This window comes from Hemitrygon akajei, chromosome 21 (genome assembly GCF_048418815.1).
Source record: "Hemitrygon akajei chromosome 21, sHemAka1.3, whole genome shotgun sequence".
NCBI classification, from domain to species: Eukaryota; Metazoa; Chordata; class Chondrichthyes; order Myliobatiformes; family Dasyatidae; genus Hemitrygon; species Hemitrygon akajei.
This window is the reverse complement of record NC_133144.1, coordinates 33,966,381-34,254,738: the sequence shown is the minus strand read 5'-3', so window position 1 is coordinate 34,254,738 and position 288,358 is coordinate 33,966,381. Positions and strand designations below refer to the sequence as shown.

Sequence of the window (288,358 nt, the reverse complement as noted above, 5' to 3'; positions counted from 1 at the left end):
GGTTGTAATGGACCCATCATGCACAGAGAGTAGTACCAGGTGTCATAAATTTATGATATTTGCTAATAAATCTAATAGGCAATTCAGGAGCAAAGTCTTTACCCAGAGATTTGTGAGGCTGGAGAGCTTTCTGCCGCACTGTGCTTGAGTGACAAATATCAGTGCATAAAGAGAAATCTTAATAAATTCATGAGAGGTGAAAATGAATGCATTTTTGGCAGATGTACTGGGAGGAAATAGCAAGCTCATGTAGAGACCAGACAATGGTATAGCATAGTTGTGATGTAGACTGTTTCTGTGCTAGAAACTCTGTGAATAATTTTCCATCCTAACTTATTTTCCATTTCTGTGGGAACTTCTAACAGTTGTTTTCTTGTTTCAGACTCTGGTTCTCCAAAGGAATTTCTGGTCCTTCTTCCACAAATGTAATGTCATGCCCCGAAGTTTTACAAAATCACATTGAGCCAACTCCCCACCTTAGTTTCCTGGGCAATAGTACTAACCCCCAGACCTCTTTCCATTCTTCCACATGGCTTTAGTCCTTTAACTCTTGCTGTGATCTTGCTTTTCATTTGATACAATTCCACAGGTCAGGAAGAGTAAAATGTTATCATTTTCATAAATGCTGCTCTTGTAAATATGTATCTCAATACCTTTTCCATGCTATATCACTATAAATGAAAAACCACACACACACACACACACACACACACACACACACACACACACACACACACACACACACAGGCACACACACACACACACACACACACACACACACACACACACACACACACACACACACACACACTCTGAAATATGAGCAGAAACTGGCAACACGGCAGGTCAAGCAGCATCTGTGGAATGAGAGACAAAGTTACATTTCAGTTCTACCACTCTTCATCAAAACCTGTTCCAAAGAAGAGTCTTCAATCTGAAATGTTAACTGTGCTTCATCCTCCACACATGTTACCTGACCTCTTAAGATCCTCCAGCATTTTGTTTTTATACTTGCTAAATTTTGTTCATATTCTTTCCTTCAAACACCCAGCTCTTGAAACAACTTGCACAATGTTCACACTACCTCAGTACCGTAACTCAACCACTTTGTACTTCAATGAACCTTGTTTTGATTTGCTCTATGTTCTTTCTAGTGAAAATTGGGAATAAGTTATGTTTTATGTTTCCCTTTTGACATTGAGTGAATGTACCTGTGATAAGTAAGTTCTTCATTGCATCTATGCATACATGTGCTTGTGCATATGACAATAAACTCACCTTTGACTTTGACTCTGTATCACTGCCAGTGATTTTCTTTGATCACAGATGTTTTTGCTACAGTATTTTTTTGTCTGCAGTTACAGTATTGGAATTATTGGAAGTAATTGCTGAGTGTTTGCTCTTCCTGATGGGCTTCCATTCTGTAATGACTATGCTATGATTTGAGAGATGATAGAAATGAGAAATACAAATACCTATTTGTTTACAAGAATTTACTAATGTATGTATATTTACAGTAGAAAGTGGTCCATGTAGAGCAGTAGAGCAATACATGGTCCCCAATGCACTCATTCTCATTGCAACAGGGAAGGAGGCCATTCAGCTCATCAGGCTCCTGCTGGCCAGCACTGAAGAAATCTTACTAGTCCCATTCCTCTGCTCCTTATACCCTACAACTTATTCTCTTTCTGACATCCTCATCAAACCCCCTCCTACTCATCTTTTTCCATGTACTTACACTGAAGGGTAATTTAGAGCAGTTATTTATCTTACCTATTATTTTACTTATTTGAAATGTGGGAGGAGAGCATTGCACCCAGCAAAACCCGTGCATTTACAGAAGGAATTGCAAGCTCTACACGGGCAGCACCCAAGATCACAAAAGAACTGGAGTAAGTTAGAATGAAAAAGAATCACATTTCTACAATGCCCTTTATAAGATCAGGGTTTTCTCAAAGTGGTACACAAAGATAGTACTGATGAATTATCACACCAGCAACGTGAGAAGCATTGCACCCAATCTAAACTGAGCACAGAAAGATCTCATAAATAGCAACATGATACTAATCAGATAATTTGCTGTTAAGTGAAATTGGCTGACAATTAAATAATCATCAGCAAAGTGGAAATAGTTCATCTTGCTTTTAATGGCTTGTAATGGATGTTTTAAGAATAGTATTTAGGGTACCTGCTCATTATCTCATCAGAAAGTTAGTATTTACAACAGTTCAGCACTCTGATAGTACTTCAAACCACATAATTCACCACAATAGGCTTGGATTTGTACCACAGGCCATTCTCAAATGAGAGTTTGTCCAATTTAGTATCTCACCGGAACAAAGGCATGAACAGCCATCTAGTTTAGAAAGGCTGACATTCTTGTTTACTCATTTAAATCACTGACAAAGCCAGCACTTCTCATCCTTAACAAAAGATTATTAAATTCATATTTTGTTATGACTTTGAAGGAGGCCATTCAGTCCATTGTGGTTATGTCAGCCATCACAGCAATCCCATTTAAACCATTCCCCCACTTAGACTGTTACTCTTTGACATACCTTTCAACTTCCCACTAATTCTTCTGTCTTCCAGCTACTCCAGAAACAGCTAATAGTAACCAATTGACTAATCAGCATGGCTTTGAGTTGTGGGAGGATATTAGTGCACGCCAGGGGAAACCCCACATGATCAAAAGAGAACATGCAAACTCCACACTGACTACACCTGTCAGAACCTAACCTGGGTTGGTGGAGCAGAGCAGCAGAGCTACCTGCCACACCATGGTGCTATCTACATGAAATATTAATGCTAATGAAGCCTGTCCTGATGAAAGGTCATCAGCCAAACTTCTTTCCTTCTCCACGGATGCTGCCCAACCTGCCGAGTATTTTCTGTTTAATTTAAGCATATTCAATTTCTCATCTTTTATCCCTCTTAATAAGATAATGATGATATGCTTTCCCAAATCGTGTGATTCCCATCTTACGTTTTGATATGGATGTCTGCACTTTTGAGAGTGTCGCTGAAGGGGAAAAAGAAGTATTTCTAAATAGGACTTGAGAAATGTATTATTTCCAAATGCTAACGAACCTCAATCTTCCAACTGATAACACTGTGTTGCAAATTACATTTGAAGAAGTCTTGGTGAGTGGCCGCAGAGCATCTTAAAGATAGAACATGGTGTAGCTATACCATGTTGGTGTGAAGAGATATATTTTCAGTTTTTGAACTGTGCCAATAAAACATGTTACCTGTCCATGATAGGATTTAACTTTCAGAGTATCATTAGACCTACATGTAGAGAGTAATTCATGGAAAGCCATGATTAGATTCCATTTGGAACACTAGCTTCATTTTTGGGTACCAGGTGCTCAGGAAGGAAATTCAGGCTGAGAAAAAGTTGGCAGCAATACATCGTGGGCAAAGTACTGGAGAGTTTAACATCGGTAGCTGAGCGAAGGGCGCTGAGTAGGCTACGGTCAATTATGGATAACTCTGAACATCCTCTACATAGCACCATCCAGAGACAGAGAAGCAGTTTCAGCGACAGGTTACTATCGATGCAATGCTCCTCAGACAGGATGAAGAGGTCAATACTCCCCAATGCCATTAGGCTTTACAATTCTACCGCCAGGACTTAAGAACTTTTTAAAAGCTATTATTAATGCTTTTTGAGACAGTGATTTAGATGCATATCATATTTTTTACTGAGTTAAGTATTGTATGTAATTAGTTTTGCTACAACAAGTGTATGGGACATTGGAAAAAAGTTGAATTTCCCCATGGGGATGAATAAAGTATCTATCTATCTATCTATCTATCTATCTATCTATCTATCTATCTATCTATCTATCTATCTATCTATCTATCTATCTATCTATCTATCTATCTTCCGGACAGAGATATGTCTTAAATGTGTTAATTTTTCAGGACCAACTAGCTTTAATGGTTCCTCAAATCTAAGAATCTGTCATCAAATTGAGCTGTAAACAGAACTAATTAATTTGAGGTTGGGTAAATAGAGAGAAATTGTTTCTTCCTGAATAAGGGAAGACAGTGGAGATTTATAACCAGGCCAATAGAAATAGTCTCTGGAATCACCATTTCTCATAGCATTGATTGTGGAAGGATTAGGGCTCTCACCAGTTCACCACCTTCCCCCCCCCCCCCCCCCATAACCCCATTAAAATATGTTGGGTTATATACCAATTTAAATTTCCAAACTTAGCTTGTTTTAGGAAAGGATGTTTAATAGTCATTGATTCAAAGTGGATGGAGTTGTCAAGCTAAGATTCAAATTTAGCAAGATCCATTTGAATGGCTAAAGAACTTCTTAGGCACTACAAAACCCTACAGAGGATATTAAAAACTGCCAAGGGAATCACAGGGGTCTCCCTCCCCATCTAACAGGAGCGTTGTAGACAGAGGGCCCAAAACATTGCTGAGGATCCCTACCACCCATCACACAATCTCTTTGACCCACTGCTGTCAAGAGTGAGGTACAGGAGCATCAGGATTAGGAGTGACAGCCTGAGCAACAGCTTCTTCCCTCAGGCTATGAGACTAATGAATACCCTGTCACCACCAAGGTCTCATCAGTAGGATAGTAAACTGCTTATTGTTTACTTGTGCTGCACACTACATGCATTTTGAATCATATTTTATTAACATATTTATGGTAATATTTTGATGTATGTGTTATGTGTGATGTGTTTTGAGGAAGCACCATGGTCCAGGGCAATGCTGTTTCGTTTGTTTGTATGTATGTACAGTCAGGTGACAATAAATCTGAACTTGAACTTGTATATTCCTAAGGAAGCTGTGCCAATGTCGAAGTTTGGTGTGGGCCCCCAAATCCTAAGAACTTTCCGTAGGGGCACAATTGAGCGCATCCTGACTGGCTCTATCACTGCCTGGTTGGGCAACTTCCCTCAATCGCAGGACTCTGCAGAGAGTGGTGCGGACAGCCCAGCACATCTGTAGATGTGAACTTCCCGCTATTCTGGACATTTACAAAGACAGATGTGTAAAAAGGGCCCAAAGGATTATCGGGGACCTGAGTCGCCCCAACCACAAACTGTTCCAGCTGCTACCATCAGGGAAATTGTACTGCAACATTAAAGTTAGGACCAACAGGCCCCGGGACAGCTTCTTCCACCAGTCATCAGACTGATCAATTCATGCTGACACAACTGTATTTCTAAGTTATATTGACCATCCTGTTGTACATACTATTTATTATAAATTACTATAAATTGCACATCGCACATTTAGATGGTGACGTAACGTAAAGATTTTTACTCCTCATGTATATGAAAGATGTTAGAAGTAAAGTCAAGTAAGTTCAATCCAATGTTCATATTGTATGTCCCCAAATGTAGAGGACTATATTTCCCGAAAGTTTCCACCATGGCAGTTATCAACAGCATTTCCATATTCCCTGAGTTATTTAAGGCACATCGTCACAGGAATGGACGGTTTGTCAGTGATAAGTTATAATTCTTGCTGCCAAGGATAATGACCCTTCTCAGAGTTGCAAATGGAACAGCTGAGAAGCATAACAGCAAATCTCTAGCAGATTGATCATTAGGAGGACCATCAGGTTTTTAAAGAGTACATCTGCTACCTTAATGGATTAGGAAGACTTTGCAATATTCTCCAGATTGAGTACATAGTTGGAGCTCGCTGTGTCTTCCAATATTTTGCCAACTCGAAAAACCAATAAACTTATACCCAAATGAAAGTGACCCTGGTTGTTCTGGAGACAGAAAAACATGGAATAAAACATTAGGAAGACAGTTCCTTAGAGAATGCCTGACTAACAGCTGCATGGAATACGCCAGATCTCAACTTGTTCACAAAATACTTTCTCTTTTTGATGCAGACCTGCTTCCAAGGACAACACATGTAAGCAACCTGTGAATTTCAAGTACTTCTTTCTTCATTGTCCTTCAAATGGTTCTAGCACAATTGCACTCTACACTACTCTGCGATGTTCCTCTACATTCAGGGAATGTTATAGAAATGATATTTTGTGCATTCTGTGCACTGCACTCAAAGAACAGCTGGCTTCCTCCTCCACATAATTCATTTGTGTTAGTCACCTGTTCATCTTGAGCCTGATTATAAAAGTAAATTAGATAACATTTTCCTGAATCCTTTGATAGATGCATATATTTTAATTCTCCGCCTGCAGTAGAACCCCTTGATGGTCTGTTACTCAAATGGAAAGAAATGCATGTACGCTGTGCGAAATATCATTATCTGATTCATTATCTCAATGGAATGATGGTTAATAAAGACATTTTCCTACACTCCAAATCATAATAAAAACAAGCTCAAGGATGGGATTAGTTGACACTGTGTGTTAGTTAGTACAGTGTAGTTGATTCCACAATGAACTGCTGGCAGTCCTGCCTCTTAAAGTACCAAATCATCATTTCTTTCTATAATCTGCGCCCCCACCCTTTATTCGCAGATCAAACTTGTAACTCTGACCTTTTACATCTTCACACCTGCCTAATACTTCCAGCTGGATCCCCTCCTCCTTCCTTTTCTCCTATTGTCCACACTCCTCCCCTATCAGATTCTTTCGTCTCCAGCCCTTGGCCTTTCCCACCCACCTGGCTATCACCTTCCCGCTAACCTCCTTCCCCTCCCCCCACCTTTTTATTGTGGCATCTTCCCCCTTCCTTCTCAGTCCTGAAGAGGGGACTCGGCTGGAAATGCCGACTGTCTACTCTTCCATAGATGCTGCCTGACCTGCTGAGTTCCTCCAGCGTTTTATGTGTGTTGCTTTGGATTTCCAGCATTTGCAGACTTCCTTGTATTTGTAACTTCATTCATTGTTGGTTCTTTGTGGCTTATTATGCATCAGAGAAGCAACTTCGGGTGTTTTTATTCTACAACAGTGATAATATGGTGTATCTCCTACATACTTTCCTCATTTTATTTTGAAGCATACTCTGGTTGGTAAAGGCGGTACAGAAATAGAAGCACTTTCATGGACATGTTCATAGCTGCGGTAGTGTGTGGAATGAAGCAAGAAGTGTGAATTATAAAATACACTGAGGTCAGCAGAAGAAGGCTCTGCACCTCAAACATCACTTTACTGTCCCTCTTCTTATCATTTGATTTCTGTAAATTTAGATTTTACAATAGCCTGCAACACTGAGGCTTATTTATTGACAGCATTGATTGCATGTGATATACTGGGCAGTGCGGAGCTGACCTCCGAAGTGAAGGAATATATCATTGTCTATGGCAGAGCCCTACAGGGAGACCACCCATGGTGTGTGTCATCATGTAGTTTGCCTTAATCCATTCCCAAATAACAGATCATTTGAAAGACTCTCGCTGCTTCAATGCCATATGTTTATCTATTTCAAAATCTATTCCTTCTCATGTTTGCACCCTTCCTCCTCAATTGACTGAATCTGGCTGGGCTGTCATTCCGTAAGCATTGTCAGCCATTCAAGATCTCTAGGATGTTCACTTATGTATTAGACAAATCGGGTAGTAGCAAGGGGCAACTGGCCATTTGGAAGCAATCTTGTTTAGCTTGATTCAGTGTTCACACACACACACACACACACACACACACACACACACACACACACACACACACACACACACACACACACACACACACACACACTCATTAATGCACCTGCGTACACAATCGCACAGAAAAACACACACACTTTCCAAGGTGGGGGCTATGAAGGGGAAGAATGGTTGATGGTTTCCATCTGAAGTCAGATGTGCCAGCTACCAACCAACACAATGGGGAGTTCAGCTTAATCAACTTCATTGTTATTTGACTTAGTTAATAGTACTAGCAATTTTGGAATTGGACAGAATTACATAGCATATACAATTGAATTGAATTGACTTTATTATTTACATCCTTCATATACATGAGGTATAAAAACCTTTATGTTACATCTTCCTTTTAAATGTGTAATGTGCATTTTGTAGTAATTTATAAAAAATAGTATGTACAACAGGACAGTCAATATAACATAGAAATACAGTTGTGCCAGCATGAATTAATCAGTCTGATGGCCTGGTGGAAGAAGCTGTCCCGGAGTCTTTTGATCTTGGCTTTTATGCTGCGGTACCGTTTCCTGGATGGTAGCAGCTGGAACAATTTGTGGTTGGAGTGACTCGGGTCCTCAATGATCCTTCGGGCCCTTTTTATGCACCTGTCTCTGTAAATGTCCTGAATAGTGGGAAGTTCACATCTACAGATGCACTGGGCTGTCCGCACCACTCTCTGCAGAGTCCTGCGATTGAGGGAGGTACAGTTCCCATACCAGGCAGTGATGCAGCCCGTCAAGATGCTCTCAATTATGCCCCTATAGAAAGTTCTTAGGATTTGGGGGCCTATACCAAACTTCTTCAACTATTTGAGGTGAAAGAGGTGCTGTTGTGCCTTTTTCACCACACAGTTGATATGTACAGACCACGTGAAGTACTCGGTGATTTGTATGCCGAGGAACTTAAAGCTGTTCACCCTCTTAACCCCAGATCCATTGATGTCTATAGGTGTTAGCTTGTCTCCATTTCTAATGAAGTCCACAACCAGCTCCTTTGTTTCTGCCACATTGAGGGAGAGGTTGTTTTCTTGACACTACTATGTCAGGGTGATGACTTCCTCTCTGCAGGCTGCCTCATTATTATTTGAGATTAGGCCAATCAATGTAGTATTCAAAACAAACCATTCTGACCAACATTTCAATGTTTTGTTCCATGAGCCTCCTTTGGATTTACGTAATCCCATTCCAGAAACTACTTCTTCTAATCCTTTCTCCCCCATCTAGTTGTGCAGGTTCCCTTGTGAGAAACAATATAATGTGCATTGCTATCTGAATTCTAACTTGTACTCTCTCTCCACAATTCCTCATTGTGTTTATCATGAACTACGTGGTTCTGAGTTTTGAACACTTCTACATCAACACCTTTATAATTATTACTATAACTTCATCACGTTTCTCAGGTTTCCCTATCCTCCCAGTTCTGTTTAAACATCATAGTTCATAGTACATAGAAAAAAGAACTGTACAGCTCAGTACAGGCCCTTCGGTCTAAAATACTGTGCCGACCCTTTAACCTGCTTCAAGATCAATCAAAACCTCTCTTCCCACATATTGCTCCATTTCTCTTTCATCCCCCTGCCGATGTAAGAATCTCTTAAATGTCCCTACCATACACACCCCTACCACTCCGCTTGATGGAGCATTTCACGCACTCACCATTCCCTGGGTAAAAAACCTACCTCTGATATTCCTTTTATATTTTCCTCCAATCATCTCAAATCTATGTCCTCTCATAATAGCCACTTCTGCCCTGGAGAAAAGGCATTGCCTGTCTACAAACAAGAGAAAATCTGCAGATGCTGGAAATCCAAGGAACGCACACAAAACGCTGGAGGAACACAGCAGGCCAGGCAGCAACTATGGAAAAGAGTACAGTTGATGTTTCGGGCCGAGGCCCTTCAGCAGGTCTGCCTACTCTATCTATATCATTTTATTATCTTACACATCTCTATCAAGTCACCTCCAATGTTCCCTCTAATTATTTTTACAGCACGTAGACCAACCATTGTTCTGAGCAGGAAATTTTTACACGGGCTGAAATCTACGTGGCGCTTTAAATGTTTAAGTGTTGAGAGAATTCCAGCTGAGTGGCAACAAAGGCCACGACCATGGAAGCATTGCGGCTACTGGGCGGCTGCACACCCGCACAGCTTAGAAAGAACAGTGGCCGCCTCTCATCCTCCTTCGCACCAAAGAGAACTGCCTTGGCACATTCAACCTTTCCTCAAAAGACATGCTCTCTAATCCAGCCAGCATCCTGATAAATCTCTGCACCCCTTCTAAAGCTTCACGTCCTTCCTGTAATGATGTGACCGCAACTGAGCACATGGCTCCACGTATGCTCCAACCAGAGCGACGTTACTTTGCAGAGCTTGAGTTCAATCCCTCAAAAAACGAAGGCCAATACACCACCCTATCATCTTGCACATTAATTTTGAGGTATCTATGGGCGTGGAACACTCTGTTCCTCCACACTGCTAAAAATCCTGCCATTAACCTTGTACTCTACATTCAAGTTCCGCCTTCCAAAGTGAAGCACTTCACTCTTCTCTGGACTGAACTCCATCTTCCACTTCTCAGCCCAGCTCTGCATCCTATCAGTGTCCCATTATTATGTCTTCTCCATTGTTCAACCCTTTCATCAAGAAAGACAAGGCTGGGGATTCAGGGAGTAACCATCTACTAGAAGCGATTAGTCTAGGGATAAGAAGTTAGAGGGAGGCACACTCTGCCAGCTCAGATGAATGAAATTACAGTGAGCTCCGGCAGTTCTGATCCAACCCCTCCATTTAATCTACAGCACATGATCAGCCGAGCCAATCTTTTACTCTGCTTAGACAGTTTGCTATTTATGTTCATTTCCCTGCAAAATATTTAACCAACATTTCATAGGTTTCATGTGTCCCTTGTTTTATCCTGTCTCTCTACTTCATTAGTCTACTAAACAGAGTTTTATAAACGTTAAGCACCAGTGCAGTGGATAACACTCCATTTATACAGAACATTGATGAATCGCCTCTGGATTATCATCTGCAGTATTGAGCTCATGACTTAAGGAAATATGTAAATCTGTTGAAAGCAGATCACCAGAATGATATCTGGAATGCGCACAAAACAACAGCATTTGTGGAGGTAAAGGGATAGTCGGTCATTTGGATCAAGACTCTGCATCAGGTGTCAGCATCAGGAGTTTGCTTGAGATTCTAGCATCTGAAGTCTATTGTGCCCCACCAATGAGCGGTTGCCATTTGCAGAAAGGTTAGACAGGCATAATTTGTTTCAGCTGTGGTTTAGAAATGTGAGTGTAGCCTTGATTGGAGTGCATAAGATCCTGAGGACCCTTGATAGGGTGGACGTGTGGAAAATGTTTACCCTCACAGGAGGCTATAAAATGCAGGATCACTGTTTTAAAAATAACAAGTTTCCAATGAGTTGATTTTTTATGACTCTGTGAGTTGCATCCTTGGAACATGCTTCCTCATGGGTAATGGAAGCAGAGCCTTTGAATATTTCTAAGACTGATGTTGGTAGATTCTGGAAAGCAAGGAGGCAAAAGGTTGCTGAGGAGTAGGCACGAACACAAAATTTCAGCAAAGTTTGGCCACAATGTCATTAAATAACATAATAGGCTCAAGGTCTACAGCTGCTCTATATTTATCTGTCAACCATGAGAATTCTTGAGTCTAAAAGCAATAGTGAGGATTCCTAGGATGATTGTCTCCAAGCTCTAACCATTGGGCCTTCACTTACAGCAGCTCACCACTGCTGGTTGAATAAAATATAATCACTGATTTTTAGGAAGGGGCCTGGTATAGTACCTGTTAACTAGAGCCTGTAACTGTTAGTCATTGTTTAAATAGTCTGGAGGTCAATAACTTAGACCCTCGATTTTCAGATTTAGCAAGGTTGACTGAGCGAGGACAGACTTTGCTGTGTCTAAAGCAGGAGCTCTACTGATGCCCAAAAATTGTATCAAATTTTATATTGTACATTCATTTTTTTTAGTTTGATATGAGTGGTGGTAAATTGGGTTATTTCAGAGGAGAGTTAACTATCAGTTATGTTGCTGTGAGCCTGGGGTACATATCAGGTAAGATGGCTGTTTTGCTTCCCGAATGGAAAACAAAAGGGTGTCACACTGGCATGGCTAGTAAGCCTGATGCCTCACAGTTTCAATTAACCTGGGTTCATTCCTGAGCACGGGTGCTGTCTGTGAGAGTTTGCACATTCTCCCTGTGACTGTGTAGAATTCTTCCAGGTGTTCTGGCTTCTTTCCACGTCCCAATGACATGCAGGTCAGTAGGTTAATTGGTAACTGTTAATTACCCCTAATGTATCAGTTAGTGGTGGAGTGTGAGAGATTAAATGAGATTCATGTAGAATTGGTATAAATAGGTGATTGATGGTCAGCGTGGATTCAGTGGGCCGAAAGGCCTGTTTCTGCACTGTGTGACACTGTGACTTTATTCTTTTGAAGGATATAAATGAACAAATTAGCTTTTAACGAAAATATAATTATTTTATAGCCGGAATTATTGAGACTAATTAAATGCAGGTACGGCCTTGCTGGGGCGGCCATCGCTGGGGATGGATGCCATATCAAAGCCCAAGAATGGAAAACAAACTTGTGCTCAGCTCTATTACTCCACTCCCAATTAAAGCATCGGAATTAGAATCAAAATCAGAATCAGGTTTATTATCACCGGCATATGACGTGAAATTTGTTAACTTAGTAGCAGCAGTTCAATGCAAGACATAATCTAGCAAAGAGAGAGAAAAAATAATAATAAATAAAATGAAACATGATAATAAATATACAAGTAAATCAATTACATATATTGAATAGATTTTTTAAAATGTGCAAAAACAGAAATACTGTATATTAAAAAAAGCTTCAATGTTCATTTAGGAATCGGATGGCAGAGGGGAAGAAGCTGCTCCTGAATCGCTGAGTGTGTGTCTTCAGGTTTCTGTACCTCCTACCTGATGGTAACAGTGAGAAAAGGGCATGCCCTGGGTGCTGGAAGACTAATAATGGATGCTGCCTTTCTGAGACACCTCTCCCTAAAGATATCCTGGGTACTTTGTAGGTTAGTACCCAAGATGGAGCTGACTAGATTTACAACCCTCTGCAGTTTTTTTTGGTCCTGTGCAGTAGCCCCTCCATACCAGACAGTGATGCAGCCTGTCAGAATGCTCTCCACGGTACAACTATAGGCGTTTTTGAGTATATTTGTTGACAAGCCAAATCTCTTCAAACTCCTAATAAAGTATAGCACTGTCTTGCCTTCTTTATGACTACATCAATATGCTGGGACCAGGTTAGATCCTCAGAGATCTTGACACCCAGGAACTTGAAGCTGCTCACTCTCTCCACTTCTGATCCCTCTATGAGGATTGGTATGTGCTCCTTCGTCTTAGCCTTCCTAAAGTCCATAATCAGCTCTTTTGTCTTACTGACGTTGAGTGCCAGGTTGTTGCTGCAGCACCATTCCGCTAGTTGGCATATCTCACATTAAGCCAGATTGAAGCTCAAGGCCCTAGATGATGTTCAGTGCCATCTGCCTACATTTGACCCATCTCCCTCTCTTCTCGTTACTACTATTGGGCAGAATTTCCAGGAGACTTATGCCCCATGCTGCCAGGTTCGGAAGCAGTTGTTGTCCTGTAGCCATCGGACCCTTGGACTGGCTTCTTCATCTCAGCGCTGAACTGACTGTAGTTGTGGACTCACTTTTAGGGAACACACACAAAATGCTGGTGGAACACAGCCAGCCAGGCAGCATCTATGGAAAAGAGTAAACAATCGACGTCTCGTGCCAGGAAGATGAATATGGTTTTATATGGTATGTATACTTTGATAATAAATATAAACTTTGAACTTCGACAGTATTTAATTCACTGAATTCATGTTGCCATGGTGGAATTTGAATCCATGTCAGTGTATCATTAGTCCTGCTCTCTGGATTATTGATCCAATAGTTTAATGTGTGTAGTCCCAATAAACAATGGTTTATCACTTTAGGTTCGTAGCCACTGAGGCAGAATTCCCACAGGTATGTTTTCACAGTATCCTGATTTATGTAATCCCCAAGGCTTATATGAGAACTAAAATCCTCTGATCACCCACTGCCTGTGGGAAGACTCAGACCAAACTGTGCCTTTGAGCTTTCCCGACCGCCTGCTAGGACCCCAGGGGTTTGCATCAGGAGCATCTGATGCTCCAGCAGATGACCTCTAATTTAAGACAAGCTCATGAGAAGATGAGGCCACAAGGACTGGTGAAGCCTGCAGTGTTCATCCACTTGTCAAATGGACCAGTAAGTGGGCAGTCTTGTTGATCAAATTTAAAGTGAATCGCTTTAGTGTCAATGTAAGTCACAAACTACTGAATGAAAAACCAAGTGTGGATTAAAAAAGTTAATTGTTAACACTGGGATCTTAAGAATAAGCAGAAAGCCACAAATGGAGAAAACCTGAAATATCAAAAAAATACTGGAGAGACTTGGCATAGATCTGGAGCTGCTGCCCTTTAGCTCCAGTGACCCTGGGTCAGTCTAAACTTCTGATGCTGTTTACGTGGAGTCTGCACGGTCTCCCTGTGGTTGAATTTTCTCCACTTTCTCCATGGGTTTCCTTCCACACTACAAACAAGCTTGGTTTGCAAGGTTATGTGGCCACTGCAAGTTGCCCTGAGTAGAACCTGTGAGTGATAGAACTGAAGGGGTTGGGGTGTGGGTGGTGGGGGAAGGGGAAAGTGACTCATGGACATGCCCGGAGAACAACAAAGGATTAATGAAAACGGGTGCTTGATGATCGACATGGGCTTAGCGTGCCAATGGGCTTACTTCCACGCTGTATAGCCGTAAGACAAAATAGGTCAGACAGCATCTGTGGAGAGTGATTTCTCTCTCCATTGATGTTCTTGATGACTTGAAGAAAAAGTTGGTCTCCATGAATCTCTGGATCTCCAAGTAACGTGGTAAGCCATTTTAGAAGCACTTTTCCCTCACTATTCATCCCTGCCGCACCAATCAGAATCACCTAGATGAAAAATAACATTGAATAGGAAAAGACAATGCCCACTTAATCCTGATGAAGGGTCTCAGCTCAAAACACTGACATTTATTCCCCTCCATAAATGCTGCCTGGCCTGCTAAATTCTTCCAGCATTTAGAAACATAGAAAACCTACAGCACAATACAGGCCCTTCAGCCCACAATGCTGTGCCGAGCATGTCCCTACCCAAGAAATTACTAGGCTTACCTATAGCCCTCTATTTTCCTAAGCTCCATGTATCTATCCAAAAGTCTCTTAAAAGACCCTATCATATCCGCCTCCACCACCATCGCTGGCAGCCTATTCCACGCACTCACCACTCTCTGAGTAAAAAACTTACCCCTGACATCTACCCTGTTGGTGGGGGTTGCTCAGGATTTTCAGCATCTACAGAATTTCTTGTTCTGATATAATGTTTAATGATAAATCTGTGCTCTCTTTCACTGGATAGCTCGATGCATGATTATTCCTGTGTGCTGAAATTGGCCAAAACTAACAGTTGCAAGTTCAGCTTTCCTCAGCCTGAGTTTAACAGCACCTGCAGTCAGCTGCCTCTGACTACAATCTCCCTTACTCCCTGCAGTTTAATCACTAGCAGAAAAGGGCAAAAGTGGGCAAGGAAGAGTTGTGAGGAGATGACTCACATAAAGCTCTGGCATTGTGTGTGGGGGGAAACGATAACAGGAATCGGCAGCCTGTTCCAAATGTGAAAGGACTTGCTCTCATGGTAAGCTTTAAAATCTTATAAATATAGCTGGTAGGAAAATTAACTGAATGGAGAGTAAACCTGCAATTCCGGATTTAAATCTGATTCCAATTAATAGTGTTAATCCAGCCAGAAAATAAAGCAATTAGAAGTTTCTGCTCTGATTTGCTCCTCTCTGGAAGCTGTTGCCTCTCACTGGTTTATTTGGCCCTGATAGACTGGTTGAATCCACACCCATGATCATTCAACCTCATGGGTAGACATGATGGTCGGACTAGATCACCATCACATCTGGCTTTAGCTAACAAAGATTCAGCAAGTGTTTCTGGCAGCTGACCAGCAGTGCAAATCCCTGCTGAATGTCCCTCACACTAGTCATCGTTATTTCAAAGATGTTGTGGACTCTCTTCAGAAAGCAAAGTGAGCAAACAAAGCAGTTTCAGATGGAGTTGGAGAGTCTGAGATTACCAGTTCTTCAATTGTTAACGTGTTACCCTGCCTAGGATTCAATGGGTCCCCTCAGTCTGTCGCTTCTTGGCCATCACACGTCCCCAAGCACTACAACACCCCGCCCCCCCCAAATCCCATTCACTTTTCAGCATCAAGAGATATTACACCTAATAGCAAAGCAATTCAGAATCATGTTTATTGTCACATACATATGTTGTGAAGTTTGTTGTGCTCTGGCAATGATACAGTGCAAGACATAAAAAACACTGTATGTGGCAATCAATCAATTAATTAATACATAAACAGCGCTAAAGAGGAATAGCAAGATAATATCTGTGGGTTCACGCACTGTTAATAATTCTGATGGAGGAGGGGATGGGGCTGTTCCTAAATCGTTGAGTGTGTGTTGTCTGACTCCCGTACCTCCTCTGTCATGGTATAATAATAAGGGGGCAAGCCACAGATGGTGAGGGCCGTTAATGTTGAACACTACCTTCTTGGGGGACTGCCTTTTGAACAAGTTCTTGATGATGGGGTGGGGTGTGAGTGCCAGTGTTGGAGCCTGTTAAGTCTACAACCCTCTGCACCTTCTGATGATCCTGTGCAATTCTGCCCCATTATCACCACTTTGTCTTCTTTTGCTTTTGCAGGAAACTCTAACGTAGCCCCAGCAGAGATCCATGCTGATGTAATATCTTATTTTCCTCTCTTATAGAAAGAGACTATTAGCCCATCATTTCTGCATTGGCATTAGACCAATCCCATTCACTGCCCATATATCCCTATAACCTATCACCTACCCATTAACACTGCACTGATTTTAAGTGTTATCAGTGCCAGTGATCATATCTGGTGTCTGTCCTGCAGCACTCTGCTTAAGAATATAAATTAAATATCCAGCAATGGTTGCAAAGTAGTTAGAAGTACAGGACAAAAGAGAATACCAATGTTGGAAGAACTCGGCAGGTCAAGCAGCATCTATGGAGACAAAAGGTGTGTGTCAATATATTGGGTTGAGACCCTGCAACAGAACTGAGAGTAAAGAAGTTATTTAAAAAAAGATAACCAGGCAGGGTAAAAACCAATAACATTTATTTTGGTTGATTTTGATTTCCAGATAGATTGAAGTTAGCTCTAAGAAGGTTGTCAGTATGGAGCAGCTTGAGAACAGGTGGGACAGAGGATACTGGTGATAAGTGGTACCTGATGTGGGAGGGGGATGATGACGGACAGATGGAACGGGACTCACTTGCTGTCCCATCACAATGTGGTATCAGCCAACTAGGTTGAAGCTCAATGGAAATATCAACATCACTGACTATATGGTTGTGCGTTCGATGCCCATGCCTCATAAAAGGTTTTGACCTGAAATGTTGAGAATTCCTTCCCTCCTGTAGATGCTGCTCGGCCTGCTAAGTTCCTCGAGCAGATTTTATGTTACTCTAGTTTCCAGCATCTGCAGTCTTTTATGTCTCCAAACGAATACATTGGTGATTACAATGGATTACCAGAGAAGTGCTGCAGATGTTCTATTTTTCAGTTTCAGTTGGTCTGTCAAGTAGGTGTACATGGCTTCTTGGAACTTGAAGAATGCTATCGCCAGGAGAGGCCAGGAAGACTTGTGCCTTCAGGGTGCGGCCCCGTTGACCCTTGACAGTGTCGTGGGAGATCGGAACATCGAGACAGCAGCGTAAGCCGTTGTCGAACTCAGTGCTGCTGCAGACTGTAACATCAGGACAGCAAATTGTTGGCCTGTTGCAGGAATGATACCTCTCTCTCCTTCGTTAGTGAGTGAGAGAGCTTGTGGGATGTCGAAGTGTTGGGATGAACAGTGGTTTCTGATGGACTCTAGATCATGGTCTCTTTGGGGACTTCGGTATTGCTTGCAGGGTGGGTGGTGGGGAGCTGATCTCTTTGCTGAGGCATGAGGAGGGGGGAGGGAGAAGGCTGCTGCTTGTACGTGGGAGGGGGAAGGGTACTTTGGGCTTCTAACATTTTCCTATCATTCATTCTTTGGGTTTTTTCTTCTGTTTGTGGATGTCTGTGAGGAGTAAGAGTTTCTGATTGTATACCCTATACATTCTCTGATATTAAATGGAACCATTGAACTCCTACATCAGAGCAGAAATGATTTCAGTGACTTAACCATCTCCTGACTTGTGCTTTTCAATAACCTTTTCACAGAGCTGCTTGGAGTGTTCTTTTGTCTTCATAGTGTAGTTTTTGCCTGGATTGACTCAGCAGCAATTGGACCTTCCAGATACAGGTGTATTTTTACTACAACCAAGTGAAACACCTTGACTGCACACAGTTCTCCAAAAACAGACCTCCATTTAGCTAATAATGTGACTTCTGAAACCAACTGGCTGCACCAGTCATGATTTGGTGTGTCATATTAAAGGGAGTGAATACATACGCAATCAATTATTTTGTGTTTTATATTTATAATTAATTTAGATCACTCTGTAGATCACTTTGACACAGAAGAGTCTTTTTCTGTTGATCAGAGTCAACAAAAGACAAATTAAATCCACTGTGATTCAATGTTGTAAAACAATAAAACATGAAAACTTCCAAGTGGTGGGGGGGGGAATACTTTTTATAGGCACTGTATATGTAATGAGCTGCCAGAGGAAGTGGATAAGGTAGGTACAGTAACAACCTTTAAAAGACAGTTGGACAGGTATATGGATAGGAGAGGTTTAGAAGTATAGGGGACAAATATAGACAAACGGGACAAGCTTGGGCATCTTGGTCAGCGCAGACCAGCTGGGCCAAAATGCCTGTTTCCCAGCTGTATGACTTTATGACTGGCTCTTTATTTCTGGCATTCTCAGATTCTGTTTCGTGGTATTTCACAGGAAATTACTGTGGTGTGTTGTATTAAGTATTGTCTAAACCTGCAGTTGGTCACATCCAGTCAGTGTACTTATGCAGAAAGAAAGGAGTTATCTTCTGCTTCATTTGGACCTGCTAAGAATCTGTGAAGCCACGTCTGTTAGATTACCATTTGGGACATGTTAGAGGACAGAATGATATTGCAAACTCAATCAGAAAAGTTTCATCAAAATCCCACTTTACTTACAAAGCCTGAGGGTGATGCTTTAGTTGGGATGTTCCAAATTTAGTATCCAATTAAATGTCAGATAATATAGATTGAGCAAATGTGTAGCTGAATCTTGTCGATACTTTATTTTTTTGCCATTAGTTTTAGGACATCACTGAAGGTGTCACCTCTGATCCCTTGTGTATTTGATTTGCATAATTGTAATTCCATTAATTAGAGTAGGTGGTCTGGGGTTGCTATTTTCACTGGCTAATGCTACCTGGGGCAATGCGAGCTAGTCAAGCAGTTCTGTCTACTAGTCTGTATCATCACCACTGAGTCTGCTTATTCTATAATAACTAAATTCAATTCACCTTTGGCAAACAAAACAAGTCACCCTTTGTGCAGTTGAATAAAATATAACACAGGTACTGCTTGTTTTTTAGTTGATTGGTACCAGTTTCTTGCAGGCAAAGTGGTTTAAAATGCTTCAGGATTTTGCCCAGCACCTTTCACTTAGACCGATGTTTCTTGTAGTTTATGGCAGTCACACGCACATTTGGGCTCAACCCAGATTACTAGATTGTGAAAATTTGGATACAGGACAATTGGACGCCTGATCATGCTATGCCTGATATTTCTCCATCCTTTACTCCCAGTAAATCAGAGTTTATTCAAATACTCCTTCCTAAAATAAGAGGCATACGTTCAAATTTCCAGAGCAAATTTAAAATATGATTAGAACTGTGGCCTGAATTTTCTGCATGAGAGAAAAAAGACTTTAAAAATTCTGCCATTTTCTTATTGACACATGTAAATATTAATTTACTGTTGGTATTTCTTCACAAAATTCCTATTTCATTGACTGCATTATGATGCTGTCAGTATTAGTCACATTGAAAGCTAGAAAGCTTTCTTAATCATGCTGTGCCTAATATGCTTAAATCATAGTTGAATTGTTTCAAGCTTTATATTTGTTAAGTTTGAAGAATCAGGGGTTACCTACAAGTAATCCAAGGGAAGAATTAACCCACTGCTTATTGCATGCCAGGCAGATAGCTTGACAAGTTCATGTTGTTTACTAATTACCATGTGCAATCAATGCAGTCCATGTTATTCATTGGCTATGCAACACAGCAAGAGGCAACAGCAAGGGAGACTATCACCACTGCGAGCCTATATATACTATTTTAAGTTGGTCTGTATTTTTTATAAGGAGAGGTGTATTATCCTACAGCAGTACAATAGTACAGAGAGGGGAGATGCTGCCTCACAGTGTCAGTTCCAAATTCAATCCTGCCGTCTGGTATTGTCTACTCTATGTGGTTTACATATTCTCCCTGTGACTGGCTGGGGTTTCTCTAGATGCTCTCATTTCATCCAATATCATAAAGACTTGTGGATTCTCAGGTTAATCGGCTGCTACAGATTTGGCCCTTGCACATATGATTATTATAAGTGGATGTCTGATGGTCGACACAGGTTTGATCAGTCGAAGGCCTCTATTATCATGGAAGAGGATTTGATCCAGTATTTTGCTGATGACCCTGGGCACGTTATTGGAGGGAAAGAGTATGTTCTATCCAGAGAGGGGCAGAAGACTCCCGGGCTGAAGGCTGTCTGGACAGTCAGTCATGGTTGTCAGTGTGAGGAGCCAAGTCCTGCGGGGTAGGTTGCAAATTGCAAGGAGTGCAGAGTCAAGATTAGAGAATGCAGTTTCAAATGCATTATCTTTCAAGCTGCAGTGCTGTCCTGGGCAACATTTAGTAGAGTACACCAAGCCTTCATAACCACAGGTCAACATTTCCCTGGAGGTAGAAGATAAATCTTAAGGGATTCACCAAACCTTTGTTTCAGTCAGCATCAAAAGCATAGACTTAATTTGGACAAAAGAGACTGCCTGTCCCAGTACAGCTGGTGTGAACTTCTAGCCTTTCCCTCCCTCTCAGTGAATTACTTTTCCCTCCTGTCATCTTCTGACTGTCAGTCTTCCTATTGGCCCACAGTCTGCTATTGTAATGAAAGAATGTTAAAGATGTGCTCATAAACAAGTATCTTCTCTCCAGATATTTTCTAGCTTTATATTTCATGATTAACTACTCACTACCTCTCACAAATTCAGATTCTGATTGATAAATTATCCTTCCAGCATTACATGTTTCTATCCATCAGTACTCCTGACCACTATTTGCAAACCTACTCTCCCCATCGATCCCTGGTAAAGTCACAGATGGAATTACTGCCCCCTATTCAACACATTCCCGCAATTAACTAGATGTAGCACCTTGAGGCAGCCTCATCCTTTCTTCCTACACCCTACTTCCTCTTACCATATATCCCACATCCTCTTCTGGTTTACTGTGCCCGGTCCCAACAGCAATATTTTCCTGCAACAACACACAAGGTGCTGGAGGAACTCAAGGCATCAGGCTACATCTATGGAAGAAAATGGACAACTGACATGAGTCCAGATGAAAGGCCTTGACCCTTAACTCAATTATCCATTTCCCTCCACAAATGCAGCCTGACTCATTGAGTTCCTCCACTGTCTTGTTTGTTACTCCAGATTCCAGCACCGGTAGTCTTCTGTGTCTCTCTGTTTTCGGCACCAGCCATGAATTCAGAATAAAGTTCTTCAGCGTCTGCCAATGCCAATATGTGGGTACTTTAAAAACTTTAAAAGACAAAATAAAGTCCTAGACAATAGTACAGTCTTACCAACAGTTGGAAAGCAATCAGTAGCTAGCCTGAAAACTCCTCCAAATAATGTTATTTCCATTTCTTCCTGGAGCTGAGGACCTTATGCAGCCAAGTAACAGTGGGACCTGAGATACTGAGCTTCAGAATGGCAAGGTAGGTATCAAAACACCAACAGCATGGCTGTGTCTGACTCTGGCTGATCTTGTGCTGATCGCTTCATTCTCAAAGCATTCACACAGTTCCTACCTTCAATGTAGTCGTCCAATCAGAAACCACTATGGCACCTAAATTACATCAGACTACCTAAATTAAGTGTGTAATGGATCTGGATTTTTCAAATATTTTGAAATATTTTTGAGACTAGAACAAGATGTCATAGGTTAAGGGTGAAAGTTGGAATACAAACTGGATTTAAGGGGAACGCGAAGAGGAATGTCTTCAACTCAGAGGGTGGTAGAAATGTGGAACCAACAGTCAGCAGATGTGGGTTCAATTGCAACATTTAAGAAAAGTTTGGATAAGCACATGGATGGGCAACATGTGCAGGGCTATAGTCCAGAAGTAGGTCAGCGGGATGAGGATGAATAACAGTTCAACACAGACTAGATGGGCCAAAAGGGCTATTTTTGCATTGCAGTGCCATTTGACTCTACCACTCTATATACAGCAGAAGCTTTTCCCCTTTTCATAGGGTACATTTGGCTATGCAAATTTATTTTTTAAAAGGTTGTCTTAAGCTAATGAGATTGTCAGGAAACTGACAGAAAATAAATTGTTGTGAACAAAGTAGACAGAAATTTAAGAGTAGCTGCTGATTACTTTCCATTGTACATTTAGCATCATTGGGCCTACTTCTGCCTCGACCCCCTCTGAGCACATGAACAAAACTTGTAATTAAGAGGGCAGAGCATCAACTCTAAAGGTTTTTCACTGGATTTGGATGGAAAATCTCCAACTGCATTGTCACAATAGAGCAGGACTGGGGCTAGCATCTTGTGGCAAATGATACAACTACTGATGCTTCAGAGACTTTCCACTATCCACAAGGAGCAAACCAGGAGCATGATGGGGCATTCCCACTTGTCAGGATGAGTGCACAGGTTGAAGAACATCAAGAAGGTTAACAACATCCAAAACAAAGCAGCTTCCTTAGTGCACCTTAAACAGGGACACCCTCCATCACTAATGCACTGCTTAGCAATTACAAAATGCACTACAACTACTCCCTGAGGCTGCACCGAAGAGTTTCTCCTAAGCCTGTAAGTAAGTACCCGGGTTCAATTCCCACCATTGCCCGTAAGAAGTTTGTATGTTCTCCCCATGACTGCATGGGTTTCCTCCGGGCGATTCGGTTTCCTTGCACAGTCCAAAGACATAACGGTTGGCAGGTTAATTGGGCATTGAAAATTGTCCCATGATTAGGCTAGAGTTAAATCGGGAGCTGCTGGGCAGCGTGGATCGAAGGGCCAGAAGGGTCTTATTTGCACTGTATATCAATAAATATGTAAATAAATAAATATAAGGGAGAGTACTAGCAAATCCTTTAATTCATGAGTTGGTATGTTTATATCCTGTCTTGCGACACTGGCTCAACAGATGGACTGCAGAGGCTCAAGAACTGACCGTCAAATTGTTGAGGGGTAGTGGCTGAGCTAATGATATCCACATAAGATGAATAGTTAATGTTTGCAGGGCGTGAGTGAACATCATCTGGCTATTTCAGTGAAATTGGAGCATACTTAAACACAAGAGATTCTGCAGGTGCTAGAAATCTTGAGCAACACGCACAAAATGCTGGAAGAGCTCAGGAAGTCAGGCAGCATCCACGGAGGGCAATAAACGGTCAACGTTTCAGGCCGAGATACTTCACACAATATTACTTGCAGTTTGGGTTAATGTGAACTCAAGATCAGCATCACAGTATAGGTTCAGGGTAGAATTACTTCTACAGTGCTTAATCTCTCAATGAGAAGATCTAAGTAAAGTAGTTGTTATGAACGTACAAACATTCAGGTTAAAAACAGGAACAGGGTACTCAACTACTGAGCTGGCTTTGTTCCGTCTGCTATCAGATTTCTAAATGGACATTGAACGCATGAACACTACCTCACTACTTTTTTGCACTACTTAATTTAACTCTTTAATATCTATTATATACATATATGCTTAATATGATTCACGGTTTTATGATTATGTATTGCAATGTTCCAATGCTGCCTAACAACAAATTTCACAACATATGACAATAATCTTAAACCTGATTCTGATTCCTTCAATAAGGTTGAATAAGCTTCAACAAGGTTCTATAAAGAAGGCAAGACAGCGGCTACATTTCATTAGATGTTTGAGGAGATTTGGTTTGTTAACTAAAACACTCAAAAGAGGGCAGAGCTTAGTTATGATGGCACTAAACGGCAACTCCTGTGCTTGCATCTTCGGAAATGGCTCTATTTCCATCTTTAATATCTCATTTTTCCCTTTCAGGGTTCTTTTGAAGACCCTGACCTGGAGTTACATGCTGATTTCAGTTCTTTGCGGGAACAGGACACGCTCTCGGGGTTTCATGACCGGCCGTTATCCGACATACCAAGGATGCACCCTAAGAGCTTAGCTCACCTTTGGAGGCCTGGGATCTCGTGGCTCTGGAGATGGGCAGATCAAAGGTCGGTGTCCCAGCAGGAGATCAGTGTGTCGTGGGAGTCGGATGATCTCTGGCTATGTGCCCAGAGACCCAAGATCTTTGTGCACGGAGCTCGGAAAAAGCGAAGCAACAGACTTTTAACATCGTAAACCAGAGAGCTGTTTGTTATGTCTCCCCTCTCACAGTGAAATGGGGACACCTCTTTTTCCCTTATTAGGGAGAGAAAGAGCCTGTGGTATGTCGAATACAAGTTGAACGAGTAGTCTTTGGGGTACTGCAAGTCTGTGTCTTTGCTGTTGCTTTGCTGCTCACTTGAGTGCTCGGTGGTGGGTGCCAATGTATTTTTTTGCTGGTGAGAAGGAGGGGGAATGTTGCTTTGCTGCTGCTTACACGCAGGAGGGAGGGGGGCTGGGGAGGACTTTGGAGTTCTAACATTTAACTGTCATTCATTCTTTGGGTGGATGGTTGCGAAGAAAAAGCATTTCAGGATTTATATTGTATACATTTCTTTGACACTAAATATACCTTTGAAACCTTTGAAAAATCTACAACTGTATCGTAGAGAGCATTCTGACTGGCTGCATCACTGTCTGGTATGGGGGGGCGTAGGTTACTGTACAAGATCAAAGTAAGTTGCAGAAACTGATCAGATTAGTTAGCTCCATTATGGCTACTAGCTTCTGTAGTAGCCAAAGCATCTTCAAAGAGGAATGCCTTAGGAAGGCAGTGTCCACCATTAAGGAACCCCACCACCCACGACATGCCCTCTTCTCATTATTACCATTGGGAAGGAGGTACAGAAGCCTGAAGGCACAAACTCAGTGATTCAGGAACAGCTTCTTCCCATCTGCCATCTGATTTCTAAATGGGCATTGAACCCTTCACTACTTCCACTTCTGTTTTAACTTAACTATTCTATATATATATTTACTGTAATTTGTTTTTCTCTATATTTATTTATCATGGATTTCATTGTACTGCTGCTGTTAAGTTAAATTTCATGGCATATGCCGGTGAGAGTAAACCTGTTTCTGATTCTGAAGGCTGTGACTAATTTGGTTGAAACCTCATCTCCTCATTCATTGCATTGTCTTAAATGGGAGGTCTCATGCTTTTTAACCATTTCCTACTAGTTCTAGATTCCCTCATAAAGGAATGACCCAGCTTGTAAAGAACTGGACCAGAATGCATTTATGACTCTATATCATAAGGAAGAATGCAAGAGGCATTAGTAGCTGTGTGTTCAGAGAATAGTGGTCACAGTATAACAGTACAGTTCATGAGTGTGGTGAAAATTGTTACAGAAAGGCCTAATTTGAGGAGCTATGAATTGAATGGGGAATATCTGGACAATAATACTGGCACATCATGAAGAAAAATAAAAAACGAAGACGACAAAAATATATGCTCCAAAACACCAAGTACTGAGGAGGTTAAATAAAAGGAAGATTGGGAGCTGACTAAAGAGACACATTCTAAGCACATGGATTCAAGAAAGACATCAAAAAGGCAGAATGGAGCAACGTAATGAGTGAACATGAAGAAAGAAGAAGATAAAAATAATTCTGAAATTAAAATATCAAACAAAAAAATCCACAGGCATATTACTAAGAAAAGGGAAGCTGGAATGCAAATAAGGCTGCTTGTTCATATGGAATTACAAGTAGTAAAAGTGAAACAGAAGAAATATTAAATGATTAGATTGCTTTAGTGGTTATCAGGAATGCATATCAGGTGGATTTGACATGGGATTAGAAATGCTATAACCACATTAAAATTAAAAAGGAGAGAAATCTTAACTAATCAAATACAGAGGATAAAATCTATGGTCCGGATGATTGCAGCCCCACATTTTAAAGGAACCTCGGGAAGAGATATTAAAGCCATGATTAGACATATTTAATAATTTGTTTCAAAAGATGTAGTGCTAGCAGATTAGTAGATAGCTAACAAAGTATCCCTATTTAATGTTAGAACTAGTACAATAAGACAAAACTACAACGCAGTCAGCTTAAAAATGTGGAAATAATAATAATATTATAAATATTCCTATAAAGAATTAAATAGACAATAAAAATGTAATCATCAATAGATCATAAATTTCAGAAGGGAACATGCAGCTTAACCTATCGCATTGAATTATTTAAAAGCATTACAGCGAGAATTGATAATGAAAAACAGTGGATGTCTGTTACTTAAATCTCCATTAATCTAGATTACAGTAAACTGCTTTAGATTAATATAAACAGAGCATGCAGAGACTTGAAACGTGGCAAAATTGTGGCCAGCTGACTTCAATATAGTATACAGAATATAATAATATAAAGAGTGGCAGAGTTAAATTCCACAACCATCAGTGCCAGGATGACGAATGTCCATTGTTCACTTAGCTTTGACATCATAAGACATAACTTCTATGTTTGATCATGGCATCACGTTGGCAGTTGGAGACAGGGTATGTTGAGCAATTAGAAATAAACTGTATCAACTAAGAAACAAATTAATAAAACTTACAAATAATTTGTGAACAGATTTCAACATAGCTGAGCATGGTGTTTAGATGAGGAATTCATTTCATTAGGTTACGAAGTTACATCTTCAATGAGAGGAAGGAGTATTTAACTTGCCAAAAACAAGGACAATTGGTATGAATAAATTTAAATGGCAGATAGGAACAGAGGAACATAGAGAGAAAAGACAGGGAAAGGTTTGAGTGAAAACAGTAACTATAAAGATGATTGGATACCTGCTTTAGACCATAAGACCATTAGGAGCAGAATTAGGCCATATGGCCCATTGAGTCTGCTCCGCTATTTTATCATTGCGGATCCAATTTTCTTGTCAGCCCCAGTCTCCTGTCTTCTCCCCATACCCCTTCATGCCCTGACTAATCAGGACCCTATAAACCTCTGCCTTAAATAGACATAAAGACTTGGCCTCCACAGCTGCCTGTGGCAAAGAATTCCACAGATTCACCATTATCTGTCCAAAGAAATTCCTCCTCATCTCCAGTCTAAAAGGACGCCCCTCTATTCTGAGGCTGTGTCCTCTGGTCCTTGACTCTCCCACCATAGGAAACATCCTCTCTACATCAACTCCATCAAGGCCTTTGACCATTCGATAGGTTTCAATGAGGTCAACCCTCATTCTTCTGAATTCCAGTGAATACAGGCCCACAGCCATCATACGTTCTTCATATGACAAGCCATTCAATCGTGGAATCATTTTTGTGAACCTCCTTTGAACCCTCTCCAGTTTCAGCACATCCTTTCAAAGATAAGGGGCCCAAACCTGCTCACGATACTCCAAGTGATGCCTTGCCAGTGCTTTATAAAGTCTCAACATTACATCCTTGCATTTATATTCTAGTCTTCTTGAAATGAATGCCAGCATTGCATTTGCCTTCCTCACCACAGACTCAATCTGCAAATCAACCTTTAGGGAATTCTGAACAAGGACTCCCAAGTCCCTTTGCACCTCATGTTTTTGTACTTTCTCTCTATTTAGAAAATAGTCAACCCTTTCTTTTCTTCTAACAAAGCATGGCCATACACTTCCCGACATTGTATTCCATATACCATTTCTTTTCCCATTCTCCTAATCTGTCTATGTTCTTCTGTAGCCTCTTTATGTCCTCAAAACTACCTGCTCCTCCACCTATCTTCATATTGTCTGCAAATTTTACAACAAAGCCATCAATTCCATCATCCAAATCACTGGCATGTAACGTAAAAAGAATTGGTCCCAACACAGACCCCTGTGGAATACCACTAGACCCCAGCAGCCCGCCAGAAAAGACTTCCTTTATCCACAGTCTTTGCCTCCTGCCAATCAGCCACTGCGTTATACATGCTAGAATATTTCCTGTAATATCATTGGCTCATAGCTTGTTAAGGAGCCTCATGTGTGGCACCTTGTCAAAGGCCTCCTGAAAATCCAAGAACACAACATCAACCGATTCTCCTTTGTCTACCCTGCTTGTTGTTTCTTCAAAGAATTCCAACAGATATGTCAGGCAAGATTTTCCCTTAAAGAAACCATGCTGACTATGGCCTGTTTTATCATGTGCCTCCAAGTAAGCTGAGACCTCATCCTTGATAGTCAACTTCCCAACCACTGAGGTCAGACTAACTGGTCTATTGTCTCCTTCTTCTGCCTCTCTCCCTTCTTGAAGAGCATAGTGACATTTGCAATTTTCCAGTCTTCTGGAATCTTTCCAGAGTCTAGTGATTCTTGAAAGATCATTACCAATGCCTCCACAAGCTCTTCAGCCACCTCTTTCAGAACTCTAGGGAGTACATCATCTGGTCCAGGTGACTCATCTTCCTTCAGACCTTTCAGTTTCCCAAGAATCTTCTCTCTGGTTATGTTTCATGAAATGTAACCTTTTTACTCCATCATTCTAAGGGATATCAGTGAGCTGGAGGTGTAGTGGCAGTGAACAGGGAAGGAGAGAGGGGAAGCAGTGAACAGGAAAAAGCTAAAATAAAGTGAACTTAAGTGAGCAGAGGAGTGTTTACTGGGTCGAGGAGAGTAACTCTTTGGAGAAGGGATATCGGTGAACTGGAAAAGTGGAAGAGAGTACGGAGAAGCTAATAACTACCTGGAAAAGTACAATAAGGAATGGGTAAGGAATAGGAATAAGGAATAAGGTGGCAATGGGTAACTGATTACAGTGAGTTGGAGGAGTAAGTGACCCAGGGTAGGAGAAAGTGAGATGACAAAAAGGAAGTGATTAACGAAAAGGGGAAAAAGTGAACACAGAGGTTTACCTGGGTGTGGGAAGACTGAACTGAAAGTGAAGAAACATTGAACAGAGAAAAGTAGAATGGAGCTGCAAGAGCATAAAAGAGAATAACCAAGCAGTGAACTCATAAGATTGGGCTATTGTTGCGTGATTGAAGTCACTGCAGAAAAGTACTGGTAGATATAAAGCAGCTCCTTTATTCAACAAGGCAAGATACAGTAGGCTTCATATTGAGGCCCTTTTGGCCAAAAGGTCTGCTGGCCAACGTGGAGCTCGATATTTTATATGCTAAACATCAAAGGACAATTCCATATTTACAATATATCCACAATGCTTTCTTTGAAACTGCACACAAACTTCACACCTCCCAATTTGCACCCACACCACGGACATCTAAACACATTTTAATCAGCACTGTTTGGTCTGTCATTCAAGGCTTTTAGGGATGCATTGTTCATAACTGCATTTTAAATTAAATCTACCATTTATATTCAGATTTGAAGTTTAGTCATTTGCTAAATGTAAATGTGCTAAACCCAAAAGTTGCTTTACCATGGGCTGGGTGACCAGTGACAAAGAATTGGGAGAGGGTGTGGTGACTCAGCTAAGGGAAGGGATAACAGTGAACTGAGGTATTGTAAAGGAGCAAGGAAAGGGGTGATATTGAGAAGAGGAATACTTTTGAGGTTTTTTCTGATTAAAAGTGAGTTGTAGATTTTATAATTGGATTGATGATGACAAATGTAGCTGCAAAGGGGTAAATGTTAAGTTGAAGAGCCTGCCTGTGAGATGGAAAGGGAGCCAGCTGGGAATGGGTTAGTGGGCTATAAATTGTGAGATTTATACTTATATTGTGAGATGTAAAGGGGAACACTAAGATGAGAATGGGTAAGTGAGCTGGAGAGGGATGTGTTTTGTCAAGCATGCCGTTTATCTGAGGCTAGGTTACTGTACACGGGAGAGGGTAACGGTGAGTGGTCCACAATCAGAGAGTCATTATGAGTTCAGAATGTTATCAATAAATTGACCTGGGCAGCTATGTGTTGCAGGGACAATTATACATAATGTGGCACAGCCTCGATGAGCAGATAAGTAGAGGAGAACCTTGTAGCCACTGTAAATTGCCCCTAGTATGTAGAATAGTACTACAATCTAGAGCAGTAGTTGGGAAAGTAAAATGAGCTGGGACAGGCGCTGGGGAAATAAAAGAGGATTAGTGGCTGCTCGATGCCTTGATAAAATTTGTTGGGGAGAGGGGTCTGTAGCCACATCAACTGCTGAAGTCATGCTTATCAGGCTTGGGCTGTACTTAAGGGAGCAGGAAATGCACAAGGTTTATTTACTTATTTGTTGCGATACTACACAGAAGTGGCCCTTCAGTTTCTCCGAGCTGCACTGCCCAGCAACCCCTGATTTAATCCTAGCCGAATCATGGGTCTGTTTACAATGCCCAGCTAACCTACCAACTGACCGGCCTTTGGACTGTAGGAGGAAATCAGGACACCCAGAGGAGATCCACACAGTCATGGGGAGAACATACAAGCTCTTTACAGGAGCAGCGGGAATTGCATCAGAGTCACTGCCACTGTACAGAGTTGTGCTAACCACCACCATGCTCCCTACTGGAGCATACAGTGTTTTGGCTTCTTGCCTGAGGAGGAGGATGCTTGTCCTCAAGGAAATGCACAGAAGTACTGTCAGTGGGACATTCAAAATTAGGAGCTCGAACAGATCTGCTTGGTTAGAAAAGAGTAAGAGGTACAATCATAGAAACAGAGAGAGCAAATTCATGAAGGATGTCACCCCTAACTGAGTCCAAGACTCAGAGTAAGGAGTAAACCATCTTGGACTGAGATGAGGATAAATATCTTTACTCAGTTTTGCATCTTTAGAATTTGCTGCTCCGGAGGGCAGCAGGTGCTCAGTCATTCAAGACAGAAATCAATAGACCTTGGGACATTAATGGAAACAAGGGATCCAGTGAAGGGAAACAGAGTTGTGGTAGATCAGCTATGACCTCATTGAACAAGGGAGCATGCCTGAACTGGTCTAATCCTTCCCCTATTTCTTGTTCTCTTTGTTTTTATAAGTCAGCCACATCTATAGCATGAAAAAAAAGCAGATGATAAGTCAGTAGACATAATTAGGCATGTTTTTGCTGAACAGACTGTACATAACATATCTCAGAAGGCAACACAGTCGTTGCTTTACACCTGCTGAGGCACATTAACATAGAGAAGGTATGCATGTTACCCGTGATACAAATTCTGCTTCAGATAGAGTGTTTTGTGTTTTTCAGTCATCTTAAAATGAGGAAGACTGGGACTGCCTAGTATGATCATAAATCTGCCTTTTGCTGGGCAAGGCCCTTTAATTAAGCCATGATTAAGCTATGCTGAACTAATGAATATGTTGTCCTGTGCCTTTTAGAAAGGTGTGCATCCTAGGGTCAATTACTTATCTTACCCGAACATAAAACATAGAAACATAGAAAACATAGAAAACATACAGCAAAATACAGGCCCTTCGGCCCACAAAACTGTGCCAAACATGTCATAAAAGAGACTTCATTCAGCTGTTAGCAGCCTAATAGGTGACAGGTTGCAACCTATCCACTCTCCTCTGTCAAATCACTGTCCACTGTCCAGTCTCTGTCCACTATGCAATCCTTGTTCATTGCTCACTGTCCAATCCTTGTTCACTGTCTATTGTCCACTGTCCAATCTCAGTCTACTGTCCACTGTCTAATTTTTGTCCACTGCCTACTGTCCAATCTCTGTCCACTGTGCAATACTGGTTTTTGGGCAATCAGATGGTCTAATTCTGCTCCAGTATCCTGTGGTCTTACAGTCCTTATGTTCCTGCTTTAAAGCCACTTCAGCATGTTCCAATTCTCCCGTGACCTCGCTCCTTCCTGCCTCTGTAACTCCTTCCTGTTTCTGAATGCCTCAGCCCTAAGACTTTCTGCATTCATCCAGTTTGGCTTCTTGCATATTTCCTGATGCCTTTGCATCACCCCCACAGCCACCCTGATCACACAAATTCCTGTTCCTGTCTGGAGGCCTTCGTCTGTTTGTGACCTGAGCAAAAACATTCTGTTCCCTTAAAAATGGCACCTATAATATACCTTATTGACACCTGAGTTCCAATTCATTGTAATCATCAAATACATTTGGGACTAATTCTAGTCAGTTTCCAATCTTTTGCAGATGCAACTTTATTTATTTTGAGATTCAGCACAGAATAGGTCCTTCTGGCCCCATGCACCGCACAGCAACGAACCTATTTAACACCAATCTAATCACAGGGCAAAGTTTACGATGACCAATTAACTTACCAGCTGGTATGTTTTTGGACCGTGGGGGGAAACCCGTGTACGCATGGCGAGAACATACAAACTCCTTATAGACAGCACCGGAATTGAACGCCAAAATGCGTTAACTGCATTGCACTAACCTCTACATTACCTTGGCACCCCTATTAATGATAAACTTTATTGATTATTCACTCTGATTGGCAATTATCTAAGGTTTGGGGATGAACGGGATTAAGAATATTATGGTATGCGAGTAAACTAATGCGGCACATCTAATTTACTTTGATTGACAGAATGGCTATACATGACAAGATGCATATTTATTTGCCATCATTCTCATTTGTCAACTTGGCATTTATGCCAAACGCAAATTCAATTCAAACAGCACGGCCCTTAACAGAGCAAAATGAGGCAATTCAGTCAAAATCTTTTCCTAAACTGAAGAAGGAGCTTTTGGATAATTATTTGATGCTGAATCACCAGGAAACTGTCTGGATTAGAGAGAATTAGCTTTGAACTGAATGGGTCAAGCAGAACCTACAGGGGGATAAAGACAGTAAACAACTTGGGTCAAAATGCTTCACCTGAACTGAAAGATAGAGGGGAGACAGTCAGTATAAAAACAGTAAGATAAGGAATGGAGTAAGAGCTAGCGAGTGATGGTTGGATCCAAGTGAGGGGTGCTAAGCAGACGGAAGAGGCAAACTTGGATATTTCTCTCCTGAACATCAGAGACTGATACACTGTAGCTATATAAAATTATGACAGGCTTGATTAGGATAGCCGGTCAGAATCCTTTTCCCAAGGCGGAAGTATTGAATCTGAGAGGTCATAGCTTTCAACTGAGAGGGGGGAAAGTTTAAAAGGGATTTTGGAAGTAGCGGTTAATCTGTTTAATATAGAAAGTGGTAGATGCCTGGAATGCATTGGCAGGAGGTGGCAGTGGAATCAGATACAATAGTGGTAACTAAGACGTACTTCAATGGGCACATGAACATGCAGAGGATGGGAAGTCATGGGTCATGTGCAAACAGATTGCAGTTTTAAAGTTGCATCATGTTCAGCATAGACATTGTATTAAAGGGCCTGTCCCTTTGCCGTACTGTTCTATGTTCTACATTAACAAAAATTAGAAAAGACAACTAAATCCTTGGTCAAAGTTCTCTGTAAAGGCAGAATGCTTTAAGGAGAGAATTTAACACTTCAGGCCTATGCAGCTGCAGCCGTCACTCAGAGTCTCTCAGAAGGGTGGAGGCACAGAAGGCTCAGTTTGAAGGAACACTCACTTTCTATGAGGTTATATCTATAATGAGAAAAAAGCCACAGAGGGATTTGAAGGTGGGAGTCAAAATTTTAAATGGTTCAAGCTAACGTAAAGCCATTCTTGATGATTCAATAGGACAACATGAAATGAAAAGAGAAAAAGTTAAAACGTAGTCAGACAGCATCCAAGGAGGGAAACTTGATACAAGTCAGGGCGTGGTCAGCTATTGGATAAGTTTATTCTTAGAAACTTTGCAGTGTGTTTAAGTTTGTGGTCATTTCACCGCCTGTGTGAAAGCCATGCACCAATGGTTAGCATCCCGAAACATATACTCCTTATTCCTCTCCATAGATGTTGCCTGACAGCTGACTTCCTCCAGCAGCTAGTGTGTGTGTGTTGCTCAAGATTTTCCAGCATCTGCAGAATCTCCTGTATCAATCAGTCTTCCCTTTATGTTCCTCATTGTTTCCCCACATGTGTACGACAGCTGCAATAATGGAGGCTTATTTCTACAGCTTCATACTAATCGCATATTATTCTGATCAGTGCAATTTATAGCACTCTGTTCACTTTACTGAGAGGCATTCTTTAGTATTCTGATTTACATCAATTGTGTCTTAATCTAAAGAACTACTTCAACAAAACATATTGAACATAGCAATGCAAAGTAGTCATTACACACCCACAGACTCCCACAACTCTCTCAACCACACCTGTCACTTTGATTCCTGCAAAGACTCCATTGCATTCTTACAGTTTTTCTAGTGCCAGCACATATGTTCAACAATTCCCTCACTAGTATTTTTAATTTTTTTTACTGCCCATTATGCCTCTGGCATTTTGGGCAGCAATGAAGGTCCTCCATCTCTTGTGGTGTTCAGGGCTTCCTTCATCATGTCTGTAGCTTCCTCTCTGAACCTGGAGGATAAGTGGACCAATCTTGCCTCTGTCTGTTGACCTGTTTAGCATGGGCGAACCTACCAAGAGCCAAAGTGTAAAGCCCTGACTCCTGCCACCATTGCTCTCCCGGTATTTGAGGTACGCAAGCCTCCAAACACGGCAAGATTACGATATCCCCTTGGAAGAGTATTTTCAAGATGCCTTTTTATTTTCTTGACCACCCCTTCCACTTCACAATAACTAGAAGTGTTCTCAACCACGTCAATTATATTTCTCACATTTGCACTGTCATTGTCTTTCCTCCCAGACAGGGCAAGGATAGAATTCTACATGGCCCCCACTGTTGAATTAGGATGTAGAATTGTATTTTTTTGGTAGTTTAACTTTTGTATGTTTGCTTGTATTTTATATAATTGCTTACACTCAGTGGCCACTTTATTAGGTACACCTCTATACCTTCTTGTTAATGCAAGTATTTAATCAGCCAGTAATGTAGCAGCAACTCAATGCATAAAAGCATGCAGGTGTGGTCAAGAGCTTCAGTTATTGTTCAGACAAAACACTGGAATGAGGAAGAAATGTGATCTAAGTGACTTTAACTGTAGAATGATTGTTGATGCCAGGTGGGATGGTTTGTGTATCTCAGAAAATGCTGATCCCCTGGTATTTTCAAGCATAACAGTTCTATAGTTTGCAGAGAAAGGTGCAAAAAAAAAATCCAGTGAGTGGTAGTCCTGTGTGTGAAAAGACCTTGTTAATGAGAAAGGTCAAAGGAGAACAGCTGGACTGGTTCAAGCTGAGGAGAAGGGGACAGTTACTTAATACCCATCTGCTGCAAGAGAAATGTGCAGAAGAGCATCTCTGAATGCACAGCACATTGACCCTTGAAGTGGATGGGCTACAGCAACAGAAGACCACACTGGGTATCACTCCTGTACCTAATAAAGCGGACACTGAGTGCAGAGTATATACTGTATGCGTAACTGCTCAGGGAATTTTCCAGTAATTATGGTATAGCTGCTTCTGTATTTTTCCAGAAGTTTCTTAGCTTTTCTCTGGCAGGTGTCATGCCACTTGAATCCAGCCATTTTATAGGCTAACTGTTAGCACTGGAGTGCTGTTATCTCCTTTGTCAGAGCTAGTTTTTTGTTAAGGGCAGCCACAGCTTTTATGTTCTTGGCTCTTCTTTTCTGTGTGTGTTCTTTGTTTTTTAACACTCAATAAAATGTCGGTAAGCAGCAAGCTTTATGTCTCATTCTTGACTTTGAACGTCTGGACTGCGAAAACACAACGATCCAGTGTCCTGGCATAGTTTGGCAGGATGGCTGTAATGATTTAAGGGTGTGGTAGAATCCCAGATGAAGGGGAAAGTTTCAGCGCACACCAGCTACTTGTTGGACTTGGTGATATTAATCCAGAGGTTCTTGGAAGCCAAGAATGAGACCAAAAATTTTATGGTTATTGCCATTTTATTAGGGGTAACAAGAACAAAGAATGAACAAAGAAATACAAAGTAAGGAAGTTGTGGTCTTCTCATACCCAGACTGGGAATAAAGCACATTGTATTGATAAAATGTAACCTATGAAATACCCAGACTCAAATAGTGTGACACCTGCTTCAGAAAAAACTGAGAAGCTTCTAGAAAATGTAAAATCTGATATACTACAATTACTAGAGAATTCACTGAACAATTACACATATGTTGGTGATTATATAAAAATTACAAGCAATCATAGGGAAGTTAAATTATGAGAAAAATAACAATTGTACACTCTAATCCAACATCTGCATGCATATCATTCTCAATCATTTCCACCATATGATGCTCCCATGAAAAACATTTTCCCTTTCCTACTCCACCCACTTAATTATTCCAAACAGACTTCTCCCTCTATGAATCTGGAAATGAAGCACCTGCCCTTTATGTCTTCCTTCCCACTATCGAGGGGCGCAGGCACGTTCGCTGGGCAGCCCAGCAATTGCTGAACACCCTCCAATTTACTGCATCTGGTGTTCACGATATGTATGATATGCCTCAGAGATGGAGAAGCTCATCACAGATCAAACGTTCCCTTTGCAGAACATCAGGTGTTAGATGCACAAGAGCAACCCAATCTTGCAGTTGTCTGTTACTTTAATTATCCATCTCACTCCCACTCTGACCTCTCAATCTTGGTCTCTGACATTCTTCCAGTAACATGAGAGAGGATGTGGTCCTCTGATTGATAGGTAACACCAATTAAAAGGTTTCAAAGGTACATTTAACATCAGAGAAATGTATTCAATGCACATCCTGAAATTCATTTTCTTTGCAACCATCCACAAAAACAGAGGAGTGCACAAAGAATGAATGACAGCTAAATGTTAGAACCCCAAAGCCCCCCCAGTTCCCCTCTCCCACGCATAAGCAGCAGCAAAACAACAATCCCCTCTCCCCCACCAGTAGAATAAAAGCATCGGCGACCCCCACCAAGCATTCAAGCGTGCAGCAAAGCATCAGTAAAGAAACAGACGCAGTACCCCAAAGACTATTCATTCGCCCGGTAATTTGACATACCACAGTCTCTCTCCCTCCCTAATAAGGAAAAAAGAACTGTCTCCGTTTCACAGCAAGAGGGGAGACATAACAAACAACTCGCTGATTTAAGATGTTAAGCGTCCATTTCGTCACATTTTCCGACCTCTGTGCCCAAAGGATTCAGGTCTCTGGGCACACAACCAGAGATCTTCTGTCTCCCATGATACACCAATTTCCTGCAGAGGCACTGACCTCGAGTCCGCCCACCTCCAGAGCCACGAAATCCCAAAACCAAAGGCGAGCTAATCTTCTAGGCCATATCCTTGGTATATCGAATAACAGCCAGTCGTGTGACCCTGAGAGCAGTTCCCATTCCCGGAAAGAACCAAAGTCAGCACATAACTCCAGGTCAAGGTCTTCAAAAGAACCCTGAAAGGGAAAAATAGAGATAATAAAGACAGAAATAGAGCTGTTTCCGAAGCTGCAAGCAAAGGAGATGCTGTTTGGCACCATTGTCTCCTAAGCTCAACATTAAAAGTCAACATTAAATTTAATAATGTCAGCCTTTCCAGAACTGGCCAGTATTGATGAAAAGAAAGCAGCCTGAGCAATCAGCTTCTGTCTCCACAGATGCTGACTGTCCCACTGGATATTTTCAGAATTCTCTTTTATCTTAGATTTCCAGCAATTGGAATGTTTTTGCATGTCACATTTCTAGCTCTCTCCTTTGTCCTTATTCACCTCTTATTTACACTCCTGCAACACAGATCATTTGCAATTAGTAAACCTTCACCACATTGGCTTCACCCAGCATCACCACAGTTTTTATTGTTCTCTCGCTTGGTCTCCATGTTGTCAACAACATTTTGCCCTTGTCCTTTCAACACCTCACTCACCTCTGCAACTCAAAACATTTTTGATTTTGAACTCTTACTACTTCTGGTGAAAGGTTACCCTGTTCTGCTTTCTCCACAGATACTGCCTGACAAGCTAAGTATTTCTATTATTTTCAGTTTTTACTGCAAAGTCGCTTATTACACCTAACATTTGCTCTAAGTCAAATTTTAGGTCCACAGGAAGATCCATGTTTTGCCTTTTACATAAAAACTGTGACAAGAAAGTTGAACAAGTGAACAGTTTTTTAAAAAAATTAGTATACAGGCTACCCACTCTCATACTCAGCAGAAAGCCATGGCTGCTGAACGCTAACAATGGTAGGATAATAGCTATCTATTGCTGCATGATTAAGCAACTCTCATCCAACTTGTACTCTGTAAATAAATGATTCGAGGTCATCCACTACCCATTGTAATAGAAGATGTTAATGTAAAATGGATCTTCTTAAACCATGTGCCAATGAAGTGCTGGGGTATAACTTTCCTCATTACTTTCACTCTCTGTCATTGAGTGAGAAGGGCTCAGTTCCCATTACAATATGAGTGAAAAATCATTTGGATTCAAAGCCCCTCACAATTTGGCAAGTCATGAATGGGTCTCATGCCCAGATCAAAAAACACCAATTGCTCTCACCGCGTAACCTGTTCTCCAATCCCATTGCCAAACCCCTCTCCAGCCTTGTCCCTCACTGAAATCGTCTGTCAATAATGTATGGGGCACATCATGCACTATCAATAAATGACTGGGGTTCATCTTCCTTGCAATCTGTCATTATATGATGTGCCACAACCTTCTTACAAAGCACCATTGAACAATTAAGCTTCATATTATTAAGGGCACCCAAACTGCTGCTAGGTTCTGGGTACAATCCTGGACTGGGTTGCTTGAAGCTTACACATTCTCTCTGTGATGGGCTCCATATCCCTGCACACAATACACCTTGGTGTTAGTAAGTGTCAGAAGGGGCATTGGTAGGAATTTAAATTAGAATATGTTGTAAAAATAATTGGGAAATAAGGAAAGGGAATTTGACAAATCTCCTGGGGGCCAGCATGAAGTTGATGGGCTTGAAAGCTTCTTTCCATATCATAATAGGAAAGAAAGATTGCACCCCTCCCAACCTTGTGATTGGTAGGCTCACCCCTCACAAATTATGAATAAATGAATGTAGGATTATTACTACCAGCCCTGGGTGTCTTGCATCACCTCGAATACCAGCTGTCATCAGGTGCCTGGGCCTCAGCATCCAACAACATGATTAACGTTAAAGGAACCTACTCTACCTTTTTGATCATTCAAAACATGAATGGGATCTTGTCCCCAACCCCTGTTCCTCCCTATCTGTCAATGAGTAAATTGGACTCAATCAAACTTTTAAAAAAATGCCAAAAACTGAACTCAACCCGAACAAAATATGAATTAATAAATTCGATCAATCCTCACCACAATCCAACAATAAGTGGATGGGTCTCACCATCCAATCCCCCATCCATCCAGTCATACAAGCTCAATAAATAAATAGTTCCCAACTTTCTCCCGCTCCTCCTTTCCACTTTCATCAAAGAGTCAATAAATAAGTAGGAGTCACCATCCAACCACTGACCAAACGCTCCTCCACACATCCAATCCCAATATGACAATAAAATATGTCCAACCGCCATTCCCCAGCTCCTCCTTTCCAACCTCATCATCACAATGGGAATTGCTTTCCTCTTATAAATTTTGAAATGCAGAACTCTCAACCTGAGATAAGGCTCCTGTTGCCTGTGTATGACTTTTATAATCTAATAAACCTATATTTCCCCTGAGACTCACGCTGACTTCTTCTCCACTGTCACTCATAACCTATTTAGAGAAAGTGAAGTCTAAGACCAACAGGGAATTTTGGAAGTCGCTGAAATGCCCTGACTCCTCAGTTTCAGACAATCCATCCCCTGGGTGCAGTACGACTTTCTGCGGCAGAGGAAATAGGAGAGTGACAATGCTCTATCCATTGTCATGTGGAGGTGCTGAGCCATTCATATCAGTCCTATATGATTAATAGATACAGCGATGTCGGTAAACAGAGACTTTCTACTTGGCTGTACACAGATTATCGGCTACTGTTATTAGTTCAAAATAAAGATTATATTGATCAGTTTGCCTGATATTTCTAAAGTTGTGAATTTCTATTTGATATTATTCTGATACCACTGCTAATAAGAATTTAATTCAATTAAAAATCCCATGACTTGGATGAGGAAGTGCAAGGAGGGTTACTAAGTTTGCAGATGACATCGTTGTTGGTAGAGCTGAGGATAGCTGTTGTAAATTCCAATGGGATATTGACGGGATGGAGGGCTTGGCTGAGAAGCAGCAGATGGGGTTCAACCTGGAAAAGTGTGAAGTGATTCATTTTGGAAGGTCAAATTTAAAGGAAGAAAATAGGGTCAGTGGCAGGATTCTTGGCAGTGTAAAGGAACAGAGGGATACATGTCTATAGATCTCTCAAAATTACTGCACAGTCTGATAGGGTTGTAAGAAGGCGTATGGTGTTTTTTAATAGGGGGATTAAGTTTAAGAGCCACGAGGCAATGTTGCAGCTCTATAGTACCCAAGTTCGACCACACTTAGAATATTTTGTTCAGTTCTGATCAACTCGTTATTGGAAGACTGTGGAAGTTTTGAGAGGGTGCAGAGGTTTGCCAAGATGCTGCTTGGACTAGAGAGCATGTTTTATGAAGGCTGGTTGAGTGAGCTAGGGGTTTCCTTTTTGGAGCAGAGCAAGAGGAGAGGTAATGTGATAGAATTGTACAAGATAAGAAGCATAGATAGAGTAGATATCCAGGGACTTTTTCCCAGGGTAGAAATGGCTAACATGAGGGGGCCTAATTTTAAGGTGATAGGGGATGTCAGAGGTAAGTTTTCGAGACAGAGTGTTAAGTGTATGGAACACCCTGCTAGGTGTGGTTGTAAAGGCAGATACATTAGGGACATTTAAGAAACTCTTTGACAGGCACACAAATGATAGAAAATGGAGGGTTATGTAGGAAGGGAGCTTTATTTTGATCTTAGAGTAGGTTAAAAGGGAAGCACAACATGGAGTGCTGAAGGGCATGTACACTGTTTTAATGTTCTTTATCTTCAAAAAATGGACTTCATTCATTCTTATTTGACAATCTCAGATTTTAATTTCTCAGTATTCTACAAGTAGATGCCTCTATTAGCATTCCATTAAAAGCTTCTTGATTTCATTAGGGGTTCACTGACTGGGGTTCATATACATAACTAGTACACTGTTCTATCAGCACTTACCTAAACAGACTCTAAACCATCAGTAATTCACAAACTTCAATAACTATGACACTGTGATATCAATGCTGTATAACTAGAATTGTATTTCATCAAGTTAAGTGCATCAATAACCAGAAAACTATTTCTTCAGTAGTAATCCAATCCAGGAATCTATTCCACCAATACTAGGACAAGTCTTTGTTCTAATGGTGCAGTGATAACAAGGATTCCATTCACAGACTCACAGTGTCGTTGAGTTGTGGAGCACAGAAACAGGTCCTCAAGCCCATCCAGTTTATGTTGACCATTTTGCCCATTTACACTAATCCCATTTGCCTTCATTAGGTCCATATCCTATACAAGTATCTGTCTAAGTGCCTCCTCAAGCAGCAAGTTCCAGATATCAGCCATTCTCCATACAAAACCTCCTTCAAATCTCATTTAAGACGCACACACAAAATGCTGGAGGAATTCAGCAAGTGAGGCAACATCTACGGATTTGAATTGATAGTCAACATTTCGGGTCGAGACCTTTCTTCGGGACTGAGAAGGAAGGTGGAAGATTGGCCAAAAACATCAGCTCTCTATTCATTTCCATAGATGCTGCCTGACCTGCTGAGCTCCAGCATTTTGTGTGTGTTCCTTTGGATTTCCAGCATTTGCAGACTTTTCACCTTTCTCATTTAAGACTGATTCCTCTGACTTTAAACTATGCTCTATTGTTTCTTTTATGCCACTACCATGAATATTCTGATAACGAGGACACAAAAAGAATATAGCTAACCAGGACATCATATTATTTGTTCACTTCCAGCCAGAACTCTCTAAAAATTAGCACTCCATTCTAACAATGCTAAATTAACAAGGTCCCTATTCAAAACTGCCCAATACCAAGGATTCCATTCCATCCGTACTAACCTAAAGAGCACTCCTTTCCATTAATGCTCCATTAACTCCACTCCATGAGTGGTGAAATATCTTGAGTTCCATCCCTAATGTTCCGATGACAAAGAATCCATTCCACTAGTGTACTGATCATCTAGTTTACATTCCATTAGTAGTCCACTAACTAGGACTCTGGTTGCAAGTGTGGTTTACTAACTAGGATATCATTTTATTACAGATATAATCCGGGAATCTGGAGCATAAAAACAAATTGCTGAAGGAACTCAACCTGAAGCAGCGTCTCGACTTGAATGCCAACATTTCCCTTTCTCTCACAAAACCATTGAGTTACTCCAGCAGTTTGCTTTCTGCTACCTTGTCATTAGGTCTCTTGCATCAACATTTCCATTACAACAAGAGTTTCAATCTAACAGTACTCCATTAACAAGGATTTGTTGCTTTAAAAAGTATGACTCCATTTTAGCTAGACTTCACTTACAATTTTAAGCACCTCAATCAGATCTCCCCTAATTCAGTGGAATATGATGCACATTTATGCTGTCAGTCCTTTGGTTTAGAAGCAAAGACAATTCATCAACACAAATAATAAGAAGCAGAAATGTGAAGTGGGAAATGACAATAATGGTGAACCTTGGCCACAACTGTTTGAGCTACCAAACTCAATGAACTGATGGGCAAATGCCTCTACCAACTCCATCCAGCTTTTTCCAACAAGATCCAAGAATTCATGGAAATATAACTTTGAATAGCTACTTATATCACGAGTGCTCCTGAGGGTTTGGATTCATGGAGGATGGTAATGCTGTGGCATGACTTTGGACACAAGTCCTTCACTTTTAACCCTGAATTCAAATCCCAAAGCAATATGAGAATTTTAATTCACTTAGTAGAAATTAGCCAGTATCAATAAAAGTAGAGTCAGAGTGTCCAGCAATTCAGCCCATCAAGTCCACATCCCATATCAAGAAACCATTTGCATTTTTTGAGGTCGTTTGTTGGTTGGGGTTGACCATGGATGTTGCGTTCCAGCTATATCTATGTGATATGCAAGTAAGGGTGGTATGATATGGAGAGACAGTTGTGTCCATGTAGCAGGAAACCCCTCTCCATGCAGCTAGTGAATCCAAAGGAATGGCAGAGACGAATACAGTTTGTTATCAGCAGCGTAGCAGAAGTTGCCAGTCAGCATTGAAATTGACATATAGCTGCCTTAAGGTCTCCAGCTCCAAATTTTTACTCGAGGTTTACTTCCAAAAATCATCCCCATGAGTGGGCACAGCTGCAAGAAAGCAAAAGTTGAGATCAGAGTTTTCCTTCTCCTAGGTGATCTGTCAACCATAGTCGATGAGCCCCATTTGCCCAAAATGAGTGGTTTTAAGGTGCCAGTAACCCACTTTTCCTACTTCTCCTGTCAGTAGAGATGGTTCCACTGAACCTAGTAGCTAAACCTCACATGAAGACCAGGAACTGGACTTGCTTGTCAGAGATGCATGTGATTGGACTTCCATTTAATAGGCAGTGGGAGCTTATCCGCACTACCACCCCCAGCTATAGCAACCTTAAGGAGCCACCTATCTGCATTAATCCTACCCTCATCCCATTCTCATTTCCCCACATTCTAACCAGCTCTCCCCCACCACCACTTCCCTCACCACCCCCGGATTCTACCACTTGCCTGCACAGTGGAGCCATTTACAGCAGACAATTAACCAACTAACTCAGTCATGCTTGGAATGTGGGAGGAAAGCAGGATTGAACTTGGGTTCTTAGACCACTGAGCCATCAGTTCGACTAGTTGTGCTACCCAAGCAAACGTTAGTTATAGCTGTACGATCATGGATCAGACTGGAATATTGTGTGTAGTTCCGATCACTTTGCGATAGGAAAGATGTGATTAAGAGAGGGAGCAGAATATGCTCAGAGGAGTGTTGTCCGGGCTGAAGCGATAGAGTTGCAAGAAGAGATTCGATTGGCTGGGACTGTTTTTCCTGAAGTGAAGTAGACTGAGTTTATGTAGATTTATAAATTAAGTGGAATATAGATAAGATAGATAATCAGAGTCTTTTCCCAGGTAAGGGAGTCTAAAACTAGAGGGCACTGGTTTAAGGTACGAGGAGAAATATTTAAATATAATCTGCAGGTAAAGTGGATGGTGGTTATGATGGTGGAAGTTGCCAAGGAAGTGGTAGAGACAGGTACTGTGATAATGTTTAAAAGACGTTTGGATAGATAAAAGCCAAATGTAGGCAGATGGGATTAGTGCAGATAGACATGTTGGTCAGCATGGATGAGATGTGCCTAAGGACCTGTTTCCAGGCTGTGAAAATCTATGAATCTACAACCATAGAGGTGATTGATTATTGGACGCATGAAGCCTTGCAGGGCCACAGTTTGATGCAAAGCTCTTTACTGCCATTGGAATACGTTTTCAGTCCATTCATTCTTGTAGTTCAGGAGACATGATAAGCTTCCCCAATAATAGTCAATAGTGACCAGATAGCAGCCTTTTCTGTTCTTTCACCCAAAGTTATTAAATCATCCAAGCACAGAAAAATCAGCCTCTATCTGCAGGTGGTGGCCACTCTTCAGAGCCCAGTTTTCCTACAATCAATCCACCTCTGCCATCCAATAGCTTCTTTTCATCCCATCTGTTCCAAGAAGGGAACACTCTACACTTTTACATCACTGACGGTGCCAAGGGGTTAAAACCATAGGGAATCTATAGAAGCAGGCATTTCCTGCACGTGCCAAAGTGAAAATGATATCACAGGACCCCTTAGCAGCGTCTGTGCATGTGTTCCCTGTGACTCTTTATTCAACCAGCATTTGTAGTCATGCACTGTTCCTTTCCCAACACACCTCAAGTCAGTTGATATAAATTCAATGAGACACAAGCATACCTGCCATTAAACTACCCACGTGGATGTCAACATGTTGCCGGGACCAGGAAACTGTGCTTTAAATTAATTAACATCAGACCTTTGTAGCTGTTCATTTCTGTAAACAAACATTTTAATAAGCAGTAATTAATTAAATCTGCCAAGACTCTCCCCACCTCCAACTGATCTCTCTTCATTTCATCTGTGTTGGTGATGGAGCTGAGTGAGCATGCAGCAGGATGGCAACATTGATAAGCTGTCTTTTTTAAGGCAAGCCTTAATATTTCCAAATTATCAAACACAATATTCAGTACTGGTCCTCTTTAACCCCTCAGGGACTTTGCCGGCAGCTTTTTAAGGTTTTTTTTTAAAGCCAAATCAGTACTGAACATCTGTACCTTATGCTCCCTGTTGAATACAGTTCTCTCAGTATTTATGCTCAGATTAGTCTTTCGTTTTATTAACTATCAAATGCAGGAACCTAGAAGAGAAAATATAAGGTAAGAAGTGAACAATAATGTTGCATTATAAAATATTATACAATCTGATAAATGTCACTGAAAAACAAATATCTGAGCTTAAACTATACAAAAATATCACTGCAAAAAATATTTCCTGCAATAAATGGGAAAAAAAATCATATGTTTACCATTTGTATGTGCAGGTTTAATATCACTGGCATATATTTTGAAATTTGTTGTCTTTGTAGCAGCAGTAAATAGTAATACATAATAACAGGAAAAAAACTGAATTACAGTAAATTTATATATATATTAAATAGTTAAATTAAGTAAGTAGTGCAAAAGTAGAAATGAAGAAGTAGTGAGGTAGTGTTCAGGGATTCACCGTCCATCCAGAAATCGGATGGCAGAGGGGAAAAAGCTGTTTCTGAATCACTGAGTGTATGCTTTCATGCTTCTGTACCTCCTTCCTGGTGGTAGCACTAAGAACAAGACACGACCTGGGTGATGCGGGGTCCTTAATGATGGCACCATCTTTTTGAGGTATCGCTCCTTGCAGATATCCTGGATCCTACAGAGGCTAGTGCCAGTGACGGAGCTGACTAAATTTACAACTCTTTGCGGCTTATTTTGATCCTGTACAGTATTTCCCCTCTCCCTCCCCCTCCCATACCAGTCGGTGATGCAGCCAGTTAGAATGATTGCCATGATGCATCTGTAGAAAAAAGCGATTTTTAAAGGAATGTTTAAATTGCTACTTTACACAATCTTAATTATTTTCTCAACTGCTCTGTGTATGGTATTTATGCATCATCTACTCTAGTGTGGATTAAACCATTCCAGGCATGCCAAGGGAAGAAATTTTAGCGTAAGTAGAGAACATTTTATCAAACCAAACCCCATTCCGATCACTCAATTCCCACCCCCCACCCCCAACACCAACTTCTCCTCCTCCAGGACCAGAGGCCACAGTTTAAGAATAAGGGGTAGGCCATTTAGAACAGAGTTCAGGAAAAACTTTTTCACCCAGAGAGCTGTGGATCTATGGAATGCTCTGCCTCAGAAAGCAGTGGAGGCCAATTCTCTGGATGCTTTCAAGAAACAGAGTCAAGGGATATGGGGAGAAGGCAGGAACGGGGTACTGATTGTGGATGATCAGCCATGATCACATTGAATGGCGGTGCTGGTTCGAAGGGCCAAATGGCCTACTCCTGCACCTATTGTCTATTGTCTATTCCCACCCCAGAAAATAACCATCACCTGGTGTTGAGCTCATTGAAAGCAGTTGAGCAGCATATGCACGGTGGATCATATATGGTAAGATAGGGCACGTCAGCAATGCCACCATTATTATTCCCTCCTGCTGCTGCTTTGGGATTGGAGGAAGCTACTTCAAAGGGATGTGAGAGCAGAATGAACCCTAGGTACCCCTCGCCTAGAATTTCTGCTTGTGCTGAAGAACGTGAACAGGGTTTAAAATCTGCTGAGCAGCAACTGACACCACTAAACTCATCGTCTATCATTCTGTGATTTTGAACTTTACACCATGGTGTTTTCTAGTGGGAATTACAAAGGTCTGTGCAGTTGCTTGTTGGGAGTATCTATAAATTAGACTATAAAATTGGCAAAGTGAAACTGAATTTGATAACTCCCTGATCTGGGAAAGATAATTGTGATGCATAAATACTGCAACTTATTAGATGCCAGGCCATTCACATTGCCTTCTTCCTTCTCCTGAAGTCATCCAGTGGTAATCATTCTATGGAACAAGTCCAAGCCTCCAAGAGTTAAAACCATAACTTGCCATAATTAAATCTAATTCCTGCTCAGGCCAACACTGCACCTACTGCAAAAGCAATATATTGTGGATGGAGACTATTGTTTGTCCTTTCTGAGCTGAAACACATGGGAAAGAGTTCTGCTCATGAGAGATAACATTCAGGTGCGCTAATACTTATTCAGGAGGTGCAGAGAAGAAGTTTTCAGTAGCCCTGCAGCATCAGGACACACTTTAAATGCACAATGAAAAGTAGTGTGAGAAGGTAGATATGGTTGTCAATGACAAGAATTGACATCCAAGGACCTGTGCTCAGCGTTTGAAATCTTCACAGCAATTGCAAACTCAGTATGTTTTGCTTTAGTGCCACTTGCAGTACTAAATTTGGCTCAGTTGCCATAATTCCATTATTCAGCTGCCAGCAATCTCAGTCAGGATTCATAGCTCACATCCCCTCAAAACAGCGGAAGGTATCACAGCCCACATTTCACAAGTGATGATTCAGCAGTACCAACAAATTCAAACAGCAGCTGGGAGAATCCATTTCCCTTGAAGAAGAAGATGCTATAAGGGTATTCATCCAGAAGGGTGAGGTCTACCTACATGTCTAACCTTCCCATAGTAAGGCCAGTATTGGCTTTACCACAGTTCTTTCCTTAACCTTTTCTCGTTTTAGGATGCAAAGGACTACAGTCAGTTCAGGTTGAGGTCCGTTGGAGGCTGCTGTTCTCTGAGAAATGGTGTAGGTCAAAGATGAGGCTGGATAGAAGTCAATAAATTAACGTGACCTCAGGCAGTGCCAGTAGCTTCTGGCTGAGGAGGCACTGGGTTCTTTAATGGAGCAAACAGCATCAGACGATGGACAACAATGATTACTCAAGATTGTGAATGATGCCCACAAAATGGTAGAGGGGGGTTGTGAAAAAGAGTAAGAATGGAAGAAATGAAAGCAAGAATGGCCAATCTGACAAATTGGAACAAACAGTATAATCAACATACGGGTTTGGGTGGCATAAATGTAAAGAAAAGCAATCAATGCAAATTAAGTGCATTTGGACTGTCAAAAATGTACATGCAGCTATTGGGATTTTCCATTTGAAGAATTAATAAAAAGTAGTTCTGTGTTTGAAATATAGCTGGAATTGTGTCTTCTCAACAATGTTACAGCAAAGAATTCTCCCAGACATTTCCACCACTCACTCCCCGTTCCACCTTAACCCTCCAACCACACACAGGTTTACTAAAATAAATTTCAGAATGCAAATTGCCATGAGCATTGGTCTCTGACACTTCATTTTTGGTCATCAGTTAGGTCCTAGAACAGAAGGATCTTACTGTGATGTCAGCAGGCTAAAACACTTTTTTATTTTGCTCACATTCTCGATCGTGTATTTCAACACACTGGCATCTACTCCAGGGATGATAGGATTATGAGAATATTTACTTAAACTTTGATTTTAATCTAAAACAAAACTATTTTATTCAGTATTCTGAAAGTGTGGATGTTGTGTTGAATTAATGCATTCTACTAATGTTATTTTAAAAAATCTTATTGAGCCACATTCAGTTATGCAATGCAGTAATCTTGATGCTCCCTGCTCTTCAAGCAGCCATATTAATGGAGTAAACAATGTTAGTCTCTGAGAGAATACTAACTGGCTTGTTAATATGTCCCCGTTGCTTGACATAGATATTAAAGATTTGGATGATAGGACGCATAGGTTTGCAGATGACACGAAAATTGGTGGCATAGTCGACAGTGTAGAAGGTTGTCTAAGGTTACTGCAGGATCTAGACCAACTGGGAAAATGGACAAAGAATGACAGATACAGTAGAAGTTAACTCAGAAAAGTATGGAGTGCTGTATTTGGGAAGATAAACCAGGCCAGGACACATACAGTGAATGGCAGGGTGCTGAAGAGTGCTGTTGAACAGAACAACTTAGGAGTACAAATACACAGTTCCCTTAAAGTGGCAACATGAGCAGACAAGGTCATAAAGAATGCATAAGGCATGCTTGTTTTCATCAGTCAAGACACTCAGTACAGTAATTGGGACATCACATTACAGTTCTACAAAACATTGGGGAAACCACACTTGGAGTATCGTGAGCAATTCTGGTTGCCACACTATATGAAGGCTCAGGTTCACCTGGAGAGGGTGCAGAAAAGAGTCCTCAGGATGTTGATGCTGGGACTATATTTCCTGGAGCAAAGGAGGTTGAGAGTTGACCTTATAAAGGAATATAAAATCATGAAGGGCATAGAGAGACATAGATTAAATAGATGTTAGTCTGAAGAAATGGAATCCAGACGAGTGTGAAGTAATACTCCTCAGAAGGTCAAAGTCTGGTAGGATATATTAAGTAAAGGCAAGACACAAGGCACAAGCCTATAGTTCACTGAACCTGGCGACTCAGTGGATAAGGTAGTGAGAAAAAGCATTTGGTATGCTAGCCTTCATTAGCTGAGGCACTGAGTATAAGAGTTGGAATGTCTTGTTGAAGTAGTACAAAGCATTGCTTAGACAGGACTTAAGGTCACTATATTACAAGGAGGATGAGGTAGCAATAGGGAGAATGCAGAAGAGATTCACAAGGCTGCCGCTGGAATGGAGGACTGTGGTTATAAAGAGAGATTGCATAGGTGAGATTTATTCTGACTAGAATATAAGACACTTTCATGAAGGGCATGAATAGGGCAGATAAAATCCTTTTTCCAGGGTGGGGGAATCCAAGAATAGAGAGCATGGATTTAAGATAAAGAAAAAATTTTAAAGGAGGTCTGGGGGAAACGTTTTTTACACTAATGTGATGTTTATTTGGAACAAGCTGCCAGAGGAGATGGTGGAAGTGGGTACAATTACAACATTGAAAAGGCACTTGGATGGGTATGAAGAAAGAAGAAGAACAAAGGGAAATGGGCTAATGAGCACAAATGGGATTAACTCAGACAGGCATCACTTGGTCCGGACAAGGTAAGGCAACGGTCCTGTTGCTGTGTTTCCATATCATCTTAATACTCTGTTCAGGACCAAAAGGCACTCTTGTCATTTATGGTATCTGCTCCAATCTTTAGTGCTGACTACAATGGTAATACATTGCTTGATTATAGATTTGCTCGTACTCTTTCACAAACATTAACACTTTCTGTGTTGCAACAGTTTCTGGTGCATACGTGCCCAATGAATGCCCTCATACAAAATTACTCTTCTGAAAATTAGAACCTTCAGCTTATTGCTTTTCTCCCAATTACCAGAGAGGATGGATATAAGAATGCCATGGTTATGAAAGAAACCATAAAAAAATATGTCTTTATATTCAGCGCAAGTCATTGATGTGCAGAACAGTGGTGCTGGTTCAAAGCACAAGAGAAATGGGTTCTATCCTGACCTCATGTGTCTAATGAACCTTTCTCCCATCACCGCCCCCACCCCCCCAAGATGTTCCAGTTTCCTCCCAGATCCTAAAGACCTATAGGTTGATTGATTGAATGTTCACAGTAAATTGCCCCGAATGCAATTTAGAGTCGGAGAGTTGTAGCATCTGGATGAGAATGTGGGAAGAATAAGTAAACTGGTTTAATGCAGGGTTACTGTAAATGGGTAAGTGATGGTCCCAATAGAATTGGTGGACCAAAGGGTCATTTTCTGTACAAGTCTGTGATACTATTATGGCAAATGTAGTATATAAGACAAAATGGTATATCACACTGTGATGATCAAAGAATGGAGCCATATCATAATACTGAGGCTATGATAAATCAGATACTGTCATATCACCAAATGGGACATCAGAGATGATAGTGTTTCAAGAAATGTTACACACACGTAAAGCCATTATAACACAAAACTTACAGCATTGGAGACAATGCTGTAAAATGGAGGTTCTAAATTCAAAATAAGAAAGATTCTGTCCTGACGAAGGGTCTCAGCCCGAAACGTTGACTGTTCGTTTCCACAGGTGCTGCCCGACCTGCTGAGTTCCTCCAGCGTGTTGTGAGTGTTGTTTTGACCCCAGCATCTGCAGTGTATTTTGTGTTTAAAGATTCTGTCAGGCTAGGTTATTGGACTATGGAAATTACATTACGGACTGTTACAGTTTTTGGGCTTTGAAGCTAGGAGGATATTGCAAAGACCTCTTCTGATTTTAAACAAAGTGAGAATTCTAAAGTTATTTAATAATATAAAATAAGAGTATTTAGAATAATAAGCTGTATGCAGTTTCTCCACTGCAAACAGGTTGTGATGATGAAAGCATGAAGTGATTGGCTACAGTTCTTTACACTGTGATTATGCTAACAGTGCTGAATAAAATAGTTTGTGGCTCTATGAGTCATTCTTCCATCTGCTAGACAAAAGATTTTAATCATTAATCCTTGAGCAGTCACTGAACATCAGTGGATTGCAAATTACAGACATTTTACTGTCTCCAGCATTTCACGTTCTCACACTTTCTGTCACTCGTTGGTTTGTGTGCAGCTTTCATTACATCCATCACTTGCTTTTCCACGGGCATACTCTTGTATCCCCAGACTTGCTGTCTGCTCTTTTCAAACTCTCTCCCTTACTGGAGAGTTTCATGGGACTGGCATCCTGCTGGAGTTTACCTATTTTGACTTCACAATCTACATCGTCATTGAGTTGCATCTTAATTGTACCTGTATTGTACTTTCTCTGTAAATGTAACACCTTAGTCTGCCTTCTATCATTGTTTCTGCTATTGTTGTTCCTGTATACTACCTCAATGTACTGACATTATAAAATAATGTATACAGATGGTATGCAAAACATAATTTTTCACCATAGCTTGGTACATGTGACAATAATAAGCCAATGTAAAATTTACAAGTGACTGTGATGTGAACTCATAACTATTTTCACATTGGTAACTCCATCCAATGTGGTCAGATGCAATTGAAAATAACACAGCCCAGTTCCTGCTCCTAAATTCTGCCAGTAAATCCTCTCATATCGATGTGTGTGTTTAGGAGCAGGGATTGGGCTGAATTATTTCCTGTTGTATCTGGACACTTTGGATGTTAGACAAGCCAGGGCATATATATGAATTCAAATGTGACTGCTTTTGGAGGAACATGTTGTATGCACTCAGTGACCACTTTGTTCGGTACCTTCTGTACATAATAAAGTGATTACTCTTTGTATGGCTATAATCTTCTGCTGTTGTAGCCCATCTACTTTAACGTCTGGTGTATTGTGCATTTAGAGATGCTCTTCTGCAAACCTCTGTTATAATGTGTGACTTATTGAGTTACTGTTGCCTTCCTTTCTGCTTGAACCATTCTGGCCATTCTCCTCCGACTTATTAACACTCACAGAACTCCCACTCACTGGATATTTTTTGTTTCATGCACCATTCTCTATAAATTCTAGATACTGTCATGTGTGACAATCACAGGGTAACAGCAGTTTCTGAGATACTCTAATCAGCCCGTCTGGCACCAACAATCATTCCACAGTCAAAGTCACTTAGATCCCATTCATCCCCATACCGATGTTTGCTCTGAACAGCTACTGAACCTCTTGAACATTAATAGTGGACTTTTATGCATTGAGTTTTCTGCCAGCTGATTGGCTGATAGATACTTGCATTAATGAGCATCAGCAGTCTCTTGTGCTTTAGTTGGGTGTAATGGATTGGATTGGATAAAAATTAGGCCTCAAAACTGAATCTTAGTTTGAGAGATCGGTCTGCTGAAATAGGTGTGTTGATAGCCAGGGTGGTGGGTTCAACCATTATCACTTTGTTGACCTGCCCTTGCATAGTATAGAGTTGACCACTGCTATTAACATGCAGCAAAACACCAAAATTGCCAGGCCTATTATTCAGCTAGCAAAAAGTAAAATTTCTTTAGAAATATTAATGGAAGGAATATTAGCAGAATGTAATCCAGACACCAAAGAAGAGAATTGTATGTTTTTCAACAGTTCTAAAAGTTATCACAAATGCTCTTTGTAATGACAGTGATGTGTTACTGCTCACCTACCTCCTGCATTATAGGAATTTTTTTCCACAAAGGAAGGAGATAGAAAAAGCATTACTGATTATATTTAGACTTCATTGTTACATAATAAAAATGATTAGCAGAAAAGAAGAGCACACTCAGCATAAAACTGAAGGCAATAATATAGAGAAGCAGAAGGTTACCTTAGGATCCTGACTGCTTCCCATAATTCAGCCATATTTTTCACTTAGAAAAAGCATTTAGGAACTTGTTCAAAAGAGAAGGGTGATAATTGAGTGCGATAATACTTGAATTATCAGATAATTTGAATGAACTGACTTTGTATTTGCTGCGCAAAGATGTGTCTTGGAATGAAATACAGGGAAGGTCATGCACAGGACAACCAAACAAAATAAATTTATTATCCAAATTCAAACAATGCAATCAAGCAACAGTTCCCTTTCCTGATACATAGGAAATGACCCTGCATTATAACCTCATTTCTTCATCCTACCCCTACACCTTCCTCCCCATTTAGTCTTCAGGTACTATGTCATATTTTAAACTGATCAATCAGTTTCAAATTTGGTTCCCATTAGAGAGAGGTATATGCCTAGGAGTACCATGCCAAAACCCTCCAAACCAGCAGAAGGCTTGCATGAAATAAGTCAGAAATTTCAGATGGTCTTAAAAATTCTACCTCTTAAAACTTCAGTACTAATCAGTAAAAACCTGATCTTTTGAAACAAACTGATTCAGTTGTCTGTGGAGCCTTAAAATCTGCACAGAAACACGCTAAACCATTCCACAGGAGAGCACACAGGAAATAAGAACTGCTTGGGCTGCACAATGACAACAGCTTGTGTTACTCCTTGAGGTCTGACTTCCACTGGACTTTGTAAAATTCTCCCAGAGGGAGAGAGGAAACACCAAACAAAGGCTCAGCACCATTAACAATATGTAAGCGTACAACAGATTATTCTCTCTACAAGATGCCAAAGGCAACACAGACAATCATTTGTGAGGATTTAAATAGGGGCATCCCTTTCCCATATTGCAGACATGCCATTGGAAGCTGCTTTCTGTCTGACCTCGGGCTGGCAGCTGGGTCCTAGTGCCTGAGGTGGCCTCTATACAAACTATCAAGCTGAGCCCAATGCAGAGAATTCCCAACTCTCCCAGATTTATGACAGCAGATCCTTACTCTTAAATATCCTCTGACTGGAGATTAACTGCCTATCCTGGGGAATTCTCAAAAATTGGCAATGGTCTACTTATCGTGATCAATAATAAAGGATAACAAAAAGCATATTAAATTATTTAAATACTAATAGAAACAATATCCAACAACGTAAGCATTATCATCATGTTAAGACTTAATAGAGTACAAAGTGTCTGTGTAGATTAGGCAGACAGACTGTAAAATTTGCAGAAAGAGTATGAGACACACTCTCCTCAAGGTAAGAAAGATGAAGGAATTGATTGTGGACTTTAGGAAGGAGAGAACACACCTCATTAAGGGGCCATTAGTGCTCAAGGTGAGTAGTGTGAAGTTCCTGTGTGTCAACATCTCAGAGGATCTATCCTGGCCCCACCATATTGATACAATCACATTGAAGGCACACCAGTGGTTAATCTTCATCAGAAGCTTGAGGTATGTCACCTAACACCTCAAAGGTCACCATGGCAGCATAGTTTTTAGTGCAACACTATTACAGCTCCGGGTGTCAGAGTTCAATTCTGGCGTCCTCAGTAAGCAAGTTTGTACGTTCCTTCCTGTGTGTGCATGGGTTTCCTCCGAGAGCTCCGGTTTCCTCGCACAGTCCAAAAAGCTGTCATTGTATATTGTCCTGTGATAAGGCTGAGGTTAATTGGTGTGTTGCTGGACAGCACAGCTCAGTGGGCCAGAAGGGCCTGTTACACACTTTATCTCTAAATAAAATAAAATAAGATATTCTTAACAAATTTCTACAGATGTACAGTGTAGGACAGCATTCCGACTGGTTACATCACTGCCTGGTGTGAAGGCACCAATGCAGAGGATCATGAGAGGCTTAATTCAAAGTTCAAAATTCAAAGTAGACATTATGAAAGTATGTATACGTCATCATATACTTCCCCGAGATTCATTTTTGCAGGTATTCACAGTAGAACTAAGGAATACAATGGAGTCAACGATAAAACTACATACCTAAAAAGACTGAGAAACAATCAATGTGTGAAAGAAGATAAATCATCCAAATACAAGAAAAACAAATAATAATAAATACCTAAATAAATAAATACTACATGAGTCCTTGAAAGTGACTCCATAGGTTGTGGAATCAATTCAGTTTTGAGGTAAGCGAAGTTATTCATGCTGGTTGTTGAGGGTTGTAGACTCAGTCAACTCCTTCAGAGGCACAAAGCTCCCCACTATCAAGGACATCTTCTAAAGGCAGGCCTCAAGAAGGGATATTCATCAATAAGGACTCTCATCATTTGGGACATTCCCTCTTCTCATTACTACCATGAGGTAGAAGGTACAGGAGCCTGAAGTCTCACACTCAGCATTTTAGGAACAGCTTCTTTCCTTCTGCCTTCAGATTTCTGGATGGTTCATGAGCACTACCTCACTATTCCTTCTTTGCATTATTTATTTACTTATAGTAATTTATTGCTGCTGTAACACAACAAATTTCATGACTAATGTCAGTGACAATTACCAAGATTTTGATTCTGATATAGGGAGTTGTCCATCTTATTTCTGGGCCAAGTGTTTCCTGCTTCTTTTCTTGCTAACTTTCTAATTTGCACCAATAAAGGAATGTTTAGGAAGATATAGCATTAGAGACACTTCCTAACACATCAGAAGTGAGTCCATTCTGTATCATTGTTATCTAATAGCTTTGCCCTCAGAATTCTACACCTACCCATTGTCTGATCCAAGAATCCCACAGCCTCCACCATTTGGGACTGATCCTAGAACTTCACACCCTTATGGCTGAAAGGAATATAACCATCTACTGCAAGAATATCAACTGGGTGAATCAACTTGATCTGCTTCTAAGGACCAGTATCCCAGAGGTTCTCCTTAATCTATCTGGCTTACTCCATATGTTAAGTTCAAAGTAAATTTATTATCAAAGTACATATATGTCACCATATATAATCCTGAAATTCATTTCCTTACAGGCATACTCAATAAATCCAATAACCATAATAGAAACAATGAAAGAGTGCACCAACTGGGTATACAACCAGTGTTCAAAAGACACTGGGGGAAGCAAGGTAGTGCAGTAGTTAGCATAACACTTTACAGTACCAAGGACCTAGGTTCATATCCCGCCTTTGCCAGTAAGGAGTTTGTACGTTCTCCCCATAACTGCATGGGTTTCCTCCAAGTACTCTGGTTTCCTCCCACAGTCCAAAAATGGACTGGTTGGTACGTTAATTGGTCATTAAAAATTGCTCAGTGATTAGGCTAGAATTAAATTGGGGATTGCTGGGCGGTGTGCCTCAAGGGGACAGAAGGGCCTATTCCGCACTGTATCTCAATAAACAGCAAACTGCATGAGTACAAAAAGAAAGAAAGTAATTAAATAAACAATAATTAAGAGAACATGAGATGAAGAGTCCTTGTAAGTGAGTCCATGTGCTGCGGGAATATTTCCATTGATGGGACAAGTGAAGTTGAGTGAAGTTACCTCCTTTGGTTCAAAAACCTGATGATTGAAAGGTAATAACTGATCCTGAACATGGTGGTGTGAGTTTTTTTAAAGCTATTATTAATGCTTTCTGAGTTAGTGATTTAGATGCATATCATATTATTACTGAGTTAAGTATTGTATGTAATGAGTTTTTTGCTACAACAAGTGTATGGGACATTGGAAAAAATGTTGAATTTCCCCATGGGGATGAATAAAGTATCTATCTATCTATCTATCTATCTATCTAAGGCTCCTGTACCTTCCTCCTGATGGCAGCAGCGTTAAAAGAGCATGACCTGCGTGTGGGGATCCTTGATGATGGGTGCTAAATTAAGCTCAGTAGATATTGTAAAGTCTGTGGGATTAGAAGACATGCCATCAATAAGTGACAAAGAACTGTGCTCCCATACACATTGGAACTTTGGCCAAACATAGCAGTTGGAAACATTGATATCTCTCAATCATTCATGTAAAAATGACAGATTAAATCCAGACAATCAACATATCATCAATCTACTGCTGATTAGTATTGAAATGATAGAAGGAGATGAACACAATATTAGCAGCCAGCACGTTCTCCCCAGTAGCATGCTTAGGTTTGAACTTTGTCAGGATCATGGCTTCCAGACCCCACAATAGCCTTCGCCCAGACAGGACCAAAGTGTGCGGGTTTCAGAGATGAGAATCAGCGTCCTTGACATTCTAGCATTTGGCACGATGTGGTGCAGGAACTCTGGTGACACTGATGACAAAAACATTTGAGAAAACTCGACAATGGCTGAAGTAAAACCTTGCACTGAGGAAATTTGTTGTGGTTGGTGTTCATAAATATCTCAACTCCAGTATATCACTAGAGGTGATATTCAGGACAGAATTCAAGGCCAATCATTTTCAGCTGCTTTGGCAATAGTTTCCATCCAACATGAGGTCAGAAGCAGGAATGCTCAGTGATGATTATGCAACCATTTCATCCTTTTGCAATTCCTTTGAAGCACCTAATGCTGGCATGAAGCAAGATATATACAATATTCAGGCATAAGTTGATAAATGGCAAATGTTATTTGTGTTTCACGAGTACCAGGCAATAACCCTCTTCAACAGGATAAATTCTAACTATCACTTCAGCAACATGACTATTATCAAATCACCTGGCATCAACATCCTGTGTATTGGATGAGCTACAAAGAAACTGTGGCTGCAAGAGCAGCAAAAACTTATATAATCTGCAGCGAATGAATCACCACTTCCAATTCTACCAACTCCCCTAATGCCCTGTTCACACTCTACCAAGCAATGAAAAGATAGAAGTGGTCTCCTTTCACCTAAATATGCAGCACTGACAACTGATATCAAATTAAATCAGAGAGATATTTAGAGATTTGGAGAAAAGTGGGAATTTGGATTTGAAACAGAGGATTGGCCATGGTCATACTCATTAGTCACGCAAACTCAATGGACCATCAAGTTTGTACCAATTCCTAATTTTAATACAGTTGGCCCTCCTTATCCGCGAGTTCTGCATCCGCGAATTCAACCAACCGCGAATCAAGAAAACCCGGAAGTGTTCTTCCAGCTCTTGTTGTTCGAGCATGTACAGACTTTTTTTTTCTTGTCATTATTCCCTAAACAATGCAGTATAACAACTATTTTACATAGCATTTGCATTGTATTAGGTATTATAAGTAATCTAGAGATGATTTAAAGTATATGGGAGGATGTGCGTAGGTTCCCGTGGATTGAGATCGAAAAAGAATCCGAAGTTCTCTTACTATGTAAGTCGGAACAGGCACATCCAGTATTACTTAGCGTCAGTTAGTCAAACGTTTGTCTTAGTATATAGAATATATATTACCTTTCTGTGCATATAAAACACTTAAGAACATATGTTTCAGCGCCGGGCTCTCGAGTTCAATCCAGTGACAGACCACGTCCGAGCATGCTCTCCATCCGTGCCTGATTGGTGTGGAGGATCAAAAACCCAAAACCCCAAATCCCAATAATTAAACCAATGCATTGTTTAGTAATAATTGTAGCTTTCATTGGGGCAGGGCCTTTCTCATTTTATCCTTTAAAATTGTTCCAATTGTTGACCGACTGTAGCCTAACGCTTTTCCAATGACTTATGGTGTTTCGCCTCTTTCCGATCACCTTATTATTTCCACTTTATTTTCAATGGTGATCGTGATTATTTTCGTGAACAGAAACACTGCGGATTCAGAACTCCGCCACCGGGTCCTAATGTCCATCGCACTGCGACAGGTTAAATAAGGTCTGGAGTTCCGCTGGGTCCTAAGGTCCACTGTATTGAGACAGGTTGAATAAGGGACTTGAGCATCCATGTTTTTTGGTATCCGCCAGGAGTCCTGGAACCAATCCCTCGCGGATAAGGAGGGCTGACTGTATCTACATTTCTAACATTCAAAAACTTGATTCCATCCAACCTTACAACTTTTTGCAATGAACCATCCACTCTTTGCATTCTCAGAAAGCCCTTTCCTGAACAATGGTCATCAAGACAGCAGAATCAGAATCAGGTTTATTTTCATTCTCTTATATGATTTTGTTTCCCAGCAATGGTACAATGAAAAACATAAAATGAATATCAGTAATGAAGTATTGTTCATGAGTTTCTGAATATTCAGAAATCTGATGAAGAGTGGGAGAAGCTGCTCCTAAATAGACCATCAGCAAGATGCTCTGCATTAAATTTCCAAGACTCCTTTTATTGTGCAATGAACAAGGGTGGAGGACACATGGAAATGCTAGACTTGTAAATTCCCCTCCAAGAAATAAACATGACTTGGAATTATATCACCGCTCTATTACCATCACGGGGTTAAAATCAAGGAACATTCTTGCTCACAGCATTGCAGGAGAACCTTTGTCAAAGGATTTGAGTGTAAAGGAGATGGTTTACCATCACCTTCACAAAGACAATGAGTCACAGGAACAAACTGTCTGGCTTTTTACTGATGATTAAATGAAAACTGATAGTCCTGAAAATTCCAGGCTGCTATCCAGTATGGCAAGCAAGAAACAGCAAGGCAACAAATCAAAATGTATTTGGACCAACCTAAATGCGGGATTGCAAAATCATTCCAGCTACTTTGTAACTGCTGTCCTATCAGGAAATGATAGGCCTAAAGTAATGTATTGTTCAGAAAACTATCTCCATACACTATATGTCATTTAAAAACAATTCCTAACCTCTATCTCAATAGTTGGTCTATAACGTATGTCTTTTGGAGTGAAGAAAAAAAAATCTCAAGAAGACTTGTATGCCTTCTCCATGTAAATTGAAGAATGGAATGCAAGTCGAAGAGGGCTGAGCAGTCATCAGCAACACTAAAAGCATTGATCCTTCAGAATGAAGAATGTTATTTATTCTTTGAGAGATGGGAAACATTCCTCCACAGTAAAATCTATCTGGATCTTAAACTAATATCATAATTTCTTCCATCCCACCGGCATAAAAACATTCTATTGTTACAGTTTGTCAGGACATTACACTTTCAAGAATTATTCTAAGGTATTCATGTCATCCTGTTCTGCCTTCCTACAGTTCGGCCCTCCAAAGTTAGTAAGAAGATCCAGATTCTTCAGTTTGAACCTGACTTCAGGTGCTCTTTGTGTGGGATTTGCAAGTCCCTTCTGGACATGTGTGTTTTCTACAGGGACTCTTACCTATCTCAAAGATTTTTGTAGATTAATTGACTAAAGACATTTTCCTACTGTAGGCAGGTGGGGGGGGGAGAACTTTTGGGGTGGAGCAGAAGGGGTGAGGATTGTGGTGGGTGTGAGGTGAGATAGTATAAATTACAGGGAAATTATAAAAGTCATAGGAGCAGAATTAGGTCATTTGGCCCTTCAAGTCTGCTCTGCCATTCAATCAATCATGGATGATCCTTTTATCTCCTTCTTAGCGCCACCCTCTGACCTTCTCCCTGTAACTTTTAATGCCATGTCCAATCAAGAACCTATCAAGCTCCACCTGGCCTCCACAGCTGCCCGTGGTAACAAGTTCACCACCCTCTGGCTAAAAGTATGAAGAAATGAGATTAATGGATTGTTCTGACAGCAGACATAAGTTCAATAGGCTACATCACGTCCTTCAATGTCAAATAAAACATATAACAGCATCTACTGTATATGCTATAGTCTTCTGATTTTAAAAAATTCCCTATCACCTTGCATTCAGTGGTCCTGAAGAAGGGTTTTGGCTTGAAGAGTCGACTGTTTATTCATTTCCATAGACACTGCCTGACCTGCTGAGTTGCTCCAGCACTTTGTGTGCATTGCTCTGGATTTCCGGCATCTGCGGACTTTCTCCTGTTTATTCAGTGGTTTAGTTGTAATTTGGTGGTGTTCAACATGTTATTTACTTAGAGCCCCACCTTCTGCCAGGTCTAAACTTTTTAGGTAGTATTAGTGTTTCTTGCAATTTGTATTTTACAGACATTTTCCTGCATCTAACACCCCTATATCAACGGACAGATTTAGTTTGCAGGTGTCTGGCTACACCCTTTGACCTGTTTGTCCTCTCCCACTTTAGCACCATTTCACAGTTAATTTTCATCCCTCGTTGCCAATGTAGATTGAAATCAGTGGGCAACCCCTCATTCGTTTCTACAAAGTCTCCACCCCAACCAGGCGACAAGCAAGTTTCGACATTACTTTCACCTTTATCCTTCTGCTCTTGATCACTGTGGGATAAGGAGAAGGCTCTTGAACAATATTAAACTCAGCACAAAGACACAAAGTGGTATTTTCAAATCAATTAAGTGCCTCAATAGGAAATGTCATGTCAGCTCCCTTCCTTCCGACAGTAGATTGATGGAACTAAAAAGGGAGAGGAATTTTCATTTAATTATCAGGCAGACATGCTTAAATTACTTAGCTGCAATGATGAACTGAATCTGATTTCATGCAACAAATGAGACAAGTTAATGCTAAGTAAGTGCAAATAAGTTTTCTTAACTTTGGTAGGAGATTGCAAATCCTGGAGGTTGCAACCTGAAAGACCAGCAGTGCTTTCAGAGTGCTGAGGTTTGTTTACACAGCAGCAGAGCCTGGGGCAAATTCGTGTTTCCATAATGGCACCACTGGGAGACAAAGTGGGCTTCATGTCAAGCTTCTTCTGTAACCTCAAACATCTGTCCCCAGCTACCATGCTGTCAGCAAAGGTTAACACCATATATAAATGTTTCTTGAGACAATTTAACATTATCATAGCTATTGAGTTACAATGACACAGTGTAAAGTGGTGATGTTATATGTATTCCAGTCCTTCAGACACTGCTCAGTGCTCTCGGCATGAGACTGCTAACCCCAGATATAATGATGGGTAAAAAAAACTATTTAAAAAAAACAAAAGTGCCTTGCAAGGTCTTAACACGCCAATGAGCTCAAATGACATCTCATAGGTGATAGCAAAGCCGGGGAATTTAATCAAAGTTATAGCAGTAGCTGGAATCGGGCTTCTGGATGTGTGCTACTTTATGCTGCAATATATTTACGCATTAAAGGAAAAATAGTCTAAAAGCTTGAAGGAGTCGGAGCTATTGGAGCTCAGAGGTAAACATGCATTGACTAGCTAAAAGAGCATTGAAATAAAAATCAGGAATGCAGCATTAAAATGACATGATCTTCATATGCCTGATGCTGGAAAATAAGCTGCATCATGAAATAAATAATAACCTTGGCTGCTAAGGAACACATTTGCAAGGGAAAAGCATGTTCTGAATATTATAGTAATTAGCATATCCTGAATGTATTATAAGGACCAGTAGGTCCTTTATATGTTGCAACAAATTCCCTGTATATTTTATAGGGAATGCCGACACTACAGTTACAGCAAATGGCAAATATTCAATGCAAAAAAAAATCAGATATTTTATACAATGATTCACATGTTTATTGAGAATAATTTTATACTTTATAGTGAAATAGTAAATATTGAAAGAATATTATACATTGTACATTCCAATATCAAAACATACATGGATTCTATTTTATGTATATTTTATTGAACATCAAGCTCTTTTTCTAAGAACAGGAATGTTTGATCCTCTATATATAAAAGCTCCAAAGACCTACATTAGTCAGAAACAATAGAGCTTGCAAATGCCAAACCATGGATATAGTGTAGAGAATATCATGCTCTCTATATGATATAGATAATATTCAAATATGTATTTTTTTCACCAATTATTGGAGATTACTTTCTAGATAGGGGTTTTCAGTGCATTTGATTTTTTAACAATTAAGCAATGTTTAATATTTCTTAAACATTGTTGAACACTCCTTGCATTTACTTCTATGACCTCTATACACGTTTTCAATGAACATCATATCCAGTGTTTATTGTAATGAAAAGATGGAAAGCTGTCTTCTGTATAAATTCAAGGTTATATATAAAGAATATTTATCTGCCAAAATATTACAGAGTATTGATTTCTTTAGATCCACTCCCTAATGTTCAAGCATAGTTTTCCCAGAGGCAGCCAGTACTAAAGTATGCAACCTTAGGGATCATCTGAAACAGGTAAGTGCCTTACATCAGTAAAAATACTCATGTTGTTTACAACCCATATACAATACCTGATCAATTCATACTATTCTTTTTCAGTCACAAATTAGATCCCAGCCCTGACAACAATAACTGCTGTATATTCCTGCAATTCCTGTTCCAGGCCCAAACTTGCACCTTTCCACTCCAGCTTCATCCGGCAACACCTTACCTTAGCCTGATCCTGACTGAGAACTCAATCTGTGCCTAATTACAATTTAAGCTTCAATCCTTAATCCATTCGTCATCCTTGGTTCCCAACCAGACCTCATTCCATGACTCACTCCAATCCAGCTCCCAACTCATGTTTCTGATCTCAAAACCGGATTTACACCAAATAACAACCTCAAATGTTGCTCCAAAATTCTGACTCATTGTCTTTCCCATGCCTCATCCATTCCTAAAGTCAACTGTCAAGTTCTGACCTATTACTTATCAAAAATCCTAACCCAGGCTCCAAATGCTGCCTCAACACCAACCAATAAATGACTTCAACCTGAATCCATGACCTTGCTTTCAATCTCCAATCTCTGTCCCACCCTGAATCCAAACCAGGCTCTAACCTCTTGAGCTCTGGATTATCCACAGTAAAACTGGCCTGCTCCAAATAAACAGTGGCACCAATCATAGAATCTTGTCCAGCAGCAGACCTTTGACTCTTCGCTAAGTCAAAGTAGCATTCAAGGTGCAGCACCCTTGCTAGCTTCACCATTCAGTTTTGAGAGCAGGCCACACCTCTCTTTCCTTTCCTTTGCTTCTCCCTGCCCGACTAATTCTCTATCCCATACACAAAATAGGTCACAGATATATTGCTGGATGTAATTCCTTTTGTACCCTTCTGTTATTATTTGCCAGTTCACTGCAGTTAATGTCCTGAAGCTGTTGACCTACACAGTTCACATGTGTGATGCTGCAGGTCCCAGTGGTGAAAACTTCATTCATGGCTTGACTGTCTAGGTTCAGCTCTCTTGATTCCCTGTAAGTGAGCTAAAAAGCTTGGATTCTGGTGACCCAGGGTTTTACTGCTAGCTTTAATTTTCTGTACATACAATTGAAATTTCATTTCCTAGTGAAGATCTCTTTGTTTTGATTATTCATCGTTTCAGGATGGATCAAGTTTTTTGATGATACAGAAATCAAAAACGTGGTTTATTCTCTCGGAATGCACCCAAGGGCAATCAGCCAACTTTTTTTTACTAACAATTAGAAATGCATAACCCTTTCTCCCTAAAGGCTGTAGGTGCTGAGATACAGAAACTCAGGTATTTTTTTCTGAATCAGAAACAGAATCAGGTTTATGATCACTGTCATACATTGTGAGATTTGTTGTTTTGCGGTCCTGTAAAGTGCATGACCTAAAAATTACTGTAAGTTATGATAAGCAACAGCACAAAAGAGGAATAGCAAAGAAGGTGCATCAAAAACTATTTTGGGGGGTGGGCGTAATGTGAGCGTGAATAGAGAATAGCTATGTTTAACTAGTGGAATAGGATCAGAGCATGTGTGGCCCACTCTTTTTTGGCAGAATATTGAGATGTGCAGATTACAGCCAAGTCCGACCCATCCTCTGAATCCTGCATGGGACCCACTTTCTAACCATGTGAATGGTTATTGCAGGTATTTCATCAAACCCCTGCATAATTTTAAGCACCATCTACTCTGAAATTTTACTGCTGTAAAGCATTCAGTGTTGAGGATAGTAGTATGGTGGTTAACATAACTCCTTACAATATCAGTTCCCGCTGCTGCCTTTAAGGTGCTTGTGCGTTCTCCCCGTGACCACACGAGTATCCTTCGGATGCTCTGGATTCCTCCCACATTCCAAAGACATACAGCTTAATAGGTAATTGCTCAGATGGGTGTAATTAGGAGGCACAAGTTTGTTGGGCCGGAAAGACTGTTTACTGTGCTGTATCTCAATATAAAAAATATATAACAATCTGTATCAGACTGGATATCTTGCGAGCTTCTGTTCGGCAGAGGGTGTCTGCCTGTGTCACTCCTGCTGGCTGCACACAGCACAGAAGCTGTGCTTTCAGCATCATTACAGAAGAGACAGCCTTACTCAACCAGAGACATCTGTGGTGAAAAATGTTAGTTATCTTTTGAGACTGTAACCTTAAGAGTCCTCCATCAAAATTCACATGTGAATAATCTCCCTTGGGCATGGAACCAAAGACTGACTCAGAAGGAGTCAACTTCTTCCGGAGCAGTGGGGAGATAATAGAAATCTGATCACAGCCGAAGAAGTCAGCTAGCACAGCTAGCAATGATCAACACTGGTTAGTAATGAACAAGTTGGGCCAATTCAGATTAGTAAACAAATCAAGTATAATGCTTGGTTTGGTCAACCTAGGCTGGAAGAGGTCAATATCAAACTGAAATGCTCAGACTGAACCTGAAAACTATGCATAGTTTTGGCAGTGAAACTTCAAAGGAGACATACAGGTGATAAAAGTAATTTGAAAAATAGCAAGAGGCAAGTCCATGTGTTGGCTTTTACAACTCCTGCCTTGTTTGATTAGTGTAACCAAGAGTTAGACAGTGAACAGTTTCTACATTTCAGTGTCTGAATAATGGTACAAGCCAATGGGTCTGCAATAGAACTAAAATTTATTATGACAATTTCCAAATAAAGTTGCATCTTTACTCCGGCATACACAAAATGCTGGAGAAACACAACAGGTCAGACATCATCTATGGAGGGGAATAAGCAGTTGACAGACTCGGGCCAAAATCCCCTCTGTAGATTATGCCTGAACTGCTAAGTTCCTGCAGCATTTTAAAGTTCAAAGTACATTTATGATCAAAGTATGTATACTATATTCAACCTTGAGATTCATCTCCTTGTAGGCAGCCACAAAATTAAGAAACCCAATAGAGCCCATTATAAGCATAAGACTGTCAGTGTGAAAAATTAAAAAAAACTAATCCTGCAAACAATAAAAGTAAGTAAATAACATTCAGAACTGAAGTTCACGGAAGTACATTCACAGTCACGAAGCTAGTTTCTGCCGATCCAGGAGCCCGCTAGTTGCATAGAGATGAGTGAAGCTCCCAAGCAGTGGGCTGAGCACCGGCCCATCCCTCTCTTCTGCCCCAACACCCTCACCTTTTCAATCTGGCCCGGCGTTTAAATTGGCCAAACAGTGGGTCGTTTATGTATGTTGCTCAAGATTTCCAGCATCTGCAGAATCTCCTGTGCGTGCATCATTACCCCTGAACTTCCTTCACTTTTGCTTGTTGTAATGTTTCATTCACCTCCAACAACCCTCCCATAAAAATGAAGGTAATCCTCAGCACTAATGAGAAATTATTCAATCTTCATTCCAGAAGCAAGGTCAACTCAACCTCAGTTATTGAGCTGTGGAAAACAGATGATCATTGTGTCTGAACATGCTTAAAGACATTGCAAACTCCAAGACATTGGGAATGCATTCACTGAAGCTTTTCAGAAGTCAGGCCATATAGACATATATTTGTAGACTTATATTTACTTTTTATTTAGTGATACAGTGCAGAGTAGGCCCTTCTGGCTCCATCAACCACTGACAAACTCAATTAACTCTAACCTAACCATGGGACAATTTTACATTAACCAAACCCGTACGTCTTTGGACTGTGGGAGGAAACCAGGGCACCCGAGGAAAACCCACACATTCTATGGGAATGACGTACATACTCCTTACAGAGTGGTGCCAGAATTGAATTCCAAATTTCGGATGCCCTGAGCTGTAGTGGCGTCACACTAACCTCTGCACACCGTGGTACCCAATATTCATTGCATCACATGTCCCGACGAGCTTTTGAAAAACATGGGCTGCTTCCTAAATCTTAAGAGTCACTTTTCAGTGAAGCCAGCTGTTGATGATGGAATTCACTACCACCTTCAATGTGGCAGCAGGGCCTTTGGTTGACTAAGGAAACAAGTATCTTAAAATTAAACCACAGAGATGGTCCAAACACATGATCTATCAGGAAAAACTTTTCCTCTTCTGTTATACATTTCAGGGATCTAGGCTACATAGAACCTTGTGGCTTTGAAAAATTGCTGCAAATACTGTCTCCTCAAAATCTGAAAAAGATGCTGGAAAGATAATCAAAACCATAACAACATCCATTCATGGGCCAACATTCCCAGTGTAATGCATTAGTTACTCACAGTTGGCTGTGTTGGCTCATGTGCCCAGTTCCAGATTCCTGAAATTGTCATTCTATTCCAAGCTCTGTCTTGGGTGAAGATAACCAGGTGAACCATGGAAATAACTCCAGGATGTCCTCAAAGCTTTCATGAAGGAGTCCAACATCCTCACTGAATCTTGGGAGTCTCTGGAGTCTCTGGCCAATGACCATTGGGGAAAAAGTATTTGGAATAGTATTGAGAATCTCAAGACCATGCACTGGCAATGTGCAGAAGCTCTATAGAAAAAGAAAGATCCATCACTGCACAGTCTACTCATCCTGCAACCAGTCGGACATCACCTGCCCCATCTACGGAATAGTCTAGGATTCCAACATTGGCTTAATGGTTACCTCAGTACCAAGAAAATTGGAGGGGAAGCAAGTCATCCAAATTTCTAAAATATTGCCAAAGAAAAAGAAGGACTGGTAGCAATGTTTCATTCATGCATTTCCATTTAGGTGCAGCAAAGTGCCATGGCTCCTCAAAGCATCAGAGACCTAAGTTCAGTCCTGACCTTGAGCGATATTTGGGTGCAGTTTGCACATTTCCTCTGTTTCCATTAGGATTTCCATTAGATGAACTAGTTACTCCTGCATCTTAAGGATATGTGGGTCCGTATATTAATTGGAGGCTCTAAAATACCCCAAGTGACTAGGCGTTTGGTTGAGTCTGGAGGGAAGTTGATGAGAATGTGGGACGAACATAAAATAGCATTATAGCAGGGTTACTCCAAATGGATGGTCAGTGTAGATCTCATGGTCGCTAGGACCCATTTCCATGCTATTTCCTTCCACAGCTCTATAATTCCTAAGAACCACTTTTCTTCCGAGGTGAAACATCTGTCTTGTACAGAGGATCAGCAGTTTCACTTAAATGTCGAAATGTCCCCACGATGATCTGAGGTGAAGCACACCCCAGTATCAGTGCAGAACAGATCATGAAAACGAAAAGATGAAATCCATTTCCATTTTCAAAGAATGGTTGCGGCCCAGGAAGTGCTGCAATGTTCTAGTTGCTGACTTAAGGAAGTTTGTATAGCAGGGAAGATAACTGAGTAAATTAATCCAGAATTGCACCGCAGGGCGAATGAAATCACCAATGATCAAGGAGGAACTAACATCAAGAAAGTTTCCATGATACAAATGAGTTCTGAAATAAATTCTTTGTCCAGTTCTTAAGGTGAAAAATCATGAGATCTTCTTCATAGTGAACTATAGACAGTTGGGAACGTATTCAGATTCAGTTTATTGTCATTTATAAACCACAAATACAATGCAGTTAAAAAATGAGACAACATTCTCTGGAATGAAATCACAAAAAAGAACAAAACAGACCACACAAGAAAAACCACATAATGTTTGGTAATCCCCAATCCAGTCATAAATTAGGATAAACCAGTGCTGTGATTTATCCTTGTACTCATTACATTGAATTCTGACATCACTGCATGCTGATTACCGTGAGATGTAATTTCAACCAGAATCTGACAATAAAGATTAAACACAGAATTCTGTGTTAGACATAATTGTTCTATAGAAAACTCTGCAGAACAAGCAACACAATGCTGCAGCTAATGGAGCTGCTGCCTCACAACCCCTGGGATCCAGGTTCAATTACAACCTCTGGTGCTGCCTGTTTTTCCTGTGTTCTTTAAGTTTTTCCCTGGCTATTCTATCTGTCCCTCACACACAAAAACATGCAGGTCAAAGGGTTAATTGGCCAATGTAAATTGCTCCTATATTGTAGGTAGTGATAAAAACTGAAGAGAGCTGCTGGAAGTATGGGGAAAATAAAAAAAACTCCACTAGAATTTAATTTAGCATAAGTTGTTCTGTATGACTTTCCAACCATCTGAATAAATCTGGCCTATTCCCCTTTCAAAATACTTGAGAATCCTTTCCCCCAGATGATGTAACTCCACCTCTGTATTGATCCTGTTAGTAAGCCACTGTCCAATTTCAGATCTCCTCTACTTCCTATTTGGAAACACTTTTCCCAAATCACAGCCAGTTGTTGTCAGTAAACTTCACTCTCAGTTCCACACACTAGTTTGTCTTCCAATTTCAGTTGGATAATCCATCCCCCAGTTCCTGTGGTAAACTTAACTCCTCCCTCAAAGTTGGAAATTTTTCTGGCAAAATACTTCCCCATTTCCTACTGGAAGAATTCACTACCAGCTCATAAACTTCATTCACAGCTTTTTCTCCCATTACTTTCTGGTTAGCCTCTGTATGAGCTAAGAGTAATCCTATTCCTATTAAAATTCTTTCCTATTTTCTGTTTGCAAAATTGCTGTGTCAGTTGAAGGATGTAATCTTTTCTCCTAGTTCCAGAATATAAACTTCTCTCCTATGTCTTGGTTGTAAATTTCTTGCCAGTTCATGGTCACAAACATCTCCCAGTTTCTGGAAATACATTTCAAATCCAAACTGAGAATCCTTCTTGGTTCCCCTTGCATGTTTTCTTCCAATTCCTCAAAATAAACTTCTCTTCCATATTCTACTCTTAAATCTGTTCCCACTGGTCACCTTCTCTCACAATTTCTGCTGATGAATTTCATTCCAGTTTGGGCTGCATGAGCCTGCGATGTAAAATGCCCTACATGGGCATATTGTAGAGGCAGATTCCAGCATGGCTTCAATGGTAGAGAAAAATCCAGGGCTATAAAGAAAGGGCCAATGAGTAGAACTAGACAGCTACTTTGATAGAAAGCCAATGTAAACGCCATGGCTCAAATTATAAACACAAATGATTCTGCAGATGCTGGAAATCCAGAGCATGCACATAAAATACTGGGGGAACTAACCAGGTTCAGGCAGCACCTATTGAGAAGAATAAAAAGTTGAATTTTCAGGCTGAAATATTCTGATGAATGGTCTCAGGCTGAAACATTGACTGTTAATTCCACTCAATAGACGCTACCTGACTTGATGAGATCCCTCAACAGTGTGTGTGTGTGTGTGTGTGTGTGTGTGTGTGTGTTACAATGGAACAGATAGCTTCCTTCTGTGTTACAATCATACCACAATTCTGTTCCTTACTTCTGATTAATTTCCCTTCCAATTATTTCTGATACTTCTCTCTTACAGATCCTGCTAGTAAACTTCTTCCAAGTTCCTGGAGATCAAATGTTCTCCCAGCCCCATTTCGTAAATTTTTATTCCAATTTGAGATGATAAATGAGGCCCCAGTTTCTGGTTTTGTTTAACTCCTATGGTAATTAACTTTTTACCCATTTCCTCATAAATTCATGTACTCTGATTGAGATAGCTTATTGTCACATATATCAATGTGCAATGAAATTCCCTTGCAATATTAACATTCTCATGAACTCTTACACGTAGTTCTAGCAGGCAAATCCTCTCACAGTTCTTGGTGAAAGATTCCATGCATAGTTCATGCTTGTAAACATAGCTCTCTCTCATAAACTCTTCTGGCTCTAGCTGGCAAGTTTCTGCCCAATTCATTTTTGTGAACTACTCATCCTGAGTTTCAACAAGTACGAGGGGTGATTGATAAGTTTGTGGCCTAAGGTAGAAGGAGTCAATTTTAGAAAACCTAGCACATTTATTTTTGAACATAGTCCCCTCTTACACTTACACACTTAGTCCAGTGGTCATGGAACATACGGATCTTGGAGCTCCAGAAAGTGTCCACAGATGGGTGATTGATAAGTTCGTGACCTAAGGTAGAAGGAGATGAGTTATATAGCTCTCGTTACATGTACATGTGGTTCAACTCTTTGAGTGATTATGCAGAAAGTTTGAAGGAGGGGACTATGTTGAAAAAAAATGTGCTATGTTTTCTAAAATTGACTCCTTCTACCTTAGGCCACCGACTTAGCAATCACCCCTTGTAGATCCCTATCCCAGTTGCTGCCAAAATTTCCACTTATTCCACCTGCTGACAAGCATCTCTCCAAGTTTTCACTTCTGGTATCCTCTCCAGTCCCCTTTGTAAACTCTCCCATATCCTGCTTGATAAATTCTCCAAGTGTATCTGCCACTATGTCCCAAATACGGCTGATAAACTTGCCTTCAAATAAAATCTCCCATTTGGAGAGTCAGAGAGTCTTACAGCATGGAAACAGGCTAAAATTGAATGCAATCCTCCAGTTGTAGCCAAATCAATCCACATCATCCTGTGAAGTAACTATATTCTCCTATAATTTGAATTTGCTGAGTGGCTCCATTGGTTAATGAATTATATCTCATACCCATTCTGCATATGTAAATAATCAGAACTTCTTGTCTTCATTATTTAATTATATAAACCATTTGAATGTTTTGATTAGACTGCAGCTTGTCTCAGTCCTGTGTTTTCATTACCCCATTGGATTAATTTAGTGATTCATTACTTCCAGCAGGGGTAACAATTTGAAGAGAGTATAAGATGAAAATATGACAGTAACTCTCTCCCAATAAATGTGGTTCTATTCATTGGAGCAGGATTATACAATTAACCATTTTATGTAAATCATTTTGTCAATTTGTTAGGTTCTTGATTATAACTGTAACTAAGCATCTATTACTCTATCTGTTGTCAGCCTGACTTCTGGATTTGATCCCTGGTTGTACCTCACCCTTAGTTCACCAGTAATCTCCTGTCTAAATTGATGCATTCATAGTGGCTCTAATTTCCAGTTTTTTTGCTCTGTGAATGATGTAGCAGATAAAGGATGGGTTGGATGCTTTCCTTAAAGGTAGCCTATAATTGTAAGGTTTTCAGATAAGAAGTTAAACTGAAAACTTGCCTGCTTGCCCATCTGGCCTGAGGTGGTCCCAAAGAATTGATGAAAATGGAGCACAGAAAACACAGTAAACAAAGTTCTTGTAATGTTCTGGACGACATTCACTTTCAAACAATTCATTCCAAAATGATAACAGATTGGCTACCCCTGTGTTCATTAGATGCTGGGAAAAATAAAGCTTTGTGGAAATTTGCTGCCATATTTAACAATATAATTGCATAGTTATTCTTCAAGTATAATGCTGTGCTTATGGAACATGGTAGCATCTTCCGCGGGTGTTAATGGTTTTAATGTGAACGATTATTCTTTATTTGTTTCCTGTTGATTATCTAACCTTTATTGGAATCAACAGTGATTCACCATTTGTTGTATGTACAATTCACAGATGCTAAATGTTGGTGCATTTTAGGCATGAGTTCAGAATAGTGAACTGGATTACCAGAGTGTTGTCCGCGCTGCAAATTTGAATGTTCTTCTTATTCAACACTAGTTGCGGAAAATTCCCCAAAGCTGAAGCACTACGCTGAAAAGCGCAACATTTCCCTGTAAAATCTCGAATAAGAATTAACCTCGAGATAAAAAGGTTTCATGCGACTTGTCATGTTTAACTGAAACTCGATACCAATGCTACAAAGCAGTGTAACTTCACTGAGGTTTGTTTGGATAGGAACAGCGTAGATGGCTTTGATTGAACTTGTTGAAAGTGCTCTTGAAAAGTGAGGCTCAGTCTAGCTTCCCCTGTTATGTCTGGAAGGGTAGTTCTGTACCTGTTATCCCCCTTTAAAGTGATACATCGTAAAGTCTCATACGTACCGCTTTTATATTCGACGCAAGTTATTTCAAAGTGTTTAATCTATAAAGAGGCAAACAAGAAGAAAATAACATGATTATAAAATCGTGGAAGGCTTTGATGGGGTCAATCTTCGGTGGCTCAACTACAGAAGAGAAAAACGAATCGAGGAAACTTTCATTTGAAACCTCTCTATAAGTTGGTATAACGGGTATGACTCCGGGTGGAATTGAGGAAAGAAGTGTCTACAAGTTCAGATAAAGGAAAAGCAGAACAGGTTCCAACTGGGTGCCAACTTCTAATGGCCGTGTCGCTATCTGCCCCCTGAAGGTGCTTGCTCTCTCTGACCCAGATGAAATATAGAATTGTCGCTCCAGAACTGCATAGATTAATGACAGAAGTTTGGTACTGTGATCCCATTAAGGAGAGCTCCCACTGAAATTAACGACGCGGAAGAATACAAAAATCCAAAGAGGGGCTTGTAAAACCTATATACAGGAACATTAACAGTCCCAGTAACTTATAAAACATAAGTAATCTCATTGTAATAAAACACGAATGCAATGAAATTCAACATAAAAAGAGCTTATGGCACCCATATATTTCATCATTACTCGTGGGACTACTTTGGACTATTTTTTCCACTTTTCGGGCAACTACGGCCGTTGGTCTCGGGCTGGTGGCGGTACTACCGTGATTGAAGTTGAACCTTACGGGGGGGCTATTTGTCTCTGAATTTCCAGAAGTACCCAGAGCTTGACTGCAACAACGTGCAGATTACAGCACCTCACGCTTGCAGACCTTTTTTATTATTGAAAACTTCCTATTGCAATCAATGAAAATGAATCTATTTAATATAAATGCTCGTAAATGCATATTTCGTAAACGTCTAACGCCGGCGATTGCAAATTACGATTAACAAGAAATCTTGATAAGTAATTGGAAGTAATTTTTGACTTCAGCGATGAATGCATAAAGTAGTAGATGACCAACATCCGTTTAACCAAAGTAGCCGGATACTCAAAGTTATAAGAATAACTCAAAAACTTGTATAAACATCAAGTAAACAGCCCTTTGTCTCATACCTATGTGTGTAGATTTCCATTTTTCCGTGCTAGATACTTATTTTGATCTGTTTAAATATTGACTTGGATGTAATAAATACGAGCATAATAACTGCATGTGCGCGCGCGTGTAGCAGTTACCCAAATAGTGATTACTAATATAAGTATTAATTATCATTCTGACTTTGGGGTTTAAAACTCATGTAGATTTGATGTAAGCAGCGTTTATCTGCATTCCTCCTTTTACTGGTCTGAACATTCATTTAAATAGAACTGGCACGGAGCTGCTTCGTTGAGCCGTTTCCTACTGTAACATAGGCTACATGCGTGACATCTTCGGTTCTGGACCATAAAAAACTGCAGTAATCTACAATGTGTTGCATGCTTAAATAGCTGAGTGGCGTTTTTGCTGCTAATATTTCATGTCAGGCAGAATTTCAGTACGGTAACATGAAATCAATGACCTAGGCAGGACAATGCAATTAGCGATCATCCGAGATCTGCCGTGAAACACACGAACACATACCAAAGCGCGCCCGCACACACACACACACACACACACACACACACACACACACACACACACACACACAAGTAAACACACACGGGTGCAAAGATTATTGATAAAATTTGTAAAAAAAAACACTTCCATTCTCATTTAAGCGTAAATGATTATGGAAAGACAACGGCGGGCCACCCCTTCGATAGCTACACATCAGTTCCCATTAAAATTGTTAAGTGTATAGAAATCACTGATAAAAAATAATGTAATAATTAGGATTGAGAAAGGGATTCTGGTACTGAAATACTGAGCAGATGAGCCGAACTGAAACTGTTGGCGGGAAGGGAGGTTATAATATTCAGGTGAATTTGTACGCCCGTCTTAATGAGCTTGCAATACACAGTTCTAGTTCGCAATGGCAAGAATTTATTGGGCAGAGAGTGTCTGTGGTACCGGAACGTGCAACCTCTGCGTTCTAAATTCTAGGATGTCTCGGAAACAACATTAATGTGCGGTGGAAGGGAAGGTCGGTTGTACATGAAACTAGGTCAAAACTTTTCCAGTTAGCCTTTCCAAATGCAGGGGACCCACTTTTCTAAGTCGATATGATATATTCAGCCATAGATTTGGAAACAATGTAATTTTTATCTATTCGTGTCACATAGGCATTGGGCGATAAAGATAGTTAATTGTATAGATTCCTTTAAAATTAGCCGTTCGGATTGTGTGGTCAGTCTTCGTAGAATCGATCGTTACTGTTCGCGGTGAACTGAGCGAGGAAGGCAAACCGAATCATGCTTGGTCGCAGTTCCCAGCCTCCGCAATTTCGACGCCTGGGCAACATTTAGGACAAATACAGTAATTAACGAGCACTTTAAAAAGTTGGAAAACAGAAATGAGTTAATCACAAATCAACGATTTATTGATTATCACTGTGATCCCTTATATTCCCTATTTAATATAGGTTGAGAATGTATCCTTGTTAAATGAACAGGCATGGACTTTCTCTGAGTTTCGTTCACTTAACCAAGTCCGGCCGTGCTAGCCCACCATGGGAATCGTGTTAACAGTTTGGGTGTGAAGTGCGCCTCGGTGATGTTATCTCTCCCAGTAGGTTGATGCTGTGTGGGGTGGATGTCTGCTTATTCAGTAATCGATCTTTGCTGTGGTTTCAACGTTCAAACCTGAGCAGCCGAACAGGGAACAAGCGAAAGAAATTCTTTGAAGAAGATGAAGGCGAACTTTAGCGCGCGAGCGTTATGAAATTCCCATCTCTCAGACTATAGCTGTATTAGAGTATTATATCTGCAATATGATACAGTCTGTTAATGACCGGCTGGGCTTTCATTATACAATGAATACATTATTAACGTGCCCACTCTCTCATTAACAAAACTCTTACAAAATCAAAATTAGAAAGGCCCCCGCCATTAATTACTACAGGGCACGGCTGTTTTCATCATATATTTACATATTAAATGAACGGGAGTATACGTGTGTTGTTTAACTAATTGTCGCAGTCTTTGGAAACTCCTATCTCTTCGATATTGATTATTAATCATTTTTATATAATTATATAAACGAATAGAATGTACTGTGCACCCAATTCATTTCTTTCTGGTATATTTTTCTCAATACATTCCCTTTGTGGTTATCATCATTAGTTCGATTCAAGATAATATTGAAAGAAGAACGAAATCTCCAGTTCTTGGGACGTGAATGTTTCTAATAAACACCCAGTAGATGAGTAGTTAAATTGCGGCAGTATTGTGGAATTATATATTTTTTTGTTTTTATCCCTTTCCTTAAAACTATCCCGAGGTGTAAGCTTACAAATCTCAGCTAACCACCCGTATGACTGGAAAGCACTCACAGGAGAACGGAGGTGCCGCAACAAGATTGGATTCTCTCCCCGTGTCAGTAAACTTAAATCAGTAGCTCTTTACTAAATTGGCATGCTTTACTGCGGAGAGACCTGCAGTGAAAGGAAGAGGGAAAACAGAGGGGGGAAATTGACACGGAGCGAGTCATGCGATAGGGAGTGGAGCCGGTCTAAACCCGCACACTGTGCGCAACTTTATACCGCACATTTCGCCTGTTAATGTTGATTGACGCCTGACTCCAGATATGTCCGTGCTGACCACTGTCAGCGGGTGACCCAGTCTAGGAACTCGCGTCTCTGCAATGCTCTCTTGTAAGGGCCCAGGTGAAGCCGTGCAGAACTAAGTTAGCCTGATGCAATGCAAGTGCGAGTTAATGAACTAGAAACTCGAGGAACACAACACTCTGACAAAGTTGAGCTTCAAAGTTCGCAGTTGTTTGGGAATCGTTTACAGTGTCATGGAGACGGCACCTCAGCCTCTCTCCAGCCGCTTGCTCGTCCACCTCTGCAGGTGCTGGGTCTCCGCTGTCCCTACGAAACCGCTGAATCACAGTCTGACCACAGAGGGACCTACGAAGAAGCGAACAATATTGTATAGTAACTTTAACAGAGGATCGTCGCTCTTTATAATACTGCCCCATCTGGCCACATACCGGAATAACCTGTAGCAATTTTTATTATCACTTCAGATATAAAGCTATTTTGTATGATTTTACAAGAAATCGTTAATGATTCATATTTTGGGCGTAATAGGTAACAATTTACATTGAGAAAACGTTTAATAGATACCGTTAAAAGTGATATGTGGAAAACATTAAGATATAGGGTCTCACTAAAATACTTTTTAGAATTACTTTATGATCAATACAAGTATTTTAAAAGGCATGTTTGCATGTGTTTAAACCTATTCCACCGGGTAATTAATTGTTTTAAACGACAATTTAAATCAGAAACAAGAAAAAGTGTTTAGCAGCCCCGTTTCCGGTACATTTATAATAATATCGCTTAGATTTCATCCACTTCTCTGTAAATACGGGTAATTATACTTTTTATTTCTCCTGTCTAAAACCCTGCGTAGTTGAATTTAATTCATCACGTTTCACATATCAGGTTTACCGTGTGACAATAATCCTTGATTAAATTGCAAATCATATGCAAATATTTCGTTAATAATTTGCTGATACCTGCGGGCTGCAATGTTACTTCATCATCAGCGGGTCCACATCTACACTGCCAGGCAGAGGGGAAAAATTATGTTCAGATTGTCATCTCTCATTAAAACCATATCTGATTTATTAACACAAACTCACACAGAGAGATGGATTATTTTCCGATAATTTCAGTCTATTCGTTACATTTTGCCTATTTTGTATTTTAGCCTTTATAATATTTTTTGCAAAACAGGTTTATCATCGGTTGTTAACTGGTACTAGAGATTATTAAATCAAAATTAATTGTCGAGCTATATTTGTCCAGTTAATGCACTTGGGTGTCTTACGCATATTGATAGCATATAGACTTAAAGGCATGCGTGCGTGTGCCACCGTGTTATATTCGCTATTTGATCCCGTAATACAAACGTAATTTTCGTCGACTTTTCTGAGGTAGACCGACATTGCGGATTGCCCTTCCGAACTCTGGAATCCTAAGTATTTTACTCGACCGATTTCGTTTCGAATGACAAAGATGATTAGTGGCAGGGACCAGGATGGGTGAAGGACTAGTGACAGAGTGTTGGTACAAAATACTTATTTTATCATCATTAAATTTGTACTTAGTCGCTAAAGTTGGGACGATCATTTTCACAACTTTTTAAAAAGTTGATATGTGCACCAATAACTATATGTGTGGCTTTTTGATGTGCTGCTCGTCCGGTATACCTTATTTCATGCATCGAAGAATATTCAAATATTATTAACACCAATTGATGTAACTACAAGCAATTATTCTAACTAGAGCATTGTAACGAATGTTCTTGAACAGTAAAAAAAAAGACAGGGCAATATCAGTTCTCGCTGTTAAAAGAAGAAACTTGTCCATTATCATTTTTTTCATGCAAACTTTTGTATCCTGCAATTTACTTCCTAACGTGTGGTACACATATAAGAACAAAATTAAATTCCTCACGAGTGCATACATGGTTGAGTTGGAACGGTGTGTTAACAAGGCCTGCGCTGATTCCCGTCCGACCTCAGGCTCCAGACGCGCCCTGAACTCGCTCTCCGCTCTCAGCTGCAGGGAGCTGATTTTCTCCACAACGTCACAATCTTTCTGTTATAGAGAACATATATCCATTATATGTAGACGGTCAGTGTATCTAACAGCTGAACATAACCCAACTGATCTAAAGGGAAGAAAAATGAACATAAACCTCCCCTAAACTTGTATCTTATTTTGTACTGATCGGGCAACACGGCGTATTCTTTCCTCCATGTCTTCAGTTGAAGAACGGACAATCACTTTTCAAATAAACGCATCAGACCGTCCCAAGACTCTTAACAATTGCTTCCAGTTTTTTTTTTCTTTAATTTCAACGTTTGTGTTTTTGCATTGATTTAGTACGCGGATCATTTACCGGTTTTGACATTTTGTCGGGTATTCGTTTTGTGTCGATAACTTTGCCCAGATAGGAAGGAACAGCTCTGAACTTTAACCCTCAACGAACTGACTTTCGTTTTCACTTTTCGAAAGATGAATGAATCAGTTTAGGGGGAATATCAATTCCATCTGTGTGTCGGCGAATTTGTCACAGAGGGCATGGATCAATAGTCAGAGTCCCGGGGCAGAAGTCACGGTGCTTTGGCCGGGAAGCCTGCTCTAATCAAACCCCCTGAAACATACAAAAACTGTTAAGTATACAGAAAAAAAAATATGTCCGATTATTTCACCTCCTTAGCTGGCCTGAAGAGGAGTTGCCCAACCCTAACCCTTAGAAATCTGACGAGCCATCATATTTAAGTCCAACAGCTATCAGTACCTTACCAGGGGTTAACACCATCCTAGTTGTCCCTATCCAGCTCCATCCCTAAACCCGAACAGATCCCCTATTTAATTACTAATGCTAATACAATTACAATTCCTTATTTGAAACTGAGAACAAACCGAATTTCATCTCTGCTGTTAAATACGACAACCCCGAGTGTCGCAGCCCCAAATACCAATAAAACCATCCCTAAATCAAATCCAGCCGCAAACCAATAGACACTTAACGACAAGAACTTCCAACCCTATTTCCTTTATCGCCACCCTAATTCTGCATCGCCAATGTTGTCTCTAATCCAAACTTCAACCTCATTTTAACCTTAACACTATCTCACACTTGCCCCAACTCCGAACAACATTCGACTAAATCTAACTTTAATCTCGACCTTAACTCCAACTGGAATTCTAGTTCTGGTTCTGGTCATGTTTTTTTAAATTCCCAGGATGAATTTTATTTTACAAAGCAGTGACCGTATAATCTTTTGCTACTGGCACTGATTGTCCAGAGAAGAGCAATCACTGTATTTTTCTCTGCTAATTTGTAGTATTCCATCTCTTTGTTTCTAATTTGAAATGTATTAACAATTTATGTTTAGTAATTATTTATTTTATTCTTTTAAGTTTTTCGGGAGTTGGGGCATTAACTGTGGGGAAGAGAAGAGCGTGCTTCGGAGGGGCGCTGCGGGATATTGACTGCGTGTTTCGGTATTTGGGAGGTGTGCGGCGGTAGAATGGTGCAACCGCCCTCCCCTTTAACTGCAGGTTGACTGTGGCCGACAGCCAATCAGCAGCTCCGTTTCAATAAAGTAACTGCGGCAATGGCGGGTCCCATACTGCGAATGCACTAAAGTTGCTGTTTTCCCCGGCACCCCCTTTCCACGCCTCCCTTGCTTAACTTTTAGGCAGTTGTTAAACAGCCTGACCACCAACAGGCATCTGAAGTGCAAATCTCTGCCACGAATTGTAATAGGGACAACGGAATATCCAGCCACATCCACCTCTTACCTGCCCTTTTGTTACTTCACTCAGGGGCCGGCTGGAAATTGGATAGTTTTTTTTATCCAAACCCGTTTGTCCCAATTAATCAGTTCTAATGCTGTGCAAATGTATCTCCGCACAACTTGCTGCCTTGATTTTTTTCCACAGTGCTGCTTTGGTATATTTACCATTCAGCTTCTGTTACTTGTAGGTAGGGCGAAAGGATATTAAAAAAGACACACGGGGTGTGGGTAGAGGGGGTGGAGAATATCGCAGCAAATTAATAAGGGGATGGAAGAACCCCACAGCAGCGGGGGAAGGAGGCACGCGTTAAGCCAGCGAGAAAGTTAAAGAGCCCGCAAAGATTTAGTGGGGTGCGTCGCGAAACAGACCATTAAGCAAATCTCTGCATGGCTCACAAGACAGGGCGATCAGGTAGGCTTACCCATCCTGTCAAATTGTTTATTTGAACTGGGCCAGAGAGGTGAGCTGGCTTCTGTGTTCTCTCTCTCTCTCTCTCTCTCTCTCTCTCTCTCTCTCTCTCTCTCTCCTCTCTCTCCTCTCTCTCTCTCTCTCGCTCTCTAACTCTCTCCCTCTGTCTGTCTATCTCTGTCTCTGTCTCTGTCTCTGTCTCTCTGTCTCTCTCTCTCTCTGTCTCTCTCTCTCTCTCTCCTCTCTCTCTCTCTCTCTCTCTCTCTCATCTCTCTCCCTCTCTCTCTCTCTCTCCTCCCTCTCCCTCTCCCTCCCTCCCTCTCCCTCTCCCTCTCCCTCTCCTTTCTCTCTCTAACTCTGTGATAAGCTTGAGGGTTGTTCTGTGCAGGAGAGTTGGAGCTGGAGTGCGGGGTAGCCGGGGGTACCGGCACTCGTACTGCCTGCAGCACATTTTAACATCACAACAGACGGACTGGAGCGCCAGGGTTCCTCGGCCCATTCTGTGCCGGCTCATTCACACCTCCAAGGGTAGACGAGTATCGGGTGCTTGGCTCAAAATACCTGGCGCATCTCTCTGATGATGAAATTAGACCCGATTTTGTCGCTAAAGGGATTTTCAGCTCTGTGATCCCTTGTCTCTATTAAGAGTAAATGGCGGTACAGTATAACCGATTGATTTTTCCTTAAAACCGCAATGACTTTTATTTGTAACCACGATTCTATTTAATGTTGTGTTGAAGTTCAGGCGCACCGTCAATTACTTCAGAATCCGCACATTGTTCTTATTGTCCTTTCCTGTGTTCAAATGTTTTGGAGGCTTTATTTAAACTTCACGTTTCCACTTTTCATAGTATTTTCTTGGACCCTCACTTCCACATTCACCTATTCTTTTGATCTGCCATTGCCATTTCTGTGCTATTTAGCTTTTACAAAATTCCTGGGACAGCGATTATCTTACTTTATTAGTGGACTTTTGACAGTGGCTAGTTTTCACTCGGGTCTTGTTTAGTGCGATCAAAACGCCAGTGGAAATGGTAGTCTTCAACAGGAAGTCTTGAGTAAAGCTGGTGATACTCCAGCCGTTACCGTACTCACAGCAGAGAAGAATTTTGAGACATTTCTACCATAAGAATCTGCAAAGTGACTTCGGTAGATCGTCGGTCCTCTTTTAAAGTCAAATTAGGAGATCAATACAGAACCGCTATAATAATCTAATTAATTATGACAAAATTTAAAAAAGTAAAAAAAAAATCAGTCTCCGATCGTGTCGAGTATACAATTAAACTGATTGTCCATCTGGCTTGGTTCAACATCCGTTATGAATATGCAATCTGTACTGACGCCAAATCTAGAGCCCGAGGATTACTATTAAACCCGTCCCGTTTGTTTATTTGCAATTGGATAGTTGTGATTTAGCCTGGGCCCATTTAATTGTTTTTCTAAAGAAAGCTCCAGGAACGGAAGAACAAATGAAAGGCGCCCTCCTTCCCTGGGAGAGAGCGGGCAGTTGTTAGGGTAGAAGTTTTGTGAATGAGTTTTTTTTTTGAGCGCGATGATGAAGCTCTCGGCCAGAGTCTGCTTCGATCGATATTGCAAGCGCTGCTTGCCTTTTGGTTGCGCTTGCCATGCTGCGGCTATTCTCCCGGAAGGAAAGACCACACCAGGTGGGGATTCCTGCGGATGTAAACTTCACTTTACACCAAGTGCCCTGTGAATGCCGCACATCGAGAAAGGCAACTAAAAACAGTGAACACACTCGTTAACTCAGACACATTCTGCATACTTGTGTATGTTTATGTCAGGGCGAGTGTGTGCGTTCACTAAATCAGATATATGCCACTGGATTAAATCAAAACATTGTATAAAACTGCTTCAATAACTTAACTATTTTAAAAGATGCAAATTCGTGCAGTCTGTCCACTTGACCTAAGTATCAACCACACATCATTATTTCTGTTTAAAAATATTCCAACTCCTGTTATCCAAATGATGGCATTGTTAATTTGGCTAAATAACATTCAAGCAAAACATTACAGGTTTTTTTTTTCAGCCCGAGTAACGTGGGTCGCGTATCGTTAAACCGCCAAACTTTTAGTCAACCTATTTCATTTCTTTACAAGAACAAGCTTACAATTCGATATGTGTCTATCGTTACGTTTTAAAAATGTTGCGTTTCAGTGAAGCAAACCGAGATGAGTTGATGTTACGTGACGCTAATTAATTTTAAATAAATCGGAAGTCACAAGCTGTGTGGCAATTATTTTCAATGGTGAATAATCTTGTTTTTTATTATTTCTTTCTGTTGCGTGTAACACACAGCGTTAAACACTAAAGCTGGAAAATAATATCTTAAAATGAGAAAAGTCCTTCTATAAAAACCTCCACACACTGGTATGAATCCGTGGAACGTGAATTTAAATCTAGGGCACATCTCCTCGGGTTTCTGCCAGCCAGGCGGGCGACCATGGCCGGCATCCCCATTATTCCTAAGCACGGTGAAGCGACACGATAACCACCAATTATTTTGATTAAACGCTAACGAATAAATTGAATTCATTCTCACGACTGCTTTCCTCTCGATTCCCGTCTCACATTGAAACACAAATAAATAAATAATCCCAGTAACGTTCTAATATGATCTATTAATTGACACGGTGATTGATCTATCGATAGAGGTGATTGATTGACAAGCTTCTACTGGAAATAAAACGAGCTTGGGCATCTACATTTTAGTTGTTTTCTGTGACACCTGATATAACTTTTTAGATGGAAATAAAACGAGCGCATACAAAACGTTCACCTCTCTATTTATCCAACCTTCACAAAACTTCAATCACCAAAATCATGCACAATGTGTAATACTTGGTGCTGGCAGATACATTCGCTTATGATGATTTTTTGCTATAAATTATCAAATAATATTCATTAATTTATCAATTTTTCTTTATAACAATCGCCAACTGTTAAGACAGAAGGGTTAACCAAACACGATCTTATAGCAACCGTTCACTTATCTCGTTAAAAGGTAAATCATCGCGTCAATATATCGGATTACATACAATGAAATGTTCTATTAACTGTAGCAAGATAGCAAGATAGTTAAAAGGTTATGTGGCAAAACTCACACCTACTGGCAGCAGGTCCTATAGAAGCTTAAATACATCGATCGCTTAAAGCTGCCTCCGACATTGGGAGCTGGCTGAAGCAGCGCTGCAGGCTGAGTTTGCTCTCGCTAACCGTGCACCTGGCTGGAAGGGAAAGGTGGAAAATGCGGCGTTCCTCCGTTTGCACAGGCTAAGCGAGGTGCTATCTAGCCCGGTCTCTGAATAGGGCTCTTGGCCCCAGCCAGCCACCAGGAACCGTTAAGCAGCTGATGCTAAAGACCAATGGATTTCTGTCACTCGCTCAAACGGCTTTTAATTAGGCGTCCACATTCTTTTTTTGGGGGGCTTTAATCTCTGTAAGCACCTATTCCCACATTACATTTTCCCACTGATTACCAGCTAACCAAAGCAAGTTCTTCTGGAGTTAGTGAAAAAAATGTTTCCAACGCTAAACATACTTTACAATTCGACAAACAGTTTATATTTTCCTAATGGATGACATACTCCTTTCATTTCTGCTAAAGTGCAGTTAGGACAATAGAATTCAAATCAGTGGCACATTGTTGAAAGCCTTTGTACATGTAGCGCAGGTGTTAAATAGAATGCAGCCTAGTCCAGAAAGGACAACTTGCAATTCTTATTCTGATCTTTTAAACCACTATTTCCTTTCATCTGGATTTAAAATTGTTTTCATTGTTCGTTTCCGGGAGGTCACTTGTCTGTATGCTTTGACTTTTAACCTTTAGTAACAATAATTTCCTCTTTACTGACCATCCTCGCATAATATTTTCTTCCATTCCCTTCAAAATCCAACCAGAGAAACTATCCCATTTCCAAATTCAAAATGAAACAACAATACTTTATATCCAGATTCAGCGAATAATCCCTGGGCAACTTTCCAGTCAATACATGGCGAAGTGTATTTCAGCAGAGAGGCGAGGAAGACAGGACTCGCGTGTCAGTGTTGTGTTTTGTTGTGCTGGTGTGTGTGAGTGTGTGTGCAATGACTTTCTTTTATCAGAGTGAATGTCCATCTGTCTCTGGATGTTTGTATGTTTGTGTTTGTGCCTGATATGGTGTGTGAAACATAAATACGTTTGGTGTCATGGCTCTTAATCCAGCTACAATTCCATGTATCTGTGTAAATCTACACGCTTGTTTGTATACGCCTACGGAGTCACCGTGTATATATGTATATACACATATATATTTACATATACACGCAGCGAGGCGCGTGCACACACACACAAGTGTGTGTGATTTTATTTTGGAAGTATTTTGTGTGTGTGTGTTTCTTAATAGGAATGTATGGAAGACTGCGTACTTGTTATCTATATCTGCTTGAGCATACGGTGTGTGTTTATGCCTGTGCAAGAGCTCATGTGTGTGTGTGGGGGGGGGGGGGGGCGGTGAGCGTGCGCGTGCGCCGGTGTGTGCGCGCTGTGTGCACCAATATAATTTTTGGTATCTATACCTGTGCCTGTGTCTTGTTCCAGCTCTCAGCCTCGCTACAGGTGCCTTCAGTATTCAGGTCTAACCGAAGTCGTGACAGTAAACATAACTTGTTATCCTTAAACCGGAGGGCGTAATGGAATGGGCATGCATAGACCGGTATTGAGACCAACAAAACATCCATTTGCACTTGGCGATTTAATTTTCGCAAATGCAACAACTTAATGCAAATTGTTCTGCCAATGATTTGCCTTATTTAAAATGTTTGTGTAAGGAAAATACATTCCAAACCCCGACAGGACAAAAGTAGTTTATCTATCAAACTCACCAAGTCTCTATTTTTTTATTATACCACAGAGTCTGCATACCATCAAGTTTTTATTTACAAAGGGACAGTTAAATTTGGGAAGTGTGAAAGTTTCTGAAGATACAAAATATTCATCAAGGTACAATTAATGTAAACCTACCGATCTGCTCGTCCTAAAAAGAAGTTATTAATTTGCCCCCGAAAGAAAAGCCATCCACAAAAAAAGTTAACGTTTCTTTAAAGAGTTTAGAGAAAGTGTTAATTGAGGGATGTTCAGAAAGTAAAGCTGCACGTGCGCTATTAACATTCAAAGCAGACGGATGCAAAAAAAGGGGGAAAGTAAGCTATTACTGATGTTGCGTGACCAAATTGGATATAGCATTTATTTTATCCCAGCTTCCTCTTTCTTGAACTGTGCACGTAGCCAAACAGAGCAAGGTATGAAGGCAGTAGTCTTAGGGAGGGGTCGAAAACAAGAGAGGAGGAAGAAAAAGGGGAGGGGGGAAATAAACGTTCCTTCAGGCAAAATGTTCTTCGGACTGTGAAATTGCAGTCGATGCCGCCACACTTCATAGCAGAACGCCTCAAATTTTCCAAAATACGGTCAGCCAGTAAAACCGAACCGTAGCAAGGAGTGGGCCTTCTCTATCCATTCCTTTCCCGCCTAGCCCAGATAAATTAGCACATTCGCTGGCGCTGAACAGAATTGTTTAGATCATTATTAGAGGTTTCTTAAGACATAGCCACCGCACTCATCTAAGTGTGTAAATGCATACAAATGTCTGAACAATTATTATTTAATATCACTTTTCCTCGTTACTCTTCTGCCAGGTGAAATATCACCTGTCTACCGATAGCATAAGATTTGCACAGTTATTGTCTTCTCCCTTGCACCCACGCAGACACACACGGACGCACGCAGAGGAGCTCACTGTAAATTACACACTATTGTGCGTAAACAATGACCAGTTTGAACATATGACTTCCAAGTCATAGCCTTCTGCGCGGATTAAACACACCAAAGACTCGGAGCAGAAAGTGGGAAATCGTGGCTAATCATAAACTTTTCATCAAAAGTTGTTTAAAAATGCCATTTTCGACTGAAATATTTCTTTTGCTTGTAATAGTGTTAAGTTAAAAGTATTGTTTCATATAGCAGACACATGCGCATACTGTAATCAAATTATACATTAACTTTCTATTTAATTCTCCCAGTTTTATGTCAAATTCTACATTTAACTTTTAAACGATTGGCACTTGCTCTGTGACTGAAAAGATCCGTAAATCCAGATCAAAGGCAACGATACAGCCGCGGGTAATCCTGTGTGTAAACACCGAGAGGCGTCAAATCGGACCAATATATTTACACGTAACACGATTATAGAGCTAAACAGTGACCGGACAAGGGGAGTATGAGTAAAGCAGACAATCGAGGGATTTGCCTCGCGCGGATAGTGTATAAAATGAATTGCGAATGGATCTTGGCGGTGCTGGGGTTGGTTTCAGAGGATCCATCCTGGATCTCTATTTTTCCTAAAAAACACCCTCCCCTCCCCCTTCCCAAAAGTTTATTTTTCTTTAATTTCCGTTGGACGAGGCGGCGTGCTTCTTTGAAGTGCAAATGATTCGAGGGGGCTTCCTGTGAAATAGGTTAATGAAAGAGCGAAGACCAGGGTTATCCAAGCATTACTCCCCAAAACCTCCAACTCTCCCTAACCTCTTCCCATGCAAAGGACATGGCATAATTCCACCTCAAATAGACTTCTCCCCCACCCCGCCTTTTTCATTGAATCAAGTCATTTGCTTTTAGTTAGATGTATAGTTTCAAAAATAATTGGACCGAGTCCCAACAGTCAGTCCGTTTGCAGTGTAGTTTGCAATGAAGATTTTAAAATTATATTTGTTTCTGTTTTCCTTGACTATTATACATGTGTTATTATTACCTGGAATTATTACGGAAGTACTGGCGCTCCTTTTGATAACTAACCTGGTGTTTGGCACCAGAGTCAAATATCGGGTAGCTTTGCAAAGTCCGTGTCTTTTGAGTGGGATACTGACATAATAGAAAATAACTGGTGTGTAGTTAATAGATTTTGCCGAATCTCCCTGCATAGAGTAAAATGGTTTTTTTTTGTTTTTGCGGGTAATGGAAACGTTAATATTTTAACAATTTTTAGCATCTTATTCCCGGAGTACAGATAATATTATTGCAGGGTAAAAATGTTCACGACAATCCACGGTTCTCAGAAAGACGGAGCAATGGAACCGCTTTCCACAGGGTATTTGTAGGGGGAAAAAATGACACGTTTGTACTAGTTTGTCCTTTTTTTGATTCAGGGTATAAATCCGTGACCCCCTTGCCGCTTCGATTTGCAGCTCTGTTTTTTACTCTTTAAGTGACAATGACCATTTTCTTTGCTTCACTTCCATTAACATTTCAAGCCTTTAATAACTCCTGCGCTATATCAAATGAATTTGCACAGATTCAACTCGAATGTCCTGTTAAACAGAATGACAGTTCCTCCCTAACATTTAGTGGGGAAACATGTAACAGCGAATTTGAATCCCGAGGGAAAAAGAATTGTAGGGAAAGAATGATTTCTTTTTATTGTAAATTGCCTCAATCCCATCCCACCCATAGCGTAATCGGTGTTTATTTTATTTTTAATTAATAATTATTATTTTATTAACATTAATCGGATGCATATTCTCGACTTTCCCTGTATTTTACACGTTAAAAATATAAGTAGGATGGAATTCAATTCAGCGCCTGAAAGTTTTCTTTAAGTTTGGCAATGTACTTTAGCTTGCTAAAATGCTTCACTTTAGGATTTTTTTTTGCCCTGTGTCTGGTGCTGTAAAACGGAGAGTCTCTGGTTGAAGAACCGGCACCTTTCAAGCACAACAGTGAAAGCGCCAATTGTTTGCCAACTAAAATTACTTCAAGTAATAGAAATGGGACGGGGGGGGGGGGCGGGTGGGAGGCAGAGGTGCTGGAGGGTGGGGGGGGGGGTGTTGAGAGAACCGCGAAGAAAAGATTTCAATTACAATATTCACCACACGATGACGGAAAATCGTTTGAAAACAAGCAGTGCGATGATAGATTAAATAATTTGTCACTAAGAAATCAGACGATTGATTCGATTCCAAGAAGAGTCGCAATAGTAAGTAGTAAAATTAATTCAATATAGCAGCAGTGCCGCAGCAGAGTTTGCATACATTTGTATCGAATAATCTCTCATTTGGAAGAAATCAAAAGCGATTTTATTCAGTCAGTACAAAATTAATGCCTAGAAAAATTTAACAAAGTTCTGTTGGCCAGTGTTTTTTTTAAGTAAAAGTTTCAATTGTGTCCCAGGAGAGTGAGTGCTAAACTAAAGGATGTCTTCACGCTTCGAGCTCTGAAGTAACCTCCCCCCCCCCCCCCCCCCCCCCCACCAACCCCAAACCAAGCAGGTCTCAGGCCCGAGAAATATAAAGCCAGCGCCACCTACAGAAGGCTTGGCGACTCCACATGCAACTCTGTGCGGGGGAGAAAACACCTCACCAAGCTGGGAGAGAGTAAAAAAAACTTCTACAATTAAATGGGCATCTGAAATGTTCTGTTGGGGGAACTCTGCAAGTAACACGTTACCCGCCTCTTTCTGGAGGATCTTTGCCATGAGTTCTGTAATGCAACAATTCGGGATGGGCTAAGTACAGAATTAACATTTGCTTGCTCTGTATGGTTACTCTAATCACCGTGCTGAGTGACCGCGAGATTGCAGCGAGTAGTTCTATATGCGCTACTCGTCGACTCAGTGAAAGGCCGGGAGAAAACATTAATAATAAGAAAACGAAACTAGCTAAAGTGTGATGCGTAAATTCTAATGCCCTGAAATATTTTTTTCCAGTGTCAGCCGATCTAATTCCACCTTCCACCTGTGTACATAACTTACAAGCACGGGTCAGACAGCTCAGGTGAACCGGCAAAGGGTTGAGGTTGAGGAGAGAGGGTTTGTGGCTGAGTAAAATAATCCAGTTACACTGACAGGAAGGTAAACCTGATCTAAGAAATGCATAGCATCGCAGAGATTGAAGGCATCATTGTTGCCGATTTACACACACACATATTTTTTTCTCTTTAAAAGAGCCTCAATTAACACAGTCAATCTGTTTAAAACAAATAGATGTACAGAGAGAGAGTGAGGGACAGAGGGAATAGACAGGAATACTTAGATCAGATTTCAGAAGCAAACATGAAGGTACAGATAGGGTGGTATTCTGTAGAGATGATCTCCGTTGGACAACCATTTAATTATGCACTCATAAGGAGTGTACGGACAATATCCTAATTCGATCTCCCCCAATAAAACAGAGCCTCGGGATCTGATATGTTATGTTGGTGAGAGGGGGAGTAGGAGTTGTGTAGGAAGGGGTGTAGGCAGTCCATGTGTAAGAACAAGTGTGTCCATGTATGTGATATAGTGTAAATGTGTATGAATTTGGGTATATATGTGAGTGTTTATGTGTCTGGGTGACTTTGTGTATGTGCGAATGTGTGTGCGAGTGTCTCTGAATGTGTATGCATGTGTTAGAATTTGTGCGTATGAATGCGCGCGTGTGTGTCAGTGTGTGTGTGTGTGTGTGTGTGTGTGTGTGTGTGTGTGTGTGTGTGTGTGTGTGTGTTTGTGCTCGCGAATGGTGACTCTCAAAGTGGCTGATCACAGGACCTCCTCATTTGGGGTCCAATCTACGTTGGCGAATCATAAAGTGTTGTAATCTATTGCCTTTGTCTGACAAGTCATCCATCTTTCTAAAGGGGACTGGAGTGGCTGGAATCTGCGCAGGGTTTTAGAGAGAACCACGCAGAGCCCGGGCTTCAGTCTGCACTTCAAAACCTGCAACCAACACCAGCTACTCTACAGACCCACGCTCCCGGCTCCACTGCTTTCCGCCGTCTCCCTCTGCACATCGGCCCCGCTACCTGACGCAACCTAGTCAGTCGCCTTTGAGAAGAGAGAGGCAAAAAGAAGGATTTGAGAAAAGGTGTAAAGAATTTTCAGAGGACAGTGAACTGACAAACGACGTCCCGTGCGTTCATTTCCTGTCAGTGCGTGTGCGTTTTTTTTCAAACAGTCTATAAATCCGAACCTTGGTTTGCGGCTGATGCCTGTTTGGTTCACAATCATCTCTGAAAAGTGGAAGGACATGCGTGCCACCTGTCCGGTTGCCGACCGCTGCCCCATCTCTCCGTGCAGAGGGTTGTGAGTGAGGACAAGGGGCGCCAAGCAGTTTACTTTCTTTTCAGGACTAGTTTTATTTTTCTCTCTCTATCGGCACGTCGCCACAGTTGAAAGGAAAAGAAAAAGGGAAAAAAGTTTTTTTTTCTGTTTCTTTTGTTGTTTTCTTATTTACAGTCAATGTTTTATCTGCATTAACGTAATCGTTTGATTAAAAAGACGAGACGGCGGAATCAACCCCTTTCATTTCTGTGGCGCTGGCACTCATGGATATACATTGCAAAGCAGACCCTTTCTCAGCCATGCACAGTGAGTAGGCAATTGATTGTATTTTTCTAACGGCACTACTGCCTATTTAAGTAATTATTAGGACTGCAAAAAAACAACTTAATAAACGTTCCTATTTATAATTACTGCTGTATTTTTGGCGCAGGGATATCACGAGACACACAATAGAAAACAAAAGCAGGGGAACATTTGCTTGTCAAATGTCAAGGATTTAAATATACACCTATGCTCTATTTAGATTAATTTCACATATATTACGCCTTGTAATATACGAGTGTTTGGGAAACATTAAAGAGTCAAAGTATAACCTTAGAGGGGAGGCAAGCGGGTTGATTGAAACTCCCAGGAGTTGTGCATATTTGAAGGTGGTTAGTTAACTTTGCTCCTCTTCTTCGTGCTGCATGGTTTAATACAAGACGGGGAGGGGGTGTGTTTCTCCCTCAGTAAATTAACGCGGTATGTCCGCAATAATATTCAGTTTGTTACACTGTTATTGTCAGTAATGTGCAAGCTGGGCTTTGGCACATATCCCTCTTGGTGAAAGCCACAAATTACAAGAAGAGTTTCGTAGGTTTGAATTGCTCAACATACAATATAATTTAGCTCGGTCCTTCAAGATGAGGCCGATGTTTAAACCGTCGACTTATTCACTCTCAAATTTCACTTAACCACGTGTATAGCCCAAAATCGTTAGAAATCTCTGAAACCACCATAACCTCTATTATAGGGGCTTCTCAGGAAAACGTATGCATTGCTTTAATTTATATAGGCGTGGATATGTGGACATGCAGAGTTCATATACGCAGCACCACACTTGATTAACACAAATAATTATCAAAAATTATTGACTGGCAGAGCAACAGCAGTGAAAAAGTAAATTATATTTCATTATTATTTCCAAAGGAGTCCTAGGTAAATGTAAAAAGACATGCCAACAGATATTCCATCGTAAAAGGTTTTTAAATTATTTATTCTAATATATCCCTGATGATGCGGCCTTTAAATAATCGTAATCTGAGATATCAAAACTAGTCTGAATTATTGATGTTGAATCTGATAGGAGTTTTGCCAGACAGTAACTTCAAACCACATATCGGAGAGGCGAGGATAGCTGCGAATAAACAAGTATTATTAGTAAGTATTTATCCCGCTCTTCCAGGGTATTCTGGAGGATAAATTGACAACTGCTGCTTGTTTTCTTTAATGCAATTGAGAACGAGACGGGCACGAATAAATATTATTAGAGAGAGAAAAAAACAAACAAACGTGAGAAAGAAGGAGAAAGAAACTTAAAAAATCTATTCAGGATCCTGCTTCAAAATCCATATTTATAATCTTCCGACATGGGTCGATTTCAGGGCAATTGAGAATTTGGCGAAGTCGTCTCGCATCAATAAGTTACTGTTTGAAGTGCAGGAATCGTGATCCGCCGAAATACCTTGGACACTCCTACAGTAACACAAATAACAAACTTCCACATCACCTCAAACAAGTACATTAGCAACAAGAAGGCATTCGGGCGCTCACGTGAAAGCTCTTTGTCGCTCTGTTTCGTGAAATGACACGGTCTTGTAAATATACTCGAGGGTTCGATATAATTCTTCCTGATTGCTATTACATAGCATATCGACAATCAATAACACGTAATTTACACACATTTCGAGTTTTTATAAACCCGTGATTTAAAATATTCTGAAATTCTGGCTATACTGTATGAAAGTATGCTTAACAAAATTTAAAATGAGAACATTTTATACATGTAACTAATTGGTGTCCATTGCCTGCGTTCCTTGTACAGAAAACGAGTGTTTTATTTTCAGTAACAGCAGGGGATATATGTATTTATATCTTCTTAGTTCGAGGTGGCCCTTTTAAATCTGGGTATAATTTTTCCGCTGTCGCTGAAATTGCTAGGTATTACTCAAAACAGGGTAATTGGGGAATATTTAACCTGCACGCCTCGAGTGAAGGGGAGAACGGCACATGCAGACAGAATAGGAAATGTAGAGAAAAGAGAGACAGAGGAATTTTCAGTGCCTCTATCCAGCCCTGGAGGAGGGAATCTGTTGTAATTTGTTGCTTTAGCCACCCTTTTCGCACACAAATACCAACGCTCCATTCAACAAACAGTTTGTCTTACTGCTCCGTGACACTTCTCTCTCTCACATGCACACATCCTCTCGCACGCCATATAATTCACAGCCGGGAATAAAATGGAGCCTAATTCAAAGTTTATGCATAGTTTATTTTTATAAAATGTCATATTTTTCTTTTACCAAAGTATGTTGAATAATTTCGTAAATTAACACTGTCACGTTATAGTGTAATAGACACGCTGATATTGTGGATGGCACACGGTACCAGATATAATTTACTGTGCACTTCTTATATGAATTTTGATTTCGCATAAAAGACAAATGAAACAGTAATTGACAATAATGTAGAGTTAAAGGTGGCATTTCCACGCTTTTGTATTTAATATCTGAAAAATATGAAGTCAAATATATATATATGTATATCGGTGTGTTCGTGACCACATATATGTGATTTTTTATTACATGCTTTCGATTTTTTTCCTTGTTATTTTTTCGATCCCATCCCGTCCTTCCCTCCACTCACCCCGTTCCATTTCTTCTTTTTTTTTCTTTTTTGCCGCTCCTCCCTTCTTTCTCCCCTTGCCCCTTTTTTTGCTCTCTTTCAGGTTGCAGTTCTACCTGGGATGAGTTCAGTTGTGTGTGTTTTGCAGGGCATGGGGGTGTGAATCAGCTGGGAGGAGTGTTTGTGAATGGCAGGCCCCTTCCTGACGTGGTGAGACAGCGCATCGTGGAACTGGCGCACCAGGGAGTCAGACCCTGCGATATTTCCCGGCAACTCCGTGTCAGCCATGGCTGTGTCAGCAAAATATTGGGCAGGTGAGGGGGGATACTGCCAGAGACAAAATCACAAACGAAAACCATTTCTGTTTATTATTGTAATCTAGGTAGTCCCAGGGTTAATATGGGAATTGGTCAGTGGCGCCAACAATAGATCTGATTTAAGATCCAAATCACTTCCAACCTTGAACCGATTAGTAGTTCCGTCTCACACAATGTCATCGCTTCCTTTATATAAGGGACGTTCAGTCAGCACCATTAACAAATCAAATTTTATAATTTAAGTTGTTGATGTCTTCTCCAAAAAGTATACAACGGAAATCAAAATAGTCCAAAAATAAGAGATGCAAAGTCTAAATTTAACGAGGAAAATCTCCGAAAGAGGAGATAACCAGGGGCAAGGCGAGAGAAGTGAGCATCACACCAAGCACTTATAATCCGTCTTTAGTGCCAAACGGTTGAAAATACGGAACACTTACGAACTGCCATTTATAATTGTGTGCACATTCTGGCTTTAAATAGAGCAGATTAGCACCAACGGAAGGAATCACTTACAAACCAGAAAGGGAATACATTTAGGGTGGGGGTGGGTAGGGTTTGCCGCTGGTGGTCAGGCCTCCAAGGCTGACGTGGTTTATGCAGATTGCGGCCGCTGTGTTGGAACAGGTGCAGTTGCGAGGCGACTGTATATTGTTCGTTCTGTTTTTGAATCGAGTCCTCTTTAAGAGTGCAGGCTCGCGATCTGACCCACTACACCGGCGAGCAGATCCCTTCCAACCAAGATTTAATCAATGTCAATGCAGGTCAACTCCTAGAGTAGTTTTAACAATTGGGAAAAGGTAGCTGAACTGAGGGAGGAAATGTCTTTAAACCAAAGGAGAAAGTTTCCGGAATTGAGTCCTGTGTCCTAAATATATACATATTTTAGCGAGCAATGTTTCAGCTTTAACCGAACTAATGTTTGTCCCGTGAACTGTGTGCTGCAATATATGCATTACCCTCCGCTGGTGAAAGAGGAATTTGTCACTCATTTCACTAAAATTAGAATCTTCAGTTGAGTAATATGTTAGAATCTTTTCGTCTGCAGAACAATATCATTTTCCATTCGTTGTCGATTTAGCCTAACTAGATTACTTTTAATTATAATTGACCGAGGTGTATCGGAAGATAATTCAAAGTGAAACATAAAGAAAATTCGCATAGGTGATTATGGGGGGGGGGGGGCCAACTTTTACTTTGTTCGCTTCACGCGGAGCGTTTAATGCACTGAAATCGTTAAATGTTTGGTGTCCAACGCGAATAAATACATGAGTGTTGTTATAACATACAAGAAGCCATAAGGAGTCCACGGTGTGTGGTGTGGAAGGGCGCGTTGGTGAAGGTCCGGTCAGGAAAGTACTGTACTCCGTATGTAAACTCTAAAAATCAGTCCTAGGTGATCCAGTCTAGAGACTGGGACATAACTACCTTCAAACGTTGCGATATTCGCCAGTAAGCTAAATCTTTATTACTGGGTGAGCCAAAAAAGAAGAAGACAGTGTTGCGTGTGAAATACCGCCGCTGTTACATTAAATATGTTGCATTTCCTGGCTTAATCCGATATGGCTACTGAACTAACCAATGCTGGAACCGCATTCGGTATTAGATTTGATTTTCCGTTGATAGTCGAAATCAAAAACACTACCAAAGAAGACGAATTATGTGTAATTTATTTCCCTGTTTGTGAGTTTTAACAGTTTGTTCTTACTCCGGCAATTATTTTATATCATACAACGCAATGGGGCCGGAGGGCCTGTTCCATGTGATGGTAGGGTAAATAAGGCCGCGTTAAAGCTAGACATACAATTCATGTTCATGCTGACATTTGCTGCTGGCTTCAGGGTTAACATCAGATAATACAGGGAGATTGGCAATACCATTACCTGTAGTTAAAAATCTTGAATTCTTACACATTAAAGGAAAAGAGTAAGAAGACTTAGAAAGAAATAAACTTTTATACACTGTAACGTGGTTTTAAATGCCTCGAGTTTCTCTTCCTCTTAACCTCTTTCTTTTTCCAGTTGTGGTCTTCCCACAATTTCGTTTTATTTTTGGGAGGGGTGCAGAAGAAGGCGGGGGGGGGGGGGGCGTTGGTATAAAAAACATAACCACAGAATCTTATGTTAGAAGCCAACAACCGTTCTCCCAACTCCTTCACCAAAGCCAACATTCAGTACTAAAAGCGTTGCCAATTTTAATATTAATTATGTCCTTGCTAAAATTGTTTCTCTGTTTAGAAGAGAGGATGTGCATCGGTGCCTTTAGCTGTCCAATCTCCCAGAGACTTGATGGTGTGTTTCAGAGCAGGGAGAATTGTAACAGAGACAGGTTAATACCATTGCATACATACACTGATTTATTTGCATTTTACTGTTCCCTATGCATTTTATGAGGCTGTAAATAACAAGTAAGGTCGACTTTTGCTGTCGTTTCTTTAAACTTAATTACAAAAAAAGATGCAGCAATTCTGTGATTATATATGTGATTCACAAAATATGTACTATAAATAGACACACACATACACAGAAACAACAGAGACTCAGTTCTTATGTATAGTTATACAAAAGGAGGGTCTAATACACTTCGTTGCTGTTTGTTTCAACGGTGCACTAGCGAGGTAATGAAAGCACATTTTTTTGCTGAAGTTTTACTTGTTATCTTTTTTCGTTTCTCTGGCTCTTGTCACCTATCAGATACTACGAGACGGGCAGCATCAAACCCGGAGTCATTGGGGGCTCTAAACCCAAAGTTGCGACCCCGAAAGTAGTGGATAAAATCGCCGAGTACAAACGCCAGAACCCTACTATGTTCGCCTGGGAGATCCGAGACCGACTGCTGGCTGAGGGAATCTGTGACAACGACAGTGTGCCCAGTGTCAGCTCCATCAACAGGTACAGCGGCGAATCCCGGCGTATCCTCCTCTAAAACGCAAAAAAAGAGGATAATAAAATGATTTATTTTAGTTAAAAGGCTAAAAGAACAGGTGCATAAATGAATACAAAATAAAAGCTGGTAACTATATCTAGTTTTTAGTCAAAACCATTTTTGGTTCATCTAGATTTGGGTGTATTTCTTGTAGAAGGTACCAGTCAAATGTACACATTGAATTAGTCCTAAAATGGGTGTGATATTAAATATGCATTTTAGGTGACATAAATTAAAATTTCTTAAATCAAGGTTTCTTGTAAATATATGAACATTCAACATAAACAGAACGGAATGAGGGAAAGGGACAATCAGAAAGACCCGAGCTGAGGAAATACCTGACAATGTGCAGATAAACAAATGAAATGTTTGTTGTGCAATACAGACGCAGTAATTTTCCACTGCTACATTCAGCAGAAACTGAATATTTTGTTTAAAGATAATAGTTCCAAACGCAATGGGGTTTTCAAATGAACTAAGCAGTTGAAAGACAGAATCTCTCCATCTAATTTATTTAGCAATCAGAGTAATCGCGAAAATTTTATAATTATCGACGACAGCATGTAATTCTAAGCATGGAATCCTAATCAAAACACACTAAACACCAAGAATGTGGTTTCCTCTTAATCTTACCTGGGACCGTGGGGAATTATAAAGGACTATCAATGAAAGCAAAGCGAATAAGACCCGGATGCAATGGCCTTTTGGTCGTTTAATATAATTGCAAATTGGTGGAAATGTAAACTATTAAGGAGGGTCTTTCAGGACATTGATTTAAAGATTGCAAGCTGGCCGGTGGCTGATACTTTTCTGTAGCTAATATTTCAAGTGCTGGGAACGGGTCCCCTCTCAGCAACCCCGGGGGAGAGGGGCAGTTTACACACAAATAGGCAGGTTGGTCGGTCGACATAGGTTTAGGGAACATGGGAAGGGTTAGCGCCAGACAAAAGAATTTCGAAGTAATCCACTGTCAGGGCAAAGAAATCTATGATATAAATTTACAGAGACCGGTTTCACGAGAGTGCCCGGTAATATCGGTTCATTTATTAATATTTGTTTTATATGATTATGATTTATTGTACAGTTGAGAAATTGATCTATGCAAAGCAGTCCCCTAGTCGACTTGATCTGTGTACCTGGCTGCCTTCTCTGTCTACCCACCTTACACCCGCTGTTCTTACCCCTCCTCGCTCTTCTTTCACTTCTCTTTACCCCTCCCCACCCATCCCTCTACTTCCTCACTGTTCCGTCCCGTTCTCCATTTGTTTCTTCTCGCTCTGTTTCACATCACCGTAAAACAATATGGTTCTCCAGCCGAAATAGTAGACCTTAGAGGAAAACAAAGATTTTTTTTTAAAACGGCAAAGGGAATGCCTGATGTTCAGAAGGTCCACTTTGTCTGAAGTTCACAAAAAGCTTCCCGCCCGCGTTTCTACATGTCCACTGAAATGAACCTTTCACTCCGACCAAACTCATCTATCTCGACGCTAAAACTCACTAAATCTTTCTTCGGAGGCTTCTTCAATAAGAAAACAGTTTCTCAGAATAAAGATATAAGCCGACAAGTTTTATGATCCTGACTTTGATTTCAAAGTTCCTAAACCCGGCCTCGTATTGCCCCCAACTTAATATCAGATAATAAAGCATGATGTGTGAGAAACCCCGAACCCATTTCCGACGGTATTCATAAATAAGGAATCGGACAAGTATCGAAAGGCTTAATTAATTATTTATAACGCTTTCAATCCGTGCAGCAGGATTGGACCAAAGATTTTGGACACTGAGTCCACTCATTCCCACTGCCTCATTTACGATATCTCTCCTTTTGTTAACCTGCAAACACCTCAAAGAATTGCCCTTTTTGTTCACTGAAGCCAATATTAAATGGTAAAGGCGGTTTAAGCGAATTGCCCATCATGTACGTTGTATGGATTTAGCAAAAATAAAAATCTCTGGACTGGCAATGCCACACTCTTACATCAGTAAGTTGAGTTTATATGGTGCCTTTAACGCTTGAGAGTGCGTTAACGCGTTTGACACGAGCCACTATAAGGCAACAATAGAATGTTTATGTTTTTGTGTGTGTGTCAAACTCCCCCAGACTCTCGGGAGTACAGACTGGACAAATAAATTGTTCCCTATATCCGATTTCACTCTTGTAAAAGTGGGAAGGAAAAGAGATAAAGATATATAAAATATTTCACAGAAATCTGCCGGATCGCCTCTGCTTCCTTTTAACTCTCCCAGTATTTGGCACATCAAACAATTGTAGAAATATATTTACACGTGCACACTTCATACACTGACAATAAAGTATCCATTTGTGATTAGATTCAAACTACTTCAATAGATCGTTTTTTTTGTCAGAAAGCAAGGGAAAATCAATTGTGTGCGTTTTCCCGTCTGTGTCACTTCTTCAAGTGCTTAACAGGTGTTTAAAAGAACAGCTCAACGTTATTATTTGGAGGTCTGCTCTTGTTTTAGATTGGAATTGCCTTTCTTCGGTGTTTAGTGAAATCTAATCCTTCTCCCTCTCCGAACAAACCGAATCTCCAATATTGACTCTTCCGAGTTTTGTGGGTTCTCTCCTCCCCCTCCCCGTCACTCACGAACTATCGCTAGTTACCCACAAACCATATAGAAGGACGCTATATTTATCTTTTCATTCAATTTCAAACGATGAAAACCATCGCGGTTTGATGTGCTAAATACAAGGGAAAAGCCAGATGGAAATGCAAGTTTAAAAAAATATATATATAACTGTTCATTCTGGCGTAACAAGGTGTGTGTGGAAGAGAGGTTTATGGAGAACCGGGGGGGGGGGGGGTATGCTTGTAAGAACGGAAGAAAGTGAAATCGCACAAGCTGGGTTGCAGAAATGAACTTTGCCTCGTCTACAGCTGCCATCAGCATTACATTTTAATGAGATTTTTGGAGATCGGGGGCAGCGATTCACGAGAAATTTCAGTGTGTGTGTTTTTAAAGAAAGATTGGGAAAGAAAAATCATTTCATGCACGAAGTCGCTTAAAGGCGACTCCAACAGCCTTCTAACAAATGTGAATGATACATTCTAAGTGGGGATTAATCGCATTAGAGAGCGTTTGTAAAACTTTTCAGCTTCAATTAAATTGGAGTGGTTTTGAAAGAAATCAAGTTGGCTGCGGGGGCTGGTGTTTATACAAAAGATTAGAATACAGCAATACAATTAAATGTATTTTTTTCGCCTTAATGAAAGGGCGTTGCTTTGCAGTGTTGGGTTTTAATTCAATATACAACGATTATCTCAGATCATTACATTGGCAAGTACACATTGTAGTTAAACGTTCTCCTTGCATGAATTTTTAAAGATTACAACTAGACAAGGCTTCGTTCTGCTGTTGCTCTGCAGTCAGGAATTAGAACCAAGCGGCTGGTGGCCATTAAAGAAAACAAGTCCTTTTTTTTTCGATGCTATTGATTCCGACTCCAAGCAATTTTAATATTTCTTCAGGGAATTTTCCACAACGGCCAACTCATTAATTCACCCTTCTAAATTGCTTATTCAATATCCAGGACATGGATTCCGAATAAAGTCGGTGAATTTATGTGGTTGGCGCGAGTCAATAGGTCAAATAATAGTTATGGAGGAATTTGAAAATCCAAATAAAATATTGATACTTTTTTTTTGATAAGTCCTGTAGCTTTTGTCGTGTAGCCCCAAGGACATTACTAGGGAGATTGTGGGCGAATTTGTGGCCATTAAAATCAATGAGTGTTTGATGTATATTGATTGTTTTTATATGAACTCCTACTAGGGGATCCCAAGTGTTAGAGGTCACGCAATAACACGGAGGGGGGGGGGATCAGCTTTAAAATAGTGTAGACGAAACTGCTTAGAAGAATATATTTCAAATGATGCGTCCCCACCATTGAGTAGATGAAGGGGTCTGTGGAAACCAATAGCGAAGGGGTCGTTAACCCTTGTAGAGAGTTAGCGGATGGAAATCAAGAGAGGGAACTAGGGGTACTGGGTCAGCCAGGGCCTAAGGCACTTGTCCTAAGAAGAGGAAAAGATACTTTAAGCTCTGGTCCTGATCCCACCGTTGGATGTGGACAAGCTCGGCACGCGGCGGCGGAGAAGCGATGAGTGACCCTCATATAGGGCCGAACACTTGGCCGGGGAGCCGGGCCCCTGCCCAAGTGCTCCTCAATAGCTTCGGGAGTAGAGAAAGTATGAAAAGCTGGGGAGAGAACAACAGTCATGCAAAAGGCCAGTACAATGGGTAGGATATTATTTTACAGAACATCAGCGTGTCCCCTGCGATAATTAATTCATAAGTCCCAATGATTCTAAAGATGGCAACAAAGTGTACACCTTTTTCCCCTCTTTCCCGGGTTCCCTATCAATTGTCTGCAACAAAATTAGTTTCAATAATCTCCATAGAAATTATTTGTTTCTGTCAAACGTATTGCTGATATAAATTGACGCAGGGAAAAAATGCACGTGTGATAATTCACAAGCAGGTACCACATCCCCCAGTTAGTCGCTGCTCAGAGGTTAACGTGAAAGACTCAAGCCCACACATTAGCAATTTAATATTCATTGGTAGTGAACCCCTTTCAAAGTGTCATTAGTACAGGGTATCCTGTGATAGGACAAGGCTTCCAAGCAGCATTACAGCACTATTGCATTCCTGTCACATATAATTTATAGCTTTCTATTTGCATTACTTCGCTTGCAACTAATTCCCAACTTTTCTCGAGTCTCAGATCAATTAAATCACATCCTTTTACCAATACCAGGCGCCTGACGCAGTTTTGATTCTGGGAGTTCTGCCTGGGGAGCTTTGGCTACTTACACGCTCGACAACTAGATTAGCCGTGGCCAGGTAGAGTCAGTCGCCCTGATCATTGAGGTGAATTGATGTGATTTCATGGTTTGTTTGCAGGATCATTCGGACCAAAGTGCAGCAGCCTTTCCATCCCTCACCGGATGGACCCGGGACCGCAGTCACTGCACCAGGCCACACAATAGGTAAGAAAGAGCAGTCCTGGGAGGAAAGCTAATTATTACACATGGACCATATTTAACCCTTTCACAAATACAGATCTACATTTAAGACTCAGCTGTTTATGTTTACCAAAAATGCAAAGCAGATTGGGGCGGCATGTTCTTAATTGGGCACCTTCCCTCAAGGCATTAAAGCAGTGAGGATGTAGAAGACATTTACTAGAATGGCACCGGGATTCAAGGCTTTAAATACTCAGGGAAACGAGGGAAAACATACTGGTTCTCCATAGGGTATATAAAGTTAAGAGGCAGTTATATAGGAGTCTTTAAATTCACGAAGGGCTTTAATGCTGCGAATAAGAAGGTGGTATTTTCAACAGAATATCGCGGTGACCAGAGGATTCAGATTTAAAATCGTACTGTAAAGAACCAGAAGCATAACACAGTGGTGTGATCTGGAATGTTAAACCAATCAGTGAGGGTATTAGGTACATATCTGAAAGGTAAAATTCTCAGGGTAACGGGGAGGGGGAGTGGCAGTGTGGGATTATCTGATTAGCAAGTGTAAAAGTCCATTACATGCATAAAGACCATGGTGTTTTCATAATATGATTCCGTAGTTTTAACCCTAATGCATCACTCTAATGCACCCAATCTTTTAAAGTAGATATAATATGGTGAAAGATGTATTGATTTGCTAATATGCATCATGCAAACATAGACACCTATTTGAAAACATATATTCTGTAGAAAATAAAAACAGCCCTAACATAATTGTATTAAGAATGCCATCTGCTTTGCGGAAACAGAATGCACTTAAAGACTGGTCATTGACTTTACATTTCAAATATAAATGTGACTTACTTGTGGTCATTGAAACACAGTGTATTTATGAAATGCTCTATGTACTGTTTTACCTTTAATAAATTGCAATGTAGTGTAAATGTAGTGAGAACTTTTCACAGAAGCTCCCAAGCACATCACTGTGAAGTGAAGCCATTTAACAGAGGAATTTTGGCACTTCGGGTACTTCCATAATTTCTAAAACAGGATTCAGAATCTTAAGTTAATATTCTGTGCAAAATTTGCAACCCTATGTAAAATACAAGAGGTCCGGACAATGGATTGGAATTGCTGTTAGATTTTTGACTCATATATGGATGTCAACCCTTTTCTCTGCTAATTCTACCTATCTTTCGGCAAAGCTCAAGTTGGATAACTCTCTTATATTACAGGCACTTGTGGTTTGATTCTCTAGTGATTCTTGCAGCTACAATGATCTATAGGGGAAGATGTTGCCGAGTGTTCTGAATTGCCAGCAGTATATTCCATACCTAGAGTGCATCTTCTGTCTTTCACACATGCCAACATTGTGAAATTCAAAGTAAACAATAGTGTTGTTTCTATTATATTTTCAACATCACTAGGAAATGTGGCTCAATTTCTGCAGAGAAAAATTCACCCTGTGCCTCTTTGTTTGGATACAAATGAAATAGTCAAAAGACCAGATCTTGAAATTGAAAGGGCAATTCATTCCCAACTATCCTGCATTTAGAATATTTAAAACTCCCAATTTAAATGTAATAATTTAGCCAAATAATCATTATTTATAATCTTTTAATTTGGGCTCTGAGACCATCTTATTTCAACACCAATTGCAGCCATCTGTTTGATTTAACAATTTTAAATCAACAAAACCAGGTGCAGTAAAAATTAGCCCTCTGATATAATGTTGTTCCAGTAATGATGAGGAGTGGCATCTGCGGTTTAACAGTAGAATTACCTCTCTGGTCTGGTAATGCTACTACTGCCAATGCCGGCTGTGGGACAGGTCCTTCCTCGACCTCCTAAAGTGTCGGATGTGTCTTGGTAATGCACCAGTAATTAATATTAGAGGGCACAGAGCAGATTTACCAGTCTATGAAGGAAATCAATTCCAAGGAGAGAATAGTGAAGTTGGTAGTCTCAGCTTTACAATAAAGAATTTTAAGGGGAAATTCATTGTTAAGTGAGCTTAAAATTTGAATGGAGCTTCGATAGAGAAATTAACAAAAAAAAAAAAAAATGGCCAGGGAAATGGTTTAGAGTAGACGGGGTAAAATAATTGGGAAGAAAGGAAGATGCCTTTCTGGGTTGTTCTGATATGACATGAGCTGCCTTGGAGGGCAGTGGTTTCAGATTCAATAGCAAATTTATAAAGTAACAGTATTATGCTGGAAAATGGAAAAAGTGGCCACTTTATTAGATGCACCTGTACAGCTGCTCTATTTATCTATCTATAATATCTATTTAGCCAAACATAGAAAAAGTTCAGTTGTTGTTCAGACCAAACATCCAAATGGAGAAGAAATATGATCTAAGTGACTATGACCATGGAAAAATTTGTGGTGCCAGATGGGGCAGTTTGAGTATCTCAGAAATTGCTGATATCCAGGGATTTTCACACACAACGGTCTCTGGAGTTTGCAGAGAATGATGTAAATGTATAGTGAGCAGCAGCAGTTCTGTTGGCAAGAACATCTTGTTAATGAGAGAGGTCAGAGGAGAATGACCAAATTGGTTCAAGCTGACAGGGAAGTAACGGTAACTTGAATAACCGCACGTTATAACAGGACACATAGGTAGAAGAGCATCTCTGAATGCACAACATGTCAAATCTTGAAGTGGATGGGCTACAGCAGCAGAAGACAGTCAACATGCATTCAGTGGCCACTTTACTAGGCACAAGATGTACCTAATAAATGGGTCAACTGGGTTTTGATATTCTGAAATTCTATAATTCCATGACTCTTTAGTGTGTGAAGCCCTCTGCATCTCCTGCTTGTCAACTTAAGTAAGACCCTGAACACTGTGTCATCAGACTATCCAATCAGGAAGGTTGCCACAACTGAGTTTCATCCCATCCACCTCCAATGTCAATACAGGGGTCAATAGTCTGGGATAGGAAGCCCTCCGAGATTTTTAGCAAAGAATGATGGGGAACATTATAGGATCTCTCTGCAGCCTTCTTTGATACAAATGTACTTGTTTCATCCAGTTCACGTAGCTCAGTACCAATCACATCAGGCAATACTTGAAGGCTGCTCAAGTTTTAAGGAATTTGAAGTCAATACAGCCAGTGCATGGTGGGAGTTAACTGTCTGGATAGGGAGTGATTCTTGATAAACATAGTGAGGGCCGAAAGAAGTTAAAGTTGGGGGGTGGGCTTGAATTGCCTTGCACTTGTTTTCACAGATGGTGCTCCTACTGGGATGATTTATAGATTATCCTAGCTGGGGTAATTGGTGTAATTTTACAGTTACAACACAGTGAGATGCCGTGCATACACTCCCTTAAAATGGAGCAGTTACTGACGGCAAGATCACACAGATCTGTTTGAATAGTACAGGAGAAGAACAGCTTGTAACTGAAGACAGGTGGCTGATTGTTCCTCTCATCCCTTTGACTACTATTATTAGTCATATTGTGTAAAATGATTTGTGTGGTGCCAAGATATATGTATACACACACACACACACACACACACACACACACACACACACACACACACACACACACACACACACACACACACACACACACACACACACACACACACACACACACACACACACACACACACACACACACACACACACACACACACTCTATCTCTTTGGTTTCTATTTTGTGTCAAGTGTTTCCCAATGAAGTAATCTAATGAGTTTGGCAAAGCCTGCTCAATGTGAACTTGGCAAGATTGAATGGGGTCAGGGCAGCTCAGGAGAAATCAGAAGAAAGGTAACTAAGTAAAAACAGAAAATGGTGCAGACACTCAGCAGGTCAGACAGCATCTGTGGAAAGAGAAACAACTAATATTTCAGGTCTTCGAACCTTTACCTGCCGAAGCAGTGGTCTAATATCTCCTGATAATCCTATTGGAGTCCTGTCGCAGATTAGGAACAAATGCTTCTGTGCTAACCTTGGCTCACATATGTGGGAACAGACAGGAAGCAAATGACTGTCTTATTCTTTTGGGTTGCTCTTGCTGGCTGAGCTACATTTGATCACATTATCTCCAACTTTAGTCCACTATCTCCATTGCTTTTGAGGAACCTTCAGAATTTGACTCCAACAAATAGTTGTTGAGGGACTTTGAACAAAAGTGTTGGCAAAATTATTACAGCAGACTCATATCTGTTGAGAACAGGCAGAGAGTGAGAAAGAGAGAGGATGAGGATGATTTAGTAATCAGTTAGCAGGCACTGTATATATCATGTTTATAACATTATATATTTCCACACACATTCTAATTAGAAGGTGCAGGGACAAGAGTTATTTGGTTCCTTGAGTTTGTACCAGCAGTCAAAATGATGGCTGATCTGTGACCTAACTTCAGGTATGTGACATTATCCCATATCTTATGTTTATAACAGTATGGTCCCAATAGGTTTATGTCAAACATTGTAAAATAATACATCATGAATAATTATTCAATTTTTTTTCAAACTATTGTATCATATATTTAGACCATTGAGTGTGGTTCCACTGTGTGATATTTAAACTTTCAAAATCATGAAGCTTCTTGCACTGAACCAATGTGCGAAGATCGATAGGAAACAATAGTATTCACTGTAGATTTCAGCACAGTTCTGGTCTCATCTGTTAAAGGAGACCTCCTGTAGCCCAATTTTCTCCAGTTTCCCTTTTGCTCATCCCCTGTCTCTCGTCTAAAGTTAGTTTTATGTATACCAGCAATCCTCTTGCAGTTTCAGAAGTTGAACTCAGTGTTTAAGGCACTAATCAGCATGAAACATAACCAGATATCTTTCAAATATTGCCAAAAGGGTAGGATGATCCCTGATGTAACAAGTCAGAGAATTGAGGTTCCATTCTCCGTGCTGAGTTAACTGCTGGAAAATTGGGCAACTCGGGCAGTTCTCTAAATTTATAAGGATGGGCATTTGAGCTTTGGAATGAGTATTAGCTGGGTGTATGTTGGTTTACAGCCGCTCAGATTGTTATGCAGCCTGTCAGAACACTGAGTCATCAAGGTTTACTCTCTGGCCTGAGTTGAGCTTATTGGCGGACTCACTTAGAACAAAGGAGGGGAGACACCTTCCTGGTCCTAGAATGCAGCAACTTGGTGATGATTATCATTCAGCCTTCAATTATACTGGTACCTAAGAAGAACGTAGTAACCTGTCTCAATGACTATTGTCCGGTAGCACTTACATCCACTGTGATGAAGAGCTTTGAAAGGGTGGTGATGAAACATATCAACACCTGCCTGAGAAGTGACTTGGATCCACTCCAATTTACCTACAGTCACTACAGGTCAACAGCAGATGCCATTTCTTTGCTTCTTCAATCACTCCTGGAACATCCGGAGAGCGAAGAGGTCAGGATGTTGTTCATTGAATATAATTTGGCATTCTGTACTGTCATCTCTTCAAAACTAATCAATATACTTCTAGTCCAAGGCCACAATACCTCTGTGTACAACTGGATCCTTGATTTCCTCACTTGCAGACTCCAGTCAGTTCGGTTTGGCAACAGCATCTCCTCCACTATCTCTCTAAGCATTACAAGGCTGTTTGCTTAGCCCCCTTCTCTACTTGCTTTACATTTATGACTGTGAGGCTAAGCACAGCTCCAGTGTCATATTTATGTTTGCCGACAACACCACTGAGTGGTGCCACAACTACAACCTTACACTCAATGTCAGAAAAATCAAGGAGCTGATTATTGACTTCAGGAGGAGGAAATTGGAGATCCATGAGCCAGTCCCATTGGGGGATCAGAGGTGGTGAGGATCAGCAACTTTAAATTCCTTGGTGTTATCATTTCAGAAGACCAGTCTTAGGCTCTGCATGTATGCTCAATTCTGAAGTAAGTATGGCAGTCCCTCTACTTTCTTAGAAGTTTGCAAAAATTTGGCACGTCATCTAAAACTTTGGCAAACTTCTATAGATGTGCGGTGTAGAGTATATTGTCTAGTTGCATCATGGTCTGGTATGGAAACAACAATGCCCTTGTACAGAAAAGCCTACAAAGAGTAGTGGATATGGCCCAGTCCATCACAGATAAAGCCCTCCCCACCATTGACCACATCTACAAGGAGTGATGTCGCAAGAAAGCAGCATTAATCATCAAGGTCCCCCACCATACTGGCAATGCTCTCTTCTCACTGCTGGCATCAGGAAGAAGGCACAGGAGCCTCAGGATCCATACCACCAGGATCAGGAACAGTTATTACCCCTCAACATCAGCCTCTTGAACCAGAGGGGATAATTTCACTCAACTTCACTCATCCCACTATTGAACCATTCTCACAACCTACAGACTCACTTGCAAGGACTCTTCGTGTCACATTCTCAATAATTTTTGTGTTATTATTTGTGTTATTATTTTTTCTTTCTATTTATATTTGCACAGTTTGTTGTTTTCGTTTGTACATTGATTGCTTTCCATCCTGTTTGGTATGGTCTTTTATTGATTCTATTGTGTTTCTTGTAGTTACTGTGATTGCCCACAGGAAAATGAATCTCAGAGTTGTATTTGGTGATGTATATGTACTTTGATAATAAATTTACTTTGAACTTTGAAGTAGGTGTGGCTGCATAAGATAGACCTTTCAATGCTCGTGTGACTGCAGCTGCTGAGGGACAGAAAGAAAATTGCTTGACCCATGAATAGAGGGTAATGACCTTAATGCACTCTGCTGCTTTTAATGTCCTTGTATGAAGGATCACTGCATAGTGCAAAGCCAGTCATTTTTTCTGAAACCAAGTACCATGTAATTTGCCTTACCCTGTATTCTGTCCAGTAATTATATTCTTTTCCATAATTTTTGTCAGAGATTCATTGTTCCACCTGGGACTGTCCACTTCCTTCCAAGTTGCTATTTTTCTTTTTTCTAATTTTGTCTCCCCATTCCCGCCAGATTCTTCATCTCACTAGGCTGGAGATCACTGAGGAACCAGCTTGCCTGCAGTACTTTGCCCAAGTGGTCTTTATTCATGTTTGAGTTTTGACAGTGAGTATTGGCCAACTCTTCATCCCCATATAAGGTATTAGACTGAAATCCATGTCAATCCTTGTTCAGAATTCACCTCCATGCATTTTCTAGCAGAGGTCACTGGATAATGATCGGGACTGGGCAATCATAAACCTGCCCCAACCCCATCTTCCCAGCCTGCCTTACAAACCTAGACAACACTCTGAGATGCACTATTTTCCATCAGTTAACTCAGCACAGAAAATGTAACCTTAACTCCCTGATTTGTTACATCAGGAAGTCATGTTTGGTGATGTTTCATGCTGATTAACACTTTGGTTTATGAGTTAAATAGAAAACTTTTATCACCATTACATGCTAGGTTTTCTTTACCAGGTTGTAGAACAAAGCAAGTTAATCTGGGAAAAAAACAACTGTAAAAAAATAATTGATTCCTTTCAGTCCCCAGCACAAACTCCCCACCTGTATCTTCGGCATCCAATGATCCAGTGGGATCGTACTCCATCAACGGGATTCTGGGCATTCCACGATCGAATGGTGAGGCCAAAAGGAAACGTGATGAAGGTAAGAAGGAAACACGATCCAGCTTTTTGTGCTGTCACCTGTAGGGCAGCTAGTGTTTCTGGCACTGTGGCTGTGTGCTGCCCATCTGCTCTCTAATCATCTTCTAGTTTACACACGGTTTAGGCTGTTGGCTTCAGCCAGTCTGCAGATGGGGTTTAATGTTTATTATGGAATTCAGTTCTGCGATCGGGTTTGTGTAACAGGATCCGCTGCAAGGTATTGGTCATTAGGAGTGCATGGTTGGAATCAGTTCAGCATTCTATAGCTTCAGTAATAGGGCTGATGACTCTATACCTCTATATGTTTCTGCAGTGGTGGTTAGCAGTGCCAACCCATCCTTTGGTTGTTGTCTGTTGGTGGGACATGCTGATGCTTTTACCTGGAAGTACTTGTTCTGTACATTTGTAAAGGGGTTAGTTGAATTCCCTGAGTACCTGAGAAGACATTTGTGATTGGTTGATGTGACCCCTGCTTAAACAGGAAGGACTGTTGCTGTTTTACTTCTTTAACCCTTTGAGTGTATCATCCGTTGAGTAAATTATTTTTAGATAGAAATTGTAACTTTTTCTCCGAAGTTCACATCATGGTAAATGAATGGAACTTTTGTTCCTGCGGTTTCTGTGCCACTAGCCTTTCCTTGTATTCATTCCAGCGTTGTCACAAACGTGACAACTTGTAAAGGGGCAATTACTGAACTTTGTGCAAAGCATTACATTGCATCAGTCATCTCCACTGCTTATGATCTGAGAAAACATAACAGAGAAATTCCAATAAATGACATAAAAGCTTGCAAAAGTAACGTTCAACTGGAATGGAAAGGCAAAAGTATTAATTCTTGATCACAGACGCAGGCTCCAGTTGGTTCTAGATATTTTTGGGTATGATCAGATTAGATCCCGGTACTGTCTGTATCTGGTCACTCACTATATTTGCTGTCAAGACCTACAAGTGGAGATTGGCATTTGACAGTAGTTTAACCAAGTACAAATTAAGGTCAGAACCTACGGAAAGGACAGGAATCAGTATGGAAATCATTTGTGTTTTATGTCCCCACAATTTATCATCTAATGAAGTCCTCCTCTGCTGTGGGCTCAGGACATTTCCTGATTCTGACAGGCAGAAGATGAGACTTCCTGCAATACCAAGGTATATTCATAGAGAAATAACTGTGAGTTTGGGTGGGTGAAATACCTGTCACTATTTTGCAGCAACAGACGCAATGCCAAGGGTCAAGAGTCACAGAGTAGATCACTGTCAAGGCTGAAGGTGTGAGAAGCAAGACCTCTAGAAATAATCAGGCATATCCTGGATTCCAAGGTGATTGGGCCTAACTGGAGGAACAGGGAGGGATTCAGAGAGCTGGAGATTTTTTTTGTGTGAAATCTTGAGGACTGAGTCAATTTAGATTACATAATGTTACTAGCAATGACTATTTGCAGTTTCAGTCATACTTATGCAATCTCTCTTGTCATCTTTTCTGTTTGTTGGTGATTTTAAAATAACAATTGATTATTGATTATGCAGTATATGCATACAAAGTTTGGAAGAAATGCTTTCAGAGACAATAAATTTTATCTCTTATCCTTGTTACATAAAAGAGAGTAATGTGTTCAAAAGCTATGGTACTCTGGATGCTTAAGAAACACCAGGAATGAGTTCATGAATGTACTTTAAAACTAGATGAAACAATGTAATTATAATGTAATTCTATACGCTCTTCTGGTCCATTATAGATGAAAAACTGAAACGTTTTTTATACTATGCCAAGATAAGTTAAATGCCAAAGTATTTCAGGTCACACAGTGATTGCAGATAGGGATATCTCTTGGCTTGTCACTAGCGTTACCTTTAATTTTCAAGTTCATTCACATGCTCCTCCTTTCTACCACTGTAGCCTCTTCCAGTCTTTTCTTCCAACGTTTCTGGGTTATACAAGTTTTGGATCTTGGACATATCATTTTCATCACCTCTCTATTAGTGACCAGAGCTTCTGTTGACTAAGCACAAATTTCTGGACTTATTTACTCAGAAGTTTTACTACTTCTTTCTGCTTTGAAACACAATGTGAAGGCAGGCTTTTCAGCCCATCACATCCATACTGGCAAGCACCAATCTGTATTTAATCCCCTTTCCCTCCTGCATCCTCATCAGGGCAATTCACAGTGATAATTAACCTACCCACCAGCATGCCTTTGGAACGTGGAAGGAAATTGGAGGGTATGGAGCAAACTCATGAAATTACAGGTAGAATGTGCAAACTCCATTTGGGCAGGGCCTGAGGTCCAGATCAACCCCGGGTCTCTGCATTTGAGAGACAACAGTACTAATGATTTATCACCATGCTATCTTTTAGGTTTTTGACCAAGGTTATAATCCCCATCTTATGGGCTTCAATGGTGGATTTTATTTAATAACATACCTTAGGATATTTTATTATGTTAAATAAGTTATATAAATGCAACTTTCAAACTCCAAAGTCACCTGCCACTTCCATCTGTTCACTGAACTGGTATGCATTTTGCATGCGGTGGTTATGTTTAGATTTTGTCCACATACCTCTTTAGCTCTAGTATGATTTTGCTCGGAGGTGCATTGATTACTGTGACATGTGCTTTGTATGTTCAGCTGGATTACCAGGAAAGCTTTTGGTTCATTTTAGTATTTGGGTCACTTGGACCGAGAAGCTCCAGTTATGATATTCCATCTATCCCTAGCTAATTCATAGAATTACTGTGTGCATTTCTGGTCACCAAATAAGGACATGGAGAGGGTACAGAAGAAAATTACCAGATTGTTGCTTGGGATGGAATGTGCATAAACAGAACAGGCAACATCTGATTTCCTCAGACAGCAGAGGGGCCTGATACAGACGTGCACAAATATGAGACAAATGGATATGGTGGATATGACATTAGGAAACTTTTCCCCATAATAGAAATGTCTAGAAATAGAGGAGGTAGGTTTTGGGGAAGTGCGAGGGACTTACAGGTGATTTGAGAAAAAATATTTTCTCTCAGTTGGTGGTTGGAATGTGGAATACTTTCTCTGAGTGAGTGGTGTGGCAGGTGCTCCCATAATATTTAGAAAGTATCTGGTCTTGCACTGAGCTACCAAATCCTGGAAGGCTATGGCGCAAGTGCTGGAAAATGGGGTTAGAATCAGAATGAGAATCAAGTTTATTATCACTGCCATAGGTTGTGAAATTGGTTGTTTTGTGACAGCAAAAATTACATAAAAATTACTGTAAGTCACAATAAGGAATATTTTTTAAAGTAGGTACAGTAAATAGTGCAAAATAGTGTGGTGGTGTTCATGGACTGTTCAGTCGTCAGGCTCCTGTACCTCCTTCCTGATGGGAGTAATGAGAAGAGGTCATGTTTGGATGGTGAGGGTCCTTCAAGATGGACTCTGCTTTCTTGAGGCACAGCCTTTTGAAGATTAGTACACAACGCAGAATATACTGTAAATGGGCACTTAATGGTTGGCATGGATATGTTTCTGTGCTGTACAACTCTAGCTCTGTGACTAACTGATATTAGTCAGGACTGCTTAATGACAATGAATTACCACCACCTCTCTCAAAGTGAAGGGAAAATGTGAACCTTTCTCAAAGGGCATCCATTGTTTCTTCGGCTGAAAAGTGCCCATAGAGGATGTTGGCGTTTGGGTCTGGCTGGAACCAGCTGTGATATCCTGGTGATTAATGTTCTAGCCACAAGATCCCTTCTACGGCATCCCCTGAAGGGAGTGAGAATGTCTCGTGTGGAGACCAAATGGTAAACAAGCACAAGTTATCATTTCTGGGCAAAAAAAATTAAGTCCCAAAAAATGATTGAGTCAAATGGAGGAAAAATAGGTTCCCTCTATTTCCTTATAAATTTACCTTCACCGTTAGTGCAACAGGCAGGTTACTTTGCTGTAGTTTTGGAAGGAAAAGGTTTGGTAATAACCTTGCTCAGACAGCAGTGGAGTGGTTGCTGAAGGTGATGGCATGAAATAGGGGAAAGAAACTGAAACAGTGGAGACAGTCTGTGCATAGGCGGGCCCTATGTTTCTGACGATATTAGGATCTCTGAGCACATTCAACAGACAGGCACCTAGTAAAAATAAAACCAGCTTTCTTATGCAGATTGTTTAATGAATTCCCTGAAGATTCTATTCAGTCTCATCCCCCTTCCCCCAACTCACACCCAGTCAAGCATGACACCGACCAACTTCACCCCCCCCCCACTACTGCCCCCACCACAAAAAAAAATAAAATCTTGGTTCCTTTTCAGTGAAGTTTATTAATTGATTCAATGAAGCACGTATTGAGCAGAAAGAGGGGTTTCCACTCAAAGGCCTGGCCTACACTTTTGTCACTGTTGTCTTATACAATTAATCTTGGGTGAAATGATTAAGAAGAGTTAGGATAATTACATGTCAAGATGATGTAGCAAGCCACCCAGGTCAGCCGCAGAAAGCAGTGCTGATGTGTTAGATGTTTTCACTCCAGTTCTGAGAGAGGGGAAGGGAAAAGAAATGATTTTTTTTGCCTCAAGCCTTACAGATTATAGACTCAGTGCACACAACACAGCTCTCCATTTTAATTTTATTGAATAAACATTATTATAAGTAGAAAAAAATACAAAAATCAATCAATTCCGACACATTCATACAGCACAACAAATGAGCTATATATAAGCCTGATGCCGACCCAGAGAGGAGCGTTATTATGATTATGAAGCCACTGAACTTACACACTGCACAGAGAAAATAAAAAAAATACTTAGAATTACCAGCAAATGAAAATTAAACTGCAGAGTTTTGGAGTTACCAACAATCAAGCAGAGGGAGGGCCATGTGTGTTAGACATCCAAGCTTCAGCAAACAAAGCAAGGGGCATTGGCTGATGAGGTTGGACATTTAGAAAATAAAACATGCCCAGTTCATTATCCAAAGTCGGGCTTAAATGAGAATGTGTTCTGACCATGACTGGCACTATGTGCAAATGTGTGTGTGTGTGTGTGTGTGTGTGTGTGTGTGTGTGTGTGTGTGTGTGTGTGTGTGTGTGTGTGTGTGTGTGTGTGTGTGTGTGTGTGTGTGTGTGTGTGTGTGTGTGTGTGTGTGTGTGTGTGTGTGTGTGTGTGTGTGAGAGAAGGTGTGTGGTGTGACTGGCATGACGTGACAGTGTCTGCTGTAAATCACTGTGTGTGTGTGTGATGGTGTGGTTAGTGTGTATCTATGGTGTGGCGTGTGATAGTGTATGCTGTATGGGTGTGTGTGCTATGAGTGCAAAAATGTCTGCTGTAGTCTATCAGTGTGCACCTGTGGTGTGTGTGTATGTGGAATACATGTGTGTGTGAGCATATGATTTGGTATATACGTGATGTGTGTGACTGTATTTCCTTTAAAGAGTTGGGTATGTAACACCTTCTACAGTAGAATTGTTTAGCAGCACTCTATGCACACTCTCCACACTCTCACACTAATAAATTACATGTTCAATTCGTAAATAAACATAAACTCACTCCTGTGAAGACTCTGTGTAAAGGTGGCAGCTGAAGAAGGAAGTTTTGAATGGTTTTGTCTTCTTGAAACATCCTATTGAACGTTTTATTTCGTTCTTTGAGACCCAACATAAACAAATTTCTTCCTTTTGGCTTTGTCAAGAACAAAAAACAGTGTACAGGATGTGGATTAAATTATTTAGTGATAATAGTAAAAATTATTCATTTTCTGTAGTTTAATAGTAAGTTGTTTTCTTTAAACAAAGCCCTCTTGTTTATCATGCAAAGTGTTGTGGGTAACTGTGGAATTCCTGTTTAATTATAAGAATGAATATTATGATATCAAATTCCTATTTAATTAACAGCATGCCTTTTATACATATCTATTCTTTGTTTCTCTTTTACACCCTCGTGCAAGAGTTACCATTGAGTGAAGTGCTGTGTAATAGCAATTACCAGGAAGCTGATACCTGCGAGATGAAAGGCTCTTAGTGCTCCAGGATTATTCTCAGTCCCTAGAAATTCGGGAATTTCAAGAAGAAAAAAAACCAGAGGGATAATTGTGTGTTTTTCTCCTTGAAATACCGTTTATTCACAATAACATTTACGTAGATGGGAGATAAATGTTTGATTGGGTAGAGTGGTTAAAAACTGGAATTAATGTTGAATCACAGCTGAATCCTTAGCTTTGGGTGGTAATGTAGTCTAATGCTGCCTGCCTGTCACTGCCTGATCTGCACATCCACATAGAATACAGCCAACTAATGTCCAACAACTGGTTAAATTTAACTCAGTCGTACAGCTGGTGAAAGGTGTTGCCGCTCGTCAACTTAAAACAGCAAAACCGAGCTTTGGAGATTCATCCTCATCAGTGTAATGATATCAGCTCTGATTGGATATTCCCCTAGAAGATGGTCTCTTGTTTCCAACGATCTCTCCTAATCAGCAGTTGTCTTGCCCGTCGCTGATATTTTTCATTATTAATAAGTAAGTGTTTAGGGAACATGAAGGAGAGCACTGTTTTTGTCGAGCTGTATGACTTTTCTCTTGGCAGTTGCTTGCATAGAGTCCAGGAAATTAATCTTCAATTCTTGAAGACTCTAGGACAGTGGGGGGGTGGGCGGTGAGTGGGTGGGGAAATGGCTGCCAACTTTAATCCAGCTCGGCTGATAAGGCGGCGAGTATTAACTTGAAGCAATGTGTCTTTGTGGTCAGACACAAACTGTGTGGTTTAACTAGCCTGTTCACAGAATCAGTTTAATCAGTCACTTCAGTCTCTCCCCCTTCTGTCCACCTGTTCTTCAGGCTTATTTTTTCTCTCTCTTCTGGTTCCTGCTTATTTTGCAACTCGGGAAATAAAATACCTTGTGATGGCACTGAAGTTAGTGAGGTCCAACCGACTCAAAGATTCTTAGAAAGGTTACTATAGAAACTGTATGAATCACGCTGTTTGTAAGTCACCTCTCATTAAAGCATGTTTTTGTGCAGCTATAAAGGACCATGTTGTGAGGAATGCATGTAGTTCCATTAAAACTGCAGGAGTCATTCACAGTCAGCCCAATCACTTCCTCCTCTTTATTGGGATATCAGCAGATTTTTTTTTAAAAGAAAACAAATGTTTTTCATCCACAATAGCTGGAAAGCTGCTGTAATTAAACAGAGTCCTGTCAAACCTACTGCGTGCTGACCATTCTAATCTCTGCCTCAGATTGGATAAATTCCTTTATTTTTTTTTACCTTTTCTTCCTTTTCTCTTGAAGGAATTGACTCCTTGCTGGGCCCCAAATGCACAGACACTGGGCACCCGTGTCCCACTGCCAATTAGTCACAAGTGAGTTTTGGCAAAGAATGCTACAGGCTATTGCAACGCATCATTCGTCACAGCTGAGCCCACTTTTGCCACCATCCAGTGTCCAAACTCACCCTAATGATCAGAGACCTCTGGCAGATTTTTTTTGTGATTTTCCTGAATCAGGGATTGATCCAACAACAGAGTGTTAGACGGCCGAGGCAGCTAATCTACTACTGTAAGGAGGGAACTGACTGCAATGGTTTCCTGCTCTGTACAGCTCAGTAATTGACCGAACAATCTCGCCTAGTCAGCTGCCTTGACGTTTGCTATCTGCCGATATTCTACCATGTTGGTCACTTGTCACCCTTCATTTGATCAAAATTAATTTCAATGATGCATTTCATATCACGCAGCTGGAAGCATATTTTAGAAAATTATATCTTTAAGTAATGTGGTTACAGGAACACCACGCGGTGCCCACGGTAGCATTGCAGTCAGCACGACGCTGTTAGAGCTCAGGGTTTCGTAGTTCAGAGTTCAATCCCAGCATCCTCTGTAAGGAGACTGTTCGCTCTGAGTTTTCACCAGGTGCTCCGGTGTCCTCCTGCAGTCCAACAATGTATTCAGTAGATTAACTGGTCATTGTACATTGTCCTGTGATTAGGTTAGAGTTAAATCAGGGTTGTCAGGGATGCTGGGCTCAAAGCGTAATATTGCTAAATACGAACAGAAGAAAATGGGAGCCGAACTAGGCCACTCAGCCCCTCTAACCTGCCCTGTCATTCAATATTATCATGGCTGACCAATACTGGTTTCAGCTCCTCTTACCCCTCAGTTCCTCAATCATTCAAATATTTATCTATTTCTGCCTCAAATATTTTTTGTCATCTGATTTCAACCCATGTCAGCAGCAGGGAATTCCAGAGATTCACTACTGTCGGAGAGAAATAATGTCAGTGTATCTCAGTTTTAAACATCAGGTCTCTTTATCTGGAGTGACACACACAAAGTGCTGGAGGAACTCAGCGTGTCAGGCAGCATCTTTTGAAAGGAATGCAGAGTTGACATTTTGGGCTGAGATCCTTCATCAGGATTGGAAATGGAAGGGGGAAGAAGCCAGAATAAAAAGATGGGTGTAGGAAGAAGTATAAGCGAGAAGTTGATAGGTAAAGCCAGGTGCGGGGGGGATGGGGGGATGAAATGAGAAGCTGGGTGATGATAGGTGGAAAAGGCAAAGGGTTGAAGAAGAAGGAATCTGATAGGAAAAGAGAGTGGACCATGAGAGAAAGGGAAAGGGGAGGGACACCAGAGGCTGGCGATAGGCAGATGACAGAAGAGTGGAGGTAAGAGGGAGACCTTTTATTTATTAGGTTTGTGAGTCTGAACGAGTAAAACACAATGACAGAGGCTACTCTGACTTATAGCAATCCTCAGCTGGACTGTCAAACATGCAACCTTCTGACTCAAAAGACTGCAAGGTTACAGAATCAACAGGCTGACTACATGGTGTTAACGTCTCAGTCCTGATACAGGGGTTTCGACTCAAAATGTCGATAATTCCTTTTGTGCTGAGTTCCTGCAGTACATTGTTTGTTCTACCAGATTCTGGCGTCTGCAGTGTCTTGTGTCTCTGTTGTTAATGTTTGCCTCCTGTCTCCTTGGCACCCTAATCAATGTAGAAAAGGAAATCGGGCCAAGCTTCTTCATCCAAAGTGTTGGTGTGGAGACATTGGCAAGATAAGACAGCATAAGTTTATTTAGGGCAGGGGTTCCCAACCCTTTTTGATGCCAAGTACTCCTGCTATTAACTGAGGGTTTGTGAACCCCAGGTTGGGAACCCTTGTTTTAGGAATAATTCATTACTGTGGGAAAGAGATTCTTGGTCTATAGGCCTCCTCATGGTCCTATAAATATAAAGACTTTTTACTATATATTTCAATGGTTTTATGCACACAGAATTAACTAACCTTCAGTATCAGCACTGAAGAATGTACAATAAGGAAATGGTCACTTAAACCTGAGGTGCGCAGACATTACTTCTTTCAGAGTGTGGAGAATCTCTGGAATTCTCTGCCCTTGAGCTTGATTTAATATTTTTAAGGTGGTGAAAAATTGAGGAATTAGGATTGTGGGGAACTGACATAGAAGGGGAGCTGAGGCTGGCATAGAGCGGTCTTGATCATATTGAATGGTGAAGCAGGCTGAAGGGATGAGCACCATTAACCTGCTCTTATTTTCGTGTATTCTTGAACTTAAAATGGACCCAACCTTTCAAAACTTCTTAATACACCCATTTGGAAGATCAGAACATCTCTAATCATTTCTTAAATGTTTTAAGGAATTTTGTCATTGCCACTTTATTTGGGGTTGCATTGTATGTGTTAATTGCACTTTGAGTAAGGAGCAATTTCCTGCTGGAGATTTTGCATTTGATTTTCAGTCCATTTAAGCCCTTTGTCTTACCTTGTTTTGCAACTTTAATCTAATTTCTGAACACTCGTTTTGGCCTGTAATTGGGATAAGTTTAATGGAATGTGTATATTGAGTTATGGATGCGAGGGTGTGTTCTCTGAGGTATGTAGACACACAGTCCAGTATCCTCATGAATATAGACACAGGCAATGTACAGTGTAACATGAATGTTGACATTTGTGTGGTCAAGTTGGTATTTAGAAGAATGCAGATTGGAACCTGTGTTCCACCATAAGCACAGTATACTAGGGCCTGCTCCTAGTCACTCGAAGTTCTTTTCACTGTTAAAAATTGTGTTATCTAATAAAATGAATTAAGTAATTAAATAATACAGCAAAATGGGAACTTGATCTTTAACAACTGATAGAGGATTTCAACAGAATGACGGGGGATAAAGTACGACTGTAGTAGAATGTTCACCATATATACTGTTGGAGTGTCCACATTGTGTATGTCATAGTATTGTAAAAATGGAATACGTTCAATTAATACTTACTTACTTCCTGCCCATTACACCACTGGCATTTAGGGCAGCTTTGATGGTCCTCCATCTCTGTGGTGTTCAGGGCTTGTTTCATCATATCAATAGCTTTCTCTCGGTTTTCACTACTGTCACTCATGCACGTCCCAGCTGGAGACTCGGGAATACCATCACGCACAGATGTAGAAGGATTCCTCATTGCTGTTTCCATAACAATTTTGTTTGACCAGTCAGGGTTGTTAACCCCAAACTGAACCCCTGAACCTGGAGGACTGGCGGACCATGCTTAGTTGGGTCGCTATCCTTTCACCTGTTTGGCATGGGTGATCCTAGCAGGAGGCAAATCATAAAGCCCTGACTCCAGCCAACGTAACTTTCTGGGTCATTGAGGTACACAAGCCTGCAAACCATGACAAAGTTGTGGTCCTCTTGGAGGATTCAATGAATATCTTGACCTATTAACAATAAAAACAGAAATTACTGAACATACTTTGCAGGCAGCATCTGTAGGAAGAGAAGATGAGACAGCACTTTAGGTCAAAGACTCTTTGTCAGAACTGGGAAGGTAGAAAAAAGGCTTGTGAAGCTGCAGAGAGAGTGGGGTTGGGGGTGGGGGGATGACGTAAAGCCAGGGTAACCATGGGGATTATTTTATATTGCCAGAATCTGTAGCATTTGAATTTCATCTTGAGGATTAACAATTAAGTCTTCACCCTGAAGATAAGTGCCTTTAATGAGCTAGAGTATATGTTGACTGAAGTATGTTATTTTGAGTGTTTATTCAATAAGTTGCATGGGGTATGTGCGTTGAGATATGTAAAATTAAATGAGTAAATTGAAGTGTGTAGACAATCTGGGAAGTACCGAACTTCTCTCAGACTCTTCCTTTGAAGTCACTTGGTAATTCTTTGGAATCCCAGTGGGATCTCACTAGGGGTTTTAGCACAGTGCAATTTGTATGGCTGGCCAGTGCGTCAGAGACTGACTTATGTTTGAGGAAGTATTTCACAGAAGAAGCACAGGGGTAGGGAGAGAAATAAAAGGGTGAGGTGTTAAGTGTCAATAAGGAGTGCTTAGTGATGGGCTGCACATTTGCTCAATGCATCTGTTTCAAATGATTTGCCTAATCTGCAGTTTCCTTGGGTTTAAGTCTCAGGCACATTCTTGTCAGTCTGTGCTTGGAGGAAGGTTCATAGGTCAAATCGCTGAATCAAAGTACTGCCACTAGAAGGAGCCTTAATCATGTGACTGTGCCTCTTAATCCTCCAGGAAGCAGCTTTGGTATCTAGCAATAGCATCGCTGTGCACAGCAGGCCTATGCCAACTCAAATGTCCAAATAACATAGTATAGATATCTGTTACATAATACAGGTGACTTCAATTACACTTTCCCATTTTTCCAAGCTAAACATTGCAATTCAGTTAAAAACGTTGATGATGGAACAGTTTCAGCAATATTACACTTTAGTAAGATCTTCAGTTCACCTTTCAATCAACATTCTTTTGCAGTGTTCAACACCAGCACTCTTTCCTGCCTATAACAAATCTTTAGGCTTTAACAATCTGATTTCTACTGTTTCACATTTACCTCATTTTGTCTCTTCACTTCCATTGTGATTTCAGTGACATTGTGTCATCTGCATATTTAAAAACTGAGATTAATTGATAGATTTAATTGAAAAGATAAGCAGAGAGCAACAGAGTCTCCTTCAATATCACAGGTTCTAGTGCACGGCCTGGTTTTTTTGGTAGTTTTCTTTTTACACTTTTCATTTCATTGCTTCCCTGTTCCTGCTGGAAGACAGTGAGAAATAAATCACCCTGTGTGTCTATTTGACCTGTAAAAAAAGTCATCAAGCAATATGCTGACAGTATCTGTGCTTCCAAATTTGAGCTGTATCAGGAGAAAGCTTTCTAAGCTGCATGATAGTTGTGAGAAATCCCAATGGACACAGACCTGTGAACAGTGGCAATAGTCTGAAGTGAGGAATCAGGAGTAATTAAGTAATGTGTGTTATTTGAGGTAGAATTTTCCCTCTGACCTAATTTCATTATTTTTTGACACTAGTCTTTACTACAACAAGGTAAACAGTAATTCCCCTATTTGAATATAGAAAAATAATCTTACAGTCAATTGCTAGAAATTTTTATTTCAGTCTTTGTTTCTTAACCCTCACTGAGGAGATTTCTATTTTAAAAGGTGATGGGCAAGCTTGAGTAAATTTCCTCTGTATAGGGCAATGGCTATATAGAGCGTGTGCAGTTGGTGAAAAGGCAATCTTTATCGTAAATGAATTTGGTCTGTTTGCAGTCTTTCTTTTAGCTGCTTAACGGGTAAAAACTTTGAGTCAGAGTTACAGTCACTAATCTTAGACACGGAGTAAAGAAAATAAGCACACTGCAAATACCTGAAAACCCTCACTCAATGTTTAAAGAACAGCTTCTGCCTCTCTGCCATCAGATTTCTGAATGGTCCATCAACCCACGAACACCACCTCATTATTTGTCTTTTGTACTATTTATTTATTTTTTGGTAATTTATGGTAATTTTATGTCTTGCACAGTACTGCCACTGTGAAACAACAAATTTTCATGATATATGCCAGATAATGAATCTAATCTGGATATCGTCACTCCAGCCAGTTGGTGATAAAGGAAACCTAAGCAAATAGTTTTTTCTGGACATGTGTGATTTAACATTTAAGATGCCTGTGCAAAGATTGAGAATGGAAATATTGTTTGTAAACAGTTACCTAGAATCATATAGTTGTAGGCCTTAGCCAGTAGGTGGTGTTTTAGATGGAGTTTCAAAGTGTTTGTCAATTGTGGAAGCTTTGCATCCAGCAACTGACTGTGAGCAACTCGAAAGCAATTTATTGATCATTTTATTAAATCTGACCAATAACACAAGCATCACAATTTTGGCTTTCAAATTTCATGGTTCAGTCAGAGCCCAGCGGCCTGATTCATGTGCCAAAGGCTTTGTTTTCACTTCTATGTACTGCATTTTTGACCAGTAAAATTTCATACTGAGCGAATCTCAAATCGATAGCTACAAAAAGGTAAACAAAATCTATAAATAAAGCTGCAGGGAACCATCCAATCACATTTCCTGAAACATCGAGACGCTTGAGCCAGCCACATGATTCAGTTACTGAAATTTCTAAAGTTGAAAATAATAAATAGCTAAGACACAGTTAACAGTACATAGCAATACACAAAGCACTGGAATGACAGCGGGTCAGGCAGCATCTACGGAGGGAAATGGACAGTCAGTGTTTCAGATCGAGACACTGAAGTCCAGATGAAGACTCTCAAGTTGAAACACTGACTGTCCATTTCCCTCCACTGATGCTACCTGATCCACAGATTTCCTCCAGCAAAGAGCTATCAGGACCATCACAGAAGCTGCAGAGTGAGCCTCCAGATGGTTATGGATGAAGCGGTGTGGCCCATATCCAGGGCTGCTGGGACACAGTCCGCTGCCTGATCAACCTTGGCTGGGCTGCCTGGGCGAGGGTGTCTGATGTTGAAAGACCTGAAACACCCAGTGACCCCAGGTTACATCACTGATGATGTGTCCCAGCACATCCCAGGATGCATCTCAGCATCCTGTTGCTCCAGATTCTAGCATCTACAGCTTCTTGTGTCTCTATTAAAATTACATTTTAGACTTTGACACATGTACATGTGAATTTACACCGGCTGTCGTGTCTTTGAATACTTACTAATTGATGGCCCTGAACTCCCTAAAAAGATTTGCTTAAAATTTCTTAGCTGAAAGGAAATGGCAGAGTGAGCAGGGTTAGCTAACCAAAGTTCTAACCATGCAAAAGTGGGATTTACAGTGGCATTGTGAATATTTTACTGAATGATTTGGAAATTAGCTGATGAATACACTTGGGATTAAAGTTTCACATTCTAAGTCAATAAAACTCTTTGCTCCTTTAAGTGGACATACAATGCATTGTGCGTACAATGACATTCTTGACTGAAGACATCCAGAAGTACATTACAGCAAATGAAATATACTCACCAAAGGAAATATAGCAGACAATTTGCATGCACCAATCTAATACAGACCTTAATGAGGTATATGACCAGATGCACTGCTTTAGTCGATTGGTCATTTGACATAATAACTTTTCTTCTTTTTGAAGTAGCACCAGGTAGGTAGGTTTAAGGCCTGAAAGGGTGCAGCAATAACAGTATGCCATGCATTTTAAGAAGACTGAGTTAATCTTGAACCACTAATCACCTGTTTCAGAACTGAGAGAACTATTGCCGAACCACTCTTTGAGAGCAAAGAATTTGCAATGGTATCATAACAAGGATATTTACATTGATGGAACATTTTGTTCTTACTCTCTTTTCCTGATACTGTAAAACAATAAAAGCTGATTTTACTATAACAAATGGAATTAAGTCACAATACAGTTTCAAGTTAATGTCTCAAAGGAAGAATAAGAATGGTGAATATTTTATGCTCCCAACTTCTGAAAAACATTCTGTTATGTGTGAATGTGAGAAAATAAAAGGAAAAGAATTTTGGAAAGTGCTCATTTGAAGTAAAAACAGAAAGTGCATGGTTAACATATAATCCTGGAGACCTATCATCAATCTGGTTCTGCTCAAACGTCATTGATCTGAAATACCTGTGTGACTTTGTCCTCAGAAAATGCCTGATCTGTTGAACATCTCCAGCATCTTCTCTTTTTATTTCATGTTTTCGGAGCCTGTTATTTGCTTTTGATATTCTTAGAAAGACTTTCCTTATACCACTCATCTTCATCCCAATGGCAGTCCAGGATCCTAATACATCTGGAACTTACTCTCAGCGGCCACTTTAGTAGGTACACCTGTCCATTAATGCAAATATCGAATGAGCCAACTGATTGCAGGAAGATTGTTTCTGATGTTGGGGAAGTCCAGAACGAGGGGTCACAGTTTAAGGATAAAGGGGAAGCCTTTTAGGACTGAGATGAGGAAAAACTTCTTCACACAGAGAGTGGTGAATCTGTGGAATTCTCTGCCACAGAAAACAGTTGAGTCCAGTTCATTGGCTATATTTAAGAGGAAGTTAGAGATGGCCCTTGTGGCTAAAGGGATCAGGGGGTATGGAGAGAAAGCAGGTACAGGGTTCTGAGTTGGATGATCAGCCATGATCATACTAAATGGCGGTGCAGGCTTGAAGGGCCGAATGGCCTACTCCTGCACCTATTTTCTATGTTTCTATGTTTCTATTAGCAGCAACTTAGGTCAAGAGGTTCAGTTGTTATTCAGACCAACCATCAAAATGGGGGAAAAGCTGGATCTAGGTAACTTTGTTGGTGCCAGATGGGGTATTTTGAGTATCTCACAAACTGCTGATCTCTTGGGTTGCTCACATCCAGCAGTCTCTAGAGAATGGTGGGAGAAACAAAAAAAATTCAGTGAGCAGCAGTTCTATGAGTGAAAAGTCGTCGTTAATTTGAGAGGCAGAGCAGGATGGCCAGACTGGTTTAAGTTGACAGGAATGTGACAGCAACTCAAATAATCATGCGTAGCAACAGTGTTGTGCAGAAAAACATCTCTGAATGCACAACACAAAGAACCTTGAAATGAATTGGCCACAGCAGCAGAAGGCCACACTGAGTTCCACTCCTGTATCAAATAAAGTAGTCACTTTATGTCTCACTGATTATGATATAATATTTGGCTCATCAGATCAATGCTTACTCCCAGCAGACATTCCCCCTCCTATTTCCTGAAGATTTCCAACTTTCTCTCTCTCACATCTCTATCAGGTTCTCATTCCCACTTCTACACACTGATGGGTACTTTTTACAATGGCCAATGAACTTGCCAGCACATCTTTGGGATGTGGAAGCAAAGTAAAACACCTTTAGAAAGTGGAACCATTGGAGATCAGGATCAGATCCAGATTCTTGAAGTTGTAAGGCAGCAGTGCTAACTACAGTGCGACCGAGGCACTACTTCTGTGCACCTTCAGGTTCCAAGAAAGCTGAGAGATCAAAGTGAGTATGTAGATAAAGTCACATGGTAACCAAAGCTCTTGTTAATATATAGATGCAGAACTGAGAACCACGAAGTTCCTTGTACTATAGCTATTATTAGGCCCCATCAATGAATTTATTAGAGTTCTGTCAATAGACCATATTTCCTCAGCTGTCTCATGGGATAAGCAATCACACAGGAGCTTGTCTGAAAAAGAAATGAATCGAGCATTTTCCATGGAGCAACCATGCCTAACTCAACATTTTCTGTTGCATCTGGTTCTTGCTAACATTGTTTGTACAGTGGGACTTTGAAAGATGAGCACCAGTCTTTGAAAGCTTGATTCTAAACTCAAGAAACATTGTGAAAATATTAATACTGAATGCACCATTATTATGACTATAATTTTCTGGCTGTGATTATCAACAATTTCAACAAAAACAGCTTGTTTCTTTTTAAAGCATTTTTAATGCTGCAATTTTTCTGGAAGTTCCCAGGTTTTGTTTTAATTGTTAATAGACCTTTGGCCTTGTGATACTAGGACAGATGACTAAAAGCTGAGGACTTCAAGAACTGACTCAAGGATAAGTAGGAAGTAAAAAAAAGAATACCCAAGCTATAGGCTCATTCAGTTGTAGTCAATGGTGGATTGATGGAAACCAGGGAAGTACAAGTGACCAGAATGGTGGGCTCATGCCTACATATCAGAGGGTAGGAAGATATTACTGAGGTTGGGAGGACTGAAACCATGAGGCGATTGGAACATTCATGAGATCAATACATTGCAATTGCATTGAGGTCCTATTCTAACGGTGTTGTTATTTCATGCCTTCTGGTGCATCGGGTGGCAACCTTGCCTTTTCTTTAGCATTTTTGCCTGTTCTTTTATAAGGCTGAGTTGTTGGCTCGACGCTCAGCCCAGCTGAATGGAAAGCCTTCAGGGAGCTGGCTGAATTCGAACCTGGGACCATTTGCCTCGAAGTCTGGCACGGGTGCCACTGTGCCACCAGCCGGCACAATCCTAATGGTGTAGCATGATTTATAGCTTTTTCCGGAGCATTTTTCAAGTGGAGCCACTTGCCTCACTATTTTGGGAGAGGACTTTCAGACTAAGCAGAGAGGTGTTAGGATTTCAAAGATAAGGCTCTGCAATAAGGGAAAAAAATTGAGCATCCGTAATTGACACTGTGGAGACTGACAGTCCCCAGTATATATTGGAATGTTTTATTTGTTCCTATTACCTTTGTTTGTAAAACAGAAACCAATTTGAAAATGTAATTTGCAAGAAGAATGGAGGTAGGTGGGAGTCTGGCAGCTGGCTGGAACACTGACAGTCACAGCGGAGGCAGGCTCAGTCCTGCCTGCTCCCAGGCTTCTGACAGGAAGGTGAAAGTAAATTGCATATTCAATCACCTTGGGTTAATATAACTCCTGCCACACTCCAACTCAAAAAACAAAAGCTCTTTTTTGACATTATATAGCGTGCCGTGCAAAGGACTGATAATTTGAGTTGGTGACCAAATTGGAGTCATTAATTCTGGACTAATGTGGGAATCATCGCTTACCAATTTCAGAGGATATGAGGGGCCTCTGTAAAAGGTCCAGAAAAGGACAATGAGATAATGTAGTGTGACGTCTATTATGTACACTGTGTCTTTGGAGAAAGCTTAGGGGACAGAGGTGTCATAAGGCCCATTATTTCTGCCTTTGTCATGTGTTATTGTAAATTAAAAGTAGCATGTTACACTCAGTAGCTATTGGAAAGGAGCGCTGTGATTGTTCCCACAGCAGAGAGGCACTCTACTGTGTGTGAAATGTGACATTTAAAGCAAAATTTGCAATTCCGCTGAGAAAACCTATTAATTCACAAATTAAGATTTTTTTTTCCCTTTCTGATGGAGAACCAATTGAAAAGACAAAAAAAAGGAAATGGCCTAAAGGATAAGACCTACTCTCTGTCTCGGTAGCAGAAGCCTCTTCTGCTTTCCACATGGCAGCAGAAACAGAATTGAATTCTTCCATTGACTGGTGTGTCTAGCTCACCTGACTGCCACAAAATAAATCATTCAGCTCGATGCCTTCTACCTTTCCCAGACAGATCTGCAATTGCAATTAGTTAGAGGTTGTTGTTTATAAGACCTTGTTCATGCACGGTTGAAGGTATTTCTGTTGAGGGTTGGTTGGTGGGATTATGATGAATGGTAATGATTCTGAATTATGATATCCATTAAGAGAAAGGACATTAAATGGAGACAGACTTTGGAGTGATCTTTGTCTGCCTTTCGAAGCCTCCTCCTTTCAAGAGTATTTGGTTTCAAGCCAATGCATGCAGAACTCTGTAACCACCTGTAATCTTTCAGCTCAACCCTTGAGTTTAAGCTGTGGTAGACCCGATAATTATGGGAGAGAAATGCTGGAGTTTGACTTTGATGTTAACATTTACTCTTCCCAGTCAGAGTGTCACTGGAGAGTATAGAAAGTGACGATGTTCCCCCTAAGTGACTCCTGAGTGGCTTATCTTGACAAGTTGAAAACTGTTTATTGATTTGCCTCAAATAAACAACTACCTTTCTCAAGCTGCATGTTTTCAATGTTCACATCAAATGGGAATTCAGCATGGAAGCAAATTTGATACTGGGAAATGATCTTCCATTTGTTATCTGCACATATCTTAACTCAAATAATCAGGCATTACAACGGTAGTGTGTAGAAGAGCATCTCTGAACGCTCATTTTGTCAAACACAATATTCGCAACTCAGTGGCCACTTTATTAGGTAAACCTGTACACCTGCTCGTTAATGAAACTATCTAATCAGTTAATCACATGGCATAAAAGCATGCAGACATGGTCAAGAGGTTCAGTTGTTGTTCAGACAAAACATTAGAATGGGAAGAAATGTGATCTATGTGACTTTGACTGCGTAGATGATTGCTGGTGCCAGATGGGTTTGTTTGGGTATCTCAGAAATTGAAGATCTCCTGGGATTTTCATGCAAAACGTTCTCTAGAATTTACAGAGAATGCTGCAAAAACAATAAAACATCCAGTGAGCAGCAGTTCTGTGGGCATAAGCACCTTTTTAATGAAGAGAGGTCAGAGAAGAATGGCTGGACTAGTTCAAGCTGACAGGAGGTTGACAATAACTCAGATAACCACACATGACAATAATGGTATGCAGAAGAGGACCTCTGAATACAAAACATATCAAACCTTGAAGTGGATGGGTATAGCAGCAGAAGATCACACAGGGTTCCACTCATGTGTCTACTTTATTAGGCGTACTGCTTTACCTAATAGAGTGGTCACTAAGTGTATTTCCACACTTTATCTAAAATAATATTTTGAATGTAACTTTTGGTTTTGCCTGCCGTTGTGAAGACTTCTGGCATTGTTAAGCAGAAACATTATATAGTTCATGATAGGTGACAGTACTGATAGTAGGAGGTTTCAAATTTCCACATATTGACTGGGGCTCCCATACAGTAAAATGACTAGATAGAACAGAGTTTGTCAAATGTGTTCAGAAAGTTTCCTTAATCAATATATAGAGGTCCCAACTGGAGAGAATACAACACCAGATCTCCTGTTAGGGAAGGAGACAGGGCAGAAGTGTCTGTCGTTGAACACTTTGAAGTTAATGAGCATATTTCTGTTAGTTTCAAGATAGTTATGGAGAGGGATAAAACTGGTCCTTGGTTTGAGATTCTAAACTGCCAATTTTGATGGCATCAGAAAGGATTTGGCAAGTGTAGATTGGGGTAGATTGTTTTTTGGCAAAGGGTTGCTTGGTGAGTGGGAGGCCTTCAAAAGTAAAAATTTGAGAGTATAGAGTTTGTATGTTCCTGTTAGAATACAAGGCAAGGTTAATAGATTGAAGGAACCTTGGTTTTCAAGCGATGTTGAAGTGATGGTTAAGTCTAAGAAGGAGGTCCATGGTAAATAGAGGCAGCAACGAACAAATGAGGTGCTTGAGGAATTCAAGAGAAAACTTGACAAGGAAATCATGTGGGCCAAAAGAAAGCATAAGGTTGTTCTGGCAGATAATGTAAAGGAGAATCCCAAGGGCTTCTACAGATATATTAAGTGCTAAAGGCTAACAAGGGACAAAATTAGTCCACTTGAAGAGCAGCGTGGTCACCTATGGATGGAACCAAAAGAGATGGGGGAAATCTTAAATGGATTTGTTTGCATCTGTATTTACGCAGGAGATGGGCACAGATGCTAAAGAATTGAGGGAAAACAGCAGTGAGGTTGTGGACCTTATCCAGATTTTAGAAGATGGGTGCTTGCTGTTTTAAGGCAAATTAGGTGGATAACTCCCCAATGCCTGACAAGGTGTCCCCTCGTACCTTGTGGAAGGCTAGGAACGGAATTGCAGGGGCTCTGGCAGAGATATTTAAAACATCCTTAGCCAAGGTGAGGTGTTGGAGGACTGGAGAATAGCTAAAGTTGTTCCGTTGTTCAAGAAAGGCTCTAAGAATAAGGTGGGAAATTGTAGCTTGGTGAGCCTGACATAAATTATAGGAAGGTATTCTAAGGGACTGGAGATATAAGTATTTACATGGACAGGGCCTGATTAGGGATATTCAAATTGGCTTTGTGCATGGTAGGATGTGTTCAAACAATCTACAGCAGGTTACCAGGAAAATTAAAGAAGGAAAGGTAGTGGATATTGTCTACATAGATTTCAGTAAGGCCCTTTCACAAAGTCTCACATGGGAGACTGGCCAAGAAGGATAAGTTGTCTGGATTCAACATTGGATTAAAAATTGGGAGAAGCCAGACAGTGGTAGTAGATGGTTGCCTCTCTGAGTGGAGGTCTGAGATTAGTGTATAGTGTCTGTTTTTCATCTACGTTAATTATTTGGATGATAATGTGGTAAACTGGATCCGCAAACTTGTGGATGATACCAAGATTGGCGGTATAATTGGCAGTGAGAAAGGCTAGCAAAGCTTGCTACAGGATCTGGACCAGCTGGAAAAATGGGTTGAAAAATGGCAGATGGAACTTACTGCAGACAAATGTGAGGTGTTGCACTTTAGGAGGACAAGCCAAGGTAGGACTTACACAGTGAATGGTAGGGGACTGAGAAGTGATGTAGAACATAAAGTATCAGGGAATACAGATTCATAATTTCTTGAAAATAGCATCACAGGTAGATAGGGTTGTAAAGACAGCTTTTTAGCATATTAGCCTTCATAAATCAAAGTATTGAGTACAAGAGTTGGGATGCTATGTTGAAGCTGTATGAGTCTAAATTTGGAGTATTGTGTGAGGTTGTGGTCACCTACCTATAGGAAGGATATCAATAAGATTGAAAGAGCGTAGAGAAAATTTACAAGGATATTGCTGGGCCTTGAGGATCTGAGTTATATGGAAAAATGGAACTTGCTAGGACTTTATTACCTGGAGGATAGAAGAATGAGGGGAGATTTGAAAGGATATTCAAAATTATGAAGAGTATATGTAGGGTTAATGCAAGTAAGCTTTTTCTGCAGAGGTTGGGTGAGACTAGAACTATGGGTCGTAGGTTAAGGGTGAAAGGTGAAATATTTAAGGGGAACCTGAGGGAGAACTTATTCAGTCAGATGGTGGTGCAAGTGTGGAATAAGCTGCCAGTGGAAGTGGTGAATGTGGGTTTCATTGCAATATTAAAAAGAAATTTGTATAAGCACATGGATGGGAAGAGTATGGTGAGCTATGGTCCAGGTTAGTGTCAATGGGACTATTCAGAATAATAAATCAGCAGGTCATGTTCCTGTGCTGTAACGCTCTATGACTCACTTACTTTAAGACATCAGCATTAGGTATTTCCTCGTCGTTTATAGTATGTGTTAAATGATATGTGAAATATTAAACATTTTCCAGTCTCCATAAGATATGGGGTAAGTGTAGAATTAAGTATCTATGTGAAAAAAAAATAGTGCAACATTCTCCTCTAAGTTTTGGATCGGTAGAAGTAAAAGAATTATAACATTACTTGTGCACTTGAAAGAGTTCAAGTCTTAGGAAAGTACTTCTGTTGATTCGTTGAGGAACTTTTTATTCTTATGAGCTCAGTTTCAATTTACAATAAACTATCGACAGCTTTATTCTATCGCTTGGTCACTTACATAAGCCTAGTCTGAGGCAACCAATGTATTTCTACAAGACACGTACAGCTGGTCAATGGAAGAGAGGCAAAGGGATTGTTAAAGGAAAAAGTAATTTAACTTTACGTGCACTAGCTATTTTCCAGTACTCTGTGCTTTCCTCCATCTGATTAGCTTATTTAGGGACTATTTGAATATGATGGGATTGTGTCGTGCTTATATTGTGTATTTATGCTTTTCAATGGGTGGACTTCGACTGGTGATCAGGGGTAGAATTCCTGACTGTCTTTTCTTCTTCCTTGCCTTGGCCAATGAAGCAAACCTTGTATATCATTCACATAGTTCACTGAGGACCATTCAATTGACCCATTGGTCCCGATTCCATCCTCCAAATATGCTCCCCTCAAAATCCTTAAAACCTTATTCCCACGATAATATGCTTATGTGTATAACAGCTATGCTTCTCTTGTTCTCAGAACCCTATTCAAGCGCAGTGAACTGCAGGATTCATTTCCAATCTTCTAGCTCTCTGTACACAAAGCAAGAAAATAGAAAATATAAGAAATTGATATTGTTGCTGTTTCACTAAATAATAAAGAAATGCAGCATTTCCTCCCAGCTACGTGTGCCATACCTCATTAACCCTCAAGTGCCACTTGTACAATGGGCTCAATAGATTGAAATTGCCAGTTGCTGAATTCTGGTTGCAGTTGATGCATATTGTATTGAGAGTGTTCTGCATTCTGCACCACAAGATACCTTACTACTAAGTTGCTTAAGGCCAGGGACAGTGGAGTGGAACAGCAGATGAGAGACTGGAATATTTGACTCAGACCTATACGACCAGATCTGTTCCACTTTAGTGCGATTATCCACAAGGGCCTTTTAGACAGGTTGGCTGTACTCAGTGAAAAAGAGACAGGGTTTTATTTAAACAATGTGATGCACTTAGAAGTGTAGGGTGATTTTTCCGTCTGGAAATCGGCTGTTTGAGCGATGTGCCTCTTAATGATTCTGAGGTTTTCCAGCTTCTGTTCAGTTTTTTAGTTTTATAATGTACACACCTGGAACACCAAAATAGCTTATGGTTTTATGCTGCAGACATACTGTGAACTAAACCAAATAAAGTAGCCAAACATTAATATTTGGTTCTGCATGCAAACACAAAGGAGAATATCTCCTTGGCTGTACTTCCTTACCCCAGACACATTCAGTCCCAGAAAATATTACCACTGACAGCTGCTCCTCCTGCACAAATACCAACCAAAGTTGAATTTTTTTTTCAAATTCCTGCTTATTCACCGAATTTAATTGAAGCATTTTTCAAAATATGAACAGTATGAAAAATGTTCAAAAATATGAGAAAATAAATAGTGCAACATCCATCCTCAAATGTCAATGGATAGGGTTAGGGAGGCAAAAATTAAATGACTAATGGAAGCTGGCTTTGAAATATCTCAATCACTGAGTTCATTTGCTAAAAGATTAAAACTATTTAAAGCATCTCGCCTTCATTTGGCTGCACTGACTACATGGATCCGTCTGTTTGCTTTCAGGATACTTAGCACCGGCTTGTGACTTAGAGGTGGCACCACTGATTCCAGTCAAGCTAATCTTCCTACCTGTAACTTTTGTGAACTACCATGGGGTCACCAAAATAGTCGTCCTTTCTCACACCAAACAGAGATGACCAACCTATTGGTCGGCTAGCCAGTACGTTCATCTCTTTTCACACCAAACACTCCAGAATATGTTGTAGAATGGGTTCCTGAAGGATCAGTTGTTTGAACATAGAGTCATGCAACATGGAAATGAATCATTTAGTCCATTGTGTCTACGCTGGCTGTTGGAAAGCACAACTATCAGTGGGCTTGACGATTCAACTGTTGCATCAGTCACTTCTTAAAAGCTGTCAGTCGCTCTGCTTCTATCATTCTCTGACGCAGTGTATTCCAGGTTCTCAGCATTCTCTGGGTGAGGAAGGTCCTCCAAAGATCCCCTCTAACTCTCTTGCTCCATATTCTAACCCTGTGATTTCTAGTTTCATCAATGTTATCACGTGTCTCATAATTTTACAAAATTAATGCATATTTGAAATATGTACTGTAAAAGTTAATGACAGAAGTAGCATCAACTAATAATTTAGAAACTGATTCAATTCAGCACTGATGTTATTAGAGCCCAATGATTCAGGATAGAGTAATAGTGACATTTTTAATCCATCACTGTTAGTAATACTGACTGACAATTCCAGACAGACAGTAATAGCAACTGATTCAATTTCGTACAGTGAGTAATAACGATTGACAATTCAAGATAGATAGTAATAATGATAAATTAAATTCAGTGCAGATAGTAATAGCAACAGACAATTCACCATAGATAGTAACAGTGGCTGATTCAATTCAGGGAGAGTCATGGCTGATTTCATTTCCCCTCCATAGCCAATGGTCATCAGGGATAGTTGTGGTGTACTCACTACTGTCCTGACTGAGGTCTGATAACTTAACCCAGGTTAGGAATTCAGTCTGGTGGGAGAAACAAATGGCATGAAACGTTTGGACAGATGGAGCTACTGCACATGCTGTTGAAAGGTATCGAGAATGTTTACAACAGGCTAGTATTGGTGATGAGAATCCATGGCTATGAAAATGGCAAGAAACTGGAACAAAGAAGGCTCAGTGGAGACTTAATAATGACTTCCAAATTATATCACTGCATGATTAAGAAAGGACTACTTCCATTAATTGTGGTGTCGGTATTAATAGATAATAAGGTGAGAATTTCTATGAAGCCATCAATTAGAAACACATATTTTATATCAGGGATTCCCAACCTGGAGGACACAAGCTCCTTGCTGAATGGTATCGGTCAATGGCAAAAAAAGTTGGGAACCCCTGTTTTATATTTAGGTTGCTTCAACAGTTACAGCATGTACAGATTCAGGATATTATTGAACATAGGAACAATAATTGCATGGCTATTTGGGAGGGAAGTGGTAGATTGACCTTGGAGTAAGTTAAACAGTTGGCAGAACATCGTAGGCCAAAGGGCCTGTGCAGTGCTATACTGTTCTATGTTCTATAAGTAGGCCATTCAACACTTTGAGCCTGCTTTGGCATTTTGTAAGGTTATGGTTTATCTGTAAACCTAGATTTTTAAAAAAAATAATGTTCCCTATCTGGTTTTGTTCATAAAAATCTCAGATACCCACTTATAAATTAGCCCTTAAGTCAATTTCACAATGGGCTACATCTGATCTGTTGAATGGGAGGAGCAGTGACTAAGGATCAAATGGCCCACTTCTGTTCTATTTCCTATGCCCTTTAAGTTAGTTAAACATTGTATAGCCGAGTCATGACCCTGACACCTCATCCTCAGAAATAGCTTCACTCTTCCTACCCATACAATCCTGGTTAATCTCAAGCAAAGCACAGTATGATATATTTTTTTCCGGTCAAAATGAATCTATTTGCAAAACTAGATCAGGTTTTTCCAGTGGCAACCCACACAAGCATACTTGACCAATCCCTGGCAGTGAGTGTGCAGCCACTGACCTCATATGCCAACCAACACATGGCTCCATCTGTACCAACATGAACTGGAGCTTAAGGTTCTCACAATGATTATCATTGAACACATTCAGGAGAATGAGGAACCATCATGGCACATGCTTGCTTTTCTATTTAACTGGAGATTCTGCTGACATCAGGAGATTGTCTAGGCAGCCTCAGACAGGATCTCAAACTTGTTCCAAATACCACAGTGTGTGATTAAACTGACAGTGATTGCTTTCTCCAATAATTAGCTGGCGAGCTGCTCATTCATTTGGTGCTTCAGAAGTGACTCATATTACTATATTCCATTTCTGGAGGTATCAGACTACGAAAGGTTGGAGACTTTGGGAAAAGAAGTGAAGTTGTTTGTTTCCTTCAAAGCTATTCTCAGAGAAGCCACATCATTCCTGAACTTGAATGGAGATTTATGTCTTTGCAGGCAAAATTTTCCCCCTGATTAGCACTGAAGAGATGTTAAGTTCTGTGGGGCAATCTTTGATCATGGACTGCTTTGAACTGCTCCCTCCTTAGTTGTCTCAATGTTTCTTTTGAATACTTTGCCCAAGAGGGTGCTGGAGGTGAGATTATTAGATAGGTTTATGATGGGCAAGGTTACTGATACTGGGAAGATCAAAGAATTAAAATTTATGGAAAATTGACATGGAAGAGGAATTAAAGGCAGCATAGATCAGTCATGATCATATTAAATGGCGGAATAGGTTTGAGGGTACAAGTGGCCTACTCCTGCTACTGTTTCCCTGATCTTGCAATGTCAGTCTGTTGGAGAATCTTGGAAGAACTCAGTGGGTCAACCAGCAGCTGTGGGAGGAAAACAGTTGTCAATGGTTTGCATTGGAAACCTACATTAGGACTCCCAGATGGTAAATCTCAATGTCATGCCCACTGGATCTGTCCAGCTGGCCATGGTGGTTATACACAACATCTCCTCATTGCTGCTCATCACAGCTTTGGAGAAAACTGTGAGGAAGGAAGGACAGAGTTCATCGATGCTTTAGCTGAAGTGAAATGGCACCTCACTCTCTGGGATTGGCCAGTATTACTGGTTTCTCCTGAATGTACAAGTTTTGCCAGCACTCATGACTACAAAAGATATGAATAATAACCAGGGTCTTTCTATTAGGAGAAAGGATTTCCATTCTCTTGGAAGAAGCTCTGAAAACAACAAGAGAGCATTTTGGGAATGGACTAGATACCCAACACTAAGAACTAGCTTGCTTCCACTGCCAATGACCAAACTGGACAAGTCCTGAGGAACAGGACTTGGTCCTTGGTCTGCAGCATGATATGAATGAAAACCACAAGGGATAAGTCCACTGAACTTATCATTTATTTATTAGTGTTCGGGGGTAAATCTCTGTCTTCAGAATATGGGCGACCAAGATAGTGGCATGAGGCACCACAATCCTGCAACATTTGATAGAACTGATCCAGAGCTCAAAACTGGGCATCCAGGATCAGTGGCAGAGTTTTACAGTGCTGCATTCTATAAACAGCACATCCCTCAATCTGCCTTTCCTATTGGGCCAGGGATCCACTCAAACTCAGTGAGGACTGCAGAAGGTCATGGCTGGAACAGCACAGATTCACCTAAAATGTGAGGTACCAACCTAACAAATTAAAAAAAAACAAATAACAGGGCCACAAACTTGCTGAGCTGCAAAAACAACTTACAACAAAAGGAGCTAAGGGATCATATAATAAAAGGATCAGAATAAATCTCTGCGGTCCTGACTCATTTAGCCATGAATGACAGAGGACATTTAAGCAGCTAACGGGAGAAGAAATGCTGGCAACATTTCCCTTCCTAAGTGCTAAAAATGAGGTTGTAGCAGGCACAACCATATTCAGTCAGAAAATTGGAGAAGATGATACACCTGGCTTCCTCCTGAATCTTCACCATTGGAGAACCAATCCGTTCACTTCACATATTACCAGAAAATGGATATGGCTTTGTGTACAGGAAAGGCTATGGGACCAGACAGCATCCTGGCCGATTTACTATAGATCTGCATGTCTCTCATAATACTGACTTAAACAAAACTTGCCCAGGTATATTCACAAAATGTAGGGCGGATCTTGAAGATTCCATGGCCTCCATCCGACAAGTATACATCAGACAAGTTTGGAAATGACACCTTGGAGTGCAGCATTCTGGTCAACCTTGCCAATCAGGCAGCAGCCTATGCTGGAGAAAGAGCATTATTTAGATCTGGAAACAATGGGGCATGAGTAAAAACCTGCAAAGAATGCACGAGCCTAGGAGCAGGAAGATGCTGGAGACTGCTGGTCTGGTCTGGGGAGGGGGTTCCTTTCATACAGAGTCTGCTAAATAATAGTCATTAATGTTAACTAGGTAACCTTCTCCACATTACAATCAATAACACAAACATTGCATACATAAAGCACAGCTGGGAGAGGCCAGACAAGACTTAACATACCATCATATTGCACTGTGTAAGTGTACTTATGTGATCACACCACATTAGTACTGAACTGATCCATTTACTTAAATGCTTTTTTACATCACCTATCTTTTCTGTTGAGCTTGAAGAGTTTAAGCTGCTTTACCATCAAATTTGGCTAGTCACTAATGTAGACAATGAGACTGATAAATGATAAGGCGATGGAGTGAAGTGGTAACATTTCAAACCAATGAAGATCCCATTACTGAGCATTGAGAAATCTGTCTTAGAACCCCAAGATTGATTCATTCCAACCCAAGGCTTCTCAGCCTTTTCTTTTATGTGATGGACCCCTATCATTAACCAAGGGGTCCATGGACTCCAGGTTGGGAACCCCTGTTCTAAACAATTGAACAAATAGGCCATTCCATGATTCACATGGTACAATTAGCACAGTCTCAGAAGTAGAAAACACTTCATTCAGTTTTGTTGCCCTATTGTCACATGTCCCTGCACAATCATTGTTGAGTCATGCTCTCTCATCTATTGCTGTCACCTTCAGTTCCTCATTGGGTAGTGTTTCTTTGAGAATTGATGCTCTTCTCTGACACTGCCCACAAGGTATAGGGCAGGACTACACTAAGTGATACCCTGTCAGAAACTGCACATTGAATATGATTTCTGAGGGAGCTCCTCTTTGGTGGTTGCACTAAATGCATTGAATATTTAACAGACCAAGAATAAATTACATTCAATTTTGGGACAATTGTTTAGAAAATATGATCTAGAAATTCTTCCACAGGACTGCTGTTGAAATTGAGATTAACCTAGAGTGGAGAATTTTTGTTTGAACTCTCGTTATAAAGAGCGAGAACTTTCATTGCTACTTGTGCAGAAAAAAGAATAGTATTTCCTGCAGAAGAATGTGATAATCTGTTCCTTCCATCTGAATTGTGCCAGACATTCAACTGGACTCTTCCATTACTAAATACACTCTTGAAAATATCTGTTTTCTACCACAGACTCATGCTTATTGATGTCATTTTTTATGCAATACTTATTTGGAGTGATGCCAGGAGAAATTAGGTCAGATTGTTCTAAATTCCACCAGTTGTTTTCTGTTACAGGAGAACCAGGCATTTGGAGCATTGTGATATAAGTTAAAGGGCCACACACAGGTTTCTCAAGACTTTGCAATCTATTGCAAGGTGCTCTGGAGACTGAATGTTGTTTGATGTTGCAGTGTTCGCTGAGCTTGGCAACTGGCTTGCAGACGTTTCATCACCAGTCGAGGTGACATCCTCAGTGCAGAGTTGTTGATGTTTCTCTCTGGGAATGCTTGCGTTTATATAGACCCCCCCCCCCACCCCGGTTCACTTGCCTCAGTCCTGATTGGCTACCCTTTCAGTTGACCTTTGAATTCAATTGGCTTCCATTTCTTTGGCTCTTAGGGGATCGTAACTGGTGTCCATTTCAATATGCCTGTTTACGGAGTTATCAGAAGAGAACCAGGCTTCTTAAAATTCTAGTGCCTGCTTTGTGTTTCCCTGTGCCAGAACTTTTGCTGTGTCCCAGTTAATGTGGTGGCCTTGGTTTTCATGTACCAAAATCAGCGACACTGGGTCATGTCTCCGTGCCACCAGTTTGTGTTCCCGTAAATGAGTCGAGAGCTTATGTCTAGTCTGGCTGCAGTCTCCACAGGTGATCGTATACACACATTGATTTCATCATTTGTCTTTACTGGTACCCCAGTTCTTGAGACAAGCTTCCTTAAAGTTCCTGTGGGTTTGCAAGCGATTGTGATGCAGTTGGGTTCAAGCAGTTGAGCTGTCATTTCTGATATATTCTTGGTGTAGGGCAAGGTTGCATGTCACAATGGCGAAGTCCACAAAATCGAATGCCTCATCCTGAGCTACCAATGTTCACCACCATCCTAAACTGAATGTTACCTCCAGATTAGAACTCTTTTTGAATAAGGGGTATTTTTGAAATTTTTGAAATTCTGCCTCTAATTCAACTTCCTCAGAATGAGCTTTCCTCTGGTAGTTCTTCTGGATGAATCTGAGCTATGGATTCATATCCATAGAACACTACTGTCCTCCTAGTGCATTGGCATCCTATTTTGATCTCTTTGAGCAGTGTCTTTTGGCCATGAAGGAGATCTATAGTCTTCTTCACACAATGATCCAGCCACACACTTGTGCTTCTCGTTCAGGTCAAGGTCAATGTCACCCTCATCTTAGAGTCATAGAGGTTGAGTAGCATGGAAACAGGTGCTTCGGGCCAGCTCACCTATGCTGATCATGATGTCCATCTGAGCTAGTCTCATTTGTCTGTGTTTGGTCCATGAATCAGAATCAGGTTTATTATCGCAGGCATGTGACGTGAAATTTGTTAACTTAGCAGCAGTTCAATGCAATACATAATGTAGGGGGGTGGGGAGAGAGAGAGAGAGAGAGAGATAATGAAATAAAACATAATAAATAAACAAGTAAATCAATTACGTACATTGAATAGATTATTATAAAATGTGCAAAAATAGATATACTGTATATTAAAAAAGTGAGGTAGTGTCCAAAGCTTCAATGTCCATTTAGGAATCAGATGGCAGAGGGGAAGAACCTTTCCTGTCCACGTACCTATCCAAATATCTTTTCAACATTGTAATTGTACCCACCTCTCCCACTTCCCCTGACAGCCTATTATTTATGACTTTCTTTCACCTTAAACTTAGGCCAGCTCTTTTAGATTTCCCTCCCCTGGGAAATAAGATTGTGTGCATTCAGTTTACCTCTGACCCTCATGATTTTATAGACAACATAAAATCACCCCTCAGCCTTCTCTGCTCCATTGAAAATGAATAAAATGTAGTTTACCTCTATAACTCAGACCTTCTGTTCCTAGTAACATCCTTATGAATCCTTTCTACCCACTTTCCAGCTTAATGACATCCTTCCTAAAGCTGGGCAACTGGAACTGCACACAATACCCACTTTACGGTCGCTAAGTCACTGATACTGAATGCAGATATGCTATAAAAACCCTCTTCTTCACCTGACCTATCTGTGTCTTCACTTTCAGGAAACTATATGCCCAGTACCATAGTATTCTCCACGGCTGTGTCATTTACTATGTAAGTCCTTACCAGAATGTAGTGCCTCACACTCGCCTGAGTTAAATTCTATCTGCTGTCCACTGGCCTATTTCACCTGTTCATCTAGATCCAGTTATTATCTTACATATCACTCTCCACTCCATAACCAGTGTTGCTTTTGATTCTTCGTGTTGAAGAATTTACTGCTGTCCCTCATAAAAGAAAGGGGTCTCCTCTACTTTTGCTTCAGAAGAGAGTGTGAGGCTGAGTGGGTGTATGGATTTTCCAGAATAGTGGGTTTCCCAAGATTCAGTGAAAGACCATAATCTCATTGTCCCTTTGTACTGTCTTTTGGAACCTGCAACCCTTCGTGAAACACAAGGCGGACTATTGTCCAAATGATGGTGATAGTCAACCATGAAATGAATTTTCTCGTGGTCAGTGCTAAGTATGGAGTGAAATTGCATGAGTTGTTGACAGTCCTTCTTGCCTAGCACTGGCAGGACTGCTGCAAAGGTTGAAAGTTTCATGACTTCTCTCTCTGGTGTGTTTACAAGGAAGGGTATAGCATCACCAGTTACTTGGTGGAGAAAATAAATCACAAAGTATGATTCTGGTCTCTGCCCCTCTCAGGAGTGTACTCCTGTAGTCATCAGAAAAGGATTTCATGCTTCACCATTCTCTGATGCATCTGAAAATTTTTTTGATACAGCACCACCTGAATCCTTGACTCTGGGGCTCATGCAAAGAAGGAACAGGAAGATCCAGAGGAGGAAAAGGTGGAGGAGAAAGATCAAGATCTGTATAAGAGGAGCCACGGGAAAACACAGCACAGCTGATATGCAAAAGGGGGCATGCAGTTTAGCTGATTTCTGGCCAGTTGTCAGAACACCTTATTCCATGCCCTTTGAGCAGATGCGCATATGTACTAATGTAGATCTAAGAGTCTGTAAACATTGTAGTAGTGGCTTATTACCATCTAATGAGGAACCATGCTGAGAAGTCACAGTAGAAAAGCTACTTCAGTGGATTTCAGACACAGAAGTGAAGCAAAAGTGTATTCTTATCTGAAGACCAGCATTCCGAATACCGCTCCTAAATGTGGCTGATGGAAGACTAGAAACATTTCAGTGTTGAAAGGGAAGTTAGTACTGCAGATAGCTTGATATTGGTGTGAAGTACTGGGCTTCCCAAATGATCAGGAACAGGATCCACAGTTGGACCTGGAAGCTGAACAATAACTTGGTGTCTTACTGAAGAATTATTTGCTAAAACATCGACTCCAGGTTTGCTAGGCTTGTGTGGCATGATCTCATTGACTTTGCCTCCATTTATCAATGTGTGATTACCTTTGACTTCAGTTTCATTGTTCATCAACACCACAGGGTCAGGATGAGGGGCACTCATCATGAATCTCTCGAGAGCATTTTGAGGTAATGTGATCCTAAAGTTTATGATGGCTAATGTTGTATTTTCCTATCAGAGGACACCCCAAATACATCTGTCATGTTACTTCATTCAGAAATGGAACACTGGATTCTCCTTTATTAAGGGAAATAGAAAAGTGTTTCAGCAGCTGTGTCCCAATGATTTCTGATGTTCCTCCATGTTGCCTAGGCTTTCACTGACCTTGAGCAACTGATTGAAGAATTACTGTAACAATGAGGGACAGTATGGTAGAATATATTAGTCCATCTCTCATGAGACTGAACATTCACTCTATTGGCAAATGAGATTGGGTTTTGGTGCTTTAATGAACAGAAACATTTTAATTCGCATTTAAATGAACATAATGAACCAAAATAAAGCTTATTAATGTTCTATCATTTACCATTATACACCTCAATGCCTACCCTTTGTGATTGCTTCCTGCCTCAGCCTTGCATATGTACTACCAAGATGCAGGGTTTATTGGACAGTTGCTGCGATTGACTGTTTTTTTTTTCAGCTGTGGGGGCAGCATACTGTATATTCCCTATTGGTACCCACAATGTGTTCTTGCCCTCGAAGGGTTGGCTTCCAACGGTAGCATTGTGGCTGAGGTGTGAGATGACAGTTTATCGGGTGAACAGGAGGCCATTGCCTCAGAACTGATGCTTGGAGGTCAAAAATTGACACCTACAATGGCAGTGGACATCGCTGACTATCATTAATATTTTCTTTGTTCTATGCATCCTTCCCCCACCTACTCTGAGACAAAAATGGCCTTTGTATAATCCTGTTTCCAGTTCTGATGAATATCTTTGATTTGAAATGTTAGTTCTGCTTCCCCTACCAGTGATGCTGCCCGATCTGCTGAACCTTTCCAGCATATTCTTATTTTATTTCAGATTTGCAACATCTGCTGTTTAAGAAATTTTTGACCTTTTCCACTGCTGGGTGGATACTGGCTTGTGGATTTGCTGTGACCCAGACTGCATCTTAGTCTTTAAAGAACTTCAGAACTGTTCAATCCTCACCACCAAGTCCTGAAAAACAGCACTCTTCCCTCCTCCATCTGCCTATCACACCCCTCTCCCCCTGACCTGCATCTGCCTATAGCTTGCCAGCTCTTGCTTTAATCTCTTTATCTTGACTCTCTCCCTTCTATCATTCCATCTAGAGAAGGTCTTGACCTTTAACATCACCTGTCCATTTCCCTCCATAGATGCTGCCCGATCTGTTGAGTTCCTCCTGCAACTGATTAATGATTAATCATTGAAGCCTACAGTCTTTCCTCAGGAGGTTAATTTATGTTCTTACAGAGCAGCAACTTGCTAAATGGAGATAATCTGTTCCTGTTTCCAAAGGGCTGAAACCCTTCTTCCAATGGGTATTTCTCCATTCTCTCTCGATAGCAGTCTCCCCCTCAGTGACAGAAAGCAGTGGTCCGGTTAGGCCAGGCTGAGATTCCGCAGGAGCACCAAGACTTTTCCTGGCCTTATCTTGTACCTTCATGCAGGCAGGAATGAAATCCAGCAAATGCTGGCTCAGAACAGACAGACAGACACACTTTATTGATCCCGAGGGAAATTGGGTTTTGTTACAGTCGCACCAACCAAGAATATTGTAGAAATATAGCAATATAAAACCATAAATAATTAAATAATAACAAGTAAATTATGGTTTCTCCTCCAGAGGTAGAAATGATGTTTGTCTTACTTCCTGTGCAAGGTTGAAGATGAATCGCTGCCTACCTGATATGTTTTGCTGAACCGGCTTGATAATGCTCCAGATGCTTCAGTTTTGCATCCACATCAGCCACCGTTTAAGGTGGTACAGCTAGTAGAGCTGCTGCCTCACAGCTGTAAAGATCTGGGTTTTGTCCTGACCACACATGCTATCTGAGAATAGATTTTGCCCATTCTCCCCATGATTGCTGGGCTTCTGGGTATCTTCTGGATGTTCTGGTTTCCTCCCACTTTCCAACGATGTGCAAGTTGAAAGGTTAATTGGCCACTGTAGATGGCTCCAAAGTGTAGATGAGGAACATAATCCAGCAAATGGGTGGGGGATAGAATTTTAATTACTGGATTAATGTAGGATGAAACATAGAAACATAGAAAACCTACAGCACAATACAGGCCCTTCGGCCCACAAAGCTGTGCCGAACATGTACAGTACTTACTTTAGACATTACCTCGGGTTACCCATAGCCCTCTATTTTTCTAAGCTCCATGTACCTATCCACTAGTCTCTTAAAAGACCCTATTGTATCCGCCTCCACCACCGTTGCTGGCAGCCCATTCCACGCACTCACCACTCTCTGTGTAAATAAACTTACACCTGACATCTCCTCTGTACCTACTTCCAAGCACCTTAAAACTGTGCCCTCTCATGCTAGCCATTTCAGCCCTGGGGAAAAGCCTCTGGCTATCCACATGATCAATGCCTCTCATTGTACACCTCTATCAGGTCACCTCCCATCCTCCATGAGTGTAAATGAGAGGATGATGGTTGACTTGGTGGGGTCATGTGGAAGAATAGATTCTTCGTCTGGCAGCTGCATTCTATGCTTTGGGCATTTCCTGCTTGCATCCCACTATGGACAAGGGTTTCATGTTGTGAAATGCTTCCCTCTAATTTAGCACCCCTTGCCATCATGATTCCAAATTCTAAACTGACTATTCAGCAGAGTCAGATGAAATGAAGCAATATACTCTTTCAATTCTACATCTTCTCTGCTGCCTCCAAATAACCTCCTTCTGCTGGTGCTTTAGTGTTTGGGTTGGGGAGAGGGTAGTGATGTGAAGGCGACTCTCGAGAGAGACTGAAACACCAAAGGCAGAAAATGACTACAACTGTGCTGTATGCCTGTCACTTTGTGTGAAAGTGGCCTGAGTGCTTAGGCAGATTATTCATGATCTGGAGATGATAATGAAGGCACACATGAAGACACCTCACTTTTCCTGAGTTTCTCCTCAAACAGCAGCTCCCAGTCTCTGTTTCTTGAAAAATCAGGACATGCCTCCATCTCTTCTCTGTTACTGCAATCAAACATTTGCCAGCCAGGCAGCTTACAATAATGTCAGAATGTCCTGAAGTTCTTGTGTGATTGCACAAAGTTCAACAATCGTCAGGACTCATGTTGGATTAGGAGGCGTTGTCTAGAGAAAGTGCACCTGGACTATTATAATAGAACTGAAATTAACATCTGTCATTTCAATCCACCAGTGTGACTCAGCATATGTAGAAGTGCTTCAATGTTCTGACTCACTAGGACAGATACGTATCGAAGAGGCATACAGCAGAGACTTGTCAACCATTAAATAACTCCCTTATTTAATCATATTTACTAGCAGTTTGTCCATGGCCCTCCATACCTTAATAATTCATGAGCACATATAGATAGATAGATAGATACTTTATTCATCCCCATGGGGAAATTCAACATTTTTCCAATGTCCCATACACTTATTGTAGCAAAACTAATTACATACAATACTTAACTCAATATAAATATGCATCTAAAATCACCCTCTCAAAAAGCATTAATAAATAGCTTTTAAAAAGTTCTTAAATAGTTTACTAAGAAATACATTGAATGGTAACTTAAGCTCAGTCCTGACCCCGGCACTTTAACATATCCTACCCCTGGCGTTTGAATTGTAAAGCCGAATGGCATTGGGGAGTAATGATCTCTTCATCCTGTCTGAGGAGCATTGCATCGATAGCAACCTGCCGCTGAAGCTGCTTCTCTGTCTCTGAATATGAATATTCTCTCAATGTTGTGGGAGTCTCTGTGTCCATCACCTGCTCAGGGACTGTGTTCCAGATTCTACCCACCACTTGGGTACAAACTATCTTCCTCTGTTCCCCTGCAAGCCTCTTCCTCCTTAACTTAAGCTTATGGCCTTTTGTGTTAGATACCTCTGCTATGGGGAAAAGTTTTCTAATATCTACAGATTATCTACATAATATCTGTGTCTCTTATAATTTTGTGTACCTCTACAAGCGAACTCCTTCCCCAGCCTCCTTCTCTCGCAGGAGACTAGTTCAGTCCCTCCACATAAATCAGTCACTCCAATCCAGACAGGGTCCTGGTGGAACTCCTCTGCTCTGCCTACTCACCCTTTTCATCACATCCATCTTACCTGCGGCATCGAGGACTGTGCAAGGGTCCCCAAGTTAAGTAAAGGTTCTGTTCCTGAGAACCACCCATAAACTGAATTTTCCATCTGTCAGAAATGGGTCGATTGATGGGGTGAGGGAGGGCGGTTTGTGGTGGCGGGTAGGAGCTTATCAGCTAATCGGTTTAACAAGTGTGCAATAACGAGAGGTGGTTTGGGCTTTGTAATCTTTGATCACAACAGAAAAAGAGTTTAGAGAATGCATTGGCTTTGCCCATGGGTGATCTCTGCATTGTTTCCACATGAAGAGATCTGGGTATTTCACTTGATCGAAGAGTCAGGGAGAATTTGTATAAAATCGGATTTTCGTAAGTCAAGTCTTCCTTAACCTGGGATCCCTCTGTACACAGATCTTAGCCTAACCAATGTTTTGTAAAGTTGTACTATAATCTTCCTGCTCTTTTATTCGATGCATTCTTTACCACCTTCATGTGCTGATCACTGCTCTCATTAAGCCATTTTGACTTGACCTATCCCAGTCATTCCTTTTGTTTCACATGTCCCTCCCCACCTTCATTTCTACTGAAAACAAACTTGCATCTCTCCCTTCCTTCCCTAGTTCTAATGAAGGGGCGCAGACTCAAAATATTGACTATCTCTTTCTACAGATGTTGCCCGACTTGCAGAGTTTTTCCAGCATTTTCTGTTTTACTTTCCTATTGAATTTAATTCTCTGTTCCTCCATTTTTCTGAGGGTTGTGACCATTCATTGTGAACATTTTATCCTCACTGGTCTTTCTGAAGTTCATCCTCTGTCATTACACTCCCACCTCACCAACTGATTATTACCATCCTCTAGCCTTGGGTTATCTTCTTCACAGCAGCAGATTGCAGCATTATGATTAAGTTCTCATGAAATAGAATGTTTTGGCGTATTATATTGTTAATTATTCACAAAGTACTTCATATACTGTATGTTCATAGATAAAGCAAAGTGACTCCTCCATTTTTATTGAGTTTTGAGGGAATATTATGTCGGTGTTATGCAGTCAATACAACTGGCAACCTGAGCTTTATTATCTGTTTACAGATTTGCAAAATATAGATTACTGATTCTAACATTTAAAATTTCTCATCAATTCAAGATTGTTGTAGATTTTTATGATATTTCCCCATGACGCAGAAGGAAGCCATTCAGCCTAACAAGTCTGTGTCGGGACTCAGAACAATGTCATCAGTCCCATTCCCCTTACCTACCTCCCTGTGACATGTTGTCTCTCACAAGGCTATCGACTCCCCTGAATCTCTTGTCACTAAACTTGGGATAATCTACAGTGGCCAATTAATCTACCAGTCTGTAATTGGTTACTGGTAAGTGGTTTATTACGGGCACGTACTATATATTGAGATACAGTGAAAAGTTTCTGTTTGCATGCCGTCTCGATTGGTTCCTCCATATACAAGTATCCATATATGAATTAGATTGAGAGATCAAGAGTTCAGCTTTATCATATAAGAGGTCTGTTTAAGCATCTGATGTCTTTGAATGTGGAAGGAAACCAGTATATCTGGGTGAAACCCACATGATCACAGGGAAAGCATGTGTGAACTCGACAGAGGCAGCATCAGAGATCAGGTCAAGCCGGGGTAGTTAGGCAAGCAAGGTTGCACCTCCACCTCCTTGTGATTCTTTCAATATGTGCTTGCACTGAAGCTTCCAAGTCCATGTGTACCAGTGTGTTCAAAACCCCCGTATCTGCTCTAGGACATACAGATTCTGATTGTTCCCTTGTTTGTTGATGAATCTATCTTAGTTTGAATAAATGCAACATTTGTCCTGTTGTGCGGAAATAATGAAGCTGTACTAGTATGCCCTTGTCCAAGCAGGTACAGGGTCAGTTAGTGAGCTTAGGTGCTGATGACTATGTGAAGTGTACAAAGACTGAGGCAGTCCTAGTGTCTAAACAGCAGCATGTCTGGTGTCCATATACCATCTCTGTCTCGGATAGCTTGAACAAACATTGATGCCCTGGTCATTACTCCAGAACAATTTTTGGACTATCTCCCCTTCTGCTCTTTGAGAAAGTTTAATATAAAGTGAGAAGAGTGTTTTTTGGTCTCCCTATGAAAAGCTGCACTGAAATTAATACTGTTGTCTCAGCATCACATTACCTAATGAGGTCTTGCAGGTTCTTAAAAATCTCAATACACCTGGGGCGATTTCAGCATCCAGCATGCCCACTCAACTGAAATACACTTCCAGCTACAAGGGAGCGTTGTGACTGAATGAATGGATGTTGCAGAGATGGAAAGAAGGTGAAAGAATTCTCCCAAGGGCTCAGAGCAAACTGGACACATGAAGAACAATATATACTTTGTGTGAGGGGGCTTTAGCTGGATCTAGCCAGGTTCTGCCGAGGTTGATGATTAGGGATCTCACTATAATGATAAGGGACCTCCCTATGCAATCTCTAAATACAGCAAGACAGGCAAACACTGGTGCCCACTCTATACCTTCTGCTGGCTGAAGTCTCCTCCTTTTCAGTACGGAGCTGACTTCCCTAATGCAACACTGAGCAGCAAACTGAAGTGTAGCAGTAGCCTGGATTAATTCCAACGCTGAGAAACAGGGAGTGACTGTGATTTCCACAGGCAAAGCATTCCAGGCACGCCTCTAAGCCTGAGGTCGCAGGAGGTCACGGATCAGAGTGGGGATAAACAGAACATTTTGATTGTTAGCTCTTTAAATAGCATAAATTGAAAGGGAGCAAGGTTAATAAAACCTGATTGTTCTGTCAGTGTGTAAATTCTATGTCACAGTCTGAAATATATGTCACAATATGTAGACTATCCTGCAGTGTGTAATCTGTAAGTCACAGTGTGCGGAATGTATGTCACAGTAAGCAAAATATATTTCACTGTATGTAAACTATATGTCACAGTGTGTGTACCATATGTCAGTGAGAAAACTGTGTCATTGACTGTAGACTGTTTGCCACCATGTGTAAACTGCTGTTGCCGTGTGTGAAATAGATCTGTCTGTCCCTGTTTGTGCTGATATTACGGCAGCTCTAATCCATAAAGTCACTGAGTTTGGATGAAAATATAAGGCCATAAGACATAGGAGCAGAATTAGGCCATTCTGGCCATCAAGCTTGCTCTGCCATTCCATCATGGCTGATTCATTGTCCCTCTCAACCCCATTCTCCTACCTTTCCCAGTAAACTTTGATGCCCTCATGAATGAAGCTTTAAATATACTAAAGGACTTGGCCTCCATAGCTGTTTGTGGGACTGAATTCCATAGAGTTACCACCATCTGGATAAAGAAACATAGAAATATAGAAACATAGAAAACCTACAGCACAATACAGGCCCTTCGGCCCACAAAGCTGTGCCGAACATGTACTTACTTTAGACATTACCTAGGGTTACCCATAGCCCTCTGTTTTTTGAAGCTCCATGTACCTATCCAGGAGTACCTTAAAAGACACTATTGTATCTGCCTCCACCACCGCCAGCAGCCCATTCCACGCACTCACCACTCTCTGCAAAAAAAAAACTTACCCCTCTCTACCAAGCACCTTAAAACTGTGCTCTCTAACGTTAGCCATTTCAGCTCTGGGAAAAAGCCTCTGACTACCCACACGATCAACGCCTCTCATCATCTTATATGCCTCTATCAGGTCACCTCTCATCCTCTGCCTCTTAGGAGAAAGGGCCAAGTTCACTCAATCTATCCTCATAAGGCATGCTCTCCAATCCAGGCAACATCCTTGTAAATATCCTCTGCACCCTTTTTATAGTTTCAACATCCTTCCTGTAATGAGGTGATCAGAACTGAGCTCAGTACTCCAAGTGGAGTCTGACCAGGGTCCTATATAGCTGCAACATTACCTCTCGGCTCCTAAACTCAATCCCTTGATTGATGAAGGCCAATGCCCTATATGCCTTCTTAACCACAGAGTCAACCTGCGCAGCAGCTTTGAGTGTCCTATGGACTTGGACCCCAAGAGCCCTCTGATCTTCCACACTGCCAAGAGTCTTATCATTAATAGTATATTCTGCCATCATATTTAACCTACCAAAATGAACCACATCACACTTATTTGAGTTGAACTCCATTTGCCACATCTCAGCCCAGTTTTGTATCCTATTGATGTCCCACTGTAACCTCTGACAGCCCTCCATACTATCCACAACACCCCCAACCTTAGTATCATCAGCAAATGTACTAACCCATCCCTCCACTTCCTCATCCAGGTCATTTATAAAAAACATGAAGAGTAGGGGTCCCAGAACAGATCCCTGAGGCACACCACTGGTCACCAACTTCCATGCAGAATATGACCCATCTACAACCACCTAACAAACTCCATCCCATTTAAACCCCTTGCTCTAGGGAGATGCCAATCAATATTTGGGAAATTAAAATCTCTCACCTTGACAACCCTGTTATTATTACACCTTTCCAGAATCTGTCTCCCTATCTCCTCGAATTCCTGTTACTACTGGGTGGTCTATAAAAAATACCCAGTAGAGTTACTGACCCCTTCCTGTTTCTAACTTTCGCCCACAGAGACTCAGTAGACAATCCCTCCATGACTTCCTCCTTTTCTGCAGCCATGACACTATCTCTGATCAGCAGTGCTATGCCTCCACCTCTTTTGCTCCCCTCCCTGTCCTTTCTGAAACATCTAAAGCCTGGCACTCTAAGTAGGTATTCCTGCCCTTGAGCCATCTAATCTCTGTAAAGGCCACAACATCATAGCTCCAAGTACTGATCCACGCTCTAAGCTTATCCAGTTTTTCCTCATATCTGTTCTAAAGGGAGGCCCTTCTATTCTGAGGCTGTGCCCTTTGGTCCTATACTCACACACTATAGGAAAAATCCTCTCCACATCCACTTTGTCTAGGCCTTTCAATATTTGTTAGATTCCATTCTTCTAAACTCCAGCAAGTACAGGCCATCAACCACTCTTCATATATTAATTCTTTCATTCCTGGGATTATTCTCATAAACCTACTCTGGACCCTCTCCAATGCCAATACATCTTTTCTCAGCAAAGTTGCCCAAAACTGCTCACAATACTCCCTGTGCAGTCTGACCAATGCCTTATAAAGCCTCAGCATTACATTCTTAATCTTATATTCTAGTCCCCTTGAAATTAATGCTAACATTGCATTTGCATTCCTTGACACTGACTCAACCTGCAAGTTAACCTTCAGGGAATCTTGCATGCGTACTCTCAGTCCATTTACCCCTCTGGTTTTTGATTTTCTCCCCATTTAGAAAATAGTCTGCACCTCAAGGCCTCCATTGTCGCCCTGCTCCATTTATTCCTGCTGGTCTTATGCTTGCATTCCCTCTGGCATCATGTCTCTGACCTCAATAAAGTGGGATTCATCTTTTAGCTCGATGGAGGAGGGAGCTGTTGTGTGGATGGACAATGAGGGATTCCGTTATAGACCAACATCTCTAAGCTTCTCCATAATCTGAGTCCCCATGCAGATTGAGCCTTCCAATTGTTTCCACCTTCACAGTTCCCCAATTAGAAAAAAACAAGAGCCCAGAGATGCATATTAGTAACTCAGCTGCTCCTTTGCAAGCCTACCTGTATGGTTTTAATCCATCAGTAAATTTACACCAACTCCAATTATTTATATGGTTGGCAACAAGGAGCCTGTATTTCTGAATGAATGGCACCTTGGTCATGATACTCTGAGCTCCACACAAAAAAAATACACTCTCCTATTAGGAGCCCACTTCATTGGTCCACAGTTCTATCATATTATGATCACCGACTCTTAAGGGTTCCTTTACCTTAAGCTCCTAATCGAATCTGGTTCATTAGGGAGCCTAAGGTAAAGCTTCTAAGCTGTGGCTTCCTGTTGTACCTTGATGGTGGATGCTCACCACCAAGGCTACTATAGCTGAGGTTAATACACTTCATAATGTGATGATGTGCTTGGCAGGGAATGTGTCAGAGGATGCACTGAGGGGGCTAACATTTCAAGTGAATGAAATCACTGTCATTCAGTGCACAGAAATCCCTCACAGAACTCCAGGTTCATTTTAAGCAATTGAGCCAGAAGATTATTCTAACAACCACCAGAAGGAAGAATGGTTGAAGCGTCAGGGGATGGACAGAGCGTGTTTGTAATAATTGGATGTGATTTCCGCAGTGTCATGCTACTCTGCTCAAGAAGTCACCTCTGCTTAATGCTGTGATATTACTCCAGCACAGAGGAAAAGGCCCTGGGAGAGCACAGACCTTAGCGCAGTTGTTTCATCTCAATGTGCTGTCTGCACATATCCCTCAGACGCTCACAAGGAATGCTCTGCAGAGCTTGTTTATATAACAAAACAAAGAATAGGAAGGGTAGACCAGGCAGAGGAGAACAGACATGGCATTGGTTGAATTATTTCACATTTCAGTTCTGTGTTGCTGTGAGGAAATCCTTTGTATGACAGAAACATCCTCTCTGGCAAGCAGCGATCAAGAATGAACACAAACCAGTTAATCTGAAATTAGAAACCTGACTAAATAATGCTTTATTGGGCTTGTAGCAATGTGAGCAGCTGCTACATCAGTGTGAATTATCTGTGCACTTTGAAAGATGTTGTGACCTCCAGATGAAAATGTATTAGAATGTTGCTAGTGTGGTGACATTGCTTTCTAACAAAATTATACGTTATTGAAAATCATTTCATTTGTAAACGAGACATTCTGTTGTTGCTTCTCTCCTTTGATGGCCTAATGCTACCAGAGTCTTCCTCCGATGCTGTGCTTCATTCAGTAGGAGACGGCTCTTTTTTGTTTCAAATCTGCACGGATCTCCCGGATGACACATCAGAGGCTTCTGGATGTGCCAATGCTGGAGCCATCTAAGGTGGCTGATTGTAGGTCATGGAAGATGCTCCCAGAAGGAAATGGTGGGAGGTGAATGACTGTCTGCGAGAGGGGACATCGATGTGCTGAAACATCAGGTGACTCCCCCCAATGTAAGTGTTGATGTACCTATCTGCTGCCTGCAGACCACACTGCTGTCACCCCACCTTATTATTCGTGTGCGTTTAGATGTGTGTGCGTGCAAGTGTGCTTGCATAAGTGAGTACTATTTATATGCAGTGTTTCAGGTCACCTTGACACACCTTGTGAGATTACGAAATTTCTTGCCACATTGCTTCAGAAAATGTGAATCTGCTGGATCTCACATCCCCTCTGTTGCTCATTCCTAATGTGGATCTCACTTTCGAGCACTTCAGTGTCCCCTTCTGCAAATCTGGGAGCCAGTGCCTCCCCACTGCAGCCTTTCTCTGCCCTAGTGTGGCCGCAGTAGAGAGTGCATAGGAACTGACACCCTTCTCTGATTACCATTCAACTAAGTATTGACTGCTGAATTGAACTCAGTGGAGTGATGTCAGGGATTGTGCAAGTCAGATTTAATATTTCTTCCTGGTTGCACACCTCCTTTTGATCAGTTTCATAAAATTTTAGAGGAAAACTATGGCATTTGTTATAAGTTGTTTTGTTTTAGCATTACCAAGATTCCATTCAATCACTGCATATGAAGGCACAAAACTGTCTTCACGTGTTCAAACTGTGTTTGTGAGTGTGACTCATTGTGAACAGAATGTGTCCTGTTATCTGATGACATAGAGGTAGCCTCTGTGAGAGCAGAAACACAAATTCTGTTGCAGTTAGTGATCTTTCTGCTCTGAGCAAGATTGTCAATTATATCATGTACAAATTCAGTGCAGCTGAAGCCACCTTAGCCCGGTGTACCACTATTTGACAATGTACCCACACCTGGGTGTCTTAACAGCAACCAATCTTCTGGATGAACACAGAGGGTGGAGCAGTATCTGGGCGAAGGAAAGGAATTTGTGACAGATTCAGCCCAACCTGTTGAGTTCCTCCAGCAGATTGCTTGTTGCTCCAGATTCGAGTATCTGCCGTCTCGTGTTTCCTGGGTGTCTTTGTACCTGCTAGTAACTGGCATTCAGGCTTACTTTTTTCTTCTTCCTTGACAGTTTTTCTTCATTGTAAACCTTCCTCAAATAACATTACTTGCAGCGCAATACAAAAGGTTGATAAGCATTGAACTGTCAACTTCACTGCTCTAAAAAAACATGACAGATTTTGTTTACTCTCAGAAAGTCAGTCCTGTTCCACTGGAATAATAAAAAGTCAGCCCTCAATCTGAATTCTTGGTCCTCCTTGAGATGTGTGGCATCTTGTTATTTCAAATGCTGGCTCACACCTGTACTGTTCACTGTTTGCCCAGGGAGGTCAAGGGTACGGTCACTCTCAGCTTCCTGCCTCAGGATCACTGTAAATCACTGCTCTTGGTCACTTTTCAAAGTCCTTTGCTCTCTGCTACATAAGGAAGGTCACCCAAATGCCCTAGCTAAGGAGAGAGACTTCATCACCTGATTTTAGCTACAGGAATAGACAGAGTGGTGACTGGTTAATTACCTTCATCCTAACCCTTCCCACAGCTGAAGCTGCTCTGTTTCTTCCAGAGACCTGCCACCACCATGGTAACTTTTTCACAGGAGTGCACGGCTGTGGTCCTTCCTGGAAGTGCTCCTCAGTGCCCTGGCATCTAGAACTTTCTCCTGATTGATTTGTCTTGTCCAGTCTGCTCAATGTCCTTGACCCTCTCAACCCCCCTTTTATTATTGCAATAATATTCCACCCTCTCCCATTATTCTGAGCACACTCTACCCTGCTCCCATTGTTCTGAATGTGCCCCACCCTGCTCACGCTCTTGCATCAAAGCCCCGAAGTCTCTGAACTGTGCTGTTCGTACTGTGCCACATCCCTGTAGGAACTGGTGGCAAAGGATACAGCTGGCGTCTGATTGTTGACAGCAGTGAGAACTAGCTGCAGATCTGGAGATGTGATGTTGAAACACTGGTTTCAATGCAGTGTTACACAGGGAAAACAAGCAATGATACTTTATAAGCTTCGCATTTTCAGTTCTCTCTCTTTATGTGAATTCTAAAGTAGTGTCTGAATGAGCCACAGTGCAGCTTTAATAGCACCGAAAGATAATAATACACTCTTTGACCTAATCTGTCATAAACTGTACTGATACTGTACTTGTGCTGCAGAAACCAGATAAGAGAAAAATATATTAGTAGTGCTTTATGGACACTTTGCATATTTGTAATTCTTTGTGCCATTTCTAGAACCCAGAGGAAACCTGGTCTGGTCACATCCTGTCTTGAATCATCCCACAGATTTTGAACACGTGATGATGTTATTAGGAACAGCTCTGACATACTGATAGGAATTGAATCAAAATATACATAATGATCTATGTTGTTCCTTGTTGATTCAAAGGAGTACAAATATGCTGCATACAAGGTTGTGCTCATATGTGAATGAATCAGGATCAAAATCAGATTCATTATTACTGATTTATATGAAGTTTGTTGCTTTGCAACAGCTGGATAGTGTTAAGACAAAATTACTCTTAAATACAACAATAGGTGTAAAAATAAGGAATAACAAGGTTCATGGACAATTCAGAAAACTGACTGTGGAGGGGAAGAAGCTGTTCTGAATTGTTGAGTGTGGTTTACGGACTCCTGTACCTTCTCCCCGTTGCTCATAATCAGAAGAGGGGATGTGTCAAACGGTAAGAATGCTTGTTGGTGGATGCTGCTTTCTTGAGGCATTGCCATTTGATATCCTCAATGGTAGGAAAGGTTGTGCCTTTGATGGAGCTGGCTGAGTCTAAAACCCTCTGCAGACTCATGCAATCCTATGCATAGGAGCCTCCATACCAACCGGTGACACAACCTGTCAGAAAGCTCTACACCATAAATCTCTTAAAAATTTGTAAGCGTCTTTTGTGACATACTGAATCTCCTCAAACTCCTTACAAAGAAATAAGCTAAAAGGGTTACCACAAAGACATGGTTTTATTTTGATTCAACTTGTCATGTTGACAAAAAATGTGTTCTTCTGCAGTTGAGCAGCACTTTTAAAGATTGCAGGGTTTGGGCTGGAAAATTTGATATATGGCTCAAATTATTTTCTATGGTATTGGCCCACTGCTAGTCAAATCCTAGGACAGGGCAAATACCCCAAAAAGGCTGCTTCATAGTGTAGGGAACCATAATACCATTGACAAAACCCTATTCCTGACTCTAAACTCTCTCCCCATTCCTCTCTTCCATTTTCCACTTTGTCTTTAACTTTGAGAGTCCTCATCTCTTTGAGAATCCCTCTGACTGCTATGGAGGGAGTTCTTTAAGATGGCGGCCGAGTACTATCTTGCCAGCATCAATTACGGATGGGCAATAATTGTTGGCCTTGTCCAGCAGTGGACAGCTGTGAACTCAGGCAGCAATTGCTCTGCCTGGGCAGTAGCTCAGTTCCTAACATTTCATCTGGCAGTGTATCACTAGAGTAATATCTGAATGTAGGGATATCCTAATGCTCTGATTTCTTCGGGAATATCTGACTTGCTATAAGGGCATATACACTGTTCATGTAACATACAAGCATGAATCCCAGCTTCTACTGATGACTATTCTATGTTAAGAAATAGGGTTATATCTGTACATTGGTGCTTTAAGGTAAGCCATTGTTGTTTTTAACCCTGACAGTCAATTGGGTCCTCACTGTGGAAACAAAAACTCACAACTTTGGCCAAAATCTTTTGGGAAAGAAGGCTGGGGTGATTTACTGAACATGTGAAAAGAAGTACAAAAGTATACACTATTTCCTCTCACATTCAAAAAGCTGGCTGCAGTAACTTACCTCTGAGAGTAGGTTAATAGTAAATATATCAAAGGGGAGTATTAACATGTGTAAGAGAGAATATGTTGTTGGGGTACAGGGCAATATGGAGAGGGGCGAATACCATTAATTGGAATAATGCACCTTCTTTTGTCCTATTAGTTGTTGGCTTCCAAGACCATAGCTTTGAGTCTAAGTACCTATAGCTTCCTAAATTTCAGCAGATCAATGGAATAGCATGTCTGAATGTGTCATCAAGCAAAGTCACCATCTTGTAAACCTCAGGCTCTTAATGACATTTTAAAATAGTGCTAATGTGCTAAGCCAAGTATTTTGGAGCAAGTACAAAGCAAATAAGGACTTTCTAGGCTTGTCTTTTTCCTAAATTGTACACAATCTGAATGTGTCTAAGTGTGTGCAAACTTTGTGTGTACACAACGTGAATGCAGTACAAAGTATGTACCGGTGCTGAGCTCTACAATCTGCATAACCATTGCCTAGTAGAAAGAAATGTTTAGTACACTGTCCAAACACTGAGTCTGCTCCCATGGATCTGAACACTGCAGTTACTCTAGTGTGTACAAACACTGCCTGTTACAATGTCCACCTGCACAGTGACTGCCCCAGTGTAGCAATCCTATTGAATATAAATATTCAAACAATTCAACATCCCGATCACCAGCAGGAACAGGAGATAAACAAGAACACCAATGAAAATGCCTTCCCATCTCACCAACTTCATCGCCCAGGATGGTATCGTCCTGATGAGCTGTAAAGATGTCCCTGATTGGGACACTGAAGTCAAGTCAAGTCAAGTCAAGTTTATTGTCATTTAACTATATACATGTATACAACCATGTAATGTATATAGAAACGAGACGATGTTTCTTTGAACCAAGGTGGTTCACAGTGGTACACATAATACACGTAGCACACGACAACTTATGAAGTTAAGAATAAAATCTGCAGATGAATCACACATAAATAGCAAAATAAAGAGCATTAATATTAAATATTGTAAAGAACAGAACAGAATAACCGGTGACACTTCCAATCCGATGCAACAGGGAGTTCAGAAGCCTAATGGCCTGGGGGAAGAAACTTCTTATTCTAACCAGTCTTGTACTTATGCATCATAGTTTCCTGCCTGGTGGCAGACAGTTAAAGAGGATGCTGGATGGACGGGTGGGATCCATAATGATATTAAGGGCTCTGCGTACGCAGTGCACCTGATACATGTCCCTGATGGATGGTAGGGAAATCCCAATGATCCTCTCAGCTGTTCTCACGGTCATTTGTAGGGACCTCTGGTCTGATGCTCGACTGCTCCCATACCAGATGGAGGTGGAGATGAAAGGTCACCTATACGTGCAAATGAATTTGCATGATATTGGTAAGTTTAAAGAGATGTGGTGATCACATTGAGGCCTGGATAATGACCAAACCTGGCAAACTTAGTGCAACCTTCTTGCATAGAGGGTGGCTTGCAAAACTGTCGATAAGGATAAAGTTCATCTCCTCCAGCCTGGTGATGCGTTGCATTCAAGAAGCCTCCCATCTCCTCTCCACGTAACCCTGTATCATATTAATGAATCTTAAATGTAAGACACCTTTACATTTCCTTTAATCTTTATGGTTCTGAACTCTGTGCTTATGTGAGTGGTGTGGTATGTTCGTTTGGGTATGGTGTGTTTGTGGCTCTATATGTTTGTGTGTTCACAGGTATGTGTCCCTATGTATGTGTATCCCCATGTGAAAGGAAGATGGAGAACTACTTCTAGTGGTCTCTTTGATAGCATAACATTCCCTCCAACATTGCTGCCTTTTTCAGGGGTTTTTCCTCCAAGGGAGGGGAATCCATGGGGATCACCTACTGCTGGGCTCCTCTTATCCTCTTATGATAGTCTTGGCAGATCTCCTGCCAATTGCTTCTCCAACTCTAGTGTACAGATTTTTTCTCATGGAATATTATAATCACTTCACAGTTGCTTTGACACTTTCCCTTGCATTTACACTCTTTACCATGAAAATTCCTGTGTGTTTTAAATCCTCTTCCTGGTTATAAAATAACTTTTGACTAATTTTGTAATTTTTTTGTGAGGGCCACAGTTTGACACAAACTGCACCAAAAATAGGTCCCACCTATTTCAGGACATGTACCTATTCTTTTTAGTAAAATTACTGTATCTTTAGTAATCATGGATGCAAGAGCTCCATGAAAAAACGGTGAGGCAGTCCCACTGTGTAGAAAACGCCCAGCAGCTCAAAGTACATACAAAATCAGTGCATGCTCTAGTATGTACAAAAAGTATTATCAACTTGAATAATCAGTCCAGTGTGAATAAGCGAGTGTTGCCTATCAATTACAATATCTGTGCACAATTCCGACTGTGTAAAAGTGTCAAATTGTTCTAGACTGTATAATCATGAGCTTGTTGCAGTGGAGTCACATGGTACATATAATCACTTGTGGATTGTAGAGTGTACAAACACAATTAATGTCATTGTACATACAAAGACGAGCTCTCTTTGTGGGTGTTAATATTGAGATTATGGTTGAATGTAAAGGTGTGAACAAACAATGATGCTCTCCTAGTGTGTATTAATGGTGTGTGTGTGTGTGTGTGTGTGTGACTGTGTCCAAGTATATTCATTCATCGTACATTCTAGCATTAACGTGTACTTAATCACACTATCTTGTACAACATCTATGTCCTATTGATTCCAATATTTTCATAAGCTAGTGCATACAAGTCGGAGTGTGTTCCAATATCCAAACACTGTATATCACAGTGTGTAAGAATGTTTAAACTAATCTAGTGGGTACTGAGACTATACTAGTTTATGAGTGTCCAATTATGTACAAATGCTAGGCAATTGTGTATTGTCTGTGCTGCCATTCTAGAATATAAGAATCCTAGGTTGAACATCTCCAAAAAGTGAAAGTTAGCATAGTAATTTTCTGCAGATATTTTCGTGTCTTTAGGTTTGTTGGGAAATTAATTTTCTCTGTTATCTATAGGGCTTGCATTCTCCCTGACTCCTTTCCTGCAGTGTAAAGTTCTCCTGTAGACATCCATAGAAATAGAACCAGAAATTACAGTATTTAAAGGGCTGTCCTTTTCTTTACAGGCACCTTATAATGTGTACAGTGTGACAATGCAAGGGCATACTCACTACTGCACCCTTTCAGTTTGGGATTTGTGTAATGCTCAGTTGTATCCTTGGCTAAAATCGTAAGATGATCTAAAGAATTCTTGAAAAGGTACTTGGATGGTTTACACTCTGACTGTGCTGAATGGGACCTGAGGAGACCCATTCCTTTAAAAATACAGACCCCTTATAAGCCAAGAGTAGTCACACCCATAGTTGCTACAGGAGCTTTAAAGGCTGCAGGGGAGAGAAGAAGTCCTGGTCAACAAGGAATCTGAGATCTGAGTGGACCAGTGTGATGTAGGAGGGTGGGACAATGGGATGACTGCTGTGGTGTGGATTTGAGAAGAGTGTGTGGGGTCATACCAGCAGCCAGAATGCATTGAGGCAGAGGTGTCACCTCCAGCTGTGAGAATGTCCATTCAGTCAACTATTGCAGGAAGGGAGGAGCCTGCAGATGCTGGAATCTGGAGCAAGAAAAATTCTGCTTGAGGACCTCAGTGGGATGAGCAGATTTGAGGGAGGAAAGGAATTGTCAATGTTTTAGGGTGAAACCCTGCATTTGGGATGTGCCAGATGGAAGTACAGGGGCTCAGATTTTTGGGGTTGCTTGGGCCATGGGGTGTACAGGGAGGAGAGGTGAAGGGATGAGAAAAGTGGTTACCGTTGATGGAATGTGAACACTGAAGGGGAAAGCCAGGAAGCTGTAAAGTGTCAGGTCCACTGGATACAAGGAGGAAGATTTGGGTGGAATAAGTTAAAGAGACTGAGGGTTGGAAAAGCATTAACAGGGGTTATCAAATAGGAATTTGAATGAGAGTGACAGGAACTGTCATGTTAAAGCTACTTGGCAACTAATGGTTACATGCAACCAACCTGGCAGTCCTGATGAAGTGGCTCCACCTCACCCAAAATTTCAGCGATTCTCCCCCACCTGCGCAACGCATGCTTCTGAAGCAGCCTGAATGCAGAAAAAATAACTTTATGTTCTTAAGGGAACATCAAGGTGAGCTGCAGACCACGGGAAAATATCATAGCAAACTCTTTCAGTTCATGGATCAGGGATTGATTCATTGATTCATCAGTTTGTTGTGATCAGTGCCCAGAAACGCAGGGGTGAGGTTATTGTTATGTCTCAGCTAATTCTGATGACCTGTACAACACACACAAAATGCCGGAGGAACTCAGCAGGTCAGGCAGTGGAAATGAATAAACAGTCAGCGTTTCAGGCTGAGACCCTTCCTCTTTGATGACCTATGTTGGTGTTTAGGTTTGGTGTGTGGAGAGGCTCATTACTATGTTGGTGATTACAATTTAGCAGGCTTCTTATGAATGTCACCTTCCTATCAAAGATTCCTCATTGCCTGTGCAGTTTATCTCCCTCAGTGAAACCCTACACTAGGTCCTGCTCTGCCTGATCGATTGAATTTCTCCAACAGATATCTTTGTTGCTTCAGGTACCAGCATCTATGCTGAAACTTCCAAAATGTTGGCTTTAGTGGCCTGTGATGCCACTGAAAATTCTCTGGTAAAGGCCGTTTGGTGAATGGCATGTCCTTGCTCACTCTGTCTTCCAACTGACACAGTAATGAAGGTTCTTCAAACAGAAATTTTAACTCTATTTCTCCTTTCATGGCTGAGTGTTTCCAAGATATTGTATTTTATTTTCGATTTCTATTAGCTGGAGTTTTTGTTGCATTCAGATATGTATTACCGGTAAGTAGTGGGTGTGGACGGTAATCACAATGAACTCTCGCTCTACTTTCTGAGAGTCATTTGCTTTGTCTGGATAGCTTGCAAACACTTCCCACTCCACCCCAAACTCAATTTTACATTAGGAAAACAAAAACACTGTGAATATTAATTGCATTATACAGCACCTGGTTTTTAGTTTACTGTGTGTTGGCTTTTTAAGCGCTCATCTAGATACTTATAAAATATTTTAAGAGATTCTGCCTCCACCACTCTCTCAGGCAGGGTTCTATGTTTCAACCACACTCTGGTGAACACAGTAGAACATAGATCAGTACAGCATGGGAACAAGTGCATCGACCCATAATGTTGTGCCAAACCAATTAAAGTAACAGTCAAATGGCTAATAAGCTAATCTTTTCTGCCTATGCAATGTCCATATCCTTCCATTTCCCTCTCATTCATATGCCTATCTAAACGTTTCTTAAAGTAGAACATAGGACTTAGAACATAGAACATATTAAAAATGGTTCTAGACCACACGGCCATAAGACAAAGAAATAGAATTAGGCCTCTCGGCCCATTGAGTCTGCTCTCCACTCCATCATGGCCGATTCATTATCTCTCTCTCAACCCCATTATCCTGCCTTCTCCCCGTAACCCTTGACGCCCTTGTTGTTTCACATGACATGACCTGGGAGGGGCAGACATGAGTCTGTCCATTCGGGAGCCGAGGTTAGAGCCAGGGAATCTTTGACGCCCTGACCAATTAAAACTTCAAAGTAAATTTATGATCAAAGTTGATATATGTCGTTATATACAACCCTGAGATTCATTTTCATGCGGGCATACTCAGTAAAGCCAAGAAAAATAATAGAATCAATGAAAGACTGCTCCCAACAGGACAGACAAGCCACCAGTGTGCAAAAGAAAACAAACTGCTCAAATACAAAAGAATAAAAGAAAGAGGGAATAATAATAATAATAATAATTACAGAAACAATAAATATCAAGGACATGATATGAAGACCCCTTGAAACTGACTCCACAGGTTGTGCGAACAGTTCAGTGTTGGAGTGAGTGAAGTTGAGTGAAGTTATCCTCACTGGTTCAAGAGCCTGATGGTTGAGGGAAACCATCATCCTTTAACAACTAGACCCAAGAACCTATCAAACTCCGCTTTAAATATACTCAATGGCTTGGCCTCTGGTTCTAAGCTCACGCACTATAGGACATATCCTTTCCACATCCACTCTGTCTAGACCTTTCAATGGTCTAGACAGACCATAAGCAGAGAGCAAGTTTCTAAATCTGGTGGGAGCAAATGATGTTGGGAATGGCAAGGGTGGAATGCTGTGGTGTGGGACAGGGGGCAGAGAAGGAGCGCCAGGGTGAAGGGTGGCACAGGTGCAGACTCACTCTACCCTGAGACACCATGCAAGGTCACTTGACTGCATATAGTTGGTTTATTAGTCATACAGAATGTCTCTCTGATGCTTCCTGCTCTCTCCTCTCTCCCTTCCCCTTTTCCCAACCATGATTCCCCTTCTCCTGCCCTCTTCTCACTCTCAGTTCACAATAGAGACTCATATCAGAGTCAGGTTTATCCTCACTCACACATGTCATAAAGTGTGTGTGTGTGTGTGTGTGTGTGTGTGTGTGTGTGTGTGTGTGTGTGTGTGTGTGTGTGTGTGTGTGTGTGTGTGTGTGTGTGTGTGTGTGTGTGTGTGTGTGTGTGTGTCCAAGTATATTCATTCATCGTACATTCTAGCATTAACATGTACTTAATCACACTATCTTGTACAACATCCATGTCCTATTAATTCCAATATTTTCATAAGCTAGTGCATACAAATCGGAGTGTATTCCAATTCCGCCTCGGATCTTTCCATAGTTCCGTATAGACAGAATTCATGGGGTGAGGGGCTGGGAGGAGGCTGGTTTCCATAAAGTGCTAAGCTGTATCCACAACTCTTTACAGTTTCTTGCAATCATGGGCAGAGCATTTGCCATATCAGGCTATGATGTAAGTAGAGTATACAGACCGGATGCTTCCTATAGTGCATCAATTAAACATTGGTGAAAGTCAAAAGAGGACATGTCAATTTTTTACCCTCCTTAGGAAGCAGGAACATGACCACCGATAAAGATTTAGGACTTGATCTTTGACAGAAACCACTAGTCACGGACTTCCAGCCTGAAAAAGTTTTAATGTTCAAACATTTCAGTCTGCCTCCTGTCAGCAAGACAATTTAGGATCCAGTCTACCATGCAGAACTTTGTTATAAACCTTGCTAAAGTCCATGTAACCCACATTTACTGTGCTCCTCATTCAGGTTTCTTAATTAGTCTCTCAAAAAGCTCAACAGGTTTATGAGGCATGTTTTGTCTTGCACAAAACAATATTCACTCCTTCCAAGCAGTCCCTGCCTTTCCAACATAAATGCTTTCTCTTAGAATGTTTTCCAATAATCTTCTTCAATTAACCTCAGATTCATCTGAGTCTGTAGATTTCTGACTTATTTTTCCTGACTTAATTTCCCTTGAAATAGGAAACACCATTAACTATCCTCCATTTTTCTGGTATCTCACCAGTTGCTAAATCAGATGCATAAAATATATCTGCAATAATCTATCTGATCCTCGATGGGTGTCACAACCCCGCCCCCCCAAAAATACTTCATCAATACCTCACTCACCTTCCTCTGTCTCCCAACTCCATCCCTCCCCCCCAGTTGACTGCTCCTGCCCATCATCCTTCATCCCTTCTCCATCTATCTATCACTTGTCTCATTCCTCTCTCGCTCCTCTTATACCAGCTCTCTTCCCTCTCCACTATCAGTCTGGATGCAGAGGTTTTACCCAGAGCAATGACAATTCTTATCCCCCCACAGCTGCTGCTCAACCCTCTGAGTTCCTCCAATAGATTGTACGTTACAGCTTTAGAGGACCTGATTTTTTATCTTAAGGAAGAGATCCCTAACTTCAAGTTGCACGACTGTGCCTGTCCAGGCTGCAATGAGCACCCTGGATCTCTTGCTTATTTCAGGCTGCTCAACACATGAGATTGAGCTCCCTGCCATGCTTTGTTGGATATAATCTGGAGGTCAAACATTATCTGTGAACAGGGACATAGAGCAGGACCTTTGATCAGAAAAAAAGAAAATTTAGAAATGAAACCAATTTTATGCTGCAGAAGAGAGGAAGGGGTGGTGAAAATAAAGGAAATATGCACATGTCATACAGACAGCATCCAAGATCTGGTTTGAATCTGACTCTCTGGAGCTGTGAACTCTTGTGTCATCCCTTAAACCAGGCTTGTGATCTAACTATTCTCAGTATTGATGCAAAGCCATTGACCCGAAACACTGACTGCATCTTTCTTAACAATATTGTTTGAACTTCTGTCTACTTCCTGCATTTTCTGTATCTTTTCTGTCATTTTGCAACAGACTTATGTTTTTTTTTGGGTGGAGGCCAATTTGCTTTAACTCCGCCATGGACGGTCCCAAGCCCGGCTGCGAAAGGAGGAGGGTTGGGCATGGGGGCTAGCAACCCCATCCTGTAAAAACCCAGTGCTACAGAAATACCAACAGAAGCTCCAAAGACCTCATCCCTGGGAGAGGAAGGAAAACATGGCGACACATGGGATAACTTGAAAGACTGGCCCAGACAGAGGACTCTGTCGAGCTGCTGTCAGTGGTTTATGCCCCAGCAGAAGTGATGGGCTTAAACTAAGCCAATTTACTTCACCTCATTTCTACAACTGTACTTACCTTGTGCCGTGTACTGACACAAGCTCTGCAAGCAGAATTCTTCTATAATACTTAAGAAAATCCTTATTTAAGAATGGTTGACATTTTTAAAAACAATCCTCATACAATCAAAACCTCACAGAATCTGTCTCCGATAGCACTCTTTCTCCTGGTCAGAAGGTTGTGAAAACAAACATCAATCCATAGATCTGAAGATGTTACACAAACTGATAAACTAGTATCTTACTAAGGATATACTGAACTGCCTTTCAAATAAAGTATTGAATGAATGATTGACAATCACAACTAGTACCGAATTATTCTAATACAAGTATAGTTGCCTATGACATATCTGGATATCATCTGTGCAGATGCTGGAATAAACTATTATTGTGTCGGAAAAAAAAATAATAAAGTATTGAACCATGACCACATCTTCCTTGTAAAGGGAATGGATTGAACAAGACCAGGAAAGATCTCCTTGGTTTCATGATTCCAGTATTTACCTCTCAATCACCTTCTGAAAAAGCAGATTACCTGGCTGATTAGACCCTTGTCATTTGTGGAAACTTGCAGTGTGCAAACTGGCTGTTGAATTTCTGTCCAATCATTTCAGATTTCCGCCATCCATAGTATGTGATTTGTTACTTTTTAAAATCTTGGTTCATTTTGATCCTGTGGAAGTCGTTCTAATTGATCTAACCCATATTTGTGGAAGTTAAATGCCTAATGTGATAATTTCAAACATTGTGCCAAGTGAGCTGGCACATGGTTCTTTAGTACTGACCCTGCTGAGCTGTTAGAGTCCTTCTCACTCCCATGGTGACAATGATAGATGGATGGAACATTCTTACAGAAAAGAACACCTCTTGCATATGTATGGCAGTAAACTGACTATGAAGTCGCCTTGTATCATGTGTGTTTGAGACAGTCATTCCTGGCCATCTTCCTCTCCATCTGTTAACACGTGTAACTTGTTGACAGATCGTTATGCAAGTTATGAATGGTGAAATGGCTAGTATCAGAGGCTAAATTGGGCATTCTGATGTTTTCTATTGAAACTTTGAGCTTTGTATGGAAAAGTATTAATAGGCAGAAAAATTACAAATGCCACTCAAATGCAGAATCATAATCGAAGAGTGAAAAGATAACTTTATTATTGAAACAGGAAATGTGGGGGATAATCATTCTGTTTCCAGGCATCTGTCACTTATATTCTCCATCCCACTCCTAGCCTATCCTCTCCGTCTACACTACTTCAACAAAATCCATTACAGACATGAGGAGCACCACCTCAGTAGGGGGGATAATGACTAGGAGAAGGCATTGATGTTGGGTTGCTCTTCCCACCAGTTGATTTGGAGGTTTGTTTGCATTAAAATGGAAAATGCAGATGGGGAGCATTGTGGGGATATCATAGAACTCTCATGAGAGAGAGTAGAAAATCTTCTTCAAAGTTCACTTTTTTATACTGGCTACCTCCTTCCTACTTGTCCATCCTCATGAAGGCTCTTGACCCAAAACATCAACTTTCCTCTGTAGCTGTTGCCTCATTCACTGAGTACTGTACTTCCATCATCTTGTGTGTTGCTATGTAATTGCAGTACCTTAAGGTGCCTGCTAATTGCAGTCCAGGTCTCAAAAGAGCATAAGAAATATATACAACAACACACACAAAATGCTGGTGGAACACAGCAGGCCAGGCAGCCTCTGCCAGTGATGCCTACACTGAAGAAGTTTTGTTGTTTGAATTTCCAGCATCTGCAGATTTCCTTGTGTTTGCTCTAAGAAATATATACGTAGGGGCAGGCCATTCAATCCCTTGTGAATGCTTTACCATTAGGACAGAATTTGGCTAATCTTCTAATTCAACACCACTTCCCTGGATTAATCTATCAGAATCAAAGGGTGGCACGGTCGCATAGTGGTTAGCACAGCACTTTAGAGTACCAGCAACCTGTCTGTAAGGAGTTTGTACGTTCTCCCTGTGACTGCGTGGGTTTTCTCAGGCTGCTCCAGTTTCTCCTCACAGTCCAAAGATGTACCACTTGATAGGTTATTTGGTCACTATAAATTGTCCTGTGTCTGGCCTGGCTCAAAGGGATGGAAAGGCCTATTCTGAACAGTATCTCAATAAATAAATAAATATATAAATAGATAGATAGCTCAATAAATGAGCGGGGTTCACTGAAATGCAGCAGACCACTGTTTGGTGCTGGATTTTTGTTTTGACCTTCACAGCACTCTTCCTTAGATAGTAAAATACTGTGGGGTATTAGGTAGCACCTCTTGTAGTTTAGATGAACGATAACATATGCACATTCAAAAATTAATTCTCAAAGTGAGGGCTAGCTAGGTGGGTAGTTTCACCCTGTGAAGGTGACCTGTTGCCTACTTAATATACTGTAACTAATCTGGTTGTTTTGTTATGGATAGGAGTTATGTGTAATTGGAGCGAATAAGGTCAATAGTTTGAGGATATTACTGAATCAGCTGTGCTAACCAACTCTCTGATTGGTGATGGTTACAGAGTTTTATTTCCCTTTAACACAAGAAATATTTAGATTGTCTACCTACCTTTGGACTTACATACCCTGGATATATCTGGATTGTTCGTTCAGTGTCAGTATCAGGACTGCCACTGTAGATGTCAATTGCTGACTATAAAGACTTATAAATGCCAGTACCTTTCTAAATGCTTACACAGCCCAACCCAATGTCTAATATTTTGAATAATAACACATACCAACAGCTAAAATTGAACAAGTGCCTTTTGCAGGGCTGGCATGCACAATGTGGTTTGGTACTCCCGTGTAATTTTGAACAAATCTTACCCTTCCATTTTTTACTTGAGTTGCAAACCAGCATGCCTGCCTTTTCAGTAAATGTGAGATTGCTCCAGGCAGTTTTTCTTTAAGGAGCAGAGCGGAGCAGTTTTCCATGTTGCCCTGACCAACATTTGCAAATGACCTGCTTTTCAAGTCTTTGTTGTTTGTGGGATTGTACGTAACTTAGACAAATCAGAAAGAGACATCTTCTACTTTTTGTGCTTTTGACCTCAGTCCTCCCGGAACATTGTATAGGTAATGAAGTATTTGTTTCAGACTGTTACTGCTCTGTAATATAGGAATGCAGAAGCTATTTGTATTTAGCCCAAAGCCATTAACAAATTAAAAATCTGCTTCTATGATGGCAATTAAGAAATATACATTGGGCAAAGCTTTGGCGATAGTACCCCCTATCTATTTTTCAGTAACTAAGTGTGGTGGTCGAGGGAGATCTTTTGTATTCTTTAAAGGGATTGGTGAGGTTTGAATTTCCTGTTTGGACTGCAGTGGTCCCCACTATGTGGCACTCCATTGGTAAGGCATGAAGGGCAGACTGAAGTTCTGTGCTTGGACTGAACTTGAACCCACAACCTTTTGACTCAGAAGTGGGAGTTGTCAAGTGAACTGTGACTGACTCAGATGTAGTGGTGACCTTTGAAGCACCGTGACATCTCCAGATAATATAAAAACACTTTGCAAATGCACGTTCCCTCTTGAACTGCATTTGCATCAACTTGGAAAAAGAATCATTTGATTTCAGTAAAGCCATGTGACCTCCTCGTAACTCAGTAAACTCTTTGCAAAACTGTATTATTTCCTGAGAAGGTTAATATTTGAGCCTTCATAATATTCTATACATAGTTATTGAATGGTATTATCCTGTAATGAACATGGCAGTCACCAATTTTGCTGGGTTGGGGTATTAATTATAAAATCTGTTGTCAATATTTTGCTTTTTCTCTATCTCATTGTTCACTTCCCTTTCCCCTTTTCTCTCATGATCCAAGCTGGATATGTAGCTGGTGGTGTTAATGGGTGTATGCTGAATGTGTGACTGGATGTGTACAATATATGCCATTAAATGTGTAAATGGATGTATATTTGTGTAGTTGGATGTGTGATTAGGTGTGTAACTGATGTGTGATAGGGTATGTAATCAGATGTGTGACCAAGTATGTTGCCAGATGTGTGACTGGGTACATAACCAAATCTGTGCTAGTATATGAATGTCTGCTGCTGTGTGATTTGAGTGTAGCACCTTATTTAAGTCAATTTTGAATGCCTAAACCAATGAAGATCATCTATGGAGAATTATTAATCCAAAAGTTACTGTTTAACAGGAAAGATGGATTTAATTTGAGTGGAAGGAATTAGATTTGCAGAATTTTCCCAGGATTAAAGCGTTAAATTGTAAACAAAGGTGGGTCATTAAAATGAGCCTTAACCCAAGACTTCCAGAAGCTTAAAGGAGAAACTCAAGATGTGTAAGGGAGTGATTGAGAGTAACTGTGTCACGTGGAGAAGGATTTAACGACAAAAGGATTTGATCTTAAAATAGGAGCACAGCCATTTAGAAAGAAAATAGGAGGCACTTTTTCACAATAAGTTTAGCGGTAATCTGAAATTTTCTTTTCTAAAAGCTTTTTGTGAAGACTGGAGCAATTAAATTTTACAAGAAATTTTTGTGATGTGAACAATGTTTTAGGTTGATAATCCTTCATAAGAACAGGGCAAAATCAAAGGGATACAAAGAGCCTCCTTTACATCTCTGCAACCTAAAACTTGCCTATTGTCTAATTTTGTCCAAGTCTGATTAGAGTTCGTCAAACTGAAACATTAACTCTATTTCTCTCTCCACAGATGCTGCTCGACTTGCTGATCCCAGCATTTTCTATTTTTATTTCAGATTTTCAGCATATGATTTGTTCTGCTTTGTGATGCAAATATTTTGGTTCGTTACGGATATTAAGAAGGAAAATTTTGTTGAGGGACAGATTCACCAGGATCTAAATGAATGGCTGTTTATAGGCCTGTAGAGCTGAATGGTATTCTTCTACTCCTAAATTGAGCGTGAAGCTGTGGATGGACTAACCAGCCAAGCTTTGGCAGGGCAGAAGGTTGACAATTGCTTCTTTGAAACAGCTTGTGCATTTTCCTACTGGTTCTCATAGTTTTCATTGGACTTACATTGAAATGACAGTATAGGCATGATTGATGTAAATCATATCCTTGCCTATACTGTCATGAGTCACGGTGATTTCAATTATAGAGCTTGTAATTCTGGGCACCTGAATTGATTGCAAGGCAATTGATTCATTCTTCTGCCCTTGTATTTTAATAAGTTACAGAGTTCTGTTCTTTACCTGCTTTGTAACCAATGTCATAGAGTCATACATCACAGAAATGGGCAATCCAGACCAAATAGCCTATGCCAACCGAGATCCCTATCGAAGCTAGTTCCATCTACCCATATATGGTCCATATCTCTTGGACTCTTTCCTATTCATTTATCTATCTGAGTAGCTTTTAAATGCTGTCAATGTACCTGGTTCAACTATTTTCCCTGTCTGGTCATTCAATATTCTGGCAAACCCCTGGGTGAATTCCCGCTGTTGCCTGTAAAGTGTTTGTATATTCTCCCCGTGACTGTGCGTGTTTCCTCAAGGTGCTCCAGTTTCCTCCCACATTCCAAAGAGTTAACAGTAGGTATGTTAATTGGTCAATAGGTATTGTCCCATGATTAGGCTAGGGTTCAGTCGGGGTATCACTGGATAGTGTGGCTCAAAGGGCCAGAAGGGCCTATTCTGCCCTGTATGCCAACTAAAAAAAAGTTTGCTCTTCAGATTCCTATTAAATTTCTCTCCTTTCACATAAATCTCTGCCTTCTGGTTTTTAGTTCTCAACTTGTGGACAAAGACAGTGTTTTCTGACAGGCCCTACCTATCCCCCTTGTGATTTCATACACCTCTATAAGATTACCCTCCATTCTCCAGCATTCCAATGAAAATAATCCCAACCTGCTCAACCTCTCTCCATAACTCAGTCCTTAGACCAATTTTACTGGACAGTTGTAGTTTCACTGAGTTCCTATCTGTGGACTGTTGTTGTGTGTCTATGACCACTATAGCTGCACAGTGCTACTGATCACTGTCTCTAGATATCTGTGGTGTTGCTCTGACCACATCCGTGGACAACTGTAGAGCCCAGTGGCACTTATCCCTGGACAATCTCTGTACCCCCTCCATGCTTGTTACTGGCCCCTCCTTCAAACGTGTACACCTCACAGAAAGCTTCAGATCCAACTTATAGTGAGAGAGTTGTTAGGTTTTCCACAGAAGAGGATGAGATTTGGACCTGGACAGGGGAAGGGGGTGTGCAGGAGGGAAAAGGGAACCCAGAATTCCAGGAAGTACCAACTACTGTTAATGCAGCCATACCAATAAGATATATGTATTTTAGAGGGAAAGAAATGGATCTTTAGAAGCATGAGCATTAAAGGGGATGCATGAAAGGTGTGAGGGAAGCCAGTGGAAGAAGACTTTAATGATAGTCAGGCCATCACAATGTGAGACATTGTTGTAGGAGCAGGCAGTCTTCCCCTGCCTGTCAGTTTCGTACACCTGTATGTTCCAAAAGCAAGGAAGAGCCAGCTGTGGATCAAGTTAGAGGAAATGACTGTGTTTTCCCTTAAAAAATGCCTTATTTTATCAAAACTGCAGATGGCGGCATTTCTATTCTTCTACTTGCTGAGAGCTGATAAGCACTTTCTTCAACAGGGCTGAATTTTCCAGTTCAGCTTTTGATTAGCATTGTTTCGCCTTTGTCACTGAGACTATTCTGCACACGTGTTATTTTCCAAGTAAAGGCACACTTCCTAATATTTATTTTAATTTGTTTTTTTAACTAATTTAGATTTATATCCTCTGGCCCTGTTTCCCATCGTTCTTCATTACAGCACTGCAATATCAAATATTGATGACACCATTTAATATTCCTGCAGATTTCCCCCTTGAGCTGACTTCTTTCTGAGGTGCTCACAATTGGAAACCTTTTTTTCTTCTGCTTTATTTCCTTTACATTTTGGATCACTCTTTGTTGCTTTCCCTCTGTCTTAAGATCAAAGGCTTGCTGAATTGAGGTTGAGGTAGAGATTGGTATTCTATAGGCTTATTCTGGTTCAGATGAATCAAAACCAGAAGAATTAAATTGGAATAAATGATCAGCATGTAGGTAAGAGATGAGTAGAAGTGCCTTTCCTCAACAGATTGTGATATTTTTGAATTCCCATCAGCAGAGCTTTGAAAGTCTCAATCTATATTCAGGTAAGAGATTGATATATGTTTGATTGCTGAGTGAATCAAGGGATATGCAGGATGGTGGAGATGAGGGAGAAGATTGGGCAAGGAGGAAGGTTGAGGGGGTGAATGGTCTGCTCCTGTTCTGTTCTGTCATGTTATTGCATAGATGGGAAATAAGTGCAGTTTCCCTGGCCTGAATAATTTCAAATAAAATCATCATGTAAGGGGGAATTTGATCGGAGGGATCTGCCACACTGTAATCCTCTCGGTAAGCAGCTGAGTCCATGTTTTGGTTAGCTGTAACTGATATTGTTGCCATCTCCTCACCCTACCCAGTAGCTTTGTAGCTCCCTCCCCCTTCTCCCTAGTGCTCACAAAGAAATCATGTCAGGGAAGTCAATTACTGATGCTGGCGTTGGTGAATTAATGGAGCAGTTCACCAGCTGTAAAAATGAACCAGGCATTAATTGTGCCTCAGCATCTCTAAGACCATGCTAATGATGGCGTCTGTGGCGCGGATCATGATCAGACCTGCCGAGCACACGGGTGTCAACCTTGTTGTTCAACAGTGTAAAATTAAATTAATAAATCCCAAACACATGGAAACATAACATGAAATTAATGGCCTTTGGTGCCAGATCTGATGCAGTCATTTGCTGCCTGACTTTCCGCACCAAGGACTTCATAAATGTGAGCAGTTTCTCAAAACAAGACTGGTTGTTGTACAATGTAATTTTTTTTTCTTGCTGTGTTCTCTCAGAGTTAACACAGGCGATTCTTGTTATAAATTGAGACAAGAACCCTTATCAGAAACAAGGAATGTGGAGCAATCAGTGTTTGAGCTGGATTGAAAAGGTTTAGGGTGCAAAACTTTTATTTTGATCCCTTTGTTCCTCTGCTCCTTTTCTGCCTCAAAATGAAACATGAGGGGTTTTGGAATTTGGAAGGGACACTTAAGCCTTTGCCCCATTTAGATATCAAAAGAGATTTGATGTCTTCCTCAGCGTTGTCTCATCAGTTCTCTCCATGTGCACAGCTGGATGCTTGATTTGTTCAGAGTGCTGTTCAGAAATATTGATTGAAAGATGCGCTGCACACGAAAGGTGAAGGAAATTTTTAACTTATTGTCTGCTTCAATAGTCAAGAACGTAAACCTAACAAACAAAAAGCAAAGCTCACACAGGCAATCATAAGTCCTTGAAAACTTGATGCAGAAAAATGTTAATGCTTGGGCTTTTCTGACTTTGCCAGCTCAAGAGAATCATTACCAAAAGGCCATTTATAATGGAGGGCCTCTTTAAACTGATGTCTAGTGATGTTTTTCTATCAATATAGGAAACCAATGTTGAAGACCTACTTCTGGAAAGTACAAGGCTACTGTTGATGCTGAATGTTTGATTTCCTTTAGCTTCAATTACAAGTATATAGAGACACGCTTTAGGAGCAGGAGCCCCTTGAATCTGCCCCACCATTTAATAAAAAATTGACAGATTTGATCATAATCTTATTTCTGTATCACCATATACCCAGTGCAAGCTTGCCTGCTTGTTTATCAAATATCTGTTTACCATTGTCTCAAAAAATATTCAACCACTCTGCTTCCACCACTCTTTAAAAAGAAGAGGTCTAAAGGAAAATAAAATGCTTCATGTATTTCTTATTTTTAAACAGTGAAACCTTTATTTGTGCGCTCCCTTGAGAGAAAATATTCTCTCCAAATGCACACACACTGTCAAAATCCATCAGATTCTTACATTTTTCAATCAAGCCCCCTCTCACTTCTCTAAACTCCAGCCTAACCTGTCCAACCTTTCTTCGTAAGCTCATCCACCCATTCTAAGTAAACCTTCTCTGAACTGTTTTCAGTACCTTGAAGCTCTTCCAGAAATGAAAAGACCAATAGTGTACACAGTACAGCAGATGCTTCCCACTAGTGTGCAATATAATTGAAGCATATCCCTATTTTTTGTCTTCAATTCTCCTAGCTAAAAGTTATAATCAGCAGTTAGTTCATTTACATGGTGTACCTACAAAAAACTTTTATAATTTTTACACCAAGATACACAATCCTTCTGTACCTAAGAAGTTTGCAAACCTTTGCAAATTATATATTCTTCCTGCAAAGATGCACAATTTCACGATTTCTCACACTTCTTTCCAATCTTTGTTCTTTTACTTATCTATGTCGCTCTGTCACCCCCCATGTTCTCTTAACAGCTTACTTTCCTACCTATCTTTGTGTTATGATCAAATTGTGTATTCATTGTCTTCATCCAAGTTATTCACATAAATTGTAAAGTCTTGGGGTACCAGTACCGTGACAGAGAGTTGTTACATCTAGTCAATCAGAACATGATTCATTTATACCTACAATATGTTTCCTGTTCACCAATCTTCAGTCCATGCCAAAATGTTGCCTCCTACACTGTAAACTTCCACAATATCCTTTGATGTGCCACCTAATCAAATATATTCTGAATATTTAACTACAGTGCTTTATTAGGTCCTATTTATCCAAAATGCATGTAATTTCCTCAAAGAAATCCAATAGTTTGGTTAAACATGATATCACTTTCATAAAGACGTGGACTTTTCCTGATTACCTCAATTTTCTTCAACTGAGCTGCCATAACAGCCTCTGAGATTCTGACAGTGACATAACTGCCCATTAGTTTGGTGTTTTCTGTTTCTATACCTTGTTGAGTAAAAGAGATGCAGTTAGAATTACCAACAATCATTTGGAACCTTCTCCGGATCTTAGGAATTTTGAAAAATTAAATTCATCATAATCATTCCATCAGTTCGAGAAATTTAAAGCTGGGGAAAGTTGCTTTCATAATGGTTTGAATGGTACATGATATCTCAAAGTGTAGGAATTTACTCAGTTCATTCACACTTTGATCCTTGTGTAACTAGGATGTTGATTGATGCAGTAACGAGATACAAATTTAAGGCCAAGAAAGGAACAGCCGGTCTTACATACCAGCTTCTCCAACATTGTAGTTTACAATCAAAGTGAGAAGCTTCCCAAACTCACAAACACAAATGCAAAAAAAAACAGAGAAGGCTAGAGAGACTCAATGTATCAGGCAGCATCTGTGGAGAGGGAAAGTGAATGTTTTAGGTCAATAATCATGAGAAAGAAAAAGATAGTCTGTATCACTTATAAAGTATGTTCTGTGGGTCATGATTATTGGAAATGATTTCTAGTGCTTTAACCTTCTTAGTAGACTAGATGTAGTCCAGATTTAGTTGCTTATATTTAAACAGCATTTATGCAGTTTGAATTTACTTGAAGCCGAGGAGGATTCTGTAGTGATTGTTATCTTCCCCATCAAATTGCCTCCCAGCTAGTTTAAGGTATATTCTAATTCACTAATATGTTTGTGTCCATTTTGTAATCGTTAGTGCCTGATATATGACTTTAGGAATTAAGGATCTTATCAGCTAATGGAAGACCATTCCCTGCTTTCAACATACCTTTTTGCAAGCACAGATCATTAAATCATTAACTGACCTTTGTGTTTTAGAAGGACTAGAGCACGTTTCCCACCGCTGCCTACACCAATTAAAGAAAATGATGATTCAGTTTGGAAGCAATATCTGCAAGGTCAGAGAAGCTAGGATCTGGGAAATGGTCAATCAAAGCCATTTGGTAAATCAAATTAATGAGTATATCCAAAATTGCTGTTGACATTTTTGCAAGAAAGAAAGTCGAAAACAGGCATTAACTGATGCGTACCAATTTGGAGTTATTGAAGTCTTGTATCTGTGCATAACACAGTGACCTTCATTGTAAAGTATACAATGATCAATTTAATTATTTTCATTCATTGGGTTGTTATGGTCATCATGTACTGTCTGCAAGCCTATTGAATAGTACATTTCAAAAGGAAATGAGACAAAAGCTCAAAAGGGAAAGTGCACTGGGCGATGGGAAAAGAGCAAAGGAATGAAAATAATTGGATAGATAATTCCTTCAGAGAACCAGACTAGCTATGATGGGCAGAATGGTTCTATGAAAAATAAATTATATCTGAATAAGAAAATGAAGTAACTTACAATTTTAATGGAGAGCTTTGAAGGAAACTTTTTAGTCAGTGTTTCAGTGTACAGTGACAGATGCAATGTACAACAATGAAACAATAGTGATGCTGATTCATCATTTTAACATAACTATAATTAATAGTAGAGGATCTGCTTGATCAGGTTACACTGTATTGTCACAGAATCTGGAATATACCCAAGGAATACAAAGATAGAAGTATAGATTTTTGTTATTAATTAAACCTGAATATCAGGATACATTTTGGCATAATCTATAGGAAAATCGGTCAAATATATGATGAGACAATATTTCTCCTAGTGAGAGAATCAAAAACAGAGGGCATGTTTTCAAAATAAGGGGCTGTCCATCTAATGTGACAATTTCCAGGAGCTGTTTTCCTCAGTGGGTTGTAAATGTTTGGAATTATCTGCCCCACAGGGGTGTGGAGGTTGAGCTTGAAGTTATTCAGGGACAAGATAAAGTTTTGGTCTACAAAAGAGTCAAAGGACATGGAGATTAGGGAGGCATATATTTGTGCCATCTGTTACCAGAGCTTACCTGCACACATTAAGTAAACATCCTCAATATAAACCATCCAGTTTTCTAGAGTTTGGACAAATTTATCATTCTGTACATACATCGTTGAATATTTGGGGAGAAGATTATCAGGGGAGGTGCCTTTTACTATTAGTAACCTATGACATCATGTAACCTTCAATAGACAATAGACAATAGACAATAGGTGCAGAAGTAGACCATTCGGCCCTTCGAGCCTGCACCGCCATTTTGAGATCATGGCTGATCAATTCCTTATCAATACCCGGTTCCTGCCTTGTCCCCATATCCCTTGATTCCCCTATCCATAAGATACCTATCTAGCTCCTTCTTGAAAGCATCCAGAGAATTGGCCTCCACTACCTTCCAAGGCAGTGCATTCCAGACCCCCACAACTCTCTGGGAGAAGAAGTTTTTCCTTAACTCTGTCCTAAATGACCTACCCCTTATTCTCAAATCATGCCCTCTGGTACTGGACTCTCCCAGCATCTGGAACATATTTCCTGCCTCTATCTTGTCCAATCCCTTAACAATCTTTTATGTTGCAATCAGATCCCCTCTCAATCTCCTTAATTCCAGCGTGTACAAGCCCAGTCTCTGTAACCTCTCTGCGTAAGACAGTCCAGACATCCCAGGAATTAACCTCGTGAATCTACGCTGCACTTCCTCTACAGCCAGGATGTCCTTCCTTAACCCTGGAGACCAAAACTGTACACAATACTCCAGGTGTGGTCTCACCAGGGCTCTGTACAAATGCAAGAGGATTTCCTTGCTCTTGTACTCAATTCCCTTTGTAATAAAGGCCAACATTCCATTAGCCTTCTTCACTGCCTGCTGCACTTGCTCATTCACCTTCAGTGACTGATGAACAAGGACTCCGAGATCTCTTTGTATTACTCCCTTACCCAACTCTATACCGTTCAGATAATAATCAGATAATAAGAATGTAAACTTCCTGGTTACATCCTCGAAAAACTTCATTGAGTCTTCCACCATCATTATGAACGTCCGTCCTATTTCCAGATAATTAATAGGAGGAAATATACGGGCAACAAAACAGTTGGAAATACTCAGGTTGTGCTGACCTTCTGAGTGTTTCCAACTTTTCCTTTTTCATTCAGTTTTCTGTCATAGGTGATATTAGTAATATTGCTGGCTTAGGACTCGCAAACTCAGAATGAAGTGGGAGTGCTGTAAAAATCAGTTACCTTGGGTTGAAATGTGTTTAAGGAGTAGCAGCATAATGAAGATAACATTAAGTAAACAGATGTTTTTCACACCATGGTGATATTCTGTACCACTGAGGTGAAGATAGAAAAAGTAAGGCAGTTTTTAAATCAGGTGTTGTTTTAAACAGGCATGGTGTTGTTTAACACACAGAAAAAGCTGGGGGGAGCTCAGCAGGTCAGACAGTATCTATGGAGGGAAGAGGGCAGTCGATGTTTTGGGTTGAGATCCTTCATCAGGATTGAAACTAAAGAAGGGAGAGAGGCAATGTACAAATGTGGGCGGGGGGTGGAAGGGGTGGCAGGTGATAAGTTGGTCCAGGTGAAGGGAGTGATGGGGTGGTGAGGGAATGACTAAGAACGGGAATTATATAAGGATATTAAAGGATGGAAGTGTCAAGGGGCTGAAGAAAATGGAATCTGCCAGGAGGGATCGGTGGATTATGGAATAAAGGGAATGAGATGATGAGGGAAACTGGTGAGAGGAATGGATGGGCGATGAGCTGAAGGAAAGGGTGGGGAAGGGGAATGGTAGAGTAATGGGAAATAAGGGACAAAGGGGAATGCTTACCGGAAGTTAGAGAACTTGACGTTCATGCTATCAGTTCAGGTGCCATGGTTTAAGAAGGTGCAATATTCATAGAGGGAATCTTTTTACTGAGGCTTCTTGACTCATTCCAGATGTCAAGCTTTCACCTGAAGCAACAGACCCACAAAACAGCTAATTATTGGAGCTGCATCTTCCATGTGAAGTCCTTCCTCTTAGACCCTGTGGGCTGTTTTCTGATTCATTCATTTTATTTACCAGTATCACCAAAGTCTGAGTATTTCCTACATTCCAGGGGCGGGCTTGGGAAGGTGGTTGGAAGTATGGCTGGGAAAGGTGAAAAGATTGTCAAACACTGCCTCAATTATAGCCAGCAATTTTTAATGCAGTTTCTGTAAATAATTTTTTAAAATTGCAATTTTCTCATGCTTGACAGTTAAATATAACAATATTCCAGAAACCAGTGTACCTGAAAAAAAAGTAATTTTTATAAACTGCATTTTATACAATACTTTCAATTGCTTTCCAGGTCAGCTGCATTACCATTTATAGTCAAAACTTTACACTGTTAAAATTCAGCAAGGGGACAAATAGAACAATGTCTTGAACTTGAAAAAGCCATTTCAATAGATATAATGAATAATTTAGTAAGGTACTGTAGGTTTGGGATGAAAATTTTAAAAAATAAACAAATTAAAAAATATATATATACAGTACTGTGAAAAAGTCTTAGACAGGCTAGATTTTTTATATGGTTTCCGATGGTATGGACACCACAGAGTCCTGATCTCAAAATTATCAGGGCTGTCTGGGATTACCTGGAGAGGCAGAAGCAAATGATGCAGTCAAGGTCTGCAGAGGAACTGTAGCATGTTCTCAAAGATGCTTGGAACAAATGGTTTTCTTATAAAACTGCACAATAGTGCACCTAAGAGAACTGATGCAGTTTTAAAGCCAAAGGCTGTTTACACCAAGTGTTGATTTAATTTAGTTATTTTACTATTGATTGCTATTTATAGCCCTTTTTTGATGATTAGAAACTTTTTATTTCATAATTTTTGAAAGCACCTTCACTATACAGATTTTTTTAACATGGGCCTAAGACTTTTGCAATGTATTGTATTATCAGAAGGGAAGCAATAGCAAGTATTTGAAAGAATATTTTTTGAACCTCTATTATTGTATATTTCAGTGAAAAATAAAAGTTTTTTGAGGAAAGTAACTCATCTCTGACCTGAGGTAATATTAGATTAAAAGAAGATGTTTTTATCACTTCCAAGAATAATGGTTGCCGGGAAAGTTTTGGATCAAGGAAAAGGGGCAAAAATAAATGTTTGAGAGAGAAAATATAAATTGATTCAAGCAATATATGAAAGAAAATGTATAACCAATTTAAAAGAAGGTGTCATTCAGAGATAAATAGATAAAGGCAAGAATATTAGAATGGAAAATTAATAAATGGCAGAGATATTAAATAAAAATTATATTGTATTTCTTTAATGTAGAAGATAATTTCAATGAAGTAGTCAGATCTAATTGTCTTGTGGCAGTTAAGAGCTGAAAATAATTACTCTTAGGAAACAGAAAAACCTGCAGAAATAAAGCAAAGTTCTGGTAAATTTTCTGCACCAGTAATCCTCCAAAATAAAGATCCAAAAGATATGGCTGTGATGATGATGGATACATTAGTGGTAATCATCCAAAATTTCCGGTAATATAGATTGTTTTCAGACACTGAAAGAAAGGAAATGTAAATTTGCTAGTCAAGAAAGCAGAAAGAGGGAAAAGAATGGGAATTGAAGGTCAGTTAACCTGACATCAGTTACATTCAGTGTAGTTGATAAATAGGGACAATTCTAATAGAGATTTTTGTGGCTACACTATCAAGAAGGATAAAGGGAGACCTATGGATATTGTATATCTAGATATTATAAAGACACTTTGAAAATGCCCCCAAAACACTGCACAAACTAAAACCATAAGGTTAGAGTTACTACATAAGCAGATTCAATGCACAGAACAAACTGGGGAGGAATAAATGGGTTGTTTTCAGTTAATGAATTGAGGAATTGTACCAGGATCGGCTCCTTAAGTACTTACCACCTTACCAATTTAGATGAAGGAACCAAGTTTAAAATATTCAGATTTATGAATGATACAGAGCTAGGTGGGAAAGTGCCTGTGAATTTGTAAACTGATATGGATAGGCAAAGTGAATGGGAAAGCAATAGCAGACAGAGTTTCATGAAGGAAAGCTTGGGTTTGGTTGGAAGAATATAAAAATAAATTCTCTGAGGAATTTGACTTCAGTCAAGACAAATGAATTGAGTACAAAATCATCACTTTGTTTTGTTCTCGGCTTGTGTGCTTGTTGCTGTATTGGCCATTGTTTAGAGTTAACCCATTGAGATTGAATTTTACCCTCAATGTGGTTCATCCAATGAGAAGCTAAATGATGTTCTCATTCAGAGGAGTCCAAGTTTGTTATAAGTAAAACACAGAAGTTTAACCAGCAAGCATAATAAATAACTGGGAAGGTAAATCGTATTTTGGCCTTTTGCCGAAAAGACATGAGAAGCACTATAAAAACACAAAATGCTGACAGAACTCAGCAGGCCAGACAGCATCTATGGGAGGAGGTAGTGACGACGTTTCGAGCCAAAACCCTTCATCAGGAGCACATCAGGAGAAGCACTATGCACAGTTTTCATCAATAAGCCTCAGCACACATTCACCCAAAGGGATTCTTGAGGCGAGTAGGCTGTAATGAGGAGATAAAAATAGAAAACATTAGAAACACTTGGTAAGTCGTCAAACATCTGTGGAAAGAAAAATTTACACTGCCTTACCTGCTGGCTGGTTCCAGCATTTGCCATAGTTTTTTCAGCCACTATAGTTTTTTTTTCATTGTCCTATGGCTCGGTCTGGTCCCAAATCATGGAATTTAAGTCATTTTACTGAAAGGGTAGATTGCCACTTCTGGCTAGAGAGTCTAAAGTTCAAAGACATTGGGTGAAGATATACTGCATTTAGAAATAACACTTTTGTGAGTCAGATTGGTGATGGTGGTGTACCTTTCCTGACTGACTGAACCCTTGTAAGTAACTGAGATGGATTTTATGCTTATTATTTGCGTCTTTATGGAAAACTTCTTCTGCTTTATTGGTGGAGTTGTTAAAGTTCTTGTTTCCCCCTTAAAATAGTCCCATGTTCTGTGGATAAATTGATCCTGTCCGCTGATGAATAGATTTTCTGTTATCAGCTGGATGACTTGTCCCATTTCCATCTCATTGTTATCCTCTTAGGATGGAAGTACGGAGAATCTTGTCACCTAGATGTTATGAATCTTTATAATTTTTTTCCCTAGAGTCATATGAAGATTCAGATATTGGGAGTGATGGATATTTGGGCATTAAGGTCTAATGGGTAAGAGGGAAAGTAGCTGTGATTCAGAATCAACTTGATCTTCTGGAGGGGCAGAACAAGGTCAAGGGACTCTATGGCATCTTCTGACATCCATTTTGTTTGCATGCAACCTGGATGTGAAAAAGCTAATTTGTTGAAACTATTTGGAAAGGTGTTTTCAGCAATTTTCACTTGAACAATTTATATTTAAAAATTTAGAATGAAAATTAACATATTTGTGCAACAGACAATATATTAATGAGGATTTTCATTGATCCTGAATAAATTACCTGGAAAAAATTAGTATCAGCCAATTTGAAATGTAAAGCATTATATAATTTGAAATAAAACCCTTTCTGAATGGAAGTCACAGAAAATGGCTGCGTGGCCAAGTTTGCAGATGATAGGAATATAAGTGGAGAGGCAGGTAGTGTTGAGGAAGCAGTGAGTCTGCAGAAGTACTTAGATTAGGAGAATAGGCCAAGTTGCAGATGCAACACAGGGTAGGGAAGAGTATGGCCATGCACTTTAGTAGAAGTGATGCACCATCAATAACTCTCTCTAAAACTTAAAGGCGAGATATCGGCTTTTATTGACTGGAAGAAAGAACAAGCAGTAGTTGACCACCATACTACATCCTGGAGAATGAGGCCAGGCTCAGGCCTCAATCGCCTTTATACCGGGGTCTGTGGGAGGAGCCACAGGAGCAGTCAGCAGGGGGTGTGTCCAGACAGGTATATGTAGTTCACCACAAGAAGGAATAAAGGTATAGGCTATTTTCTAAATAAGGAAAAAATTCAGAAATCAGAGGTGCAGGGTTTCCTAAAGATTAATTTGCAGTCTTGAGTTGGTAGCAAGGAGGCAAATGCAATATTAGCATTCCTTTTGAGAGGACGAAGATAGATAGATAGATAGATAGATACTTTATTCATCCCCATGGGGAAATTCAACTTTTTTTCCAATGTCCCATACACTTGTTGTAGCAAAACTAATTACATACAATACTTAACTCAGTAAAAAAATATGATAGAAAAGCAAGGCTGTAATTGTGAGGCTTTATAAGGCTTTGGGAAGACCACACTTGGAGTATTTTGAGCAGTTTTAGGCCCCGTAGAAAAAATGTGCTGGCATTAGAGAGGGTGCAGAGGACGTTCTTGAGAATGGTTCCTTACAGGCTCTGGGCCTGTACTTGCTGAAGTTCAGAAGCATGAAGGGGGATCTCATTGAAACCTATCAAATATTGAACGGCCTAGATCGAATGGATGTGAAGAGGATGTTTCCTATAGTGGGGGGGGGGGGGGGGGGAGAATGGAATTTACCACCAGAGGGCACAGGACCAGAATAGGGCAACGTCCATTTAGAAAAGAGATGAGGAGGAATTTCTTTCGCCAGAGGGTGGTGAATCTGTGGAATTCATTGCCACAAATGGCTGCGGAGGCCAAGTCATCAGGTATATTTAAAGTGGAGTTTCTTGATTAGTCATAGCATCAATGATTACGGGGAGAAGCAGGGCTAAGCGGGATCATAAGCCAGCCACGATAGAATGGCAGGGCAGACTCAATGGGCTGAATGACCTAATTCTGCTCAATGTCTTATGGTCATAAAATATAATGAAGACACTAGAAAGATCCTGGAATGGAGCAACATACAAAAACTGCTGAAGGAACTCAGGAGGGGCAGGCAGCATCTATGGAGGAAAATGAGCAGTTGACGTTTTTGATCTGAAATCCTTCATCAGGACTGAATGCAATTAATTTGTAGTATATGAAGTTACTGAGAAGTAACTTAAGTGGTTCTTTGCTGTTGAGAGATTCCACTGTTATGGGATATGCTGGATTTTGGTAAGGCCTTTGCAAGGAGGTATTTTCTTTCAAAGTCATTCATACTCAGTAGTCGCATTTTCAACTCTCAGTCACAGCTCAGGAGTATTCAGTGCATTATCCAGCGTTCTGTTACAAGGGGACACTGAGGGAATAAGACCACAAAATATGGGAAATATTCTGCAGGTCAAACAGTATCTATGGAGAGAGAAACAAAGTGAATATTTGGGTCAATGACACGTCATCTGATCACCTTGCTGAATATCCTAGTATATTTGACTTTATTTCAAATTTCTGGCATCAGCAGTTCTTTCTCAGTTGTGAGGGTGTGCCAAGCTATTGGAGGTCCCAACATTTAGACAAAGGCCACATTCACCCAAAATCCGGATATAGTAGAGAGCTGCTGTCACTACACAGAGAAGAAATGAAGAGAAATGGAAACTCCTCAGCAGGCCGGGCAATATCTTTAGAAAGGACAACAAGAGTTGATAACTTCAACTCTGATTTTCTCTGCTGGAACCATTCAGCTTATTAGATGCTTCCTGACCCACAGAATATTCCCAGCATTTTCTTCCTTTATTTCAGATTCCCACTCGCCATCTTTTTCTTTATTGTTATCACGAGGATTTGTTGAGTTTCCCAGATGATATTTATCCCCCATCCAACATTATTATGATAGGCTATCTAATCAATATTTCATTACAATATGTGCTGTGTGCAAATTAGCTGCTGTTTTCCCTACAGGACAAACAATAACTACTCTTCAGAAGCCCTGCCCTGGCTTTATAGCATTAAAACACTGCAGAAATACTTGTCCCTTTTTTCTTCTCTCCCCTCCACCTGCCTCTTGCTGCTTCCTTCAGCCGACCTGTCACTGTGAAGTAAATCTCATTATTCAAATCTCCGTTCCTATCAGCAAGCCTTTAAAGGTCATGCTCTATTTTATTCATCAGTGAAGGAACATAAAACAAAATTATTGCTTTGTATGTTTCTGGCAACCCTGATTATTTTGGAGAACCATATTAATGCATTTGAAGAGGACATACTCATTGTGGGAGTCAGGGAACTAAAGGCATCAGTGCCCATTGATATATGTAGTATCTCTGTTGTCTTAGCTAGCATGTGTGTGAAAAGTTTTACTTCAAGTCCTTGGCTGTATGACTTTTGGGAATTCAGAAGACCTCCAGCATTTCAAAGCACTGGGGTTAAATCTCCTGTCCTGCCAAAGGGATTTGGCCCGAAACATCGACTGCACTCTTTTCCATAGATGCTGCCTGACCTGCTGAGCTCCTCCAGCATTTTGTGTGTGTTGCTTGGATTTCCAGCATCTGCAGACTTTCTCTTGTTTGGGATTAAATCTGTCCTTGGTTGCATTACCAGAAATAGGGCGCAGCATGGAAAGGATTACTTTACTTCAGAGGGATTGAGCTTGAGAACAAAATTACAGCTAAGGTATTGAAAAAGGAATACCAGAAACATTCAGCAGATCTGACAGAGTGGATAGAAAAATAAACAGTTAATATTTCATGTCCAAGATCATTAATTTGTAAAAGCAAAGAGCGAAAATAAGTATTTTCACTACCAGAAAAGGTGGGGATGGGCAGAAGAAAGCGAATATCTCTTTTAAGGTAAGACTAAATGAGATATAGTAGCGCATGCAAGACTGCAGATGCATAAAATGTGGATATAAATAAAATGCTAAAGGAACTTAGCAGCAGTAGCATCCATGAAGGAAAAAGGACAGTCGACATTTTGCACCTTGACTCTACATTAGGATTGGAAAGTAAGGGGGTAAAAGCCAGAATAAAATAATAGGGCGTTGGGGAAGGAGGACATTGGTTGGTGATAGAAGAATCCTGGTGAGAAAGGGAAGATAGATGGGGGAAGAAGAGGAAATAGGAATTATGTGTGAAGCTGGGAAGAGAATGGAAGTCTGTGGGGACATTGATAGGATGCAAAACTGGGCTGAGAAGTGGCAGATGGAGTTCAACCCAAATAAACGTGAGGTGGTTCATTTTGGTTGGTCAAATATGCTGGCAGAATATAGTATTAATGGTAGGACACTTGGCAGTGTGGAGGATCAGAGGGATATTGGGGTCCGAGTCCATAGGATGCTCAAAGCAGCTGCGCAGGTTGACTCTGTGGTTAAGAAGGCATACGGTGTATTGGCCTTCATCAATCCTGGAATTGAATTTAGGAGCCGAGAGGAAATGTTGCAGCTATATAGTACCCTGGTCAGACCCCATTTGGAGTACTGTGCTCAGCAGTTCCATTCGCCTCACTACAGAAAGGATATGGAAGCCATAGAAAGGGTGTAGAGGAGATTTACAAGGATATTGCCTGGATTAGGGAGCATGCCTTATGAAAATGGGTTGAGTAAACTCGGCCTTTCCTCCTTGGAGTGAAGGAGGATGAGAGGTGACCTGATAGAGGTGTACAAGGTGATAAGAGGCATTGATTGTGTGGATAGTCAGAGGCTTTTTCCCAGGGCTGAAATGGTTGCCAGAAGAGGACACAGGTTTAAGGTGCTGGGGAGTAGGTACAGAGGAGATGTCAGGGGTCAGTTTTTTTCTCAGAGAGTGGTGAGTGGGTGGAATGGGCTGCCGGCAACTGTGGTGGAGGCGGATACGATAGGGTCTTTGAAAAGGCTTTTAGATAGGTACATGGAGCTAAGTAAAATGGAGGGCTATAGCTAAGCCTAGTAATTTCTAAGGTGAGGACATGTTTGGCACAACTTTGTGGATTGAAGGGCCTGTGTTGTGCTGTAGGTTTTCTATGTTTCTATGTTAAAAGGGAGGGATGTGTAGGTGATGGGCATGTGGGGGAAAGACGAGTGAAGGGTTCTCAGAAATAAGAAAGTAAAAAGGAGGTGGTGAGTGAAACAGAGAGGAGTGATTACCAGGTATTGAAAATATTGATGTTGATGCCAAAATGGAATATTACGTGTTTCTGTATTCTGCATGTAGGCTCAATGCAGCAGTAGGGGAGGTCAGCATGGGAATGGGAATTGGAATTCAAATGACTGGTCACCAGGAGATCCTGGCTGTTATGGCAGACAGAGGAAATGTACTCAGTGAAGTGATTCCCCATTCTTCATCAGGTTTCGCAGATGTAGACAAGGCCACAATGGGAGCACCAGATTTAATAAGTGACACTGGTAGGTTCACATGTAAAGGACTGCCTCCCTTGGAAGAACAGCATTGGGCTCTAAATGCTGGTGACAGAAGAGTTGTGGGGGTAGGTGTAACATTTGTGACAGTTATAGGGATAAGTGTGTGGAGGGTGATCGGTGGAGAGGGATGGGCAGACAAGGGAGTGATGGAGAAAGCAATTCCTGCAGAAAGTGGAGGGGGAGGAGAAGATATGCATGTTGGTGTGAAGCCATTGGAGATGGTGGAAGTCGACAAGAATGATGTGTTGGAAGCAGAGACCAATGGGTGTGGACAAGGCGACCCTAACCCTATTACATAGATGGCGGAGTGAGGGAAAATGTGCGTGAAATGGAGGAGATGCAGTGGAGGGGAGACACAGTTTTCTGAAAAAAGAGATCCTGGAGTGGAAAGCCTCTGCATGAGAATGGATATGGTAGCAATAAAGGAACGGAGAGAGGGGAATAGCATCCTTGCAAGAGACAAGGTGAGAAGAGGTACGGTCAAGGTAGCAGTATGGTCAGATGATGTCCTTTAGGTTTACAGCTGTTGGATTGCTCATTTAGTGATCTTGATCGACAATAAATTCCAAGGAAAAATTATTTTTGTTCTTTCAATCAAAATGAATAATTCTCCAACACTGCCTGATGTATAAAAGTTACAAAGAGCCTTAAAGAAAAGTAGTTTTGAATTTCCCAGTCTAGTGCAAATTTATTATTTTAGTTTCAAGGCTTGCCACTTAAACACAACATCTTTCTAATATTAGAAGTGCTTTTAGGTTAAAAAAGACCAGACAGTTAGGGAAAACTGCACACTGTGGTGCACATAAGAGAGTGTCATTACACTGCATCCTTCCCTTGACCCTTTGTGTTGTTACCCAAAGCTGCTCTGGACAATCAATCTGCATCCATGTCTCTGCAATTATGAGGTCTTCTGCCCTATGTCTGGACCTTAGCTCTCTATAAATCTCAGCTCATTCTAATCTCTTTGCCATTTCCTCCCCATCACCCACTGCTTTATTCGAAGCTTCCATGCAATGGCTTATGAGCCCTTTGTCACTGACATTTAATTTCTTTTTTGAAAAGCCCTTCCGAGGTGTATCCATCTCCCAATATCTGTAAATCATTCCACTCAAACCTTACTCTTTGAACCCACTTGGCTCCGCACCTTCTAGCCTTCTGGCTTTACCCTTCAGTGTCACATTCTGTCAACTGTGACCTCTTTTACCATGCCTCTATCTCTCCACCCTGCAACATCCTGACACCCATTGGTCTAGGAGATTTGCCTCCAGAGACACAAGAGATCGTAGGTGCTGGAATCTGGGGGAATGCAACAGCTTGAGGAGCACCTGTCGTGAGAAAGGAATTGCTGAAGTTTTAGAGTGGCGTCCCGAAGAATGTGCCTTCACTGATTATATCCCTTTTCTACACCATTCTCTCATACTTACTTCCCCTCTTCTATCTTTTTGCAGCAGGCTTCAGTTCACACTACTTTCTTCTTTAGTCTGAGATGATGAAGTTATACAGCTTACTGTATACGAGAGAGAGAAGGAGGGCTGAAGCATTGGCTGTAAAATGTTCTGTGGTCTGGTGACCACTGCTCACCACCTTTCTGATTTATTCTCCCAACAGAAGATAACTTGCTGCATAAATTTACTTGTAGCGGAAAGATACCCTGCAGATATAATTCAGAAAGAGTTTTTTTAGTGCACTATTGAGAGTATTATGCCTGATGCCACTTCTTCCGCTGTCTATAGTTCAGATGGTAAACTACACATGCTGTTCAGGACAGGGTTTACAAGTTGAAGAACTATTATTAGCAGTCAGATAACCCAAGATTTATTACTTCCTACAAATACCTCCTTATCGTAACAGAGGTACATGGATCTTAGACAATCGGCCACTCACCAAGTGAAGTCACTCTTTAATATTTGAAAGCCATTTCCCACCATTTGTCCAGCGAGTGAATAGGTAAACATTCAAAGGCTTCAAGCAAAAGAATAGTGCAGTCTCCTGTGGGGAGGTCAAGACCTCTCCGCTGTCAAACCTGTTGTGATATGCCCAGGCTCATAAGTCAATTATTTGATCTCATAGGAGCATTAATACTGACTGATGTCAAACTGTACAAACCCGAGTGTGACAGCAATCAATATAAAAACTGCCTAAAACCATTCAGTACAGTTCAGTCACATCATCACCTCACTGCAGTCAGCCCTGGGATGGGATGAACAGCCCTAATCATTCAGTGCACTGCTGTGTCCAGGCTGTCTCTACTGTGACACACTTATCTTGAGAGGGAATTTAAAGTAGTGAGTGAGAGAACGATATTGTTGCAGGGTGAGAGCCATTTGAAAAGAACACATCTGATCAGGAGTGAGCCATAATTTGAAGTAATGAGTGAGAGAGAGACACATCGATGCAGGGCAGGAGCCATTTGAAAAGAGCAAGTCTTGTTGGGACTGAGTGTTACTCGAGATCAGGCAGAGGTTGATCCATTTCCCTCTTAACCCCATTACCTTTTATGCCTTGACTAATAAAGAACCTAAGAGGGAAATGGATCAGCCATGATGAAATGGCAGAGCAGACTTGATGGGCCAGATGGCCTAATTCTGCACCGATATCTTATTGTCTTATGAGTAAAAAGAAGAGAGCTGTAAATGGAGTGTCTATTGTTGGAGTGGGCCTAGGTAAGCGTAGCAGGCTTTGACACAACAGGCTTCAGTGAAAACAAGGTTGGAGAAGCACAGGCGGAGTATTAAATAAGTTTCTAGTGAGTTTTTTCTCTCTTTCTTTGTCCATTAGCTAGTGCCTCAAGAAAGGGTCCAGAGTTAGTGATATCTTCCTTGAGTGAGATATGGGAACTCTGGGAGACCTCCAGTTTCCCTGATAACTATATCTACACAATGTGTATTGAGCTGTTAAGGAAGGGAGCTACAGCTCGATGACTTTCAGGTCATATGGGTGAATGAGCAAGTGATAGATAGGAGCTACAGGAAGCTAGTTACCCTGAGTTGCAGGAGGCAGGCATCGTGTGACTGTCAGGAGAGGGAAAAGGAATTAGCAGTCAGTGCAGAGTACCCCATGGCTGTTCCCCTCAATAATGAGTATATTGCATTGGTTTCAATATGCAGGTAGATTGGGAAAATCAGGTTGATGCTGAGAAGGAATTTGTAGAATGCCTACAAGCAGACTTTTAAAGCAGCTTGTGGTTGAGCCCAGTTCTGGATTGGGTATTGTGTAATGAACCAGATTTGATTAAGGAGCTGAAAGTAAATGAACATTTAGGAGGGAGTATGATAGAATAATATAATAATATGATAGAACTCACCCTGCAGTTTGAGAGGGAGAATATAAATTCAGTATCACAGTGGAGTAAAGGGAATTACAGAGGCATGAGAGAAGAGCTGACCAAAATTGATAGGAAGGGACACTATCAGGGATGCAAACAGAACAGCATTGGCTGGAGTTTCTGCAAGTTATACGGAAGGAGCAGGATAGGTGCATCTCAAAAATGAAGAAGTATTCTAAAGGGAAGGTAAGGCAACTGTGGCTGACAAGGGGAAGTCAAAGGCAGCATAAAATCAAATGAGAGGGTATATCATATAACAAAAATTAGTGGAAAGTTAGAGGATTGGGAAGCTTTAAAAACCAACAGAAGGCAATTAAAATGCATAAGGAGAGAAGTTGAAATAATATAAAAAAAGATACCAGAAAGTTTTTTCAGATTTATATAGAGTAAAAGAGAGGTGGGAGTTGATATCCAACGACTGGAAAATGACGCTGGAGAGGTGGAAACGGGGACAAAGAATTGGCAGACGAACTGAATAAGTATCTTGCATCAGTCTTCACTATGGAAGACACTAGAACAGAGATTCTCAACTGGCGGTTCATGGACCCCTCAGTTAATGGGAGGGACCCATGGCATAAAAGAGATTGGGAACCCCTGCCCTAAAGTGTCAGGGGCTGGAAACAAGAACTAAGGAGAAGATACTTGGGAAGCTGAATGGTCTGAAGGTAGATCAGTCACCTGGACCAGATGGACTACTCCCCCGCCCCCATAGTTCTGAAAGAGGTAGCTGAAGTGATTGTGGAGGCATTAGAAATAATCTTACTAAACTCGCTGGATTCAGCAATGGTTCTGGAGGACTGGAAAATTGCAAATGTCACTCTATTCTTTAAGAAAGGAATTACAGGCCAGTCAGTCTGAATTCAATGGTTGGAAAAATTTTGGAATCCATTATTAAGGATGAGGTTTTGGGGTACTTAGAGGCACATGATAAAATAGACCAAAGGCAGAATGGTTTCCATATGGGGAAATCCTGCCGACAAATCTGTTAAAATAACAGAGGAAATAACAGGAACCATAGACAAAGGAGAGTCAGTAGATGCTGTTTACTTGATTTTCAGAAGGCCTTTGACAAGGTGCCACATGTGAAGCTGCTCAACAAGATAAGAGCCCCTGGTATTACAGGAAAGATACTAGTATGATAGAGCATTGGCTGACTGACAGAAGGCAATAGTGGAAATAAAGGGGGGCTTTTATTTTTGGCTTTTGGTGGTTAGTGTTGTTCTGCAGGAGTCAGTTTTGGGACCACTTCTTTTACACATTATATTGTCAAAAATTTGGATGATGGAATTGATGACTTTGTGGCCAAGTCTGCAGTCAAGACAAAGGTAGGTAGAGAGGCAGGTAGTGTTAAACAGCAAGGAGTCTGTGGAAGGACTTAGACAGATTGGGAGAATAGGCCAAGAGTGGCAGATGGAAAATAGTGTAGGGAAGTGTATGGTCATGCACTTTGGCAGAAGGAATAAAGGCGTAGACTATTTTCTAATCGGCCGGCTGGTGATGCAGTGACATCAACGCTGGACTCTGGAGAAAAGGTTCCCAAATTTGAATCCAGTCGGGCTGCTCCTGGACACGCTTTCCATCGGAGCCAGGTTGAGTGTCGAGCTCTCAACTAGGCCTCATAAAAAAAACTGTGCTGTGAGAAGGACGTGGGGGACCACTCACAGAATCTTTCCTCCAAGACAACCACCTGAAAAAATAAGTTGTCACTGAGGCTCTGACAGGGTATGGCACATGCACACAAAAAAAATACTGAACGGGGAAAATTCAAAAATCAGAGGTGCAAAGGGGTTTGGGCGTCCTTGGGCAGAATTCCTTAAAGGTTAACTTGAAGGTTAAGTTGGTGGTAATAAATGTAAATGCAATGCTAGCATTCATTTCGAGAGGAATAACATATAAAAGCAGGGATGTAATGCTGAGGCTTTATCAGGCTTTGGTCAGACTGCACTTGGAGTATTGTGAGCAGTTTTGGGCCCCTCATCTTAGAAAAGATGTGCTGGCATTGGAGAGGGTCCAGAGGAGGTTCACAAGAAAGATTCCAGGAATTAAAGGATTAACATATGAGGAGCATTTGATAGCTCTGGGCCATTACTCACTGGAGTTTAGAAGAATGGGGTAGGGGGGATCTCATTGAAACCTGTCAAATATTGAAAGGCCGAGATAGAGTGGATGCAGATAGGATGTTTCCTGTAGGGGGTGAGTCTAGACTGGAAGGCATGGCATCAGAATAGAAGTATGCCCATTTGGAACAGAGATGAGGAGGAATCACTTTAGCCAGAGGGTGGTGAACTTGTGGAATTCATTGCTCCAGATGACTGTGGAGTCCAAGTCATTGAGTATATTTAAAGCTGAGGTTGATAGGTTCTTGATTAGACAGGGTGTCAAATATTATAGGGACAAAGTAGGAGAATGTAGTGGAGAGGGATTTACCCTCCTTTTAATAGTCAGCCATTTTGGTGGACCAGGCTCAATAGGCCAAATGGCCTAATTCTGCCCCTTTATCTTTTGGTCTTACAGAATATGGCGGAAAAGAGATTTAAAAAAGATCTATTTTCAAACATCTTGGTATTAAATTAGGATATATAATAGAAAATTGACAGAGAGAGGAGCCTTGAAATTCAGATTTGTTGTACTGCTTACATAAACTTCTGTGAGCAGGAAGTTGAAGGCATGAAAATGTAATTGCAAAAGATCAAATAATGTGAATGTGGAATTATTTTTTCATCCTATTCTCACTCATTCCCATCCTGATTCAGTGCCCTCCCTCATCTCTGACTGGAAGTTTAAATTTCCCTTTCCTTGGTCTTGGGCAGTAATCCAGTAACTGATGTTGTGTTGCCAAACTGTAGCTGCTGCCTTTCATGTGAGAGCTAAGGACAGAAGAGGTAAGGTCAGGCAGGCTGAGACTATCCAACACCTTGAGCTTGCTCCTCTGATCAATAAGCCCATGGCTGCTTTGGACTTCGGCCTCAAGTCAATTTTCTTGCTCAGTCCCCAGAAACATTAATTCCCCTGTGGTTAAGAATTTACTGATCTCAGCCTTGACTATACAGTGACTCAATACTCACAATGCTCTGGCTTAAGGAATTCACAGCCATAAGTGAGGAAGTTTGTCTTCATTTTCCTCAGCCTAGATCCCAGAGGTTTAACATGCCCCACCAGGTGAATATCCTTGCAGTCCCCTCAAACATGTTCCAGTAAGTTCATCTACTTACTTTAAAAATCCAGTGAGTTTCTCGATCTGCTGAAAATTTTCTCAAAAATTTCCCACATCCCAGGTATCAATTTAGTGAACCTTCTAACACTGGAAGGTTAAGTAAGGAGACTAAAATTATGCACGATATTCCAGATGTAGTCTCACTACTGTCCTGTTGATCGACAGAAACATCTCTTTACTCTTCCATATAACCCCCTTGCAATGAAGGTCAATGCTCCTTGGCTGCTTTCTTCCTCTTTACATCCTGAAAGAAGCTCTTGCAATTTTTAAAAATACAGTCCTTGCTAGTTTCTGCTCTAATCTATATAATCATTTTTGTCATCTTTGATTGTTTCCAAAATTCCATCAATCCTCAGAGCTGTTGCTGTTCTCTGCAACTTTTAATTTAAGCCTATTCATTCGATTGCAATGTACAGTATATTGGTTGAGAATTATGAAATCATTTTTTTCATTTCTTATTTGTCATTCATTTCTTTTCACCCACTTTAACAAATTTGATCTATGCGTGTCTTAAGTTTAATACTATGGATTCAGACCTAAATTTGCACTTCCAAATTGAATGCAAAACTGTTAAACAAGTTGCCTTCTCAGATGGAAATAAAAAATGACTTTTGGAAAGGGAGCAGGAGACCTCAATCCAATGCTCCAGCTAATTTATCTCAGTAATATTACCCAAAGGATAAATACTGGTGGCCAAAAATTTACTACCATCTGTGGGAGCTTGCTGTGCTTTCTTGCTAACACATATTGTGCAGTACAAATGTGCAATGGTGATTGTCAATGCAATCAAACAATAATGGACACTGAACTAAGGAATGCTATCTTTAGATAAGTGGAGAATGGCTTGGTCAACAAGGTACATCTTATAGATCATCCAACAAGAAGCGAAGAAAAATGAAATGAATAGGGAGAATGGCAAATGTCAAAATAGGTATTTATATAGATATTGTATGACTCTTGTCTCCTTTTTATTGCCTTATATGTCCTTCAATGTTCCATAGTAGCCATAAATCAGTAGGATAGAATAGGTAAACTCCAGTCTCCAGGATAATGTCCAATGTACAGCTAATTCATCCTAATGAGCCACCAGCTACCCATGTGCTTTCTGCACATAGACTCATGCCCTAGCAAATTTTAAGCAATGAAGTGGGTGATGGAGAAATTCCCACCTGTGAATGGGTACTCATCTGTAGCTCCTCGTTCAGTGCATACAGAGGTGAGGGGCTATTTTATGTGAATAGTTCCCTAGCCAGAAGAGGCTGAGGAGGAATAGGGAGGGTGTATGGGGTGAGGGTCATGAGTGGATGGATAGATGGCTCCATGGACACTATTAATTTGCAGGTTCTGAAGCCATATTTCCACTTGTCCTGGGCCCAGAGAAATCCAATCCTTACCACCTTTAACTGCAAAATGAGTATGCTCACTACTTAGCCTTAAAGTGTACAGCACAGCCCAGCACTCATGCAACACACTGCCACACAGAGCTTACAGATGTGTCTCAACAGCTGGTTGAGGGCCAGGGACTGCAGTTTGGAAGGAAAAGTCTGGAGAGACAATATGAACCAAGTGATATACTTTTGAACGTGGTGCAGGAGCAAGGATTTGAGGATAATTAAGCATCATAGATATTGCGAGACTGGACAACCTTTGCATTCTTAAGAACAGAGAGAGTTAGGAGGTAATGGTTATGTTTAGAGTCATCAGGTGTTTGATGGTGGAGAAAAAGGGAAGTTGAACTCAGGATCAGGAGGGTTGGTAACTAGGAGATGAACGTTTCAGGTAAGTGACAAAAAAATTCAGGAAACAAATGGACGGAAACCTTTCTCACATTGTGTTGCTGTGTTCTGGAACTGTGGAACTGGACTGAAGTGGCTTTCCAAAGCCAAGCGGGTAAGTACAGTACTGTGCAAGAGACTTAGGCAGATGTGTAGCTAGGGTGCCTAAGACATTTGCTCAATACTGTATTTGTCAACATGGAGCGGGGAGCAAGTTTGTAAATCTGCTGGGAGCAAAGGATGTCAGGAATGGCAAGGGTGGAGAGTGGGACAGATGGCAGAGAAGGAATGCCAGGGCAGGGGGCTGGCACAGCTGCAGATATGCTTAGTGCTAAGATACCAGGCAAGGTCATTTGATTCCAAACAATTGGTTTATTGATCATTACAGAATGTCTCTCTGGTTTTTCCTCCTCCTTTTCTTGTCCCTTCCTCTTTTCCCAACCATGATTCCCTTCTCCCTGTCCCCTTCCCACTCTAGGTCCACTACTGAGAACCATATCAGAATCAGATTTATCATCACTCACGCGTGTCATGTTTTGTGGAAGTAGTTCAATGCAATGGATAAAATAACTACAATACTGTGCAAAATTCTTAAGCATTCTAGCTATGGATAGGTGCTGAAGACTTTTGCACTGTACTGTCCTTCAAAATCTGCAAAAGAGCAGGCGCTAAAAGGAGAGCTTGGACAAGATTGTCTTATTTTCTCTGGAGTAGCAGAGGCTGAGGGGAGACGGGATAGAACTTTATAAAATTATAACAGGCATAGATAGAGTAGACAGCAGGCATCTTTCTAGTCCTGATGAAGGGTCTCGGCCCAAAACGTCGACAGTGCTTCTCCCTATAGATGCTGCCTGGCCTGCTGTGTTCCACCAGCATTTTGTGTGTGTTGTTGGCATCTTTCTGGTCAGGTTTCTATTATAGAGGGCATGTATTTAAAGTGAGGAGAATGTTCAAAGGAGATTCTTTACAGAGTGGTAATTACCTGGGATATACTGCCAGTGGCGGTAGTGGAGGCAGATACAACAGAGATTTAAGAGGATCTGAGATAAGGATATGAATATTCAGAGAATGTGGAGATGGGGACCATGTGCAGGCAGAAGGGATTAGTATAATTAGGCTTCATTAGCTTAATTAGTTTGACACAACATCATGGGCCAAAAGGCCTGCTTCCGCACTCTGCTGTTGTATGTTCTGTGTAAAATTGTAAATTTGTAGGGCTGGAGGTAAAGAGGCAGGAGATTTGGACCAACTGTGTAGTTCAGTTAAAATACTGGCTCCTAGTTGCATTGTGCAATGATATTTTGTGGGACAAGAGTTTAATGTTTAATGTGTAATGGAGGGTGAGTAAAAGTAGTGAGCATCTTTCACAGGTGCTGACTGAAGATTGCTTTGCCTGGGCTTTGGACGTATAAGGGGAGCCCTTGTCATATGTTGCTATCTTTGACCTTAATTCCTATGCAATGGGCCTGTGGATTCGAATGGATGTGCTCCTGATCTCGATCTACACATCATTTGAATTATTACAGTACTCCAGTAGCCTAGACTGGAGAGAGAAGTTTTCTGGGTTGGACTCTTGATCCTGATCCTATTATACAGAGATCCCTTTCAGAGATTCTGTGCAAATGATTAGCAGGTGGGCAGTGAGATCACAAGTAGCAGTGAAACTCCCCATGGTTGAATAGCCACATGCTCTGTATATATGGAGAAACACTAGCATCAGACGAGCTGTGTCCTTTGAAGCTCATAAGGGAGGTGAGAAAATTGAAAAAAAAGATATAGGGAATGAAGTGAGCCATGAGCTGACACTGGAGGCTTTGACTGAAATATTATTTCAGTGCAGAGGCAGAGCTAAATTGGTTGTGACACGGACACTGGGGAACCGTGTAGTTACCTGGATGTGTCAGATAATAGTGTAGCTTCCTCTGTTTATTCTTAGCACCTTGGGGTAATCAGTTCGGGCTGTGTCTCTCAGGTTACATGTTAAGTCATTGTCTGATACATTTCTGGAACAAATTCTCCACAGATCAATTCTTGTTTAGTTTAGTATTCTTCCACAAAGATTTCTTATTTATGTGATACAGGGAAGGGAAGAGATTAAGCTCGTGCTAACTGTATCAGATTCAGCACTCTTCCAGTCACCATGCCCATGATTAAAAATAGATATTACAGTAGGACAGGCAAGCACCAATGATAAACTGCCAAAGAGACTGGGTGCAATATAGAGAGGGGTTAATCCCATCGCCAGCGGCTAAGTGAGGTGCAAGAATAAGCAGACACCAGTTATAAACAGCTCATCCATGAGGCAAAATACACAGGGATCCTGGTTTCTCACAGCACAATTATTATCGTCACCGAGCAATGGGATCTGCTCCCCCAGTCATGTGGACAAAAACTAGATCAGTTAGTACTTAACTCTTATTTGTTAAGATTAAAAGAATTTGCTTTAGCAAAGTAGAAGCAGAAAATACTGGGAACACTCAGCAGGTCAGGAAGCACTTGTGGGAAGAGAAAGAGGGTTAATGATCATCCTCAACTAGTTTCAACCTGAAACACTTCCCACAGATGCAGCCTGACATGCTGAGTATTTCCACCATTTTCTGATTTTGTTTTAGCAAACCTGTTTCTGTGCTATACTATTCTACTTTCATGACCCATTAACAGAGGAGGGTCATTAAGCAATAATTAGAGAGATTTCTTTGTCCGTCTTGCAAGATCATGCGATTCGGGTACAATATTGGGGACTCCATGAGTCACCTCCTCCCTTGTTTATTCTGCTGCCATCACTGAAGGGACAAAATGGTCCCTAAAACGGCCGTAAAATGTGATTCTTTGGGTGAGATTATGGTGTGTCATTGTTTTACAATCAACATCAAAGCCCTGCAAATGCTGGAAATAGCAGCAGAAAATGCTGCAAATACTCAGCAGGTCAGTCAGCATCTGTTGAGAGAGAAGTGTTGACTCTGTTTCTCCTTCCAGAGTTGCTGCTGCTCTTCACTGTGTCACGCAATGTGACACCTCTCCACCGCTAAACAAACTGTTGGTGTTAGATGGCTTTTGCCTGATTAATTTGGTAGAGGTCTAAGGCCAAGGTGTCTGCTGGGTGGCCTGTCCTGTTTTTTTTGTACTCTTATTGTAGCAATCTGCTTTCAGAATGTTGTAGAGTTACAGAGTCTGGTTGGATTCCTTGCTGGATATTTCACCGTATGACCCTCTTTCTCTAACCCCTCTCATCTAACTCTCTTGCTGTCGCATGCCATAATACATCCCATGATCCACTGCGAACAAATATCTTCACTTGATTGGATAACTTATCTGTTGCCCAGGTACTTTTTTGTTTTCTATCACAGTACACAATAAATAAAATGAACAAAAAAAAACAGAGCTCCTGTCTAATACCTCCATGATATATTTCCTGTCCTTTAGAGACCCCTGTTTAGGAAATCACTGTTTGATTCTTGGATAATGCTGGAAAGTTAGCAAAGTTTGGGAAGTAGTTCAGAAAACTAGATACCTGGAAATTCAATCACATCTTAAGCAATTTGCAATTGAAAATTGATATTAATTGAATGAAGCATGTAAATAACATATCAGCAGCTCTTTTACATTAGTCAGAAAATTTGTCTGGGTGCTTATGCATAGAGGTTCTGGTACACTCTGAATAGTGCTCTGGAAAGGCACTGATGGGGTGGGACAGCAAATTGCAGTACACACTGCACCTATATTGAATGATGTTTGTCATTCTGTTACTCCAAGGCTTTCAATCATTCCTTCCCTCTCAAGGCAGGGCTCAGATTGTTGGTCACTTCCCTGACTGAGCCTGTGATGGGTGAAGCTGCAGTAGGGTTGGGGATGCTGTGGCTTCAACATTCTTCTTTGAGCAATCAAGGGCATCAGGAGGGAAAGGGAAGGGAGATCAGGAATACTGGCAATCATAGCGTGTGGGAGGGATAGCACCATTGTTGGTCAGCATTGGAAGTTTTATACAAATATCTCACAATTCTGTCACAGATGCTCACTTGCCCGTCTCGCTGGTCATCCTTGGATTCAGTTTAACCACTCAGCGTTCCCCTTTCAATCTCCAGGCAGCCCGCACCCCCCCACCACCACATGACCAGTATTCAGATTTGCCCTCTGACCTCCTGCCCCCCCCAGCTGATTTCTCAGTCTATAGAGACCTCTGTTCTGTCCCCAAGTAATGCCCCTGGGAATCTGGCTTCCCTCTTCCGTGAATGTCAGTGTATTCCCAATTCTGCCTCCCGGCACTGGCTGAACATTAGTATACCCGACCCCCAGAGGGTGAATGCCAGAGGGTCACTGTTCCCTCCCATAGGCTGTGGTCACTGTTTTGAGGCCGCCAGGTCTGAAATACCCAGTGTAAAAAAAAAAGCTGTACCATTGTATCAGTTTTATTTTTCATACGAGTCATGGTCTTACAAGAAATTTGCACCACTGTACTCTGCGCCCTGTCTCTACAGGGACAGTAAAGAATGGTTCAAACTGCACACACAGCACAGTGTCAAAAAGTAGCTCTAAGTGCTAGCTGATGGAGCTCATGAGTTTATTTTTCTTTTGTATAGACAGCCTGTGGAGCTGGAGTGAATGACAAATGCCTTGTATCGATTGTCCTGTGTAGTAGGTCTGAACTGATAGAGAGTAATTAATGACTCTATTTGTTTCTGTACCGAGGAGAGCAATTGAGTTTGATACAGCAACAACTGGTGCCAGTGTGAAAGGCCCCTCGGGAGCCATATGGGAAAAGCCTGTACTGAGACAGCAACACAGCACTGTGGCCATATTCCTGAAATGCTATCTATATTGTAACCGATATGATTCGACACAGAAAAGAAAGCACAAATGTGCTTGTTGATGACAAAAAAGGATTTGCTTAATAGGCAGGTAAAGAGCAGTGATGTAACCAAGAAGGGGAGAAATGAGTATATTCCTCAATAGCTGGCACGCAATACCTCCAATAATCTCCTCACAAGATGGATCTGATAACCTTACAAGCACAGATTGCTGTAAACAATTTAAATAATTTATTTTCCCATTAAATCCTTGGCTCAATTTAATAATTATGTTTTCACTGTGTGTGACGAGGGAGTAAAGTCCGTGGAACTTCATCGAATCAGAATATCTATTTTTACTGTTGACACTAGAGTTTACTGATACAAATTTGTTGTTGTTGAGTGCCATTGGGTCATTGTTGACTCATGGCAATCCTATGGATGGATAGTGTAGTTCTCCATTACAAGATGCAGAAGTAGATTGCCAGGCATTTCTTCCATGCCAATACTGCTGCTGCCCAGGTTGGGACCTTGGCAGATTCGATCACAGGACCTTCCACCTCAAAAGATGCCACTGCACCACCAGCCCATGTTTAGTAGCTGGATATCTGAACGAGCATTTTCAAGCAAACTTTGGCACTGGTCCAGATAAGGAAACAGTTGAGTAGGGAACTAAAAAGACATGCAAAATGTTGGAGGAACTCGGCAAGTTAAGCATCATCTATGGAGGAGAACAAACAGTTAACATTTCAGGCCGAGACCCTTCATCAAGAAAAAGATGCTCCTGTTTCTTGGATCCTTATTTTTTAAATAGATTTTAAGAATCATCTAAATGAAATGAAAGAGAGGAGATGAAGAGGTAAAGAGGTGCTCAGGAAGAGTATTTGACCTTGGGGATCTGCCAGTGAGGAGTAATCATGAGAACAGAGATGCTGGGAAGCAGATTACAGAGAGAGGGATAGGGCATGGTTATTGACAAGCCTGAAAATGGAAGCATTGTTTAACAGTTTAACCGTAGGTAAACTAGTCCAGGAGTAGTGGTGAAGTTGGGCCATGGGCAGCACAGTTTTACAAGGCGTTAGCTTACAGGGAGAGGTGGGTTCAATGGTAGCAGGGCGGGCAAGTATCCATTGGAGTAGGCAAGAAGCAGTAACACACTGCTTCCTCCAACATCCGGAAACACAAAGGCTCAGTATGGGCCTTACAGAAGGCCTCAGAGGGACTTGGGTTAATTCCTCCGATAATAGCTGGTGTGATAACAAGAATCTGCTTGCAGTGTGCATGATATTGATTATTAACATTAACTGTATTCGATTCCAGCGAGTGACTCATTCCCAACAATCTATGAACCTATATACAGATGACTCTGTCTCATCAATTCTGCCTCAGATTCTGACTCTGCCTCAGACCAGTAACTCACAGAATGGCTAAAACATGGAAGGAAGCCATCTGACACGTTGAATAACACCTACTCCTTCTAAGAGAATTCCAGTTAATCACAATCCTGTTGCCTTTCATTCACTTATCTATCTTCCTTCGGGAAGCATTTGAGCTCAGCGATATTTGTTTTCTATACCCAAATGATTCAGACCTTTTGATTGCAGTCCAGCCTATAATTCAGTCCAAGGTATCCATTATCCATTATCTTAGCCCCCTGTATATCATATCACTCCCTGATATTAGTCATTAAATGAAATCACCACTTGAAGCCCTTGGTTCAATTTCACTCTGTAGTTCAGCCCACATACTGGGAACCTTGATTAGAAAGTCTAATGCCATATTTCTGTATCTGCTTTCATTGATAATGTTTCTGCATAGATTATTTCCTAACCTTGGTCATGACATCAGTATTTACACGTCATTCCAGTTGTGTGGACTTTCTGATATTTACCATGCACAAACGAAAAGATGCAAGAGTCTGGTTCCAGATAAATGCAGTAGCTTGCTGTAAGGTGATGATATTTTCTTTCCTGGAGTTGGTATAAGCTCATCTCCTGGCCCAGCGAAGGAAAGGTCAAGACTTGAAATGGAACAGCAATAACACCCTGAAATAGTACTATCAGTGAAACATGATTGATCAATTGAATTCCATAGCTGTGAAAAATGTGGGATTAAGTAGAGTATTATACGCACAATGAGTTGAAGCATGATGTTCATTTCAAGTTCATTTCTGGAGCCTTTGCCACAAGATCAGGCAATCAATAGGGCCTTGCATATCATATATCACCCAGTGCTGGAAAGAGAACATAATCTACAGCAAATTTAGAATGACAGATTTGTTGGTATCTGAAGCCCCAGACTAAACTGAGAGTGCCACAGCCTGCACTGAGAGAGATGGCTGACAGTTGGAAGAGATTTAAGAGACTGCTTGTGATCGAGGGAAGGAAAGATATTATGCATTAGAATAAGATGCAATGGGGAAGGGCTCAGGTGAACAGTGCAAAATTAAATGCAGCTTTGCATCTGTGTCTCAGCCGCGGAGCAAAATCTTCAAAAAAATTCAAAATTGAGAATTAAAATGTAAAGAGTTTTGACTGTAAAATATACCTCACACTATTCATATAATAGGCAATGTTACATTAAGCCTCTGTGCAATCTTCACAGAGTTTTACACATTTATCAAGAGAATAGGGGCAATCCAGTAATGGTGTGTTTGCGGAGCTTAGACTTGAAAGGTTGGTTAGAGAATCCAGAGATTTTATGATGTAGCCATATTGCCGACTTGTGCTCCGCTCCAGCTCGACACTTGTTCATGTCTATAGCCATGGGGGCTACCTGTATCTAGGGAAGAGAAGATGGCGTACATTTCAGTTGGTTGCTAGGGCAATCTGACTTTTGATCAGCATTTTCACTTCCAGCATTCTATTAGTTTGGAACTCCATTTATAAATGGGATTTAGAGACACCAGTATTGATGCAAACTAAAAAGTTCACAGTGATGAAACTGGAACTGAATATTGATTGGGGCAATTTTTTCCATTGCTTCATCTAGAAAGATAAGGCAGAGGATGCCTTCATAGATAGTGGCAACAGCAACATTTTGTATTTACGTACAGACCTTTAATTGATAAAAGATCCCAAGGCCGTTTACAGGAATCTTTAATCATAAGACCATAAGATATAGGAACAGAATTAGGCCATTTTGCCATCAAGTCTGCTCCACCATTTCATCATGGCTGATCCAATTTTCCTTTCAGCTCCAATCTCTTGCCTTCTCACTGAATACCCTCATGCCTTGACCAATCAAGAATCTATCAACATCTGCCTTAAATACACATACAGACTTGGTCTCCACTGCTGACTGTCCCAAAGAATTCCACAGATTCATCACTTTCTGACTAAAGAAATTCCTCCTCATTTCTGTTCTAAAAGGATGCCCCTCTATTCTGAGGCTGTACCCTCTGGTTTTAGACTTTCCCACCATAGGAAACATCCTCTCCATATCCACTCTATCAAGGCCTTTTACTATTTGATAGGTTTCTATGAGGTAATCCCTCATTCTTCTGAATTCAAGTGAATACAGACCCAGAGACATCTGACACTCTTCATATGACAAGCCATTCAATACTGGAATCATTTTCGTGAACCTCCTTTGAAATTCTCCAGTTTTAGCATATCCTTTCTAAGATCAGGGACCTGAAACTGATCATAATACTCCAAGTGAGGTCTCACCTGTGCTTTATAAAGTCTCAACATTACATTCCCACACTGAGCCAAATTGGAGGATGGTATGGACGTAACCTTAAGGATACCTTTCAGGTGGGGTGGGAATGGAGGCTGGGAATTCCAGACTGTAGGATGCAGGCAGTAGGAATGTGGCTAATATAGAGTGATGAAAGTCAGAGACACATACTCAGCAGGAAAGGAGGAGTACTTAAGATCAAACACTTGTTTTGAGAGTATTGTAGAGTAAAATTTTCCCATTGTGGAGAAACCGAAAGTTTGGAGCCATAAATAATAAATAGCTGTTAAATGAAATAAGGAAATTAGAGAGACATTCGTCACCTAGAGAATGGTGAGAATGTGGGGATCTTGATCTAATTCATGGATTTAACATTCTAAGGACATGACACCTATGGAGAGAGGAAGAGAAGGAAGTGCTTTTGTTGACTTAGCCAGTTGAAGTAGTGTGGGCAGGCATGTGTATGGAGTATAAACACAAGCACAGACAGCTGGGGAGAGAGCCAGTTTTCACTATTGCTTAGCAAATGGAGTTTTGGACCATATATAGAGCTGAAGCTTTAAGCTCTTCCCCTCTGAATTCTAGATTCTGCACCAATGCCTTCCTGTAAATTTCCCTCACTATTATGAAGAAAGGCAGTCCCACCTCATTAATGCAAATCTCTAATGTGCTGAAGTTCAAAGATTTCCTTGCTGCTTGCCAGTTGGGCAAGTTAGAACTGTCAGTTCCCGGGCAATAAGCAACCGGGAAGATCCTAACTGCCAAATTTCCTCATCTAGACTTTAATCCTGTTTAAAGATTGTGAGTCTTGGTGAATCCAGCATATTACTCAATCTAACCAATGTTCTGGGCTACTCACTGTAGCCAATACCTTCTGAATTCAGTGATAATTTTTGCTTTAGTGAATTCCTAAGCACCTATTAATTGAAAATGCAAAGAAAATACTCTTTATAATTCAGACAAAGTAAAACATAAAATGCAGTTTGTGTCCTCTTCCTCTTAGATACCCAGGATAACTCTGGTCCAAACGGAGATTCTCAGGGAACAGCAGAGAGTGTAAGGAAGCAACTGCGAAGCGAAGCCTTTGCCCAGCAGCAGTTGGAGGCCCTGGAACGAGTCTTTGAACGCCAGCACTACTCAGACGTCTTCAACTCAGGAGAGCACATCAAATCAGAGCAGGTGAGGCGGCTTTTCTTCAGGAGGTTTTGGAGGGAGGGGAACAAAGAGGAAAGGTCTCTCTTCCCTCAACAAGAAGTTAGTTATTTTTACCAGCTCTTCCAGGAACACTGTCTGAGCTAAAACATCAGAGATTCAAATCTGATCCAGGAACTTGGGATGACACATGAGTGCAAGTTCAGAGGGAGTGCCGCACTGTCAGATACATGATTTTTCAAGTGAGGGATTCCAGAGGAGTCCTTTCATTTGATCACTGATAGTTCCATAGCAGAAGAGCAGAAGAGTTACCCCTTAAACAACATGAATAAACAAATATCTGGGGGAACGTGCTGCATGCAAATTAGATGCTATGTTTTCCACCTTACAGTAGCAGCCATACTTTCCACTCGAGGCTATTGTAAGGCTGTGAATGGGAGCATAAAGTGCCTGAGTCCTATTTTACTTCTGCATTGTTGCAAATAAAAGCCTAAATATTATAATCATGAGAAAACCTGCAGGTGCTGGAAATCCAAAGCAACACACACAAATGCTGGAGGAGCTCAGTGGGCCAGACAGCATCTATGGAAAAGAGTAAACAGTTGACATTTCAGCCTGACACCCTTCATCAAGACTGCTAAGGAAGGACTTCTCCCCTTCCTTTCTAGTCCCGATGAAGGATCTTGGCCTGAAACGTTACTCTTTTCCATAGATGCTGCCTGACCTGCTGAGTTCCTCCAGCATATTGTGTGTTACACTAAATATTATAATGTATTATTTTGCTATTCATATCTTTTACACAAATTGAATCCTTCAGTGTTCAACTGTTGTGTACGCATACCCACAGTGACTGAGTGTTTTGATATTGTATTAGCAAACCAGAGACTGTATAATTTGAATATAACCACAGTAAATGGCATTTATTTACCAAAGCTCAGTTGCTTACTGCACCAGATAATTCATGAATTGGCATCTGAAAATGAACATTTTGATTCAAACCCAGCATTCCACTGATGCCCACAGGATAAGTGTCGCCAATTCCGACCTAGTCTGACTAACAAATTACCAAATTATATGTGTGTCTTAATGTGCTCAAGGCAGAAAGAAACCACAGAAAAGTTAGCTTTGCTGTGTTGCCCAAATCTCAAAATCGGATGAAAACATCTATATCAGCAATTGCAAATCTGTAGATCGATTACCTGAGCCTCTTGATGTGTTGCAGTTATCAATGCCATCCTAATGATCTGTTTTTCAGTGTTTGAAAACTATACTGCGAGCACCTCATCTCTTTAGATATCTATTATCCTATATTTAGTGTTCTGTAATCCATGCATTTTCCTTAATATGATAACATGAACATGCTAGTAACTATATGACATTTTTTATAGAAAAACTCTGATCCGCTTGGTGCATTAGTTTAGTACACACAAATCTTGCTATTTCATAATACACTCCCAGCTTATACATAACACAACCAAACAGGTAAAGTAACAACCCACCAATGGTTAGCGTCCCTGGTGACACATTGATAGTATGTCAATGGAAAATTCCTTGGTGATCTGCTTGAACATAGCTGTTAAACTGTTTACATAAATAGGTTAGCAACTAATTTGAAAAACATTCTGTGGAGAGTTTAACCATTATTTGGAAGCCATCCTCACAATAAAACCACTTAAGTATCGGTATGATTCTAATGAGTCTGCACGTTGGCTTAAAATTATGAAATAACAGATGGATTATTATGTACGTTTCTAACATAAAACCTCAGTATAATGCACTAATAGTTTATAACCAAAGGGTTTAAACCAGATAAACTTATTGTAAGTGAGTGTTAAGACAATTTTCAGTGAGATAACTTAATGGTTAGTCTGAGAATTTGTAGAGAGAGTTTATATACAATAAGAATGTTGTATTTTATCTGATGGCACAGGTAATAAGAAAATGTTTATCGAGGTGATAGTTTACAAGAGATATCTTACAACAAGAAAGTTTACAGTGACTGAAAGTATTAATGATTAAATTTCTTACAATACACTTCATAAAGAGTCTGTGATGAGAATGTTTATGGTAATTACAAGATTTTATAAAGAAATAAGTTGCTGTAGTAGATATTCTACACTAAATCTAAATATACTTAAGAAGAGTTTATATGGCTGGAAAGCATTTGGTGACTTTTCAAGGGATTTATAAAATGAAAGGCATTTCTGATTTTTTTTCTCTATCCAACCTATATTCTCTCTTTGGTCTTTTATATCACTACCTATCTAACCTTCTGCCATTTCATTTTTATGTTGATTTTCTTTCTGGAAAGTTTAAGTAGCTGTTAGGATTTATAATCACAGTTATTTGCACCCTAGGTATGAACAAATTAACAGTGAGTTTACAATGGTTTTACTGTCAGAGATTTTGTTAAGGGGGTATTATATTTTTGATATTTTTAATCATTTACTGGATATGGACATCACTATCAAAGCCACCATTTGCATTCCACTCCTAATTACCTTTCCATCAAAAGACTTGCAAAGCCATTTCAGATGCCATTCAAGCAAGAACCACTTTGCTGTGACTCTGATGCTGCATGTAAGCCAGTCCAGTCAAGGATGGCAAATTTTCTTCCCTAAAGGGCATTAGTGAACCAGATGGTTGTTTCATGGTCACCTTTGATAATAGCTTTTTATTCCAAAGTTTTATTTAATTAATTAAATTTAACTTTCAGTCTCTGGATCATTAGTCCAGGCCTCTGGATAACTGGCTCAGTTACCTAACCGCAATGCTTCTGTATCTCCAAGTACAGTGAGTAGTGATGGTGAGAGAGTTGAGTTGTGAGTGAAAGATTTTATAATGAGAGAGTTAATAAAGAAGAAAGGTTTGAACATAGGGAATCCATGCAACAGTAGGCCACAAGACCAGCCGAGCCTGTTCTGTTATTCTACCAGATTAAATGTGATCCTGCACATCAACTCCATTTCTGCCCAATCCCCATACCCCTTGACTTCCTCGTTATTCAAAAACCTATCGATCTTTGCATTGAATAAGCTCAATGTGAGCATTCAAAGTCATCTAGAGTGGAGAATTCCAAAGATTTACAACCACTGAATAAAAAATGATATAAATCAATGAAATGGTAGAGAGTTGGGACTGAGGGTTGTCAGTGAGAGCATTTCTAGTGAGATACTGATATTACAGTGAGAATTTGAAAATTTAGTTTCAAGGAGTATTTGTTGAATGTCTTTAGAATACAAAGTTAATCTTTGGTTTGAGATTCTGAAAAGTGTCTCTATGAACCATTACTTCCATTCATAAAATCTTCCCTTGATTTTGTCTTTTCCCACAGCCTCTTCTCTCTCTTGGACTCAATCATTGACAAGCCCGCCTCCAAATTCTTCCTAGTATGTCTTACCATTCACACCAACCTAAACATTATCCTTCATCCTTCTGTATTTATCTTTGGGAAGGAAGCTCTTTGTTTAAGTTGCTTCCAAACGGCTAGTTTTTCATCCTCCTTTAGTTCATAATGCGGCTATAAACTTTCTCAACTCCACAGCTGTTGTTGCCATGCGTGCTCTAGTCTTTCATGCTCTTTCTGAATTTTGTTAATGCACATCTAATTTAACCAGCCACCTCCAGCTTTTACTAATCCATACCTAGCTCATTAAACCTCACTATATTCCCTCACAACACCTCTTCTGGAGTGTACAGGGAATTTCAATTTTGTTTCTTCTGCCATTCATCATTAGAAATCCCTCTACCCACCTCCCGCCAATCTACACCCTCACACCTAATGGAAGGCGAGAATGCTCATGGCAACTGAATTAATTTTGAAAGAGCTTTTAATGAGTTTTAATTAGAGTTTATTGTGATAGAATTTATAGGAAGAGAGCTTATATTGATTGAGCTTATATCGAGTTTATAATGATCAAATTTATAATGAGTATATAGATTGATTGAGTTTACAATGAGGTTTTGTGGTGAGAGATTATATAGTGTGAACATTTGAGAATGGATTCAGACAGAAAGGTAATAGTGATAGGGTTTGCAGTGAGAGTTCACAATAAAGGATTTTATAATGAAGGAATTTATAGTGAAAGGCTATAGGGAGTTTAGAACAAGTATGTTTATAGCAATTTAATTTATAACATGAAGTATATTGTAGGTTTATAATAAGAGAATTTATAATGAGAAATTTATTGTGCTTGACTTTACTGAGAAAGTTTGCAATGGGAGAATTTATCATATGGTGGAATATGTGCTCAGAGATTCCTTTGCTTTTTTTAAGCTTTGCTGAAGTCATAGATTGCCTGCTTGAGCACAGTTTCAATTGTGATATGAAGCTTTAGGTACCTGGACCCTTAGCTAGGATCTAGGCTGAATATTAGACATGCATCTGGAATACTGGGAAAGAAATAAGGAACAGGGAGCGAGACAATATTTCTCATTCTGACTGTACAGGCCCTGAGTCGGATATAATAGACCCGGTTCAGAAAAAGGCAGGATGGCCCACAAGATTTTAAACAATAGGCAATATTCATTATTATAATTCTATTTTATATTATGTACATATGCATAGTATATGGTACAATAACATTATAAAATTTAACTAATGAATGTTGTGATGAGGATGAACTAAAGGTTTGGAAGAGTAGAACTACACTATAGACATTTTGACCTTCTGAGATATAGTCCAGTGTGGTACATATATGCAGATCAGGTTTACATCTTGAATGAATGAATTGTATTTCAAAATAAGGAATGGCAACTGCAGCTCACCAGAGAATCTGTCAGATCTGCAACTTGCCTTGCTGGTTTGAAGTAGGTGTCTTGACAATACACTCCCCCTTTGAAGTGAAGCCCTACACAGAGACTGTTTATCTTAATGGAAAAGAAATTACAGTTAAATGTCACTATGAATCTGGAGCATCATAAATGAAGGCTGTGGTTGTATACAACTTTTTATAGCTGCTGCCTTATTACAATGGATAACCTTTATTTACTTTCATTAGACTATTAAACAACAAGAGACTATTAATTTTTCGTCTGAAACTCCATCCAAGCCCATAAAGCAAACTAGTTGCTTAATTGAGTTCATTTTAATTTCCCTCCAATCGCACTGAATTACTCCAGTGATAAATCAGGGGGACAGGCCTCACCCCCAGTAGAAAGCCTAATTTGCAGCTAATTAGAAAACTGATTCCCAGTGAAAGATCAATACCACAACGAATTGGAAATGACTTGCAATCTCCGAGATGGAGACTGAAAGAGCAAGTGAGAGAGAAAGAAAGTAGGCAGAGGGAAGAAAATGCAATACAGCCATGTGTCTGGAGTAGGGTGAATAAAACAGATTTAATCTAATATAATATTAATCAGGACACATGGCTTGTTGGTCCTTTTGTTGCTTTTCATCTTTGTAAGGTAGCTTTGAGATCAAGCTGGCAGTTTGATATAGTGGGACGTGTTTTAAAATTCAATGAAGTCTCCACCCCACCCTCCTGTATGCCATGGCTTCTCTTTTCAAAACCGGCTCTGCGCTGGGGAATTACTATTGTGCATTTGAATGCTATTAAAAAGGGAACAACCCCTGCAGCTGGGCGACAGTTGTAGCACACAATCAGGGGTTAGCAGTTGTTGAATGAGACAAGGTAAGGTCAGCTGAGGCCTGATAAGACATGGACACTTGGGGGTATCACTGCACTTGTGGGTCATTACAAATCATGCCAGTAACTGCAAATATTTTATCCAAACCACCCGCCATCTCAAGTTTACTTCCATTTGCTTTTATTTTCCTGTTTCTTCTCTTACTTCATTCATCCCTTTGTTTTCCCATATCATTTTTCCATTTCTCTTATTATAGCGAATGTCCTTGTGACAATTTTGTGTGAAAAAAAACCAGAAGATTAGCTTATTATCAACCCATATTGATCATCAAGTTTCTAGGGCTGGAACAACGTAGTTAGCAGTCATATCTTGGTATGGTGGTGGTTGGGAAAGGATTTCCACATTTTGTTAGGCCATAATAACTTGCTAACATAGTACCTCAGACCAGCTCCACCCCACTCCCACCCATACATCAAGAGATTTAAAGTCCTTATAGCTTATGATTACAGAAGTCACTCCTTTATTCAAAAAGGACAGCACGAATAAGCCAGTTAACTATACGCTGGTGAACCTTATATTAGTAGTATTGACATAATGGAAGAAATTTCTGAGGGATAGGATTTCTATACATTAGGGATTGGGGATATGCCACATGCCTTTGTGAGTGGAAAATCTTGCCTCACCAGTTTGATTGAGTTTTTTAAGGAAGTAACCATGTAGTTTAATGAAGACAGGAGTGTAGACCTTCTCTATATGAACTTCAAAAAGGCATTTTACAAGCTCCCATGCGGCAGGTTGGTCCAGAAAGTTAAGGCATTGGGATTCAAGGCAAGCTGGCAATTTGGATCCAACTTGACTTAGTGATAGGAGGCTGAAGTGATGGTTGAAGTATATTTTGTTGATTTGGAAGTTTGTGAATAGTGGTGTACCACAGTGATCAGTGTCAGGACCTTTGGTGTTGGACATATTTGTATATATAAATAATTTGGAGTGAATGTGGAGGAGTGATTCATAAATTTTGCAAATGACACAAAAATTGAAGGTGCTGTAGATAATTAGGAAGGTTGTCTAAGTCTACAGCAGGAAATAGATCAAATAGAAAATTGGCTGGAGAGCTGGCAAACAGAAGCTAACCCTAGCAAGTGTAAAGTGATGCATTTTAGGATGTCAAAAAGAGGTAGAACATAAACAAGTAAAATATTGGGCACTAAGGACAGTTGATGAATTGAGAGACCACGGGATCCAAGTCGATAGTTCCCTGCAAGTATCAAAAAATTGAGTACGGAGGTAAAGAAGGCATATGACATGTTTGCTTTCACAAGCTATGGCATGGAATATAAAAGTTGGTATGTTATGTTGCATCTATACAAAACAGTGATTAGACCATAGGTGTGTGCTGTTCTGGTTGCCACACTCCAGGAGTGATATGGTTGCTCTGGAGGAAGTTCAAATGAGATTCACTAGGATGTTGCCTGGATAGGAAAACTTTGTTTATGGGGAGAAATTGGATAGGCTGTACTCGTTCTCCCTGGAGCGAAGGAGGCTAAAGGGTATACAGTTAATATTATGAGAGGCATAGACTGGGTAGATAATCAACATTTGTTTTCATGGTGGAGTCAGAAACAAAAAAAAAGACATTGGTTTAAGTTGTGAGGTTGGAGATTCAAAGTCGATTTTATGGGTGCATTTATTATAGAGAAAGTGGCTGATACAAGGAACATGCTGCCAGAGAAGGTGGTAGAATCACACACCATAACTGTGCTTAAAGGGCATTTAGCAGGCATGGGACAGAAATACTATCCCTAGATGAGCAAATGGGATTAGTGTAAATGGGCAAAAAAAACCCTGGACATCATGTGCTGAAGGGCCCTTCTTATGCTATGTAGCTCTCCAACTCCTATTTCTGACCAAGTTATTAAGCTCAAGTTCAAAGCAAATTTATTATCCAACTACCACTTTAAGATTCATTTTCTTGCAGGCATTTACAGAAAAAAAGAAATACTGTAGAAGTTTACAAAAAATGTACACAAATAAAGACTGATAAAGAATCAGTGTGCAAAAGAAAAATAACTGTGCAGATAAAATATAATGCTGAGAACATTAGATGTAAATAATTCTTGAAAGTTATGCAGAAGGGATGGATTTTGGTGAATAAACCACAAAGGGTAGGTATGCAGGTACAACAAGTAATTAGGAAAGCTACTGATATATTAACTGTTAATATGAGGGATATAGTGTCAGATCATTGAAGTTACTGCTGGCAAGACTGCATCAGGATTACTGTGCCCTGATTTGGCTTCTTGCTTGCAAGACCATACAGAGGTTCATTAGGTTAAGGTGTGAAGAAAGGTTGAGAGATTGGTAAACACAAAGTATACTGCAGATACTGTGGTCAAATCAAGACGTACAAACAAGCTGGATGAACTCAGCAGGTCGGGCAGAATCCATTGAAATGAGCAGTCAACGTTTCGGGCCGAGACCCTTCGTCAGGACCCTTCGTGAGGAGATTGGTGATGTGCTGTACCCATTAGAAATCTGTAGAATAAGAAACAAATATAATCTTGTGCAGAATTGACAGGGTGGATGCTGAGAGGGTATTTCCTATTTAGCAGTTTGGGATGTGAATTCAAAATTAGATGTCATCCATTTCAGGTGGAGCTGAGGTGGAATTTCTTCTTGCAGAGTCATGGCTCTTCAGAATTCTCTTTCTGAGAGTTGTGAAGGTGGATTCATTCAATGTATTAAAGACGGAGACTGACTGATAGCTTAAGTTGCACCATACAGGGAGAAAGATGAATAGTAGTTTTCAGACCAGGATTAGATCCGCCATGTCCAAATTGAATAGAGGAGCAGGTTTGAGGACTCCATTGGCCTTTGCATCCTTCAGTTTCTTATGTCCTGTTTGTTTGTGTAATGGAGTAAACTAAACACTCCAGGAAGTGATTAATGAGCTATTTATGATAGAATGCCCCCATGGTTCAAGGAGAACTAACAATTACACCCATTAAATGGACTGGGATTTAAATTGAAATCCCACAAGGCGATGTCTAACCACAGGGCCATCTGGTTTCACAACCGATTCACCTGTGATTTTACAATTTCTTGTTCTACCTTGTTGTGATGTGCAGCAATGCCTTTGGACAAATACTTCAATGGAAAAACCCCTCCCAGATGCAGAGGATCATCTTGATCCCTGTTCATTATCCAGAATAATGTTACTGAATGTGCCACACTCACAAGTATTGCTTTTGTCACAGCTTAATGGCGATCTCAGGAACATGAGCCATCAATTTAGATGAATATTGCAGTTCGGAAAAGTTGAAGGTACAATCTTTAAGACGGGGCAGTAACAAATAAACCAACCTTCAAATCTGATGGGGGGAAACAGTTCCTATAGTGCCGCTTGAAGAAGAATGAGGGTATTTTGATTCTGGCATCAATTAAATGCAATATTTTACTCCTCAACTCTGAATTTATTTACACTTTAGTGTCAGTGATCCTTGTGTATGACTCTCAGGTCTCTGTTACCTTCCACATCTCACTCCTAGATCTCAGTTGTTCTCTGTAGCTCACTCCCAAGCCTTACTTATTCTCTGTTTCTCTCTTCCAGATCTCAGTTACTCTCTGCATCTCTCTCCTCTGGCTTTGTAATTTATACCTCCCTCCCAATCCTCTATCATGTCTTTCTGATGAAATGTCAGAGAATATTCATTCACTATCAATCTTCTTTGGGAAAAAAAGTGATACATTTTAATTTTGTGTATGGGCGAGGGGTTTGGGCATGTGAGGGATTGTGAAGTCAGTTGCCTAGAATCCAAAATGAACTCCTGTCAATCTTCGCTTCATTACACCTGCCTTTTTCTGCTGTGTTTCTCCCAGGCTAATGAATATTCACTCTCTGCCTTGGCCTCTGGATTAGAAGATGTTAAAAGCAGCCTATCAGCTGCTGCCACTCCCGACCTTGGGACCAACGTTTCAGGACCCCAGAGTTATCCAGTTGTGACAGGTAAGGTGTCAATCTCATCTGCCAGTTTAAAAAATAAATATGACATATAGCATGCAGTGTAGATTAAAATATTTATAGACTGTTAATGGGAAATATTTCAAGATGCATTATCATTATGAAATGTTTCACATCCTTTGGTTCCTTGGCAGGAAAAATGCACAGTTGGCAGTAGGTCAAAAAAACAAATGCTGTTAGATTCTGAAAATATCAGTCAATTTAAAGCACTGATTTTCTCATGGGACAGTTACTTGTCCATCTTTGAGATAGACCATGGTTTTTTGGAATTCCAAAAACCATAGTGCAGATTTTTCAAATGTTGAAAAAATACTCGACCAGTTTAGTCAGAGTATAATATTTTAAACTTTTTTTCAGTTGCTAATTATCCTGGAGTAGAGGGATAGATTGATAAGTTGTGGATGGATCAATAGATAACTGGATGAATGCTTTAATAGATTGAAAGTTGTTTGGATAAACGATTAAATGGATTTTTGGAAGAACCGTTGGTTGGATAGACAGGTGTCAGTGTGGATGAGCTAGATGAATTCTCGAGCAGAAAACAGGGAAGGAATAAATGAAAGAATACTTGGAAGATTAGTTGGCAAATTAATAAGTTGATGGATGGATGAATGAATTGTCACCTGGAAGCAGCGTAGACTATAATGGTGGATGCATGAGATACAATTGAATGGGATAAAACGATCGATAAGACTGGATGGTGAACAAATGGATAAATGGAGGGATAGAAATTCCTCTATCACTTTGGCCAATCATTTCTTATGGTAGTCATAGCAAGATCAGATATGAGTGTCACAAATCTAATCTTCGCCATTCTTCTTGACCCGTCTGCATCCGTTACACAGTTGATGAAATCTCCTTCCTCCAATACTTCTCCAAGGCTTGCAGCTGAGTGGGACTACACTCACATCCTTTTATTGTTAGCTATCGATCAACTCCATAACTTCTCTTTTCACAAATGCACACCATTGCCACTGATAACCTCCAGGGACTTGGTCTTGACCTATTAACTCCCATCTGCATGTTGTTTCATGGCTACTTTACCCAAAAATTACAGCATAAGTTCCCTTGTGTTTTGACATAGCTACAGGATCTCTCTCACTTCATTTATCTATTTTGTTTAATTTGCAATATAGCTTAACTGATATCCACTGTTAAATTATCTTAATGTAAATAACTGGAAACACATTCCCAGAGCAGTATTTGATCTCAAGGTGAATTTCAGTCAGTATGTTCATATTATCAGTGATTTCATCTTACAGATCCATCTCTCAACCTTTCTGCTGCTGAAAACCTTATCTACAGGATTGATAGCTTCAGATTATTGAAAAGTACTCTTGTTCCACATCTCTTCTTCAATATTCTGTAAAATTAAGATAATCCAAAACTTAGTACTTATTGATTTTTGTAAGCACATGGTTAAGATAAATCAAATTAAATAGAAAAGTTGCATTTTTTGTTTTCAAATTCTTCTGTGCATTATCTCCTATCTATTCTTATATCTCCTCCTGTTTTTCAACTCTCCAAATATAAGAGTTCCTCCTCTTCTGGCCTCTCAGTTCATTCTGAATGTAATTGCCCTACTATGGGCGGGTGTGCCTTCAGCCATGGAATCCTTTTCCCCATTTTCCTCCCTTTAGTCTCTCCTAATACATGATTAAGCTGCCTGTTTCAATATTTCCTCATGTGGCCAGGTGTCAAGTTTAGTTTGCCTGCCCCCTTGCAACACCCTGATGTTGCAGTTATATTGATTGGGACAGTGAATGGATGGATGATCAATGCCAAAGATGATGATAGATAGGTGAATGAAAAAATAGACAGGTATCCAGGAAGTAGCTAGCTTCTGAATCATGGTTTAGTGAGTCAGACTGAGAGATGGGTGGGCTGGTTTTAGTGAGTTAGACTGAGAGATGGGTGGACTGGTTTTAGTGAGGTAGACTGAGAGATGGGTGGGTTGGCTTTAGTGAGTTAGACTGAGAAATGGGTGGGTTGGTTTTAGTGAGTTAGACTGAGAGATGGGTGGGCTGGTTTTAGTGAGTTAGACTGAGAGATGGGTGGACTGGTTTTAGTGAGGTAGACTGAGAGATGGGTGGGTTGGCTTTAGTGAGTTAGACTGAGAAATGGGTGGGTTGGTTTTAGTGAGTTAGACTGAGATGTGGGTGGGCTGGTGTTAGTGAGTTAGACTGAGAGGTGGGTGGGCTGGTTTTAGTGGTTAGACTGAGCTGTGGGTGGGCTGGTTTTAGTGAGAGACTGAGAGATGGGTGGGCTGGTTTTAGTGAGTTAGACTGAGAAATGGGTGGGTTGGTTTTAGTGAGTTAGACTGAGAGATGGGTGGGCTGGTTTTAGTGAGTTAGACTGAGAGATGGGTGGGCTGGTTTTAGTGAGTTAGACTGAGAGATGGGTGGGCTGGTTTTAGTGAGTTAGACTGAGAGATGGGTGGGCTGTGTTTATGGATGGTTTGAAATGATAATGTGTGCCTGTGATTTTATGAAGAATAAATGAAACAGGAGCAGCATTTGTCACTCTGAGCCTCCTTCATGATGCAGTGATGTCATAGCTAATCTTATACCTCAACACCTTAACTCCCTTAATATCCAAAGGCCAATTGATTTTGCTCTTGAACATACTCAGCAACTGAGTCTTCACAGGCAAATGGGAAGAGAATTTGGTTTGCACTCTCCTCATGTAGATTAAGAATAAAATGGGTGTCCGCTGGGTCTTCCTCCCAGGTGACACCAAAATTGGCACTGTAGCGGAGAATGCCGAAAAACTGTCTGTGGTTACAGTAAGATGTACATCGGGGGTTCCCAACAATTTTTATGCCATGGAGCCTTGCCATTAACTGAGAGGTCCATGGATCACAGGTTGGGAACCCCTAATGTAGATCAACTGGGAAGGTGAGCAGAGGAATGGCAGCTGGAGTTCAGCTCAGAGAAGTAAGAAGTGATATATATTGGGAAGTGTTAAGGTATTTTCTTTCCACATAAGACTCAGACCCAAGTATTTGTGAGGAGACTCTTTATTTAAGTGCCATGGGGAGCTCTCCCTCCAGAGAGCAATGACTCCGCATACAATCTGTACATGCACCCTCTTTATGGTTGATTCTAATGGGTGTGGTTTGTTCAATATTTCCATATTTGGCACTGTTCTAAGCAAACTCGAGAGAAAAGCATCTGTCATATCACGTGGCATACAGCTGTAGGCTAAAGGTCAACATCACATAGTCTTATGTCTACAGCAGTAGGCTAGAGGGCAACACTAGGATTTTCTGCTGATCAAGCCATTAAGCAACACGGACACACAATTCTATAGTCTCACAAAGGTATTTACCAGCTAGCCAAAATCTTCCACAGGAAGTTAGTTCAGGGCAGGACATATTCAGAGAATTTAAAGTTAAGAGCCTTTCTCTCCAATGACTTTATACCATTGTGATCATTAATTAATTGAAGGTGAATGTAGGATTAATAAGCTGGCAGATGACACAGAAATTGGTAATGTTGCTGACAGTGAAGAGGGTAGTCATAACTAACACGAGGAAATCTGCAGATGCTGGAAATTCAAACAACAACACACACAAAATGCTGCCTGGCCTGCTGTGTTTCACCAGCATTTTGTGTGTGCTGTAGTCATAGCTCTCAGGATGATATTGATCTTTGGTAAGATGCGCAACACAGTGCCAAGTAGAATTTATTCCTCATATGTATAAGGCCAAATAAGGATATCACAGAATCAATGAATGGTAGGACCCAATGAAGTATTGAGGGACCAAAATACTTCAGTGTGTAAATTTGAGTTTCTCTGATAGTGGGAGCACAATTAGATATGGTGGTGAAGAAGGAATTCCGGATACGAGCTTTCAATTGTAAGAACAGGATGTTTATGTAACAACTTCATAAATTGTTAGACCACAGTTGAAGTACTATGTACAGTTCTGGTCCACAGCTTTAAGGAGGATGTAATTACACTGGCGAAGATGTAGAGGAGATTCACCAGCATGCTTCCTGAGTTGGAGCATTTTAATGATAAAGAGAGAATGGATAGGCTGAGGCGGTTTTCCTTGGAGCTGAGAAGGCTGAAGAGATCGCTGATAGTGGTTTATAACATTATGAAAGGTATAAATGGGGTAGATACTTGGGAACTTTCTCCATGCCAGAGGAGTTTAAAGCCAGAGGGTACAGCTTTAGGGGAAGGGTTGAGAGGATCCATAGGAATTGGATGAGGGATTCTTTCCACCCAGAGGTAGTTAGAATGTGGGAATACATGGCCTGAACTGATGATGGAGGAAGATACTCACACATTTAAAAAACGATGTATCTGAATAATGGCTTGAATCTCCAAGATAAGTAAGGCTAGTGAATGGGAGTAGTGCAGATGGTTATTTGATGCTCAGCATGAACAGGATGGACTGAATGGCTGTTGTCTGAGCTGTATGACTCTGTGATCTATCATTTATTAAATGGACTATCATTCCTCCTACTTCATTTGTTCTCAGGTTAAGTAACAAAGCAACCCAGTCACTATTGCCAGCAAATCAGTGCAATGGTCATTAGATTGTACCAATTTATTTCTATGTGAGCCATTAATTCCCCTATCATTACAATACTTCATACATTCAGCTTTATTAAAATCAGTTTTTCCTGCATTGCCACAAATTAGAAACATTCTTAATCTATCTATCACTACCCTGAACTATTGTCTTTTCTGCTTAACTTCCTTGGTTTATTCTCAAAAACACACTCTTCTCAACTGTTTGGTTTAAAGTTTATCTGCAGCCCTGATTAGTTGATTTTGTTGGATTGGTCCCAGTCAGATTCAAGTGAAGCTTGTCCCGACCACTCCCGCTTTCCCTGAGATTGGTGTCAGTGTCTCATGAACTGAAGCCATGCCAGGTTTTCAGCCTCACTTTGCACATTCCGATCTTATCTCTCCTTTGCCAATTTACAGAGATTATTGCATTTGTGGTTCTGTTTTTTTTTGCACCCTAGCTGTTCATAGTTCTTCAACAGAATCTCCTCCATAATTCTACCTATGTTATTGATTGCCATGGGAACATGACAAGAGGGTTATTTCTCTTCAACTCATCTTCAAACTTAAGGCCATTAATCCTAGAACTGGGCAGGCAACAGAGGCTTTGGAATTCCTGCTTGTGGTTGCAATGAACAGTGTCTATCCATAGACATTACTGTCCCGTTTTGCAGCTACATCCTTTAACAGATCCCCAATATGAATGCAAAGCTGAGGTAAATTACCTTCCCAGCATTCTCTGTAATTGTCCATACAGACTGCAGGGAGTCAGGTCTGTGGACAAATGCAAGTCCTGGAGCTCCTCAGACTCTAACTTTTGGTTCCCCTCTCCCTGCCTTCTTGGTAGTCAGTCCTTTTACACTCAGGTGTTCCCAACTCTGCAGTTAAATTTTGCATTTAAAATAGTTTTCATCTTCTGTGTGATGAATTTTTGGAAAGAGGTGAGGCAAATTAAATAAAAATATCTCAGTTCTTGTTAAACTAAGAGAGAGATCATATTCATCCCTTCAAGATGTGTTGTTGGATTGACAAAGAAACTGATCTGATATCATTATTTTATGAAGCTCACATTTTGGAATTTCCGTGTATTTCTGGTTAAATGAAATAACTAGCAAGTTCTCAGTATCGCATGTTCTCTGTAGGGAAGTTTGGCTTACAATGAATTTACATATTCAGAACAAAGAAAAGGTGGTAAACAACCATCAAAATTGATTTAGGTTCCTACTCACTGATGGCTGCAAACAAAAATCAGGAATTTTATTGGAAGAAAACTGATACACAAGGAGATGACCAAAGTGTTGGTCAATAATACAGGGTCTTGAAAAGAGAGAAGGAGAGACATGAAATGGATTCTGGATGTTCAGGTCCAAACATCTGAAGGCACACTTTTCATAGATATTAAAAAGCCCACTATGCGGATCATAGGAGATAGAATGGTGACTGAACGAGTATTGGAATAGTAATATGGCTTAGGTAAAGTTTCAGGTGAAGATTAGCCGAAGTAGTGGCAGAATGGGTCATTTTGTGGAGGTTGCTAACTTTCGAAATTGTTGAGCAGAAGAGGCTAATTCTGAATTAAATCATCATTACATTGCTGCTTCTGCAAATTTGTTGTAGTTTTTCCTGCTTCATAAAAGTGACTGCATTTCAGCAAATATTTCAAGAAGTCAACTGCAATTATGGCCTTTACTACTTTAGATACACTTACAACATTTAAAATGCATTTAGACAGACACTTAAATTGGCAAGGCGGAGAAGGATACAATTCTAATACAGGCACTTGGGATTTGTGTAGATGGACAACAGGTCAGCAAGGATGTGGTGGGCTGGAGGATCTGGATCAGTGTTGTATGGATTCTATGACAATGCAAGTCTTTCTTTATAAGAATGGACTATGTTTACATTTTGTTGAATCTAATACTCTCCAGATCCTTAAAGGTACATTGGGTCCATGTTTCTCAAAGTTCAAAGTATATCTATTATCAAATTATGTATACTGTACACAACCTTGGAATTCATTTCCTTACAGGCAGCCACTTAACAAAGAAACCCAATAGAACCCATTAATTTTATCAATACACGATTCAACAGCTAAATCAGAGCCTGCTTCTATATTAGGCTTTATATTGGATGATGGCTGAAATCTGGATTTTCTAAATGTTTTTGTTGTAGCTGTGGATTCTAAAGTTAATTTGTAATATTGGATTGGTAACTCTGCAGAGAAGGAAACAGATCTGGAACTGCCTTTACTAAATGGGTTTTTTTTTCTACAAAGGTAGAAGGAGTGAGCTGGGACTTAGAGGGTTAAAAAGTTTAATGACTAGCTGTCAGTGTCAGGTTACCTCAAGAGTGTTTTATTAAACTAATCATAATTATATATGACCCATCAAAAACAGTGACAGTAAATGCAGTCTACTAGGAAAAGAAGTCTGATTGAACTCCCAAATAATAGGCTGTAGTTATGTGACAAAGGAATTCCTTACCTTATGATATGTGGACTGATGATTTGACCAACAGGTTCAGGCAGAACAGAGAAGAAAGGGCCATTTCTTTCCCTTGCCACTGAGCTATTTCTCATTTGTGCCTGCACTTTGTGCTTATAATTGCACTGGTCTTCACTCTGATCCTACATAAGGCGCTCAGTGACTGAAGAGCAAAGATTTTTTTTTTGTCTTTCTGTTGCCTTGTATTTCTAGTTCTTTAGTTTTACATTTGGTGAATTTTCTCATTCACTGTCCTTCCACATCTGATCCTTGAAAATCTCTTCCAGTATGAGGCTCTGTGACCTTAGCCTTCACACCTTCCAAACTAAGATCCACTGAAAGAACCATGAAACCCAATTCTGACTCGTATGCCACATTGACACAATCTATGAGATTTTCAATGGTATAATGGTGTTTATCTTCTCTGGCTCTTAGATTTAGTGAACATATCTAGTAATCGCTTCCAGTTTTTCTATCAGTGCCTGGGTAAACGCCTTAAAATAAATCAGTGGACCCAGATTTCCCCTGAACTTTGCAATGCTCTGAAATTTTACAGAAGATCAAATCTGTCATATATTGTGTTTAAGCATTATTCTTTTGTTGCATTTCTTCTTCAGCTCTTCTAGAGTATGTGAAGTGAGAGCACTTTCAATTCAAGAACCACAACTAATTGTCAAATTGTTCAGTAGGGCTGAGGCTTAATGCCATCCTTCCTCTAACGAGTGGGAGACACAGCTGAAGTTTGTAATGTTGACAGCCTGCAAAACCCATACAGGGTGAATTTTTACATTTCTCCGTAGGATCCGTTTAGGAGAGTCAGTTTTTTGTCTTGCTGCAGGAGACTTCTACACTCTTTCTCTGGTGTTTTTCAAGATTCAGCAGGAACATTGCATTTTCCTCCCTCCTGCTAATGGGTGTGAGGGCCATCTCCTTACCATTTACTGGTCTAGTCTTTAAGGGCTTTCCTCTGGACACTCATCTAACTCCCTACAATTCCTATAGTCTTTTGGAACAAGCAACTCTGCCTCTTCAAATACCACATACTGTATATCTTAGCTAAATTTGACAGTACTGAATTTGCCTCAGTGGTACTAGTATTTACAGACTATTGGATAATTTCTGTGGATTTACAGTTGAAAATAGCCTCTTTCAATTTCTTAACAATCTTCCTGATATCACTTTAGCAGCTCTCTGTGTTTTAGCCTCAGGCTTTCCTTCCCCTGTTACATTAACAGGCCTCTGCTTTAGAGTGAGTCACAGGTTCAAGGTTCAGCTTGTAAATTAACTTAGCTGTGGTGGCAAGGAAATCATTGGGCCCGTCATTCACCATCAGTTCTGCCCCATCAGCAGTTGTTCAAGCCCATGACCCAAACTCCATGGCCGGCAATATTTTCCTTGTGCTTCAATGCCTTGGCTTGAACGCTTGTTGCGCAGATGGCATCCAACTTGGCAGTGACCCTTTGTATTTATGAATGAACAGCCTACTCTGTAATGTGGGTACCCGACAAAGGCAAGCAACATTATTTATATCAGACGCAGCAGTCTAGTGCTGCAGCAGTGCCAGCCTGTACTGGCCTGTCCCGATGTGTCACTGTGTTCCTGAGCTTGTTCACTCTGTCTATCCTTTCACTAATTGTGTTGTTGGGCCTGGTTCACTAAGCGCTTTCCCAGAGGTTTTCCCATGCTTCCACAGCCAGGCTTCCCTTTTCTCCATAAATAGGCAGTGTTTGCTTACGCTTTACCCCACAGATCTAAAAGGTCTGAAACTCAAAATCTGGCAAGTTAAACTGGAGGACGGTGGCTGCTCCCATCACTTCAGTCTTGTACTTAACCAGAAACCAGTGTGAGTCATATACAGTAGGAATGGAGAAAACATCTCTGCAGTTCATCCCTAGGCAGATGGAGGAAGGTGACAGGGCGGCTGATTAAAACAAAACACTTACTCTGATTTGAGTCATTAGCTTGGAGCTTCACTCGGTTCTAAGCCAGGAGACGTTACAGAATTGCAGTATATCTGTGATGAATATCCAGAGTGTTTGGGGGGAAGTTTCAGGCTTTAGAGCCAGTGGCAATGAGAAGTGCAGCCGAAGTAGCTTCAGCAAGTTACCACATGTCATATAGTACTCACTGAAATCCTGGCACACCAATAGATCTACGTCATTTCCGAGTAGGTCTCAGAAATGGTCTGGATCTTATTTAAATGATTAACTGCATGCTAAACCATCATACTTGCTGATTGCTAAAATACTGAAATGGTCACAGCAAGTTTTGTTTCATATGGGTGGTTTGATTCAATTAAGGTTCCAACGCATTGACCAAGAGATGCTAACAAAGCCATAAGAAACAGGAACAAGATGGGCCATCTGGCACTGTGAGCTTGCTCTGCTTTTCAGTAAGCTGACTGATCCAACTATCCTTAACTTCTCTCCCTCACCATCAGATAATCCTCAGTTCTCTTACTGTTTAAAAATTTACCTTACTTTTGCTTATGTTCCAAGATTAAGATTTAGCCTCCACAGCCTTCTGGATCAAAAGAACACAGAAAATAGACCAGCACAGGTATAGGCCCTTTGGTTCACTATGTCTGTACCAAACTCAATGCTAATATATGCTGATTTTCTTCTTCCTGTACATGATCCATAATACTCCATTCCCTGCATATCCATATGGCTAACTGCCTCTACTTCCCATCATTGTATCTGCTGACACCACCAACCCTGGCAACCCATTCCAGGCAACTATCACTTGCTCTGTAAAAGAACTTGCCCCAATCTTCTCCTTTCACCTTTCCCCTTATCTCCTGGGAGATTTCTGACTAATTTATGCTTCTCCTAATATTATACATAAATTTCCATCAGTTGTTGTCTCAGCCTCTGCCGTTCAGGGTTTCCCAGTAGCTAGTGGTTAGTGTAACACTACGACAGCACCAGAGACCTGGGTTCAATTCCTGTCACCATCTGTAAGAAGTTTGTATGTTCACCCCATGACTGCGTGGGTTTCCTCCGGGTGCTCTGGTTTCCTCCCACATTCCAAAGGTGTAGGGGTTAGCAGGTTAATTGGTCACATGGGTGTAATTGGACAGTGCAGATTCAATGGGCCAGAAGGGCCTGTTACCATGCTGCATCTTTAAATTAAATTAAATTAAAAGCAACCCACGTTTGTCTACCCTCTCCTTATAGTGCATACGCTCCAATCTAGTCTAGGCAGTATTCTGGTGAACTTCTGCATCTCTCTTTTATGTAGTGACCAGAACAGCACATAATGCACCAAGTGCAGTTCTATATAGCTGAAACGTGATTTCCTGACTTTTATACCCAAAGCCATGACCAATGAAGGCAAGTATGCCCTATTCTATTTTAACACTCTATCTACTTGATCACTGTAGCAATGTGGAGTGAAAAGCTTTGTTTTGTATGCCATCCCTACAGATCACTTCACCATATCACTACACTGAGGCAAGAATAGAGACAAGAATATAGCGTTACATGACAAGGTAGACTGTAAGGTTAGGAGTTCATTGTAACGTACAATTGATCTATTCAATAATCTCAAAACAGCGGGGTAGAGGCTGTCCTTGAATCTGGTGGTATATGCCTTTAGGCTTTTGTATCTAATGTCCATTTGGGGGGGTGGGAGGGAAGGAAGAATGCCTAGGGTGGGAGGGATCTTTGATTATATTGGCTGCTTTCAGTAAGCTGTGGACTTAGACCCCAAGATCCCTCTGTGTCACAGTGATGTCAATTCAGTAATGAATTCCAAAGACTCACAATCCATAGACTTGGACCCCAGGATCCCTCTGTGTCACGGTGATGTCAATTCAGTAATGAATTCCAAAGACTCAGAACCCTTTGTGAGAAGAAATCATCCCAATCTTAAACGGGCCCTTTCTTATTCTGAGGCTGTACACTTGGGTACTCCCCTCTCCCATGAAGTAAAACAGTCCCCATGCATTTACTCTGTCAGGCCTCCTAAGAATGATTGCCTCTCATTCTTCTGAAACCAAGTAACCACAGGTGCAATTTATTCAATCATTCTTCATCCAAGATCTTCGTGGGATCAACTGAGTGAAATTTATGTGAGCTTTGGCCAACGATATCTTTCATTAAACAAAGGGCCCATAGCATTAAGTAATAAAGAAGGTCATTTTAAGTAAAAGTATATTTAGTGTCAGATGTTGTGGCAGATTTAAGTTCCCCCAAAATTACAAAAGAGGGCCCTATGAAACTTTGACACCTTGGCTTGTTTTTGGCCTGAACTGATCGATAATCCTGACCACCTAAATGCATTTTCAGTTCTGAATTCACTATTATTAGAGGTTTTGAGATGATGCACTTCTAAAAATGTATCCATTGTCAATTAAAACAACTGAAGTTATTGATCTTGTTGATTTTATGTCTCAGATATTTGCATAATCTACTTACACACAAACTGTTTATTACCGCTAAGGCCTAGAACTCTTGAATTTGCAACGTAATTGATATTTTGATGTACTCTGCATGAGTTGAATACAACACGTTTAAAATGGTGAAACAGTTTCCAATATATGTTCAGCAGGGGAGCCTTGGTTTTGTTTGCCTGCAACAAGGCATTGCTGCAGCAATTAAACTGTCTGAGTACTCTAAAGTAGACAGAGTAGTTAAACATACAAGGGAAAAAGGAATATGATAATACAATTCTAAAAAAAGTAGGTGGTAGAATATTAGATTTTCATTCAGGGTTTTATAATCAAGATTGAATTCAACTAACTTTAGATGATTTAATTAAAAGGAGACAGAGAGGAAGTGTTACCGGCTTATATTCTCAAAAGTTTGAATACAAGCACAAGTCAGTTAATCTGATGCTCAACATCTGTGCTGTAATTTTACACAATTCCGGTACAGCACAATCATTGTTAAATGTTCTGCTCTTAGGCATCATACTTACGTGGTTAGATAAACCTGGTCTGGCTTATGAAACTCCCAACGTCAGTTCCTGTTTGCTCGGTGCTCTTCCTTCTAGGCATAGTGGGGAGCTCTGATCTCAGCCCCGAGCTATTGCAGCTTGGGGTGTTGGAGTTTGGAAATCATATCCAATGCCATCTGTAAGAAGTCTATATGCCCTCCCCTTCGAATGTGTTGAGTTTTCTCCGGGTGCTCAGCTTCCTCCCAGATTCCAAACATGTACTACTAGTTAGTAGGTTAATTGGTCATTGTAAATTGCCCTTTGATTAGGCAGGGTTAAACTGGGGGGTTGCTGAGTGACACAGCTTGAAGGGCCGGAATTTTTCAATAAATTTGATAAATATTGAACAGGATATTGCACCTCGTTGAATGTGGAGGAGTGGAGTAGGTAGGATTGTTCTATTGGGAGATAGCATAGAAACATAGAAAATAGGTGCAGGAGTAGGCCATTCGGCCCTTCGAGCCTGCACCGCCATTCAGTATGATCATGGCTGATCATCCAACTGAGAACCCTGTACCTGCTTTCCCTCCATACCCCCTGATCCCTTTAGCCACAAGGGCCATATCTAACTTTATGCCCCAAAAAATTGAATGGCCTCCTGTCTTTCCTCACTTGGATGACTCTGCCTCTTTAAAAAAAATGCTGCCTGTAGTTAGTAACTTCTGAAAACAATGAGAACTTAATAAAATTAAACCTGGGTTTGCAAAAATTCAAAACATATTCAGTAGTTTTCAATCAAATAATGGTATGAACATTGCACAACATCTAGAAGCTGGAATGTTAATAGCCACATAGTGTGGTCGAAAACAGGAGTTCTGATAAGTCAGATCTGGCTGCCAAATCACACTTGGATAGTAGTTATTACATTGTAATAACCAAGCTAACAGATCTTGTACAAAACAGCCATTGAATCTGGAAATGGGTGACAAGGTAGGGGAGCAAGGAAAGCAATCTGTATTTTAAATGTATTGTAAGGGGAAAAGTGCTGGTTGAGAGGGAGGGGACCGATGGGAATCAAAGTACAACAGATGCTGGACTGGTGTATAAGAGGCTGCAGGTCAATGGAAAGAGAATAAGGGTTGAGGTGTTAGTTCTGTCTCCACAGACGCTGCTTGGCCTGCTAGGTTTTCCCAGCACTTTCTGTATTGTGAAGTTAATGGTTGCAAGACTCTGAAGAAGGCAAATCAGGAGCTATCTGAGGCTCTTGAAAAGACGTTTGGGCAGAGAAAGGAGAAAATAAGGCAAGGAGCAAAGGAGAAGTACATAGGCAAGATGGAACATGTTCAAAGCAGAAGAAATGCAGTGAAAACCATTGGCGGAGGTTAACATGACAACAAAAGGCTAAAAGCACCAACTGCATAGCTTTGCAAGGAGTTGAATGAGATGGGTTTTTTTATCGTGTGGGTAGGTGAGGAATCAAGAAGGATCAGTGCTGAGCAATATTAAGATTCTGACACAAGATTAATTAGCCCTTTTATTAAAGGGTTCTGTATTCAATGCTCTTTATCAGTCAGGGCATTAAGAAGAGAAGTTATGTTGTAGTTGTCAGTGAGTCCACATTTGGAATTTGTGTTTGGTTCTGGTCACCCTCTATCAGAAGGATGCCATTAAGCTGAAAAGAGTGCAAAGGAGATTTTCGAAGATATTGCAGAGGCTTTAGAGGCTGAGTTATGAACAGGTTGGGGCATAAATTGGATGAATGTGCACAGTCCTTTAACCTAAGGATATGGAATTAAGAACTAGAGAACACAGATTTAAGGAGGGGGGGGGGGAGAGAGATTTAATAAGAACTGAGGAGCAACTTTTACACCCAGACATTGGTCAGTATAAGGAAGTGGTTGAAGCAGGTACATTCACAACATTTGAAAGGTACTTGGAGAGGTACATGGATTGCAATGGTTTGAAGCAATATAAGCTAAAGGTGAGTAAATGGAATGATCTCAGGTGGTCAGCCTGGATCTGTTGGGCCAACGGGTCTTTTTCCATGCCGTATGGTTCTCTGATTCTGTGGCAATAGGAAAATAGGGAGAATCTGCATAAAAGCTTTAGTGACTGAAGCCAATAGATTGTGAATGCTGATTGCATACAATAATCGTGCGGGCTCGATGGTGGAGCATAGTGTTCTGGAGAAAATGTGAAGGAGAAATCTGCCTGTCTCTCGAGAAGGCAGATCAACCTCGGATCAACATTTCTTTGTCTTTCTGTTCACGAGGGGCAACTATGTTACTATTTCATGTGACCTAAGATTTAATATCTCTCTTCACTTCCAGTCTCTCTGAATGTGAGCCCCACAGAACCTGTCAGAGCCCCCAGAGTGTTACTAGCAAGTAATCTAGATGGTGTCTCTCAGGAATGTATCTAGCCTGTGATAATCCTGTCAGTTAACACACCAATCACTCAATATTTTGCAGTCATCAGAAGCAGATTTGATGGGGGAAACGCCAGAGTTAATGCCCGGTGTTACTTTGATCTGAAGTTGTGACACATCTGGAGGTTACACATCAAGCTAAAAATTAAAGCTGTGGACATCTTTGTAGTACGTTTGCTGTGGGCAGTACAAATGGGAATTAGCTTGTCCATCACCTTCTTGTACGGGAACCCTGCTGAGGGCATTAACCTCAGGCATCTCTAAAGCTGTAGCCAATGAGAACTCATAGACTGAAGTATGTCGTGGGGATATCCAATTAAATTCTCCCAGCAGAGAGGAGAATTCAGCTGAGTGTGACCTAGGTGTGGGGTGAGCGTAAACTGAGTGGCCAGGGTATGAAGTGGCTGCAAGACAAGTGCGAGTTCCTGTGGATTTCATTCACTTCCTGTGAGCAGGTCGTGAACTGGGTCTGAGATGAATTTGAGCTGGATGTGAACCGCAGGCAAGGTGGGTGTGAGCTGGCTAACTGGGTGTGAGGTGTGTGCTCCAGATGTAAGCTGTGTTGAGTTGGGTTTGAAATTGCAGTGATTTTATCGTGCCACGGGGGAAGTTGTGTTTGTGGACAGTCGCTGAGCATGAGGTGACTGTTAGTTGGATGTGCATTCAATGTGATCTGGGTGTTTCTGCTATTTAAATATTCCTGTGATAATCGTAGTATATGTGGGTGTTAAGACATCTTTTGCAATCATTGCTATATACATATCTGAGTATATTTATTATGTAGAACAGTACTGACTGAGCAATATCAGGGTTGTTGTACGTCTGTCAAAAGTTTCAGGGCATTGGCATGTCTGCTCTTTATATCTGTCATGCCAAATCTGTGCATTATAACATCTGAAAGTATTAAAGTCTCAGAAATTGCCACAGGCATTCCTTAAGATATTTTGAAACGATCCATTACTTTGCATTGTTCCCTGTCATGGCTTTCCCAGGTTAAAGAATGAGCAGCTGTAACAAAAACCTACAGTGTGCCCGCTCAGAACTTCATATCCAACGGAGCTCTGACTGCAAAGATTCCAAAGGGCTTCCTCAGGTATCCAAAGCTGGAACCAGAACAAAGCAGAAAGAATGTGAAGGGTTTGGTTGTTTGTGACAGCAAGAATAATGCGCTCTGATTTCGTAACACCTGAGCCCAGTCCGGCATGAAACCACAGCCACAGCGGACAGACTGCTAGGCCTCATAGAGCGGCAGTTTACCTTCTCAGTATTAGTGGAGATTAAAGCAGAGACAGCAGATAAAAATGAAGTGCTCGGGGAAGAATAGATGTGATTGGAGCCCACCTTTGGTTTCAGTAAAAACAAACTTGTAAACAATGATTCCAGTTCGAGCTTGTTTTAAGATTAAACCCACCTACATTCCCACCCTAGTTGTGAGATGCAGCATTGGAATGAGGGAGAGGGAGTGTCCACTCACTTGTGTTGCTTAGTGTTAATAGCCTGGGTTAAAACAGAGTTTTGATTTGGAACTGACAGCTAAAAGGCAAAGGAAGATGTATCAGTTGTTAAATGAATAATGCTTGCACAGAACATGGCTCTTGACAAAGCCTTTGGTCATTGCTCTTATAATTTTTCATTTGATTGTTGTACGTTTTGAGTTTCACCTCTTTAGGAACTTGCCCTAAGGGTCTGGTGTTTTTGCACATTGCTGTAGCTGTGGCTTTGCTGGGCACAGCTGCTCAGCCACATATGCAACGTAACAGAACCTGGCACTTCAAGATAAGTTCATTGGCTGCAAAGCTCACTAGGGCACCCTAAGTTTGTGCAAGGTGTGAAAGTGTGGTACAGTAGCATGGGGTCAACATAACACTATTACAGCGCCTGCGAACCAGGTTCAATTCTGCAGCTGTCTGCAAAGAGTGTGTATGTTCTCCCATGACTACGTTGGTTTCCTTTAGGTTATCTGGTTTCCTTCTGCATTCTAAAGCATATGGTTTAGCAGGGCTGTTGGTCACATGGATGTAATTGAGCAGTGCGGGCTCTTTGGGCCAGTAATGCTTGTTACTGTGCTGTATCTCCAAATAAGTAATAAATAAATGTAATTGCTTTCCTTTCTGAAAGATGTTTTCATTATATGAAGCATCTTTTATTTAAATAACATCATTATCGTTGCAAGGAGTCGAAGGTGCTTTGCAGGATTACTAACTGATGCACATGGGCACACAGCCCCACAAGGAGGGGAAGCAAAAATCATCAACTTGTGAAGAGGGTTGGGCAGGGTGTTGCTTGTGTTAAAACAGCTGAAGGCATGTAGAGCACAGAAAATGGCAAAGCGCTAACAGCCATACCTGGCGGAGTATAGAGATCTTCAAGGGCTCCATGCCGAAAGAGACGACAGAGATAAACTTCCGAGCGTGCCCCTTTTGCACAAACTCTCATGCTCCCAGAACACATTCTGCACAATCAGGAAAGTTCACTCTACTTTCTGAAGATGCAGAAGAGAGCTGGACTATGTACATCTATACTAACATCATTCTACAGAGGAGCAGTAGAGAGCATCCTAACAAACTGAATCACTTCATGGTACAGAAACCACATTGTAGTGAATAGGAGGGCTCTAAAATGGGTAGTCCAAATTGTCCATGAATCACCAGAACTAACCTACCTGTCATTAATGTCATAAATAGAGAAAGGACTGGAAAAGGGCCAGGAACATCATGAAGGATCCCACCCACCCACCTCATGGACTATTTGCCCCAATCCAATCAGGGATTTTGCTATGTAGTATCCATGCCAGGACCACCAAACTCAGAAACATTTACTTTTCCCAAGCAGTAAGACTGATCAACACCCACTAACCCACCCCTAACCACCATGACTTCATCATTTCCTATCAATCACCTTTTGTACAGACACCCCTGTGCCTAGTGTCACTTTATGGATATACAATCAATCTATGTACATTAACTATTTTATGTATTTATATTTATTGTGGTTTTTATTATTATTGTTGTGTTCCTTATCTTATTGTATTCTTTTGTGCTGCATCAGAGCTGGAGTAACAATTATTTCATTCTCCATTTCACTTGTGAACTGGAAATGACATTAAACTGCCTTGAACCTTGAATTTCATCTCCGACGTGTTTTATGGAGAGTGCAGATAATAAAGTATTTATAGTTTATTAATCAGTAGTCTAATTACTGGTCAGCTAATGATATTTCTTCCTGATATCTTCATTGTTTATTCTATTTTACTGTGTTTAGAATCATAGATTAAATAGATGGGCTATCATCTGAAGCAGTTTCCTAAGGAATAACAAGTGGAGTTAGACTGCTGACATAAATATAAAGCAACCATAGACAAGTGTGCACGCGCGCACACACACACACATGCACGCACACACGCACACACACACACTCACACACGCACACACACTCACACACACACGCACACACACGCACACACACACACACACACACACACACACACACACACGCACACACACACACACACGCACACACACGCACACACACGCACACACACGCACACACACGCACACACACACACACACACACGCACACACACGCGCACACACACGCGCACACACACGCGCACACACACACACACACACACACACACACACACACACACACACACACACACACACACACACACACACACACACACACACACACAAGCTTTCCTCAATCACTTCTATTTGCATACATTCACATAATTAGTAATAAACGTTCCCACATATATGCACATACAAACTCACAGCCATACAAACACAGCAGACAAAGCCTTCCATGTTTCGATTTCTCTCACATAGTCGACCGCACACATTCTGATCCCCAGGTGTATTCTCACAGGGTTGGTGTCCATATATCTGTTGTCTAAAGTGCCTCAGTACATCCCATTGATACTGACAGTATGTTTGTTTTCCAGGCCGGGACATGGCGAGTACGACTTTACCTGGCTATCCTCCACATGTGCCGCCGACTGGCCAGGGCAGCTACTCCACCTCCACACTGGCTGGCATGGTACCAGGTAACTTCCCAGCTTACTGAGATAGTGTCAGTGTGAAGAGCAAGAAGTGGTAAAAATGTCTTTATTTTCCTGTGGCAATGCATTATTATTGCTGAGAAGATGATGCAATTGGTTACTGTGTCCGGGGATATAAATGTGGCTCAGTGAAGACAGCGTCAGACTACAGGAGCAGCTATAGACATGCTGAGCAGATGGAATGTTTACTCAGAACCCAGGATAGTGTAATGGATCAGCTGAGGACAGGTAATGCAGGGTTTACAGGTAATAACTCTCAGAAAGGGACAGGGAAGGGATTTACCACACTGGGCAGGCACTCACCTATTATTTAGAACATAGAACATAGAAATCTACAGCACATTACAGGCTCTTCGGCCCATAATGTTGTGCTGACCATGTAACCTACTCCAGAAACAGCCTAGAATTTCCCTAGCGCATATCCCTCTGTTTTTTCTAAGCTCCATGTACCTATCTAAGAGTTCCTTAAAAGACCATATTGTATCCACCTCCACCACTGTTGCTGGCAGTGTATTCCATGCCCCCACCACTCTGAGTGAAAAATTTACCCCTAACATCCCCTCTGTACCTACTTCCCAGCACTTTAAAACTATGCCCCTCATGTTAGCCATTTCAGCCTGGGAAAAATACCTCTGGCTATCCACATGATCAATGCCTCTCATCATCTTATACACCTCTATCAGGTCTCCTCTCATCCTCCGTCACTCCAAGGAGAAAAGGCCAAGTTTTTAAAGGCCAAATTCATTCATTCTTTATTTCAAAACTCTTTGGTCATGGCAATTTTTTGTTAATGACCACCAAAAAACTTTTGAACAATCCTTTTGAAGATGCAGTCAAAGTCAAAGTCAATTTTTACAGGAAAAAACACAATTAGAACAAACAATAACACAAGCAACACACACAAAATGCTGGAGGAACTCAGCAGGCCAGGCAGCATCCATAGAAAAGAGTACAGTTAGTGTTTTGGGCCTGAAACGTTGACTGTACTCTTTTCTGTAGACGAGTGAGCAGCAACAGAGTATTTTGTTGTACATTGAGTTACAATGCACTAGTGGTGGAGGGTATGAATGCACAGCAGGGTGGATAGGTATCAATTAAGTGAACTTCATGAGAGATGTTGGCATTGCAACGATTGAGGCAAATGGAGAGTATTTCATTAAACGTAGTTTATTTTAAGTACCTCGTGGATGTTGAAAAGGTCTTGGTAAGTGAGGTCATGTTTGAGTGGTAATGATTCACTTCAGCCTGCTGTGTAGGATTACAGACAAGAGGAGTGTATGGCACAGAGAGGTCCAATGACCTATCCAAGTTGTACAGACGCTTTGACTTAGTCCTGTTTCCCCACTCTTTCCTAATACTCACAAAATGTCTGATTTTTTTTAAAATCTACCAAGGATAGTGTTTCTGTCTCTATATTAAATGGGCAATCGATCCCAAACTTCCAAAAAATATCGCCTGAACAATTTTCAGAGATGATTTGAAAATTGTGACATTAATTAATGGTAAATATTTTACTGATTTGTGATCGTGATGTCCGTTGAAATGCCATCATTCCCTCTGCATTATTCTTTACCTTTGTACAGCCAGTTGAAAGGACACTGTGACTGATCGTTAAAAAGCAGATCATTGTACAATTACTTCCTATTCTGATTGTTGACAGTAGTTCATTCAAGATTTTATATTAGTTACAAAATATATTTGAGCAGAAACGTGAATCAAACTTTACTCTTGAAAATCAAAGCACTTTCATGCACCACTACCCAAGGGTATTGGCAGTTACATTCTGATAACACTTAAGACATTCTGTTACTGAATTTTTAAGCTGGCTTTCATAAAGTTTTTTCCTGTAAAGCTGTCAATTAAACTCCATATTGCAGGAATTCAGGATTAACCTTTTAGGGAATAAATGAGAGAAAGCACTTTAAGAATCAACAAACTAACAAATTTATGTAGCAATTTTCCTGGTCTTAGGTTGTCTCAAAGCTTTTGGCAACATTTTACTTCTGAGGAAACTGACCACACTTTTCCCAAGGGTTTTTAAAGATTGGCAATAAATGTTGGCCCTGACAGCATGTCCTGATTCCAAAACGTGGATATAATATATGTAACGGCTAGGATAAGAATAAGTAGCATGAATTGGCTACGGTTGATCCACTTTCCCATCTCCTGTTGCGAGTAATTTGACAGCCATGACTTAGACGATAAAAAGTTCATTTCCAAGTCAGGAGCTAGTGGGTTGTCCTACTCCAGAAACTTGAGCACAATGTTCAAAGTTGTGTCGTCTGAGTGTTTTTGGACAGTAGTGCATCTTTCAGGTATGATGATGAAGTGAAGAACACTGGCTGGTGTAAAATATCCCATGGCACACTTTGAAGAAGATACAATGAGTTTTCTTTCTATTCCTTTTCAATATTTATCCATAGGTTACTATCACTGCAACTGATCACCTTGTCATTATTACATTGTTGCTCCTGGCTGCTGCAAATTCTGACAACAGTGGACTAAAGTACTCCATTCAGTAACAGGCGTTTCCAAATGTTCTGAGGTCATGATGACCTCTGTAAATATAACCTTTTGTAGTGATATTAATTGACGAATACTACTACTCTTTTAGAACGTCGCTGCTCTCCTGTGTAGGAGCACACCAGCCTGAATGATAAAGCTCAAATTTCAGAAGTAGGGTTGCACCCTGACATTACCATTACCAATTTAAAGGAGTTTTGCTGTCTTGTTGAGACTATAGCATGGCGGTTCAAAGTTTGTGATGGGATTAAGAGAGGAAATGCTGAGGTTGACTGGAGTTTGATCAGCAGGCACTTATGTGGACATTGTGCATTAGAATGATATTTCCCTTGATAATCCTGTAAATGTAGATACATTGTTATGGACATCGTTGTTACATGTCAGATGGGAGCAGTGTAATATTGGCTGTCAAATATTGCTGTTATCTGATACTACCTGTTTAAGTACGCTGTTGGGATGGATGGCTGCTCCTTGGGTTCCAACTCTGATTTCAAAATCCTCCTGAGCCAGCTCGGAGGAGCCATCAGAATGATCAGATATGTTTCTTTTTGACCTTTGGAATCTTAGTGATTTTGTTTGTCCCTCTGTGAGTGAAGCTTCTGCCCCACAATCTTAGCCAGGCAACCAAGAATTAACTACGTCTGCAATATGTTGATCTACATTAGCCTGGGAAATAAATCCATGCATTGCCACTTCCATATTCCCTCTGCTAGTGTACAGGGCATGAAGCTCACTTAACATTCACTGTTGGAATTCTCTGGGAATAACCAGCCAGTGTCCCCACTTAGCACATTGCTGGTTTGCAGATCATTCCTGTTTCCACTGCAGAAAGGTCAGATGTTTTTGATGATACCAACATCAGATTAATTTCTCATTGTAAGGTTCTGGCCTTCAAACTACATCGTTGTGAGTAGTTTGTGGAGTTTCGTTTGCTGTGACTGGGAAATGGTCATCAACAGCTGGCAGCACAAAATTGTACTTTCCAAATTCACTGAGGCCTCTATATATGAGAGCCTGGAGAGTTAATCAGCAGTGGTATTCTGTTTACTCCGGGATTATGTCCAATAACATGGCTATTCTGTGAGAGTAGCATGCCCATTGTTGTAGTCCCAATCCTGGCAAATGGTCTTGTATAAAAGGTTGACTTAAGTCCAACAATGGCCAGTGAGGACATGTGGCCTCCATGATGAAGGAAGATGAGAGTCCTTGTCTCTTGTGGATTTGTGCGTAATTCTCTTGCTTCTTGTCAAAAGGTAGGAAGATGGATGATAGAACATTGGAGGACTATGCAGGAGGAAAGGGTTAGATTGATCTTGAAGTAAATTAAAATGTCAGCACAATGTGATGGGCCAATGGGCCTGAGCTGTACTGTAATGTTCTATGTTCTAAGGGGGCTGATCATATCCGTCAGGTGATGAACTTCCAACACTTTTGAAAGCATCCCAGGAAGTTCTTAGTGCCCTTTCCTTCTTGCAATGGATGACTCACTGATAAAAGCTCACCTTACACTTAGCATTTGACCCTCTGTTACTGTTCTTCCCAATGATAGGCCTCATCTGTCTGCAATGACATGTGGAGAGGTATTCGCACTGAGACAAGGTCTTGCAACTACCTGAGAACCAGGTGTAATGTTGCAGCATTCCCAGAAACACCAGAACTCTGTTCTGCTATCTACTCTGTGGCCATTAAGTATATATTATCATTGACATACGTCGCAAAGGATGTTTTGCAGCAGCAGTATAGTGCAAGACATAAAAATTACTCTAAGTTATAAAAAATAAATAAATAGATAGATAGATCATCTAACTCATTGTAACCTAGCAAATGTTGAAAGGCTTAGATAGAGTGGACATGGAGAAGATTTTTCAAAATAGTGCAGGAATCTAGGACCAGAGGCCACAAGCTCAGAAGAGAAGATTGCCCCTTTAGAAGAGAGATGATGAGTTTACCCAGTTGGTGGTGAATCTGTGGACTTAATTACCACAGATGGCTATGGAGGGTGTATTTAAAGTGGAGGTTGATAGGTTCTTGATTCATCAGGGTGTCAAGAGTTACAGGGAGAAGGCAGGAGAATGGTCAAATGGTGGAGCAGATTCAATGGGCCAAATGGCTTAATTCTGCTCATATGTCTTGTGATCTTACAAATAGTGCAAAAGAGGAGTAATGAAATATAGTTTATGGACCATTCAGAAATCTAACGGCAGAGGGGAAGAAATTGCTCCTAAAACATTGGGCGTGGGTCATCACGCTCCTGTGCCTCCTGTAGTAATAAGAAGAGGGCTTGTCCTGGGTGGTGAGAGACTCTAATGGTGGATACATCACTAAATATGCACTGCCTCTTGAAGTTGTCCTCAATGATGGTGGTGGTGGATTGGGGGTAGGGTGGTATACTTTGTGCCGGTGATCGAGCTGGCTGAGTCCATAACCCTCTGCATCCTCTTCCAACCCTGTACATTGGAGTCTCTATGCCAAGCTGTCATGCAAGCCATTAGAAACCCTCCATGTGATTTTGTGTGTGTCCCCCATCCAAAGACATGCTGGCTGGTAAACATCCTGCTGTAGGATGGTGGTGAAATCTGGGGAAGATGATGGTAAAGTGGGCAAAATAAAACAAGATTACTATAAAAATGGTGTTTTATGGCAGGCATGGACTCAAACTTGTTCTCCCTGCTCTGTGATTCTGTGAGCCTATGGTGTCCCATGTTGTTTTGTTCTTCTTCTTCTTATTTCCTAAGTGTGGGCCACTGGACAAGCTGCTGGTCCATCAGTTTCACATTTGCTGCGAGGACCCCAATCCTTTCAGTGCCTTGAAAACTCAGGATCCTCTTCAGACCAGGACGTGCAATATGCTGAGGTTACAAATCTGTGCTTCAGCCAGTCGCCGCCCAGTAACATTGGCTATTGTTTTTGGTTGACCATGATTACTGAAAATCTGGTTTCCTGTTCTTTTTTCCACGTTCATCTGAGTACGCTCAGAGTTTCATCCAGTGTGTGTGCAGTGCTATGTAATGGCTGATTATTTGGATCTTGCTCTCCATGCTATCCTTGGTGCTATGTGCCTCGACATATAACCAAGCAATCTGCAGCTATTTGTTTTCAGATTTTATCCACTTACTCTGATGGTAATCCTTATCTCATTACTCTTTTTGTTCTATTCCTTCTGATCACCATTCACCTCAGGATTGTGCAGATCATCCCTCAGTAATTGCTTCATTTTTGCTTCTGTTTTGTTGGACACAAGTGAGCTGATGCTGTCTGTGCTCAGATGAACTGTCGCCATCACAATGATACCAGCGTTTCTCCTCCTTTGCTATTCATTTGATGTTGGCTGTAAGAAGAAGATTGCGTCGCACACATGCACATCGGCAACGTACACTGTGCAGAACCCCAGGGAGAAATTGCACCTCACTAGACAAGTGATGAACAGGGTACAAATCACAGACGATGCAAAATGCAGCAAAGGAATCAGAACAGCATAAATATGGCAACATGACTCAGTGCAAAGCAAGGCTGCAGCTTGGATTATCATGATGTGCTGTTGAACAAGATCCCTCCATTGGAAAGAAGGTTTAATTAGGAACTGACCCACAACCTTAAAACCCTGATGGTATAAATTTTGACGGTGGAATCATTTAATTTAATTTAAGTAATAACTGGATGTGTATATTAAATCTGAAAGACTCAGTGTAAAGGAAAACATTTAACTTCAAAAAGTGGTCGATACAACCATATATAACCATATAACAATTACAGCATGGAAACAGGCCATCTCGGCCCTTCTAGTCCATGCTGAATGCTTACTCTCACCTAGTCCCACCAACCTGCACTCAGCCCATAACCGTCCATTCCTTTCCTGTCCATATACCTATCCAATTTTTTTTTTAATGACAAAATCGAACCTGCCTTCTACTGGAAGCTCGTTCCACACAGCTACCACTCTCTGAGTAAAGAAGTTCCCCCTCATGTTACCCCTAAACTTTTGCCCCTTAACTCTCAACTCATGTCCTCTTGTTTGAATCTCCCCTACTCTCAATGGAAAAAGCCTATCATGTCAACTCTATCTATCCCCCTCATAATTTTAAATACCTCTATCAAGTCCCCCCTCAACCTTCTACGCTCCAAAGAATAAAGACCTAACTTGTTCAACCATTCTCTGTAACTTAGGTGCTGAAACCCAGGTAACATTCTAGTAAATCTCCTCTGTACTCTCTCTAATTTGTTGACATCTTTCCAAACACAGGTTTTTATTAGAATTGGTGATGATTGACTCATTTGTGAACACCTTACTTATTTTAAAATTCTCCTTAACATTGCTAGCTCTATAAGCATTCTGGATAACTCTTAAGTGTAAATACAATTAATGCAACAATATTTGTAAATGAGGTGAGAGAGGGAGTAGAAAAAGCCAGAATGTGTGTGTCTGTGTGTGTTTGAGGAAAGAAAGAGAAGAGGAAAAGTGTAAAAGAGAAAGAGGAGAGTTATTGGTTAGTGCACTTGAAAAGATCAGGGGAGTTCTGCAAAGATAAAAAAAAAAGAGATTCCGGTGAGGTAAAAACATAGAATTTGCTGGCATTAGCAGAAAATAAATATTTGGGGAAAAATCCAGTGTTGAGGAGCAACTGAACATGTTTGATTACTATCTAAAGTGAGATGAGATAGTTCCTTCAAGTGACAGCTTACCCAGAGCTAATTATCTAATACAAACTTTCCTGAGCTATTGATAAACATTGTAGTGTGCTTTGCAAGGCCTTTGGAGCGTATCTGGTTCCCCTCTACTTAACCTGTTGTTCAGGTTCAAGAGAAGCATTTCAGGGTCAGAGAATAGAAGAAATGTCTGTAAATATTTAAATCACAGCCTTGGTCAAGAATCACAAGCTCTCTTTCTGCCCCAGAGCTCACACTGGCATGCCAATCATCTGCTGTTGGAATTCTGTGTCTGAAACAAACATTGGTTATTGGTCCAATTAGCTTGATGAAACTGGATTTCATGAACGTGTTCTGGTATACAGCCAAATTTAAAGAATTTTAAAAATTTTAAAAATTCCAATATGGGATATATTTAAATAAACATATTTTTCCATAAAAAAGCAAGGTACTATAATTGCCAGAAATTTAAAATAAAACAAATTGCTGGAAATACACAGCAAGTCAGGCAGCATATGTGGAGAGGAACATTCAATGATTACATTTTAGTAAGACCATCAACTTTGAAGACTTTACAAATAAAAGCCTCATTGACTAGAACATTGTGATAGCGTGTTGCCATATTTGCCTCCATAATTTTCCACTTGGAAAATTACAAGCACAACTTCAAGATATCTGAATAACCAACCCTAATATTAAAATCCACGACAGCAGTATCATTTGGAAAAGCAACTGCACAGTTCCAATTAATCATTCACCATACATACTTTGTTCATGGGAGGAATTCTGTAACTTTTAAAAAAATTTAACTACAGCCACCTAATGCTTTGGAGATCCTAAATGCTAAGTTGCTTTCATTAAGTCAAATTAGGCATGTGGCCACTGTGAATGTCCAGAAACCTTCAAGGCTGAAATAACCTCCCCACTCCTTTTATGGGTTGTCCCTGTGGTCCCTGTGAATACAAGATGGTGTTTCCACTCCAGATTTATGGATTCAGAGGTGACTGCTGAGGCCAATGTAGGAATTATCGACATTCCATAGATGAGGCTTGACAGAGTGGGGAGTCTGTGAGATGATGGGCTCCTTCTGCCGCTTTTAATCATGATGGAGGTGCGAGCTCTATACAGATATACTGGAAGGCAAGACTGAACCTAGGCCACCGGTGTTCCACATGATGAACCTCTGTTGCTGCCAGTGGCACCATGCATGGCATAAATGCAGAAACCCCTGTTTGCTGCGCACTTTTTCTGAAACTGTATTCCACTGAAGCCAACTTAGTGCACTTTTACAAACTTTAGTCCACTAATCAACAATAGAAGTGAAATTTTCTTCACTTTCCCTTCAGTCCATTCACTTCCCTTCGATCTCCATCCCATTGCCTTTAGTGTCTTTCCCTCTTGCGTAATATTTCCTTTGTGTCTAGGGGCAATATTTTTTGTTTTCATCTCTTCTTGTACATTCTGCAGTAGTTGAAATTTGTGATTTTATGGAAATTATACACTAATAAATCCTTAATGTGTTGAGTGGCTGTTGACACCACAAGGAGTATTTGAAATGCACAGTATAGAATTATTAAGAGGAAGTGAAGGAAATGAGTAGGGGAGTAAAGAAATTGATCATTGTGTTGTTTGGATATGACAGAGTCATAGGAGAAGATAGAGGCCAGTATCGACCTGTTGGGCAGCACTATGACACAAAAGATGGAGCTACTATGTCACAGCTCCAGTAATTCAGCTTCGCTCCTGACCTCCAGTACTGGATATGTGGAGATTGAATGGCTTTACTCTAGGTGACTTAGTTTCCTCCATATCCTAAAGACATGTAGGATGGTAGTTTAATTGGTTACTATAAGTAAAATCCAGGAAGTTGATGAAAAATGTGGTGAAAATTAATTCTGATAAGTATAGGATGAACGGCAGCATTGCCTCAGTGTGTCGATGAGTCTATTTCCTTGCTGAATGAGTCTATGACGTTGAGACTCCAATATCAGTTTCTCTGCTACAGATTCTTTGCAATGATGTATCTATGTAATCATCATTATTCCTTCTGTGTTGATTTGTTACATGTTTCCTCTTTACTCTGTTTCCTGTTTATACTGAAGTTATGATGTTAATTTGACTGTGTGCTGCATGCATTAATCTGCATCACTTGTTGAATGCACTGCTTTCCCTCACGGTTGTTTCTTTGTCCCTATGCTGGATTATAATATTCAGCACGTTGCCACTTCAGAGTAATTTTGCCCACAGAAAATTCCCAAACTGTCTCGGTCCTCTGCACTAGATCACCCACGTTGGTTTTATTTGGATACAGAGGCAGCAACGATTTAACCCCTATCACATAACAGCTGGAAGTGGAGCAGGTTCTGAGCAGCTGAAAGTCTCTTACTGAGCTTTTGCTGTAGACTATCCTTATGGTCTTCAGATTGTCAGAGATGTATAAGAGTGATAAAATATTAAATTCAAAAAATTTAAAAAACAATTTTGATGTAATAAAAATATTAAAATAACTAAACATGTTAAATTAAAATATAAGCTATGAAATTAACTGCTCTTAGAGTTGAGATCTGGATGCACTGCCATCTCCCATTATGGTGTCTCAGATCTCCACACTGGACTGAATATGAGTAGACTCAGAGCCTTCCTGAAACACAGAGGTTTAAAGCACAATCAGATCCTATGCATTTCAAGAAAGAAGTGGGAAGCTCCTCCCTAATGTTGTCAGTTCAACACAAGCCCCTGAGTTTTAAATGAAACTTCTTTATATCCACACCAGCCCTTCTGATCTGGGCAGCATACTCTCCAAATTATTCAGAGAGAACTGCTGCTTTCACACCTTTGCCTCCGAGGCAGTTTCTACATTGAGTCCAGTACAGGAAAGCACTGCAAGGCATCAGTCCAAACTCATTGCTTGAAATGTTTTTCATGGACATTCAAACCCAGCTCCTTTCATGACACAAAGGTTGGAGGTGTGTTGGATAGTGTGGAGGGCTGTCAGAGGTTACAGTGGGACATTGATAGGACGCAAAACTGGGCTGAGAAGTGGCAGATGGAGTTCAACCCAGATAACTGTGAGGTGGTTCATTTTGGTAGGTCAAATATGATGACAGAATATAGTATTAATGGTAAGACTCTTGGCAGTGTGGAGGATCAGAGGGATCTTGGGGTCCGAGTCCATAGGACACTCAAGATGCTGCGCAGGTTGACTCTGTGGTTAAGAAAGCATACAGTGCATTGGTCTTCATCAATTGTGGGATTGAGTTTAGGAGCCGGGAGAAATTGCTGCAGCTATATAGGACCCTGGTCAGACCCCACTTAGAGTAATGTGCTCAGTTCTATTCGCCTGACTGCAAGAAGGATGTGGAAACCATTGAAAGAGTGCAAAGAAGATTTACAAGGATGTTGCCTGGATTGGGGAGCATGCCTTATGAGAATAGGTTGAGGGAACTCAGTCTTTTTTCCTTGGAGCGACGGAGGATGAGAGGTGACCTGATAGAGGTGTATAAGATGATGAGAGCCATTGATCGTGTGGATAGTCAGAGGCTTTATCCCTGGGCTGAAATTGCTAGCACGAGAGGGCACAGTTTTAAGGTGCTTGAAAGTAGGTACAGAGGAGATGTCAGGGGTAAGTTTTTTATGCAGAGAGTGGTGAGTGCGTGGAATGGGCTGGCAGCGGTGGTGGAGGCGGATACGATAGGGTCTTTTAAGAGACTCCCGGACAGGTACTTGGACTCAGAAAAATAGAGGGCTATGGGTAACCCTAGGTAATTTCTAAGGTAAGGACATGTTCGGCACAACTTTGTGGGCTGAAGGGCCTGTATTTTGCTGTAGGTTTTCTATGTTTCTATTCTAAATTAGTGTTCCTGGTCGTACAAAGCTGCTTGGGAGATCATCCAATGGATTTTCAGTCTTCAAGCTTTGCAGATTCCTGATTTAAATTTACAGATCAATTATTTCATTTCTGCACTGCTTCTACCCTTCTGCATTGGATTTCTTGATATTTTTCAGTGTCCAGATACAAGGCTCAGTTTCATGGCACTATTCCTGTACTTGATATGTATAAAATTTACCTCTGCGCTTTCATTTTATATCTGAGATGCTAATATTGTCACACTAACCCTTGGGTGTATACATGGTGCTAATCTTCATCACTCTGTCTCTTCTGTGTATACATATTTACTATTTTAAACCTTAATGCACCATTTGCTTTGTACTCATATTTAATACAAGTTTTCATTGCACTGCTTCTTTGATTTAAGTATATTTCTAATGGCAATTCAATGTAGCAGTAAACCACAAGAGTGAACGCAATGTGAATAATTTATCTCAGAACATGAAATTCATCCAAACACAACGAAAGGCATCGGATTGTTCTCAGCATACCATTGTCTTAAGCATTGTCTCCTGTTCTTCCTCCCCCAGGCAGTGAATTTTCCGGAAATCCTTACACTCATCCGCAGTACACGACCTACAATGAAGCCTGGCGTTTCACTAACCCAGGATTACTAAGTGAGTATTGCTGTGTTACTACAGCCACACACTTAATGCCTCTTTGAGTTTAAATGATATTTTACTGTATGATACTGAGTAAGCAGATGATTTGCACAGTGAATATTACTGCCTTAATTTCATACCGTATTAAAATTGGATTCACCTTTGCACAAACATATTGTAAACCTCAAGGTCCTGAAATTACATTTGAATTTTACTTGTTGCATCAGTAATGGAGAACATTGCAGAGTTCAGGGCAGTTTCAAATAAATCACAGCTTCAGGCCTTGACTTACTCAGTTAGGTGATCTCATATATTGTGTCTATGGGGATGTGGATGGTGAAGTTCCATTATTGCTACAATAATCCAGGATCCCCACAACCCCATGACTGTGTGTGTGTGTGTGTGTGTGTGTGTGTGTGTGTGTGTGTGTGTGTGTGTGTGTGTGTGTGTGTGTGTGTGTGTGTGTGTGTGTGTGTGTGTGTGTGTGTGTGTGTGTGTGTGAGAGAGAGAGAGAGAGAGAGAGAGAGACCATAAAAAAAATTCATCTGTGAGACCAAATCCACTTCAACCACTGATTGCTGGAAAAATCATTTTATTGGTGAATTGCATTGCCAGTGTGAATCGATTTTTTAAAGTTATTTAAACTCTGCCTTAATAATAGGTGAAATGTCACACGGTAATTTACAATTCAAACAATAGTGAAATAATGAATGTAGAGATTGAAAGCTCTATTCTGCTACTAAAGCTACTTCATATATGAATTGTCAGGAATAGAAACTATTCGTGTCCAGAATTTGCTGAATAGTTGTTACCGTATGGACACAACATGAGTAAAATTCCCTCTAATATTGTCCCTAATCTCAAAAGAGCAGCGGCATCATTTTGTAGTAACACTGTCTTTGTGAAAGCACCAACTTAGACACAGTATTGTGTTCTGCACTCACACCAGGTAGAAAGCAGGTTGTAAAAGCTCTAAGTTGTTTCACGTAAGACCCTGAAGTAAGCAGACAGAGAAACCTTTGTCTATTCGGTCTGGGTGGGATTTGAACCCCAATCCCAGAGGTAAAATGATAGCTCCTAACCCTCTACATAACACAGTCTACTCAAAGATGCTTTCATCTTTGTGAGGGACAAGCACAATGGCATTTATTCCTTTTTGGTCTGGTAGAGTAAATCTCACTGATAGCAGTATGAGCTTAGTATCGCTGACACTACGCCCTGAAATCCCCAGACAAAGTGGTCACCTGAACAAAATTACACCTGCTATATCCCTCCAAAGCTAAAACACTTGCTTTTAATATTTCTGTTGCTATTTTCTGGTCCTTCAGTTTCCTTGTTCCTTCTTTTCTCTGTAGCACACAGAGGTTCTGCTGCCTATTGCGCATGTCTAGCTATGGGTACCCTCAGCTGCCTTAGAATTCTGTATCTATTTCCCCCCTTTAAAATTCTCCTTTAAACCTACAACTTCCATAAACCAGAATCATACAACTTTGTCCAATCTCACCTGATGTGCCACATTATGCAACTTGCCAGTTTACCACTGAAAAAAGGTTATTGACATTTACATATTTGATTAAACTATTGCAACTGTACAGAAATTGCACCACTGGTATATTGCTTTGGGAGTACTGGGCATAGTGCGGAGCTGGTTGGCTGTTCATTCACTCTCATCTCAACCCTGATCAGTTGCCACATTTACATCAGGTGCACCATCCAAAAGCCTTGTTTTGGGGAGTTAATATAGTCCATCTCTTGCTTGGAGTTTCCTTAGACCAGCATTGAGAAGCTGGCAATAGATAGTCTGAGGTGTTAAATATCTCAAGCTACGATGAGCATGAAAAGACCCTGAAGTCCCTGCAGCCTGCCCTATAAACCTTATGCCCTATAAAACTATTCAGTCTTCAGCTAAGCCCAAAACCACCTATTGCACTGGAGCAAGCAAGGTTAAAGTTCCGAGACCGCTTAGGAAGTAAATTCCTATTGCTACTGGATGCCAAGACAAAGGTAAACTGACAGCTGATGTGCTCCATTAATAAGCAGATCCAACCTACCTTCTCCTGGGAGTGCATTATTTGTTGATAAACTATATATGTCCTTCCAACTGGTCCATCTTCTCCTGTGTTAACTTTCAGGTTCCCCTTATTATTATAGTGCCGCATCCAGGGGTGCTGCACCCCCCACTGCTGCCACTGCCTACGACCGCCACTAGTTTCTATGGCAACCACATGAAACTGCAAGATGAAGCTCTTGGGCTCCACATTGTACCAGTCTGATCAATTTCAATAGTGGATGAAGAAGTGGAAAACTAGAAAACTAAACTGTTAATCTGTGAATGCGATTGAAGGACTGACAATTGAGCATCAAAGTTGGTCAACGTGGGAGTCTCCGACTCTGGCTGCAAGTGTTTATCCTTCAACATTAGCTGCCATTGGTATATTTTGACTATTGGCTTTATTTTCCATGTCAGTCCCATTGATTCCTTATAGACTGGACAGAAAAAGAATAAAGAAAAGGAAACAATATCTCATTTATATATATATGTATGTATATCTTAATGAATGGATTGATTTTAAAACACATTAAAAAAAACTGCAACAGTGCTTCATTGACTCAGCATTTGGACAAACTGATACCTCCCCACCCTTTCCCCAATGTTTGACTTGGTGATTTCAATGATTCCAAATATATATTCACTCAATAAAAGAAAGCAACAACGAAAGGCCGCCTGTTGTTTACATGGAGACCGTGTCTGGAAAGTCAAAGGCAACGCGAGAATCGGGAGGTTAAACAAGTGGACTCCTTCCCTGCTGCTTCATGTTTACAAGACGGCACCTCTCAAAACTGGCTCAGTGCTGACTCCAGTCGCTACGGATGGAGGGAGTACCCCACCTCCTGCCCCATGCCCCACCCCGTCTGTTCCCTGCCCATCTGCCAGGGTTAGGGAAGACTCTGGCTGGTTTGTATACCATCTCTATGTGGCTTCTGTGGCTCCCCTGCAACCCTTGCCCTAAGACTGTACTGGTCAAGCTCCGTGGAGTACTCAGTTCACTGCAATTTGCTAGACACTTCTTTCCTATGACATACATTCTTTTCAGGAAACTGCTGAAAGCAGTAAATGATACCAATGAGCAGCACCAAGTCCACGTTTAACTGTTCAAGCCCTGATGCACAGTGTGCAACAACTCTCAATAAAGTTGGTTGCATTTTACTACAGAATTTGTTGACAGAAGGTTTAGAATGAAGACAAATGCAGTTTGTCATCTTCAGTCAGAGGATCTCAGAAGAGTGAAAAAGAAGGCCACAGAATAGCTGTTGTTTCTTTGTACTTTTTTTTGCACTAGCTATCCGATTGTACCACTTACATGGCTGCAATGGGTGTAGAGTTGGTGAGGAACACCAGTCTCTGCAAGATATTGTAAAAATACTTTCCTTTATGAGAGAAAAGGAAGAGGGTCAAATAGGCACTTAATTGGCTTGCATTTTGAGTTTACATTTACTGCACTCCAGTGGTGAAAGATATTAATGAAGCCTGTAGATAGATATTGCAAAATAGCTAACTATGGCATTTATAGTGAACTCTGTCTTGTGACCACTGCCAGGAAACAAAGCTTCCAAGCTTTATAGGATTAGGAGTAAGGCTAAATTGGAATGGCTCTAACTAGTTGGAGTGGTGGGTGAAGGTTATTTACCAAACTCTGTAGGCTATGTATGATGTGCTAACAGTGAGAGCATTGATTAGTCCATCTTCTTCTCCCCACACTGTTGACATGAGCATGGCAAAGAGAAGGCCACATTCTGGAGGTAGCTTTGTTCCGCAGCTGTGGCCACTTTGTACCTGCATGTAAGTCCGATAAAGGTTGGTGGCACACGTGCGCAAGTCATTATCACCAGAGTCAGCAGCTGAACTGTCGTGAAAGGTTTCTCTTCCATCCCCTAAACTTACCTTCCCCATTATCCAAACCACAAGCACATTTTTTTTTAAAAATAAAAAAAGAAAATTATCAGACAATGCACAGTCGTTACTGCCACACTCCCTGGCACTTTTGTATGTCCCTTTCCTGATCTGATCACAAAGGCGTGTGAACAAGGAGGTAACTCACTGTTCGGTGCAGCTTTGAAAAGAGGGAGAAGTGGAGAAGATGACTCCGATGACAGGCAATCAGAGGCAGGTTCAGGGAGGGAACAGTCAAGAAAGAGAGAACAGAAACAATGCATGGTGAGGAACAATCTATTTGGTACGGCTCTCTTAAACAACTGATAAAAAAGTGAATGTAATTTTTATTGCAACATTTGCCAAAGACTTGGTTATTGTTAGGTTTTTATTTACAGGACGTGTATGCATTGATTGTAAATCAGTATTATAGGTACCTACTTCTTAACAGATTTGGAATTTATATGATGATATGCAGCTGAATCTTCAATATGCATATTAATAGAACGGAATAGAGTGAACTGTGGAAAATAATAATCCCAGCAATTAATTATTGTATTGTTACTTGCAAAAAAAATTGCTGCTTTGTAGGATGACATTGCTTATAATGTGAAGGAATTCCTCTTGTATATATAAGTCACAGCTGCATCCATTAGCAAGTACATCGGCACAGCAGTGTCTCGTAGATTTACTGACAAAACAGAGAAAAAAAACAAAAAAAAAGACTCAGCACCTGTTCTGTTAAAGTGTATTTGTGCTTTCAACAAAGTTCAAATAAAGCACGGCATACCCTTGATTCTGGTGGGCATACAGTGCTAAGGAAAGGTAGACTTTCACAATGGACTTGTTTTGTTTTTTGGTTTTTTTTGAGAAAAGTTTTTTAAAAAACCAAGAGATTCATCACTATGCAAATTTCAAGAATTGCTGTGCTTTTTTTTCTGTAGTTGTGCTACATTGCTAGTCTAATCTCAACCTTCTCAATTGGGAAAACACACACACATACATATACACAATAGATGCACAATACAGGTAACATTCATGCAACATTTGCAACTGATATAGCACACAAATGCATACAGTGCATGCACAATACATGAATATACGAAGGACATACAACACATAAAGATATCACATACATAGGCACCAACAACAAACAAGTTGCACACACTCCATACTCACAGTGACACTTCTACAGACATATTTGCAAGCGTTACACACAAACAGAATGCACACGCATGCATACTGCCACAAACACACACACGTGCACGTGCACAAGCGCGCACACACACACATATGCGTACAAATGCAGACAATAACATACAAAGTCAGATGTGCTTGGTAGAATGAACAGGGTGTTGTTGCATAATCCAATTCTGGAAACTGTTTGATCACAGACAATTGTTTCATTGTGATTTGCTATTGCCACGTTCTTCGTGATGTGGATCTGTCTTCTGACTAAGACCTCAGAGTCAGTCAGAGCTGATTTAAAAAAAAAATCCATGACATTAGATGTTTTGTGACACAAATCCCAGCAGAGATCGTTGTGATCAACTCTTGCATGCTGTGGTCATTGCTTACCCAATGTGGGGTGGGGCAGGGGTTGGGTGGAGGGCCGGGTGGGAAAGCTGGGTTGGTAGGGAGGAGGGTTGAAAGGGAAGGGAAGAAATTGGGGCCATGTTTTGGAGAAACAAGACAAACTTGTTTCACTAAGTACAAAACACACATCATGTGATTTTAAGATTTAATCACATGGACCCAGTATAATATGTTTTTCAAATTTAAAACAAATGTACTTCCTGGGAGAATTTAATAATGTCATTTAGAGGAACCTCAGATTTTATGAGACTAAAAAGTTAACTGGTGGACCTCCAGTGGGAGGGTTGGGGATGAAGTTTTGCAGGGTGGTGAGGTCTCTGGTAGATAATATCAAAGCTCAGCGAGAAGGGAGTAGAACACCACAGGAAAGCAGTTTTGAGTCAGAACAAGCCAACCATCCTTGACTCAGTACACATTGGCTGGCTGTTCTTTTGCAAAGCTTACTGCAGTGGCATGACTATGTCACTAGTCTTCGAGACAAATTGAGTCGTCTACAAACTGACCCATGTGGCTCTCATTAAAGGTCATATTCTGTTCCAATTTTTTTGTGCACATGAGAAATAAATTTTTTTTGTATATCTTGCCTGTGTTTTGCCTTTAATTAATTTGGTTCTTCTTGCATTGAATGGGAATGAGAGCTATAGAAACAGAACGTTTACCTATTGAGTCCCTGCTGATCATCAACTCCATATTTACGGTAATCTGACCCTAACCCCACTTTAGTATCCTCACATTCCCTTCAACTCCACCCAGGTTCTACCTCTCATCCACACACACCGGGGCAATTTACAGCCAATTAGCTGACCAGGCTCCATGCCCTTTGGGATGTAGAGGAAACAGGAGCACCTGGAGGAAAGTTGCTTAGCGACAACTCCACATGGACAGCACTGGAGGTCAGCACTGAACTTGGGTCTTTGGTGTTGGAAGGCAATGACATGACTGGCTGTGCTGTTACTGGCCTTGTGTTGTTCCATAGTTAGGAGATAATAGATTTGTGCATAGCTTCCCAACCATTGATGCTGTAGTAGAACCATTTCATCTGTGTACACAATTTGGCCAAGATCCTGTTCGTTAGGTTACATTTACTAATAGGTCAGGTTTTCAGGGTTTCATTCAGTGCCCTCCCGAGCATTATACTACTGCTCCCTTTTGACCACTTGTCTTTCACGCCTGCCCAGGGTGATGACTGTCAGGAGCAGGTGGGCCACATCCCCACGTTTCAGGCAGAGTCCCTGTTTACTCACCTCCTAAGAGCTAAGGAGCAAGCCACTGGATTGACGCTTCAACTTCTCTTAGACATGGAAAAGGCTGAAGGCACAGTCTCCAGGCAGGTGACAGAGGAGGGTATTCAGTGGATGCTGATGCCCAGATGAAAGCAATTGATAGTGATTGGAGAAGCAATGTGAAGTGTAAATCAAATGAGATGATAATTTAAGAGACAAAAGTAATCCAGGTCTGTAGATGGTCTCCATTATAATTCTTAGAGCCCATTGCCTTTTTCCTATCCAGTTTCTTCAGGCAGTTGAAAGAGATCACAGCAACGCTGGTCAAGGGACCATGTCCATCGGATTTTGCAATACAGCAGATGCAGTGTATTGGCATCTTGGCAGATTCATTCAGTCCTCTAAAACTGTGGAGAAATAGCACATAAACTGTAAGCATGTGTAGCTTGCTATGGTTGTTGGACCATCCTTGTAAAATGCAAAGGTGTTGAATGTCTCCCATACCTCATTGCAAAAAAACCCCAAAGACAACGACAATTACTCCCAAAGTTTTAGCTTTAGCTGCCCTCCCGTTTCCCTGATCCAGACAGCTGTTTCCATGGTATTCATTTCAAATCATGGTCTAAATTCTGGATGCCCCTCAATTAGCAACCTTAATATCATATTATGTGGTCTTTATCACATTGCTGGATGTTGGGGCCCTGCTGTTTTAAAAATGGTGCTGTAATTTTGACATTACATCTGGAATAAAACTTCAAGAACATTTGCTGTATTCAGTCCATAATGACAAAAAAAGTGATACTGGAACTTATCCCTTTCCCTAGTGCTAGCTTGTGTCCATTAATAGCTCTAGAACTCAGTATTTGATTATCTACACGCCTTGAGGAGCATAGATAGAATAGATGGTCAGAATCTTTTATCCAGAGCAGGGGACCCCAGAATTATCACTGGTGAATCACTCTGCTCCAGAGAGGGAAAATGTTGCCCAGGTTTTCTCAGTTTTTCTGGATGTGGACTTGGACTGTGGACATTTGTTTCAGCCTTATGTTTTTTTTTGTATTCTGTGCTTTTCGCCCAATCTTTCTCATTTTTTTGTGTGCAGGGGAGGGGGATCGGGGTATGATGTGCATGTTCCCATTTTGTTCATTTTTTGTGTGGGGTGGAGGGATTTGGGTGTTGATGATCATGCTGCCGTACTTTTCTTTCTTGGTTTTGTGGCTATCTGGAGAAGAAGAATTCCAGAGTTGTGTACTTTGGTAATAAAATTGAACCTTTGAACTAGAGGGTATGGTTTTAAGGTGGGAGGAGAGAGATTTAAAAGATATTCGAAGAGTAAGTTTTTCACACAGAGAGTTGTAGTTATCTGGTTGGGCTGCCAGAGGAGATGGTAGAAGCATCTTTAAAGGCATTTGGATAGATATTTAGATAGGATATCTGTAGAGGGATACAGGCCTGATCTGGGCAAATGGGATGAGCATGTAAAGGAAGTTTATAAGAATGATCCTGGGAATGAAAGTTTTAATATATGAGGAGCATTTGATATCTTTAGACCTGTACTCACTGGAGTTTATAAGAATGATTTTGAGAAGGGATCTCATTGAAACCTACCAAATATTGAAAAGCCATGGTGGAGTGGACATGGAGAGTATATTTCCAATAGTTTGAGAGTCTAAAATGAGAGGACACAGCCTCAGAATACAAGGACATCCCTTTAGAACAGAGATGAGGAGGTATTTCTTTGGCCAAAGGTTGCTGAATCATTTCCACAGAGGGCTATGGAGGCCAAGACATTGGGTATACTGAAAACGAAAGTTGATGGGTTTTGATAAGTAAGGGTATCAAAGGTTACAGGGAGAAAAGCAGAGAATAGGGTTGAGAGGAAAAATAAAATCAGCCATGATCAAATGGTAGAGCAGTTTTGATGGGATAAACGGCCTAATTTTACTCCTCTCTCATATGGTGAAGACCAAAATCAGTAAACTACTGCATTCTTAGAATGAGACCCCCAATCCAGAAATCGATAAGATCATAAGACTATTAGACATAGGAGCAGAATTAGACCATTCAGCCTAATGAGCCATTCCAACCCGACTGATTTATTATCCCTCTCAACCCCATTCTTCTGACTTCTTCCTGAAATGTTTAACACCCTTATTAATCACGAAACTACCACCCTCTGCTTTAAATTTACCAAATAGCTTGGCCTTGACAGACATCTTTGGCAATGAATTCTACAGATTCACCGAGCTCTGGCTAAAGAAACTCTTCCTGATTTCTATGGTTATAGACATTCCTCCTCATTTCTCTTCTAAATGGAGATCCCTCAATTCTGAAGCCGTGTCCACTGGTCTGGGAAACCACACTATTGGAACCATCCTCTCTATCTAGCCCTTTCAATATTCGAAAGGTTTCAATGAGATCCACCACCCCCCCCCCCCATTCTTCTAGCTCCAGCAATTATAGGCCTACAATCATCAAATAGTCCCCATATGTTAACCCTTTCATATCTAGAATCATTCTCGTGAACCACTTCTGGACCCTCTCAAATACCAGCACATCTTATCTTAGCGAAGAGGCTCTAAACTACTCACAATACTGCAACTACAGTCTGACCAATGCCTTATAAAGCCTTGGCATTACATCCTTACTTTTGCATTCTAGTCCTCTCGAAATGAATTTGCCTTCCTTGCCACTGACTCGACCTGCAAGTTGACCTCTAGGATTTCCTGCATAAGGGCTCACAGTTCCCTTTGCACCTCTGATTTTTGAATTATCTCGCCATTTAGAAAGTAGTCCACACATCTATTCCTTCTGCCAAAGTACATGGCCCTGCACTTCCCTACGCTACATTCCATCTGCCACTTCTTTGCCCATTTCTGCAATTTTTCTAAGTCCTTCTGCAGGCACCCTGCTTCCTCAATGCTACCTGCCCCTCCATCTATTTTGGTATAGCGCACACACTTAGCCACAAAGCCATCAATTCCTTTATCCAAATTATTGACATATAGTGCGAAAAGAAGCGGTCCTAACAGCAACCCCTGTGGCAAACAACTAATCACGGGCAGCCAATTCATTGTCTCCTGCCAGCCAGTCAATCTCCTTTCTAATACTTTTCCTGTAATACCATGGGCTCTTGTCTCGTTAAGCAGCCTCATATGTGGCACCTTATCAAAGGTCTTCTGAAAATCCAAATAAACAACATCCACTGACTCTCTGTTGTCTATCCTGCCTGCTATTTCCGCAATGAATTTCAACATATTTGTCAGGTAAGATTTCTCCTTTAGAAAACCATGCTGACTTTGATCTATTTTATCATGTACCTCCAAGTACTCCAAACCTCATCCTTAATAATAGTCTCTAGCATTCTTCCAACCACTGAAGTCAGGTTAACCGGCCAAAAATGTCCTATCTTCTGTCTCCCTTTCTTCTTAAAGAGTGGAATGCATTGGCAATTTTCCAGTCCTCTGACAATACCAGAATCTAGTGATTTTTGAAAGAATCACCATTCCCTAATATTCCAGTAACTCTTGCTCCATGCTCCAAGTGAAGTAGACTAACAGACATAAAACCTACATTCTTCCCTGGAGTTTTTAAGAGATTACAAGCTGTAACCTTGTAACTCTCAGAAGGCACACCCTCATGACCGTAGACTGAACAACTGCACTGAGTAGTGTCACAATGGAAGAATAACACACCTGGTGCTTGGAATTCAATGGTCAAAGTCCAAAGTAAATTTATTATCGAAGTATGTATACTATATACAACCTTGAGATTCGTTTTTGATCAAGCACTCCCAGGAAAGTAAAGAAATGCAAGACAATCCGTGAAAACCCACACATAACAAATACCAACAAGCATTCAACATGAAAAGGAGGACAAATCATGCAAAAAATATAAGAATAAGCAAATAATACTGAGTGCATGAGCTGCAGAATCCCCAAAAGTGAGATCATAGTTTGTAGAGTCATTTTCTTTGTTGAGGGGAGTGAAGCCAAGATGGTTGTAGGGCAACAACTGTTCAATGAGTCATACGCAGGCTGTTCCTGAACCTAAGAGCATGGGACCCAAGACTCCTGCTCGATGGTAGTAGTGAGAAGAGAGAGAGAGATGAGTCAAATACAGGCAAATGAGATGGGTCAGGTGGACGATCTTGGCTGGCATGGTATAATGGGGCTGAACGTGCTCTACTCCATTTATATTTATGACTGTGAGGCTTAATACAGCTCCAGTGTCATTCATAACTTCACTGATGACACCACTGTCACTGGCTGAAATAAAGGTGGTGATGAATCAATATATGCGAGGGAGACTGAAAATCTAGCTGAGTGATGCCACAACAACCTCTCACTCAATGTCATCAAGACCAAGGACCTGATTATTGACTTTATGAGGAGCCAATTCTCATTGGGAGATCAGAGGTGGAGAAGGTCAGCAACTTTAAATTCCTTAAAGATATAATTTCAGAAGATCAGTCCAGGGTCCAGCATGTAATTGCCATTACGAGGAAAGCAAACCATTAGGAGGAAATGCATGTCATCTAAAACTTTGATAAATTTCTATAGATGTGTGTGGTAGAACATATATTGACTGGTTATATCACGGCCTGGTATAGAAATACCAATACCCTTGAATGGAAAAGCCCACAAAAAGTAGGAGATTTACAAGGATGTTGCCTGGTTTGGGCAGCATGCCTTATGAGAATAGGTTGAGTGAACTTGGCCTTTTCTCCTTGAAGTGATGGAGGATAAGAGATGACCTGATAGAGGTGTACAAGATGATGAGAGGCATTGATCATGTGTATAGTCAGAGGCCTTTTCCCAGGGCTGAAAAAGCTAGCATGAGAGGCCACAGTTTTAAGGTGCTTGGAAGTAGGTACAGAGGAGATGTCAGGGGTAAGTTTTTTTACGCGGAGTGGTGAGAGCGTGGAATGGGCTGCCAGCGACAGTGGTCAATAGGGTCTTTTAAGAGCCTATTGGATAAGTACCTGGAACTTAGGAAATTAGAGGGCAATGGGTAACCCTAGATAATTTCTAAGGTAAGGACATGTTTGGCACAGCTTTGTGGGCCGAAGGGCCTGTATTGTGCTGTAGGTTTTCTATGTTTCTCTAAGGTCTAATTTCATTAATATCAATTAGTTTAATGCCAAGGGGTGCAGCCTCTGGAGCATTTGGAAGGAGAAACTGATTGGGAAACGGCTGAGTATAAGAGACCATGTCCAGGATCACCAGAATAAATGGCAATAAGTTAATGAATAAAGGCAAAGGCAATGAGAATCTACCACAGGAAGACTGTTGATATGTTTGGAAACAAGCAAGGTAATGCATCTTTAAATAGCTTTCACCATCCTCAGCAACAATTTATCTTTCATCTCTTCCATTGTTGGAAGAAGAGTGTTGGGATTGGCACCATATATTCAATATGTGGTGCAGTGACATGACAGATAGTACTGCTGCGTCATTTTCTGTCTGTGAGTTGTTTGTATGTTTTCCCTGCGATGGCGGGGTTTTCCATTAGGAGCAAGGCTTTCTCCCACACCTTAATGACATGCTAGTATGCTAATTAACTGCTATGAATTACCCAAATGTATGTAAGTGGCAAAACAATCAAAGGGGAAGTGGATGGACATGTAAGAGAAAATGAGTTGCAGGCTCACAGGAAGAAGGAGAATAAGGGAGATGGAATTACTCAGTTGAGTGCAGGAATGAAACCAATGGACTGAATGGCCTCCTTTGCAGTATATAAATAATTATGCCCGCAGTAGAGATGCAGTCAATTTCACCTGTGCACCTGTTCTGTGAGGAGACTGGGATGAGAATGGCAAAGGATCAGTACTCTGGATGATCCTTTAGATGCTTGCATCAGAGAGAAACGGGATCACTGACCCTGTGAGGACAGGGAAGATGGAATATCCGTAACTGAGATCTGCAGCTTGGCTTTGCTTTGCTCTTCTTTGCTTCTGCCTGTGAAAGAGTCAGTAGACCATAGTTGTCCCTGAAAATGAGCCATTCTGAAAGACATCTTTCTCTGCCCGTGTTTCAGTCACTGGATCAGCACACCTACAGGCTGCCCATTAGAAATCCAGCCTCAATATGCATCATTGCTCTGCTACAGAGAAAGACATATATCAGGGCAAACATTGGTAATGTGCATCATCCAGACTTTAATCCTTCACCTGCTGAGAAGTCATCATATATATCAAAATCTCTCATAATGCTGCATTGTGCAATAAGAGAGAACTTTTATGTTCATGCAATTTTTCAAAATTTCAGTGTGTCCCTAAGTGCTCTAGGGTTAATGAAGTATTTTTGAAAATAGATCATAGAAGAGTATGGCACAGTAAAGGCCCTAAGGCACACAAAGTTGCTCCAACCTTTTAACCTACTCCAAGGTCTCCTAACACTTCCCTCTCACATAGTTCTCCAGTTTCCGTCCACATCCTAAACACAGGAAAACTCGCCAGCACCTCTACTTTCTGAGGAGGGTGCACATCTATTCTGACATCCTACAGATGCACAGGAGAGAGCATCGCTGTATGGTACAGAAACAGCACTGTGGCAGACAGGAAGGCTCTACAACAGGCTGCCAGCACTTGTCAACAATGTCTACCCACCATCAAGGACATAAATACAGAAAGGTGCTGGAAAAGGCCTAATAACACCCTGAAGGACTCCACCCATCCTGCTCATTGACTGTTCCACTCTCATTAGAGAGTGTCTGTAGCATCCACACCAGGACCACCAAACTCAGAAGCAGTTACTGAGCAAGCAGTAAGGCTAATCGACACTTCCACCAACTAAACCATCCCTCCACACCTCCAACCACCCCTACTTTATTATTTCTTGTCAGAGTCACTTTATGTCTAGACCAGGGGTTCCCAACCATTTTTATACCATGTGCCAATACCATTAAGCAAGGGATCTGTGAACTCCAGGTTGGGAGCCCCTGGTCCAGATACACTTACGCCTAGCATCACTTTATGGACATGTACTTATATATATATACGATCTTATATATTTATATTTATAGTGTTTTTTTTAAATTATTGTGTTCTTTATCTTATTGTGCTATTTTTCTGCTGCATCGGATCCCGAGTGACAATTATTTCATTCTCCTTTACACTTCTGCACTGGAAATGGTATTAAATAATCTTGAATCCTGAATGAAATGTGGTCCCTTTTGTAATGTAGACCTAGACTATACCCACCCACAGCACTTGCATCCATGTATTTATCTAAACTTTTCTTAAAAGTTGCAATCAAACCTGCATCCACCACTTCTGCTGGCAGTTGTTCCACATTCACATGGCCCTCTGAGTGAAAAATTCCCCCTCCAGATTTCCTTCAGTATTTCACATTTCATCCTTAACCTATGATCGAGGAGGTTAAAGAGACCTACATGAGACATACAGATTCTGCTACTGTTGGACTCAAGCGTTTGATGAGCAGTTGGGTAGAAACCGTGGAGTTATACAGCATAGTTACCAGGGTCCTGCAGTAAGTTTGAAGTATTCAGGACTCTTTAGATTGTTGGCAACTGGTTGCTAGAACCTCCTCTATTTGGAATGGGTCACAGGTCAACAATTCCTATAAGTCTGTAAGGATGTTATATTTCCTCAACAAAATATAAAACGCATTCCAGAATCAAGCTGTGAGTCCTTCTGGAAATCAAAACAGGGCGTTGGCTGGGGAACTTATTGTGACGTTTGCAGAAGGAACAAATGTTTTCACTGTAGGCAAATTCTCCCATCTTAAAGGGCCTGGACCTTTCTTTAGAGAACCAAAGAAAGGTTTCCGGGTCAAATTAGTCCAGAATACCCAGAAAGAGATCAGACTCAGAGTTTGACGAGTCAGCAAAGTCCGTATCCATGCGGAAGGAGTCAAACTGGTAGATAAATGGGCCTGCATCAGAGATGGGTGACCATAACAAACACCTTAGTGTGTTGAGTGTTGCCCTGGAAGAGAAGTCTGACATTAGTTTTCTGATCCTTGTAGGATTTTATGGAGACAATGTTATTGTATTTTTTCAATGCATTGAAGTACCCACAGTTAACTATGCCTGACTCCAAAGAAAAGAATAGATGATGATAAGTTTGCTTATTGAAAAGTATACTAATCAGCAATGGCATAATCCATTTTGGTGATGTCTCTTGAGGCATAGCCTGTGACCTGAACATTGGGGAGAATTTGCCACCTGTTTCTCTGCTAACACTGTGGATTACTTAGGGGTTCAGAATAGGAGAAGCAGACCTTGGTGACAGTGAACCACTGGAGGAAGGGTTGTGAGACAGACCCACTTCTGTCAGGCACCCTGGTGATGATGAAAATCAGGAGAAACAGTGGCTTTCAGTTTCAGCATTACATCTCATTCGCTCCACCTTGGCAACAATGAGGACCAATTCTGGAATGCAAAATAAAAAACAGCAGATGCTGGAAATTTAAAACAAAAACAGAAAATAGTAGAAATACTCAGCAAGTCAGGTTGCATTGGTGGAGAGAGAAACAGAGACAACATTTCAGGTCGGTCCCTTCATCAGATCAGGGGAAACACAAGCAGCTTGATAACTTGCGGGGGATTGTGGGGGAGGAGTTGGCTCTAAAACCCTTTTTCAGATTTCTAGAACCTTATTTACAGTTTGTCCCTATGGTTACACATGTTTTACCGTGTCAGAGGAAATTTTCTTTCCTCACCCTTCCAGCAATGAAACAAACTTCTCTTGTCTCCATCTCAGTTCTGACAGAAGGTCCCCAACCTGAAATATTTACTGTAACACACACAAAATGCCAGTGGAATGCAGCAGGCCAGGCAGCATTATAGGGAGAAGTACAGTCGACGTTTCAGGCTGAGACCCTTCATTAGGACTTCGTCTCGGCCCGAAACGTCCACTGTACTTCTTCCTATAGATGCTGCCTGGCCTGCTGCGTTCCACCAACATTTTGTGTGTGTTGCTTGAATTTCCAGCATCTGCAGATTTTCTTCTGTTTGTGAAATATTTACTGATTCTCTTTCCACAGATGCTGCCTGACTTGCTGAGTATTTGCAGCATTTGCTGGTTTTGTGCTAATTGATTCTGCAGACCTGGATATCGTCAGAAGGTGTGGAGCAAGACATGGTCAGGCAGGTCTTCAGCAGCATGAAACAAGGACGAAGCTCGTTCCATGTGCAATGTGGTACTAATGCTGGTCTTGAATCTCTCAGGTAATTTGGCAATGAAAGCAGAACTAGTGTGGTGTCTTCACAACCTTGACACAATCACACTACAGTAATAGTTGCCTTATTAAATTAATGAATACAAAATAAAGATCTGGTTGTTACTCATCAAAATTTGTCTTAAATGATGTGTTGTTGAGGTAAAACTGTGGCAGAAGCAAGAGCTTCCATTGACAAACCACTTTAATAAAGGTCACTAATGAAGTTCCTATAGAACCAAAGATGCTCTTCACACTTCCATGGCAATTTGATAAAAATCCTGCATGGTATTGACCCCAACTTGTTACTTACCACCCAACATCATGCTATTGGGACAAATTAGAGGAAATACCACCATTGAAAGTGGATTCAAGTCCATGGAAGGTCATTGAGGGGGAACCCAAGTAAGGCCCATGTTCAAGATGGTTTTGCACCCATTTGCAGCCCACAACTGGCCTTAACCTATTTGACTGTTTATCTGTCTGACAATGGTCTAATTAACTATGATAACATTCCTCACTCTTTAGAAACAATCTTACTTGATGTGAAGTGATGTGATTACTTATAGACATGGATAAATATTTGTTGGTTTATAGTGAAAGATAACCAACAGTGACCTTTTAAACTGTGGGAATTGAATGAGGGGGAAACAGGACTAATCTAAAGAAAGACTATAATTATTATGGATTGTCAATTAATATGTTTTCATAATCAAGAGTAGAATAAATGTCTAGGTAGAGGATTGTCAAATAAACAGTTGGATTTTGCAGTCAGAAGATGGCATGTTGTCTCCAGTTGAAGGAATTATGGTGGTATTCCATTGCAATATGTTTCTCACAGTTATGATATTTGACCAGCAATTTTAAAAGACGGCCTGAAAATACAGAAGACTATGGATGTTGGAATCTGGAGCAATAATGAGCTCTGGAGGAACTCAGCAGATCAGGCAGCATTTGTGAAAGGCAATGAATAGTCAAGGTTACAGTTTGCAACCCTTCACTTGGATGTCAACCCAGTCCACACAAAAAGAATTCAACATAAAATGGTGACTGTGCATTTCCCTCCACAGGTGCTGCCTGTCCCACTGTTTCTCCCAGCAGTTCACATTCTCCATTTTGAGTCTGAAGAAAAATCAAGTTGGAATTCGAAAAAAAAAAAATTTTTCTTTTTTATCCTCTATGCGGAGCACAGCCCAGTGACCATGTATTTTTAGAGATTGTGAGAAATGAGCCAGTAACTTTTCATCTATTCACGTCAAAGGATGGCAACAAATGGGTAATGTGAGCATAATTTCTCAGTGTATCCTCCCAGTTGGCAACATTCTACACCAATGAGAAGATTCATTTTTAATTGCAATCAGAGAAAATCGGACTCAGTTTCTCATTTGCTGGAATCACATCAATACCATGCCGAGGAAGCAAGCAATTAAGGGTGCAAGCCATAGTTTGATAGATATTATAGAGTTTTGTTTGACCCTCTGTGATAGAAAAGCATGATAAAACATTGCAGGACTAAACCCCAGGAGATGCAATAGGTTAGGCAGTATCCATGATAAAGCAGATTAGATGCAGTCTGCAGAAGGAACAAAGTAGCTTTTGGGAACAGATCCAACATTCGCAGAATTGCAGAAAACAAATGTCCTTCCAAGCATTAGGCTTGCTGGAGGCCGAGTCACTTTGCATTTATCTCCTTCCATTATGCGCTCACTATCCAAGATGAATCCTCCTTGAATCAATTTCATGCAGTTCCTGTATTTTTTTAATTGAAAACAAAATCAGTTCTGTGAACCTTTTTCCATAAATTAGAGCAGGAAGTCCCAGAACATCTGTGTCATTGGAATCCTGCTCAATGCATAAATATCCAGCTCTACAGAGGGAGCTCGGAAATGCACACATAATTGCAAAATAAGCTTCACCAGAGATTTGTATTAGTTTAAGATAATCTGCCACAATTAACTGTAAACCAATGAAACTATTAGCTTTGCCAATATTTTCAAGTAAGCTGGACACTTCTAGTTAATGATTAGTAATCATTCCCATTCCCCTTTTTCATCATGTTAATTAAATACCCTCTATTAAATTTTTTACTTGAAGTGGGCGACATTAGCAAGGCTCTGTGTTACCTTCTGCCCAGATGAGGTGAGGATGCAGCTTTTCACAAATGAATGCATTAGAACTATTGAAAGGTCAGCCCCATAGCACAGGAATGGAGTGTCCCAGAAAGATATTGTGAATCATTTAGTTTTAAAACAATCTCCATGGATCTTTTTATTTCTATCATTTACAAACAGGCTTTGATTCCCAGGCCATAGAAAAACAATAGTGCTGCTTCCAGGACAAGGAAGTAGGATATGGAGTGGCCCTTCTCTTCTTAATGAGGACATTTGACTTCCAATGGGATAACTTCTTTTACACCTTTATCGGTGTGTCAGGGAACCAAAGGTTAGGTGGCAAACATAAAGAAAAATTAATCATGGGCAGGTTGTTGACACAGTGGGTGGTGGATAGATAGACACCATCATTTATAGGATCATAGAGATTATTCTGCAATGGAACAGTTCCTTCAGCCCAAGTCACCCATGCGATCCAGGTGCCCATCTAAATTAGAAAAATTTGCCTGTATTTGGCCCATATCTCTCTAAACCTTTCCTATTCATGTAATTTTGAAACTCTGCAATTGTACCCTCCTCTATCATATCCTCTGGCAGTTCATTCAAAATAGCCACCAGATCTCCTTTGAATATTTCCCCTTTTACTTTAAACCTGAGCCCTCTAGCTTTAGTATTCTCCACCTGGGGAAGCAAAAAAAAAAAACTGAGACCAGCTGCTCTATCTAAGCCTCCAATAATTCATAATAATTATGATTTTAAATAATAAACCCATGAAAGGAGACCTGTCAGCTTACTTTGCATCAGGGAAGTAGTCCCACCTATTCAGTTTCCTCTTGTAAATACAGCCCTTCATGCCAGGCAACATGCATGAGTATTTCCTTCACCCTCAACAGCCTAAGCTTTCTCTCGCGTGGTGACCAGAACTGAGCACAATATTCCAAGAGTGGTCTCACCAATGTCTTGTATTGTTGTAATAAGTCATTCCAACTCTTGTCTAAATGTCCTGATTGGTGCCACTTGCCTTCTTCATCTCCTGCCTAACTGTATAGAACGAGCTGCCAGAAGTGTTAACAGATGCAGATGCAGACACAATGTTAAAAAGACGTGTGGACAGGTACATGGATAGGAAATATTTAGAGGGCTATGTACCAGACACAGGCATATGGGGTTAAAGTAGACATGGGTCTTGGTCTGCATGGATGAGTTGGGCTAAAAGGCCTGGTTTTGTGCTGTATGACTCTATGAATCTTTAACTTACCAAACTGTACAACTAAAATGTGGGCAGAAGCTGGACCAGCCAGTGGAAATCCAGGAAAACACAATGAAACTTCATGCATACAGCATTGGAAGTCAGCATTGAATCCAGCTATGAGACGATAGCTTTAATGCTGTAGCATTGTGCTCCTCTCACGTCCTGAGGACTAGATGCTCTGGATCACCCTGCCTCTGTTCTGTTCCTGTTAGTCCACTCAGAGAAATTTCAAAAACTTTGGACTTTGCTTCTTGCCATTGTAAGATTTGAACTCACAATGTTAGGACATTGGTCCTGAATCATTTTCAATAAATTTGTAAATCTTCAAATTCAGGCATGTCAGTTAAGATCAGATAGCTTAAACCACTGAGAAACTTGAACAGAAAACTGCAGATGCTGGAAATATGAAGCAAAGACAGAAACTATCTGAAACATCACCACATTTATTTATAGCACGGAACCAACCAACCCAAGTGAGCTGCACTGCCCAGCAGCCTGCCTATCTAACACCACCCTAATCACAGGGCATTTAAAATGACCAATTAACCTACTAACCAGTACGTCTTTGGAATGTGAGAGGATACTGGAGCACCTGGAGAAACCCACGTGCTCACAGGGAGAATATACAAACTCCTTAAAGATGGCACCGGAATTGAACTCCGAACTTTGATACCCTAAACTGTAATAGTGTCACGCTAACTGTAGTGCTACTGTGGCACCCTCCTCACTCCTGCTGCTTAATCTGGTGAGTGCTTCCAGCATTTTCCGTATTTTTTTTTTCATTGATGAGCTGGACTTTCCTGTACAGTTCAGTTACTTTCCATGAATGCACTGAAAGAAACCATCTCCACCCATTCACCTCACTGCCCTGATCTCAAATTTCTAATCACTGCTGCATTCATCACACAGTTATATTGCTTCCTGTTATCAGAGAAATGTTTCCCTCCATTTGGTCTACTGTGAGCCCCAAGGGTTAGAAAGAATCCCTGTAGAGAACTATAACTCAGCACTTTCAAAACAGCTTTTTCTATCTATTGTCATGTCTGGTTTCTATTGCTAAGCCAGTTTTCAATCCAATTAGCAAATATGCATTAACTGCATAAGCCTTAATCCTCTTTAAAACCCCATGTGTGGAACCTTATCAAATGTCTCCTGAAGATTTGAGTAGATTGTATCATCATGCATTTGAGTTAGCTCTTCGAAGAATTTCAATGGATTTGTGAGGCATGACCTCATGCTTCTAAATCCATTCTACTTGTCAAGACCTTTTTGCTGCTTCCAGGAACAGTAATATGGTGGAGATTTATAAAGTAGCAGTTTTGTGGGTTTATATTACTGCTGGTGTACACAGAGAGTGGACAAGCATGTAGAGCAGGTCAGTGAATTAGAATTAGTATTAGAATGTATTTCTTAAATCCATCTCACAACATGAGGGTGTAAAATACTTAATGTTGTGTCTCCATCGCTATGCACACATAATAAAGAAGGGAAATGTGGGAGGATATTGCCCAAACACCAAGATTGTTGTTTTGTATACATGTGTATACAATCAGATAAAATGTACAGTCAGATATGAAATCAGATCGATGTGTATTGATAAATCTGATGGCCTGGTGAAAGAAGCTGTCCCTGGCATTAATGCTGCGATACCATTTGCCAGACGGAAGCAGCTGAAGCAGTTTGTGGTTGGGGTGGCTGGAGGCCCTGAAGATCTCCGGGCTCTTTTTATGCATCTGCTGCTGAAAACGTCCTGAATAGAGGGAAGTTCACATGCACATTTTCACTGAGCTGTCTGCACCACTCTCTGCAGTGCCCTGCGATTGAGGGTAATATAGTTTCCGTACCAGGCAGTGACACAGCCAGTCAAGATGCTCTCAATGGTGCCCCTGTCGAAAGTCCTGTGGATCTGGGGACTCATTTTAAACTCCTCCAGCCATCTGAGGTGAAAGAGGCACTGTTGTGCTTTTATTCACCACACAGTCGGTATGTACAGTCCAGGTGAGATTCTCGGTGATGTGTATACCGAGGAACTTGAAACTCTTCACCCGATCAACTACAATCCCATTGATGTCAATAGGGACTAGCCTATCTCCATTCCTCCTGTAATCCACAATCAACTCCTTTGGTTTTTCGACATTGAGGGAGAGATAATTCTCTTGGGTGAGACTGTGTCAGGGCGATGACTTCTTCTCTGCAGGCTGTCTGGTTACTGTTGGAAATAAGGCCAGTGTGCTGAGAATGAATGTAGAGGAGATATTTATATATATGACTATATTTATAGTAAGTGAGCGTACAGGATATTTGTAGCTTGTCTGGCTGCCTGTGTTTGATAACAGAGTTATACATTTGTTTCAGCCATACAGTAGATTAGTTGTATATAGAAAATAAACAATATATACTCCTTAGCTCTGTAAACTGTAAACCCTCCCTCCACAGCAACACCCACACTCACAGTTCTGAGGAATGATCGATGATATAAAATGTTGACGAATTCCTCTTTCCTCAGCTGCTGCTTAACAAGCTGAGTTCCTCATGCACTCTGTTCTTTGAAACAATATGTCAACTTGATTGGATAAGGACTAGCCAATCAGGAGGGATGGACCATGGGGTGTAAATATCACTGGACTCGACACGCTCAGGCATCATCCCTGATGATGATAGCAGAGTCTGTCATTGAAATGTAGATTACAATTGATATCTATACCCAGTTGGAAGCCTAAGGAGAGTTTATTCATCATGTATGCCGGGAGACCATTGGATCTCTTTTCAATAAGCCAACTTGATCCTATGGTGTTTGATCCACACCTGACTGAAGGTGCATTAGTAATGGAGGGAGTGAATATTTAAAGTGGTAGGTGTGAAACCAGTCTAGCAGACTCCTCCTTCCTTATAGCATCGAGCTTTGTGACTATATTTGTGGCTGCGTGCATTTAAGCGAGGTAGAACTGCAACCTTGAATCACATCAAACTTGGTCCCACTCCTTGCTTATGCAAAAAGAGCATTTTCTATCCTCAGCCTCGAGAAAATCAAGCAATGGAAAAGTAATTTCTTGTTTGTGTCATCTCTGAAGATAATTAATTTCAGTCATGGCAATAACTTCCATAATGGACTAATCCAGCCAAGCAACCAACAGGTTTATTCAAAGGTTGTCATTTGTGGAAAGGAGACTCAACAGTAAGTTATTGAAGCCGGCTCAAATAATACGGTAGCTTTGAACCAGGTCAGGTTAGATTTAAACACAACAAACCGTCAGTTCAGTTGCTTTGACTGGCTTTCTCTGCAGTGCTCAGTAATAATAGGTGTCAAATATTTTTGCAGTGCAGGCTGCTGCCTGATGTCTTCTGGGTACAGACTCGCCTAGAATTCCAGAAGAAATTTGAAGATGGTGTTCAGATTTGCCAACCAGGAATCCCATGGTTCAGGTGGATTATTTGTTTTACAACTCACACAGCATTCTCTCTAGAGACAAGCATTGCACCCAATCTCATCAGTTTCCTAATGGGAGGACTGGATTAATATTGCAGCTACATATTTCCATTCAGTTGTGGATAGGTAAAACCCATAACAAATTGGTATGTCAAAAGTATTGGATTCCTATATCTTAATAAAAATATTTGAAATGTAGTCATGGCTCTGTGAAATTAATCTGAAAACCAGAACCAGTTTGCTCAAGCAATAGACAACAAACTCCATATCACCAAAATAAAAGCACTTGGATGATCACCTGCAATGTTTAATAAGTGCTCTCTGTGTTACAATTATTTCAATTAAATTCTGTCATCGATTAACTGCCCAGTAATAAATATCAGTTATTTTGAACATTCGGCCACGCTGAAGATTTTTTTTACTTAATGAAGAATATCCGGAGCACAGGACAGATGTGATTCTCAGAATTGTAGCTGCCTTTTAGAGGACAACACCTTCCTTACAATAATTTTAAACTAAGACAGAAGAGAAAGCTCAGAGAAAACAAAATTATAATTTACACCTGGAGCTAAAAGAAAATTCTGAATAAAATAAAGATCAAAATTGAGAAAGATAAATAAAAAGGATGTGTTTTCATTTCTATTTGTTACCACACAGAGATCATTTGGAAAAAAAAATCTCCCAGATGAACTGCATTATAATTAAGGCTCTCAAAAAGTCATCGTAAAGTGCAGAATTGTCACAGCTTTCTGTGGGGCTGAACCAAGTACGTCACAGGATACGGTACACCAACAAGTGAATATTCAAGCGTTGTGCATGACACGTTAATTATAATAATCTTATTTATAACAAATCGTGTATCTAATCATGTGTGCTGAAGTGTAAAGCCGTTGTGCCATCAGGTTTTGTTGATATGCCAGTGGATGAGAATCCTTGCAGCCAATATCATTACACATAACTGATGTAATTAGGAACAATGTATTCATGTAGAGCATGATCACATTTGCAGAATCCGTATCAATATAGAGTTCTTGGCTGTTTAAATTTCTAATAGAAAAGAGCTATTGCACGTGTGCCTTTGCTTTCCCTATAAGAAAAACTAATTTGACTGTAAAATTATTCTAATTAAAACAATAGCCAATTAGAAGACATGCTAACTGCAAAGCCATTGAAAGCATTTTGCATCAAATCACCATGTTTATTTTGAGTTGCCTTGCCCTCTGTCTCCTGTTCTTTTCTTTGTGCCCATCTCCATTATCCCCATTCCCTCATGTGGCACTTTCTGGCCACTGAGGGTAACAGCTGTGTTGTTCTGGTGAGATAGGTGATTGAGAGGGGATGAGTGAATGAGCTGCCACCTAATTACACTGTTACTGAGTGCCATATCCATTGGAACAGGGAAAGACCCTTTTGTCCCTGGAGCCTTCTGTGTTATTCAACAAGATCATGGCCAATATGTACTCCAGTTCCGTTTACTCGTCTACGTTCTATAATCCTCTAAAACCTTCACCTATGAAAAAACTATTAATCTCTGATGCAACATCAGCCTGTTTGCTTTCCTAATAATTCTATTTGTTCTTCTTACAATTGCTTGCTTTAGCAAGAAGCCAGTACTCTCAAGAAGGTACTCGCAAGACTGTAAAGAATGTCTTAAGAAAGTCTTAGACTTCAAGTACCTCGGGTCAAGAATGATGAGTTCAGAGAAGGACATAAAGATATGGAAGGCACTGGCATGGAGGGCTATGAACGACATGAAGGAAATCTGGAGATAGAACTTGACTAGAGGGCTCAAAAGGAGGATCTTCATAGCAGTCATAGAGTCCGTTCTCCCGTACAGATGTGAGATGTGGACACTCACCAAGACTATGCAAAAGTCACTAGATGGTTGACATACATAAATGCTCTGGATGGCTCTTGACATGAGTTTGCAACAGCACATGACGAACGTCGAACTCTATGACGACTCACCGATGCTCACTACTAAAATCGAGGCGAGAAGACCACAACTAGCAGGGCACTGTCTATGCCACCTGAGCTACCTGCCAGCCTGGTCATCACATGGGAGCCCAAGTATGGGAGGATAAACACTGGGTGCCCTCCCAAGACTATGGTCAACACACACTCCTAGAAGATAGCGGCGCGGCTAACGTAGATGAACTGAACACACTGATGAGGGAGAGGGAGGAGTGGAGAGTCCATCATCGTGCCCGACGCCGGCCCCCTAGGCTTGAGTCAACGTAGTAGTAGATCTTGCTTCATAGCTGAGCCAGTTCTGAAGTTCAGCTTTGCATTGTGATCAGTCATATTAGATCTGGGAACTCTTTAATTGAACAGGGACAACAGAAGGTAGAGTTTTTGTATATTGTAACAAAATCAAGGACAGGTTGAAAGAGTGATGAATTTGATATCAGTTCTTATGTAGTCAGGACTCTGACTTGTCGACAGACCAGTGGCATCCAACACATTTTCTATGTAGACTCATAGAACGTAGAACAATACCACACAGTACAGGCTATTCAACCCATGATGCTGTGCCAACCTTTTAACCTACTTTAAGATTCATCTAACTCTTCCCTTCCCCAATGTCTTCCATTTTTCTTTCATCCATGTGCCTATCTGAATGTCCCTACTGTTTCTATCCACCAGCTCCCTTGGCAATGCATCCCATTCACTTACCACTCTCTGTGTAAATAAAAACTATCTCTGACTTTGCCCCTATACAGTCCTCAAATCATATTATAAATATGCCCTCTAGTAAAGGCCATTGCTGCCCTGGGAAAGGGCATTGGAGTAATAGATTATTCCGCATGAAATAGGCCCTTTTGCCCAAATGGTTCTTACTTAAATGAGTTAGTTCCATTTTCCCAAATTTGGTCCTGTATTTAAACCTTTCCTATCCATGTTCATTTGTTTGTTATGTGACATCTTGTATGATATGGGTGATAATAGTTTTTCCATAACCATGGCTATTCTTGGCAAATTTTTCTGCAGAAGAGGGTTTGCCATTGTCTTCTTCTGGGCAGTGCCTTTATAAGACACGTGGCCCCAGCCATTATCAATACTTTTCAGAGATTATCTGTCTGACGTCAGTGGTCACGTAACCAGGACTTGTGATATGCACCAACTGCTCATCTGACGATCCACCACCTGCTCCTATGACTTCACATGCTCCCGATCAGAGGGCTAAGCAGGTGCTACACCTTGCCCAAGGGTGACCTGTAAGCTAGCGGAGGGAAGGAGCGCCTTTACACCTCTTTTGGTAGAGGTGTGACTCCATCCCACCACCAACCTATCCATAAACCTGTCCAAATATGTTAAATGTTGTACCTGTACCCTCCTCTACCAATTCCTCTAGTAGCACATTCCATATACACTCAACCCTCAGTTTTATACTTACTCCTCAGCTCCCTTATAAATCTTTCACCACTCACTTTAAACCTATGTTCTCTAGTTTTTAACTCCCTTGCCCTGCAGAAAAGGCCAAGGCTCTTAACTTGATGCATGCCTCTCATTTTATAAACCAACATAAAGTCACACCTTAGTTTCCTATGCCCCAGCCTATCCGGCCTTGTTTTCTAATTTGAGTCAGCCAGTCCTGATACTATCTTCATAAATCATTTATGCACCCTTTGTAGTTTAATTATGTCCTTCCTATAGCAGTGCAACCAGAACTACTGTATACATAGCATTCCAAATGGGACTTTACCATTGCCTTCTGCATAACATTCCAATTCATGCACTCAGTTTCGTGACCAATGTATACAAGCATGCCAAACATTTCCCTTGCCAATCTGTCCACTTGTACTGCCACTTTCAAGGAACTAGGTAGCTACACTCTTAGGTCTCATTGTTGCACAACACACCCCGGGACCCTGCTTATTACTGTGAAAGTCCTGCTCTAGTTTCTCTTACCAAATTGCAACACCTCACATTTATCTGAATTAAGCTCCATCTGCCATTCCAATTGTAATTTTGGATACACTTGTTCACTCAATTTTGCATCTACAATCAATTTTATAAAGGAATATGAAGGAAATATAACAAATATGGCCTACGTAATATTGGATATATATCCCATTAACAAACATAGTTTGTGATTGCCTACTCTATATTTGCAGCAAAAGTTTCAGGGCAGAGAATTCCAGGAGCTGTCCATATCTGTGGAAATATATCCATGAGTAAATGAGATAGTGAGACATTTTGTTAGAAATGGTGCTTAATCAAACTGGAATTTAGACTTTGCACCTGAATCCCTCCTAATTAAACAAACCACACAGCAAGAGACAGCCACTGTGGGATTCAGGCAAGTTAGGTGGGCAGTAGAAGATGGTAGGCTGCTGAATTACTTTTCTAAAGGTGGGAAATACAGACAGAGCTACAGTATTTACACTCAGCATGGAGCTGGAGTAGATAAAATAACTAGAACAGATAAAAAAAAAGATGTTATTGTACCATGTTGGACACATCGGGAAGAGAATTTGCCATAAGACTCTCTGAGAGACCAGATAATGAATACAACAAATAAAAACACATTGTAGACCATCTAGAAGTGAAACAGTTGACTGATAACTGTGAGTTAATCACTTTGTATTAACATAGCCAAGATAAGGTCAATAGAGTCGAATGATGGACAAAGTAAAGAAGACAACTAGAAAGGATACTAGAGAAAAGTAGGAAGAGGTGGAGAAAGGAATAGAGATAGGAAGAAAGAGAGTGATGGAGTAATATAATAATAGAGCATGGAGAGAGGCTATTTGGCCCACCTTATACATGCTGTCAATGAGGCCCACCAAGCTGAGCCCAATTACCTGCATTTCCGCAATATCCTTCTAAAACCCTCCGGTCCATGTACCATTGAGAGAGTCCTGACTGACTGTATCACTGCCTGGTATGGGAACTACACCAACTTTGATCGCTGAGCACTGCAGAAAGTGGTACAGACAGCCCAGTGCATCTGTGGATCTGACTTCCCTCCATTGAGGACATTTACAGCAGCAGGTGCAGAAAGAAGGCCTGGAAGTCTATCAGGGACACCAGTCACCCCAACCATAAACTGTGTCAGCTGCTTCTGTCTGGCAAACAGTACAGCAGCATAAAAGCCAGGACCAACAGGCTATGGGACAGCATCTTTCTACAAGCCATTAGACTTAGAAATTCACATGTCTGTACATTGTAACAGAGTCATAATGCAAAGATATTCACTCCCTCACATTGTGGGATTGATGTAAGACTTAAATAAATTCAAATTCTTATCTAATGGTCAAAGACTGAAAAAATTGAGAGAAAGCTGAAACAAAAAGAAGTAAGTATCAGAGAAAGCAAGGCAGAGTCGGGCAGTGAGGGTAAAAGTAAAGCAAGGGGGAAAATATTTTTCCGATATCGTATGGAATGGATAGGCTAGGGTTTTCAGGATTTTATTAAACGTGAGTGTTTTCTGACTATCATTTCACCAATAATCTACCTTATAATGGCCTTGGTACTTTATTGTCTGCCTGCACTACACTTTCTCTCTAACTGTAACACTATATTCTGCAACACACACAAAATGCTGGTGGAACAGCAGGCCAGGCAGCATCTATAGGAAGAAGCACTGTTGACGTTTCGGGCTGAGACCCTTCGTCATGACTTCGTTCTTGGCCCGAAATGTTGACTGTACTTCGTCCTATAGATACTGCCTGGCTTACTGTGTTCCACCAGCACTTTGTGTGTGTTGCTTGAATTTCCAGCATCTGCAGATTTCCTCGTGTTTGCGTTACTATATTCTGCATTCTGTTTTCCCTTGTGCTACTTCCTTGTACCGAAGTGTTGTAATGATCAGTATGTTTGGCATGTAATACAAAGTCTTTTACTGTATCTCAGTACATGTGACAATAACAAATCAATTTACTAATTTACTGAAATAGGAAAGTTGAAAATGTTGCAACTTAAGACCGGCGATGTGGACAACTACTGACTGATGCACATGCAAAGAGAAAGGTTAACGCTTAAATGTTAATTGATTTTGGAGTTGTAGTTGTATGCATTATGTCATCAGAACAGTTTCTTCTTGCTTCCCCAGAAGGTGGAGCTGCTTTAAATGGGTTCCCACTGAAAATGGCTCCTAACATTTCATTCTGAGCTCAGGCGATTACTGTCCTACTTTATCAGCAGAGAATGGGAGGTGACTTCAGAGAGACTCAGGGCAGAACAAAGCTGTGAAGTTTGATCTGATCAATGCCACATAAAGCAAATCCATGTGCTTTGAAACTTTTTCATTCAGCTCTACAGATTGATGTAGAGCAATAGTTCAATTGCTGTTACAAGTATGTGCTTTTGAGGTACATCACAGTGCATCATCAACAGCACAGAGGCAGGGTATTTAGCCCACTGGTCTATGCAGGAGTTCCTGATCCATGTGAACCTCCTCAGACATTCTTCAGCAAAACTGGTTAAAGTTCAAAGTAAATTTATTATCAATGTATACACACACACACACACACACACACACACACACACACACACACACACACACACACACACACACACACACACACACACACACACACACACACACACACACACACACACACACACACACACACACACACACACACACCACCACCACCACCACCACCACCACCACTACTGCCATTCACAGTAAATACAAAGAAACATGATAAAATTAGTGAAAAACTGCACACAACAAAGATGGGCAAACAACCTTTATGCAAAAGACAATGAACTGTGCAAATGCAAAACAAAGAAATAATAATAAGAAGAAATAAATATCGAGAACTTGAGTTGTAGAATCCTTAAAAGTGAGTCCAAGGTTGTGGAAACAGTTTAGTGTTGGGATGAGCGAAGATATCCTCTCTGGTTCAACAACCTGATGGTTGAAGGGTAGTAACTGTTCCTAAACCTTTGGTGGGTGGCTGAAGCCTCCTGTACCTCCTTCTCGATGACAGCAGCGAGAGGAGAGCCTGACCTGGATGGTGGGGGTCCTTGATTATGGATGCTGCTTTCCTGCGACAATGCTCCTTGTTAATGTGCTCAGTGGTGGGAAGTGTTTTACCTGTGATGACTGAGCTGTACCCACTACTTCTTGTAGGCTTTTTTATTCAAGGATGTTGGTGTTTCCATACCAGGCCATGATGCAACCAGTCAATATACTCTCCACCACACATCTATAGAAGTTTCTTAAAATTTCAGATGACATGCCGAATATGCACAAATTTCTAGGAAAGTAGAGGAAGTGTTGTGCCTTTTTTGTAATGGCACTGATGTGCTGAGTAGAGGACAGATCCTCTGAAGTTATGACACCAGGAAATTTTTGACCCTCACCACCTCCGATCCCCTGATGAGGACCAGCTCGTGAACCTCAGGTTTCCTACTCCCGTCGTCAAAACTAATTTATTTTATTTTGCTGATATTGAGTGTTGTTGTGGCACCACTCAGGCAGATTTTCAATCCCCCTCCTATATGTTGATTCATCACCTCCTTTGATTTGACAAACATCAGCAGTACTTAAGTGTGGCTTTGGAGCAGTACTTAACATCATTGTCGTAACACGAGTAGAGCAGGGCACTAAGCACACAGCCTTGTGGTGCAGCTGTGCTAGTGGTGATAGTGGAGGAGATGTTGTTGCAAATCTGAATTGACTGAGGTCTACAAGTGAGGAAATTGAGGAGGTATTGATACATAAGTATTGGAGCAGCCTTTTATGTATACTCCTCATTTTCTTATCTTATTTCCAGGTAACTAATGCCTGTCCCATCAGAGTAACTTTCTTCTGAATTGCCTATGCATGTGATGTTATGGCCCAGTCTGGAGCCCGCATTCCGGGTCTTGATTCGGTCCGCATACTCCAGACTCCGGGTCTTGCAGCCGTCCCTCCTGTCACCCTTAAGCCAAATAGGATCATCTTGGCTTAAGAAGGTGCACCTGTTGCCTATCAGCTGGCAGGTGGATATAAGGGACTCTGGGACTGAGCCTAGTTGGGGTGTTGTCTTGAATCGGTTTTGTCCTGCTTGCCTTGTATGAGCTGGTTTGTCATGTTCTGAGGTGTTTCATCTGATTGGCTCTGGTTGTCCTGGCTTGGAGGGCCCATGGCTTCATCCTCAAGTTCAGTGAGTCAGTCTTGGAGTTACCCCAGACCAAGTTCCCTTCTGATCTCCTGCCTCTGTTGGTATGGTAAACTATGTATACCTGTCTGGACATGCCCCTCTGCTGACTGCTCCTGTGGCTCCTCCCACAGACCCCTGTATAAAGGTGATTGGGGCACTGCTCCTCCCTCAGTCTCTGAGATGTCATGCTCCCTTTTTGCTGCTAATAAAAGCCTATTGTTCACTTCCAGTCTCTGAGAGTTATTGATGGTGCATCAGTTGGGTAGCAGGCTGGCCTGCTGTTGCCTGGTGGGGGGACTCTGTCCCCTTCCTACCCCTCACCTCTGATGGGTTGTGCCTGCTACCTGCCCAGGTGTCCTGTGTCTTGCCTGGGCCTCTGTGTTCCTGCCTGGGAGGTGGCCCTGCCCAGGAGTTATGCGGCTGCCCAGGGAGCTCTCCTGTCTAGCCACGGATTCTGGGACCTTGCCTAGCCTCGGACTCTCTCTGAACCCCAGGATTACCTAGCATGCCCTGTCTCTTTTGCATACCCTGGTCTCCCCATCTGGTTCTATCCTTTAGTTATTCCTGTCCTGCCCCTAGTACTTCAGTGCCTGTGTCCTGCACTTGGGTCCAGCCTCCTGTCCCCATGTGACATGTGATGGTAGCACTCATTTATTTACAACAGTTTTGAGTTGGAAAGATCTTTGTTTCCTCCCTTTCACTGTTATACTCTGACTACCCACCCCAACTTTTATCCATGAGAAAAGAAAAACAGTGTTTTCTGATTCTCACTCTTCTTTCATCCTTATGAATCCTTTCCATGTTCACACCTGTGTTTCCTGCCTGTAATGTGACAACTGGGTTTTGTGCAGTGCAGAAAGCAGGATGCCATACAAATCTTGTGAACATGATAAAGGGTGTTTAAGATGAAATATTGATTCTATTTCTCCATCCATAGATGCTGCCTGACCTGCTGAATGTTTTCAGCACTTTTCCTTTATATTCTGTATTTCCAGCATTTGTTTAATTTTCCAGCTGCATAATTCATTCTCTCTGGAAAAACTATCCCAGATTTCTGGCTGCTTTCTTTACAGCTTTACCATTTGGTTTCAATACTTTTACAATTTTACATATGTGGTGAACTACATATACCTGTCTGGACACGCCCCTCTGCTGACTGCTCCTGTGGCTCCTCCCACAGACCCCTGTATAAAGGTGATTGGAGGCACTGCTCCTCTCTGTCTCCAGGATGTTGTGTGGTGGTCTCTTGCAGCTAATAAAAGCCTATCATTTGCCTCCCGTCTCCAAGAGTTGTTGATGGTGCATCAACATATTTGGAATCCTAGATGCCTTTCTCTACCCTAGAGTAGTCTAGTGATTAAACATATGAACCATGATTAACCATGCAATTAAAATAAATCACAAACTAATAACAATTTTTACTGCGCTGTTAGACAAGAGCTGAAAATTCCAAGAGTTCTGGAGGAAATTATTGCCTTTCAGAGGGAAGGGAAGTAAGGGGAGAAAAGAGGGAGGGGGCAATGGATGAGCAAGGGAATGTGGGATCAGAAAGAGAGAGAATGAGAGTAAAAAGAGTCATGTTACTGAAAAAGAGATTTAACAAGGGCCAACCAGTTATGGTGTTCAGACCCTTAGAGTCATGCTTTTGATTAAAACTGGGGGATATACTTACCTCCAGTCTCACCACTACCACTCTTGCAACTTCATATTGCACCAGTACTTCCTAAAATTGCAGAACCCTCTCCCTAATCCCTTCTATATTCCCCCACTCTTCCCCTTTAAATCCAAACCCCTCCTTCATGCAGTCTCTCTCCCTGCCTTCTGCTTAACCCCTTCTACATAGTTCTGCTCACTTTTCCATCTTTACCACCTGTAATCTGTAATTCTCATTAATTCCTCCCTTACAATCTGTAACTTACCTACCTGTCCTGAAATCTCTACCACTTTCCCAATCTTTATTGTATTCCCTCAGTCTATAGAACCCATCCTATGGCAGAATCAAGTCAATTTTACAACAAAAGAGGCCCATCGGACTATCACATCCATGTCAGTCAATAACGCATTGTCCACAGTGTCTGTAGCCCTGCAGGTTATTGCTCTACAGGTACATACCCTAATACTGTTTCAATATGGTGAGGAAGCTACCTCTATCCACCTTTAAGGCAGTACCTTGCAGAGATCCTCTATCTCGATGGTGAATAGTTCTTCCCTCTATTCCTTCTACAAATTACTTTAAATTTAAATCTCCTTACTTTGAGCCCTCTGTTAACAATTATCTAATAAAATCACCCATGCTTTCTTGAAATTTGATGTTGCATAGTGTTTAGCTCATAGAATGCAGGCTATTTAATGTTTTATGCAGTTCTAGTGTGCATCTCCAGCTTGTTTATTCCAAACCACAGCTAATAAAGAAAGCATCTTATTGACCAGTCTTAGTACATTTAAGGATCTGTAGACATGTTCCAAGATCCCTTCCTCCTGTTCAATGCCTTCTCATTGATTCCACCTCTCCAAATGTATTACGTTCATTTGACTGACCAGATCATCCATTTCTTCCTGTCAGCCTCACAGCCATTTTATCTTTCTGCAGCAGATTCATTATTGTATCCTATATATTCAGTCTAAACAATTAATGTACAAGGGAACACACACAAAATGCTGGAAGAACTCAGCAGGTCAGGCAGCATCTATGGAAATGAAGAAACAGTCAATGTTTTGAACTGAGACCCTTCTTCAGGACTAGAAGGGGGAAGAGAACAGAATAAAAAGGTGTGAGAAGGGGAAGGAGGACTAGCTAGAAGGTGATGGGTGAAGCAAGGTGGGTGGGAAAAGTAAAAGGCTGGAGAAGAAGGAATCTGATTGGAGAAGAGAGTGGATCTTAGGAGAAAGGGAAGAAGCGGGCCCATGGTGAGATGATAGACAGGTGAGAAGAAGTGAGAGGCCAGAGTGGGGAATAGAAGAAGAAGAGCAAGGGTGGAATTTATTTACTGGAAGAAGATGTTGATATTCATACTATAAGTTTGGAGGTCACCAAACAGAATATAAGGTGTTGCTCCTCCACCCTGAGGCTGGCCTCATCATGGCATAAGAGGAGACCGTGGACCGATATGTCGGAACAGGAATGGGAATCAGGATTAACATGTTTAGCTACCATCAAGCTCTGCATTTGGCAGATAGAGTGAGGGTGCTGACGGAGTGGTCCCCTAATTTATCTTGGGTCTCAACAATGTAGAGGAGGCACATCAGGAGCACCGGACACAATAGATGATACCAGCAGATATGCAGGTGAAGTGTTGCCTGACTGGAAGCACTGTCTGGGGCCCTGAGTGGAGGTGAGGGTGGAGGTGTATGAGCAGTTGAAGCACTTTGGCTGCTTGGAGGGATAAGTGCCAGGAGGGAGATTGGTGGGAGGGACAAATGGGCAAGGGAATCACAAAGTGAGAGATCCTTTCAGAAAGTGGAGAGAGGGGGAGAGACATACAGCCATAAAAAAAATCAACTGTGACCATTGCCCTTCATTCCTTGTCTTTGAATCCTGTAAGCGTTTAGTTTATTGGACAGTCTGCCAGGTAGGACTTTGTGAAAAGCCTTGCTAAAACACATTCAGTCTTTATCAAGCACACTACCTTCATTGGCCTTCCTTATGGAGTCATAGATAAGTACAGCACAGAATCAGGACCTATGGCCCATCTTGTGCATGCCAAACCATTTAAACTGCCTAGTCGCATCGACCTGCAGCCAGACCATAGCCCCCAGTACCCCTCCCATCCAGGTACCTATAGAGGCTGCCCTTAAACATTGAAATCCAGCTCACATGTACCACTTGCGCTGACAGCTCACAGCCCTCTGAGTAAAGAGGTTCCCCCTCATGTTCTCCTTAAAAATTTCACCTTTCACCCTTAACTTATGACCTTTAATTGTAGTCCCACCCTACCTCAGTGGAAAAAGCCTGCTTGCACTTACCCTATCCATACCCCTCATAATTTTGTATAACTGTCAAATCTCCCCTCAGTTGTCTATGTTCCAAGGAATAAATTTCTAACCTATTCAATCTTTCTTTATAACTCAAGTCCTCCAGTCCTGGCAACATCCTTATAAATTTTCACTATACTCTTTCAGCCTTATTTACATCTTTTCTGTAGGTAGGTGACCAAAACTGCACACAGTGCTCCAAATTGGGCCTCACCAATGTCTTATACAACTTCAACATAACATTTCATCTATATGAAGGTCAATGTGCCAAAAGTTTTTTTATGACTTTATCTACCTGTGCTGTCACTTTCAATGAACTATGGGCCTGCATTCCCAGATTTCTTTGTTTTACTGCACTCCTCACTGACCTACTTGTTGGTCCTACCAAAGTGCAACATCTCACACTTGGCAGCATTAAATTCCACCAGCCATTTCCCCAGCTGGTCCAGATCCCACTGCGAGCTCTGATAGTCACCCTCCCTGTCCACTAAACCCTCAATCTTGGGGTTTACTGCTAATTTGCTAATCATGTTAACCACATTATCATCCGGATTGTTGATATAGATGACAAACAACAATGGACACAGCACCAATCCGTGCAGCACTCCAATAATCACAAGCCTCTAGTCAGAGACGCATCTATCTACTGCCACTCTCTGGCATCTTCCTCAAAGCCAATGTCCAATCCAATTTACTACCTCATCTAGTATCCCAAACGATTGAACCTTCCTGATCAACCTTCCATGCAGGACCTTAGCAAGTTCCTTGCTAAATTCATGTAGACAATATTCACTGCCTTTCCTTCATCAGCTTATTTAGTGCAGCCTGGTTGTTCTGATTCTATGTTGCCTGCTCTGATTAATTGGCATTGCTTTGTACCATCTCTTAGAAGTGATTCTAATAATTTGTCCATCAATACTGTCTAGGCTATAATTACTCAGTTTATTCTTTCTCCCATTATTAAGCAACAGCACAACAGTATTTAATCTTCTGGCACCAGTCTTGTTGCTAGAATAGCTTGAAAAGATTGCCAGAGTCTCCAGGATTTCCTCCTCAGATTTTTGTTTTAAATCCTGAAGCACATTTTCTATGACAATGAAGATTCATTCTTTTTTAAGACCTCTCAATACACGCCCCTTCACTATCAATGACCAGTCCTATATTTAACACTCTGTTTCATAAAATTATAAAGTTATACAGCACAGAAACACTTCAGCCCTCTCTGCCAATGTTGACTATCAAGTGCTCATCCTTACTAATTCCACTTACTAGAAATTAGTCCATTATCTTCACTGACTTACACACACATAGATTAGTACAGCTCTTCCACCCATAATGTCTGTGACAACCATGATGACAACCCAAACTAGTCCCATTTACCTGCACATGGTCTTTCTCCCTCCATTCCTGACCTGTTCATGTCTGTATCTATATCCCTCTTAAATATTGCTATTGCGTCAGCTTCTATCACCTTCTGTCAGGAAATGGAGAGAAGGCTTGAACCAAAAGCATAGTAGCAGAGAAGATTTAGCAGTAAATGATATTTTGTTAATAAACTGCAACATAACGAGGGGCCACAAAACAAGACAGAATTGATACTTAGCCAACAGGGCAGCAGGGTAACTGAAGGCTAGGAACAACTGGTTGAGGGTGGCTGATTTGATAGGTGAACAAAGACTGTGGATGAAAGCTGGGTTTAAATAGGCTGCCGGTGATGAGTTGGAAATGAGTTGCCAGTGACTCCTGTCACCTGGGTGGAGACTGGAAGGTTCCTACCTGTGTAGGCCGGACTTCTCCATTGGCAGTTCCTTCCAGGTACCTACCTGTCTCTGTAAATTATATTCATCTGAATCTGCTTTAAACTTTTCCCCTCTCACTTTAAGACTATGACCTCTATTATTTGATGTTTCTACCCATGGGAAAAGTTTATAATACTATGAGAGCCAGAGATGGAGTGAATATTGGAAAAAAATCTCTATTTATTTTATTTATGGCTCTCATAATTTTATATACTTTTAAACACAAGAAATACTGCAGATGCTGGAAATCTAAAGCAACATAAATAAAATACCAAAGGAACTGAAGCATTTCAGGCAGTATCCAGTATCCTATCAGGAACTGAACAAACTGTCAATATTTTGGGCCAAGATCTGATCCTGAATAAGAATTTCCATGTAAACTGTCTGACCTGCTGAGTTCCTCCAGAATTTTATCTGTGTTGCTTCATATACTTTAACTCTGATCTTCCAGAGAAATTAATCCAAGTATGTCCGGCATCTCTTAGCTAATATTGTCTAATCCAAGCAACAGAGAACATAGAACGTAGAACAGTACAGCACAGTACAGGCCCTTCGACCCATAATGTTGTGCCGACCCTTAACCCCTGCCTCCCATATAACCCCCACCTTAAATTCCTCCATATACCGGTCTAGTAGTCTCTTAAATTTCAGAAGTGTATCTTCCTCCACCACTGACTCAGGCAGTGCATTCCACGCACCAACCACTCTCTGAGTAAAAAACCTTCCTCTAATATCCCCCTTGAACTTTCCACCCCTTACCTTAAAGCCATGTCCTCTTGTATTGAGCAGTGGTGCCCTGGGGAAGAGGCACTGGCTGTCCGCTCTATCTATTCCTCTTAATATCTTGTATACCTCTATCATGTCTCCTCTCATCCTCCTTCTCTCCAGAGAGTAAAGCCTTAGCTCCCTTAATCTGTGACCATATTGCATACTCTCTAAACCAGGCAGCATCCTGGTAAATCTCCTCTGTACGCTTTCCAATGCTTCCACATCCTTCCTATACTGAGGCAACCAGAACTGGACACAATACTCCAAGTGTGGCCTAACCAGAGTTTTATAGAGCTGCATCATTACCCTGTGACTCTTAAACTCTATCCCTCGATTTATGAAAGCTAAGACTTCATAAGCTTTCTTAACTACCCTGTGAGGCAACTTTCAGGGATCTGTGGACATGTACCCCCAGATCCTTCTGCTCCTCCACACTTCCAAGTATCATTTACTTTGTACTCTGCCTTGGAGTTTGTCCTTCCAAAGTGTACCACTTCATACTTCTTTGGGTTGAACTCCACCTGCCACCTCTCAGCCCACTTCTGCATCCTATCATTGTCTCTCTGCAATCTTCAACAATCCTCAACACTATCCACAACACCACCAACCTTTGTGTCGTCTGCATACTTGCCAACCCACCCTTCTATCCCCACATCCAGGTCGTTAATAAAAATCACGAAAAGTAGAGATCCCAGAACTGATCTTTGTGGGACACCACTAGTCACAACCCTCCAATCCGAATGTACTCCCTCCACCGTGACCCTCTGCTTTCTGCAGGCAAGCCAATTCCGAAACCACCTGGCCAAACCTCCTTGGATCCCATGCCTTCTGACTTTCTGAATAAGCCTACCGTGTGCTACATTGTCAAATGCCTTACTAAAATCCATGTAGATCACATCCACTGCACTAGCCTCATCTATATGCCTGGTCACCTCCTCAAAGAACTCTATCAGGCTTGTTAGACACGATCTGCCCTTCACAAAGCCATGCTGACTGTCCCTGATCAGACCATGATTCTCTAAATGCCCATTCTCTAAATTCTTGTGCAGGAAGGCACAGAGTCGAATGTACTTCCTAAGAAGGTTGGCGACATTCAATGTCTGTAGTGAGATGCTGAAGATGTTCTATAGGTCAGTTGTGGAGAGCGCCCTCTTCTTTGTGGTGGCGTGTTGGGGAGGAAGCATTAAGAAGAGGGACGCCTCACGTCTTAATAAGCTGGTAAGGAAGGCGGGCTCTGTCGTGGGCAAAGTACTGGAGAGTTTAACATCGGTAGCTGAGCGAAGGGCGCTGAGTAGGCTACGGTCAATTATGGATAACTCTGAACATCCTCTACATAGCACCATCCAGAGACAGAGAAGCAGTTTCAGTGACAGGTTACTATCGATGCAATGCTCCTCAGACAGGATGAAGAGGTCAATACTCCCCAATGCCATTAGGCTTTACAATTCTACCGCCAGGACTTAAGAACTTTTTAAAAGCTATTAATGCTTTTTGAGACGGTGATTTAGATGCATATCATATTTTTTTACTGAGTTAAGTATTGTATGTAATTAGTTTTGCTACAACAAGTGTATGGGACATTGGAAAAAAAAAGTTGAATTTCCCCATGGGGATGAATAAAGTATCTATCTATCTATCTATCTATCTATCTATCTATCTATCATAGATTCAATCTCTAAGACATATTCAGCAGATCAGTCAATCTCAGTGGAAAAAACCTGCTTGCATTTACCCTATCTATGGTCCTCATAATCTTGTATACATCTATCATATTTCCACTCATTTTCCTATGTTCCAGGGATAAAAGACTTAACCTTTCAACCTTTCCCTATAACTTGCGTTGGAATGTCCTGGTAGAATTGTAGTAAATATTCCCAGTCTTGGTGCCATTTTCAGATTTGCAGATTCAGTTAACCACATTATCATCTAGATCATTAATATGGATTACAACTTATCCATGTGGCACTCCACTGGTCACAGACCTCCAGTCAGAGAGTCAACCATCTACTACCACTTTCTGATTTCTCCCATGAAGCCAAAGTCAAATCCATTTTACTTCAGCATCCTGACTGTCGAGCGACTGAACCTTCTTGACCAACCTCCCATGTGGGATACTGTCACAGGCCGTGCTAAAATCTAGTGGGAAAATGTCCATTGTGTTTTCTTCATGAACTTTCATGGTAATCTCCTCCAGAAATTCTATAATATTGAATAGGCATAACCTATCGCAAAGCCATGTTATGTATTCCTAATTAGTCCCTCTCTATCCGAATACTTATATCTTCTGTCTCTTGGAATGCTTTCCGGTAATTTACCCACTACTGACATCTGGCTCACTGGTCTATAAATTCCCAATTTCCCAACTTTTTTAGTGCCTTTCTTGAACAATGGAAGAATGTTAGCTATCCTCCAGTCCTCCGAAACTTTACCCATTGTTAAGGATGTTTTAAGTAACTCTGCCACAGTCCCTACAACCTCTGCACTAGCCATTTTTCCATAATCTCACAACATACCTGTTCTTGTATCTTTGCTGGCCATTGGAGAATAATCCCATCATAATCATTGCCCTTTTCTTATGTCTGTGCTGTACCAATAATGCCTCACTGGATGAGTCCTGTAGGTTGTCCTGTCTAAGTGCCACTGTGATATCCTCCTAGATCAGTAATGCAACTGCACCATTACTTTTACATCTCTTTCTATCTACGGTGAAGTTTGAACCTTGAATCCTGAGTTGCCAATGCTGTCCTTTTCTCAACCAAGTCTCCATAATGACTACAGCAATTTGGTGAGTCAAGTGCTCACCTTGATAGTTGTTAAATGTTGTGAACATCTCTGCCTTTGCCATTCGCTCAGTCAGTCTGTTCCAAATGTCAAGCACCCTGTGGGTGAAAACAAATTCTTCCTGATACATTATCTTCTCCAAACCTTCCACTTCTTAACCTAAATCCTCTCATTATAGATTTTGCTACCAAGAGGGAAAGAGGTATAGTTCTGTGTCCCTCTCTCATTTACCCTCTCAGCCATCTCTGCTCCAAGGAAAACAAACCCAGCCTATAGCTCAGGCACTCTATCCCATTAAAAGACCTGCTGAATCTTCTGTGCATCCTCTCCACTGTATTCACATCATACCTACAACAGGGTGACCAAAACTGCTAACAATTTTCCAGATGTGACTTAAATAACATTTTATGAAGTTATACCGTAATTACCCTACACTTATATTTTGTGCCCTAACTAATGAAGGCTAGCATTATTGATGTTTTCTTTACCATCCTATCTACCTGTGCTGCCAAATTTCTTCTTTGCTCAGTGCTCCCGAGGCCATACCATTAGAGCTGACTTCCCTTACTGCAACAGCAACATCAGCTTCCTATTTTCTGATGATGAATGTAGAATATTCATTTATATTGTTCCATCTCTTTGGCCTTTTTTCTCCCACTTAAGCCAAACACTGTCCTTAATTACTCTCTTACTGCTTAAGTATACAAAATCTTTTTGAATTTTCTTTGATTTTAGTTTTTGGTACACTGAGATGCCTGTCTGCTCAGCTAATTTACAGAATCCCCTGTAATCAATGTCTTCAGTCCCTCTTCTTCCACTTTGTACAGCTGAGGCATTTGTGCTGCTCTGGTCTTGGTTCTGTTACCCTCTCCAAGGAACCCTCTCCCCTATCAGTATCCAGAACCAGTCACTGCTGAGGGAGCAAGATGCTCTCTGCGGTCTCCTGAAATCCCAGCCTGTCCTTTTGAAGCCTGTTTGGCTGTCACCCATTCATTCTTTACTGCCCTCTCTGGAATTGTGAGGTGATCACTGCACCTCCCCTCCCTGAGATGTGCTGTACAAGAAACACTCACACAACAGAAGATGCAAAAGGAAAACTGACAACACTCAAAAAGGAAAAAAACTAAAATAAAACAGAAAATGCTCGGGATAATCATAGGGAGAGGTAGCATGTGTATAGAGAGAAAAAACAAAGATAATACTTGAGGTCAATGTTTTTTTTATCATCATTGCAACATTTTCATATAATATTAAGCCTGTCTAACTCTATCCTTACAGTCACTGCTTGACCTGCTGTGTATATCTCCTGCATTTTCTGCATTAAGTCATCATCATCATTCTGTGAAACTTCACAAAAGATTTTATGTTATGTGACTTTCACAAATAGCACGGAAGTGCCTTGTAATACTATTTTAATACAAACAGAGACTATAATGTAAATTTAAGCTTTTTTATTTCAATCACTGGAATCAAAGGTTCTTTGAGAGGTGTAGACTGATAGAGTGACTGATAAGGCTTTGCAAAGAAATACATGTAACAATGGAATCCTTCTATGGAGCCTTTATCATTCTCTGGCAATGAATGTGTGAATTTGCTGCAGCAGTAGGCCACTTTGTACCTTGCAACTGCTCCATAATTTAAGAAGTTAATGGCTGATCAAATTATAACGTGAACTCCATATCTTGTCTATCCCCAATGACCTTTAGTGCCTTGCGGATCAAAAATGTCTATGTCTGCCTTAGAAATCTTCAAAGACCTTGCTTCAGTTATATTTTGATGAAGAGTTTTAAATAGCTCATGATTCGATGAGGAAAAATCAATCACCTTATCTTTACTTTGAAGACAGATCTTTTATTCTCAAACAGTGACTAATTTTAGGGTTTTCTTCATGAATAAACCATCTCTTGGCATCAGTTCTATTAAGTATCTCCTGAGTTGTGTATTTTCCATTTAATCCCATCCCCCTTTTCTAAACTCCACTGGACGCAACCTAACCTATCAACATCTACCATCCTGACTGTCTGGAACACACTGCTGTTGAAAAATTTCCTCACAACACTTGGAGGAAGAAAATACAATTCAATAGTCATGTGTAGAATAATGTCTTCAAATTATTGAACAACACAAGGTATTTGTCCTTTCCTTGGTCTTGACCCATTATGAAGACATTAACTGAGGAAAATAATTGTGTGGAGACCAAGGGGTGAACGCTTCCTGATGGCTGAGTGTGCAGCCATAAATCTTTCATGTTTGGGGAAAAATATACTTTTTTATTGTGTTGTTCACTATAATTCAGACTCTTGGCACTCTTAGAGGTCAGCAGCTCATTTATCACAACTTGTGACATGACTGTAAAAGATCTCCCTTGTTGTAAATGCCATGCTTCCTTGGAATAGAATGTCTTTCTAGTTACACTTTTCAACAAACCATTTCCATTACACATCCAGTCGGCATTCAACTGCTATAACTAAATAACTTCCTGTATCATTGTAAGAGTTATTAATGATCCTTAAAGATAAATGCTGTGGTTGAAGGGTGCACAGTTGACAAATCAACATCAGTTGTGGGGTTATACCAAACAGAATTTGTAAGATGAATTACAAGGGGGATAAGTGTGTACAAACACTCGGCTGATAGTTCAGATTATTTACCTTTTGCTCTGACTGTTCTGTGGTTTGGTTGTCGTGATCTACCCTAGAACAACAATTTCCTAAGATTTCTGTTAAACACA

The 288,358-nt window shown here is 40.8% G+C and overlaps 1 protein-coding gene across 15 annotated transcripts; it reads left to right on the top strand.

Annotated features, from left to right (window-relative positions):
* Positions 1 to 80,785: 80,785 nt before the first annotated feature.
* On the top strand, positions 80,786 to 248,080 carry LOC140714202 (paired box protein Pax-2-like). Of its 15 annotated transcripts, none has more exons than XM_073025171.1 (11): positions 80,845 to 80,928; positions 90,590 to 91,319; positions 94,000 to 94,211; positions 96,887 to 97,101; positions 102,065 to 102,150; positions 109,568 to 109,690; positions 205,661 to 205,857; positions 215,302 to 215,428; positions 233,706 to 233,807; positions 245,409 to 245,495; positions 247,632 to 248,080. In XM_073025171.1, exons 2-11 carry the CDS (start codon positions 91,277 to 91,279, stop codon positions 247,751 to 247,753), a joined length of 1,314 nt encoding a protein of 437 aa, XP_072881272.1. In that variant the 5' UTR covers positions 80,845 to 80,928; positions 90,590 to 91,276; the 3' UTR covers positions 247,754 to 248,080. The 15 variants fall into 15 exon arrangements, with proteins under 15 accessions (XP_072881281.1, XP_072881272.1, XP_072881273.1 ...); XM_073025172.1 differs by lacking the exon at positions 80,845 to 80,928 and adding an exon at positions 81,237 to 81,572; XM_073025170.1 differs by lacking the exon at positions 80,845 to 80,928 and adding an exon at positions 81,237 to 81,582.
* Positions 248,081 to 288,358: the final 40,278 nt, after the last annotated feature.

What these genes read in the sequence shown, in the direction of transcription:
- LOC140714202 (XM_073025171.1), top strand. Translation starts at nt 91,277, where the DNA reads ATGGATATACATTGCAAAGCAGACCCTTTCTCAGCCATGCACA. An exon ending in TGCACCAGGCCACACAATAG is followed by an intron (nt 102,151 to 109,567) that starts GTAAGAAAGAGC and finishes GATTCCTTTCAG; the next exon opens with TCCCCAGCACAAACTCCCCA. An exon ending in CACTAACCCAGGATTACTAA is followed by an intron (nt 245,496 to 247,631) that starts GTGAGTATTGCT and finishes TTATTATTATAG; the next exon opens with TGCCGCATCCAGGGGTGCTG.